Genomic DNA, 246,192 nt, shown 5'->3' on the forward strand with positions numbered 1-246,192 from the left:
TCTGTGTCTCCCTCTCTCTCTCTGCCCCTCCCTCGATCATGCTCTGTCTCTCTCTGTCCCAAAAATAAATAAACGTTGAAAAAAAAATTAAAAAAAAATTTTAATTGGAATTGCATTGAATCTGTAGATGAATTTGAGGAGGACAGACATGTTAACAATATTAAGTGTCCCAATCCATGAACATGGTATATCTTCTTGTGTACTTAGGTCTTTTTCAATCTCCTGTTGTAATATTTCGTAGCAGAACAGGTTTTGTACATCTTTCATTAAATTTATTCCTAAATATTCTTGATGCTATTGTAAGTGAAGCTGGTTATTACATTGAATGTGTAATTGTTCATTGCTAGTATGTAGAAATACAACTGGCCTTCATATTATTGACGTTCTATCTTGCAACATTGCTATGTTCACTTATTAATTCTAGTAGTGTCTTTTATAGATTCATTAGGGCTTTCTAGACACATGATTAAGTAGTCTGCAAAAAAGACATTTTCATTTCTTTCCTAACTTGTATGTCTTTCATGTTCATTTATTTTTCTAGCCTTGGCTAGGACTTTCAGTAAAATGTTAAATATAGATACAGTAAGAGCAGACATCCTTGACTTGTTCCTATTCTAAATAGAAAGCATTAAATCTTTCACTACTGAGTATGATGTTGGGTGTAAGGGTTTTTGTTTTTGTTTTGTTTTGAGGGGGTTGTGTTGTTTTGTAGATATCCTTAATCAGATTTTAAATTGAATTTTATCAAATATTTTTACTTGCACCTTTTGAAATGATCTTTTCTCTTTTATTCTATTAATACAGCAAATCATATTAATTGAGTTTTGGATGTTAAACCAATTTTACATTCCCAGAATATGCCCCACTTGGTACTGATGTATTATCATTTTTATATATGGTTTGATTTGCTAATATCTTGTTACAGATTTTTGTGTCTGTGGTCGTGAGGGATATTAGTCTGTATTTCTTTTTTCTTGTGAAGTCTTTGCTTGGTTTTGGAATCAGGTTAATACTAGCCTTATAGAATACGTTGGGAAATGTTAATTCTTTTGTTTTCTGAAAGAACTTGTGTAGGATTGATGTTGTTTCTTTCTTAAATTCATGATAGTATTTACCACTGAAGCTCTGAGTTCACTTTATGGAAGGGTTTTTAATTATAACTTCGATTTATTTAATTGATATCAGGCTGTTCAAGTTTTGTAATGTTTTCTTGCATGAACTTTGGCAATTCATGTCTTTCCAGGAATTTGTCATTTCACATAGGTTGTCATTCTATTGCCATGAAATTGTTCATAACATATCCTTATTCTTTTAATGTCTATTGAATCTGTAGTAATGACTTCATTGTTCCTGATATTAGAAATTTGTGACTTCCTCTTTTCTTAGTCAGCCCAACTGAAAGTTTATCATTTTTATTACCGTTTTCAAAGAAGTATCTTTTCCTTTCATTGGTACTCCCTATATTTTTCTATTATTTCCTTGATCTTTATCTTTATTATTTTCTTCCTTATGCCTGCCTTGGATTTAATTTGCCTTTCTTTTTCTAGGATCTTTTCAAAAGATGTTTATTTATTTTTGAGAGAGAGAGCATGTGAGCAGGCGAGAGGCATAAAGAGAAGGGGACAGAGGATCTGAAGTGGGCTCTGTGCTGACAGCAGAGAGCCTGATGTGGGGCTGGAACTCACAAACCGTGAGATCATGACCTGAGCCGAAGTCATTTAACTGACCGAGCCATCCAGGCACCCTCTTTTTCTAGGATCTTAAAGTGAAAGCTTAGATGTATATTTGAGATATTCCTTCTTTTCCAATCCAGGCATTTAAAAGTATATTTCCCTCTAACCACTGCTTTAACTTTATCCCACAAAACTATTTAAAGGAAAACTTTTTTTAACTGTAGTTGACACACAATGTTACATGAGTTTCAGGTGAACAACATAGTGATTTAACAAGTCTATACATAATGCTATGCTTACCACAAGCGTAGCAACCATATCCTACAAATTTTGATAGGGCATTTTCATTATCACTCAGTCCAAAACATTTTCTTACCTCTTCTGTGATTCCTTTTTTTGATCCAATATTATTTAGAAGGGTTTTTTTTTTTTAAGTTTTGGAGGTGTTTAGGTTATTTTATTATTACCGATTCCTAACATAAATTTGCTGTAGTCAGAAAACACACTCTGTAGGATTTCAATCTTCATATGCGTATTAAGACATATGGCTCAGAATATGGTCTACCCACGTGCACTTGAAAAGAATGTACATTCATAAAAAACGTTGAAAAAAAAATTAAAAAAAAAAAGAATGTACATTCTATCATTGCCGGGTGTTGCATCATATGTATGTTAAAAGAGGTTGAGAGTATTGTTCAGATATCCTATATCATTGCTAATTTTCATCTAGTTGTTCTAGCCATTGCTAAGATAAGAGTGTTAAAATCTCCAGTTATGATTGTGGGATTGTCTGTTCCCCTTTAACTGTTGATTTTTGCTTCAGGTATTTGAAAACTTCTTATTGGGCAAATCCACGTTTATGATGATTATGTCTTCATAATGAGTTTGTTCTTTCACCATCGTGAAGGGTCCTTCTTTGCCCGTGGTAAAACATTCCTTTTTGAAATCTATTTTATCCCATGTTAATATAGCCCCTCTGACCTTTTTGTGCTTGTCATTCACAAGGGTTATCTATTTCCCATTAGTTAACTTTCAACCTGTGTCTTTATATAGTTGTCTTAAAAAAATCCTTTCTGATGATCTCTAACTTTTAATTAGAGTGTCTCTTCTATTCCCATTTACTGGTATTATTGATATGGTTAGGTTGGATTTTTCATTTTATTTTTGTTTTGTTTGTCTCCTCTGTATTTTTTCCCTCTGTTGTTCCTTTTAATTTTTTTTAGAATGTTTCTTAGAATTCTGTTTCAATTTTCCTGTTGTTATCTTAGCTATACTTCTTTGTCTTTTTTAAAGTCGTTGCGGGGCGCCTGGGTGGCTCAGTCGGTTGAGCGTCAGACTTCAGCTCAGGTCACGGTCTCGCGGTCCGTGAGTTCGAGCCCCATGTCAGGCTCTGGGCTGATGGCTCGGAGCCTGGAGCCTGTTTCCGGTTCTGTGTCTCCCTCTCTCTCTGCCCCTCCCCCATTCATGCTCTGTCTCTCTCTGTCCCCAAAATAAATAAACATTAAAAAAAAATTAAAAAAATAAATAAAGTGGTTGCTCTAGGAAATACGATATACATTGAATTTATGGGTCAGTATCTCCTCTGTCTCTTCTGTTCTTGTTGTTATATTTAATACATCTACTTATGTTTTAAACCTCACAAGAAAATTTGTCATTTTTGCTATAAACCGTGATGTGATATGATATTAGAAGGGAAATGGGAAATAGAAAAAAATGGTCATTTGATTTTACCTGGATATTCACCATTTCTAATGCTATTCAGTGCTTCTGAGGATTTGAGTTTCTGTCAGCCCATAGAAGTTTCTTTAGTGTTCCTCACGGTGCAGTTCCGTCGGTGAGGAATCCTCCTAGTTATATTTTATATTAAAATGCCTTTATTTTGTTTTCATTCTTGAATGATGTGGATATATCATATATCATTTCTGAATATAGAATTCCTGATGGACGGATTTTTTTTCCTTCATCAGTTAAAAGACGTTGTCCCGCTGTTTCCTAGCCTCTCTGGTTTCTAGTAAGTCAGCCATTATTTGGATAATTGCTTTTCTGTATATAATATGTCTTTTCTTTCTCTTTGGCTTTCAATGGTGTGGTGCATCCTGGCAGAGGCTTCTCTGTGTTTATTTTGCTTGGTGTTTACTGTAACATTTATATCTGCAAATTTCTATCTTGGAAATCGAGATGTGGACATTTTTGGCCATTATTTTTCAAACGCTCTTCTGTGTGTGCCACGTTCTCCCTCTCTCATCCTTCCTGTATTACAATTAGACTGGTATCTGAACATCTGACATCTCTAAAAAGTTCCTGAGATTCTGTTCATTGTGTTTTCAATGTTCTCCCTTTCTGCTCCTATTCTTGGGTGTGTCTGTCTATCTATCTTCTATCTATTTTCTATCATTTGTGTCTTGATTCAATTTCATTTATTCTTCTGTTTGCCATGTCTTTTTCAGGTCTACAATTTCCATTTGGTCCTTTTTTATTGTTTTTCTCTGCTGAGATTTATTGTTTTTCTCCTGAGGTGCATATTCATTGAAGTCATGTTTTGTTTTAATTCATCGAGTTTAGTTATATTTGCTTTAAAATCTGTTTCTGGGGGCGCCTGGGTGGCCCAGTTGGTTGAACATTGGACTCTTGGCTTCAGCTCAGCTCATGATCTCATGGTTCGTGGGTTCAAGCCCTGCATCGGGCTCTGTGCTGATGGCATGGAGGTTGCTTGGAAGACAGCTATGCTCACCACTATATCACCAATGCCCGCTTGGGGCTTGGTTGGGATTCTCTCTCTTTCTCTTTCTCTCTCTGCCCCTCTCCTGCTTATGGTCTCTCTCTCTCTTCCTCAAAATAAATAAATAAACCTAACAAAATAAAATAAAATGAAACAAAGTCTTTTCTGTCCATTCTAACATCTAGCTCATCATATGGATGAATTCACTTAAGTTTCTTTCCTTGTGAGAATGCATTCCATTTTTTTTTGTTTGTTTCTAAAGTTAGGTTACTCACTTTTCAAATTGTATAAAAATAATTCATCCCTACAATCCAACTATGACTAGTAACATTGGAATTATTACCTCAAATACCAGTAGTCTATTGTTAATGCTATCAATTATACCTTGAGCCTACCTACAATTTTCCACCCACTCCCTGTGGGTGGAACTAGCCCAACTACCTAACAGCTTGCTATCTCCTTGCCCTCCTTGCCCACCTTATCCCTCCTGTTTACTGCATTTTATTCCATACATAGTTCAATGTCATCATTTATTGAGCTAAGCTTAATAAATGTATGACACTGGATTGACCTAGACTATCTCATTGAATCCCCCCAGCCACCCAATTGAGTAGGCATTGTTAGTATTCCATTTTACAGGTGGGGAAAAAATGGCTTAAAGAGATGGTCACTTGTCCAAGGTCAGGTGCTAATAGATGAAAGCAGGATCGACGTCGTGCAGGTTTGTTTGATTCTGGAGCTTGTGCTCTTTACCAGAGATTGGCCAACCTTTTTCATAAAGTACCAGATGGTTACCATTTGAGTCTTTGTAGGACGTACAGTCTCTGTCACAACTTCCCAAATCTGCCATTGTAGCATCAGAGGAGAAACAGACAACGTGTAAATGAATGTGACAGTTTCCAATAACATTTACGGAAACAGTGGGAAAGATGTGGCTCGCGGTCTGTAGTTTGCTGATCCCCGCTCTTAACAATGACACCATTCTGTTATTTTTTTTCCCCCTTTAATCTCCAGAGCTATCCATTCCACAAATATCTACAGCACTGTTTCCGAGAACAGGGCACTGAACTTGGTCCTGGAAGGGGTGAGGAAGGCAAAGGCCCTGACTGGAGGGGCCGCAGATGAGAAGGACGGTACCCAAACACATCTATACCACAAAGCTGACTGGTCAGTGCCAAAAGAGGGGTATAGACTGACTGGAGCTTTTCCCGACGGACACAGGGTGTTTCAGTGCAGTGGGTGGCGATGGCATAAGCTTTCTGGTGAGAGAACCACAGGCAGAGATGGCAAGGAGACAGTTTCAGAGGAGCCAACACAAGCAAGATTTTTTCTATCCGTTCGTCACTCATCTTCTCTTCTCTTTACCACTACTCACTTATTTCCTCTCTCTTTTCCTCGCCAGGACCATACGTACTTTGGTCCAAATCTTTTTGTCTCGCACCTTCCCCTACTTTCTCCTTTGCTTTACTCCCCTCCCCTTCCTTCTTTTTAAATTTTTTTCTAATTTTTTTTTTTTTGAGAGAGAGAGCAGGGGAGAGGCAGGGAGAGAAGGAGACACGGAATCCGAAGCAGGCTCCAGGCTCCGAGCTGTCAGCACAGAGCCCGACACGGGGCTCGAACCCACAAACTGTGAGATCATGACCTGAGCTGAAGTGTGATGCTTAACTTAGACTGAGCCACCCAGGTGCCAACCCCTCCACCCCTGCTTCCTTCTTCTTAAAATTTATTTATTTTTGCTTCTTGACTACTGGTCCTGTTCTCCACTGGGCTCAAGGCACACATTTATATAGCACACTTCATTTGGAGTTTAATTCAGGTACTTCAGCATGGTTGACACATTATCTCAGGCAAACAATATTTATGTAAAACTTAAAAATGTCATTTAGATTTAATGTAATACTAATCAACATACCAACGGCATTTTTTTCATAGAACTACAACACACAATCCTAAACTTTGTATGGAACCACAAAAGACCCCGAATAGCCAAAGCAATCTTGAAAAAGCAAAACAAAGCTGAAGGCATCACAATTCCAGACTTAAGTTTTATTAGTTTTATTACAAAGCTGCAGTCATCAAACCAGTATGGTACTGGCACAAAAACAGACACATAGATCAATGGAACAGAACAGAGAGCCCAGAGACAGACCCATAATTACATGGTTAATCAATCTTTGACAAAGGAGTCAAGACCATACAATGGGTTGTGTATTTCCCAACACATGGTGTTGGGAAAACTGGACAGCTACATGGAAAAGAATGAGACTGGACCGTTTTCTTACGTCGGACACAAAAATAAACTCAAAATGGACTAAAGACCTAAATGTGAGACCTGAAACCATAACAAAATCCTAGAAGAGAACACAGGCAGTAGCGTCTCTGACATAGGCAAGAACCTGAACAACATTTTTCTAGATAGGTCTCCTGAAGCCAGGGAAATAAAAACAAAAACAAACTATTGGGATTACCTCCAAATAAAGAGCTGCGGCACAGCAAAGGAAACAACCGACAAAACTAAAAGACAACCTACCGAGTGGGGGAAGATATTTGCAAATGAGATATTTGATAAACGGTTAGTGTCCAAAATACATAAAGAACTTATACAACTCAACACCAAAAAACAATCCGTTTTAAAAATAGGCAGAAGATATGAACAAACATTTTTCCAAAGGAGACATCTGGATGGCTAACGGACACATGAAAAGATGCTCCACATCACTCATCATCAGGGAAACACCAATCAAAACCACAGTGAGATATCACCTCATACCTGTCAGAATGGAAAAAATCAAAAATACAAGAAACAACAGGTGTTGGCAAGGGTGTGGGGGGAAAGGAACCCTCATACACTGTTGTGGGAATACAGACTGGTGTAGACATTATGGAGGACAGTATGGAAGTTTTGCAAAAAAATTAAAAATAGGGGCACCTGAGTGGTTCAGTCGGTTAAGTGTCTGGCTCTTTTAAAAAATTTTTAAAATGTTTATTTTTGAGAGAGAGAGAGAGAGACACACACACAGAGTGCGAGTGGGAGAGGGACAGAGAGAGAGGAAGACACAGAATCCTAAGCAGGCTCCAGGCTCTGAGCTGTCAGCACAGAGCCCAATGCAAGTTTCGAACTCCCGAACCATGAGATCATGATCTGAGCCAAAGTCAGACGCTTAACCGACTGAGCCACCCAGGTGCCCCCTGACTCTTTTTTTAATGTTTATTTATTTTGAGAGAGAGCAAAAGAGAGCGTGCGTGCACATGTAAGTGGGGGAGGGGGCAGAAAGAGACTCCCAAGCAGGCTCCACACTGTCAGCACAGAGCCCAACTCGGGGCTCGATCCCACGACCATGAGATCATCACCTAAGCCAAAACCAAGAGTCAGACGTCCAACCTACCGAGCCACCCCAGCATGCCAAGCGTCTGACTCTTGATTTCAGCTCAGGTCATGGTGTCATGGTTCATGGGATAGAGCCCGCATTGGACTCTGCACTGAGCATGGAACCTGCTTGAGATTCTCTCTCATTCTCCCTCTGCCCCTCTCCCCTGCTCATGTTCTCTCTCTCTCTCTCTCAAATTAAAAAAAAAAATTAAAAATAGAACTATGCTGTGACCCTCGGTATTACCCCAAACATACAAAAACACTAATTCAAAGGGATCCATGCACCCCTATGTTTACTGCAGCATTATTTACAATAGCCAAATTACGGAAGCAGCCCAAGTGACCATTGATAGATGAATGGATAAAGAAGATGTGATATATAGTGGAATATTTTTCAGCCATAAAAAAAGAATGAAATCTTGCCATTTACAACAATATGGACAGAGCTAGAGAAATAGGTGATAAGGATTGAAGAGTACATTCATCATGATGAACACCGAGTAATGTATAAAATTGTTGAATCACTATATTGTATACCTGAAACTAAGATTACCCTGTATGTTAACTATACTGGAATTAAAATAAGAAGGCTTAATAAAAGCAAAAAAAGATGAAAAGAAAAAAAAGCTCAAAAAAAAAAAAAAAAAAACCAAAACCAAAAAATGCCACTTTGCCCAAGTGAAATATTAACTTACTTCTGTTAATTCAGTCAAGGTCGATATCTCTTGGTCGATTCTGGGCAGTCAATAACATCCACTGTTTGAGCAATTTATTATTATTTTTTTTTACTTGCTCATACTACTAGTCTGTCCTCTTAATGTAGCTCTTTTAATCTTCTTATAATTTATTTCTTCCCCTGTTCCATCCTTTCTCTTTCCTGTACTTTTTGGATTGGTGTACATTTTTTTTTTTCTGGAGGCGTGTTACTTTCTTTCTCCTTTCTGAAAATATCTCTAAAAATATTCTTTGTTCATCAATTTAACTAATGTTCATTGAGAAATTGCCACGTGGTCCCGTGCTATGTGGTCCCATAGCAATTCGTACAGTCCTCCGTCATTGTTACCAAGGCTCTTTTGTCTGGAGTTCCTTCAGGGTTGGGATCATTTCACGTAGCACAGGGCTTGGGGACAATGTTTAATGTATGCACAGTATGATAAAGGGTAAGCAGAAAGAAAATAATGTGCATTACCAACACCAGCCACAGAATATTGTGATTCTCGAAAAATATGTTCATTTCCCTTCGGAAAAAGCAACTCTGGGGCACGCGAGTGGCTCAGTGGGTTGAGCATCGGACTTTTGATCTCGGCTCAGGTCATGATCCCAGGGTCGTGGGTTAGAGCCCCACATTGGGCTCTGCACTGAGTGTGGAGCCAGCTCGGGATTCTTTCTCTCTCTCTCTCTCTCTTTCTCCCTCTACCCCTCTCCCTCACTCTCATGTGTGCTTTCTCTCTCTCAAGAAAAAAAAATCCTATTTAGGAAAAAACAATTCTCAAGTTACTGCTACAGAATTTAGCTACGCGACTTCTAATTATGTTTTAAGCCCTCCGTGAGCTGGATCCATGTATTCTCAACGTACCTAAAGTGCTTGGTAAATGATCTGGTATCACCAGTAAATGATCACTAAGTACTGGGAACTGGACTTCAGGGGCTGAGATCCACTTGCCAGTGGGTCCATGTAGGGGCACGGATAAAGCCATTTCAACAGCTGGATGAGGTCTTCAACCTTCTCCTCACAGGGAGCTTCAGAACTTCAGTCCCTCCTGTGCACCCCCTCCCACGGGTCCCCCCTGCCCGCATCTCCCTCTCTGGGTGCACCTGTCCCTGGACCCCCATCCGGTCAGGGCCTCCCACGCCCGCATCTCCCCCCCCCCCCGGGTGCACCAGTCCCTGTACCCCCATCCGGCCAGGGCCTCCCACGCCCGCATCTCCCCCCACCCCCCCCCCCCCCGGGTGCACCTGTTCCTGTACCCCCTCCCGGCCAGGCCCCCCACGCCCGCATCTGCCCCTCCGGGTGCACCAGTCCCTGTACCCCCATCCGGCCAGGGCCTCCCACGCCCGCATCTCCCCCCACCCCCCCCCCCGGGTGCACCTGTTCCTGTACCCCCTCCCGGCCAGGCCCCCCACGCCCGCATCTGCCCCTCCGGGTGCACCAGTCCCTGTACCCCCATCCGGCCAGGGCCTCCCACGCCCGCATCTCCCCCCTCTTCCCGGGTGCACCTGTCCCTGAACCCCCATCCGGCCAGGGCCTCCCACGCCCGCATCTCCTCCCCCCTTCCCGGGTGCACCTGTCCCTGTCCCCCCTCCTGGCCAGGCGCCCACCCCCTCCTGCATCGCGCCCTCCGAGCCTGGGTCCTCCGCTCCGCGTCTCAGACCCGACGCCCTCCCGGCGCCCCTCCCCCCCGAACTTCCGCCCGCGCCCCCTCCCCTCAGGCGGGACTTCCGCCCGCGCCCCCTCCCCGCGCCGCGTCGTCCCCGTCGCCGCCCGAGGGGAGCCTGGGAGCGCGTCGTCGCGCTCTCCCGCGGGGCCCGGGCTGCGGCGGCGCGGAGGCGGCGGCGGCGTCCGGCGGCTGCGGGGCGCGCTCCTCCCCGGCCTGCGCTCGCCCCGCGCCTCCTGCTCCTCCTCCTGCTCCTCGTCGGCGCCCGGCTCCGCGAGCTGCGAGCGGCAAGATGGCGGCGCCCAGGCCGCCGCCCGCCCGGCTGTCCGGCGTCATGGTGCCCGCGCCCATCCAGGACCTGGAGGCCCTCCGCGCGCTGACGGCGCTCTTCAAAGAGCAGCGGAACCGGTAACGGCCGGGCGGGCGGGGAGCGGGCGCCCCTCCCCCGGGAGGCGGGCGGCGGAGGCCTCGGCCGTGGGCCCGAGGGGCCCCGGGGGGCTGACACCTGCCCCCCACCCGCCGGCACGGGCGTGGAGCCGCGCGCGCGCGAAGGGGACCGCCCCACGCGAGCCCCGGGCCACCCGCCCCCGGGCTTGCTGGGCCCTGGCCCGGAGCGCCGGCGCGGCCCGCTGGCGGGGGGGGGGGGGGCAGGCGGGCGGCCGCGAGAGCGCGGTGGGGACAGTCCCCTTGGGGGGTGGGGTGGGGTGGGGGTGGGCAGCGCGGTGTGCGGGCGGTTGCGCCCTGGTCCCGAGCGAACCGGCCGTTTGGGTCGTGACTGCCCGTGGGGGGCAAGGTGGCCGGGTGGGAAGGGCCCGCGAGTCTGGCGCGCCTGGATTCGGTTCCTGGCCTTACAAGTTGTGCGTTTCTGGGCGATTTCTCCGAGCCTTAGGTTTTCCTTGTCTAGAAGTGCGAATGCAGTACGTACCCTCGTTGCTGGATTGTGCAGAGGGATGAATGACATAAATAAAGCGCGTGAAAATGCAAAACGCATGACGTTGTAAGTCAGTGCTTGATTTTGTTCTGGTCTTCTCTGGGCCTCGGTGCCGGTGTTGCCCAGCACGTCCCTGGTGGGATTGCTGTAAGGGTGGTGTGAGGTAATGCGTATTAAATCCGCAATTCATGCCTGACACGTAGTACTAAATGCGTGTTAGCTGGTATTCTTATCCTTTAATGCGTGTATCGATGGCCCTCCATGGGCCAGGTATTGTGCTGGGTGGTGAAGGTGAAAAATGAAGTCCTTTCGTGAGAAGTCCTGTTCTGGGGAGCCAGCAGATGATTTTACAATGGGGGGGGGGTGTACAAAGAGTAGAGGGAAAGTAGAACGAAGGGACAGCCAGATGTGGGCTGGTCCAGAGGATGGATCCCCAGAGGCCCTCTAGTCTTTGAATGGGACACCTGGGTCTGGGCACGTCTCCCTTAAATCACATTAGAAGCACTGAGCTGTGGAAGGAGTGGTAAAAGCCGAGGGCACTGTTCTGGGGGCTTCTTGGGACACAGGTTACGTGATATGGTACTCCTAGGAGATATGTTGACTAATGCTTCAGTGCACCCATACCATGGTGGACCTTTCCTGTAGTCAGTTATCAGCCATCAGCCATGTACTGAGTACCTACTCGGAAACAGGTTCTTTGTTAGGTGCGGAGGGTATAAAGGTGAATCTGACACGATCCCTTTTGTCGAGCATTGGCCGTGTGAACAACTTGTAATGGGGTTCTTGACGAGCAGGCGGTCGCACGGAAGGGGTCTGTGGATCTGTTGGATGGATTGGTGGGCCAGGAAAGGCTTTGGATTACTTTGGGTGCAGAGGGACCATATATGGATTTTGTAGGGTTCCTGAGAGGATTAAATGCAGTAGCATAGGTAAGGTGTCTGGTACAGAGGAGACATTCAAACATCAGATCCCTTTTGGGGCGCCTGCGTGGCCCAGTCGGTTGGGCGTCCGACTTCGGCTCAGGTCATGATCTTGCGGTCTGTGAGTTCAAGCCCCGCATCGGGCTCTGTGCTGACAGCTCGGAGCCTGGAGCCTGCTTCGGGTTCTGTGTCTCCCTGCTGTCTCTGTCCCTTCCCCACTCACTCTCTGTCTCTCTTTCAAAAATAAATAAACCTTAAAAAAACTAAAAAAAAAAAAAAAAAATCAGATCCCTTTTTATAACCTGTAGGATGAAATCCAAGGCCCTGGGCCAGTTTACAAGGCCCTCTGCACTGTTGTGAGGGGAGTTGATGGGGAGCTATTGACGGTTCTCTTAAGGGAATGGCAAGCTAAGATCTGGGCATTGGACCGAACTCTCTGCTGTGTGGGGAATAAATCAGAGAGGGTGAGGCTAGAGGCAAGGGACTTTTAAGAAGCTGATGTGGAACCCGAGTCAAAGAACAGCTAATCTGAATTAGGACCTTGTTTATGGGGATGGATGGGATGAGTGCTGAAAAATACCTACAAGGTTGAACGGACAGGTCTCGGGGTCCAACTGGATTGTTGGGGGAGAACGAGCAGAGGAAGAAGCTTCTCACATTTGGCACCAGCTTTCCTGGGTCCGTGGTCCTGTTCCAGGCAGAGTCTGGCGAGCAGGTCTTGGGAGGGGGAGGCCGAAATGCGTGGTGGTGCAGAGAGCCCTCCTTGAGGGTCTGTAGGGACAGGCTCTTGGTTCTGCTTCTGTCGCTGCTGCTTCCGTGTGTCTTTGAGCAAGTTACTGGTCGCTCCTCTGATGCCGATGGAGGGAGGATGGGACATAAAGTGAAGCAAATGGAGGCCTCCGAGCAGCCAGTGGGAAGCACCAGGCAAAACAAACACGGACGGAGGAGAGTGAGAATGTAATTGATGGAACACAAGGTGGAGATCTGAGCTGGTGTAGCGTATTTTGTGGTACTTGCCGTACGTTTGTTGCCATGACACTAGCCTCTGCGGTGGTGGCTGGAGTAAGAGAAGTATCCTATCGCGGAAGAAGAAGACCTTGGGAACCAGGTAGACCCAGACAAGGATCATGGCTTATCTCCCTGGACTTACTTCTCATCTGCAAAGTGGGGATCAAGCCTCTCACTTTGCAGGATTACCGTGAGGATCTGTAATATTATCTGCACAGCACGGTGTTTTATGTCGTTTATTTTATAGCTGCTGTTCAAAAGCGATGGGGCTGTAAGTGACCGAGAACCCGATTGTCCTTAATGTCTTGCGTTTGAGAAAGCAGTTGTAGCTCTTTCAAAAAGGTTATAATTTATTCTGATTTTGGGGTTTCCAGGGAGAGGGATCCCAGGATCTCATTACAACTTCTGGCAACCCCCAAGTGAACAGAAGTCCTCCTATCACATCGCAGTGGTTTTGGATGTGCTCACAAATTCTTTGCAACTCTGTCCTGCCGAAGGAGGAGGTGAATTCCTCTCTCCTTGGATGTGGGCTGAGTTTAGGGACGTGCTGTTGTTGTAATAGATTATGGCAGACTTGAAGGCGTGCGACTTGTGATTAGGTCCTAAAAGGCAGCGCAGCTGCCTCTTTGCGTTCTCTCTTGAATCACTGACAGAGTCACCTGCCATGTCGTGAGGACACTCAAGCATCTATGCGGAGAGATCTGCGTGGTGAGGAATGTGATGAACTGTGTTGGAAGTGCACGCTTGGTCCACGGGAAGCCTTCAGGCACCTGCACAACCTCGTGAGACCCTAAGCCAGAGCCACCCCACTCGCACACTTGCAGATTCCTGACCCTCAGACCTGCGCAAGACCACAAGTGTTACTGTTTTAAACTGTTCAATTTGGGGGTACTTTGTTATATAGCAATAGATGGTTAATATACCAATCTAAATTCTTCATGCTCTGGATTCTGTAACCCACTTCTTGAATAGTATCTTAATCACAAAAGTCCATAAAAAAATGCGTAGGGTCATAAATACCAGTGTTAAGATACTCAGCTATTTCTTTGTGGAAGGTAATTCCTTTTCTTATGTGTTAAAGTTGTTTTATATCTTTTGTTTAATGTATGTATTTGCATTTTTAACATCTATTGTGATTTTTCTTGCTGTGCTGGGAGTCTTTGTAAGTCATACTAAATCCTTTCTGAAACAAAGCAAGATAAAAATACATTAAAAATTCTATTTTTGGGTTTTTCCTGGAGGTTTTCCAACCCGTTAGTTACCTTCATGGTGTATCTCTACATCATCTCTCTTTATGATGTAGCCAGACCTCCCTGTTAACATGTGCAGTCATGAAATTTGTTGTCCTGCCCTATACCTACACCACTGTCCATTAAGTAGCCATTAGCTGTGTGTGGCTGTTTAATTAGAAATAAGTAAAATGAATAATTTTGTTCCTGCACCGGCTGCATTTTAAGTACTCAGTGGCCACTTGTGACAAGTGGCTGCCTTATTGGACACCGTAGCTGTGGAATATATCCATCATTGTAGAAGGTTCTGTTGGAGACGGTTGCTCTGTGTGCTTTTCTACAGAGAAGATTATGTTCTGGTTTTTGAGTATTCCTGAAGTAATGTTACACTTGGGTCCTATTTTCTATAAAATTTTCGCCTTAGACTCCTACCTCATTGTGCTTCCATTTGATAAGCTTCTTGACGGAAGTGAGCATGTCACAGTCACTTACCCTAGCAAGGAACACGAAATCTGGTAGTTACAGGCGCTTGACAGATGTTTTTTGCTTCTTCCCCATTCTTTTCCTTCTAGGACTCCACTTACACGTAGGTTAGACCTTTCCCTGTATTTTATATGTATCATAGGCTCCTTTCTGTGTTGTCCATTGTCAGAGCTTCTATTTGAACATTTTCTGTTAATCTACCTTCTAGCTTTCTGATCCTCTCTTCTGCTATGTCTAGTCTGCTGTTATCTGCTGTGTTTTTAGTTTCAGATACTATGTTTTTGAGTGATTGTATTGCAGAATTTCTCTTTGAGTTTTTTAAGAGATTCATTTTGTTGCTTACTTTCTTGAACGTATTAATTATAGTTATTTGAAAGATAACTTGCCTGATAACTCCCCCCCCCCCCTTTTTTGTCCTGATAACTTCCTTTTGTCAGTTTCTTGTGTTCAGTACTTTGGTCCCATTTTATTGAGTGCTAAATGCGTTTGAAAAATTGAGGCCGTTTCCAGATATGTTCCCTTTGAAGAATATTTGAGAACTCAAAACCAAAATCAGTTTAAAAACGATTTCTTTTAATAATGATGGTGGGATAACTTGATATCTGATTGGAATAAAATGAACTTTGGCTCACACATTGCACCATCCACCAAAAAATATTCCAACGTGAGTTAGACCTCCGCATAAAAGTTCAAACTATAAAGTGCTGAGAAGAAAACACGGGAGAATATCTTTGTGAGCTGGAGTGTAGGTAGACATTTCTTACCCAGCGCACAGAGGATACTAACCATGCAAGGAAAAATTGACTCTATCAAAATTAAAAGGTACTTCTCAAAAGACACCATTAAGAAAATGAAAAGGCAAGCCATAAACCGAGAGAAAAGACTTGCAATACATATGTCTGACAGAGGACTTGTTTCGGAAATTATGAAGTGCTCCTACAACCCGGGAGTAACAAGACAACCCAATTAACAAATTGGGTGAAAAAGTTCTGTGCTTCGTCAGAGAAGATACATCAACGGCCAGCAAGCCTGATGAAGTACTCAGTGTCAGTAGTCGTTAGGGAAATGCAAACTGAGATGAGATCCTGCTTTATATTCTTTAGGATGGCAGTGACAGGCGGCGGAGAAAGGGAAGTGCTGGGGAGCACGGGGAGAAATTGGAGCACTTGGGTGGTGTCAGTGGGACTGCCAAATGGTAGCACTGCCGTGGCAGAGTTTGGTGGCTCCTCGACGAGCTAATGCGACTCCGCGGTCCCGCTCAGAGGCACGTGTCACAGAACTGAAAGCTGGGGCGCCAACAGATACTTGTGAGCCAGCGTTCGGGGTAGCACGACTCAAAATAGCCGAAAGGTGGAGACAGCCCGAGCGTCCATCGGCCGAAGAATGGATAAACAAAATGTGGTCCGTCCGTCCGTCGCAATGGTATTTAGCCGTAAAAGGGAACAAAGTGCCGATACGTGGTACCACGTGGATGAACCTTGAAAACATGCTAAGTGCAGGGAGCCAGACAGACATAAAAGGACAACTATTGTACGATGCCGCTTACATGAAGTACTTAGAATTAGGCAAATTGGAGGCAGAAAGCACATTAGAGGTTACCAGCAGGGGGTGGGGTGGGGGGGAGTTACCGCTTAATGGTTCTAGAGTTTCTATTTGGGGTGTTCAAAAGTTTGGAATTAGATAGTGGTGGTGGTTGTGCAACACTGAATATAATTCAGACCAGTGAATTTTATATTTAAAAATGCTCAAAACGGCAACATTTATGTTAGATACACAGTGGTTTCCCCCTTATCCGTAGGGGACACGTCCCAAGACCATTGGTGGATTCCCGAAACTGTAGATACTCCTGAATTCTGTATATACTATGTTTTTTCCTATTCGTACTACAATCTATGATAATATTTAACATAGATTAGGCATAGTAAGAAATTAATGGCAAAAACTAACAGCAAAATAGAACAGTAGTAGCACACTGTAATAAAAGTTCTGTGAACGTGGTGTCTCTCTCTCTCAGGCGATCTTGCTGTGCTGTATTCACCCTACTTGTGATGATGTGAGATGATGCAACGCCTGCATGATGACGTGAAGGGAGGTGTATGACGTAGGCATTGTGACGCGGTGCTAGGCTGCTGTTGACCTGCTGATGGTGTACCAGAAAGCAGGCTCCTGCCTCTGGACTGAGGTTGACTGCCGTCTCTGGAACTGTTGAAAGTGAACTTGTGGATAAGGCGCTGGGGGGGAGGGGGTGCTGCATATTTTACTGCAATGAAAAAATTAACAATGTAATATACAAAAATCCATCAAATTGTATGCTATGTTAATTATATCTCAATAAAGCTTTTATAAACAAAACCATAATGAGATACGTCTGCATACCCATTAGAATGGCTAAAACTAAAATGACCGCCAGCTCCAAATTTTGGCAAGGATGTGGAGCATCTGGAACTCTCACGACTTGCTGCAGGGAGTGTAAACGGTGCACCTGCTTTGGGAAACATTTTGGCAGTTTTTTGTAAAGTTTAACCCACGAGTCCAGGAATTTACCCAAGAGATCCAAGAACGTACGTCTACGAAAGACTTGTAAAAAAAAATCCTTACGGAAGCTTTATTGACGATAGCCAAACTCTAGAGACATGTCAGGTGTCCACCAGTGGGAGAATGGCTAAAACTATGTGGTATTTTGAATGAAAAGACCACCGATACACACAACACTATGGGTGGATCTCCGTGGCATACCGAGTGAAAGAAGCCAGGCACAAAGTACGTCCTGTGTAATTTTATTTTTGTGAAGTTCTACAGTTGGCAAGGCTAATCAGTGGTGGCACAGATCTGAACAGTGTTTGTCAAAAGAGGTTGGGGATTGACTAGAAAGGAACGTGAGGAGCAAAGGAATTCTCTGGAGCAAAGGAAATGTGCTGTCTTTAGGTGGGGGTATGATTGGGTGCCCGGGGGCACGCATTTGTCACAACTCATTAAAATAACATAGAATTGTAAGTTACTGCAGTTCTCCTCACCCTCCCGCAAAAGAAAATGGGTATAATAACTATGCTTCCCCTGTAGGGGGGATGTAGGTGTTAGAGTGTTCTGTATGTGGAGTTCGGAACGGTGCCTGGTACATGGCTGGTGCCCAGCAAACACCATTATTATCATTGCAGGCTCTGGTCAGAGTCAAGAGTGAAAAATGAAAAGAACTGTGTGGTAACTCCTGAGAATTTTGTGTAATTCACAATCGTGCTTGGGAAGGCTTTAAATTCATTGCAGTTCTGCAGTCAGGTTCCAGTTTCAGTAGGCTTTTGGAACTGCCTCTGAAACTTGGGAGTACGAAGTAGGTGTAAGGACAAGAAACACAGCGGAAGAAAGATGGTTTTTCAGATCCAAGATGTGGGCAGTGATTTCATGCCAACATTTTAATTCCTTGGTAGAAAGTTACATTAGCAATAGTAAATAATTTTAAGAAGCTATAAGAACATCCAAAACAAAAAGTAAATACTTGCCAATAACAGTGTTGTGACTTAGGCAGAAGGATCTCGATGTCTTTGCATGGCGTGACAGCCGTAGGAACCAACGTTTAAAACAACCATACTCGTGTGCTCTTTGGAGAAGGAAATTGAAGCTTTTTATTAGTTTTCATCCGTGTATTTTTGTTGGTTTGCTTGTTTTTAAACTCTTGACAAATCAAAACCACAAATACATAATAATGTGAATGCCTTCATGGAAGGTGGTGTAACAGATGATCTAATAAGTACCCATGTAATTGACTTGCAGAATCAACAAATGTTAAAAGACTTGCAGAATCAACAAATGTTAAAATTTTGTCATGTTCTCGCCAAGTCCAGAACATGACGGATACTGTTAATATCCTCTGGGTGAGAACACATTACCCACAAATTAGCAGCTGAAAGCCACAGACGTTTATTATTTCACAGGGTTTGTGAGGGGCGGGAGTTGCTCGGCTGGGTGGACCTGGCTCAGTCTTTCATGAGGTGGCAGTCAGGCCGTCCACCCGGTCAGCCAGCCGCCGAAGGCCCGACTGGGGCTGGAGCCCTGATCTGAAGCTCACGCAAGGCTTTGCGCCCGACACTTCGGGTCCTTGCCACGTGGACTCTTCCCTAGGGCTGCGCACGCCCTGGCGGCTGGCTTGTTCCACGCGGGATCCAAGAGAGCGTGCTCGAGGTGGACGCCGGAGCGTCTTTATGATCTCGGAAATGACCAGCCTTTCTGTCGCGTGTTGTGATGGCCCCGGGAGGACAGCGTGAACACCACGAGGCGGGGATCGTGCTGGGGGGTGGGTCTTTGTTTCAGCTTCCAATCCCGTTCTTCCCTCTTTACTCCGTGAACATTATACTATATGCTCTCGTTTGCATTTCGTACTTCTGTCTGAGTTGTTTCTGAGTTCATGAGTGCCGCCAGCTGTCACGCGTGGAGAGCTGGGCCATTAGCGTCAGCTGTTGTGAAGTGTGCCGTCACAAGAGTACAGAACTTATCTCCCTCTTTTCTTACTGGTGGACATTTGGATTGCCTTGGACTTTCGGCAGTTCACACTGTACTCTTCCATCTTCAGACGCAGGGGAGGCCTGTCCTAGCGCGGAGTTTCACGTGTTGGCTCTCTCACTGCCACTCGTTGCCACGTAATGCAGGGGCATCGCGTTTTGGTTCCCATCAGGCGGGCTTTTTGCTGATCCTCGAACCTGTTTCACTCCTTGGTCTTAGACCTGATCGGCTGAGTGTTTCCATTCGGGCCTTGGGATGGAGATACGTGTCTTGTTTTAAAGTCGGCCGTGTGTTTATATATTTTAAAAATAATTGTGATTACATTGCTTGGAATGGAGGAGAGAGGCTTCTGGCGTGAGCTCCTTTACAGCACTTTCCATTAGCCTCTGTATGTCTTTCTCCCTGCTGGCCTGCGACCTTGTTGAGGGACTGTCTTCTTGTCCAGCATTTTCTAACACAGCTCCTGGTCCATTTCGAGGGCTTGGCAGCGAGGAGCCAGTGGCTGAGACGAGAAGGTCACTTCCTGGCACTGAGAGCCGGTCAGTAATGATTGTTCTGGCCACGGAAAAGCTTTTAATTTGGTTTACTGACCTTTCAATTATTTGGTCACTTCACACACGCTGGTGTTTAGCACCGCATCTGTAGGTACCGCGTAAGCCGTGTGTTCAACACCCGCCGTGGGAATAGCTCAGTTGCTGTGACACTGAGTTTATAAGCGCGAGTGCCGTGTGCCTTTCACTTGCGCCACGCACGCATCTCATTTTCCTTCAAGGTTAATTACCGTTTCACCTCCTGATGAAAGCCTGTCTTCATCTTCGGGGAGCCTCCTGCCCTCTGTTCCCTTTGACACTCTGCTTCCCTCTTTGAAAAATCGTCATGCGGTGTTACGATCACTTAGTCACCTGCCAGTCCCACTAGGGTGAGAGCAGCCCGAGGGCGGGCTTCTTGTTTACCTCTGTGTTCTCAGAACCTGCTTTAAGGCCAAGCACATAATGAGCACCTGATGGTATTCTTATTACTTCCTTGAATAGTTCATTTGCTTGAGTCATAAGATACAGAGAGAGACCACAGAGGAAAGACTCCTGTAAGGAAGGTATAGGAAAAATACCAAATGTGACAGATGACTATGATTTCAAGAGGTAAAAAAGGTCTTGGTATTCCCAGTTGCTTGTATAAACACGTTGACTAACTTTCGCAAAGAAAGGGAATAGAATGAGCACTTCAGAGGTCACCACACTGCAGAACTCCAAATAAACCTATCCGCCTGTGTATACACGTACTCACATAGGTTTTCCCCAAACATTACTGAGCCTCCGGCCGGCAGGGATCTTGGGCCGCACCAAAAACAAAAACAAAAAATGAAACAAAACGAAAAACCCAAAAAAACCCACACGAGTCCTCAGCTTAGCGAAGGTTGCCATATGGCACCTTGACTCAACCATGATTCAGATCAGCTTTGTTGAGAGAGAACATCAATTAGGTTCCGCTATAAAAAGCACTTTGCAGAGTATGCTGACAGCTTCCTTTATTTTTACCTAGGCCATGAGCTGGAATACCACACGGAACTGTTTGGTAAGGTGTTCTGACTCAGCTTCAAAATACAGATGTGGTCAGTGTGAGCCACCCCTCACAGTCAATTATCTTAAATGGACAAAACAGACAGGAAGAAGTTCGAGCCAGCGAGTCAAAGTAAATAAGCTCGGAGCCGTGACCACCAGTGCCCTCAGGCAGGATTTCTCAGCTGCTGCTGCTTCTAGTCTTTTGTAGTGGTCCCTGGACTGTGGGCAAGGAAGCTTACTCGGAGGGACGGGAACCCTGGGCCCGACCACGCCGAGTCTACCTGTCTGACGGCCGCAGGCCTGGACGAGTCTCGTTGGGCTAAGAAGACCGCTGGGAAGCAAGCGGCGCCCTGGTAGCCCTTGAGCAGTTCATGGCGTGGGGCCTAGTCAAGTGTCTGGTGTTAACGGGCACCGTGAAGTGTCAGGGGCTCTCGTCCTCCCTGAGAACATCGTGCAGCTTTATCAAAAGTCATTAAAGAAGACAGATGGTAAGATAGACCGTTACGTGATGGAAACCCTCCATGGCGCAGAGACATCAATTCTCCCCGTGGTGACTTGTGGTTTCGGAGCCACTGAAAATAAAATCTCGGCCGGGAGTTTGGTAGACATTCACAAGCTGATTTTCTAATTTGTACGGTAAACTAGGTTTTCTCTCATTCCCTGCTTCCCTGAAGGCTTTGTCATGACTCCTTTTCCGACCCCTCAGCCCTGAAAGCCCTTCCCATACACCCTTAGCAGAACTCCCCGTGTGCTCACTTCCTTGAACATTCATCTTCTTGATCTAAGTGAAATACGGCTCACCTCTGAGGAATGCCTTTCCAGAAGGTCTTCCGAATGGGAGGCTGTTTTCTCTCTATCCCGTGCCGCTGGGCTTGAAGGCGTGGTGGGCATTCACCCTGATCGTCGTTGCTGCTTCCAGACCTTTCCCCTGTGACCCCTCCGGCTGTCCATCTCACACCGTCGGCGTAGGCTGCCCATGGGTCACTTCTGCCGTTAGGAGAGTTCTGTGGGTCATGTCAGCTCGTTCCTTGCAGACTTCGCTCTGGCTCACTGTTAACTCTGTGCTGCTTGTCCCATCTTGGGTCTCGGTTATTTCAGTATCCGCATAGGTCGTCGTTGCGTTACTCCGCCCTTCTCGTTCCTTGACTTCCCCTCCTTTGCTGAGCTTGACCCGCACCCCATCCAACCAGCGCTCCCCTAGGCCTTTCACTGATGGTAGCTGCCTTCCCGTCACGATCTCAATTTCGGGAGGTCTGCTCTGGCTCTCTCTAGGTCACCTACCCCAACAGTCTTCAGCCCCACCAGGACCTACAGTCTCTTGATCTGCTACTTCTCATGCCTCATGCTTTCCTGGGACAGCTTCAGCTCTGGTTAAAGCCCACCTGCCCTGTCCTTGGTGTCTGCACCCAACGAGGCTGGAGAAGAACTTCCAGCCATGCTCGCTGGTCTCACATCACGGTGGTGATTACTACACGACCCTGCTCATGGGGCTGTCTTTAAACTGATCACTAGCCCAACTGAGCGCTGCCTGGCGGTGCTCCTGTGTTTCCCTCGGCCACAGTCTCCTGCCCCCGCCCAACCTTGCGCGCCTTTCGCGGTCCTTGTTTCCGTTGCCTCTCCCTCGTCCTCACTCCTGGTTTCCTGTTTCACTGAGACAGATGGAGCCACCAGAAGATAATTCCCAGGGGCTCCTCTCCCCCGCTCTCCCACCTGCCTGTGTCCGTGCCCATAACCTGCCCTGCCTTCTGTGGCTGTGGATGAGCCTCCTGCCCTGATGCGACCCCCCTCAGGTCTGCACTAAACATCACTCCCTTTTGCATCCACTGCTGCAGTAATCCACCCCCCCCCTTAAATAATCAGTTTTACCCTTTCTGTTGGATTATTTTCATCAGTTTATATATCTGCTATAAGTTTTTCCCATTCATAGGAAACTCTGTCTCTTTGAGCCATGATCCCAGTTTTCTGCGGCTGTTTATAACTCCGGAGAGTGTTTTATATTCACCTACTGCAGTGTCTCTCTCTTGAACCCATTCTAATCCACTGCTAAGTCCAGTGGTCTTCCTCTTAAAATCTTAGCTCACTTGACCTGTCAGCTGCCTCTGACCCTTTCTTCGCTCAGCTTCTGTGTCCCCGCCCTCTTCTGAATCGCCGCCTCCTCAGGTCCCAGGGCTCAGTCCTCAGACCTCTTCCCTCTTCTACCTGTAGTCCCCAGTGACTTCGCTCGGTCTTGTGCTTTAATAGCTCTCCATCTGCTGGTGGCTGTCATGTTTGTCTCTGGCCGAACTTGCCTTCTGAACGTCACACTTGTGCATTTGTCTGCCTCCTGCACGTTTCATTGTTTGGGGTGGGTACCTCCCGCTTCACGGATCCCTGCCTGGACTGAGTCCCTCCCCTCCAGGTGCCTTCCCGGCCATCTCCATTTCAGTAAGCAGCAAATACAGCTTTCCTGATGGTGCTCAGGCCAAAGTTCTGGAGTGCTCCTGGAATCCCCTTTCTCAGATAGCCCTCTGACAGTTTTTCCCGTCAGACCTCGTTGGCCGTTTCTTCAGAATGTATCCAGAATCTGGTCTCTGCTTACTGTGCCTGCTGCTGCCATGGTCGTTTCCAAGAATAGTGTCCTGCCTGGTCTCCTGGTGTCTTCTCGTCCTCCCCTGTGGTCAGTCCGTTATAGAGCAGCCAGAGGGGTCCCTCAAAATGAAGGGCACCCAGAAACCTCTGTGGCTTCACATCAGGATAAGAGCCCAAGTCCTTCTGGCCTGTGCAGTTTGGTTCCATGTTGCCTCGGACTCACGTGACCTTTCCACTCCCTCGTTGGGCTTCTCCGCGAGCCCTCCAGATACGCCTTTCCCTTCCCCCACGCTCTTCTCCCAGGAAGGTGCCCAGGGCTTCCTTACCTTCCTGAGTTCTGTGCTCAGACATCACTGTTTTGGGTAAGGTTTTTCATAAGGTTCTTAATGAGGCCTCATATACAAAATCTTTCTTTGCCTGAGAGTATAAGACGTCCTCCGTATACTTTCTTCCAGAGCTTTATAGGTTTGGTTAACATACATTCCTAGATGCATCTGCAGTTACCTTCTTTGTGTGGTTATAGGGGAGGGTCCAGCTCTGGTTTCCCACGTGGATCGTTGTCGCTGCAGCCCCTTCCACAGTGGCCCGGCCCCCGCAGGCCTGGTGGCAGTGCTGTCATTGCACGCACAGTGCCGTTGCGGGACACTGCAGCCAGTGGTTTATTTTTCCACGTCTGTGCCCCGTTTCGCCTTTTCTTGGCCTCTGTGACTTGGCATCGTGCTTTTGAGATTTGATTCTGACGAGAGATGAATTTTGACTGTAGTGAGAACAGTGGAAAGGGGGAAGCTTGTGATTTTGGGGGTTTTGGGGGAGGACTGATGTGTTCGGATTCTTTAAAGCAGGGTTGCTAAACTGTGATCCGGGGGCCAAGGCTGGTCTGCCATCATTCATGTGTCTGTATCCTTTTTTTTTTTAATGGCCTGTGAGTTAAGAATGGTTTTTACCTTTTTTTTTTTTTTTTTTTTTTTAGAGAGAGAGAGGGTGTGTGAACAGAAGAGAGGGGCAGAAGGAGAGAGAGAGGATCTTAAGCAGGCTCCACACTTAATGTGGAGGGGCTTGATCCCACAACCCTGGGATCACGACTTGAGCCAAAATCAAGAGTTGGACACTTAACCGACTGAGCCACCCAGACGACTCTGGTTTTTACATTTTTTAAAGGTTGGGAAAAATAAATTCTGTGGCACATGAAAATCACATGAACTTTAAATTGCAGTGTCGGTAAGTAGAACTTTATTAGCACCCAGCCACGGCCGTTCGCGTGGGTGTTGTCTGTGGCTGGTTTTACTCCCGCAGCAGAGTTGCAAAGCTGTGACGAGAGATCGTCAGGCCCTCCGGACCGGAAGTATTTACTCTCTGGCCCTTTACAGAAAAATGGATTGGTCTGGGCTGTCAGGGCCGGCTTGAGAGTTCTGGATGTCACAGAAGAGGGAAAAGGTGTAAAAAGCATTTTGAGGTCTGCAAAGATGAATTTCAGAATTTTGCCCCCAAGCTGTTTCTGGCAGGACGTGCAGACGTTTTTATTTTCTGTTTTTGTTCAGTCCAGCCTGGTGAAGTCAGTGAGCACCGTTTGTGGTCTTAAAGAAGCACCAGTGATTCTTACTTTAATCTCAGAGCCTGTGCGCATTCGAATGGCTTTTCCCAGTGACGGCCCTTGTGCGGTTCTAACCTACCATGCTGGTTTGTCATTGAATGTGAGATACGAGAATGCAGGGAAGTCTCAGCAGGGCAGTGCGGTGATGAGCGGTGGTTTTCCTTTTCTGTAGGAGGTGCCACCTGATGCCCTAACTGTAAAATGTGTGTGCACACGGTGTGATAGACCTATCTAATCTCTGACACACGATCATGGGTGGGTTTATCTAATTTTACTCAGACAGGACTTGCCAAGATTTAACCTACAGATCTGTTCAAACTTGAAGGAGATGAAATTCTACCTTTTGTATAATTCAGAGGCTTTTTTTTTCCTTTTTTTGTTCTGTAATGTAACATTTCATTTGTACTTTGTCTTCAGGGTATGCATTCCTATCTAACAGGAATGTCTAACGGTTGAATTTTAATTGTCCTCCTAAGTACTTTCTGCCTTCTGTGAATAAGGCAGCTAAGCTTTGTAAAGTCTGTGAATATTTTGTGTTAGTTTGGTTAAAGCAGAAATGACAGCAATTATTATTAATAGTAACATTTGTAATATGGGAACGATCGACTGATGTTGGCCATTTCACTGTCGTTAATCATTTCACATACTTAGCTGCGTTCTCTTGATAGCGAACTTAGAATTTGAAGGCAGAGGACATTAGGGCCGCTTTGGATCTCAATACCAAATAGTTTTCTTTAAAGGCCGTAGAGAAGTGAAGAAGTATAGAAGACTGTTAGATGCTTTCATAGGTCTTTCTCTTAGTGAGTAAAAGCTCTTTATGTCTACATCTGATGAAAGTTGTTAGTACGTTGTACACAAAGATGGTGAATAAAGTCTATATTTATTATATGGCTCTAGAAGAGTTTTTTCCTCCTACCCTTTACCTCGGGAGCCAGACATCTAACAAATAGTCTCTGCTCTCAAAATTTAATGTTTATTTTTGAGAGAGAGAGAGAGAGAGAGAGAGAGAGTGTGTGTGAGCCGGGGGGAGGGGGCAGAGAGAGAGGGAGACACAGAATGTGAATCAGGCTCCAGGCTCTGAGCTGTCAGCACAGAGCCCGACGTGGGGCTTGAACCCATGAACCCATGAACCATGAGACCATGACCTGAGCCAAAGTTGGATGCTTAACTGACTGAGCCAACCAGGTGCCCCTAAAGAAATTTAAAGTACAGTACAGTTAATCGGGTTACATTCCCGCTTTTAAGTTCATCCATTGTATCATGTAGTGGAGAAGAAATCACATGTTTGTTAAATGTTACTCGTGAGATATCTACATCTTACTTAAGACGTGATATTTTTTCAAGTTTCTGGATATATGGATTTCTTAATGGGAATGGAAGAGTCGATGCCTCTGTACCCTTTTTCCAGTTGCTGCCGCTGGATGCGCTAATGTCATTGCTCATCCCGGGGCTGGTGTCTGGCTCAGGCCGCGTTCTCAGTACAAGTCTGCGAGGCAGTTAGGCGCCACCGAGTGTGCAAGTAGTCTTTCTGTTATACACTTGAATTGAATAAATGCAATTAGTGAATGCCAGTTCTGGGCCCTGGGGATGCAGAAAAAAATAGGATAGGCTCTGTTTTCTGGGATTTATGGGCTAGCTGGGGAGCTAGACTGGATAAGTGCGTATAATCTACCGTGGATAAGTGTTATTCCAGCGTTATGGACAGAGTGCGTTCCAGTGGGACATAGACATGGGAGCTGCTCCGCCTTGAGTAGCGGAGGAGTTTCCCCAGGGCTGAGAGTTTTCAAAAGGCCTCCATAAGGAGATGCGAGATTTTCCAGGCAGAGAATTGGGGGTGGTTGTGTGCAAAGTGCATTCTGGGAGGGCATACGTTTGAACAGACAGAGAGGGCTGCCCAGTGCTTGGTGTTTTCAGGAATCCATGGGTGGGCAGCCTGGGGGAGAACAAATGACCGTGATCGCAAGCCTGAATTATTTTCTCTTTATACCGCAAATGTGAATTGTTGTATGCTGAGTAAACGCTGCCGTGATTATTCTCTAGTAGCTGTTAATAGTTATTTTGATTTCAGGAATATGATGATTGGCCCCAGCTCAAACATTTTTCTTTTGATTAGAAGAGTAATAAAGGAGAAAGTCATGGCGCATGTATGACAGATTATCACGTAGCATTGGGAATTAGTCATAGGATAGTTCATGAACTTGCTGATTGTTCTATGGTGGGAATATCAGTTCTCCAGTTTTCCTAAGAACAATGCTTTTTTTTCTGTTTTGCTTTTAAAATTTTTTTTTTCAACGTTTATTTATTTTTGGGACAGAGAGAGACAGAGCATGAATGGACGAGGGGCAGAGAGAGAGGGAGACACAGAATCGGAAACAGGCTCCAGGCTCCGAGCCATCAGCCCAGAGCCCGACGCGGGGCTCGAACTCACGGACCGCGAGATGGTGACCTGGCTGAAGTCGGACGCTTAACCGACTGTGCCACCCAGGCGCCCCTCTGTTTTGCTTTTTAGTCTGCCATAGTCTGAGTCCAAAGCTTTTGATGTGCTCGATACGAATATTGAGTAAAACAGATGTCAGGATTTCAAAGGGTGGCATCAGGGGAGACGGTTTGCAGCAGGAAGGTGTTGCCCGAGTGAGGGTAGCTTGCAAAGGACCGTCAGAGGGAGGCTTCTTCATCACAGGTGTGAATACACGTTTCTCAGCTCTCTTAGTAGGAAAAAGAGGTATTACTGTTGATCATTCAAGTTATAGCTCTCTGTTTATTTGACTGTAATATTAAATCATAAGTGCCATCGAAGCTTTGTGCAGTGGGGGCAGATAATGAGATGTAATCTTTGTTCTGGAAATCCTGATCACTGTTGGCCTCCTTCGAAATGTTTTGAACTCTTGCGTGTTTTCTTAGCACATTTGCGTCTGCACCGTGTTTAGTGCTCCTTAAAGATGTCGTGAGAGTGTCTGTGAACTTTTTTATGGCAAATCGTCACTGAAAATGGCTCACGCGCATAATTGTTTCTTACGGTCATTGAGGCAGGATAAATACTGTACCCTTGGACTTGCACGTCGTTTGTTCGGTCACTCACTCAGTCACCGGTAAACAGTGTGATTTATGTTATCTGTCTATGCGGTAAAAACCCGCCAGTGGAAGCACAGGACTCAGGGAGGGAAGTGTCTCCTCTGGGAGGGGGGCAGACGTGTGGAGGGACCCCGCCAGCACCGGCGCCCTGACCGTGGTGGTTCCGTGTCCGCGGTTCTGCCTCAGCGCGCGCTCCCCCGATAATCTGATCATCTGGTGCGGAGCGAGGAAGAAAGGAGGGTGCTGGGACTCTACGACAGGGCCAAAGGCGAAAATTCTCATGGTCGGAAAGAATCTGCGAGAATGTCTCAAATCGCCCAGCACAGCAGTTTTTCTTCTAACATGAGAACAGATTGCTGCTTCTTTAGGAGACTCACGGAATGAGGAAGTTGGCTTGCATTTCGGTGCCACGTTGCGCCACAAACGCTTATCTCCGTAGCTCTGTGACGGTAGCCCCTGCAGGCCTTGCTTCCCGAGTGAGAGGCTTGTGGGAACGGAGAAGCCCCCAGGGAACGGCCACGGGCTCATTTTCTCCCCTGGGCACGCACTCGGGGCGGGTGGACGGTGCCCTCACCCCCCCGCCCTCTCCCCCTCCCCTCCCACCTCTCTCTTTATCTCTGTTTCTCTCTCTGCGTTTCTCCCTGTTCGTCTCCCACCCGCCCTCCCTCCTCCTCCTCCTCCTCCTCCTCCTCTTTCTCTCTGCCTCTCATCTGCAGTGGAATATTCCAGCTCAGACCATGTGCTGTTGCTGGCTTCTCTGTATCTAGGGAGTGGATAACGCGTTGGCCTCCCCGGCAGCTTCACGAAGACTGTTTCTCTTAATTGTACTTTAGTACTTATTGGGTGACAGCAGACGTGGTTATATTCTCTTTCTAGAACATAAAATGTAGATATTCTGTTTTGATTAAGGACAGATCTATAGGCGTAGACCATCCCCCATCACCGGTCTTTGGGCTGTGGGAGTACTCGAGTCCGACTCCTATTGGAAATGTGGCTCTGCCCGTTATTAGCCGAGTTATATGAGCAAGTTACTTCAACTCCCCTCTTCTTCAGTTGGGTTTTTACTAAATAATATACGAAGAAGTTGGTAAGAATGGTACCTGGCTCAGCACTCCGTAGATGTAGCTCTTTTATTTTGTGTTGGAAGCCAAGGAGCTGGGACAGACAGGCCGAGCCCGGCTCCCCACAGATAGAAGTATAAACCGTATTCTGGATACGACATGTGGAAATTCGACTTTTTTTTCCCCTCTGGTTTGTAACAATTCTATCCTTTTTCAGAGAAACGGCACCCAGGACTATCTTCCAAAGAGTCCTGGACATCTTGAAGAAATCTTCTCATGCTGTTGAGCTGGCCTGCAGAGACCCCTCCCAAGTGGAACATCTCACTTCCAGTCTGCAGCTAATAACAGAATGCTTCCGGTGTCTCCGAAATGCCTGCATAGAGTGTTCCGTGAACCAGAATTCCATCAGGTAGTACTCTTTGTGTATGTACACGCTTGTTCCGTCGTGCGGGTTTATCGGCGAGAAACAGCGTTGGTGTCGCAGTGCTAACCAGCGTTACCACGAGGCTCTGTTTTTACGTCTGCAGGGGAGAGGTGCTCTGCAGGCTTTGCCATTAGCGGCTTTTAGATGAGCACATAGATGGCACGACATGGGATAGAATGTTTTTAACCTTGGGGCTTATTTCAGTTTGTTATTTATACAGTAAAACCTTCGATCGCGAGTAACTCGTGTGAGGGTTCCGCAAGACCAGCAAACCTTTCCGATAAGTTTTTAATTGATAAATGAACGATGTCTTGCAATATGAATAGTACGTGATGCCAGATGTCACGTGATCACAACTGAGCCAGTGTTTCTTCTCTCTCTTGCTCACGGAGGGACTGTGGGTGATCATCTCCCGTGCTCAGATGCTCAGTCTCAGGCCGTGGTGTTTGGCAGAAATCAGTGATTTTTCAGGACGTTGGAAGGTGCCCACAGCTGACACTAGTGTATTTTTTTTTTTTTTTTTTTTGGTCACTTCAAAGCACCTGTGGACAGTCCTTGGCTTTTCCAGACAAGAGTGAGCTTAGAAATGCTTTGCTTCCTTCTAGCTCAGGCTGCCTGCAGTTATATAGACCCTTTCCCCTGGTGCCTTATTGCCAGTTACATTAAATACGGTACAGGACAAGAGTTTATTAATACTGCACTGTAGCCTACATCGCTGCAAGCATCTGCAGTGGCCCCCAGGCAGAAGAAGATTCCATTGAGCCAATGACAGCAGTGATTCCATTAGTGGTAGTGAAAGTCGTCCTACACAGTAACCCTCCTCTCTCTGGTCTCCCTCACACCAGCCACGAAGGTTTTCCAAGGTCAGTGCAGGTTAATTTGTTTTTCTTTATGTTTTTAATGTTTTTTAAATTATTTTGTATTACGTTACAGTATTGTAATCATTTTTATAGGGATATTTTTGGTCGTGAAACGAATCATCTGAGTTTCCGTTATTTCTCACGGGGAAATTAGCTTTGGTATACAATTGCTTTGGATTACAAGCATGTTTCCAGAACAAATTATGCTCGCAAACCAAGGTTTTACTATATTTCTAATGTGTTATGAGGTATTTGGTTATAGTTATGTAGCACAGTGATTTTAACCTAATTTTGATTCTCTGGTCCTAGATTCTGCCTTTCTAAAGGCGTATGCTGTTCTGGACCTCACTTTTCTTAGTTGGAAATGTTTTACTTAGTTTTAGTCTTTTAATTCATTACCCTTGTGTTTGCTTTGAACAAGGAGCATGTCTTGTACGTTTCTGAGATCACCTGTCTTAAGATTTCCTTAAGATTGTGCAAGGTTGGAAACTCTTTCCACCCATTTTATAAGGTGCACGTTTAAAAAAGTTTTTTTTAAATGTATGTTTATTTTTGACAGAGAGAGAGAGAGAGAGAGAGAGAGAGAGAGAGAGAGAGAGAGAGAGACAGCATGAGCGGGGGAGGGACAGAGAGAGGGAAACACAGAATCCGAAGCAGGCTCCAGGCTCTGAGCTGTCAGCGAGGCTCAAACTCATGGACTGAGATCATGACCTGAGCTGAAGTTGGATGCTTAACCAACTGAGCCACCCAGGCACCCCATTTCTTAATTTTTTTAATGCTTATTTATTTTGAGAGAGAGAGCATGAGCAGAGGAGGGACAGAGAGAGAGGGAGACAGGATCCAAAGCAGGCTCCAGGCTCTGAGCTGTCAACACAGAGCCCGACGCGGGGCTTGAACTCACAAACTGTGAGGTCACGACCTGAGCTGAAGTCAGACGCCCAACCGACTGAGCCCCCCAGGTGCCCCTAAGGTGCACATTTTTTAAAGCAGTTAAGAAGATGAGCAAGAGAATTGCCAGGCACTGTTCTTATTCTTTGCCTGCTACTTATTCTCTCTTCCCAGAACTGAGCACCTTTCCTCTGATTTAATGGAATCTGCTTTTTATTACACGTTTTTTCTTGAGATGAAGTCAGAAGCCACAAAGAGCATGCTCAGCTTCCTTTCCTGGAATTGAATGTAGACAGAGCCTCCAGGCCTCCGTCACTGCTGTGGTGGGCAAAGTTGGGCTGGTCCAAAAGCCACTTGAGGGACCCCCTTTGCTGCCTAGACAGTCTTATACCTGGGGCTTTGATGTGATGAATGAGATTTTTAAGATCAAAGGAGAGGGGGGAGAAATGCCAGGGTTGTGTAACTTTAATACCAAACAGAGCCTGCTGTCCATTTGCAGATAAATGCCTAGAAACAATAATAATGTCGCTAATAATAGTTACCATGTGAAAACATAACTAGTTAGTGCTAAGCAGCAGTGGGCAGGGACTAGTGTGTTTTGTCCATTTCCTGGCAGAGAGGCCCTCCTGCGTGATGGGGGAGGGATAGGAGAGCCTTAGGACGGAGACTCTGACTGTGGGCAGGCAGACTCATCCCGTGCTTTGCCAGCCTCGTGGGGAAGGAAGCGAGCCTTCGGTGGGCCTGCCCTACGCCCAGGCTTTGTCCCAAGGGCTTGACCTGCAGGATCTTGTTTTGTTTTTAGAACAAACCCAAGAAATAGCATGCTACTATTTTTCCATTCTTAACAGAGAAGAAACTGTGACTTGGGGTATGGAACTTGTCTGAACAGTAGAGCCAGGGAACCTTCTCTGTGACTCCACAGCTGCCCCAAGTGCTCTGTGACACCCGTTGACCCTGTTGTGTGTGATTGCTCCGTCCCTTAAACGGCCACGGGACCCTGAAAGAGAGGCTCGGCGTCCCTGAGCAGGGCAGGCCGTGTCTCCCACACAGGCCGTCAGGCGTGTCCCGTGACCTTACTCCTGCAGACTGCGAGTGTGCTGCGTCCGTGGGTTTTGCACCTGCTCGGGAATGGGGTGGTACGATGAACGTGGGTGACGATATGTGTTTCTTGGAAGTGAATTCTCATTTTCTTTTTCTGAGTGTAAAAGTAATACCTAAACTGTAACAATTCAAACATTACAAGAGTAAGCACTGTGGCAGATGAAATGTCAGCCGTCTTCCGGAGGGGCCGTCGAAGCCCGCACTCTGCTTCGTGGCCGTGGGATCCCGCTCGCACGCAGCTTACGTTCAGGGGTGAAGTGAGAATGAACATCAGAAGGTGTTCGTTTTTCTGCCTCTTTCCTTCTAGGATTGTGTTATTATTCACAGTTGATCTTCGAGGGAGGTTCCGACCGGTTAAGGCACCAGCTCCTGGGAAAACCATTTTTCTGGTCAGAAACACAAAAGATTCTAGTAAGGACTTCAGAGTCGACCTTCGCTAATTTCCGAGCCTGTCGGGACTCAGATTGCAGCTGTTGTGGAGTTTTCTGGCGCTTTGTGTTAAGTTATGAAGGAGTTAATCAAAAGGTGTGATGCTCTCCAGGCCTTTTACATCTTCTGTCCGGACGCTGCCCTTGTGTAGACCGAGGTTGTGTTCTGCACACATGGAGTGTATAACACGGCGAGGCAGACAATCGGAGTCCAGTGAAATTTCAGGAAGTTCTCAGCACTACCCAAAGCAGTTAGTTCCGCAGGCCGGTGTAAACCCTGCTGCGGGGGTCGCTACACTCTTACCCTCAAGAGCCAGGGACATGGGTCAGGCTCTGTGATCGCTGTCCCGGTTTCTGAGTTCTCCTGTCGTGGTGTGAGAGCAGCCACAGGTAACACGTGACTGAATGCCCGTGGCTGCGTTTCAATTTGAATTTGGTAAAATTTTCATCTCATGAAATTACAGGTTTTTTTCTTTTCTCTTTCTCTCTTTCTCTTTTTTTAATTCAAGAACTCTGGCCATATAGAAATAGGCCGTGGGCACATCGGCCCGGTGACCGTCTGGCCGTGTAGAGGCAAGAGCAGGAACGGCCTCTTTTCCTATACCGGTCTGACAAGTAAAGGAGGAAGGAACAGTGGCTCTCTGACCCCCTGGCCTTGGGGAAGGGAGGGAGGACCCTCCCCGTGTCCCCACTAGCCCCGGAAGGAAGTATCTTGGCTCCGGTCTGATTCGCGTTGAGAAGTGAGGCAGGTCGGGAGCTGCGTTGGTTTCCTTTGCTGCTAACAAATTACTGCAAACCCGATGGCTTCAAACAACAGAAATTCGTTGGCTTCATAGTTCTGGAGTCCCAAGTCCAAAATCAGCCTCACTGACCTCAAGTGAAGGTATCGGCAGGGCTGGCTCCTTCTGGGGTCTCTAATAGAGAAGCCGTTCCCTGGTTTTTCTGTCTTCCTGAGGCCGCCCGCCCGTTTTCCTTGGCTCATGGCTCCGTCCTCCCCGTCTTCAAAGCAACACTGTGGCATCTTCCGGTATCTCTTTCCGGCTCTGACCATCCTGTATCCCTCTGGTAAGCACTCAGGATCACATGATGCCCACACAGATAATCCAGGATAACCTCATCATCTCAGAACCATTGATTTAATCGCATCGAAAAAGTCTCTCGCGGTGTTTTCTGACCAACTTGGAGTCTTTGGCAGTAGCTGGGGGTCCAGCACTTTAGTTCTATTTGGACCTATCTGGAGTTAGTGGCATCAGATCTCATAACTTAAAAGACTCAGTCCCACCGGATGGCCTTGCTTCAGATGTGAACGGGTTACCTGAGCTACATCTCTGACTACAAATTTGGAGGTCCTGTGACACCCCTCAGATATGGTAATCCAGTATAAAGGCTCACAGAACTCAGGGAAGCCTTTACATCCTGTCCCCAGTTCACCATGAAGGATACAACTTAGGGATGGCCAAACAGAAGAGACGTGTAGGACGGGTGGGCGGCCACAGGGCTCTGTGCCCTCCCTGGGCCCGTCTGCATCCTCCTGGCGTTCTGTTGTGTTCACCCAGCCACACTGAAGGTTTCCAAACTTCCGTGTAGTAGGGTTTTTACGAAGGTTCCTTCACATAGGCTTGATCATTGTCTGTTGGCGATGAACCTCGCTCTCCAGACCCCGTCCTCCCCAGAGGTCTGGAGGTTGGGGTGAAAGTTACAGCCCCTGATCACTTGGTTGGTCCCCCCTCCCCGGCAGCCAGGCCCCCTGTGAAGCTACCCGGAGACCCAGTAACAGTCACCTTATCAGCATAAGGTCACGTATGGTTGAACGGGGCTTGTCGTGAGTAACAGAAGACACTCCTGACCACACCAGAAATTCCAGGGGTTTTAGGAGCTCTGGGCCAGGAACTGGGGACAAAGACCAAAAGTATTTTTCTTCTTATACCACATCCCTTTGGCCATGTGAGATAATGTATTAACAGGTTCCAGAGGTTGGGATGTGGACACCTCTCGGGGCCATAATTTTCCTACCACAGCCCACCCTTTGGCCCCTAAAGATTGACGTCTGTTACATGTGCAGAAAGTATTCATCCCTTCTCGAGGTCCCCACGTGTTTGATCCTGACAGCATCAGCTCAAGTACAGAATCTCCTCTAAGTCATCAATTGAGAAGTTCCAAATCTCCGTATCCAGTCATGTAAAAATTACTTATGGGTCTGACTCTGGACGTGCTCCATCCTGGGGCAGAATTTCTCTTTGTGCACATGTGAAGCTAGACAAGTTATCTGCTCCCCAAAGACAAGTTATCTGCTCCCCAAAGCCTAAGGTAACAGTTTTAGACATTATCCTTTGAGAGAGGAGAAAATTTAAGGAAAAGAGGAATTACTGATCCCAAGCAATTTCAGAATTCCGTTGGGCAAACTCAGGTTTCAGGGCCTGGGAAGAATCCTCTGTGGCTTGAGGCTGTGCCCCCGGCCCTCCCCTCAGCATCACCCTTCCTGTTTCTTGAAGGGTAGCACACGTTTGCCCCTGAGTAGTTGGATCCGCCTACTTCCTGCCTATAGAATTTGGGGAGTCTGATTTCATCCTTTCTCGGTGCATTTTGTCCACGCTGGCAGAGTTTCTACCAGTAGAACCTTTCCAACAACCTTGTGGGTCTCACCTGTATGTCATGGGGATTCACGCCATCAGACAAGGTGGGCCTCCATAGAGCCTTCCTAGATAACCCCATCTCTATTCCTGGGTCCTGCTGCGGTGACGGAGGGGAGTGAGTCCCACCCTTACCTCTTCAGAGAGCTTCCCCCGCCGTGTGTCTGAACACTCTGACCTTTTGATCCTTCCAAGTCATGAGCAAAAGGTTGTCCGGAAAGGTTTGGCTCTCTCCAGAGCACACTTTTCTTGACAGTCTGTCCCAGTTGTAGCATCTTTTGCGGTCTGGCTAGACTGAGTTTCCTGAAGCAAGACCTGGTTCCCTCTCCACCTCCTTTATTTCTCCCCTTGGCGTCACTGTATTATACGCAGCAAGAAGCAGTCAGATCACACGTCCTGCATGTCGCTTGGAAACGTGCTCAGCCGGATGTCCAGGTTCCTCATTTTGCTAAGCTGCTTCCCCTGTGGAGGAAGGGCCCCCTTTCCCCGGTTTCTGATGATCGGTTCCCTCACTTCTTCCTGAGCCCTCATCGGCGGTGCCTTTGGTGTCCACACACCTACCCACGGCATCAGAGCTTTTCATCCTGCGCCTCCCAGTTCTGCCCGCCCCGGCCCGGTGCCCGGTCCCCGGTCCCACGGCCGCACCCACTGTTCAGATGTTTCTTCGCGGCGCGCCTCTGCTTCTGCTCCCAGATCCGCGTTAGTTTCCTGCTGCTGCTCTGACGGATTACCCAACGTTGAGTGACGTAACACAACACGGATCTGTTACCTTCTGGTGTAGGAGTTCAGGAGGCTGAGTTCCCTCTGGAGACTCCCGGGGTGAATCCTTTTCCTGGCCTTCCCCGGCTTCTAGAGGCCGCCTGTGTTCCCCGGGCTCGCGGCCCTTTCCCGTACTCTGACCCTCTAGTATTCTGCTTTCAAGAACCTTCGTGACCACATCGGGTCCACCTGGTTAATCCAGGTTAATCTGCCCATCTCAAGATCCCGAATCTCCTCACAACCTAGAGTCCCCTTTGCCACATAAGGTGACGCGTCCGCAGGTTTGGAGGTTATGATGCGGACAGCTCAGGGCCACGATTCTGTTCAGTGCAGGAACCGTTAGCCAGTGCTCACGGCGCCCTTCCCTGGTTCATCATTTGAAATGCAGGTTTAAGAAAATCAACGTGTTTAACTTTCTTTTTTTAAAAACCCTTTACAGGAACTTGGATACAATTGGCGTCGCTGTTGATTTGATTCTTCTTTTCCGTGAACTGCGGGTGGAACAGGAATCCCTGTTGACAGGTAACTTGTGGTATGATTCACGGGTTATTTGTGTCTTTGAAACGGGTTTAAAAACTACAACTTGGAGTGTTACATAGTTCATTAAAGCAAATGTGTCGTGTTTCATGATACAGAGAAACTTATTTAGTGATGTTAGTGAATTTCCATAAAAAAGTGGCAACGGCTTCCTTTCCTCCCTCTGTTGTGGGCTGAACTGCGCCCCCCACCCCCCCGACCTGTCCCCAGATCCACATGGCGGAGTCCCCACCCTGTAGCGCTTCAGAATGTGGCTATATTTGGAGACCAGGCCTTTGAAGAGATAAATAAGGTAAGATAAGTAATCCATTATGACTGGTGTCCTTGTAAGAAGAGGAGGTCAGAACACAGACACGCAGAGAGACGACGACCACGCGAGGACACGGGGAGGGGACAGCCATCTGCAAGCCCAGGAGAGGGATTCAGAAGGAACCAGCCCTGCCCACACCACGACCTCGGGCTTCTCGCCTCCGAACTTGGAAAATAAATTCCCGTTGCTTCAGCCACCCACTCTGTGGTGCTTCGTTATGGTGGCCCTCGCCAAGTAATGGTGTCTCTCAGGATGTGTGAAGGTGGCATGCCTGTTCTTGGTGCTGAGTGTGCCCTGAACAGTGACCAAAGCAGGCAGAAAATCTTTGCCTCAGCGTGTTTACAGTGCAGTGGAGGGAGTCTGGTGCTAAATATGTTACCTAAGTCAAATACCTGGCATGACTGAGGGAGGGTAGCTCTCTGACTGTTGGATAGCTGTTGGTGAGGGATTAGGAGAGAAATCAAGCCTCTTGATTTGAAGACCAGGAAGCTTTTCTAGACTTTTTTGAATGTTTTTGGTTCTTAAGGTATTAGCATCCATACTTCTTTGGACAGGGATCATTACTGTAATATCCTGTAAGAAAACAGAATTTTAACATATGATCTCTATCCAAGGCCTTGAAACGCTTCTGGGCAAACCCAAGTCATTTAATAATAAAATCTTCATGTAAATGTCCAGCTTATAAGATTTACTAGATCGTGGATTAAACAAATTCTTTCTGATAATTCAATAAATACGTCCTCTAAAGGAGAAATCCCCACAGGTGCCTGGGTGGCTCAGTTGGTTAAGCATCTGACTCGATCTTGGCTTAGGTCATGATCAGAGCCCTGAGTCTGGCTCTGTTCCGATAGCACGTGGAGCCTGCTTGAGATTCATTCTCTCTCTCCCCCCCCCCCCCCCCGCCCTGCCCCCGCCCCCATCCTCCCCCCCCCCGCCACTTCCCCACACACGCACACACGTGCTCTGTCTCTCTCAAAATAAATAAACTTTAAAAAAAAAAAAAAATAAAGGAGCAATCGCCAGCAGTTTGTAGAATGTGATCTGATTTATAAGTTGGTTTACATTTAGTTCTCATTGCCTGTACTGACTCTCAACAGTGAGGCCTTTCATCTTCATGGTAATATACGTGCTACCGTTGGGGTCGGGGAGAGAACGAGACCGGGTGGTCTCTTCACAGGCAGAGAAACTGAGGCACAGAGCACAGGGGGCTAAATTAGCTGTCAGAGGTGCTGCCTGGCTCAGTTCAGTTCTCTTCCTGTTCTGTGATTCCTTAGTGTTCTCATTTAAAACGCCTTTGTTAAAATTCCTGCGTCTCTACCTGGTTGAGAGTTCTTCTTTTGGGGAATCGCAGTGATCTTTTCAATCAACTAAATTGTCTAAGACTCTGCACACAAAGCATTTGCTCTGCGTTTTTTTGAACAGCTCTGATTCCTCAGGTATTCTCGAGAAACCGATAGGGTGTAGGATTTAGTTGGAGGGCATTTTGAAGACGTTCTATGCTTAACGGTCTTTTTGTAGCTTCGTTTTATGGCGAAACGGAAGCCTCCGTGCTCAAGTTGGGGGAAGACAAATCGGCAGCGAGATCCAGGTTGCGCTCTGTTGCGTGGAAAAGCCTCTGGTTTTGAGGCCTGTGTGTGGCGTGAGAAGGGGAGTTGGGAGTGGACCGCGTCCCGTAATTACTGAGACCTCCTGGCGTGGTGGATGGTGTGGCCCCGGCAGCACCGAAGCCGGCGGACGTGGGTTTCCCTGGATGGATTCCTGAACGAGGCCCCCCGGGGAGGCAGGGCGCGCACGCTGTGACGGAGGAACTGCCAGGGCGAGCGGCCGCCGCTGGGGCGTTGAGCCCCGTCCCCACGCCCCCGCGCGGCAGCGCTGCTCCTGAAACGGCCCCCCGCCCGCCGCTCCCCATCCTTACGGCAGCACATCAGGCGCCCTCCTGTCTTCCCCGGGCTCCAGGGGCCCCTCTGCTCTACCCCAGACGCGCCACGGGAGACCTGCTGTAGGGTGTTCACGTGATCAAAGACCGTTCCACGGGACTGAGTTTTCTCTTCGCCGAAGCAAGTAGGCGATCCGACGAAAAACTTAAAGGAGCTGATTGCTGAAACTTTTCATGACCTGATTTGTCGTTGATGAATACATTGGCTGTGTGGTTGGTGGCCTGGCTTTTCATTGATACGTGCTAGTCAGAGGGCAGATCTTCCGACACCTGTGTCGTGTTGTGTTGTGTTGGTGTGTTCAGAGTTGTTTGCCGGGTTGGCGGCTGTATTTGTTTTTGTTTTTTTTAATTTTTTTTTTTTTAACATTTATTTATTTTTGAGAGAGAGAGAGAGAGAGAGAGAGTATGAGCAGGAGAGGGGCAGAGAGGGAGGGAGACACAGAATCCGAAGCAGGCTCCAGGCTCTGAGCTGTCAGCACAGAGCCCGACACAGGGCTCAAACCCACAAACCGTGAGATCACGACCTGAGCCGAAGTCGGGCGCCCAACGACTGAGCCACCCGAGTGCCCCTTGGCAGCTGCGTTTGTATTAGTTTCATTAAGTGATACATTTCTTACTGACGTGAGACTCACAAGCACACGGGTAAGCACTTGCGGGTGAACCGTTGAGCGGCCTTTAGGGCAGTCACCCTGTTGTGTGACCACCAGCTCAAATTGCAGATACTTTCATGATCCCACGAGGCAACCCTGTGCCCCCTGAGCTGCTGCTTTCCGCTTCCCCTCCCCTGAGCCCTGGCTGCCGCTGGTCTGCGTTCTGTCTCTACGGGATTACGTCTTCTGGATTTCTCCTGTGAGTGGAATCAGGATTATTAGACCTTCTTTGGCTTCTTTCGCTGAGCAGAATGTTGTCCAGAGTTTATCCCCGTCGTAGCCTGTGTCAGCACTTTATTGTTTCAGATGACTGAACAACGTTCCATCGTGTGCACGTAGCAGTTTGTTTGTTCACTCGGTGCCGGACGTGGGGTCGTCTCCACCGTTTGGCTGTTTGGATCGGTGCTGCTCTGAGCAGGCACGGATGTGTCCCATCCGAGTACCTGTTCTCTGTTCCTTGGGTATATATCAGGAAGAATTTCTGGGGCAGTTTTATATTTAAATTGTCAAGGAACTGCCAAACTTTTCTCAGCGGCTGAACTGTTTTACGTCTTTACTGAGAACGTACATCATTCCGGTTTCTCTATGTCCCTGCCGACGTTTATTTTCCTTTTTTTTTTTTTTTTGGATTCTAGTCATGTTGACGTTTGTGCAGTGGTGTCTCATCGCGATTTGCGTTTTCCTCTTGAGGAATGATGCCGAGCACTTTCTTCGGCGCCTGGTTTGGCCATTTGTAGATCTTCTTTGGGGTATTGTCTGTTCAGGTTCTTTGCCCAGCTGTTCCTTGGGCTGTTTGTCTTTTTTGTGGGTGAATTTCAAGAGTTATTTGTATATTGTGCATATTGAGAATTGTGGTGAATCTGTAGATCCATTTGGGGAGACTTGGCCATCTTCGTGACCCTGAGTCTTCTGGTCCATGAATGTGGACCGTCTCTCCACGCATTTAGGTCTGTAAGTTCCGGTTGTGTTGGCTTCAGGCGGATCACGTGTGTTTATAGGCAGAGTGGGAGGATATTACTGGGGCAAGGAGGAGAAGGGACGTCAAAAAGGTATTTCTCACTCCTTGGGAAAGGCAGTTCACGGTATTCCTGAATTTATTTGGAATTCAGCAGTGAAATTTGGACTCAACAATGAAACTTAAAGAAGTTTTATAGTATGTTAGTTCAAGCGTAACATAAGCCTTGTAAAAAGTATTCTGGTTCTTTTTTTTTTTTAATCTTTTAATGTTTGTTTATTTTTGAGAGACAGAGTGTGAGCTGTCAGCACAGAGCCTGACACGGGGCTTGAGATCGTGACCCGAGCCGAAGTTTGACGCTCCACTGACTGAGCCACCCAGGCACCCCAAAAGTATTCTGGTTCTTAATAAAGCACCCATACTGTGTTGTGACTGTTTCTCTGTGAGAATCGTCTTTTTGTGGATTTTTAGCAGGGTATCTGTGCCAGCTTTTTGTTACCACTCTTGAGGTAAAAACTGTAATTACGTTGTCAAAATAATATTTAGAGTATTATTTTCAGAGAATAATTGCAGTGGTGTGACGAATATATTATGCTCATCAAATTTTATGTAAACACAAGCATGAGTTATTTTAATTGAGTTATTGGTGTTGTTTTTGGCCTTTATTTTCTAATCTGTAAAAATAATGTTGGGATTTTTGAGGGGCTTTGTAACATTTGCAATATTTACACAGATCAGTTGATAAGCTGTTTGGTCAAAGTAAACGGCCATTTGTACTTGTCTGGGGTTTCTTTTCTTGCCGCTAGGACATCTTTAAACCTTTTCCTTCCTGGAATCGTGTTCTGATTCAGAGTGCTAATTTTTAGCTGCCTGATGAATTGTTAGGTCAGTTGGCTTCCAGACCAACTTATATTGTTGGCTGTGTGTGTGTGTGTGTGTGTGTGTGTGTGTGTGTGTGAGCAATTTTACAAAGATTTGACTGTTAACATTCTAAAATACTCAGTGAAAATATAAAGGGCATTTTAAATTGTGATTTAAGATTAAAAATGAGGATCTAACTTTTCACTGTAACCATTTTCCATAACTCGTTACAGAGTAATTTTTAAAAACTCAGGAAAGTGGAAAGAAAAATAGTCATCGGGGGCGCCTGGGTGGCGCAGTCGGTTAAGCGTCCGACTTCAGCCAGGTCACGATCTCGTGGTCTGTGAGTTCGAGCCCCGCGTCAGGCTCTGGGCTGATGGCTCGGAGCCTGGAGCCTGTTTCCGATTCTGTGTCTCCCTCTCTCTCTGCCCCTCCCCCGTTCATGCTCTGTCTCTCTCTGTCCCCAAAAAAATAAATAAATGTTAAAAAAAAAAAAAATTAAAAAAAAAAAAAGAAAAATAGTTATCGTGTACACGCAGGCTGCTTTGGACAAACACTTGACTTTTTTTAGTCCTTTTTCAGTGTTCGTACGTATGGGAATGACTGTGTACTTGGAATTCTGTATCTTGCATCTTTTGGATCGTAATGTTAACTCTGTTCAGTTTTGAAGTTCTTGGTTCATCGTTTCCTTTGTTTTTTTTTTTTTGTCCTTCTCTCGGTGTTGGCGATCCCCGGCCACAGTTCGACCATGTTTGAGCCAGGAATCGTTGAATTACGGTGTAAGTGAGGGGCGCAGGCACATTACACACCTTACCTTCCTTAATCTTCGTGGCTACTCTGCCTTTGAGGTTTAGGAGGAACAGCGCATCCCGTGCTCAGCCAGGGATCAGGTGATAGGACTCGAAGGGAAGGCCAGATCCCCTGAGAGCCTGAGGACAGAGGACGGGAGCCCTGGGCCCCGACCAGCAGGCCGGCCCCCTCCTCTGGCAAAGCAGAGGCCTAGAAAGCTTAAAGACTTCGGAAGTCCCCCCGCTCTTGAAATTGCCCTCTGGTTGCTGATGGGTGGGCGGGGGGATCCTTTCGGGGAGCAGAATCTTTCATTTCGGCTCCTTCTCCTGTGACTTGTTACCTTGGTCAGCCTCGATTCCCACCCTGGGGAAGAGCCACCCGCCTGCTGCTGCTTTTGCCCCGGGGCGGGCTGTGTGATGGGGTTCTGGTTTGCCCCTTGTCAAAGGCGTAGATGTCAATACCTGCCTCCCAGGTTGTCGCGAGGGTTAGAGGAGGTGCTCCCGGTGGATCCTCCGCAAGCGTCAGTTACCGCCTCCGTTCTCGCTGCCGCTGTCCCTCAGCCCTCGCTTCTTGGCGCTCAACCCGTGCTGGTGTTTACTTCCTCGGAAGCGTCTCGGTCTCTTTCCGCTCAGGATCTCGTCACATGCCATTCCGCCTGCATGGGCTGCGCTGGCCCCGACGTGAACCGCTTCCAAAACAGTGAGCAAACAGCAGGGCGCGGGCGTCTCCGCCTCGGCACGCATGCCACGCATAGCTGGGGCGCGGCCCTGGGAGGCCGAGGCCCAGCCAGCAGGGGCCTTTTAGGTATGGGGTGTGTCGCCAGGAGGGGGCTGGGACTGGCGTTTCGGGGGAGTATCTGGTTACCGCAAAGGACAGAAGTATTTCAAGTATTTCCCCGGCCAGCATTGCGGTGCCCGTGTGAACCGTACGGACACCGGCTTGCTCCCGTCAGCCGGCTGGCCTTGAAGGCGCGCAGTGCGGCCTTAGTCGTGGCTGGCCCCTCACTGGCCGCTGATTTATGTGCTCGCTCTGTGCCTCTTTTCTTCATCTGTGAAATGTGGACGGTGCCGTCTGCCTTAACTATGAAGATACAGTAAGAACCCACGTAAATCCCACCTGCACATCACGGGAGCGATTGCTGCGCGTTGGACGTCATTCTGGCTCCTCGGCCACTGTCACTCACCCTGGCGTCCGGGTCCTGTGTGGCGTTTCCAGGCCCGGGCGTCCGTGTGTCGGGCCCAGCTGAGCGGCAGGCGGGAGGAGGAGGCAGGGACTCGCTCCCCACTCACGTCTCCCTCCCAGAGCCGTACCTGCGCCCACCTTCCGTTGCTTTCCCCGTCGGCCTCGTTTTGTTTCCCCCGGGGGGGACCGTCATCAGCTGGCCAGGCCTTATCCACGTCCCCTCCCTAAGGTGTCCCCTGTGCTCCCGAGGCATCCACGGTCGCCGGGCGGCCCCTTTCCCAAGGGGCCTGGCTCCCAGCCCCGCAGAGCCCCTGCAGGTCCTGGGCTCTCAGAAGCTTCCCCTGGTGCCGTCGGTTCCAAGGGTGGTAGCTGTTTCCTGTAGCCCCGGTGTCTGTGTTACCTCAGTGTTGCCTTTGTAGCGTATCTGATTCCTGATAGCAAGTTTTCTTCGTTGAAACAAGTAGTTCGGTTCTGTTCGCCTGATGTCCTGCCTGAGCTATGATCCTGCTCTAAGGCCTGTGCTTGGTGTCTCTTCTCTTGCTCCCACAGGGGCCCCTGTCCCTTCCTCCCTCTCTTCCCCACTCCTCCCTCCTGCTCTCCCTTCTCTCCATCTGCTCTGCTGGAGAGGGCACGTCCAGGAGATGGAAACTTGAATGCCTTAACTTGAACGGGGACAATTTAATGTAAAGAACTGCTGACTGTCACAAAGTCTTGAAATACAGGATTGGGGCGCCTGGGTGACCCAGTTAGTTAAGCGTCCGACTTCGGCTCAGGTCACGATCTCACACGGTTCGTGGGTTCGAGCCCTGTATTGGGCTCTGTGCTGACAGCTCAGGGCCTGGATCCTGCTTCGGATCCTGTGTCTCCCTGTCTCTCTGCCCCTCCCCCACTCATGCCCTGTTTCTGTCTCAAAAATAAATAAACACACAAAAAAAATTAAAAACAACAGAGGATCTGGCCAGTGGGGAAGTCGTGGGGAGGCGGTGTCGGCGGAACTTGCTGGAAATCCACCCTCTGGGGTGCAGGGGCAGGTCGTTCACAGGGAGGTATCCTGACTCGGAACTTGCTCGGAAGCATCCCGAGGAAGTTCTCGGCTGCTGGACACGCCCGGTTGGTCACAATTTGCCAGAGCAAATCACTGGAGAGACTTGACCGCAGCGGGCGGATGCCAGAGAAGCAGCGTGCTGCAGGAAGCCTGGCGAGGCCGAACTTGCCAGCCGGCGAAGGAGACTTCCCGGAAGGGCCCGTCTGCCCTTTGGCAGGGCAGGCGGTGGAGGGTTTACGAAACCGGCGCCCACTCGGAAACCTAGTAAACCCGGCCCGAGCACGGCTCTCGGGGATGTCCGGGAGGCGCCGGGTTTAGAGAGCCCTCGGCTGTGCCGCACCACCTTCTCATAGACGCTCGGGTGTCATCTGGCTGATTTTTGTCAGTCCAGCGGGTGTGTCGTAGAATCTTGGCCTTTTCCATGGGGTTCAGCACTTCCTATATTTTGCCTTTTGGAGATCTTTATTAAGCATTGTTTCAAACCCCCCCTCCCGTTTTTTAAATCAGATTTGTCTGTCTTTTTACCGACTTACAAAAGCTCAAATCCTGCGGTAGTTACGTGTTTCTGTTACGTGTTCATTCACATCTTTTCCTGTTCTATGGATAGTTTTTGTTTTTTAACCCTAGGATGTTAACACTTTTGAGAAAAAAGTGTTCTTAGTTTTAATGTAGTCTAGGTGGTTCATGCTTTTCTTTATGGTATTATTTTGTGTGTTTTGTTTAAAATCTCTTACTCTGCAGTGTTGTTTTCTAAAAGCTTTCTAGTTCTACTTTTTTATGCTTAGGTTAGTGCTTGGAGTTGAATTTTCTGTGTCGTGTGGGGCAGGAGCCCAGTTTCCATTTTTTATACTGGTACCTACCGTTGCTTACTGTTTTCCGAAAACAAATCCTCTTACCTCGTGATTTTCAACAGCGTCTCAGCTGTCGGCTGTTTATATCATGACATAAATTTTAGAATCATCTTGTCAGATTAGAGATGCCCACACAAACATATAGATGTTCTCTGATGAGTAAAATGACCACACACACACACAGACACACACACACACCCTGTGGGGAATTCAGACTCAGATTGCATTTGATCTCTAGAGAAAAACGGATTCCTCTCCTCTGTGAACGTGGTATAATTCTTTACTCGATCAAGTTTTAGAATCTTTTTTCTTAGTGGCACTGGGCATCATTTTTAGTTACATTTTTGATGCTTTTTTCTTTTTAATGTGTATATATTTATTTTGAGAGAATGAGAGAGAGAGAGGGAGAGAGAGATGTGAGCGGGGGAGGGGCAGGGAGAGAGGGAGACATAGAATCCCAAACAGGCTCCACGCTGCCAGTGCAGAGCCTGACGTGGGGCTCAAACCCGTGAACCATGAGATAGTGACCTGAGCCAGAATCAAGAGTCGGATGCTTGACTGACTAAGCCACCCAGGCGCCCCATTTTTGGTGCTTTTATGAATAGGCTTCATTCTTGATTTTTTTTTGCCTGTTCCCTCTATGTATGGAAGTATTACTGACTTTTTAAATATTGACTTTGCATCCAGAAGCTTTTGGGACTTACTAATTCAGACAACTTGTACGCCCAAAAGTGTTGTCCACATACATTAGAAATGACGTTTCAACTGTAGAGGAAAGCAAAAAAACAGTTCAGTGTTGTCTCCTCCAGCGTTTGGCCTTTCTTCGTCTTGCCGGCCCGGATTGTCAGCGGAGTGCGGACTGGACGTGGTGATAGCAGGCACCTCCGTCTCCTTCCCTTTCAGAAGGAAGGCTCCTTCTCCATCTGGCGGTTAACCATAACGTGCGCCTTGCGTTCTGTGTTGGGGACCCATTTTTAGGTTAAAGAAGCCCTCCTCTGTTCCTCGGTGGCTATGAGTTGTTCAGTTTGGCTTGTTGTTTAAAATTATGAACGGTTGGGGCGCCTGGGTGGCGCAGTCGGTTAAGCGTCCGACTTCAGCCAGGTCACGATCTCGCGGTCCGTGAGTTCGAGCCCCGCGTCAGGCTCTGGGCTGATGGCTCGGAGCCTGGAGCCTGTTTCCGTTTCTGTGTCTCTCTCTCTCTCTGCCCCTCCCCCGTTCATGCTCTGTCTCTCTCTGTCCCAAAAATAAATAAAAACATTGAAAAAAAAATTTAAAAAAAAATTTAAAAAATAAAAAATAAAATAAAATTATGAACGGGTGTCGAATTTCACCAACTACGTCTTCTGCAGTCTTCGGGATGATCGGATCGGTTTGTCCTTTGTAGGTTGATGTGGTCGCTTACAAAGTTTGACTCCGGAAGGGTAGAGCAGTTTGCGGTGCCGGTGTGAGTGCAGCTTCCTCTCTAGTACGAGATTCCTCCTGAAGCACGGGTTTTGCATTTTTACCTTCTGTTCTCTTCCCTTTTCATAGCGTGCGTGTTCAGCTTGGATATCGGTCCCGGTGAGGCTGGCCGCACCGGCTTGGTTTGAGGGTCTGCTCTCTCTCTTCCCGTTCTTTGGAAGGGTTGTGTAAGTTGGAAGTCTTCCTCCCTTGAGTGTGAGCTGGCGGGAAAGCCGTCTGGGCGTAGGTGTCTTTGTGGGAAAACGTGACTGCCGCTTCAGTTCCCTCCGTGGCCGTCGCGCTCGGCGGGCATTCCCTGGATGTTTTACAGAGACAGTTTGCGTTAGCTGTGCTCGAGGGTTTTGTTCATTTAACTGAAGTTTGCAAACAGTGTGGCCTCATGTTATTTGTGCTATCTTCTGACTTTCTCTTTTGGCAGCCTCGCCTCTGTCATTTCTGAACGTGTAACGTCGGCGTCCTTTGTGCCTTTCCTCCATTTTGACCCGTTTTTCCAAAGGTTGGTCTGTATGGTGCTTTCTGAAGAGTCACGTTTTCCATTTCCTGATACCCTCTTTTTATGACTGCTGTCCGTTTTAATAATTTCTTGCTCTTAATCTTTATTTTCTTCCTTCCCTGTTTTGGGATATTTTTATTGTTTTTGTAATTTCTCGAAGCAGGTATTCATTGATTTTTGTCATTCTTCCCCAAAATACGCATTTTAAAGCTTTAAAAAGGTTTTCCTTCCTGTACTATGTTAGCTGCATCGCGAAGCTTTGGTTTGAGGTATTTTTGTTAACATTTGGTTTGAAATATTGTATTTCCGTAGTGATTTCTTTTCTGTCCCCACAGGTTATTTAGGGGTCTGTTTTCTTGTTCTAAACCTGGTGACTTTCCGATCATTTTGGGGACTAATTTCCCCCAAATACTCGCACGTAGGTGTAATTGCCACGTAGGAAGCGAGCACTGTCTGTATGGCAGTCTTTAAAAGTGCGCGGAGACTCGTCTTTTTCTCCGGCACGCGGTGAAGTGCTTGGCGGTATGTCCTTGGGAAGACCGTACACTCTGCGGCTGAAACCCGTTTTTCCTTTTCACAAATCAGTTTCACGTATAAGCAAGTGGGTGCTCGGGTAAGCACGAGACAACCGTATTGGGTTGATACGGTCACAGGAATAAATCCGGAATTACGATACCTTGTAATTGTGTGACTTGGGTCAGATTCCTTATAACCGCCGTGGGTCTTGGTCTCCTGTGCTCTGTAACGAGGATAAAAGCACCTGTCTCGGCAGTAGGGTTCTCCATACGGTCGTACAGTAAGCGTTGTGATAAGCGAGTGCGTATATAGTAAGCGCTCAGGGTGTCTGTTTAGAGTCTCCGACCGCAGGAACAAACACATGTTTTCATGGAACATTTGGAAACCTGACATTTTATTTTTTATTTATTTATTTATTTATTTATTTATTTATTTATTTATTTAATTTTTTTTTTCAACGTTTATTTATTTTTGGGACAGAGAGAGAGCATGAACAGGAGAGGGGCAGAGAGAGAGGGAGACACAGAATCGGAAACAGGCTCCAGGCTCTGAGCCATCAGCCCAGAGCCTGACACGGGGCTCGAACTCACGGACTGCGAGATCGTGACCTGGCTGAAGTCGGACGCTTAACCGACTGCGCCACCCAGGCACCCCGGAAACCTGACATTTTAAACCAGTACTTTATCAAGTCCGTATTGTGCCAGTAAAGAGGGTGGCCAGGTGAGCCTTTTCTGCGTCCTCTCCCGCACGTTCAACTGTGTTAGCAGGTTCCCGTGTCATCCTTATGACCGACAGAACAGGGACTGTCCACGTTACTGGGGGGGATCTTGGATCTCGCAGAGGTCACGTGCCTTGCACACATTCACGCTACGTTGGGAGTTGCACACAGGTCTGTGTTTGTGGCCGCTACACAGTTGTGTTCTCCTGTTACTCTTTCCTTTAACAGACTATTTTTTAGAGCAGTTTTTGGTTCACAGCAAAATTGAGAAGGTTCAGAGATTTCTCGTGTGTCTTCTGCCCCTGCACCTGCACAGCCTCCCTCGCGTTTAACGTGTGGCGCCATCGTGACAGCTGATCTGAGCAATAAGCTTGAATGCACGGCTCCTCACATTCGCAGATGGACTTTTACACAGCAGTGCTGTGAATGTATTGTCTCTTCCCCGTCAATTTCTTAGTATTTTCTTTTCTCTAGCTTTCTTTATTGTAAGAATATAGCGTATGAAACAACGTACAAGATATGTGTTAATCAGCTGTTTATGTCATTGATAAATCTTCTGGTTAGCAGTAGGTTATTTATTCATAGTTAAGTTTTAGGGGAGTCAGAGGTCATCTGTGGATTTTCGGCCGTGTGGGGATCAGTTCCCCTACCCACCCCCCCCCCCACCCCATGTTCAAGGGTCATCTGTAATGCATTTGTTACGTTGTTATCACCCAAAGTCCGTAGTTTACATCATGGTTCGTTCTTGGTGTTTTACATTTCATGGGTTTGGACAAAAGTATGTGCAGTGATGTGTATTCACCGTGATATAATCATGCAGAATAGTTTCACTGCCTGAAAGTCCTCTGTGCTCTGCCTGTTCATTGTCCCTGCCCTGATCCTGGGCGACCACAGATCTTTTTACTGTGTCCATAGTTTCGCTTTTTCCAGAACGTCACAGTTGGGATCATACGGTGTGTGGCCTTTTCACTTGGTGATTGTATGGAAGTTTCCTCCATGTGTGTTCATGGTTTGATAGCTCGTGTCTTTTTAGTGCTGAGTAACGTTTCCTTGTCTGCACGGACTGCGGTTCATTTATCTGGTCATGTACGGAAGGACGTCGTGGTTGCTTTCATAATTTCATTTGGCAATTATGAGCGAAGCTGCCGTAAACATTAATGTGCAGGGTTTTGTGTGGACATAAGTTTTCGGTTACTTTGGGTAGAGACCAAGGGTTGCGATCGTTGGATTGTATGGTAAGCGCGTGCGTAGTTTTGTAAGAAGCCGCGGGACTGAACTGTCCTTCACAGTGGCTGTACCATTCTGCGTCCCTACCAGCCGTGCGTGAGCGTCCCTGTCGCTCACATCCGTGCCAGCACTGCGTGTTGTCAGTGTTGTGGATGTTGTCCAATATGCTCTAGTTTTATTTGGTGAAACGTTCTGAATGTGTCAACTAGGTTGTTACTAAATGCTGGTAAAATCTTTTACAGACACTAGTTTTTTGTCTGCTTGTTTTATAAGTCACCACGAAAGTTGTGTTACTACTGCAGAGTTTAATTGTGGGTTTTTTTCTTTCTTCTGTAGTTTTGTCAATTTTTCTTCTAATTATATATATATGTGTGTATATGTATATATATATTTGAGGCCATGTTATGATTACAACTTGTAATTATCTTTTTGGTGAATTGTCATTCTGAAATCTTTTTTTTTTTTTTTTTGAAGTTTATTTCTTTTCTTTAGCAATCTCCACACCCAACATGGGGCTCACACTCGCAGCCTTGAGACTAAGAGTTGTGTGCTCCACCGACCGAGCCAGCCCGGCGCCCCTGAAATGATAATGCTTGTTTGCCTTAATGTTTGTTACGTCTCATTTTAAGGGGTCTATGACTTCCTGTTTAGCTGGTATTTGCCTAATACATCTTTTTGCTACTCTTTAACTTTTAATATTTCTATCGTATTATGTTCTAGATGTTTTGTTTTAAGTAGCATTAAGTTAGATTTTTAAAAATCCGGTCAAAGAGTAACTCTCTTAATTGGAGCACGAGGTCCAGTGATAGTTAATGTAAATTAGAGGTATACTGTGTTGACATTTACAGTTTTTTAAAGAAGTTAATTCAGTTTGTACGGAGCACGTTGTTTTGGTAAGGCGTTTTAATATTAACGTCATGCCCAAAGTTTCATTGCGGTGAGAGACTTATGTAGTTAAAAGAAGTTAACAGAAACTTCCCGCTTAATGACGTGGAATGGTTTCTATTAAGATATGTTTATTTGGTGTGTTAACAAGTTTCTAAATTGTATCTTTCTTATTTTTATAAATCGTCAGCATTTCGCTGTGGCCTGCAGTTTCTAGGCAACATCGCCTCGCGGAATGAAGATTCGCAGTCTGTCGTGTGGGTGCACGCTTTCCCAGAACTCTTTCTGTGAGTATATTGATAAAAGTTTCTCTCATTCTGGAAAGACTGGTTATATCATTCCATTTAGGTGAAGTTCAAAAACAGGGAAAACTAGCCCTTGGTCAGAGAGTTGAGGATGGCGCTTGGTCGTGGGGGGCGGGGGCAGGATCGGCACCAGCCGGGAGAGGGCACGAGGGAGTCTCCTGGGGTTCTGGGAGTGTTCCGTGTCTTGACCTGCGTGGTAGTTGCGGAGTTATATCCACATCTAATCATTTATTGGGCTGTACACTCAAGATTTATGCCCTTGATTGTATGTCGGCTTTTTTTTTTTTTTAAGAAAATAAGAGTTTTGATTAAAGTAAGAAATACTGTTAAGTTCACTGTGATTTGTAGGAAAACACATTCATAAGAAAAAAAAGCCATAAAACGCTGGAGTATGGGCAGTGAATTGGTCATTATTTATCCATCGAGCACTTGTTATGTGCCCAGCACAAGGCTGTCTGGGTAGATCTGGAGAGCGCTAAGATGGGCACAGCCAGTCCGTTTGTCTAGGTTGGTTCACGGTGCTTTTCCTGGTGATTTGGTACTTTGTTTTGACCAACTTCTGTTAGTTCACACAAAGTGAAGCACCGGGATAGAAGGTGAGTGGGTAACGGAGGCACGGTAGGCAGTAGGAAGCACTGTCTCAGAGTGGGAGGCCTGGCTTCTAGTCCAGGCTCCGTGGCCCACGAGGGGTGTCCGTGGTCGTGGCAGCAGTAAGGCGGCTGAGCAGTGGCTGTTTCTCTGTCCCGGTTGGGTATTCTGTGCGGGCGATTCCTGTCCTGTGAGCGGCCGTGCGGGGCGGGGTGAGGAACCGACGCTCACCGCTGGTCAAGGGCAGAGCTGCTCTCCGGGTCCAAAGGCGGTGCTCTGCTGCCTAAACGCCCTGCTGCCTTCCCCGGTCGTGTCGGTTTTCTGGGCTTCCGTGTAAAGTATGATGTCAGGATCACATAAACTCGAATGTGATCCCTAGCTCACTTGAGTCGATGACTGGCTCTCAAATTCCTCCAAATAATGAGAGTTGAAGGCACCAAATCTTTATGATTCACGATAATTGAGCTTAGGTGGAAGGAAAGAATTGTGGAATTCGAGCTACAGAAATAGAAATTACTCATTCTTGAGAATTCCTTCCTTTAAAACATTTTGAACACCTAGTATCTGTGAGGTTCTGAGCTAGGTGAGTGGAATTTGGGTAATTTAGAGCTATTTATTATTCCCCAAAAGCCCATGCTTTGGGGGAGATAAAGGAACAGGTGAGCACACTGTAGTGTAAGACGGACACAGTTCGAGTAAATCCGAGTGTCACAGAAACCCAGAAGAGAGGCCCCTGAACAAGGCAGAGAAGCCGCGACAGGTTACGCGGTGGTGTTCCTTACGGTGTCAAATCTGATCCTCACGGAAGCGCCGTGAGATAGGCCAGGGAGGTCGTCGTAGTCCATTTTTATATCAAAAAACACACTGGAAGAGGTAATTTGCACTCTGCACGCGTTTGTGAGACAAACGTAACCAAATTTGAGTTCCGTCTCTGAGAGGTACTGGCTTTGTGTACTTGGGCGGCTAGAGTCCACACAGTCGCTGTCTGTAATGTATGGATAACACCTCCTCCAGGAGAGTGTGATGAAGTGGAACTGGAAAAAAAAAATCCTGCCGTAGTGCGCAACCCAGGGCGTAATTGGCCGTGGGTAACTCAGTGACCTTCCTAACTAAGATGGCGTAGCTGAGAGGTGACGAGGCAGGACTCACCCTGACGCTCCTGGCTCCACCAGGTCTTTCCACCGTTCCCGTAAACCCTCTGACTCTCGTGATGCTGAAAGGAGTGCCCGTGGTTAACGGGGCCTCACGTTTTACCTTTTGGTTTCTTTTTTCTAACAAGAGTGAACATTTTCACGTTTTATAGATGTCATCATTTATCTTTTCTTTTAATCGGGTGGTGTTTGCTTTTTGCTTTCAAGTCCTAAAGTCCGCTGCATCTTTAATTTTGGCTACAGTGTGTCACGACTCATTTTAGATTGCTCTTTTTCCAGTAGATAAGGTACTTGTTTCAAAACGTTGTCATTCTTTGTTGAATCCTCAGAAACGTCAGATGCACTGCGTTTGTTAATTGGGTGATTGTTGTTTGTCAGAATCCGTATTTTGCCATATTGCTCAAGGGGGCTAATGCCCTCATGTCTTTCTCTGGAAGGTCTTGCTTAAATCATCCAGACAAGAAAATTGTTGCCTACTCGTCAATGATTTTGTTCACCTCCCTGAACTCTGAGAGAATGAAAGAACTGGAAGAGAATCTGAACATCGCGATTGACGTCGTCGAAGCTCACCAGAGGCAGCCCGAGTCGGAATGGCCGTAAGTCCCTCGCTGGCAGTCTGATTGCTTAAGAACATCCGAGCGGATCCCTTTCCTTGCAGAGCGAACCAGAGTTTGAATTCCGGTAGCTGAACAGCAAGTTGACGCTAAACGATACGGACAAAATGAGAAAAGCGTCTGGGCAGCACCTGGAGGCTGGGGAAGGTGGGGTGACGGGCGAGTCGGGGGTCCTGGGAGGCGGTGAGGCCCGGGGCGCAGCCTGAGAACACGCAGCCCTCTGGGGTCGTCCGGGTCACACCGCCGTGGCTGCGCCTGATGGTTCGTTACGGATCGGACGTCGATAACGTGTCTCGCGGCTTGTGTTCCACCGAGACATCCATTGTCGTCCAAATTGTAGTGTCCGTCCATCCCCTGGCCCCGTACATAACGCCTCATCTCCCTCCAGTCGCTTTTAAGATTTTTCTTTGACTTTTCAGGAGCCTAATTATGATGTCTTGATGTGGATTTCTTTGAGTATGTCTTCTTTGGTTCCCTCGACTTCTCGAATCTGTAGGTTTATGTTGCCAGATTTGGAGAGTTTCCGGCCATTATTTGTTTGAACACTTTTTTGGCCCCGTGATCTCTCCGCTCTCTTGTGGGGACTCCACATCAGGCCACGGCTGAGTCTGACTGTGATCCTTTAAGACTCAAGAAGCCACTGTTAGTTTTAGACGGTTTGTTATCCTGTGGACAAGGAAAAGGAGAAGCCGTGAGTCCCATCGTCCCACGTGCTGAAAAGGGGCCGGATGACTGGGACGACCGTTGTCATCCCAACGGGATGCCACGTTGCTTGAAGCGGTTTTATATTCTGAGGGGCTGGGCAGACCGCCCATATCTCGTCAGGACGGCCCCTCATCTGACCGTCCCTGACAGCCTCCGAAGCATCAGGCCTGCCGTCCGTCCCTGAGTTGTGGGAGGATCACAGGGTGTTGGGCTTTTGTCCGCTTGGCCTGTGTGCACGCGTGGGAGGGAGGCGGCCAGAGCAGTCCCTGCTCCCCGATGACGCCCTAGTCTTCTGTTGTTGCCCCGGAGCTCCCTGAGGCTCTGATCAGGGTTTTTGTAGGTTTTGTTCTTGTTTCCTGCTTTCTGCTTTCTCTTTTAAGCCAGTACCTCACTATCTCGATTACGGTAGCTTTGTGTAAGTTTTGAATCAGAAAACTCTAAGTCTTCCAACTTTGTTCATCTTATTCAAGATTTTTTGGGCTGTTCTGGGTCCCTTGTGTTATATATTAATTTTGGGGTCAGCTTTTCAGCTTGTTTGGAAAAGCAGCTAGAGTTTTGGTAGAGATAACATGGATCTGTAGATCAGCTTGAGGAATGTTGCCATTTTAACTAGACTAAGTTTTCCAGTCCATGTATAGAGGTATCTTTCCATTTATTTAGGCCTTATTAATTTCTTCAGTTAAGTTTTTTTTTTTTAATTTACATTTTTGTTTGTTCTTGAGAGACAGAGACAGAGCAAGCAGGGGAGGGGCGGGGAGGGGGGGGAGACACAGAATCTGAAGCCGGCTCCAGGCTCTGAGCTGTCAGCACAGGGCCCCACGCGGGGCTCGAATCCATGAACTGTGAGATCGTGACCTGAGCTGAAGTTGGGTACTTAACCGACTGAGCCACCCAGGTGCCCCCCGTTTTTCATTTTTAAATATGCTGAGGTGTGTTTTATGGCCGAGCACCTGGTCTGTCATGCAGACTGTCCCATGTGCTGTGGATTTGGGTTTGGTGGGGGTGCTGTCTAGACGCCTGTTGAACCTCTGTTTGTCTTTCTTTTTCTTTCTTTCCTTCCTTCTTTCTGTCTTTGGTTCTTTCTTTCTTTCTTTCTTTCTTTCTTTCTTTCTTTCTTTCTTTCTTTCTTTCTTTCTTTCTTTCTTTTTCTCTCTCTCTCTCCCTCTCTCTTTTTCTTTCTTTCTTTCTTTCTTTCTTTCTTTCTTTCTTTCTTTCTTTCTTCTCTCTCTCTCTCTCTCCCTCTCTCTTTCCCTTTCTTTCTTTCTTTCTTTCTTTCTTTCTTTCTTTCTTTCTTTCTTTCTTTCTTTCTATGTTTATTTTTGAGAGAGACAAACAACGTGAGCAGGGGAGGGGCAGAGAGAGAGAGGGAGAGAGAGAGAGAGAGAGAGAGACAGAATTGGAAGTGGGCTCCAGGTTCCGAGCTGTCCGCACAGAGCCTGACGCGGGGCTCGAACTCACAGACCCCGAGATCATGACCTGAACTGATGTCGAATGCTTAACCGACTGAGCCACCCACGCGTCCCACATCTTCTATTTCTTGATGGTCTTCTGTCCACCTGTTCCACGCATTCCTGGAAGGGGACTGTATTCTGTCTGTCCAGTCAGACCAGTCGGTTTTTGTGTCCCTTATTTTTGGGCTCTGTTGTTAGGCACATATCTGTCTGTAATTGTTATGTCTTGAGGAATTGGCCCTTCCTTTCATCGTTGTAGAATTCATCAAAAATCCTGTTGCTTTCAGTCCTGTTCTTCCGTTTTCCGTAAGATCTATTTTTATGTGTGTTTTCACGTAGCGGCCAGTGAGTTCGGGGCACAGCTTGTGTCCAAGTGGGGGGAGCCCGGAGCTGCCAGTAGTGCCGCTTGCATTTTTTTAAAATTTATTTTTAAAAGTTTTTTACTATTTTAATGTTTTTATTTAATTTTGAGAGAGTGCAAGCCGGGGAGGGGCAGAGAGAAAGGGCAGAGGGTCTGAAGCGGTTTCTGTGCGACAGCAGCGAGCCCGGTATGGGGCTTGACCTCATGAACAGCGACACCGTGGCCTGAGCTGAAGCCAGACACTCAACCGACTGAGCCCCCCAGGCGTCCCTGTGCCACTTGCGTTTCAGAGGCGCTTTCTCAATTTGGGTCTCTTTCAGTGTGAACTTTATCGTCCTCCTGAAATTATGCCTCGTTTAAAAATTATTTCGTTTTCCCAGCATTCATTTGTATTTGAATTACCCGTTTGCACACAAACACAAGTTGGTGTCTGAAAATATTGGGATACTGTGCTTGACTTAGATTACCTTCCTCCATATGGGTTGTTTTATAATTGAGCACGGTGGATGAATCCTTAGAGTCTGCTTTCTTAGCACAGTTTTCAGTGGAAGTCTGTTTCGTGTGTGAAGTATCTTAGATCTGGGTTTTGGCCATCGGCAGGTTTCTGGCAGCAGGGGTCCAGGGCAGAAGGTGCAGTCTGCTTCGGAGTAGCTCAAGTGAGCGTTCTCACGGGCCACCAGATGGAAGCGGCCAGGAAGAAGGATGGAAAGTGGCGGTGGTAACTGATGTCTTCCGCTGGCGCAGCGCCGACACTTTGATTTGTGTTAGAGGAGCTGCGCATTCGCTGAACAAGAATGAGAAGAATGAGATCGCAAAACACAGCCGTATTTTGTCAGCGATGCTGCAGGTCTGGTTCCAGACCACTGCAGTAAAGCGAGTATTGGAGTAAAAAGACTCAAGTGAAATTTTTGGTTTCCCAGTGCATATAAAAGCAGTGTTGGGGCACCTGGGTGGCTCAGTCAGTTAAGCATCCGACTTTGGCTCAGGTCATGATCTTGCGGTTCATGGGTTCGAGCTCCATGTCGGGCTCTGTGCTGACAGCTCAGGGCCTGGAGCCTGCTTCGGATTCTGTGTCTTCCTCCCTGCCCCTCCCCTGCTCACGCTCTGTCTCTCAAAAATAAACAAACATTAAAAAAAAAAAGTTGTGTTTACACCGTAGGGTAGTTTACGAAGTGTGCGATAGCATTAGCTCTTAAAAAAGCAGTGTATGTACTTTACTTAAAAAACACTTTATTGCTGAAAAATGCTAACCATCATCTGAGCTTCCAGTGAAGGATAATCACTGGTCACAGATCATCGTAACAAATACAATAATAAACAAGTTTGAAATACTGCGAGAATTCCCGGAATGTGACCAGAGACACAAGCAAATGTTAGAGAAATGGCACCGACAGACTTGCTGGGCGCCAGCCACAGGCCTTCAGTTTGTGCAAAGTGTGTTCCTTGCAAAGTGCAGTGAGATGAGACGCAGTCTCTGAGCTGTCCCAGCATCCAGAGGCTTCCGACAACATTGTTACTTTTTACCGTTAAATATGAACCCGTCCATTTCTGACAATTAGGGAGCATCCGCCCTTCTCCGTCCCGCCTGCTAACACGATGGGATGGTTGGCAAAGAGTACAAGACACAACAGTGTTAGAATTCATGGGTTTGGTGTCTTTTCTTGGAAAGGGACAAATGCAAGGTTTCAGTAGCCGGGTCCTTTGTTTGGATACACCAGGGACGCAGGGAAGCGTGGGCGCCAAGGGCTCTGGCGTTACTCGGTTTGAGTTATTGGGATAATGTCCTTCTAAAAATATTTGCTCCTTTTGTTTGTAGGTGTGAAGGACGTTTTCCTGCTCTGAGATGACCCCGCATGAATCCAGGGGTTGGGTCTTGGTGTTTGGACTCCTCTAAATCCTACAGTAAAGGTGCCTTAGGAGATCCCGGCTGCTGTCTTTTGCAGAGGTTATAGCTTATTTGTGTTCTAGGGGGATTTTCTGCCTTAGTGAAGATGTTACTTACTTGTCAAAGAGAAGAAAGTTCCTTTCTATACCAGCTTTGGAAGCTTTGTCCAGATTGCTGTAGGAAGCAACTGTGGGTGGGATTTCCCTGTCCTCAGAAACGAGTAGCGTTCTTTTTCCAGAACCTGGTTAAGTCAGATTCTTCGCTTAATTAGTGCGGTGTGAAAGCATTTTCTAGGTTTTCACAGTCCCTGAGATATTTTGTAAGTGTGGCTTTGATACTGTGTGCTTCGTGCTTATGTGGAAGTGGGGATAAGACAGGGATCTCGTTTGAAAAAATTTCCCTAAAACCTTAACTTTAGCAATAACTCCGTTTGTCAATGGCATACTGCTCTTTGTCTTTTTTTTTTTTTAAGTTTATTCATTTATTTTGAGAGAGAGAGAGAGAGCAAGCAGGGGAGGGGCAGAGAGAGAGAGGGAGAATCCCAAGGAGGCCCCGCGCTCTCAGTGTGGAGCCCGAGGAGGGGCTTGAACTCACAAACGTGAGATCGTGACCCGAGCCAAGATGGAGAGTTGGACACTTAACCAACTGAGCCACCCAGGTGCCCCTGTATGTCTGCTTCTTGATGCTTAGAGATGGCTTTTAGCACTTTCTGTGTGGAGTAGGAACACTGTCCTGGAGACAATAATTAATCTGTTTGTAATTGTTCACATACCTTATTAACAGCATTTATAAATGAGGAAGATCGAGAGAAAGGAGATGGAAAGAAGGACCTTGACGCATCTGGGTTTTTAGCCAGTATGGAAAACGATGCAGATATGTAGTCAGTGCTTTGACGTCGACAGCTTGATTTGTGAATGTTAGCTTTTCTGTAATCACATTTCGGTGATGAATTTCAAGATTAAGCGGAGGCGTTTTGCCTCTTGGCCTGCATGAGTCCGTTTTGGCACCAGAAACAGAAAGTAATAGGCGAAGCCGGCCTGGGACCCTCGTGCACGTGAGGGAGAGCGTTCAGCTCGTGTGTCTGTGCGTGCAGTTCAGGACTTAACAAAAGTATCGCATTTCTCGTTTTCTCTTTTTGTAAAATAAATCTCTTTCTCTGATGCCCTTTCTACTCCAACTCCTGCCTTTGCTAGAAGATATTTCTGACCCTCCCCAAGACCATTTGTTCTCTTCCGTGACGTCTGGAGTGTTAGTGGAGCCTTACTTACAGTCTCTAGATGTCCTTGTGGCGTTTCAGGTTTCGGATCAGAAGGACCCACCTCCCTCACACAACACTGCCACAGAATTTCGGAATTTACAGAGATGGTTGTTCTCCAGAAGAGTTTAATCAGAGATGTCAAATCTGTAACTTAGGAAGCATTGACCACGGTTGGGTCTCTCGTTGTTGTAAAAGTCTTTGTCTTCGGTTCCCCCCGAGCCGACGTTCGGTGAGAAAGTACATGCAGTGGATTCTAAGTTGAAAGTTGAGAATTGCACTTGTAACTTGATGCGACATGCTGGCATGGAGAATATATTACGTTTAGAAACACAATCTCAGGAACTAACACAGACACGCGTGATTGACAGCCATCGCAGTGACCGCTTTCAAGGTGCAAGGAAAAGGTCGCCCTCCCGTCGGCATCTTCTCGTTGCTCTGTTGCGTATTTGCCATCAGTATTGGACGCTGGATGTTACGCCGTAACGTGGTAGCGGAGAATTCAGTTGTTTGTATGGATGTCCACACAGGATGCTTTTTTCCTGCCCTTTGCATAGGTTGAAGGTGAGTGACAGTTATTCTTGTCCTCGAAATCGTTAAAGTACAGATGCCACTGTCTTCACTCACCAGTAGACGTTTTCTCTTTCTTGTGTGGGGAAAAAAAAATGGAGGGGGCGTGTGGCTGGCTCAGTCCGTGGAGCGTGAGACTCTTGATCTCAGGGTTGTGGGTTTGAGCCCCATGTTGGGTGCAGATGTTACTTAAAGGTAAAATCTTTCGCTGGGGCGCCTGGGTGGCTCAGTCGGTTGAGCATCCGACTTCAGCTCGGGTCATGATCTCTCAGTGTGTGAGTTCAAGCCCCACATCGGGCTCTGTGCTGACAGCTCAGAGCCCGGAGCCTGTTTCAGATTCTGTGTCTCCCTCTCTCTCTGACCCTCCCCCGTTCATGCTCTGTCTCTCTCTGTCTCAAAAATAAATAAACGTTAAAAAAAAATTAAAAAAAAAAAAAAGGTAAAATCTTTCGCAAAAGAAAACGGGAAAAAAGAATGGAGGAATTTTACACTTGGTCACTTTGAACTGAAGGTGACACAAAGAACCAGATGCTAAGTTCACCTGAAACTTCTCTCCCAAAGGGCTGCTTCAGCAAGTGGCAAGCTCTCTAAAGGGGAGCATTTTCAGAGAAGCCCCGGAAGTCAGAGACGGAGCTCTTGTCTTGACTTTCAGGTAACTGAGGGACCTTCCCCAGGACACTAAACCTCTGTGGGCCTCTCTTTCTTTCATTCTTAAACGACGGGGCTGATTTAGGTCAGACGCTTCCACACTTTTGAACTTCACGTCCCCTGTGTTTAAAGGCATATGGATTGGGGCGCCTGGGTGGCTCAGTTGCTTACGCGTCTGGCTTTTGATCCCAGCTCAGGTCTTGATCTTGGGATCGAGAGTTAAAGCCTCTCATTGGGCTCCACGCTGGGCATGCAACCTACTTAAAAAAGTAACAATAAAAACAACACAGGCGCTGGGGTGGTTGGTCTGCCTTGGGGACTGTTGGCTAACAACACCGTGTCCCTTGCTGTCGCTCTGAGGCCTCAGTGTCAGTACTCGTTCCAGCCTCTTCTTATGTAGCATCATGGGAAGATGTCATTCTTGTCCTTTGCTCTGATGGCTTTGCCTTTTTAATTACATTTGGTTAAAGCGAACGAGCTGGTATTTAATTCTGGTGACTGTTAAAGCGTATAGTGTTGCATTTGACTGGTGACCCAGCGAGTGTGACCTTGACCTCGTTGCCACCCAGTACTTGCCTGGGTAACTCAAAAATGCAAAGAAACTCTGAAAACTGAACAGTCCATCTGTGCGTCTCTAGGTGCTCATCAACGTCTCCTGGGTTGATGTACTGACCTGAGAGCCCATAGTACCCCACCTCCAGTCTGGGGCCTGGCTTGCACTGGCACATACTCAGAAGCAGCTTTGCTCTGACTGACTTCGGGTCTGCCGTGAGGACCCTGCTGGCAGGCCTGTCCACCGTGCCCAGGAGAAGGGGCTTTGGGCTCCGCGCAAGGAATAATTTGCCCTCCGTGCGGCGATCTGACCTGCTTTTCTCTCGGAGAACTTGGGAGTTAGAGACCCCTCCTGCCCTGTGCACGCTTGTAGGAAACTCAGGAAACTTAAAACGCTCACTTCAAACAGGAACTGATTAATGAAGTCAGTGATCGTTGATTGAGTCTTTAATGTGTGCCAGGCAGTGTTTGTGGCCCTGGAGGTTCAAAATTAAGAAGACATTATGTTTTAGGGAGAGAGACCGATAATGAACAAACCCCCCCCAAATAAGTACATAAGATGCCAGATAAATGCCTGAGAAAAGATACACACCCAGTTGTGTTTACAAAGCTGTCCTTCGAGTGGTGCTCGGCTCGGAGCAAACGGTGTAGCATTTGCTGTTTTATTCATAGTAACTTATTTTTTATTAAAAAAATTTTTTTAATGTTTGTTTATTTTTGAGAGAGAGCGAGAGAGAGAGGGAGGGGCAGAGAGAGAGAGAAGGAGACACAGAATCTGAAGCAGGCTCCAGGCTCCGAGCTGTCAGCACAGAGCCCGACTTGGGGCTCGAACTCCGGAACCGTGAGATCATGATGTGAGCCGAAGTCAGATGCTTAGCTGACTGAGCCACCCTGGTGCCCCTTATTAGTAATCATTTAAATACGATTGGTGCGGGGCACAGACTGTGAAGAAAAACGAGGAGTATTTCTTCAGCAGAGTCCTCCAGTGTGGTAATGGGGCTTGGAGGGGCCGGGTGCTGCTTTGGAATTGGGAGTTCAGGGAAGTCCCTCCTGAGGCAGTGACACTGCGCTGAGAACAGGGTCACCGGCCTGCTTGATAGCCTGTGTGGTAAAGGTGGAGGCCAGTCGGGAGGGACATGTGGAGCAGTGAGTCCCCAGAGTGTGGAGACCCCCCTTCCCCCTCCCCCCCATCCCTTCTGCCCCCCCCCCCCCAGGCGCCCCAGCAGAGGCCTCTGTTGTGGGACAGGGCCCAGGGTGGTTTCAGAGTCCTGGGCGGGACACACAGCCCGAGGGGCGGCTGGAAGCCGGTTGCTTTGGGCCTCGTGAACTGGGAAGACGTCGTTGGCCTTCTCTCTGTGCCATGGGAGGGGCTCGCAGAGTTCTGAGCAGAATTTGTACCGACCTGGTCTGCGATTTAAAAGCTCCCTCTGGCCTCCGGGCGGAAGCTGAGCTGGGGGTTGGGGAGGGGGTGGGGAGAGTGGGGGCAGCCGTGGCCTCCAGGTCCGGGCAGGGGGCGCAGGCGGCTTGGCTGAGGGTGGTGGCGTGGGGGTGAGGAGAAGCGCGCAGGTTGAATGTGCTCTGCAGGGAGAGCCCGTGGGGCTTCATGCGGGTTGGGGGTGTGGGGTGAGGTTGGGAGCAGAAAGGCAGGGGCGCCGGCCAGGGTCTGGGCTTGTCGGCCGGCGGTGGGGAGATCGGGAGTTCTGTGCGGGCTGAGCGGGATTGGAGACGCCCACCGTGCACCTAAGCGGAGACGTCCTGTGGTGCGGCCAGCGTGGAAGTTCCAGAAGACCGAGCGCAGGGTGCCGTGGAAGCCCGGGGCTGGGAGCTCGCCTGCACGGGGGGCTTCCAGAGAGCGGGAGCAGAAACTCCAGGCCGAGGGCAGCGCGGGTCGGGAGAGGGCACGGCGTTGGCACCTGGCGGAGAGGAGAGGCGCCCTGGCAGCATGTCGTGGGCGACGTGCTTGGCGGGTGCAGTCGCGCTGCAGGGGGCGGTGAGTTCTGCGCGGTAGTGGTGCTTTGTAACCAAGATTTTAGGTGACCTGAGCGCTGTGCCGCTGAGTCGCCCCGACAGGGAGGTGAAGTGACCTCATCTTGTGTTTCTGTTTTTCTGTGTCCGTTTGGGGAGAGACGTAGAGATTTGTTAGTCAAGTCGCTTTGGAGAAATGGCTGAGCTTTCCCTGCCCAGAAGTAGCTCCTGGTAAGACGGGACCGACCGGACTCGTCCGCCGCCACCGCCCTCTCCCTGGGACGCTGAGCCGCCCGGGCCACCAGGTGGCGTCGCACCACCGTAGGGCAGTAAGGAGAAACCAACTTGAGGTGAATTTCCCAGGATATACTTAAATGATCTTTTTAACTTGGGGGGAGATTCATTCTTCCATTCCATTCATAGCTCCTCCGGCCCCGGCCCCTGAACAGGTGGGCCGCCCGTTCGGCCTCGACACACCGTTGAGTCTCCTGCTTTTCTAACCAGATGGTAGACTTGTGAGATCTTTCCCTAGAAGTATATAAAGAACTTTCTTTTGTCTTCCGTTGTGCGACTATACCGCGATTTATTTCATCGGCCCCTTACTGGTGAACACCTAGGCCCCCCGCGTTTCGTAGCTACAGAATGTGGCGGTGAGTAGCCTCGTTCGTACGTACGTCGCGTTGCACGTTGGCGAGTACGACTGTCCGATAAATTCATAGGTGCAATTACTAGGCCAAAGGAAACGTGCTTTTTATATTTTAACAGATACTGCCAAGAGGTCCTTCATAGCTGTTGTACCAACGGACACTCGCCTTGGCCGTTGAGAGGACCCGGTTTGCTACCTCGGTGCTAACAGAGTGTGCTCTCAAAGTGTTGGGAGCGCCGATCTTGCCGAGGTTTGAAGTGGCGTCGTTACAGAGTTTTATCTTCTGTTTTTCTTGTTCCGAGGCTGAGCACCGTTTTAGATGTTGAAGAGCCTATTTTTCTTTTATGTTCGTTCTTGTTTTCTTGACCTGTTTTTCCTTTAGGAGGTCGGTCTTATCTGTAGCTGAAGAATATTTTCTAAATTAGGGCAGGTGGTCTTTTCTATGAAATAAAACGCAGATATTTGTCTCACTTCCTTGTCTTTTGATTTTGTGTGTGGCATTTTTTATGTAAAAATTTTTGAGGGGCGCCCGGGTGGCTCGGTCGGTTAACCATCTGACCCTTGATCTCGGCTCAGGTCGTGATCTCGCGGTTGTGGGATCGAGCCCCGCGTTGGGCTCCTTGCCGAGTGTGGAGCCTGCCGGGGATCCCCTCTTCCTCTCTCTGCTCCTCTCTCCCACTCACGCCCCCTCCCTCAAAATAAATAAACATTAAAAAATTTTGTTTGATGTCTTGGTAGATGAAGTTGTCCGTCTTTTTATGTCCTATAGATTTTTGGTGATGGACGCAGAGGTCTTTGCCCTACTCAGGGTTTCGTCAGGGTTGTGTCATCTCACTTTTGAGGTTTAGCTGTTTGCTGTGGTCGCGCTTCTCGGTGTAAAGGTGAAAGTGCGGGTCCGCTTTCCTTTCTGCTCTAGGCGCTGTAGATGGTCGCGGCTGCCGAGCGCCACAGTGACTGTGACGTGTCTTTCCTCTGTCCCCGTCCATCGCCCTTGCCCTCACCGCCCCACGTCCCTGGAAACTTTTTCAGCCCCATTTCCACCTGTTCAGCACCCACTCCACCGTGGGAGACTTACTCCTTCCTCCACCGAGTGTGTCCCAGTCTGCTGTTGGGCGTAAGGATTTCATAAACATACTGATCTGAAATCACATTTATCACACGCTTATTAGAATATTTTATTTGTTTAGGAAGAAATTCTCCAAAGTGCCTTTCATTTCCACAACCTACTTGACTTGGGTCTTTTGTCGGTTGTCTAAAAACTGTAGTGTCGTGTTTTCCCTGCATTTATGGTTGTCTGAGGTAGGAGGGTACATTGTGAGTCCTTTATGCTGGGAATTGGGAGTGGTAGTTGGAGATGTTCACTCCCGCTTTTCAGCTGTTCGCTGGAGTGGACGGATGTCAGTGTGGACATGGATGAACTCAGAAGCACCTTCCCCTGAGAGATGTTGCAGGATATCATCTCAGAACTTGGAAAGTCTACTTTCTTTTCAACTGCACATGTCATGTTCACCAATCTAGACCCTGGTCTGGGCTGTAAAGTCTCAGTAAATATATGAGAATGGTTGAGAACAGACAGAGACAGAGTCTCTGACCGCAGTGAATTTACATTAGAAAACCATAATCAGATGATATCTAGAAATATTCCAAGTTTTTGGCAATTAGCTCATCTAAATAATTGATTTGTCAAAGGAGAAATCACAGGGCAAGTTAGTCTTTTGAACTGAAGGATAATGAAAGTCTAAGGATTTGTGGGATAAAGCTAAAGCAGTGCTTGCAAGGCAATTTATAATTTTAAATGTTTCTACCAGAAAAGAAGAAAGGTCTGAAAGCAGTGACCTTAGGTTGTACTTTGTGAAGACAGAAGAGCACAGTAAAACCCGAGTAGGCAGCAGGAAAAAGCAAACGGTAAGAAATCGGGGCCAAAGTCAGTGACCCAGAAAACAGAAACACACTAGAAAAAATTAACCAAGGCAAGATTGTTTCTTTAAGATCAATAAAATTGGTCAAAAAAAGAAAGGGCGCCATGCCCAGTGTCTCAAAGGAGGGCATGGTCGTCATGGAGTTAGCCGTCAGCGCAGAGCCTGACACGGGGCTCGGACCCACAAACCGCGAGATCATGACCTGAGCCGAAGTCGGACACTCAACCGACTGAGCCACCCTGGCGCCCCCTGAAACCCTCTTTAAACCCTCATTGTGTTTTCCTGGCTGTGGTTCCCTGAGCGCACTGCCATGCTGTTTTTCCAAGTCTTTTTTGTCACCGGTAATTTAAATGCTCTGCTCTCCTCCGGCCTCCTGAACGTCCTGCCCTGGCCCTCTGGTTAGATAAACTTTGTTTTTACTCTGATCCATGAAGTGTGTGTGTGTTGCCCCTAAGACATTTTTGTCTCATTCTCTGTGTGTGAATCTTTCTCCACTGTTAGCATTTGGGAAGACGGCTTCTGACCTAGCTCCTGGCCGTTTGGAGCATTGCGCTTTGAACGAACGTTCTTGGGAAAATGTGTTGAGCTCCAGAAAGCTCAATTATGAACGTGCTTTACGATCACTTCTGCGAACCTGGCTTGAAATGCGTCAGTTTCTGCCGTTGCAGTTTGAGGACTTAACCTCGTATGAAAACTGTCTGAGAATTTTGAATATATCCGTTATTACTAGAAATATTTCGTATCAAAGTGTTAATCAGTTATTTTGAAGGCTGTGAAGAAATAGAATACTTATTTAGCTTTTGGTGTTTTATGAGTGACGACGTGTTGTCGTTAATCTGCATCATTTGGTTATGCTGAAACACATCTGTTAACTTTTTGGTTAAAGAGTTAGATGAACCATGTCCATAAATATATTTAATGCTTCACAGTCACCCTTACTGCTATAACCATGGTTATAAACAGTATCCTCTTTAGTTCCTAAGACTGGAGACGCCCTCTGGCAGATACGATTCAGAAGTAATTAATAATACGACACAGTCTTTTTAGTTGTCACAGGGGTACTTTGAAGAAGGACGCTGGTAATCTTTGCCTCCGGGTCTTCATACGTTGATCTCTGAGTTTAGATGAGTGGTTTGCTTGACAGTGAGGATGTTTTGTTGGTAACTCGAGAGCTTTTACGGACGAGGTAATCAAGCCCGTGTGCCTTACCAGGCTGTTGGCATATGTTTAAATAAAATGTATGACATGTCCCGTTGCTCTGGTTGATTTTAGCACTTAACCTTCTGAGTAAAACAGTTTAATGTGTTTTCTGTTTATACCTGAACTTACAGGTCAATTTCATGTTACTGTGAAAATGAAACTTAGATAAAACCTATACAGAGTAGGCCCCTCCCTCCGGTGGAATAAATGAATCATATCAGTACATTTTTCAGAGGTAAAGTTGGAGAAACCTATTTTGAGGGTTTTTATTTTCTTTTAGCTGTTAATGGAAAAATCGCCTGTGAACCTCTTAAAACATTTTAATATTGCAGCAAGTCAAAAATTCAATAAAAAGAAATGTTTTTGTGTATAAAACGCCTATAGAGAGATAAGGCTATGTCCATTTTACTATGTTTCTGGTAACCACACTTTTTCCTCCTTTTTTCTTAGGTTCTTGATTATTACAGACCATTTTCTGAAAAGCCCGGAATTGGTGAAAGCCATGTATGCCAAAATGAGCAATCAAGAAAGGTAACCCCAAAAACCAGTGTGGTTTTGAGCATTTAGCATTCCATATAGAGTATCCCGTACACATGAATGAAAAACTGTGTGGTTTCTTAGCTGGCACAAAATCTCTAACTACATGTTTCTGGGTCAGGAATGGTTTTAAATTGGCTGGTTAGCATTACCGCTCGGCCACAACAGGCAGTGATTTACGTGGGGCTGCGGAGTCCAGGTTGATGGCATCGTTCAGTGAGGGCGCGCTCGAAAACCGTGACCGGCACAGTGTCAGGCTTGTCCCTTGACGACTGTCTGTAGCCTTGCAACGTGCTCCTGTTCGTACCACCGGTGTGACGATGTGGGACGTGCTCCACCAAAGCTCGTAGGGACCCATAGGTATTTCCGGCAAAGTTGGTGCCCATCTGCCACCTCCCTGCCGTGGCAGTGGGAAGAACAGTGCCCTCAGAGCACTGAGACCTTGGCTCCGTGCCTCGTTGTGATGGTGCTTCTTCACGTGCCCGTAGCCGGGCCCTTTACCCTGTTGGGGTTCGGTTTCCAGACCTGGACACGGAGAGGACGGTGTGAAATGATTTCCAGTATGACTCCGGCGGCTTGTGGCTTTCCTAGCCTTACTGGAGACGCTGCCTCGGGAAACATAAAACTTAACTTAGAAATCCCAGGTCTAATGATGAAAAACTGTAAAAAATGTTAATCTTTTGATTGTAGTCACCATTTGTATAATTGCTGTGGTTTTGAAATTCTTACGGTATGTTTGGCTTCCAACAGTTCCGTGTATGCTCCTTTGTAGTCTTGTTGAGGAACTCTCATATCTTTAATATCTTTGACAAAGAGGAAAAGTTTGTGCTTTTAAAGTCAGTTTAAATGCCATGTTTATGGGGTGCCGGGGTGGCTCAGTCGGTTAAGCGTCCGACTTCGGCTCAGGTCAGGATCTCAGTCCATGAGTTTGAGCCCTGCTGACAGCTCAGAGCCTGGAGCCTGCTTCAGATTCTGTCTCCCTCTCTCTCTGACCCTTCCCCGTTCAAGCTCTGTCTCTCTGTGTCTCAAAAATAAACGCTAAAAAAATATAAAGAAAGAAAGAAAGAAAGAAAGAAAGAAAGAAAGAAAGAAAGAAAGAAAGAAAGAAAGAAAGAAAGAAAGAAAGAAAAATATAAAGAAAGAAAGAAAGAAAGAAAGAAAGAAAGAAAGAAAGAAAGAAAAAGAAAGAAAGAAAGAAAGAAAGAAAGAAAGAAAGAAAGAAAGAAAGAAAGAAAGAAAGAAATGCCATGTTTATAAACCCAGTGCCCCCGCCCCACCATATGCATACTTCTGTGGCAGAAAAAGAATTATTCGTAGTTTTTGACCTAAAATATGTGACACAAGGAACAGGGCTATAAGTTAGGAAATGGCTTTGCAGTGAGGAATACCTGAATGCGAGGAGAATAATGCCTGGTTGAATTGTATATTTTTTTTTAATGTTTATTTATTTTTGACAGAGAGACAGAGTGTGAGCAGGGGAGGGGCAGAGAGAGAGGGAGACGCAGAATCCCAAGCAGGCTCCAGGCTCCGAGCTGTCAGCGCAGAGCCCGACACGGGGCTCGAACTCACAGACCGCGAGATCATGACCTGAGCCGAAGTCGGACGCTTAACCGATTGAGACACCCACGTGCCCCTTGAGTTGTATTTTAATATGCAATTTTGTATTCTTCATATTCCTTACAAAAGATCAGTGTTTAGGCTGCTCCATTATGTAACCAAGACGGTGCCAGACTAAACATTTTCCGTTTTTATTTAAAAAAAAGTCGCAGCCACTGCTTCCCTTCATGGAGCATCTGCTCACGTGTCACCGCCCCTCTTTACTTTTCTTCCAAAGGAGAAGCGCTTTCATTTCCTCGTGTCACTCATTGTACATCGTACTGTGTCACACCCCTGCATGCTGCCTTGTGACAGCGCCCTTGGGCTGTCAGCCTGAGAGGGAATGGATTTTGTCTTTGATTCTGAGGTGCCCACGTTTCCCAGACAGTGCTTGGCACGTCACAGGTGCCAGAAAAGGTTGTTTGGATGAAAGCATGAGGCAAATGAATTTTGTCTTTTAATGCTTATTTTATTTATTTATCTATTTGTGTGTGTGTGTGTGTGTGTGTGTGTGTGTGTGTGTGTGAGAGAGAGAGAGAGAGAGAGAGAGAGAGAGAGAGAGAGGGAGAGGGAGAGGGAGAGAGAATGAGCGGGGGAGGAGCAGAGAGAGAGAGGAGGACAGAGGATCCCAAGCAGGCTCCATGCTCACAGCAGAGAACCTCATGTGGGGCTTGATCTCCTGAACCATGAGGTCATGACCTGAGCTGAAGTCGGATACTTAACTGAGCCACCCGGGTGTCCTGCGAATGAATTTTCTTATCGTCGGGAAGGTCTATCCAGTAAGTGCGCTTACTCGGGTCATACCGTCTGCCGTGTCGGAAACCTCAGGGTCCCCTTTCCGGTTCCCGGGTCAGTGGCCTTGCTGAGGGAGCCATCCCCGTGTCTGGTGAGCTCGCTCTCACCACACCTTTGCTTTACCCTTACGTCCTCTTTGACTGGACTTCGGCTGTGGCCTTTTAAAAAATTGTGATAGGGCGCCTGGGTGGCTCAGTTGGTTGAGCGTCTGACTTTGGCTCGGGTCACGATCTCACAGCTCGTGAGTTCAAGCCCCGTGTCGGGCTCCGTGCTGACAGCTCGGAACCTGGAGCCTGCTTCGGATTCTGTGTCTTCCTCTCTCTCTGCCCCTCCCCCAGTCATGCTCTCTCTCTGTCTCAAAAATAAACAAACATTGAACAAGATTTTAAAAAGTTGTGATAAAGGACACATAACTTCAGATGTACTACAGTAACCGTGTTCACGTGTGCAGTTTAGTAGCGCTCTGTACACGACACCGTTGTGAGGCCAGCCTCCAGAACTTCCTCACCTTCCAAAACCAGAGCTTCCTTATTAACAGCTCCCCATCGCCCCTCCCCCAGCCCCTGGCAGCCATCATCTGACTTTCTGTCCCTATGATATTGATGACAGCGAGTGCCTCCCGCAAGTGGAATCTTGTAGTCTTTGCCTTGTTATGACTGGCTTATTTCACTTATGATAATGTCCTCAAGGTTCATCCGTGTTGTGTCAGGTGTCAGAATCTCCTTCCCTTTTTTTTGGTTTAAAATTTTTTTAACTTTTATTCATTTTTGAGAGATAGAGAGGGAGATACAGAATCCAAAGCAGGGTCCGGGCTCCAAGCTGTCAGCACAGAGCCCGTCCCAGGGGCTCGAACCCACGAGCTGCGAGATCATGACCTGAGCTGAAGTTGGATGCCGAACCGACTGAGCCACCCGGGCGCCCCTCTCCTTCCTTTTGCAAGGCTGAATCCTCTTCCGTTGTGTGGATGGACCACGTTTTGTGTACCCACTCATCCGTCGGTGGACACTTAGGTCGCTTCTGCTGTTCAGCTCTCCTGAATCAGGCTGCCATGACCATGGGAGGGCAGCGGCCTAAAGTCCGATTGTTCTGATGTTCGTTTCCCGTTCTCTGTTACCTACCGTACTGCCGGCGTGGATCTCGCCCTGCCATTTCAGTGGCAGGTCCTGCCTGCCCAGGACGTGGTTAAATTCCGTGGTGTGGCTGTTTGAGGCCCTTTATAATGGTGCTTCATTTCCAACCCCTGCCCCTTCTCTCCTGGTCACCACAGTGGCAACAGAGAACTCCTCTCAGTTCTTGAGGCCTTCCCTGTACTTGCTTGCCTTTGCATGTGTCCCTTTCTCTGCCTGGAACGTCCTGGCCCCCCCCTCTCCTCCTCGTGAATGTACAGCTGACCCTTGAGCCCATGGATGTGAACTGCACAGGTCCACTTATGTGCCGGGTTTTTCCAGTAAGTACAGGCCTGTAAGTGTATTTTCTCCTCTTCCTTCTGTTTTCTTTTTTTTTTCTTCAATTTTAAAAAAAAATTTTATTTATCTTTCTTTTCAAAAGCTTTTTTTTTTTTTTTTTGATGTTTATTTATTTTTGAGAGAGAGAGACAGACAGAGCATGAATGGGGAAGGGCCACAGAGAGGGAGACACAGAATCTGAAGCAGGCTCCAGGCTCCGGGCTATCAGCACAAAGCGCGATGCGGGGCTCGAACTCACAAACCGCGAGATCATGACCTGAGCCGAAGTTGGACGCTCAACCCTCAACCGATTGAGCCACCCAGGCGCCTCTTCATCTTTTTTTATTAGACACAGAGCACGAGCAAGGGTGAAGGGCAAAGGGGGAGAGAGAGAGAGAGAGAGAGAGAAAGAAAGAGAGAAAGAGAATCTTAGGCAGACTACATGCTCAGGGTGGAGCCTGACCCAGAGCTTGATCCCCCAACTCTGGGATCATGACCTGAGCCAAAATCAAGAGTCAACCCTTAACCAGTTGAGCCTCCCAGGTGACCCCCCACCTTATGATTTTCTTAATAACCTTTTCTTTTTTCTAGCTTACTTTATTGTAAGAATATAGTATTAACACATATAACATCCAAAATATGTCTTAATCAGCTTATGTTATTGGTAATGCTTCTTGTCAGTAGTGGGCCATTAGTAGTTAAGTTTGGAGGGAGTCAAAAGTGAAATATGGATTTCTGACCCTATTGGGGGCCGCTGCCTCTGTCCCCTATGTTGTTCGGGGTCAGCTGTACACTCGTGCATTTAGGTCCTTTTCAGAGCTCATCCGAGCTTTTTGTGGTGACCGCCTCGAACAGTTGGCTGAAGGGCCTGAGGCCTCAGTGCTGATGGTGTCTGTGCTGGTGTGTGTGCAGGGGGGCGGGGGGGAGGGCGCAGGGAGGAGGGGAGTTGGGGGGGGGCTCAGCAGAGGCACTCCGTCTGTGATCGAGGAGAGGCTCTTGGGTTCCCTACAGACCCCTTTTCAGGCAGTAACGGGGAATTCTGCGCTCAGAGTGGTACGTTTGCAGGTTAATAGGATGGAAAAGATTGAGTTTTTCTCAACAGGGACAGGCAGTGAACGAACGTGCTTCCTGTGCATCTAGAATGGATGTCCTAGGTGGGCGCCACCTCTGTGATGGCGCTGAGACCGTGTCCTGTGTTTTGTGGTTCCCGTGAGGGGCTCCACTCGAGAACCCTGTGGGGATACGTGGTGCTTCCTCCGAATCGCCTGACGAGGTGCCCTGGCCGCGGCCCCCGCCTGCTGAATTGCAGTGGCCCGTCGGGTTAGCGGCTGCTGGATTTAAAATCGTGTGAGGATCGGTCAGTGAAACAGGCGGTGTGTTCCTTAAGTGCCTGCTGGTGGTCCCTGGGGCCTCGAGGTGACAGCAAGACACCGCCCCTGCCTTTCATGTGGGCGGGCCTGGCCGGAAGGTGCTGGGCGTGTTTTGCTGCCCTTTCCTGGAGCAGCTGCTTTGGGCTGTGCCCTCGGTTGACTCCAGGCCGCTTGGTGAGAAGTGGTGGCTGCAGAGTCCCAGGCAGTTCCCGTGACTGATTGGCAGAAACGAGGGTCTGCGCTTACGCGGTTCTCTGGTCCCCCTTCCCAGTGAGTCGCACTATCATTAGATTGACACAGCTGCCCTCGGAAAACACTATTGTAGTTTCCAGGCTTGTGATCTCTGCAGCAGGGTAACGCGCACAGCGGCGGTGGTTCCGTGGCTCACTGCTTTGGAGAAGTTCCCTCCTCTTGTGCGTCTGTGTTTCTTCTGTCGGATAGGGGTACGGATGGTAGCCTCCCCGTGACATGGCCATAACTATTTGAAACGTTGGATGAAGGGATCCGTGCCTGGCATGCGGTCCTCACTCAGTCAGTGAGTTGCTTCTGTGCTCCTGCTCTTCTGTGTCCTGACTTTCCCCCCGGGTAGCACCCTACAGCCTTTCACTTCATCCTCGAGAGACCCCGCGACGTAGGTGTCATTCTTGCCGTTTTCCACGTCGGGATCTGAGGCTTTGAGGGTTAAGGTATTTGCCCTGCCAAGGTGGCCGGCCTAGTGTTGGACTCAGCGTGTCTGATGCCAGAATCAACAGTCTCCTTCCCCACCACACAGGAATCTCGTATGCCTGTAGCTTAGGGATGAGCGAGGTTAGTTCGGCCACGGCATCTTGGTTAGCTTGTCCAGGTTAATACAGGTTTTGGCCCTTATGGCACACCATTCAACAAATGGTATCTGTGGGGCGGTCCAGATGTAAATTCCAGTTCGTTGGGGCCATCAGACCTTAGTTGAACTGCAGAGATTTAAAAAAAAATTTTTTTTTTAACGTTTATTTATTTTTGAGATGGGGAGAGACAGAGCACGAACGGGGGAAGGGCCAGAGAGAGAGGGAGACACAGAATCCGAAGCAGCTCCAGGCTCTGAGCCGTCAGCACAGAGCCCGACATGGGGCTCGAACTCATGAACCATGACAACGTGACCTGAGCCGAAGTTGGACGGCCAACTGACTGAGCCACCCAGGAGCCCCAAATTGCAGACGTTTTATTTCCAGAAGGAGAGACTGTTATTACGTGCCCTGCTCATAGAACTCACGCCCTTACAAGCTCCCCCTGCTTCTTGGTACCTCACTCCAGTCCCCCCACAACCACCTTACCCATTTCAGGGTGGTACAGGTGTGGCTATTAACATTAAGCCTGCATTGGGCACCTGGGTGGCTCAGTCGGTTGAGCATCCGACTTTGGCTCAGGTCATGATCTCACGGTTTGTGGTTCGAGCCCCGCGTCAGGCTCTGTGCTGACAGCTCAGAGCCTGGAGCCTGCTTCGGGTTCTGTGTCTCCTTCTCTCTCTGCCCCTCCCCTGCTCATGCTTTGTCTCACTCTGTTTCTCAAAAATAAATGAATGTAAAAAAAAAAAAAAAATTAAAAAAAAAATGAGCTTGCATTAATCTAAGCAGGACTTTCAGATATAAATTTTGCTATAAAATTTTCCCTTAAATGTATATATTTCCCTTAAACGTATATATTTCCCTTATATGTATATCTTTCTCTCTATATATATATATTGCCTTTTTTTTTTTAAATGAAATGGGAATCCTGATTTTGAGGGCAGACTGTGTAACTATTTAATCAGAAGTGAATCAGAAATAGAATGCTAATGACAGCCAGTGGTCGAGAGAGAAAATTACAGAAGCTTCGGTCTGCATTAAGGGGTGTGTCCGGTGAGCCTGTGGCAGCCCGAGTGAGGACTTCTGGGTTGAAGAAGGCTGGAGGACTCTCACACTGATGTGTGACTTTAGATAGCTAGTCTCTGACGTCTCGCTTCTTCGTTCTTCACCTCTGGGAGAGTCGCCAAGTCAGTGAGTGAGTAGCACTGGTATTTTGTTACGTTTCCAAGGAAGTGTGCAGAGTGGTTCCCCTGCAACTGGAAGGAGTCAGGCTTCCCACATGACATCCCCCGGTCCCAGATCACATGGTACTTTTCAGTACACGTGTTTTCTGGCTTAGAAATGGAGGGGCAAATGTAATCCACCGTTAAAATACATGATTTCGAAAAAACATTCTTCCTTGAGCTATTAAGTCCCACGTGTGAGTCCCACATTTTGATGAGACGGATGGTTTTTGATGGTGGCTAGATGTAGGGGGGGGGTTGGACAGTTAGATGGGGCCTCTAGTTGGGCCGGCCCCCTTGTAAATGGCAGACGAAAGTGTTTGGACCCACTCCCTGATGATGGGAGCCGTTAAAGGTTTTTATTGACAGATAACAGAATAGAAGTCAGATCATTTAATAAAGTATAACTGATTCTCAGGTGATAGTTAAACTTGACTTGTATTTTTTTATTTTGAACATTCATGTTCTGGTCCCCCCCCCCCCCACCTTAAAATCACTTAAGTCCTCGTCTGCTCTGCTGTCCCATGTTACAGTCACACAGTAGAGGTGCTTCGCCCGAGCAGGGAGGAGTGTGAGGGGTGGACGGCCTCTGCTGAGCCTGTAAAGAAGGCAGCATCTGCACCTGTTACCATATCTGGCAGCCGCCGCTTCCAGGCCTCCCTCCGTGTGTCCCCTGGGACTCCAGGGCCTTCCTGCCTTGCCTGATGAACTTGGGTACCACCCTGGGCCTACTCTTTCTGTCTTGGACCTCACACAACCCCTTCAGGGTCTGCTCCTCCCTTTTCTGTGCTCTGTTCTGAGTCCACGAGGCGCTGAGTTCCCTGAAACCAGAGCTTATGACCTGTCATACCTAGCAGCCATTGTCACGCTTTCCCAGTTTAAAAAGAATATTTTTAGCGCAGACATCTGGGTTCCTTTTGGATCATACCTAGTAGGTAGCCTCCTCCCCAGCATTCCCGGAAAGTCGACCTGCCTGGGGAAAGTGGAAAGCCTGGCTTTACGGCCTGAGAGCACCCCATTCATTTTTAAAGCTTCTGTGTGAATAAGGGAAAACAAAAATGACCCTAGTACTGCACTGTTTGTTGTTCTTCTGTACTCAGTTGAGGGGGTCATCTGTTTTATTTTGGATTAATAATTGCTGTAAGAAATCTGAAGGTTTTAGGAGTTTTGAAAACCAGTAAGGTCTGTGTGTGATTTTTTTTTTTTTTTTTCCCAGAAGGATGATCTTTCCCATCATTTGGCAAAAATACAGGAAGAGTTTGGTATAGTTTCATTTCATGCTTGAAACTTGCAAGAGTAAACAAATTCTTTTTTTTTGTTTGTTTGGTAAGAAACGCTCCAAGCCTACTGTAAGTGAATTTCCCCTATTTGCTAAGCATTCCTGTCCTTTCTGGTTTAAAAATAAATGAGAATTATACATGTAATCTCAAGTCAGAACGTAATTTTGAGAAACATCCTGCTTGGTTTATGCTGGATAGATTGCCCTGGGTGAGACTTGTTTTTTTTTTTTTTTTTCTCAGAGAAGGAAAGAGTTTGTTGAATAGAAACACTTATGGGATAATATAAGTGTTGATGGAAAATCGAATAGGTCTGGTCTTCAGATTTATGTCTTGGTAAACTAAAATGATGAAATAAACAAAGCCAGCCTTCACAGGAAGGACAGCAAAGTGAGTGGCTGAGGCCTGTGGCCCAGGAGTGAGAGCTGGAATCCTGTGTCTGGGTCCTGATGCAGCTCGGCACGTGTGATATGGGGCGTGTGAATTGGCCTCACTGAGCCCTGTTTGCCGTTCTTAGTGCAGGCCAGTGGCACTGCCTGTCTCTTGGGGTGTTGGTAGAGTAAATGAGATCCGTGTGTGTAAGCGCTCAGTAGCCCAGGAGCGAGCTGTGAACGGATGTGAGTCCCCTGAACTTTGCTGTTGTTGATATTGTGGATGCGTTATAAAACTTGACAGCATTTCTGAAATAACTGAATTAAGGGCTCACAGTAAAGGGCATATAACAGGGGCTCGTTTCTGTAGCCACATCACATCAGAGAAGTCAAGATTTGAAAAAACATGTAACTGATGAAGATTGATTTTATTCACAAAAAATATTTGCCCTACTTAGACATTATAAACAAAGTAAGGAATTTAAAAAATTAAAACATCCTCTTAAAATGCGCTCTATAAATATTTTTAGTATGGTGCAATTTCAATATTTCGTATTTATGTAAAATTTTTTTTATGTTTCACAGAGTCACCTTGTTGGACCTTATGATAGCGAAAATCGTGGGTGATGAGCCACTGACCAAGGATGACATCCCTGTGTTTTTGAGCCACGCCGAGTTGATTGCAAGCACGTTTGTGAATCAGTGCAAGATCGTGCTGAAACTGACCTCTGAGCAGCACGCTGACGATGAGGTACGAGGACAGGTTTCATAGTCTTGGATGAGAGAGGGAAAGGGAGATTTTCTCACCTAGTCTGGTCCTCCATGAGAATTTCTCTTTTAAAGCTTTAAAATATAGTGCGTAAATAACATATGGACTGAGTGTGCCCCGTCTCCAAATTCGTATGTTGAAAGTCTGGTGGCCCACGTGATGCTGTTCGGAGGTGGGGCCCGTGGGAGGTGTGAGGTCCTGAGGCTGGAGCCCTCGTGAATGGGATTAGTGCCCTTATGCGAGAGACCCCGGAAGGATCCCTTGCCCCTTCCACCACGTGAGGACATGGTGCGGTTGGCCATCTGCAGCCCGGAAGAGGGCCTTCATTGGAACCCAGCCGTGCAGGCACCCTGACCGTGGACTTGGAGCCTCCAGAACTGTGAGCCATAAATGTTGTCTCTAAGCCCTCCAGTCTGCGGTGTTCTGTTACAGTGGCCCGAATGGATGAGGACAGTATCCTCGGTTTGGAACAGTTAGGAAAACACAGGTAAGGGAAGACAGTGCCCATCTTCCTACCATCCAGAGTTAACGACTTGAAACAAAAATCTGGTTAACGTATTTTTCCAGGCAGCTAACATCAAATGTATGCATGCACACGTGCACAAACATGTATTCTGAAAAATGAAACCATGCTGTGCTTTTTGTAAGTTTCTGTTTTTTCTTCTACGGAATGTAAGTTTTATGAGGGTAAAAGTTTTGACTCTTACGTTCCTATGTTCATGGTACACAGTAGGCATTCAGTACCGGCTGACTGCATAAACCGTCCATTGTGAATGTCATGAGAAAAGCCAGGGTAGCGTTGTAAGTAAAGAACTTGCCGCAGCTTGCCCGTCTGGCATTCAGGTTGTTCCCACTTGTGCTCACTGTCGCCAGGGCTGTGGCACATGCCTTCACAGTTACATCTTTGTACGTTTCCCTCGTATTAGCCTCGGCGTGAAATTGCTGCCTGTTTTAAAGCTTCTGGTACACATTTTAAATTGCCTTCCAGAAAGTTTGTTTCTTCTGTCCTTGTAGGAGATTCGCGATCATACACCAGCCTGGTCAGCTTCTTCAGGTATTTTTTTTTATTCTCCTCAAGGCTGCCCTGGATCATTCGAGTCTTTACCAAGGGGATGGAAGCTAGTTTATGCCGATTCCGCTTCCCTTCTCTTTGCGTGAGAAAGTCTCTTTATTTTTGTCTGTCCCATCTTCCTTCCCTCCTGTCTTAAAGTTAGAATGGGTCTTTCTCTGGAATACTACTCAACAGTAGAAAGGGATGTGTTTGTCACACAGGCAGAGAGGAATCGCAAACCTGCTGCATGAGGGTAGCCAGAGTAGAGCGCGAAACTTACCAGTAATAACAAAGCCTGCGAAACGTCACCAGGGGCTGGAGGTCTGGAGGGGTAGAATTGATTGTGGGGGGCACGAGGGAACGTTTTGGGTAATGGAAAGGTTGTATCTGGCTGTGTGTGTCGACACAACTGTGTACCATACACTCAAGATGGGCGTATTTTTATTGTGTCAAGTATACGTCGGTAACACTGACGTCTGTGGGAATGATGGGTGGGAGGGGCTGCCCTCCACAGGACCACCCACCATGCGGATCCATAGCGTTTTCCAGGGAGCTGTGCGTGATGCCACGAACCTCTTAGCTTCCCTTGTAACCGCGGGCCGCGGTTAGGACTTCCACTGTGATGGTAGATTTCCTTCTCGGTGAATGTACTGTTTTTCAAGGTTACTTTGCTGTGGATTTTCTGTGCCGCGTTCCTACAGACCACATTTGCGCTCGCTGGCAAAGCTGGTACTTTCATTCTCATTTCTGTGCTAGAAGACACAGGTTCCTACTGCCTTTCCTTCCTGGAGATAGATTTACCTTTGTTTCCAGTAGGAGGAGCAGTGAGCTGTGCTTCTAAAAAGTTTCAAAAATCGATTCTCTAGGAGACAGAAAAGGAACTAAAACTTAGTACTTGGTTAAGACCCAGCTTTCAACTTTTTCAGGGCACTTGTATTTATAGTACAGATAATTTCAACATTGTCATAAGAAATGACCTGATGAAACTAGTTTTTTTAATGTTTATTTTCTTTGAGAGAGAGAGACAGATAGACAGTGTGAGTGGGTACGGGCAGAGAGAGGGAGACACAGAATCCGAAGCAGGCTCCAGGCTCTGAGCTGTCAGCCCAGAGCCCGACGTGGGGCTCAAACCCACAAACTGCGAGATCATGACCTGAGCCAAAGTCGGATGCTTAACCAACGAAGCCACTCAGGCGCCATGGAATTTTTTATATTGAGGAAAGTTTGTGTATTTTTTTCAGATAGTTTCATTTCTAAGATGGGAGGAAATACTGTATATTAATAGATGGAAATTAACTTAAGTTTATTTACTTATTTTGAGAATGAGCAGGCAGGGGTAGGGCAGAGAGGGAGAGAAAGAATCCCAAGCCGGCTCCGTGCTGTCAGCACAGAGCCTGATGCAGGACTGGAACTTACGAACTGCAAGGTCATGACCTGAGCCAAAACTAGGAGTCAGACCAACTGAGCCACCCAGGTGCACCAATAGATAAAAATTTATAGACCGTTTTCTTTTGAGAACTGTCCTGTCTTCCTTCCCTTCTGTCTTAAAGCTAGAACGGTTAGAATGGTTCTTTCCCCGGTAGTTCACTTTTTAAAAACTCATTAACCTCCACCCTCCTGACTTGTGCACGTTACCGGATATGTGTTCTCCTTTAAGTTAGAAGGTTTTAAAAAAGCCACAGTAGTTTTTAAGAAGAAGACCTCTAACCTCAATATTTCAATATACCATATACCCAGTGGCTACGGGGGCTGGCCTGTACTGACTTCTGAGTCCATCGTTAAATGTTCAGAAACCCCTGAGATGTTAAATCCTCCAGGGTAGAGGTATTTACACCGTGGAAACCAGCAAATGCTGCTGATCGGGGCTCCCCACTCCTGCCTCCTCTCCCTGTCTCCCCCAGCCAGCAGACAGCAAACCGCAAACCACTGCATTTACCCGGCTGGGATATCCATAGGACAAGATACCCAGGAAGGTTCTTACCATGCTGTGGCTGAAAAATTGAAACGAAAAGTCGTGTTCGTATCATCTGTGTGTTAATTTATGTAATTGTGTACCTCTAAAATCCTGAGTTTTTTTTTTTTTTTTTTTTTTTTTCCATGCCGCCTTAGTGAAAATAGTCTTAGGTTCTCACATTGACGTGCGTGCTTCTGCCTTTGGTATTTTGCGTGTACTCTTTTTTCTAGTTTCTGATACATTTTTGTCGCTCCTAGTGTGCTGTTTATCTCGTAGGACTGACGGGTCAGTTAGCTTTGTCTCGAGCCTTCGTCTTGTTGCTTGTGGTGAGCCTGGCCTTTCCTCTGAAAGTGAAAAATATTTCCTTCAGTTTTGTATTTTCTTGTATTTGTCCATTAGGAAAATGATCTTCGGGTTGTGGGTTTCTCATCCTGTTTCACTCTGCGTTCCCCAACTTCAGTTGTAATATGTTTCTGTAGTAGGCATTTGAATGAGAACGGGTAATCTTTTATTCCACAGACTGATAAGGGATTAAATATCTGTGCTATGCAGATAATACTTGCTTATTAAGTAAAAAAAGTTCACACTGAAGTCAGCGAAACAAAAAGCCCTCATTCTCGCCCAGCCCTCCTGTTTTCTGCGGATATATTAGCATATACTTTTTTCCTTTCAGAGTTTTTTGTATGTACACGCCTGTGTTTTGCCTCTTGGTTTGTTCCAGTACTACTTTTTCTGTGTGTCTTGTGCACTTCCTCCTCCTTCACAGGTGAACAGTGTCTCACTAGATCGATCTGCCAGAACTTTCTCATTGACCGTCTGTCAACATACACCTCAGTTGCCTCCAGGGTTTTGTTTTAAAAACCTTTTCACAGATAATGCCCCAGTGTAGGTGTCTCTGCAGTTTTGGACCAGCTGATCTGGAATTATAAATTCCTGGAAGTCGAATCGCTGAGTCAGAGTCTGTTTATTTAAAAATTTTAGGAATATTTCTAAATGCCGTACCAACAGAGCATGAGAGTGTGTGGGTTTGCAGCCTTTCACTAATCTGATTTGATTACCATTTCTCCTTAATTGTTTCGTTGTCCAGCATGTTCATTTTTTTGTGTGTCAGTTTACCTTTTAAAATAAAGTTATTAATGAGCATTTTCAGAAAATTGGTGTTTTTGTCACATATGCAGGAAACTTTTCTTTCCCCAGAGTTAATTGTTTGTTTGAATTTATTTATGATATTCTTAGCCTTTTAGAAGTTTTAATTTTTGTTTTTAATCTAGTTAGGCTTACCAATTTTATCCTTCTGGTTTCTGAAGGTTTTTGTTTTTTTGTTTTTGTTTTTTTTTTTTTTACATATTTTATAAAGCCATCTCCAGTTAGACTGTGGAAATATGCACCTATATATTCTAGGGTTTTTTTTTTTTTTTTTTTTTTTTTTTGGTATTCTGTCCACATTTTTAACTGGCCTTGAATTTATTTTTGAGTAAGGAGTGAAGTATAGATCCAAGTGAATTATTTATGTCTTGATGATCCAAGAGTATATAATCTTCGGTAAAGGACGGCTTGGATTTGAATCTTGATATCCTTTATCATTGGTGTCTGATCTTCATCTTGGAAAAGTTACTTACCCTCTGTGCCTCCGTTTCTATACCAGTAAGATGAATGGTATTTTTTTTAATGTTTAGTTATTTATTTTGAGAGAGAGGTGGCCGGGGGGGGGGGTGGGTAGCGCGTGCGGGAGTACGCACAGGGGAGGGACAGAGAAAAAAAGGAGAGAGAGAATCCCAAGCAGGCTCCGCACCATTAACACAGAGCCTGACGACATGGGGCTTGGGGCTAGTGAGATCATAACCTGAGCGAAAACTAGGAGTTGGACGCTTACCGACTGAGCCACTGAGGCACCCCAAGACAAATGGTATTTCATGTAGGCATTTAGTATGCTGACTGGTACATAGTTAGTGTTTCCCAAATATTAGCTGTTAATTGTTGTATCAATGCCATTTAGTGAGTAATCTCATCCTTTCCATTAATTTTAATGTTACTTTTGTCATATATTAAATTCTTGTGTAATTTTGGATCCCTTTCTGTATTTCCAACGTTCTACAGAGAGAACCAGTGAGATACTAACAACCGTCAAAGAGCTACGTGTTTTATAGGCACTGAAGGCCTGCTGGAATGACTTAAACAGAGATGCAAACACTGGTCTGTGCACAAGGCGGTAATTAATTACATTCCAGCCAGACACAAGTAATCTGCCTTTCTGTAGAGAAGAGTCATTTGCATAATTATCAGTTTTCCACAACGTTAAATTTTGTAAGGGTGAAGTTAATCTCGCCAGATGGTCTAGATGGGAGACAAATCTTTCTTCCCCCTCTTGTGCCCATTGCAGAGTCCTGTTCCTTTGATGTGCCTGTGTCTTTTTTCCCCAGAGCCCAATTCAGTGAATATGGTTCTATAATACTTGTAAGTAGCAGAAGGACATCTCGCTCATTCCTCTTATTTTTTTATTATTTTTTAAGTTTATTTATTTATTTTGAGAGAGAGAGAGAATGAGTAGGGGAGGGGCAGAGAGAGGGAGAGAAAATCCCAAGCAGGCTCTGTGCTGTCAATGCAGAGCCCGACTCGGGGCTCAAACCCACAAACTGTGAGATCGTGACCTGGGCCGGAACCAAGAGTTGGATGCTCAACCAACCGAGCCCCCCAGGCGCCCCATCCTGCTTTTTAAGAGAATATTTTTCCTAGCTGTTTTTTCATTATTAGTTTCCAAATGCACGTTAGAAACACATTAGTAATAAAAGGATTCTAATGACTAAAATTGGGAATGTGTTAGGTGGAGATAGATTAATTTTCACTGGGGTTGATTTCAGTTAATATCCTAGAATTTAGGAGCTGGAAGGAAACTTCTAGATTCTCTCTTCCAACCCTCTGATGTTACTGTTATCTCTCTATCATGGAAAATTTCCAGCAGACTGAGAGAAAAAAGTATCCTGCAAGCCCATGCCCTGCATCAGCAGCTCTCCTCTCCGTTAATTACTTTTCTTGTTTTGTCCACAATCCCACCGTCCGCCCTGCGTTGAAACAAAATTCCCACGTGTTTCATCAGCCCGATGTTTTGTGTGTTAAAAGGTGATGAGTCACACAGAAGTAAACTACAGTTAGCACACACCTAAAAAATTAGCAATGTAATTATAATACTCAGGCTTTTCCCATTATCCAGTAATTTTGTTCTAGTTTATTCCTTTGAATCAGGATGCAAATAAAGTCCATGCACTGCAATCAGTTGTTGTATCTCAAATATCCTTTAATATACATGGTCTCCTTTCTTGCCCCCCCCCCCCCCCCCGCTAGTTCTTTTTTTTTTTTTTTTTTTTTTTTTTTGCTAGTTCTTGATGGAAGAAACTGGGTTGTCTTACCTGTAGCGTTTTCTGCAGTTTGGATTGTGATTGTAACTCCATGGTGGTGTTTAGCATATTCTTCTTCTTTTCCTGGCATTTCCTGTGACTGATAATTAGTTCCAGAAACATGTTCACATTTGGGTTAGGTTTTTGTGTCTTTTTTTTCCGATAGTGTTTTATCGTTGGCGATGAGTGCCTGCATCAAGAGGCACATGACGTCCGGTCGTCTCTTTCTGTGATGTTAGCACTTGTAAACGACTGTTCCCTAGATCCCCTCATTCTTTGGGCATTGCAGATGGTGGTATCTTGACTTTTATCATTCAGAAACTTCTCTTCATCACCATGTTTATGAAAAGTACAACAGATGCTTGTTTTTTTTCCTCCCTCTTTGATTATCAGTCTTCAGAGTAAGGAGTTGGTTTTGTGGCATCATCCAGAGATGATGAGTGAATTGTTGAGGTTTTCATCACCATCGTGAAGTCATGGTTTTAAAGCCACTTGATTTATCTTCCGTCCACTTTAGCTCTAATTCTTCCTGATGTCCTAATGTGCCATTGCTGGCCATTAGGTTGTTTCTGGTTCCTTCTTCAGGTTGTTTCTGGTTCCTTCTGACGGGATCCCGATAGTCGCTCCTAGTTTCTTTGCTCTCTCTGGCATGTATTCTGCCCCAGCCCTCAAACCAATCAGCCTCTTCTGGAAGGAGGAATGGTATCTGGCGATGACAAACAAGGCATTAAAAATACGCGTTGTTTCTTGCTGTTTATTTTGAGATTTCAGAATGGTAGATTAAAACATTACCTTTAAATCTCCTAACTGGAGAAAAACAACTACACAGTTAGAGTTAACCCATCCGAGTAATTTATTTTTCTTTTAAAGAATGTTGTCTTTATGACCTAAATGTATAGCATCTACCACATTTTGTCAAATAGCGTGTACTTTAGAAACTAGGGTCGAAATTTGCAGAGGATTGGATTTTTGACGTTTTATTCAGATTACCTAACGCCATATGGTTGGTAGTTGGTAGTCTCTTGTTCGTGTAGCCCATTTGACGATCAATTATTACGTGAACTGACATTTTCAAATAATACTATCTTTCTCTACCTTCCACCATACTGCATATGTAAGTTTATATTTCCCCAGAAATAATGCAAGTTCCTGCAGCCAGAGTTCTTTCGACCACAGCATTTTACAGGATTCCTGTGGACAAGAAATTAATGTATTTCATGGGATATTTGTATCTTTAAAGTAGAACTTGCTTGCTGGGAACACTTTAAAAAGAAAGTATTTGCATAAATGTTATGTATGTAGCTAGTAATTTTGAACATTTGCTCCACTGTTGGAAGGTATTTTTGCTTGAATAAGAACTTTTCTGCCTCTTTGCTCCCGGAAGACACATAATGACACATAATCTTGCGTTCTTGATGGCTGATGCTGCTGGTAGTGAAAACGATTATTCACGTACATTTTTAATACTTCTGTCTCATTCTCGATCGTTTTGTCTCTCTCTTCAGACACTCTCCACAAGCACCACCTCTTTAGTAGTTACTGTAATATTCCATCCTCTTACCTTACTTGTAACAGTTGCAGACCATGTAGCTTGACTTAAAAGTCACGTTTTCTGTTTTTAGGAGGCGTTGGCCACGATTAGGCTTCTCGATGTCTTGTGTGAAATGACCGCCAACACCGATCTGCTCAGCTATCTGCAGGTTTTCCCTGGCTTGCTGGAAAGAGTGATTGGTGAGTGAAGCGTCACCCTTATCGTCATGTTCAATTGAGGAATCCTCGGCTCGTCACACTGAAATATAAGTCCAAACACAGATCCTTAATTTTCATTGTATTGGTATATTTTTGAGATTATTTTTGGACTAGTCTTTCTTAACAAGAATCATTGTGTTTTGGTAACAGCTCAGGCTTTTGCCACTTGCCTGCTGTGTAACTCAGGACGCCTGGTCAGTAGATGAGAGTCCTAACACGTGTTCCACAGGCTGCACATAGTGGGCGTCTCCTCAGGGGTGTGTGGTGTGGGGGGTTGTGATGATGGGGGTAGTAGTTTCAGTGAGGATGATGGTGCCTTTCATATCAGTTTTCCAAATTTGCTAGTAGATTTTTCCCAATTACCTTCATGGACACAAAGAATAGTGCCCTACACATAGTAATTATGCATTCCGTTCTTAGAAGAAAATGGTTTTACACAAGAAGCCATTGTCTGGAATACCATCTTTGCTAAAAGGCTGTTTGCAGCATAATTCAAGTAGGACCTGTTCCTTGTGGTTAGCCATGCTTATGGTGTTGTTATTTGCTGTTCTCTGTTTTTTTCCTTTAAAAAAGATCATATTTCTGGTGGAGATGCGTTCTCCAAGAAGGATGAATTGTGTCTAGGTGGGCAGACAAGTCAGCAGGGAGCTGTAGAAGATATTTAGAATCTCATGTGAGTGTTTTATTTTGAGTGCAGTGCTTTTAGTGATGACCAAAATAAAATGCCACAGACCTGCAAAACAGAATCATTGTTGAAAACCGTGTGTGCAGCCAAGGCAGCCATGGGCTGTCCACCCAACTCTACCAAATTACTACCCTCTGTGAGCTTGAGTTCTTCGTTCTGAAATGGAGAAAATGGTACTTGCCTCTACTAGGTCTGTTGAGAGTGTTAAATGAGAGAATGTGGAAACCCGTCACTGCAGCTTCTGGAAGATGATCTATTTTCGTGTGCTGTCTGAGAGGCATCTCATAGAGCATTACAGTGTTACTCCTTTTGAATGGAGCCAGAATAGATTTCTGGAGACTACCTGCTGCCTTCTGATGATCTGCACAATGAGAAAAAAGTCAACATACTTCTTGGTTTCTGTCCTATGGCTCACTGTAGAATAGGTGTTGCATTTTAGACTTAGCGGACTGTGGTTGTCACATGAGTTCCTTCATAAAGAAAGAATGTGGGGTTGGAAACCTCTTTATAAGAAAGATTGCAGAAATTTTTTAGCTGACTTTCCTTTGTGGATGCAAAGTCCAAGTCGGGATGATCCCTGTGGCTTATCTCCCCAAAACCCGAGTCATGAAAAAATTTAAAACGAAAGAAAGAGTCTTCTACTTTTCATTTAAAGAAAGCTTTCTTTTATAATAGTAAAAATTTTCTTCTGGAAAAGAAAGTTCATTGTTTTTCTCATAGATCTTTTACGACTGATTCACGTGGCTGGCAATGACACCGCGAACATCTTCAGCACCAGTGGTTGTGTAAAAGCAGAGGGTGACGTCTCAAACGTGGCTGAAGGTTTTAAGTCTCATCTCATTCGTCTGATTGGAAATCTGTGTTATAAGAATAAAGAAAACCAAGACAAGGTAAGATGATTTCTGAGGATGTTTCATATGTATATGGCTTCCTTTAGAATGTGATGTTTAGGATTTCGAATATGTACACTTTTCTGGAATGAAAGTTTGCTTAGAAGGTAGTTGGAGATGCTAGGTATGTGCATGTATCCCACAGATATGCATAACGTGTCATATTTGTTTATATCGGGGTTTGTATTTTTACAGCGTGGCTTTGTATGTGTCCTCCGTGTGTTTGAGTCCGTCTGTTTTCTTATAAAGTATCAATGTTTGTCCAGAGCCTGGGCATTTGAACACATTCTTACTATCACGTAGGAAACAGTCAATAAAAACAGATTTAAAATTTAAATCTAGCATTTAAAATGCTAGAAATTTTGAAACACACAGTAGATATGTAATAAACGCTAGTTATGGGCCATTATGTTAGTAATAAAAAAAAAAAAAACCTTAAATCTGTGACCAGCGTTTCTGGATGATTGCATCGTAAGCATTTCTTTTAGACATTTTGAAACTGATACAGTATTTAAGTATTAAGTCTTTGGAAACTCAGTAAACTGCCCCTGGATACCTCTTTTGTGCTGAATAGCTTAGGTTGGAACTACACTGATACGTGAAAAGATGAGAGAAAAGATGGCAGGAGAATTGGACCACAGGCTTAACACTGAATTAGCCTGCCTGTATTTCACTGGAAGTTTCTTCGGGTGGCACTTGTTTTGCCTGATGAAACATATCAGATGAATGTGTGACAGATATATTTTTTCCAAGATGGCTGCAAACACATACCTGGAATTTGACTCTGCCACTCTCCCATCAAGGATTAGCATTTACTTCCCCATTCTCTTCAGTTTGATGACTAAAGCCCCGTAGCTCCTTTGAAGAATAATATATGGTGGGAGTGATCTTCCACCATTTCTGATACAGCCGTTGACTGGTCTTGGAGATTCCGTTTCTAGCCTCTTAAAAGCCAGTCACCATGTAAGATGTGCAGATTGCCTGCGATCACTGTGCCATGATCTTGCCAAGTCTGCCTGGAGAAGCCCTGGAGGATGAACTGTACTGAGGAGAGTGAAGGAGACTAGTCAGGGAACGCCAAGGCAGCAGACGTGGGATCAAGAAACCATCTTGGAAGGTTTCTGGGTAGTTGCTCAGATCCTTAGTTCCAAGCTCAGTTCCCTAGTTGCACGGCAGAGGCCACATGAATCGGAGACAGCCTGCCTCACAGAGCCCTTTCTGAATTTGTGACCCACAGCGTTGTGGGAAGAAGTGAAAAATCGGGGGGAAAAAAAACAAACACCAAGTTGTGTGGGTTCTGCTTCTGTTAATGGCCCTGTGTGCTACCATTGGACTGGTCCTCCTGCAGATAATACTTGTAAACTCTGGACAAAAGACAGCCGTGTGAACATAATCAAATTTGACACAAACCGGCAGGTTTGGGAATTGAATTGCCACTTGGAAGAAGGGAGCAGCCCCGTGTGTGCTGTGCAGGACAATTATTAGAACTCTGAAAGAAAATCTGTACTCCCTTCACCTTCAAGATGAAATGGACAGTTTGGAGTAACCACAGCCGTTGGAAAGTGAAGGAGGGACTCCCGGGTGGGAGAAAGCAAGCCCCGGATTCTGGGCACCAGCTGCCTGAGTCCACGCCGATGCCTGAATCACACATGCGGGGCAGGCTCCAGGCAGCTGAGCCAAGGATAAAACGATTGTACTGAGATTTGGGCTGCCGTGCCAGAGTTTACAGTTTAACTGCAACCAAGATCATTGCTTGCTAAAACAAAAATATTCAGCATTTTCTAGAGGAATAAAATAGAAACCAGAGTTTCCGTGGCCTAGCATTCGCAATGTCCAGGATACAGTCCACACTTACTGTAAGCACAAGAAAGTATGCCCCGTTTTCCAAGAGAAAAAAGATGGCCAACAGAAACTTCAGGGACACAGACATTGGGTTTAGCAGACAGAGATTTTAAAGCAATTGTAACTGTGCTCAAGGATGTAAAGGAAAATACACTCCTAATGAATGAAAAGATAGTGTAACTCAACAGAGAAATAGAAACTAAAAAAATAAAAATAAAAGTGAAAGGGCCAAATGGAAAATCTAGAACTGAAAAACACGGTATCCAAAATACAATTTGAAAATTTTACTGAATGAGCTTGACAACTCCAGAGAGGTGACAGAGGAAAGAGTCGGTGTGCTTGGAGATAGAACCATAGAAGTCATCCAATCTGAAGAAGAGAGAAAAGGTTGACAAGAGAACGGTCATCTGACGTCTCAATTCTGTGTGTTGTGCATCGTTGATCATCGGAATCATTTCTCCAGGATGTGGCACGGAACCAGATGCCAGATAGCTAGCTCAGATGTGCACCTAGCATCTCGACTCCTCCCCACTTTCAAGCAGGTATGAGTGAAAGACTACTAATCCCCTCCCCACCCTGGAAAGTTACTGGCCCGATGTTTGCGAGAGAAAGGTGATGGAGAATAAAAAACACTTTGCCTTTTTGATGACCAAGACTGCCTTTCTTGAGGAGCACAAAAGAGGTGGCTTTTCTTGTGCTTAACTATTCTTTTGTTGCCGATTTGGATAGGCCTCTTATAGGAACAAAATGTAGTAACCCTTAAAAGGCTTGTGAAATAACTCACTCAAGTCAGGATCAGGTTGCACCATAAGTAAATCTGGAGTGTGCCCAAGTGCTGCTGTGGAGAGGTCATCGGGGCTCACAGGAAGTCGGTGGTATGTTCCTTCACGTGTGTGATTGCTAATAGCCCTCCTGGTTTCTGAGCAAACATTCTCAAAGGAATGAGAAAGGTCATTCTCTGAGTAGAAGAATGCCCCTGTTGCCCCTGCTTTCTTACTGTGCCAACGAAGTGCCTTCCCTGAACCCGTTCCTTCTGGGATTTGTTTCTCCTTCCAAAGAATCTGCCACGGCGTCACAGTCCTAGAAGCTTCTTCATTCTTGTAGTCAAATCCTGGTTCTCCCTGGCTGTTAGACATTGACCTTGGTCATTGTTGCCTCCAGGGAAAGCAATCACACGCATTAAAGATAACTTTAGTCGAGGTGTTAGAGAGACAGAGGATTATGCGGCGTAGTGGGTCTCTATCACCAGGCTCTTGCTTGCACCCAGATTTGGGCCCAAAGGGAAATTTGGCTCCGTCTCTGCTCTAACTCTGTTTGAGTTAGGGGGATTTTGTGCCACCTAATCTGATTTGGTTCATTCTTCACCCAGAGGAAGGACTGATACCCTGTTGAGTGTTTCTTATGTCCCAGCGTGGTGCAGAGTGAATTACATGTCTTATCAACTTGGATATTTGTATCAGCCCCGAAAAGCAGGCTCTGTTAACCACATTTTAGGAGAGGCCACCAGGTTGGTGAGTTGCCCGATCCAGAGTAGTATTTAGATTTGTCTGACTCTGAGCTCCTGGGCCTGTACCATCATGCCTGCCTCTCATTTAAGAGCGTTCCGGGGTTTGCAAGAAGAGGTTTACAACAGGCTTCCTTCCTGATGGACCTCAGACCGAAGGTGCTGGCGGCTGGTGAGTCTGCATCTACTAGGCCACCCGGGCCCCTCGTGCCCAGTCTCGGCTCAAGTCTGGCGCTCCCGGGGACTCGCATCTCTGTCTCTGATTCATCTACTCGTCAAATGTGAATGTTCCCGGCTGTGGGGACCTTTTGTTGGATGAAACAGACGGGTATCTCTTCTGTGAAGCTTCCACTCGAGAAGCGTCTAGGGCCTAATTATCCTTGCCTCTTTGAACTAGGATCCCAAAATGATTGACAGATTTTCCTAGATCTTTGTGCACTGCCTGGTTGCTTGGAGGTCTGATCAGAAGCCATTTAAGCCCAGCTGGGTCTCTGTGCTTGTCCGCGTAAGTTCATTCTTTGCACTGAATGTGGTGGCCCCCGCCTGGATGGCACCCTTTACGGTTGTGGGGCCCTTTCCCTCTCATAAAGATCCTTTTATCTACATTAGTTTAGTGGAGGCTTCGGATGCCTCTGTGGAAAAGGCTAAAAAGACACCATCATCGTTTTCTAAATGAGGAAACCAAGGCTCAGAGAGACTGTGATTTCATTCAGTTAGCATTTTTCGAATAGAAACTCCTGCTGCGCGCTCTGGAGGAGACTGAGTCACCTTCGTAGGGAGGTCTGCGTGGCACCGGTACCTCTGACAAAAGCCCCTGTGGCCCCCCCTCCCGTCCGCGAGGAGCAGGTGAGGTGTGGTCCTGTGGGCGGGCTGTGCCAGCTAGCAGTCCCTCTGTCTCTAAAGGGCAGGAGCCGACTGCACCATCGTGACAGGAAGGGTGACAGTCCCCCTTTGCGTTTGTGTCTCCGGGCTCTGGGTGGGACGGTCCAGTGTGCCTGGCCTTGGATGGAAGTTTATTTCCCCAGGCCTCCCCTGGGTCTTGAACTCTTAGTTCGCTGCCCGTGATGGGTCGTGCTGCCCGTGATGGGTCGTGGTGTTTCTTGAATTGTAAAAGGGTTGCTGACTCCCTTTTTCCCAGGTCGTGGTAGGGAGCTGTTCACGAACACTTGGTGACTTCTGTTCTTACCTTGTTTTCTGTGCTCGACAAAACATAGTATCTCCTCGCTGCGTCTCTAGTGATTGGTTTACTTTTAAACCTTTGTGGACCTGAAATGGAGATTCTGTTTTGGTTTCTATTGTAAGAAGCACATGGGTATCAATGCCGTAAACATGAAGAAAGCATTCTTTGGCTGCTTCTTTGTTAGCCGAAGGAATGCATGGTTTACTTTTTTTCTTCCCTGTTCTCTCCTTTGCTATTGTCAGAAATGCTCTAAGGGAATTCTTCATGAGAAAAAAAAAAACAAAACAAAACCAAACCCGGTTGCTGGTTTTTTCCATACGGCTAAGTGCGTGTTTTCAAAGCGGATCAGCAAATAAACTAGTTTGTCTGCCTTCATTTCCCCCCAAAGAAGTTGTATCGACTACACCGGGCCCTCCGCAGTTTGGGTTATTTGGTCCATTCTGCCAAAAGGTTTGTGGAAATGCTGCTCAGTCCCTCTTTCTCCTCCTCCCTGATAGAAAAGATTCCCAGCATTCACACATACGCTGGATCCCATGTGTTCAGACATATGCACACAGAAAGCTTTCATCGCAGCCCTGGCTTCATTTTAAAAATAAGCCTCCGGCGCGCGGAAAAGTCCAGCACGTGAAGACCGTGCGCTGGTGGCCAGCTCTGAGTCCCAGGCCCGAAGTATCTGCTACGGAGGTAGGTGTCATCTAGACACGTGGCAGACCTCTGTGCTCTGTTTTTGACGAAGGAAGTTCTGCCCGTTGTGTTACCCTCAACATCTAAATTGTGCCTCCCGCACAGCAGGCATTCGGGAAGTGCTCGCGCGGGGATTTATGGTCAGCGTCTCCACACGCCGAGCACAGGTTTAGGTTCTGGAAATAGAGAGCAAGTAAGACATGACCCTCCTCCTCAAGGAGTGTGTATTTTACCGTAGAACGTCCTTACTCTGTTTGCAAACAGAGACATGTAGTGAGAATAAAACCGCTTTTCCACGTGAAAATCAGAGTTCCTCTAGATTTGGGGTTCTGTAATTATTTTTGAAAGTCTTTTATGTTTGTCCTGTCTTTGAATATATTCTAACTTACTGTAACATGACTTATTTTGATTTGACTTACCCAGACCTGAATTTTAGACTATAAGAACATCTGCAAAGTGTAATATTCGCCAGGAGTTAAACGATGTTTTTTTAACCCCAAATTTAGCTTTACAGATCCCAGTGTACTTTTTTCGTTAAAAAAAGTTTTAGACTAAACTTAACACTTGTTAAGCGATCATAACATGATTGTTCTTCGCTGCTTTTTTTTCTGGAGGGGGACTGGTACCTTCAGCTTTTAGCATCTAGATGTGACGGGTCAAGAGCAGGCCAGCTGTTCAACCCTTTTTTATGATTTCTTTCTATTTGACATGTTCTCAGCCAGCATATTTGCCTATCAGATCATGAACCCGAAATAATCAGTTGCTATTTCCTAATCCTTTTTTTTAGGTTTGTTTATTTTTGAGAGAGTGCGAGCAGGGGAGGGGCAGAGAGAGGGGGAGACGGAGGGTCCGAGGCAGGCTCCAGGCTCTGTCTGAGCTGTCCGCACAGAGCCTGACGCGGGGCTCGAACCCACGAACCGTGAGATCACGACCTGAGCCGAAGTCGGACGCTTCACCGACTGAGCCCCCCAGGGGCCCCCAGTCATTTTAGTGAGGCCGTTGCTCTTGGGGAGGGTCAGTACTTGCTTTGTGCTGCGTCCCTACTGCTGGCTTGTCGGTTCCCCGGGGAGTTGATGGGAGCGCAGGGAAGGGCATGCCCGACGAGTGTGGGGGGGGGTCCTCCGTGCCGCTGTATGGTGGGCCCTGTGTCCTCATGCAGGACCAGCGCCTGCGTTCTCGGCCCGTGGGTTCTTTACCCAGGTGACCGTAGCTTGGCCTTCAGTACCCAAGGCCACAGGTGCCTTCTCTGGTCACTGCAGGGAAGGCTTTCCACCCACGCTCACCTCTGGAGCCCATACCTACTCCTCTTTACCCCGACTTTATCCTGGACTCATACCCTCCGTTTCTGTATGTAAACGTGTTACTGGCTGTGGATTCTGGCACACGTGTCCGTATGCAGGTGGCTGTCATTTATGGCTCCAGTGTAACACACACATGTAAACTGACCCCTGGCGGTTCATGCAGTGTCACTCACTTTTACCTTGGCAAAGCCTGGTTCCTTCCCAGTCATCTCTCCACGACCCCCCCCGCCCCCCCCCCCGCCCAAACCAGTGTCCTTTCATGAGATTGCTGTCCCCAGGTCTTCTCGGCTGGTAATACCGTCATCTGCATGCTTTGCCACGTACGTAGTTTTCCATTTTTACGGAAATCTTCCACCCGTACCTCCGTGCCTGACTACTTGGGGGATTTCAGGTAGGCTGGTGCAGACATCCCGGCAGCGGGTTCTCCTGCCCGTGGCTCCTCTGTCTTTGCGTGCTTCGTCACATTTGGGTCCACGAGTAGATGTGATACTCGTACAGCAAGCTGAGAACAGTACAGAGAACCCACGCGGAACCTCGTGGTTAGACACCCCAGATCTGCCTCGTAGTTTTACCGTCTCTTAGCTGTGTAGACTTGGACAAGTGGTTTAACCTCTCTGAGCCTCAGCTCCATCACGTGTAAAACACCTGCCTGTGTGGCTGGAGGGATGAAGTGAGATCGCGTGCGGGAAGTGGCTGACAGCATGTGTGTGGCCTCTCCCCGCCGCTCCCCTCCCGTCCCACTGTAACTGAGAGGCTCCGCTTCAGTCAGTGTCTCCCAGTGCCTGTATTTAAGTGGAAATTTATGGACAGCACCTCACGGGTATTTACACAGTTTAAAGTAACCCTCACATACCGTCTTCTGTGTTCAGCGCTTTTCTCATAGATGGGGCTTTTGGAAGGAAGTAAAATGGAGTAGACAAACTTCCTTTAGGACGGGAATCCTTTTTTCCCCAGTCACTTTGACCACACCTGCTCTCTGAGTTGAATTTCTCTTTTGTTATTGCCTAGGAAAGAACCGAGGGGTTTTCTCTGTGGGTCCCTGAATCCGTTCTAGCTCACTTCTGAGAGCGTGTTAAGGAACTTTCATATTACAGGGACCTGGCCTGTCTGGGTGAGCCTGTGTCTGTCCTCTGTCAGAAACAAGTTGCCCAGAATCGCAGTTTATTGATTTGAAGATTGAATGTATAGGCAAGATCCGGCTTGCTTCAAATTCCTCTTCTTTGTAATGTAATCCTAGTTCAAGAAATATGTCAAAATTCATAAATCAAGCTGTCACCATTAGTTTCCTGAACCTACAGTTCCTGTTACAGTAGGCGAAATTAAAATTCCTACCTAGAGGACACATACCGTGGCTCTGCTTTGTGCAGCTGTAAATTTTTTCTTTTTAAAGACCCAAAACCCCTTTTTGTGTCTTGTCACGGAGCGATCAGCTTGTTCTTTCGGAGAAAAGGGGTAAATTATTTAAAAGGAGGAATCATACTAAAGATGTAAATAAAATGTAACAGCCTGCTGGTGGCTGTTGTTTCACTCCTGCACACGAACCAGGCCCCAGGCCTGGGCTTTCTCGAGCATGCGGCCTCCTCGGCCCTCTTCCCCACCGACCTGTAAGCTCCTTGAAGGCAGCACGCACCCTGTCCGGCGAACCCCTGCCACAGCTCCTGGTGTGCAACACAAGGAGTCCGTGAACCGTGGATCGGTGCCCCCCTGTGCTGGTCACTCAGAGTTTGGAGGAGTTAAGTTACTCGCTGGGAGCGATAGCAGGCTACATTCTGCCTCCAGAACCCAACTCTGCCGGCTGGCCTCTCCTGTTCTGCACCTGCCAGAAAAAGACGTTTGAGGCTTGTCGCCTGAAACCTTTGACCAGCTTCGTGAGAACCCTTAGAGCAGGCACGTTTTACAGAGCGGCGCATGGGGAGCTGGCGGTGGAGTCGTTCTGGACAGCGGTCGTGTTCCTTGGTTCTGGCCGAACCGCTTTCTTTGTTGTCTGAAGTGCCCCAGGAGTACGTGACTTCTTGGAGGTTAGCGTAGAGACCTACGTTCCTGGGACGTGCACATCCGGAGAAGCACGATTGATCCATCTCCTGCGTACCGAAAGGAAGTCATCGGGCAAGTATTTGTCTGCGGTGACTCAGCAGTTTGCAAAAGTCTGGAATCCAATTTTCTTAACTGCCACTCCGTTTTCTTTACTGTGCCCTCTGATCAGTTTCTAGACAACAGGGATCTTAAACGGGTTCATGTTTCACGGTAAAAACAATTATTTCACAGTATCCATAACAAGAAATAGCTGAGACTTTAGGTGACAGAAAACTAGCCACGTAAACCGAGACAAGTACCGTGTTCCTGGGTGGAAATGTGGGGATATTATAAAGACACTGTTTGGTACTGTTTTGACACTGCTTTATCTGTTTATTGGTAGGCCAATTATATCCCCACTAAAGGGGAAAAAAATCCCAGAATTTTGACAAAAAAAGTGAAAAGAATTAGAGAATTATTTTAGCAATATTAAGATATACTTTAAAAAATATTTTTTTAATGTTTATTTTGCCTGAGCAGGGGAGGGGCAGAGAGAGAGGGAGACACAGAATCCAAAGCAGGCTTCAGGCTCCCAACTGTCATCACAGAGCCCGACGCAGGGCTCGAACCCACAAACCGCGAGATCATGACCTGAGCCGAAGTCGGACACTCAACCGAGTGAGCCACCCAGGCGCCCCCAAAATAAACATACTTTGCAGCTAAAATAATCAACAATGTCCAGAGCTTATAGGTTGGTGGAACAGAGCATGTACTTTGGAAGCAGACCCCGAGAGGGGAGAAGGCCCCATGTGACCAGAGAGGAGAGGGAGCTTGTTAACTATTTGAAAAAGGCTAAGCTTACCTGGAGGAAACACTAAGACAAAGTTGTGTCGATTAAGGAATAAAGTGTTACGGATAGGAATCACGGGAATCTGGAACAGCACATAATTAACTTGTCAGAATAACCAGGGATATTTTATGGAGCAGGAATAATGAAGATTAGCATAGATAGGACTGTAAATAAGGGAGGAACTCGGGCGTGGAGCTCCTGTCTGGGTTGGGCTAGATAGATAGTACGCAAATTATTCATCCTGTCTGTGACTCAGTTTACTCAACCCAAAATGGAGTCATGGCAAAGGGTGGCTGTGAGGGTTAGATAATCCGTTTAGGACATGTGATAAGCCTTTAGTCAAGGCCAGCTGTATTTGTGTTACCAACTTTTCCATAATTGGAAATGTTTAAGTAAATTACGGTAATGTGATACGCAGCCAATAAAAATCATGTTTTCAGAGAACATTTATTCTCTTGAAACAGTCAGTGCTCAGGATAACATGCTCGGTGGGAATTCAGCACAGGACGCAATACTGTATCTGAGGAGGCACGCGTTCATGTGTATCTGTGTTGTAAGCGTACTTTAGAGGCACGAATACATATATGCGTAACAAATGGATCCCGCACAGATAGACTACAGCTTTCTCTGGTTGGTAAAGTTAGGGTGGGTTTCATTTTTTCCTGTATACTTGTTCGTAGTCTAACAGTGAATGGGAATTTCTTTCCTAATAACGAGAAGGTGCTATTCAAAAAGGAAAGGGATGCATGTCTAGAGTTCCTGATAAGAGAATATACTTCGTTCATTGTGACTGAAATAGTTCTTCATTCTACTTTTCACGGTAGGGACGGCATCTTGACCCCCACTCCCTGGCCGAGGTCTGGGGGCTTTAACAGTTACAATTTCAATTATATTTTTAATTGAAAGATTCTAATAAGCAAAACGTTAGCATACAACGTGGATATTTTGCTAACGAATAATGGGATGGAGGTGGTAGGTTTTGTGTGTGTGTGTGTGTGTGTGAAAGAGTGTGAGGGGGAGTGAGAGAGAGAGAGAAGAAAATATAAAGATGATTCTCCTAGTGTGTTAAACTTCTTTTTTTTCCCCCCTTGAAAGGAATAGGAATTTGAATTTACCCTTTATCGTCAGGTGTTCTGTTTTGGGTACGTTAGCATCTGCTGAATGCTCAAGTATCCAAGCTTTCTAGCACATACCCCAACCTAGTGTGGGTCTGAGTACTTTGACATTGTGAAATCTCTTTGTATCTCCCCAGGCTCTCCTTCGTTGAGAAAAGCGCTCTTTCAAATATTGGAGAGTCTCCCATTTTTTTCAAAGGCTAGAATGGAACTGTCTGTCACGCATCTAACACAGTTTTGATCCTTACCGTATTTTGCTTTTTCTTTTTTTTCTTTCCCCCCTGGCAGCAACTAAAAACAGGATCAAAGCCACGTTCCTATAATGGCCTTGTTTTCGTCAGCGCTTGAAGTCACGACCGGACTGCGCCCTCCACCCCTTTTTAAAAGCCTGTCGCTTGTCTTGTCCCGATAGAATTTAATTTCATACCCATTACGTTCTAGTGGACCAGGAATGATATTTAGTCCCAAGCTGTGGATTTTAGTTTGAATTTAAATCTGCTGCTGTGTTGCAGTCAAGAGTGAAGTCGGCAATAATTCTGAGTTCCCAAGTACGAGCGAACATGCTATTTGGCGTAGGGGCAAGAGCTTTTAGTTCAGCTCAACAGATAGTGCCTGCCATATGCTGTGTACCAGCCAGCGCTCCAGACACTGGGAGTGCAGAAACGGATTTGGCCTGGCGCTTACTCCCAAGGAATGCGCAGTGTAAAGGGGGAGACAGGTGTAAAGACAGATGGTTCCAGTAGAGTAGAGTAAGTGGTGTGCGAAAAGCATTCTGACTGAGTAGGAGAAATGCCGTAAAGGCTCCGTACAAGGGGCTCACCTTGGAGCTTCCTGAAGGGCCTCCAGGATCTCGGCCTTCAGGGAAGAATTAGGAGCAACGGGGCAGGTGGAGGAAAGGCTTGGCTTTGGGGGCAGGTGGGTGGGACCCCCTGCCTTGGGCCTTTGCTGGGACCTGAGGGGTGGGGGTGCGGGGGTGACAGAGCGGCGGGCCATGGAGTTCTGTGGGCCACGCCGACGGGCTCTGAACTCCGCTGGAGGAATTGTATGTCCTCATAAATTTATTGAAATATCTTTCAGCTCTGAAAATGGTTTTGGGTCTCCTTCACACCCACATATTCCTTCTTTGTGTTCTCTGTGTGTGTTTTATCTTTTGCCGAACTTCTTCCCTCTTTCACATTGTGTTATTATTTCTAGCCCTTGGGGTAGAATTTTCTCATTTGTCACCCCCCTTCCCCAGCTCCTCTCCCCTCCTCTTCCTTCCGTCTCCCTCCCTGTGGTTTGCCCGCAGGGATTTCTCGTGGTCCCCTGGGTTGTGCACTTGTTCACAGAGGAGTCTGCTTCTGCTTCCCGTCTCCTAGGGCCCTCGAGGGTCCACAGATCCCACGTCTCACCGGTTTCTGTGTTGTTATTGCTTGACCAGGGGTTCCAGTGGCACACCAGCAGTGTGGACCCTGCACCTCCCTGTGGAAGTGGCCCCATCCCACCCCGACCAGATCTCCGGGCAAACTACAAGCCTCATTAAATGAGCAGTTTTCAGCCTGTGGTGGGGCCTCATTCCGCACTGGGGGTTTTCATTCCTGGTCACTGCCCTCTGAGGGCCACTTGCCTCAGTCAGAGCGACTGAGCCACCCGGGGGCCGGCCCCAGTGGTGATAACATTCTGACTGCCTTCTCGGAGTGCCTCCTGTGTAGACTCGAGTGTGGCGTTCTAGACGCGTGCTTTATTTCATCCCGTCCCGTTCCACAGCCGTGTTCGCCGAGTCGGTCCGCCTCTCCAGGCTCAGCGTGGTGGGGTAGGCCCGGCTCCCGACAGCGTCGATCTCAGTGCTGGCTCGGTTCCCCGAAGCTCTCGGAGCAGGGCCTCGGCCTGTCTCGGGCCGGCCCGTGAGCAGGCCGCCCCCGTGAATGGGAGCCGAGAGAGGGAAAAAGCTAAGGTCCTTTTCTGCCTGAGCTGCGTGTAGATGGTCGCTGTCGCCCCCCCCCCCCGCCAACCTACTGGCTCTCTCTTGGGTGCAGGGCCTGGGAAGGAGGACCCTCTGGTCCCTGCTCGTCAGGTTAGCCCTCTAAGCCTTCCAGGTCAGCTTCGGGGATTCTTGTGCCTGTATGGAGCTGCCGGTATCCGCGAAGAGCCGCCTCTCACCTGGGCAAGGAGGGGCCCTGGTTCTCAGGACACCTCTGTCTTCCCTCTGTGTTTCATCATGCTCGTTGTCCCACTATGAACCCTTTGCTTCTCGTAGCTCACATTTGTGTTAAAAGGCAAAGGCGCCTTGGAGGGGAAACACTTGAGAGCCGCCTCGGTCTCCCGCGTATCTGCGCGACGCGTTGCCGTCTTTCCCCTGATGGTGAGGACAGCCCACGCTTAGCTTCTGTGGTCCGTCACGATGGTCTGTGCCAATAGACGATGGTCTATTATTTAATGGTAATAATTTGGACACCTACAATTTTCTTTTGGAGAAAAGTCATTAGTTGCCTTGGCCGCTTACTTCGATTGGAAAAATAAAATTTTAAGCCCTGTTCAGGACCCTGGAAAATAAGTTACTTCTAAAATGAGAAACAGCGGGGCGCCTGGGTGGCGCAGTCGGTTAAGCGTCCGACTTCAGCCAGGTCACGATCTCGCGGTCCGTGAGTTCGAGCCCCACGTCAGGCTCTGGGCTGATGGCTCGGAGCCTGGAGCCTGTTTCCCATTCTGTGTCTCCCTGTCTCTCTGCCCCTCCCCCGTTCATGCTCTGTCTTTCTCTGTCCCAAAAATAAATAAACGTTGAAAAAAAAAATAAAAAAAAAAAATAATAAAATGAGAAACAGCAGCAGTGACAGTATTAGGAGCAAGTGTGGTGCCCGCTGGGCCGGAGACGCCTCGTCAGCCCCTTACAACTGTCTGTGCATTTATCCTCGTGATGTTTCCTGGAGTAGGGTATATCATCATCCCTGCCTCACAAATTTGTAAATGGAGGCCTACCGGGGTTCCTGAACTTTCGCAGGGTCACACGTAGCGAGTCAGCAGTAGAGCCACGTAAGAATCCAGGCAGCCCGGCTTCAGACCCAGGCTCTGGAGCCGGCCACCCCGCCTCCCAGCTGCCCGCTCTCCTATCCGTGTTTGGCCTAGACTCATTGTCGGCTGGGTCTCTGGGATGGTTATCCGCTGGGGACATTGTGAGCCGAAGGCATGATTCTTCCAGTTTCTCTGTGTGGCCCCGGAGTCGGTTTCTGTGAATGCACACAGAAGCCCCAGTATCAATCTTTCAGTGCAAGAGCAGTTTTTTGTGAATTAAGTTTAAAATAGGATTGTCTTTGCTCACCCAGACGATTTTTAAGCTTTGAAAGACTGACATTTCAAAAAAGAGGTCTTGATTAAAGAAACTTTTATCTGCTAATACATAATACACACACACACACACACACACACACACACACACCCAGGCAAAGAGAATGTGTGTTGTTTAATCATTTAAAGAAAAATCCAACTATTAGCATTAAAAGAAAATAGCTAAGCAGCATCTATGATGAGCTTCTTAAATGGTCTTTCCAGTTTTTGTTTGATGTTACCTGAGGAGGCCCTCGGGCACGGGGGCCGCTCTCCGAGAAGGGCAGGAGACCGAGCGGAGGGGCCTCACCCAAAGCTTCCTTGTGTGTGTGGTGGGGAGTGATTGTCCTTTTCAGGTTGAAGTGTTTGTATTATTGTACATCTTACGTTACAAATCCTTCCCCAAGCCGCACTTAGCTCATGTTACTCTTGGACATTTGAATAATTGCTTTAGCGTGAGACTCATTTCTGGGTGTGATGTAGCGAGAGTGTTGAATTTACCCACTGGAGAAATCCAGCGGGAAACTTTCAAAGTAAGTCCTTTCCGCGGCAGAGTTGGGGCCCGAGGGCCGCCGGAGCTGAAGTTCTGTGTGTTTAATCCCACGGGGACGGTGCGTGACCGTGGAGGAGGAGGGAGCCAGGGTGAGGACTGTAACTAAGAGGACAGACACAGTTTGAGATGTTTTCCGAAGCAGATCACACCCTCCTCCTCCTCTCTGGGGCGAGGAGTGACTCTGGGTCTGCACCTGCAGCTCCAGAACGGACAGCCTGGGGGCTGGGGGTGTGGAGGAGGAGGGCCGGGAAGTCTGAGCCGGGAGGTGGGCGGCGGGGGTGTTGACAGGAAGAATCCGACTGGCAGGCCTCTGGGAGCGGAGGGGAGGGCGTGTCTCCCGCCTGCTGGAATTTCAGCCCTGGCAACTCTGGGGCTACGTCCTCCTCCCTCCCCTAACCAAAAACAAAGCCAAACAAAAAAATATCTCAGCGCTTCAGTGCAGCGAGGGGCAGTACCAGCTGCCCTGCTAAACGGCGGGCAGCCGCGCGGAGGTGCACCCTCCGGCCGCCGGGCCCCGGCGGGAGCCCCCGGAGCCGCCCCGAGCCCTGGCCCAGCCCGGGGGTCCCCGAGGGGTGCGCCACAAAAGGGAGGAGTGGACGTTTCATTCGGCGCTTGGAGAAGGAGATGGGTCCTTTCTGGACTCCGCTCAAGACAGATTTGTTTCTCATCTCGAAAAATCATTTCTAGCAGTTTTAGAAGAAACCTTAGCGCAGCACTGGTAAATACGGAGAGGACAAAACATGTTCTTTTCCACATACACAGAGGACTCGGGGAGTTTCGTGGATACTAACCTTATGGGTCAAATTGTTTTGGAATTTTAGTTACCAGAGTTTTGACTCAGATTCTCAGTTGGCATTTCATTTGCCTTTCAGTGTTCTCCGCCTTCTGGGTAGTTTTTCTAAACCATTCAGCTTGGCTTTATCAGGAAGTTAAGCACTGATAACGCTTTCCCCGTATCTGACGTAGTCACTAAAGTGGCATTTATTAGACTTCTGTGTACACTGTTTATTGGTTTTATTTCAATTTGCAAAAGAGGAAACACAGAGTTCAGCTTTTGTGCGGAGACGCACAGACTCAGATTACAGTTAACGCTCCCAAGTTGGGATGGCCGACAGTGACTCGGCCCTGTCGCCGGAACGTGGCCGCAGGAAGGCTCATGCGGCGGTCCGGGGCCCCGGTGCCGCTTCCACGGACCCTCAGCCCTGTCACCCTGCGCTCCCAGGCTCCCAGCTGTCCCCCCTGCCCTCCCCTGGGAAGTCGGTCTGTGGCCTCCCTGGTAGTGCTGTCGTCAGGAGCGGGGGAGCGCGGACCGTCGTCGGTGCCTCCGTGTGGCGCCACGGGCTTTCTGGCCATTTTGGATCCGTGTACAAGCTCGGTGGGTGAAACGACAGATCCGTGGCTTGAGAGTCACCTGCTGTAGTGTCGTACCTCATTGTTTCTGGTTCAGAACTTCAGATTCAAGCGACTGGTTTTGAAAAACCGAAGTTGTCCGTGGACCATCACGCCTGATTGCACGATCGCCTCTGACGTGTGCCCGTCCACGGCTTCGGGGATTCTTCGTCAGTGCGGTGTTTTGCGCGCTGACGGTTGGTTATCTTGAGGATGTTGTTTTAGGTTGCCAGGCGTTAATTGAAACGCACACTGGCCTGTGTGCCTGCGCATGCACGCATGCCTACACGCTCAGCAGAGCGCCAGGAGCTGTGATCTAAAGTGGAATTGATAGAGCAGTGTGTAATGTGTTATATTTAGGCAGGCTCCTCGTACAGCTTCATGTGACATCTCGTTTGTTAGAAGCCCGAGGCATCGGTAATCTTTATAGCAAGAATTCTAGTGCTGTGTTATGCATTCCAGGCTCACTGTCTCTTCTGCCCACTAAATATATGGCTTTTATGGACTTATAAATCATGACAGGAGGATTCGTACATACCCAAAACCGAAGGGATTAAATCCTTACAGGGTTACCAAGATTTAATGTAATTCAGACATCATTCTTACTTAGAAGTAACGTTTTTATCTAAAGGCAGCGTATCTCATATCTTTGAAGGGAATCCGAAAAACATAGCGCCAGAGAAACGAATATTTGTTAAGAGTGTACCGTGTGCCAAACGTTGTGCTCAAGTGCCAGGGCGGAAGGACGGGAGAGAGGTGGTCCTGGCCCTGGAGGGACATGCACCTAGAGGAGGGTGCTGAAAAGGAAAGATTACCGTGCTGTCTGGGAAGGACTGTCTTCATGATAGACGTAAGAGGCTGGGACTGCGTGGTCGGGGACAGACGGGCAGGGCGGAGAAGTCCCCGTTCTTCTCGTGGCTCCCAACCTTGAAGGAAGAAGGGCTTCCCGAGGGCGTTGACGCTGCACAAACTTTCGGGATAAGTGTTTAATGATGTTGTCAGCAGACGCCGGGTTCACCTAACTGTTCATAAATTTTTCCCTCCCTCCGTCTCTCTCTTTCTTGGCAGCTAAGGAAGACAGAGGGGTGGGTAGAACAGTTAGTCGTAGCTTCTCTCTCTCTCTCTCTCTCTCTCTCTCTCTCTCTCATTCAGGCACCAAAAAATGCACAGATTTTTAATGAATGATTCGGTAAGTGTCGACAAACGTATACACCCGTGTAACTGTCACCCCAGTCAACGTGGACAGGACGTTTTCATCACCTCAGAAGGTCCTGCCATGTCGAGGCTGGCTTCTGGGTGCCAGTACGGCATCGTGCCCCAAGTAAGGAATGGGGAGCAGGCCGGAGTCCTGGGCTGCATTCTTCTCCTGTGGGGACATAGACTCGTGCTAAGCGTCCACGTTCCTTTATTTACACCTCACTGCGAGCGGTGGCCCACCTCTGGCGTCCTGGCACACGCCGGGGCCCAGTTCAGGGCCCCCGGAGCAGTAGTCTTTCCCGTCTCCTGATGATGTTCTGGACCCTCGGCATGAGCTCTTAGGTAGATTTCTTGCAGGCCAGGTCCCCCTGGGAACGTGTCTTCGTTAGAGTCGTCCGCACTATACTCAGCACGTGTAGGGTTTACTCAGACATCGGGGGTGGTTATTCTAATTCTTCCCTTCAGCTCAGCAAGCACCTACTGAGTGTCTTCCCTGTGCCAGACTCTGTTCAACTCTGGGTTCCAAGACCCAGTCGGGTGCAATTTCATTCTTGAGTAGCTTATGATCCAGGGTGGGGTGGAGGCGGTTAAACGGACAGGTATCCTAGCGAAGGGGGGTGTAAGCATCAAGAGTTGGGGCATCAGTGGAAGCTTCCCCGGAATAACAGTAGCGGTAGTAAAACTAGTTGCCCCTTGGTTACCGAGTGCTTGCTAAGTGCCAGGCAGGTCTCGGTACTCAGCTCTTAACTCATTTGTGTTTCCTGATGCTGTTTTTCCCGTTTTGCAGATGACAGCAAACAACACTGAGGGCCAGACAAGTTAAGTATCTGTGCCCAGGACCCCACAGCTGTTAAGAGACATGAGTAAGAGAAACTTTGTTATTTAGGCTGCTTGGATTGGGGGGTGGGGGGTGGGTGGGGTGTATTTGTTCCCACAGGACAGATTAACCTATCCCAGCTGGTGTGAGGGTCAGTATGGAAGGGACTGGGACAGGAGGACTCCCCCATCCCATCCTGGGGAGGAGAAGGCAGTTAGACCTTGGCCACGGGCCTCTGGAGTGGAGGGAGGCCTGATTGGAGCATGAAGAGAAGACAGGAAATGAAGGGACCTGACAGGAAGAAGCCCAGAGAGGCAGGGCTGCTGGGGACATGGCTCTTGGTGGACCAGCTGCGGGGAGAAGTGAGCTAGCGGCTCGTAGAGGCCTGACCGTGGCCGGGACCGCCTCGGCAGTTCGAGCTGCCGTTGAAGTACCATCTAGAATATGGCGGGGCCTCTCCTCACTCCTGGGCACCTGCGTGAGTGCTCCGGCCGCTCTTAGGGCGAACGAATGAAGATTTCCAAATACGGCTGTTCTCGAACCGTGAAACTCCTCCAAGCTCTTGCTTACTGGCGTATCTGTCTGCTTTTTCATTCCCTTCTCCCCTTTATAGGAAGGTTGGAAAAGCAGTAATTGATGAAATTGTACTATAAGAGGTATAAACTCCTTTTAAAAGTGAAAGTTAACTGTGGTGCAGGCTTGTGATACAGTTTGTGCTAGGAAACATCTTTTTCCTTTTTATGGAACTTGCAAATGCAGTGAATAAGACATTTTATACAAGCCTTTTATCATCTACTTCTTCTCTGCTTTTGCATAGTCATTATTAGTAATTACACAAAAATCTGTTCTAAGCGACACCCCAGGGAATGGCAGAAGTTGGTTGCTCGTCTAAATGGTCTCTAATTAAAGTTGAAAAAAATTAGGTTGTTGTGGAGGTATCTTTCAAATGTTGGCTAAAACAGAGGAGGCTGGTTTAAGAGCAGTGGGGTTGAAATGGTACTTAAATGGATTAAAGTTTAATTTGTTTTTTTAAAAAACCACATCTGTCTGGGATGTTGTAGGTGCGGTACTAATTTTCAGCAGGTGAATGGACCAGGTGAGCCTTTGCCTTCTGACTCCCAGGGATTTCTGATCCTTCAACAATTTCCTATTTAAACCTATGTTTTTACTTTGCTTTATGGTTTAAATGAGCTGAACAATGAAAATCAGTCATCAAAATGATATTGTACCCATAACAATTACAGAAAAAGAGGCTTGAAGTTACTGGCGGGGCGGGGGGGAGTAAATTAATTCCTTCTGTCTGTGCTGGCTTTGGTCATGGCATTTCTGAAGCTGCTTTTGTAACCCTTTCCCCCTCGGATGTCTCCCTTGACTGGTCTGTATTTCTTGAGGGGCAGTTACCTACTAGCGTGTGTGTGTGTGTGTGTGTGTGTGTGTGTGTGCGTGTGCGTGTGCGCGTGCATCCGGCCTGATGGAGGGCTTGGCTCAGAATAGGCCCTCACACCTTCATGGATGCCTCTCCCCTGCCAACCAGAGGGGTGACTGTTTCTTACTTACCTTCGCAATAATAGATGACGGATAAAGCAGACTATTCCAGTCAGGTGCGGGATCCTTTGACTACTATATCTTCCTCGCTTAATATTGTTGATCATACACACACTTGGTGACATCTTTGAATGTGTCTCTGAACTGTATCGTTCTTTAGTAAAATGGTATTCTCACCCTGACTGGCTCGACTGTAATCAGATATGTGCCCTTGAACTTGCTGGGCCTTCCTGGATGTACACCCCACGCCCACCCCCACAGTCCTGCCCGACTAGGTCTGGTCCCGGCTCTTTCTAGCTGCTCTCACGCCGGCCAGGGAAGAGCTGAGCCAGAATGTGTATTGTGAGGATACGGTGAGGACAAGGAACCGTAGGGCAGGGGCTGAAGGGCCTCTCTGACCTCAGGGAGCTCTGAAGCCATGAGAAGCCACAGCTGCCCCCTGCCCCCTCGGACGCCACCTAGCCGCACCTTCTAACTCCTCACGCATCCTGCCGCTCGCTGCCAGACGCGGTCCCCGTGTCTTGGTCCCAGATCCTGAGTGGGAATGGTTGCATGGCTTCTCTTGGCTCAGTTTCCATCCTTGTCGTAGGTCCCTGACCACTCAAGAGGTGTGGCCCCTGGACCCAAACAGAGGCCTCCCCTGGGGCCTTGTCCGAAACGCAAAATCTCCACCTCAGACCTGTCGAATGAGAGCCCGCACATGAACAAGATCCCCGGCTGGTTTGAATGTCCAGTAAATTTCAGAAGCGCTCGTGCGGGTCGTGGCCGCTCTCGCACCAAGTAAACAGGGTGTCGTTACCTGCAGCAGGAGGTCGTGATTGTAGCACGCTCGTGTAGAAGGAAGTCTGGAAGGTGACCCCCTGCCTGTGGCCAGCCCTCCCTGTCCCCCCCTGACCTGGTAACCCTCAGCGGCAGGGGCCGGTTGACGCCGGACAGAATATCCTGGAGGGGGCTGGAAGATGGCGGGAGAGCATTTGCAAGCTGGAGGAAGTTCCGCACAGGAGTGAGGTGGCGGGACGGGCCTCTTGTGTCCCCGGGAGGACAAGAGGTAACTGGCTGGAAAAGAGCTTTTCTTTTGGAGGGCTCCCGGGAGAGAGGGCGGCAACAGAGGTCTGGTCAGGATTATAGGAGGCCTTTGAGTGTCAGCTGAGGAATTTGGACCTCATGCCTCGTGTCCACTTTGCTCCGACACGTCGGCGGCCCTGCTGCCTGCCCTTCGCTCCCGCCCAGAGCCTCGTGTACTTTTCTCTCTGCCGGATTCTTGCTCCCTCATTCCTTCAGGTTTGGGCTCATCTTATCGGAGGCCTTCCTACCCCTCCTCCCTTGAAATTGTAACCCCCCCCCCCCGCCCCCAACCCCCTCCTCCCCTGTTCCTTTGGCACTCGCCGCTCTTTCCTCTGGCGTATTTCCTGCCATCTGTCATTCTGTGCATTTATGGGCTGTGTTTTGTATTTGCCTGCTCCCCACCCCCACTTCGTTCCTTGATTGTAAGGGCAGGGAGGATGGGCAGGGACGCTGCGACCCAGGATGTGGGGGCAGGGAGGCCGGGCCGGGACCTGGTTTCCCTTTGCTGCTCCGGTGCCTAGAACGGCACCAGACATAAGTGGCCTCCGCGTGCAGACCGACAAAATGGGGAAGTGTTTGTAAGGAGTCTCGCGGGGCATGAGATGCCCATCGTGTTGGGTCTTTGACCACTTTTTGCTCCCACCGTATTTTCCACGCTCCCCTTGCTGCTTTTCTCAAGCTGCACGGTGTCATTGGAGACCTATTGGAATACCTGTGTCGTGAACTCCGCCCCCGAACGTGTCCACCCAGCTTCCTTGAGCCTTCCCAGTGGTGGCCTTTGCACTTACCTTTGATTCCAGGCACTAGAATCTCTTCCTCCAGTCCTCAGATGACCCATATCGCTCTCGCTTTGTGTAATCCTGAAGCACGTGAACCTGACCTCAGAAGCTGGCCACGTTTCCAAATCAAAATGGTCTGCACCGCGTCCTCTTTCCCTTTCCCCTTCCACGTGAGGACGGCCAAGTTCACACCCCCAGCCCCATCCCTACCAGCACCTTCGCCTGCTGCTGCTAGAGTTGTGGATCAGTCCCTCTCAGCCGGCGGGCACCATGTTGGGTCACGAGCTGGCAGTTGGCAGAAGGGCTTCTCGCACATACCGCGTCCACGGCGGCTCTGCCCTCCTCCGTGTGTCCTTGAGGGTCTGAGCTCCCAGAAGGCATCAGCTTTGCCTCTGGCTAACCCGGTTCGTTTTGCCCGGCTCTCCAGGCTTCACGGGCTGACTCACTCTTCTCCTCCTGTCTTTCACCAGGGGTGGTTCTGTTGACTTTTCCCCCATTGTCCTTTGTGGGTAGATTTAAGCTAAGACACAAGCTAAGATAGGGTTTTTTTCTCATTTTTGGTATCAAATCCTTTCATGCTTTGGTGAAGAGCCACAAAATAAGTCTCTTTTTTTTTTTTTTTTTTTTCAACGTTTTATTTTTGGGACAGAGAGAGAGACAAAGCATGAACGGGGGAGGGACAGAGAGAGAGGGAGACACAGAATTGGAAACAGGCTCCAGGCTCTGAGCCATCAGCCCAGAGCCCGACGCGGGGCTCGAACTCACGGACCGCGAGATCGTGACCTGGCTGAAGTCGGCCGCTTAACCGACTGCGTCACCCAGGCGCCCCCAAAATAGTCTCTTAAGCAACCAAAGAATTTACCCAAAACTGTGTTCAAATGAGACTCCCCGGATGGAACAAACAACAAAACTCCAAAACCACACACATATTTAGTAAAGCTGTGTCATTCTTGAAATTCACAGATACGTCCGCTCCTCACCTACTCTGGGTCAGAGTCAAACAACGAGAATGGCAGCCCCTTGTATGAGTGGATCAGCGACTAGAGAAATTCCTGTCCGTGTTAAACTTCGCTGGGCTTTGACCGGGATGAGCCTCGCATCCTTAGTTCATGCTGTTCACTTACCGGTTAATTCTCTCAACAGCCATTGTTTCCAGTAATCCTGGTTTTTGGCAGTGTAAATGACCACCTGATAAATTCTCTTTTTTTCTGGATGATAAAAACCCTTTCAGGAAACGTAGAATCAGTGCTGATAGGGAAGCCATGTGAGGTCGAGTAGAAAGAGCGTGGGGGTCAGGAGATTACCTTCCCGCCCCCCGGGGCGCCCCAGGACAGCAGCGGGAGACCTGTTTGCCTTAGTGCCGGGGTGACAGAGAGCAGCCAGCAGGTTGCAGCTGACCCTCGGAGGAATGCGCGCATAGAAACGTGGAGAAGGAGGCAGGTCCGGGAGCCGGTGGGAGGGAAGCCGAGAGCTGGGGAAGCGCCGTGGGCTCTCAGTAGCGCCTAGCTTTGTCAGTAGCGGTGCGGAGAGGGTAACTCAGCCGTGCGGGAGTTCATCTTCCAGGATTTGGGGAGCGTTTCAACTCCTCTAAACCCAGCTTTGGTTTGCAAGAAGTTGCCCTAGAGGCTGCTCCTGGGATTGTGGCTTCCCCGGCCTCCACGTGCTCCCCAGCACTGCCAAGTCCGCCCCTCTGGGGTTACTCAGATCTGCAGTGCGGATGCTTTAAAACCCTTGTGTCATAAATCACTCCTCCAACATAAATTATTTCCTGGCAGATTCCTTCATCTTGCTGTTCGGAATATCAGTTACTCTCCTAACTAGAGTAGAGACTGGAAGGAAGCGTCCCGCATGAAAGTGGCCCCTGTTGACGCCATGGGCTTGGGGCAGGGAGGCTCCCGTTTCGTGCAGGTGCCATTTCTGCTTACGAAATACCTTAGAAATCTAACGTGATCTCAGTAACACTCGGGTTTTTCTTAGAGCTAGGTCTGTTGATTGTAAGGCGTATGTACACGAGTAAGTGAGCAGTGACAGCCAGGAAAGTCCCCGAAAAAGTAAAATGACAGATCGTTCTACTAGATACTAAAACGTGAAGCTTCCACAGTTAAACGCGGTGTGGCATTGGCACATGAAGAAACAGACTGGTGGAACGGGATAGAAAATTCCAGAAATAGATACAAGGGTTCTGTGGAATTGCACGTATGTTAAAGATGATGTCTCAGGTCACTGGAGGGAAAGAAGGACTGTTTAATAAGTGGTGTCAGGGAGAACTGGACATGCGCTATCTCCTGATGAAACTGGATCCATCCCTTAAACGGCGCACGGGTTTGGCTGAGTTCCAGATGACAGAAATCTGCGTGTTACAACACCTGACCCTGCAAATGTCAGAAGAAAACAGGACTGAATTCCTTCAGACCCTGAGAGCTGGGAAGACTTTCTGAATAGCTCGGTTTGAAAGCCGTAGAGAAGATCTTGGTAAATTTAAGTGCACTTAAAAAACAAAACCCTTCAGGTGGCACAAAATGAATAAGCGGAGAAAAACGGTAAGTGACAAAATGGGGGAAATATTTACAGCTTGGGTCACAAACAGAAAGCTGACCTCCGTAACGTGTGGTTTCTGAAAATTCGGAAGGAAAAGAGACCGGTGGCCCTGTAGAAAACTGGATTAAGACTGGAACGGAAATTTACAGAAAAAATAAATGCAAAGGGCCCTCAAATCAGTGAAACAGCGCCCCACCCTGGGCGTGTGAAACCACAGGCCGAGCCACTGCGTCTCACCCGCGTGACTCCTGTGGGACACCCGTGTGACACACAGCCGGCAGGACCGCGGGGCCTCCGCCGCGCGCCTGGCACCTCCCTGTGGCTGGGGGTTTGACGGCGTCTGGCAGAGCGCATACGCGCTTCCTCTCGGACTCCTCAGCCTTGCTTTTAGAAATCTATCCCAGAGACGAGCTCAGGATCGCTAATCGTCCGTTATTCAGAATTCTGAGAAGTTAGCAGCAGCCCAGATGTCCCTCAGAAGGGAGTATCCGTACAGATTTACAGCATCCCAGAAACACACGAAGTCCTCCTCTTAGAGTCTGTGGAGTCACGTGAGGGACGTGTTTTGTGAGAACAGTGGCCACAGAAGACTGAGACTGCGGCCTTGTGTCACGCAGGGGGGGGGGGGAGGAGGGCTCTGCATGTGCACAGGCACACTTCCCTCCCCGTGTGTGTTCAAAGAGAAGCCATGCAAAAGTAAAGACGAATTTTTAAAACTGGAAGAGGACGGGGTAGAATAGGCAGGGATGGGAAGCACAATTGCCTGCATGTCCCTTGTTGTATGGGGTTTACTTCAAGTCCCTGTGTGTGTTTTACTGAAATGAACAAATGAAAAAGAAAACAGATACAAATGCATCCGCGGGAGAAACAAGGGGGGCAGGAGGGTAGGAAGGAATCTCTAACACAGAAAGAGTTACTTGAAGTGACTTTTTTTTTTTAAGTTTGTTTATTTTGAGAGACAGAGCACGAATGGGGGAGGTGCAGACACAGAGGGGGAGAAAGAGGATCCCAAGCAGGCTCCACGCTGTCAGCACAGAGCCTGACGTGGGGCTCGAACTCCTGAACCGTGGTTATGACCTCGGCTGAAATCGAGAGTTAGACACTTAACCAAGTGAGCCCCCCAGGCGCCCCTGAAGTGACTTTTAACTGTATAACTTAGTGGGATACATCCTGGGACCAAAGCGCCACAGAGAAATTGTAGACCACCTTCTGCCTCCAGGAGCAGTGTTGTTGTTGTTGTTATTCTGAAGCAAGTACTTGCACACACACCTGTTTACGTCCTTCCACATGTGTGCGTGTCACATACTTTGCATTTGGGATAAGGAAAATAAGCAGTCGTGTGTATGCTGTTCGGAAGCAAGATTTTCAGCCTAAAACAGAGACAAAAATAGAAGAAAAGCAGTTTAAAAACCCCTGGCTTGAAGTTTGAGTTGGGACAGGCAGTTTACATCCGTGATTGGTTATTTTTCCTTCCAGAAAGTGTGTATTTCCTAGCTTTCTTCACTGAGAAATACTAATACCAACGAGCCCCTGTCCCATCCACGTTGTGTTTTCTTAATACCCTCTCTGTCTAAGAGGAACCGAGGCTCCTTGGATGGATGGCTGGCTCTTGGTGGGGCAGGACATCGGGAACACGTCCCTTGGACTCGTAAACGTGCAGGGAAGTTGTCGCAGACTCCCCGGAGCTGTGTCCCAAGGTCACGAGCGCCTGCTTGAAGGTTTGTCCACTGGCCAGAGGATGAAAAAGAAAATTTGAGTAGTGGGCTGAAAGACATCAGCTACGCAAAAATCCGTGTGCTTACAATGCAAGATGTAAGGTGTCATGCTAACTAAAAATGAGAATTCTCCATCGCTTTTGAGGATTACTAAGGAATCATTATTCATTCTTCTGGAAGTTTGAACTGTATTTCGGGGCAGACAACTGATGAGAGACACTTCTTCATGGAAGGATTCTAGCTAACAAGTGGAGAAGGAATCGTGTCATAGGACAATCACTGTTTTAAAGAACCCTAGTATGTGGGCTGTCGTCATCAATGACTGTCGTCATCAATGCAGAAAGCCATTAGGGTGCACAGTGGTGTGGGCTGCGTCACGGGTGGCACGTCACGCCCCAGCACCGGAACCCACTGATAAATCACTGACCTGGAAGAAACTGGATGGCGTAGTTTCTGACGGTGGGACGTGCGGCATGCCCTGTGAACTTTTCCTGCTAAAATCATGGAGATCAAATCAAACCTTTAGCCCTTCGCTATCAGTGTAGAGAAAATGCAGGTGGTGGAGACTCAAGATAAAGACGTCCTCAGAGAGCAGTGAGCCAGTCCAGAGGGTGAGGAAACCTGCGAGATACACGGCTTCTTCGGTAATGGATGACCTGAAAACAGAGGAGAGAATTTAACAAGTTAAAGGAAGCCTGTCACAGCTGTGTGTAGACTTTGAGGGCGGCTCTCAACACACCATTGTGGAAGGACCCTTTTGAGGCGGCAGGGATGTTTGAACGTGGACTGGCTGTTAGATACTATTCAGAGATCATAGCTAATCTTTTTTTTTTAAGTTTTTATTTATTTATTTTTGAGAGAGAGACAGGGAGAGAGAGCAGGGGAGGGGCCGAGAGAGAGGGATAGAGAGATAATCCCAAGCAGGCTCTGCACTAACTCACAAACCATGAGATCGTGACCTGAACCGAAACCAAGAGCCGGACGCTTAACCGACTGAGCCACCCAGACGTCCCATTCTGCTTTTTGTTTTGTTTTGAAATGTTCATTTACTTTTGAGAGAGAGAGAGAGAGAGAGAGAGAGAGAGAGAGAGAGAGAGACGGAACATGAGCAGAGAAGGGGCAGAGACAGAGGGAGACATAGGATCCAAAGCAGGCTCCAGGCTCCGAGCTGTCAGCACAGAGCCCGATGCGGGGCTTGAACTCATGAACTACGAGATCATGACCTGAGCCGAAGTTGAACACTTAACTGATTGAGCCACCCAGATGCCTCAAGGAATCATAGTTAATCTTAACAGAGCAAAGTAATACCATATGTTAAGGTGGTATCAGATATACCGATCTGAGATTTATTTTAAATAGAATAAATGCATGGGAGGAGAGTAAACGAAACAAGATTGATAATGATTGATGATTGGTAATTTTGGAAGCTGGGCGTTAAGTATATGGGTACTTGTTATACTTCTGTCTCTGCTTTGTGGTACGTTTGGAAATTTCTATTTAGAAAAAAAGGTTAGGGGCCCCTGGGTAGTTCAGTCGGTTGAGCGTCTCAGTTCAGCTCAGGTCATGATCTCGCCTTGGTGGGTTGGAGCTCCGCGTCGGGCTCTGTGCTGACGGCTCGGAGCCTGGAGCCTGCTTTGGATTCTGCGTCTCCCTCTCTCTCTGTCCTCCTCCCACTTGTGCTGTCTCTCTCTCTCTCTCTCTCTCTCTCTCTCTCTCTCTCTCTCTCTCAAAAATAAAAGTAAATGCAAAATTTAAAAAAAAGTAAAAATTTTTAAAGTTACTTCTTCGTTGACCTTAGGTCAAAAGTTCTCGGTGGGTCCGGGGAGCCACCATGGAATCTGAAAGCTTCATCGAGAGAGTAGCACATGTAGTGCATATGGATGCCCGTCCCCAAATATACACGTTTGAGTTGTTACGTTCAGAGACAACAGATAGTTCCAGGCTCCGCTTGGTGCAGGGCAATGCACTAGGTTGATGGGGAGCATCAAGGACGGGACGGTCGCCCTCTCTCTGTACGATTAGGACGGAAGGCCACAAATACCCCAGCAGAGGTCAAGAAGGGATGGTCTGGACCGGGTCTCAAGGAAGGGTAGGGAACAGTCAGTGCTGTGGCGACGAAGAGGATATTCAGCAGGAACTAGAGCAGCAGAAGTACAGAGAAAGAAAGCAAGCAGGCCCAGTTTGGCTTGGATAGACTTGGTCAAGGAAGGTAGACCGAGGCCCGACGTCACAGGCCCGCGGAGCCAGTCTTGAGTACCTGACGGCCGGGAGCCCTGCCTCCTGCATTGTGTCTCCCCGAGTAGCCCGGTGCAGTGCCTGCTAGGTACTCAGACAGTACTTGGTGAGTGAGTACTCTGTACACGGTACGGGAGCCTGATCTGAATAAAAACTTTGTAAAACTGTTGGGGAGTTTAAAAGTTACGAAAATCTTTCGGATGGAACACAAGGTATACATGTGTTGGTTGGGTAAAAAGTAAACTTTGCCAGAAGTGTTTTGCCACTCTATAAATAGATTTCTAAATGAGGATACCAGATGCAGGTTCACAGAGCAGGCCGTGTCCCAGATGGTAACGCTAAGAGAGCGGATTTTAGTGTTTATGGTCTAATAATGCTGCAGCTCCCTGAGAGCTTGCCGTACGCTGGGCCCTGTCCTCGGCTGTCTGCTAGTCTGAACCCCTGTTGTTCAGAGGGGGCACCAGAGTCACAGGAGGAATTTGCCCGAACCAGTTCCGGCAAAGTATGATTGAAACCTGGATCTGTTGGGGTGCGTGGGTGGCTTAGACAGTTAAGCATCTGACTGTTTTGGCTCAGGTCATGATTTCAGCGGTTCGTGGGATTGAGCCCTATGTCGGGGTCCCGAGCCCCTGCTTGGGATTCTCTCTCTTGCTCTCTCTCTCTCTCTCTCTCTCTCTCTCTCAACAAATAAACATTAAAAAACAAAACAAAAGAAAACAAAAACCCTAGATCTATTTGAATTCCATCTTAAGCAGAGTTTTTTAAATCTAGATTGCAACCCATTAGTGGGATATTAAACTAATTTCATTGGTCACAGCCAGAATCATTTTAAAATGAGATAGGATAGGGTGGAGGAGACAGTGTTTCCTTGTTCACACGACTGGTTAGCAAGAATGACACATGTGGTAATAAATACTGTGGCCAGGTGGGACAGACGGCGTGAAAGAGGTCAGGGACAGTATGTGGTGAATGCACGAGCGACCGGGTGTTTCTGGAGGAGTCGGGGCTCGTATGTGTATATTAGGCTTCATATAAGATATATTTCTTACCGTGGGGCAAGCTCACAAGTACATAAATACCATTGCAGGGGGCTGTGGGGTTAAGCCGGAGGGGAGCCAGACTGGGTTCCGAGGTGGCCCTGAGTGGACCAGGCGGAAGGACCGTGCACAGAGCACGTGGCCCGTGTGGGAGAGACACCTGCTGAAGTGCGACCCGTCGTGGGATGGCAGACGCGGACACCTCGGAGCTCACCGCTGCCAGGCCCGGCCCGGGGTCGGAGAGGCCTTCGTGACCCGAGGGAAGCCAAGGGCCAGGACCCAGCAGCCTCACACTTTGCAGCCCTTGCCTTGACTCATTAGCCAGCGAGCTGTTTGCTGGGATCACGTGGCCCGGGAATGACCCCTGCTTCCCTCACTGCTCCCCGTGTGGCCTTTCAGAAGCCGTTGGCTTGGAAAAAGAAGGCAGCAACCTTCCCACACAGGAGCCAGCCTGGGAAATCGCCAGGTCAGCTGTTCCGGCTCGCCAGAGCTGCCTCTTTCCCGTTCGTTTGCGGGCATAGAGCTTGGCCACCTTCGGGGGAACCACAGTCTCTGAGGCCCTCCTCTCTTCGGGGCACTCATGGCTGCATCCTGTCTGGGCCACGACCATTTCCTGTCAGGATTCTGGATCCCCGAAGGGCCCCGTGGGCCATTCCAGCCACCCCGGCAGCTCTCCCAAGAAGGGCACCCGAGTTGAGGGGACCACAGGCGTCTCTGCCTTTTCCACGGTCTTCCCTGGGGCTTCTTTCCCTCCTCTCTTTCTTCTCACCAGAGCTAAAGAAGTTTCTAGAGCATATAGGTATGCTGGACGGTCTGCCTTTTCTGCATGATTGACAGGAGGGCCCTTCTTAGCAGGAGAGAGAGCACGGAGGCTCTGCTGGAGGGAGGGCACTCGGAAAATTCCAGGAGACCTGGCGGCGACTTCCTCCCGCAGATGGACTCTTCCGGTCTGACCGCCCCCGACATATCTGGGAATGGGCAGAGGCCCTCTTCCTTCCTCCCCTTCGAGCTCTGTATCTTCTGAGCCTCTTTTTTCCTGTTTTTAGTGTGTGTGTGTGTGTGTGTGTGTGTGTGTGTGTGTGTGTGTACACACACACACACACTTATATTTTAATGTTTATTTTTGACCGAGGGAGACAGAGCATGAGCGGGGGAGGGGCAGAGAGAGACAGAACAAAGAATCCGAAGCAGGATCCGGGCTCCGAGCTGTCAGCACAGAGCCCGACTCGGGGCTCGAACTCAGAGACCAGGAGATCATGACCTGAGCCGAAGTCGGACGCTTCACTGACCCAGCCACCCAGGCGCCCCTCTTTTTTCCTGTTTTTAATCATCGTACAGGAACATGACTTTCGGGGGGAATATACAGGTCTTTTAGTGTATGTATTCCTGTAACCACCACTGCCACGATCAGGATGGAGACCCTTTCCGTCACCCCAGAAATCCTGTGTCCCATCCTCTCCCCGATCGTAACCCCCAGCAACCAGTGATCTCCATTCTGCCACTAGGTTTATCTCTTCAAAGGCTTCATGTAAATGGAACCATACAGTATGTGCAATATTTTGGGACTGACCCCTCGCTCATCATAGCATGTTGGAGCGTCATCCAGGTCATCCCAAGTTACTTCTTGTTCCTGCGAGTAGCGTGGCATCGTGCGGACGCACCCCCGCTCCCTCGTCCATTCGCCCGGTGAGGAACGTTCGGCTGGCTTCCAGCTCTGGGCCGTCGCAAATTAAGCAGCCGGGAGCACTCGCGTTTGGGCTTAAGTTCCCATTTCTCTAGGGTGAAAACCCAGTTGCGGGACCGCTGGATCGTATGGTCCCGTACGTTTAATTTTCTAAGAAGCCGCCGCACCGTCTTCCAGAGCAGCCGCGCGTCTGCGTCTCTGCCCGCGGAGTCGCTGCTCTTCCGCGTCCCCGCCAGCACCTGGTGGTGTCACCGCTGTGCATTTGAACCATTCCGACGGGCGCGTAGCGGGATCTCCCGTTCGCTTGTTTCCCTGATGGTTATCGCTGGGGAACATTTTCCCAGGGGCTTTATTTGCCATCTTTGTATCTTCTCTGAAGTGTCTCGTGAAGCGGAGTCGTCTTTTTGTTGAGTTCTGAGGGTTCTCCGTGTCTTCTGGGTACGGTTTCTTTGTTGGGCTTGTGATCTGTGGTGTTTTCTCTCAGTCTGTAGTTTGCTTTGTTACTTCCTTAGTTGTGTGGTTGTTGTTGTTGTTATTTTAATGTCTTACTTATTTTTGAGAGAAAGAGCATGAGCGGGGCAGAGGTAGGGTGAGGGGGGGACGGAGGATCCGAAGCGGGCTCTGCGCCGACAGCAGCAAACCCGCCACGGGACTCGAACTCACGAACTGTGAGGTCATGACCGGAGCTGAAGTCGCAGGCTCAAGTCACTGAGCCACCCAGGCGCCCCACCTTGGCTGTGTTTTTGACAGAGCAAGGGCTTTATGATTTTGATGGACTTTGATTTGTCAGTTGTTCCTTCTGTGGATCACGCCTTTAGTATTATTCTAAGAACTCTGCCTACTGCCAGATCGCAAAGGCTTCCTCGTGTGTTTTCTCCTCAGAGCTTCACGGTTGTATGTCCTGTGTTTAGATCTGTGTTCCATTTGAGTTGGTCTTTGTATATAACGCGTGAGGTTTAGGTCACGTGTCCTGGTTGGGGTTTTTTTTTTTTTTTTTTTTTTTTTTTTGCATCTGGATGACCAGTCATTTCAGCTCCGTTGGTGAGAAAGACTGTCCTTTACCTGCTGAATTGCTTTTGCACCTTTGTGAGAAATCAGCTGGCTCTCTTTGTGCGGGCCTGTCTCTGGCCAGTTTGTTCTGTGCCTCTGGTCTTTGGTCCCTGCTGGTGCCACCCTGGTACCAGCCCCAGCCCCAGCCCCGGGGGTTTCCGTCAGGTCTTCGAGTCGGCCAGTGTGATTCTTTCAGCTCCCTGTTCCCCCCGTCCGTGCAAGTTTAGAGCAGCTCGTCTGGAACTGTGCGGAGCCCGGCCGTGGTTGTGGTTGGAATGAAGTTAAATCTACAGCTCCCTGCAGGGGAGAATTGGCGTCTTTACTGCACTGAGTCTTCCAGTCGCGAGCGAGAGATGTTTTCCTCCTCCTGTCGATCTCCTTTGATGGCTGCCATCAACGGTTTGTAGTTTTCAGGGTACAGAGCCTCCATATGCTTTGTTAGATTTATATCGAAATATTTCCCTTATAAACGGTACTTTTAAAAAAGGGTTCAGGGGGCGCCTGGGTGGCTCAGTTGGTGAAGCACCCAACTCGGGCTCAGGTCACGATCTCGCGGTTTGTGGGTTCGGGCCCCGCGTCGGGCCCCGCGTCGGGCCCCGCGTCTGTGCTGACAGCTCAGAGCCTGGAGCCTGCTTCGGATTCTGTGCCTCCTTCTCTCTCGACCCCTCCCCCACTCATTCTCTCTCTCTCTCTCTCTCTCTCTCTCTCTCTCTCTCTCTCTCATACTCTCTCTCAAAAATAAATATTTTAAAAAAATTTTAAAAAGATTCACTTTCTGGTTGTTCATCGCTTATATATGTATTACGACGGATTTTAGTACGTTAGCCTTGTATCCTGGGGCCTTGCTAAACTCACTTACTCTAGGGGTTTTAAGAACTAGAGCCCCTGGCATTTTGTACAGAAGATATAATCATATCTTCTGTAAACGAGGGGAAGTTGTTTTCCTCTTTTTCAGTCTGCTTGCTTTTGATTGCCGTTTCTTGTCTGCTTGCACCGCTAAGCCTTTTCTGATTTTGCTGCGACGTCTCTCTTCCCTCTTCTCTGAGGGTGCTGAATGGGTGCAGAAATCCCTTTTTCCCGAACGGTGACTTACTAAAACTGAAGAGAAAACTAAAAAATAATCACAAGGAAAACAAAATGCAAAGAAAGAAGGAAAATGGCCTAAGGTTTAAAAAACGACCCAACTACCACAAGAACAAGAGAAAGGTAGTTTTGTGTATACACAGGCTTATTTGTATGTAAAGGTTTCTTCTTCTGGAATTAACTATGGGGAGTTCTTGCTTATTAGCCCGGTCCTTCCTGGGCACAGAGAGTGGCCAGTAGAACCGAACCGTAAGGAAATGCAGACCATGGCGGCCGAGCATCTTCTGGACCGTGTGCTCTGGCTCCCACCACTCCCGCGGGCTCAGGGATGGGAAGGTTACGCTCTGGGAAGCCCTGGTGACAGTCTGCTGATGCAGAGCATGGGCCGCGCCCAGGGTCTTGGCTCAGCAACGTGGTGCATCACCACCTTCTCTCACATTTTCCCCAGGGGAGCCTCTGGCCACACGACTCTGTTAACTGTTTATCGCGCCGTCTGTCTAGTGGAGGGAGAGTCGATGCTACATCTGGCTGGGGTGTCCCCCGCTCACTTCCAGTGCGTCACCGTTTCAGAGGGCAGATAATCTAGAGAGAGCGTGAGAGCAGGCTGGGAGAACACTCGGTCTCCCACCCCGTCCCCGTGAAAACCAGAGCTGCCTCGGAGGGAAAGAACAAGTGCTTTGTCGAGAGAGACCAGTGCTGTGAGATTCCCGGTGCCGTCGTGACACCCACCTGCCTCCCCGGCCCTGAGCGGTGCTGCGCGGCAGAGGACCAGTTCCGGGTGGTCATCTGGGTCAGGTTCTTGAAGAGGAAAAGGAATTTTAAATGCTTTTTACAAACTGGAAATGGGGGGGGGTCACTGGTGGGAGACATTACACTAAAGTAGCTTCTTGCTTTTGTCCCCTCCCCTGTGCTCACCCCTGGTCATTCTCAATCACTAGTGTCCTATCTCCAGATGTACTGACCGAGCAGATTAGGACCCCACCGTGTCTAGAGGTTGTATTCTGGCCTGGGGCCATCTTGGAGAAACACTGCCACTCGGTCTGGAGCCATCCTTGGAAAAGGAGGGGTGGGGCGGGCAGGGGAAAGAAGGTCCACGCGTGCCCACAGAAGAGTGTCGGCGTCTGTGGCACATCAGGGTGCCTCTTTGTGCTTCATCGGCAGCAGGCTGGGGCTCACTGGTTCCGAGACCGGGCTCTGTGTCCTGTCGCTGCGCTCGCATCCTGGACTTCAGCACTGGTAGCTTAAGCACGCCCCCCTGTTCGGTGGCTTCGTTCAGATTTTATAAGAAGTTAAGACTGATGTTGGAAAACACAAACACCGTGAGGGTTTGTAGAAGGGGCGTGCCTCTTGCTGGAAGGCCATGGTTGGTCCGTATTTAGCTGTCTTCATTCTGTTCAAACATTTACTTATTTGCCTGTTGAATCAGATTCAGAAATAATTGCTCTGTAGCGTCTCGATTTTATGAAAATATAATGTTGGAAAATGGGTAGAATGAGGTGACTGCCGTGGATGGCTTTGGGCCATTTTAGTGTGTGGAACGGGGACTGTTTGTAAAGCAGGTGCAGCCTGGACCACTGCTGTTGAGAGAGACGCCGTGAACCAGCATCTGTGGTCTCTGTGGCCAAACATGCCGTTGCTTCTTCCGTGCCTTAGGCTGTGGAGCCTGTCTTCACTGTGTTTAATATAGTGACACTAAGAGCAGTAGCTTCTGTGACCCCGTTCGGGCCCTCACAGCAGCCTCGCTCTTGAACACAAACCCGGAGCTTGTGTTCATTCCCGGTGATGAAGGAGGCCTGCTGTGCGGCCATTCCTCAGCCACCTGCTCCGTCCCAGCCTGCACACCCCGCCCACCCGTCCGTCCGTCCGTCCGTCCGTCTGTCCATCCCTTGGCTCGAGCCCGAGGTTGGCCCTCCGGAGAGCCCACGGTTGCACACCAGCGCCCCGGAGCACCTCTCACGACCTCTCCCAACTTCAGTTTTCACGTCACTTCGTGTCCTTAAAACCCAGACGGCGATCCGCTCTGTAATCCTGTGGTTAAATGGGGAATGTGCCGCAGAAGGAAAACATACGCCACGTAGGGGCTGCACCCAACGTGGACCGTGTTTCACCTTAATCTGGAATCACCCGCTGATTCGTTCGTTAACAATAACTCATCTTTTTATAGCACTTGGCATTTTACAAAGCACCTTGACATGCACATCACTAAGGAGGGTTTGCAAAAGAATCGTCTTTGCTTAATTGTGGTGCGTGTGGAAAGAAATGAGTGGCTGGTGGTGGTGGTGGTGGAGTGATTCTTAGGAGCCTCCATGCACAGCCATGGCCCCTCCAGATCAACTCCTAAAGAGCCATAGAATGAATCTTCCCATTTCCAGAAAAGCAGAAATAGTTTCCAGTGACCTGAACATTTCACGGCGGTGTTTGTCTTGGGGCCTGTAGCTTGTGCGTGGATATTGTGTATTCCTCAAGGTGGAAGAGAACGGGCGGGTCCTGCCATGAATCCGGGGGCTGGGCTCTGTGAGAGCACCTCTGTTCTCATGGTCAGAAAGGAAGGGTGAATCACTCTTTGTTCAGGGGGGTGTCACCGTCTGGGAGCAGTAAGTCTTCGAAAGGACTCTACGGGATAGTGCTGGTATTTGTCAGGCGGCGTTCAGGACAACCATCTTTGATCTGACCACCTTCGTTTTCTCTCCTTTAAAAGTCATCCCTCTCGCAGGCACCTGGGTGGCTCAGGCGGTTAAGCGTCTGACTCTTGATTTCGGCTCAGGTCATGATCTCATGGTTTCGTGGGTTTGAGCCCCACATCTGGCTCTGCACTGACAGTGCAAAGCCTGCTTGGGATTCTCTGTCTCCCTCTCTCTCTCTCTGACCCTCTCCACCTCGCTTGCTCACTCGCTCTCTAAATAAGTAAGTAAGTAAATAAGTAAATCAACATTAAAAAATAAAAATAAAAATTACCCCTTTCAGAAAGTTTACACGCCATAGGCATTTCTTATACACTTTGTAGGGGTCACAGACTCCCTGAGACCTGTCTTGGGATGTCAGGGCCAGAACCCTGGGAATTTGGGGGGATTAAAGTGTGGTGTGGAAGGAGCGTGTGGACCGGAAGGCAGCAGGTGCTCCCTGGCTGTGTGGTTCGGGGCAAGACCCGCTGAAGCCCAGCTTCGTGCGTGGAACAGAATGATGCCTGCGTTGTGTCTCGCGGGGTCGCTGTAGGCATTAGAGACCACGTATGTAAAGTACATCAAGTGATCCTTGATGTGACGTCACCCCAAAATACAAACTGCTCATCTTTGTGCCAGTGAGTCTGAGATAAACGTGAGTTTTTAAAATTTCTTGGTGGGTGTACATTTCCTTTCTCAGCTTTTTATTTTCACATGCCAGTTTGCACATAATTTCTCAGTAAATAAATGTGTTGAGTTGAACTTCCTGGGCCAAGCAATATTTATGTCAGTCCAATAGTAGACAGCATTGAATTTGAATGATTATAAATATATGATTAGGAATCTTAACCAAAAAGCTTTTATTTTGGAATCGATTAGAATTTTCCCATTTAAATTGTACTGTGTTTCTCTTGAGTAACACCTTAGTTCCTGGGATTGGCCAGCATTAAAGAGAAGTATGTCACACTTTTCTGCATACTGAACAGTCTATAATTATCAAGATTATCCGGTTAACGTAAAGTGCAGTTATGTTAGCATAAAGTTTTGTTATGTAGTTGTTACCATAGCCGGAGTCGGGTGAGTGTTTAAACCCCTGTGAACTCAAAATTCTTTTATGATGATGGAATATTTCATGTTTCAGTATTCTTCATACACAGTATGTGTTCAAATACTTTACCAGGTATGTGTTTCTTACAGGTTCATATAATATATAAAATGCATTTCTGTTCCAAGAAAAATAGAAGTGGTAAACAGTTGGGAGAGAGCTTGCATATTTTCCTTTATTATCCTGTCTGATGATTAATGCATTCAGCTATGTTCAGCCTCACGTTTAACCAGGTTAGTGTTTAGTTTTGGTTAGGCTGTTTTCCTTACGAGAACAGAAATGGCCAATCCTGTGCCCTGCCTGTCTCCCAAATGGAGTCTTTGCATTGTTTCCAGATCACGGTGCTTAATGTAAGGTCGGATTTTCTTGTGAAAACAGAGTTTGGATTAACTCTGTGTGCTTGCACGCACCCTTCCACACCCGCCCGTGCGGTTAGCTCCAGCAACCTGCTGACGTCACGGTTCTGATTTCAAGACGGAAGAATGAGGTGAGGTTCTGCTTTGTGGCGTGGAAGTGCAACAGCAAATTTTGAGTGCGTGGTCGATCTACAAGTCTCCTTTTCACGGAGGCCATGAAGCTTAATGGAAAGGATATGAACTTTGAGATCCACGGTGTGACCTTCGACGAAGTCCTTTAATAAAATAGCTGAGTCTCTGGTTCTCGTTCATCTACTTGGCTTGATTATTGTGAAGATTTATGCGGGGGCTGGCAAACTGCAGTGCACTGGCGTCTTCTTGTAAATAAAGTTTTATTGAGACACAGCCGTGTCCATCCCTCGAGTGGCGTCTATGGCTGCTAACACGCTCTACCAGCACAGTTGGGGAGGTGCGCGGAGACCATCGGGTGGTTTTCAGAGCCTAAACTCTTTATTTTCTGACGCTTCACAGAAAAAGCTTGCTGACCCCTGATAGAATGCGATCAAAAAACGGTGTTGTGAGTCCCATCTGTGCCCTTCAGTAGCTGTGTGACCTCAGTCTTGTTCTGTGACCTCTTTGTAGCTTCAGTTTTCCTCTATGAATGTCATTTATTCATCCCTTCAGCGAGTGTCATGTGCTTGCCACATTTCATCACCGTTCTAGGCTGAGGAAGTGCAGCAGGGAAGACACAATACCTGTGCTCGTGGGGCTTACGTTCCAGGGAAACGTGTTCACTGAGGATAATAATAGCACAGGGAGGGCTTCGTGGACGAATATTTGTAAAAGCACATTTGGAACATTCCTTGGCGTAGACAAGCATCATAGAATACATACTCTGTGATGTTGGCTCTTACTGTGCTAAGTATGGGCTTGTTAATGTGTAAAACAAAGTGGAAACTCAATTCGGGGTTGGAACCCTTCTAATTCCGTGTTTATGTCCCTAAGGTTTCTACCGAGAGAATGAACAGCTAGAAATAATAAGGAGCGTAACTGGTACCATTAGCCTCCTGAAGAGAGGGAATGGTTCATGGGAAACTGTGTAAAATAGTGTCACTGTATAGTCCCAGCCCAGGGCAGGGTGAATTCACGGATTGCTCTTGGTGTACTGGGCTGCTCACATGTAGAAGGTGAGAGTGGGGAAAGGAAAAAATCCGCCCGTGGAACATGGAGCTAACTCGAGCATTTTATGCTCATTCTGTATTTAAAAATTCTCATTAGACATTAGATTCCTTGGACTTTTGAGGTTCTTTGAATCCATACAGGAGTAGTGGGAAAAAGTACTGAGAATTTTAAGGGTCGGCCTAAAGGTTAATATTCGTTGAAGTGATGATTATGTTTTAAGACTGAAGGTCAATATTGGAAAATATGAAATCTATACTAGTTTTTTTCATATACATTAAATGTTGATAATCTAATTGGTGTTTGTGCACAGGGTCCTAGGACCCGAGTATTTTACATGTTGGTACTTGGACCGGTACCAAGTACCAGTACTTGGACCGGTATGGGGAGTGGGGTAGAGTTAACTGGTGAGTGGAATGAATATACGTAGTATGTCTAAGAACCCAGAGGCCCCCGATTGTATGACTTGGGCAAAATGAGTTCATTTTGCTCATGTTTTCATTTCTTTTTGGTTTTTTTTTTTTTTTTTATGTTTATTTATTTTTGAGAGACAGAGAGGGGAGGGGCAGAGAGAGAGAGGGAGACACGGGATCCGAAGCCGGCTCCAGGCTCCGAGCTGTCAGCACAGAGCCCAACGCGGGGCTCGAACTCACCGTGAGATCACGACCTGAGCCGAAGTCGGACACTCAACTGACTGAGCCACCCAGGCACCCCTCGTGTTTTCATTTCCTAAGTAAGGAGATCGGACCAAGTTTTTCCAGGTCCTTTTCAGCTCTAATTAAATAATCTGTGAATTTTCTCTTCGACCAGATTCCCCAAAGTCGAAAGCTTTGTATTGTTTTCCTCTCCTGCTGGATCTGCCACTTTGTCCTTCACATAATGATACAACATGTTTGGTTCTTCATGGTTGTAGGTGCAACATGCATGGCGTTGGGGGGACGGGGCCCTACCTTCCTCATCTTCTTAAGCAGAATATTTTCCTCTCGTGGCCCTCGTCTGTGGGTGGGGGTGTCATTGTGATGGACCACATAACTACCTGAGGTATTTTTCAGTTCTGATGTTCTAAGACTCCAGAATACAATTTAGAAGACTAAAGATGGAAAGGAGGAAGAGGGCTGTTTGTGTTGTTTTGTTTTGTCTGTCCCCCCCCCCAAGTTTTTTTCTTTTAATGTTTATTTTTGAGAGACTGAGAGAGACAGAGCACAAGCAGAGGAGGGGGACAGAGACAGAGACAGACACTGAATCCACAGCAGGCTCCAGGTTCCAAGCTGTCAGCACAGAGCCCGACGTGGGGCTCGAACCCACAAACTGTGAGATCATGACCGGAGCCGAGTCGAACGCTTAACTGACTGAGCCACCCAGGCGCCCGTCTTGTCTGTTTAAGGTGGAAAAGGGGAGAACCTGCGTGGCCCGGAGCTTCCAGAGACTAGATTCGCTATTGCAGCAGAAGGCTGTGACCACTGGCGGTGATGTCACGTTCTCAGTGCGCACCTCTGGCATTTTCCTGTGCTACCCAGTATCCTTTTTCCTATAACACTCTCCCTTTTGACACATAACTCTGTAGGAAATGTTTATACCTAAAAGCTTAGGTGATGTGAAATGACCAATTCAAGATTGCCTTTTACAGATTTGAAAATTACAGTTCGTGGTTTGTGATCTGGCAGAGCTTAAACAAAATTCGTATGTACTTTTTTGAAAATACAAAGAAAAAAACGTTTTTACTCTATGTGAAAATACGTCATTCTTCTGGGACTTTCATTTTTAGGATATTCGGTACTTAGTAACATGCTTATAAAAAAATCACTGGTTGATAAAGAAGTAAAGTGGAAAAATATACTCAAATGATTTTCCTGGGAGTCATTGCCCTTAAAAATACAAGGATAATATTATCTATGACTTAATATTTACCATATTTCAAATTTATGAAATCCCCAACTAAGAAGAATTATAAAATCAATGTGATACATCACATCAATAAGAGAAAGGATAAAAACCATATGATCATTTCAGTAGACACAGAAAAAGCATTTGGTAAAGTACAACATCAATTCATGATAAAAACCCTCAATAAAGTAGGTTTAGAGAGAATATGCTTCAACATAATAAAGACCATATATGGGGACACCTGGATGGCTCAGTTGGTTAAGCACCCGACTCTTAATTTCAGCTCAGGTCATGATCTCACGGTTCATAACTTCAAGCACCACATTGGGCTCTACGCTGGTGGCACAGAGCCTGCTTAGGATTCTGTCTTTCCCTTTCTCTCTGCCCCTCTCCTGTATGCTTGCTCTCTCTCAAAATACATAAACATTTTTTTTCAAGACCATATGTGAAAAACCCACAGCTAACATTATACTCAGTGGTGAAAAACTGACAGTTTCTTCCCTCGGGTCAGGAACAAGACAAGGATTCCCACTGTCACCACTTTCATCTGACATAGTACTGGAAGTCCTAGCCACAGCAGTCAGATAAGAAAAATAAAAGGCATCCAAATTGATGATGAAGAAGCAAAACTTTCACTATTTGCAGATGACGTGGTAACTATATATAGAAAACCCTAAAGGCTCCACCAAAGAACTATTAGAACTGACACATGAAGTCAGTAAAGTCATAGGGCACAAAATCAATCTACAGAAATCTGTTGCATTTCTCTACACTAATAAGGAAGCGACAGAAAGAAATTAAGAAAACAATCCCGTTTTTAATTGCACCAAAATAATAAAATACCTAGGAATAAACATAACCAGAGAGGTGAAAGACCTGTCCTCTGAAAACTGTAAAACACGGATGAAAGCAATTGAAGAGGGCGCGAAGGAATGGGAGGACATTCGGTGCTCCTGCATCGGAAGAACAAGTATTGTTAAAATGTCTATGCTCCCAAAGCAGTGTACGGATTTAATGCAGTCCCTGTCAAAATGCCAACAGCATTTTTCACAGAACAGTCCTAAAATGCGTCTGGAGCCACAAAAGACCCCAAATAGCCAAAGCAGTCCTGGAAAAGCAAAGCAAAGCTGGAGGCAAACTGCAGACTTCTGGTTCTGATACAAAGCTGTGGTCATCAAAACAGTGTGGTGCAGGCACAAAAATAGACACGTACAACAACGGAACAGAACAGGGAACCCAGAAATGAACCGTAATTACACAGTCAATTAGTCTTTGACAAAGGAAGAAAGAATATGCAGTGGGAAAAAGACGGTCTTTTCAGCACATGGTGTTGGGAAAACTGGACAGCTACACGGCAAAGAATGAAACTGGAGCACTTTCGTTAACTGTACACAAAAATAAACTCAAAACGGGTTAAACACCTAAACGTGAGACCTGAGACCATGAGAGTCCTAGAAGCAAGCACAGGCAGTAATGTCTCTGACATTGGTCATAACAGCATCTTTCTAGAGATGACTCCTGAGGCAAGGGAAACAAAAGCAAAAACAAACTATTGGGACTACTTCAAAATAAAAACCTCTGCACAGCAGAGGAAACAGCCAACAGAACTAAAAGACAGCCTCCTGAACGGGAGAAGGTATTTTACAAATACCTATCCAGTAAAGGGTTAGCATCCAAAACATATAAAGAACTTATACAATGCAACACCCAAAAAACAAATAATCCAGTTAAAAAATGGGCAGAAGACGTGAAAAGACATTTCTCCAAAGAAGATATCGAGATGGCCAACTGACACATGAAAAGTGACACGTCACTCATCATCAGGGAAATACAAATCACAGTGAAATATCACCTCACGCCTGTCAGAATGGCTAAAACAGAAAACACAAGAAGCAACAGGTGTTGGTGTGGATGTGGAGACCCTCGTGCCCTGTTGGTAGGAATGCAGACTGGTGCAGCCACTGTGGAGGACTTCTGAGATTTCCCAAAAGTTACAAAAAAACTACCCTGCGATCCAGTAATCGCACTACTGGCTGTTTGCCCCCAAAGTACAAAAACACTAATTCAAAGGGATACGTGCACTCTGTTTACAATAGTCAAGATATGGAAGCAGCCCAAGTGTCCATCAGTAGATGAATGGATAAAGAAGATGTGGTGTGTATACACAGTGGAATATTAGCGATAAAAAAGAATGAAATCTTGCCGTTTGCAACAACACGGATGGCATTAGAGAGTGTTACGCTAAGTGAAGTAAGTGAACAGAAGACAGATACCATACGATTTCATTCATATGTGGAATTTAAGAAACAAAATGCAAGAGCAAAGGAAAAAAGAGAGAGGCAAACCAAGGAACAGACTCTTACCTGTAGAGAACACACTGATGGTTACCAGAAGGGAGGGGGTTGGGGGATGGGGGAAATCGGGGATGGGGATTAAGGAGTGCACTTAATGATGAGCACCGAGTAATGTATGGAAATGTTGAATCACTGTATTGTACGCCTGAAACTACTGTAATGCTGTATGTTAACGATACCGGAAATAAAATAAAACACTTAATGAAACAAAATACCCACCTCGTAAGATTGTTAGGAGTGTTCATGAGATCATAGTTGTGACCTCTAAATTGTATATAGCACTCTCAAAGTTTGGGCTGTTAACATTTTTGAAAAAGAAGAATTCTAAAGACACAAGGGAAGAGTGTGTAATTGTAAGCTGTTGATTACTGACTGAGTTTGCCGTGTGTGGTTTGAGGACAGCAGTGTGGGATTCAGTGCCCCCAGAGTGCCCGTGGTAGAGTGTGGCTCGTGGCGAAAGGCTTTATGTAGTGTGGTGGTTAGGAGCTCTGGTTCTAGAGTCAGGTGGATCTGGGTCCAAATCCTGGCCCTGCTGTAGACCGGGAGTGACCCTGTGTGAGCCTGTTTCCCCCTCAAAAACGGGACGACAGGAAGTCCTGTGTCAGAGGCTCCTTGGGAGGGTCACGATGGAGCCTGTAATGTGAACTGTGCCAGGCAGAGACGTACTAGTCAGTAGGAACTGCGTTATTCTTGTTTGCACATACGCATCCCGGTCATTCTTCTGAAATCAAAACCTGGATCGTGGACTTGCTTTTCCGGCTCCCGGTGGAAGTCCTTTGCGCCTTGCAAACAGCCTGTTGGGAATCGATTCTGGATCGTGGTGGCCTAGATGTACTTCTCGGTATGTCTCCCACTAAGCACAGCTAAAATCCCTGGACGTCAGGTGTAAAACAAACACAGGAGCCCTCTGAAAGATGGAGAGAAGCAGGCAGCCTGCCTAGGGACCTCGGGACTCAAGGAGCAGCCCAGCGTGCGTTCCCGGGGTTTTCCTTTTGCCTCCAGTATCTCAGACGGGTGTTAGAGAAGCTGTCAGTCCAGAAACACCGATGGGTGCAGACACACACACATACACCCCCAAGAGAAGGTTGCTCTTTGTTGCCAGAGGACCAAGAAAGGGGCACTTTGGCAAGGCAGCCTTTTAGAATATAACTGTCCTACTTCAGACAGACACCGTGGAAAACCGTGTAGCCCTTCCCCCATCAGCAAAGGCCACGTGGGAAGCCCAGACTTACGCTTTCACCTGATGTGACACAGTGCCCCCGGCCCCACCGGTGGACTCCGAAAAGACTTGGTGTCAGCGGTAACTGGGCATCCTTCCTCCCTCCCTGTTGCTGGACGCCCTGCGGGGGATCAGAACTCCTGCCCGCTCAGGAACCATGGGCATAAAGCAGTAAGGAGGCAAGCCCCCCACGCCCACCACAGCGCCGCTGTCGGGAGAGACCAGGTGAGCCGAGGCCTGGACTTTGGCCCCCACATGGGAGTAGCAGGTGCTGCCCTTCGCCCCGACCCGGTCACTGTCGTGGTGTCAGAGGAGGCCCCCCAAAACTGGACGTGTGCCCGAGACTCTCAGTCGCGTGACCTGAAGCCCAAAATGTCTACGGTACACATAAAAGCCACGCGTTCTGCCGAGCACCAGGCGGATCTCGACCTGATGAGAAGAGGCGATCGAGGGCTGCCTAGATGACACAGATGTGGGGTGATCTGATAAGGATTTTAAAGCCGCCTTCAGAAAAGCGCTTCCGTGAGCAGTTGGGAACATTGGAAGCAAATGAAGAAATAGGACGTCCCGGCCAAGGAGCAAGATGTGAAGAAAAGCCAACTGGAAATTTTAGGACCGAGAAGTACAGTGACCCGAAGTAAAATGTAAAGACCCCTTGGGTGGGCTTTGGTAGCACGGTGGAGAGGACGTCGGAGACAGTCTGGGAACTTCAGGCTACAATCAAAATCATCCGGTCTGAGCAACAGAAAGAGAACAGACCGGGGGAAAAAATTGACGGAGCCTCAGGGACATGTAGGGTCCTCAAAAATAGTCTGGGAGTCTGGCATCAGAGTCCCAGGAGACGAGAAGAAAGCCGGCAAGGCTGAGAACGTGGTCTGAGAAACAATTACCGAATCTGACAAAAAGCGGAAGGATTCGGAAGGGCGGAGCCTGGGTCACGTCTCCTTCGATTAGCTTACGGGTAGCAGGTGACCCACCTGTCTGGAAATTTTTCCGATCTCATTAACCCATACATCCTATTAAAACAAAAAGGATCGTGCTTTCAGTCTTTTATTCTTAATGACTGACCTTATCTCAGTCTAGGTTACATCAGCCCGCATTTTCTACAAGATCATGACAAGATAGTCTCTTTGTTCAAAGTTTGTTTTCCTAAACCAGCAATTACCTGGTAGAAATGGGTGCTTCCGTCCCCTTCGAGTCATGTGCATGAGTGTTCATAGCAGCCTTCACTCGTAAAGCCCCACACCGGAGACACCCCACATGTCCATCGCGGACAGGATGGGTAAAAATACAGCATGGCGTGCTCTTCGTGCAGGGGAATAAAACCGGCAGTGAGAAGGGACAAGCTCTGTGGTTTGTAGCCGTATGTTTAGCGGGAAAACCCACAGTGGAGAGTGCATATTGTGTGGCTCCGTTCACCCAGAATTCCAGAACAGGCAGAAGAAATCTAAGATGATAGAGGGTTGAGTACTAGTTGCTGTGTGGGGTTAGCAGCCGGTAGGGGACACAGGGAGCCTCTGGGTGCCGGAGTGTTCTTTGTCTTGATCTGGGTGATAGTTGCACACGTGTGTACACGTACAAAAATTCCGTAAGCTGTGCACTTTGAGATTTGCACACTTTAGGAAATTAATTTTTAAAATAATTTTATTAATTTATAGCTACGTGTTCTGAAACACAAATCTCTAGGTAAAGTCTTTCTGTTGCTTTCAGGAAAAAGTGAAACGCGTAGGCTTGGCCTTCAGGGTCTCCCCCGATCGGCTCCACCATGTTTCCTCCAGCCCTGGATGCCAATGCCGTGTTCTCCCGTCTCCAGGGCCTTTCTGTCTCCCTTATTCCCACCCCACCTTGACTTTGGGAAGAGCAGTAAATGTGTCTGATTCACCCATGGGTCCCCACCTTAGGGTCTGTCACAAAGTAGCTTTTATCTTCAGTGTTTAGCAAATGGGTAAACAGTCGTAGGGTTAGGGTTAGGGTTAGGGTTAGGGTTAGGGTTAGGGAAGGGAGAGAAGTCAGAGAAGTCAGTCGCGCAGGGAGGGGACCGCAGATAGATGGCACTCCGACGTTCTCATCGGGCCGGTGGCGAGCTTCCCGAGGGCAGTTCTTTCCTACTCAGGGGCTGCTGTGTTCACCGCAGAGGCACTTCCTGGTGTGCCGGGGCTGGGGCTGGCGACATACCGTCCCCATCATTGTGGCCGCTCCCAGGGCCGTGGCCCTGTCGCCGTCCAGCCCTGCCTCGCCGGCCCTTCCCCTCCCCTTCACCCCGAGCGGGCTCAGCTGTACACCGTGAGGGTTCCCAGCGCGTTTCTAGTATTTCGGGCCCCATCTCTACTCTGAAGATTAGAAACCCCCTCCTGCAGTGTGGGTGCTGCAGTCGAATAAAAGCTTGACGTTTTGAGTGTAACAGACCCGGGCTTTGCCGCTACTCCACTCCATGACCCGGATCGAGTCGGTTAACCCTACACATCTCATTGTCTTCACCTGTCGGAGAGGAACGCTGATTCCTACGTCGCAGGGCTGTTAAGAGCCCCGGGCTCTTGTGCGTAGAGCATATTCGGTGCACGTTTCCTTCCTCTTCTCTGGGTCCCGTTCTCTTACACCGATAAAGCCTTTCTCCCACGGGATGCGTTTCTGAGATGTGTCGTCTCTGTTCGTAGACTTCTTCCCCCCATTGTCACCCTGCACCCGAAAGGTGACCGTGGGGCTTCCACACGACACCCTTCAGAGGCCACGACAGGCTGTGGGCATGTCAGTCAGGATTTGTGGGAGGCGGGCAGGCAGGGAAGAGAAGGACAGGTTCCCCTGCTGGCTTCATTCCGGTGCCCGCAGGACAGAGGGCTCATAACAGGCCCAGGTCGGGATATTCCTCCCAGGGGCCAACGGGTGCCATGATGCCCTGTGCTGGATAGAGAGACGCGGGCTCTCAGCTGTCTGCCTGCCTTGCCTTGCCTTTCTTCTCTTGCCTTTTTTTTCCTTTCCTTTTCCCTTTCCCTTTTCTTTCTTTCTTTCTTTCTTTCTTTCTTTCTTTCTTTCTTTCTTTCTTTCTTTCTCTTTCCTTTCTTTCATTTCCCTTTTCTTTCTTTCTTTCTTTCTTTCTTTCTTTCTTTCTTTCTTTCTCTCTCTCTCTCTTGCTTTCTTTCCCTTTTTTTTCTTTTTAAAACACCATGGCCAAGTTCGATAAACCGTTTCCAAGGCTGGATTTCTTAGTAGCAAGGAGCTCATCCTGTTACAGCAAGCAGTTGAGATTCTGTCCGTGGGTTAAAAATTAAAGGCTGAATGTGCTCAGGACAGATTTCTGTTTGTTCAGGCACTGAAGTATGACACCGTAGACGGTGCGGCATGGGTGGGAATCACATCCCGAGAAGCAGCGGCGGAATGCGTATTTTTAAAAAACTGGCTCTGTGGGTTATTTTTGTGCGAAACGTAGCTGTGCATGGTAGCACAGATGTGCCAGGACAACTCTCCTGAGCTGCTCTGTTTTCTCTGCCGCTGACACGCTTTACCGACCCCTTTCTGGTCTCACTGCTTTCTCAAGTCGTATCTTGTGGCGCTGTAAGGAGGCTGCTAAATGGAGTGGAGCTTTAAGTCGCGGGCTCTCGAGTACACTAGAGATCAGTTCACGTCCTGATACGTGTTTTCTCCTGCTTCTGCTTAAAAACAGTGGCCTTTCATCTCGCTCTTCAGATCTCTCACTGCACAACTTCTGACGTTTTGTTGATGAAACCGTCTTCCAGAAACGACTATGGTGGCAAAGGTCACCTTGCGCGTCTGCTTCTTTCCTTCTAATTCTGCTTGTTTCGAGTTCTTCGCAAAGAATGCAACAAAAATGCCATAAGCAGAAGGACAAATAAAAAAGATTATGTTACTCCCTGCCGTTTTATTGGGCACTTTCTGGAAACCAGGTGTTGTGCAAGACCTTCCCTTTCCTCACCCCCTAGTTAAGTGACGCCCTCTGCTTCGCGGTAGGAGCGTTTCGCCCTTTTTTCCCTGTGAGACCAGGGTGACTCATCGGAGCCTCTGCGGCTCACGTGCCCCTCGGGACGTGGAAGCCTGACGAAGCGGAGGGCCTGGCGTCACGAACAGTGCTGTGCGCGGGGCGCGCCCCTTCCCCCAGGACCTCATCCTCTGAGACCAAACACTGGAAGGCGTTTTGCATTCCAGATCAGTTGAAAATTCCTTTCTGACATCCGGCCCTACGGTGTGTGGTAGTTGAGTAATCGGTCAGGGTGGAAGCAGGGACATCTGTAGCTGCACACTGATTCCGTACTCGGCCACCGCGGTGTCATCTGTGTGTCACCTGTGCCCTCCTCACTTCAAAACAGTTACTGTTTTCTTCCGTCCTGCAAGCAGAATAGTGGTAAGCTCCTTTGAAACCAGCTCGTTTCATTCATCATTTCAACAAAGATTTTATCTGCTGGGTGAGGAATTCATGAGAAAATCGCACTAAATTCAGATGCAGATGTTTGCTAAAGAACAGTTAGTTGTTAGTCTTCCTGGAATCTGGTAGTTGGGCGTACAAAATATTTTTATTAATCATATTGTGCTTTGTACTTGGGAGTCCTTTTAAAAGTCGCAGTGTTGCGTTGTTGAAAAGCTTCTTTGTCTGTCCGTGAGCTCTGGCAGAACGCGGCCGTGTTGCCCTGCTGAGTCGTACTGTGGAAGTGGAGAGCCCGTCTTCTCTGTGGCTTACTTTCCACGGGCTCTTCTTTCCCAGCATGCCCAGCCTCGTGGGGTCTTGGCCAGGTTCGCCTGCGGGGCGCCGTCTCTGAACGAGCCTCCGTCACCCCTGCCTCCCCCCGCCACCGCCCCGCCGTCGGCGCTGTCCGCCCTCTGCTGGTGTTCTCACCGAGGCTCTGTGGTGTCCCAGTCCCCGTGGGAAACGGGGCCGAGGCTCGTCTCATCGTTGGCTGTCATCTTGCCCGCACGTTCGCCCCATTGCAAGACCTGTGGGTCCTTCCCGACTCAGGTTTCAGAACTCCGAGGGTACCCCTGCTGTGCGTTTTAGCTGGTCCCCAAAACGTGACTGTTAAAGGCCTTTTACCTCCTGAAACTTTCAGTTGCCAAACTTTGGCAGGTGGAAAAATGGAAAAATGCTGAGCATTTTTTTTTTCATTTTCAGTGAAGCTAGAAAATAAAAGTCTTCGTCTGTTTAACAAAAGCAACTTTAGAAAAAATAACGCATGGTCAGTAAGGATAAAGTGGGCAGTTGTTAGGGGGATATGAAGTGGTGGGACCCTGACGGGGAGCAGTTTAGCGAAGAGACTTAAAGATGATTATGTTTTTTCATCCAGTAGTTTTACCTTGGGGAATTTCTGCAAAGGAAATAATCAGCGACACGGTAAAAATGCTGATACATGGATGTTTGTTATATTGTTGGTAAAAATTTGGAAATTATGTAAGAATCCTGAGTAGGGGAGGATTAAATTTTGGTGGGTTGCAGTGACAGAATAGCATATACCATTTTATTTAAAAAATTTTTTTTTTCAACGTTTATTTATTTTTGGGACAGAGAGAGACAGAGCACGAACGGGGGAGGGGCAAAGAGAAAGGGAGACAAAGAATCGGAAACAGGCTCCAGGCTCTGAGCCATCAGCCCAGAGCCCGACGCGGGGCTCGAACTCCCGGACCGCGAGATCGTGACCTGGCTGAAGTCGGACGCTTAACCGACTGCGCCACCCAGGCGCCCCGCATATACCATTTTAAAAATCACATCTTCAGAGAATTTTTATTATACAGGAAGATGTAGAATAGCGTACATATATAAAGATGATTTTCATTTTTTAAGATGTGTGTGTGGGTTGATACATACGGGTCGAACACAGACTGGCGGTACACGACCACGTTCGTGGATGGGATCTGTCCCCTCCTCAGGGCTCAGGCCTGGCCCCCGAGGGAAGGGATCAGATCCTTGATGGCAGCCTGGTTGGGGGTGAGATTGCAGGGTGGTGATCCTCGGCCGAAGTGGACTCTGACCTTTTCCGTTCTCCCCTGCTGCTGGGCCCCTTTGCCCTCAAGCATGGAGGGACTGGGCCGGGGGGGGGGGGGGGGGGGGGGGGGTTGCTCAGGGAATGGTGAGCCCGCTGGTTATTTCTCTCCCACCTTCCAGCCTCTGCTAACAAGGCTGGCATTTCTGTACCTTGGGCGGGCAGTAGGCGGACTGAACGGAGACGACCCATCTTGAGGTTGAGCTCCCCATCGAGTTCTTTTCCGTTCCTCTCAAGGTCTGGGCTGGCACAGAGCGAGTTAGTTGGGATTAAAGTATTTTTTATTCAGTTTAGTGAGGTACGTGCGTACATATGTGTTATCCCTATATAATCTTAACAAGGGAAACAATTTGCAGCCCACATAACATTTAAAACATTTAAAAAGAAAAAAGAAATAAGCTTCTAAAAAGTCACCCTGAAAACTGATGAGTGGACAAATAATGTGATGATCACTGTGACTTTTATCTTATTTTTAATGTTGATTTATTTATTTAGAGAGAGCATGGGGGAGGGGCAGGGAGAGGGAGAGGGAGAGAATCCCAGGCAGGCTGCCAGCACAGAGCCCGATGCAGGGCTCTACTCCACAAACCGTGAGATCATGACTTGAGCCGAAATCAAGAGTTGGACACTTAACCAACTGAACCACCCAGGTGCCCCATCACTGTGACTTTTAGAAGAAAATCTCGTCGCTGTGGCTTTTCAGTTATTGATGACCTCCTTCCAGGAAGAAAATACTCATATTGCTTACAAATTACTCCAGGGAAAGTGCTTAACAGTTGCCTATAGTACCCAGTGTTGGCTTACTGAAACCTTTGGATTTGACAGTATTTGGTGATGATACCAAAGTTATAGAGGAAGCACAAAGATTTCTCTCCTGAGACCCCCAAATGTTTCAATGCTTTAGGACTTGGTCCTGAGCCTTTCTCTAGGGAGACCCCTAGTCCCGGGCTTTAAAGCCCGTCTGTGTGCAGATGACCCCAACGTGTATCTCTGGAGCCCAGACCTGCCCCCCAGGGTCCACGCTGGGGTACATGGCGGCCCACACTCTCCTTACAGGAAATACAGAAGGATAGAACCGCTGACGCCCATTTGGATGTCTCCGAGCGCCTCACTCCCGAAGTGCAGTCCGTTCACTTGCTCCACCCCGGAGCCCTTCTGTATCTCAGTAAATGATAACCAGCCCTCCAGAAACTTAGAATCTTGGAGTCCTCTTTTGTTCACTTGAGAAAGCAGTTCCCGTGGGATCTGCCTCCCATCAGTGGTGTGGGATTTTATCCCCAGTGCACCACGGCAGCCCTGCCTGGGTCCGCTTCCCACTCCCCTGCCCCAGTGCTTCCTGACGGACCTGCCCCGAGCACTGGCTCTCCCGCCCGCGTGTTTATATGGCAGCCAGGGGTCATGGTTTTGAAAATCCAGATTGGATTCACTCACCTGTAAAAATCTTCAATGGCTCATTTTACACTTAGGAAAGAAAAGACCTAAGTTATTTTCCTGCCCTTCGAGACTGTATTCTAGGGAGCCGAATCACCTAGGGGGCCTGTAAAATACGTACGTGCATGTACGTTTTTATGCCTGGACCATCGTCCCCAAGATTTAGATTAGGTTGACCAAGTGGGACCCAGGCATTGCTTTTTAAAAGCTCCCCAGGTGATTCGGATTCACAGGGAGGATTGAGAGGCACAGTGATTTTTAAAATTGAACACGCAGCATAATCGTCTGAAGATCCGTTCAACAGCCGTCTGTTGGGCCCTGACCCCAGGGTCTGACTCAGTAGGGCCGGGGGTGGCTCAGCGTGTGCGTTTCGGAAGAACAAGTCTCCAGGTGATGCTTGTCCCGCTGCTCCAGGGACTCTGCTTGGAGAACCACCCGCTGCTCCGTGGGCTCCGGCTCCTGCCTTTGCAGCCCCACCCCTGCCATTTTGCACGCAGCCATGCCGATTTCCTTTCTGTCACTGGGATACGTGTGACTATTTCCACCCCTGGTTCCCTCAACCTCGGGTGATCTGGGTTCCCTCGAGATCGTTGAGTGCTTTTCCATGACTCAGGTCTTAGTTCAGACGTCACCATTTTATAGGAAAGCATTACCTGCCATCCCCACCCCCTGTCTCACATAGAGCCTCCTCTGTCACTCTCTAGTGGCTCATCTGTTTAGTTCCTTTATAGCAATTATTCTAATCTGTAGTGTGTTTTTATTTACTTATTTCTTGCTTGTGCTCTCTCCCGTATGCGTCCCGCGCTCCCCCACCCCTGCGTGCTAAGTTTCACGGGCACAAGGACCTTGTTTACCTGTTTGCATGTGGATGTGTGCGTGGGGTCAGTCAAAAGAGCTGTCACATACACAGAGTTTTTCAGCAACTAGTTCCTGACATCTAATCGAAGGGCAGGGCAAGGGATACAGGAGTGAAAGAAGCGAGCTTCATGTAGTTGAAAACCCCGGCATCTAACGAAAGAGTCAGACAGACCAGCACATTTGTATACCACGGACTTCATACAACCAGACTCCCTAGTCTGATGGTCGCTGCACTGGGAAGGAGCCAGTGGAGGGCATAGAGAAGCCACGGAAGGTTGTGCTAATACAGCTCTCTCCACAACATACAGAGAGCGGATGTCTGCCCCTCTCAGCATTGTTTCTGGGTTTTGTAGTTGTTCTGCTCAGGTATTGGGCCAAGGGTGGGTCCCTTCTGTGGGGAGAACCTCAGGTGTCAGGACCGTCTGCTCCCAGCTTCATTAGGAGGCCACTTGGCTTATACCGACCAGGCGCCCTTCCTTCTCCTGGACCGTTGGCGGAGAGTGGAGATTCTGCCCCCACAGGACCCTTAAGTGGGTCACCCCGATCCATGAATTAAATTAACTCCAAAGTCACTTTGACCCCAAGGCACAAAATTCATTCCCTATTAAGAGACTAAATTCGGTGTAATAATAAAATGCCCACCAGAGGTACCTCTAAATTTGAATATTAATTCTATCTCATTATCAAATTCCCAGGGAGACATTAAAATCCGAAGATTACATTCCATTTTAAATTAAAGTCCAAGACCTTAGTCATATTCTCTGCCCTTAAGAGTTGAAATTCAAAGAGACTGAGGCTTAAAATGTATCCTTTCCGGTTTCTTATTCTGCTGAATCCCACCCAGAGGGGCTCTCCATGCCTGCCCGGGGTCGGGACTCCACCTGCTGCAGGCCTGGTTGGGGCCTTACAGGTTCAAGAACCCCAGTACCAAATCTCTGACATGCCTCGCTTCTTACAATTAAAAAAAGGTACGAGGGCACAGGCTTATCACAGCACCGGTGTCCCCACACCAGAGTTAGAAAATGCGTCCTTTCCCAGTCCTCTGATAGTTACCCCCAAGCAAAAGCGGGTCCCCAGACACCAGTGCTTAGTCTTTGCTGCCAAGTAGCAGGAAGTCTCTGGTTTGTGAGGGAAAGAGCGTTGACATAGAAGTTCTGAGTTTCTGCTTCTGCAGGACTTCAGTTAGTCTGTGACGGTTGGTGGCCTGTGACACTGAGGGGTGGTGTCCTCGCTCATTTAATTCGGTACTGCTCTCCCTCGTAAGAGCAATCCCAGTGAGCCGAGACCATGTTTCTGTCCTGTCCTGGGTTTTGCGGGGCCCCAGTTTTCTGTTCCGGTAACAACTAACACATCTACCCCATCTCTGAGAGCAGTTGGGACTGGATGCATTTTCATTTCCCTTTAGATCTTTCCTGGCCTTCTAGATAATTATTTTCCGTGTTCTATCTGGGGAATCTATCCTCTAAGATTTCAACTTTTTCTCCTAAAAAAAAAAAAACAAAACAAAGAAACACTCTTCCTTCATCTAAATCAGCCTGATTACCTTCTACTCTTTTCGTTCTTCCTCTGCTTCCATTCTGACCGTGAGTCCGAAGCATTGTTCACGGCCACTCGGACTCCTTATTGATTTCCAGAGACTGAACGCTCCAAACAAAGACCTTTTTAAGTTGCAGTATTTCGTTGAGTTTGTTTTTCTACATCAGAATAAGAAGACCATCTTCTTGTGTTTTTTTCTGGTCTTGGAATCTACCTAAATTTTCTCTTAGGTATGATGGTTATTACAAGTTCCTGGCACATAGCCCTTTTCAAGTTAAAAAAGTTCTCCAGTTTTCTGAGAATTAAGAAAAAAAAAGTCCTAAGCCAGTGCTAACCATTATCAGATGTTTTTTTCTGTGATATTGAGATAATTATTACTACTTTAATGAGGATGCTTACTGTACATTTTCTGGTTGACGTTAGGATCGTGAGGAACTTCTGTAGCATGTGTAATTTTGTTCATCTAATACTCTCTGTGGGACTTTTTTGTGTGGGGCAGGGAGGGGTCCCTGTTAAAAGTTAAGTAGGCCTGTGATTTTCTTAACACCGCTCTGTCTGATGCTGGTTTTGAACCAAGTCAGAGTAGGTTTAGGAAGCTTCCTCTCTTTGCCTGTTGTTTTGGAACAACTTACATACATAATAGATTATGTGGTCCTGAAAAATTCGGTGGCACTCACTTGGAGAGCCCTTGGGTCTTTGTTTTGTCAGTGAGTCTTGGTCATTTTTGTATCATTAAATCACTTAAATTTAAGTATTTAAATTGTTCTGTTCAGGATTTTGATTTATTCTGTCGGTGTTGACATTTTCTCCTTTCCTCAGAGATATTCATTCCATCTAGACTTCCAGTTGTTTTCATAAAGTCCATAATGCTTTATTGTAATCTGTGTTTTCTGTACCTTTTTGTCTCTTTTCATTCTGTTCTGTTTAAATAGATGTCTCTCTCTTCTTCATCAGTCTTCTTGGAATTTTTTTCCTTCTGTTAATGTTTGCAAAGAACCCCTGTTAGTTGTGGTTCATCTTTCTGCTGTGCCGTTACTCTCTGACACACTGACCGTTGCCTGCCAATCAAGAAAAGCAAAGATACAAGGCTTCCTGATAGCAGGCTTCTCTGGAGCAGTGATGCAAAACAGGAATCAGTGCAATGACATCTTTAAAGCGCAAAAACTGTCAATCTGGAATTCTATATCCAGCTCAAATAGCCTTCAAAAATGAAAGTAAAATAAAGCCATTTCCCCAGACGCAAGCTAAGAATTTGACGTCAGTAGAACTGTGCTATGAGACGGTATCGAGGGAAGTTGAATAAAGTGGAAGAAAATGGTGCTGGATGGAGACCTGACTCTATACAAAGAAATCAAAGCACCAGAAAAGGAAATATGTAGCTAAAACCGAAATACCTTATCATAATCGCAGTGTATTTGGGGGTTTATGACGGACGTAGAAGTAAACGTACGGGAGCCCCAACGTCAAGTGGAGTGTCCGGTTGTGGGATTCTTACATCGTGTGTGAAACAGTAATATGTTATTTGTATAACATTATTTGTAGATAGACCACAGTGAGTTAAAGATGCCTACTCTAAACCCCAGAGCAACCACTTAAAAAAAAAAAAAGAAACAAACAAAAAGAGAGAGGGTTCGTAAGTGGCAGAAAGCGGCTCCGTGGCTGACGAAAGCTGGCGGGCGAGCCGCAGAGATTGCAGACACGCGCGGGAGCTTTCTGGGCCGTGAGGTTCTGGCCTTGATGTGTCTGTGGTGGTGCAGGTGCAGCTGTGATCTGCTGTGTGTTTGTCACGGCTCAGCAGAGCTTGGTTTAGGAACAAGGAGAGCAGAGCTCCAGAGGGGAGAACGGGAAGGCCGTCGTGCTCCATTTTAGGGGCTTCTCTCGGGATTTGCGGTGGGTCCCAGACGCCGGCTCAGTGGGTGCTCTCGTACTTGGCGCAGGTCAGGAATCATCGGCTCGGCTGCATGTCGGAATCTCCGGAAGAGTGTGTCTGCGGCTCTGACGCCCAGGCTTCACTCTCCGAGATTGGGACGTGTTTGTTTTCGGGTTGGGACCACAGGATGAGTGCTGTTGGACACCTCCCAGGGGATGCTGATGTGGACCCAGGGTTGTGAACCACTGGCCTAGCCTTACGCTCAGGGTTGTAGAGAAAGCGAGCCTGTGGAACGCAGGCCCTGTGCTGCCCTGAAGCTTCTGGAGGGGTACCATTACTTGTTCCCAACGTGCCCATGAAGGGGAGCCATGAAGTGCCCAGCACGAAGCTGCACGAAACACCTAGACTCACCGTATCTACTTACTGGCTGGTCATGGAAGTGTAAGTCTTGATGTACCGGAGCTTTGCCACAGCTCAACCCGCGGTTGGCACAGGAGCGCCGTGTCCAGCCCTTTTCAAGTGTGGGCCGTGAAGGAAACTTCCAGAGTCTCAGAGCAAGTGAAAACAGTATCACAAGCGTGTTGCCATTTCTCACATCCTGATTGCGTGCGGGGGGCCATGCCGAATGCTTCCTCGTGGATCTTCACCGTGACCCCGAGACATGGGCGTGACCCCCTTGTCACATAAAATCTAGACTTCCTGACGTTCAGGGAGCTCCTCAAGATTCCACGGCTGACAGGATCCCTGAGCCGGGATTCTCACGTAGTTCTGTCTGTCTCCAGAGTGTCCCCCGTCCTTCCAGGTGGTTGGGATGACACCTGAGTCCTGCCTGTGGGTGGGTGGGTGCGTCCACATCTCTGACCAGATGGTCCGTTTCATCCAGCATTGCCTTTGGGCTCCAGGCCCTTTGAGTTGTTTGTCGGCACGTCTGAGGATGGTTTCATCGGGACGGGGACCTTGTGTGAGCATTGCCACGCCCACGTCGTTGATCGGCTTTGGAACGAGGCCTCTGATGATCTCTTTATTTGTGTATGTGTTTGCTTTGAGGAGCTGTGTGGTGAACACGTTTTTGCCACGTGTCAGGTCAGTCAGGCTCGCTTCACTGTATATTCAGGTAGGAGATAAGGTGCTGTGCTGGTACCGTGCCCTTGCTTTCTTCGGGTTCTTGGATTTTTGTATTTACCGTTTGACGTGACAGCAGCCGGGTAGTTGAGGCTGTGTTCTCTGTCAATCCAGTAGGTTCCCCCAAGGGAGCATACAGAGCAGGGCTGGGCGTGTGCACTGTGCATAGAACGCTCTCCGAGCCGATTGGCCCAGGTGGGAGGAACAGTTAGCAAATCAATTAGTTGTCCTTCTGTTTACACTTTATTTCCAGGGGCTAAATGTTCGTTTGTTTAAGCCAGACTCGCTGTCTTGTTGAAATGTGTTACCTTGTGAAAGTGTTGACTGAGCTTGGCTCCTTCATACGAACTACAGCTTGTGACTCATTTGTTATGGGTATAGAATCAATTCCCAACATGTTAGGTAAGAAAACAAACAGCTTCCTTGTTTTATGAAGTGTGAACAGAAGAAAACTTGTTAATTTCCTAATTGTTCTCCCCTGCCCCAGACAGAGCTCCACACTCATAGCTGCGGCAGTAAACTTGAGCTTGGTCGTAGCACAGAGGTGTCGTCAGTCGCTGCTCCTGAAGTGAACGATGATGCATTTGTCACGGTGCCACTGTCGTCCCTGCCATTTATGTGCTGCACGTTTCGTGTATCTCTACAAAAGTTGATCTCGTATCATTTCATAATGCAGCGGTGTGAATGCGAAATACTCACCTAGGAAAGCACGCCCTCGATTCAGTCACGACTCCCCCGTAACTGTGACCTTCGAGGGCTCTGTAATTCACCCTTAATGCTGCTCGCGTCTCCATTGTTAGCACGTGATTTCATGTCCTTCACAGGAAATTTTGCCCGTTTCGCATATCTGAGAATTCTACTTTATCCCCCCAAGCAAATGAGATTTTTTTTTTCGCATCAAATAATAGATCCTGAATAGTTTTTTATTCCTCACCAAAAAAAAAAAAAAAATTTTTTTTTAAAATAAAGGTACTGTTTTGCCAATACAGAGTGGGGTCGTAAACTCAGCTGGGTGAAGTTATCCTGAAGCTTCTCCCTCAGCCCTTCAGGGGCTTCACTCCTCACTCCAAGCAACTGAACTTCCTGCTGGCAGTAGGACTAACAGCTGCTGCCGCCAGTCCCGCTGCCCGTCACCGAGCGTTGGCTGAAGCCATCGATTCCGTTCTCACAGCTGCCCTTGGAAGTGAGCCCCGTCGTTCCGTTTTATGGGCGAGAATGGCAAGTGTCCGAGGTTAAAGGACTTGTCCAAAGTCACACAGCTCAGCACTGCTGCAGAGCCAGGCTTTGGGAACCACAGTCGTCACTCTTAATCCCAGGGCTGTGCTGCACATCCAGCTCCTGGAACGCTCCGTGTTCCTTCTGATCTCCTAGCTTTGGCACATGCTCTTGTCCCTGCAAAGCCTTCTCCACAGCGCACCCCCCCCCCTTTGTCCATTCAGTGCCAGTTCATTCGCCTCCCCAGCCACGTGTCACTTCTGCAAGGAGGCCTTCCCTGTGAGCCCTGTGTGATAGCGTCCGACACCAGGCTGACGTATGTTCCAGGAGGATTAGATCACGTCCTTGCAGAGGGCTGGTGAGGGTCAGCTGCTTCCTTGCTGTGCCCGTCGCCAGGCTCTTGCTCGTTTCTGGACCCCTCGTCTTCACCCCAGGGCAGAGGCATTGACGGTAGCTCTCCCTCCCCTTTGAAGACGTCACAGTCAGCACCCCGGTCCCGCTGGCGGGTGTGCCGTGGGCTGTGGGAGGAGACGTTCGGTGCAAGGGTTGCCTCGGGAAGCTTTGAATTCGGTCTCAGGTGGGGCCGCTACCAGCTTGGCCATAAAATTTCCTTCTGCGCTTCTCAAACCCGTGATCCCTTCCCGGTCCAGCCCTCTCTAGTGTCCTAACCTCCCAAACTCTCTGTGCCGAAGAACGGGTTATCTTTTCCCCCAAGCCATCCTGGACCAATATGTTTATAAAATGTAATACAAATGAATTACTAGGAAAAAAAAATCAAAAATTTAAAAAGACATAGATGCTTCAAACCTAGATTTTATTACAAGATTCAGGAGACACAGCGTAACCCTGTTGAACTGTTAGCGCCCTTTCTGACTTTTCCCTCTCACTGTCTGTTTCCACTGACTGACGGTGGCCTCTAGACTTTGAATAGCACTCTTTAGTGAAGTGACCCTGGGGACGATATTTAACCCATGAGCCCCACTTCCTTCGTCAGGAAAATGGAGCCAGTACAGCTTACCCTGGCATTCTGCCGGAATGCGGAAATCGTGGATGTATTTGTCATTGCCTAGTGTGTGCCAGATGCCTATTAAATAGTAGGACATTTCTTACCCTGTTTCCGGCACCTAGAAAAAATTGCAGAAATTAGATTTCTGCAATAAATTTCTGCAAATAAATCTAATTTCTTCTCTTCCTGTCCACCTTGGGGAAACCAAGGACAGCTGGTCACAGTGCTCTTCAGCAGGTCTGTGCATCACAGGCAGGTGGAGACCTGCCATCTTTCACCGGGACATGTATTTACAGACGGTCCCCCACTTGACGGTGGCTCAGCTTACGGATCGCCAACCTTATAATGGTGTGGAAGTGAGAACGCGTTCAGTAGAAACTGTGCTTGGAGTTTTGAGTGTGGATCTTTTCTCGGGCTAGTGATGCACGGTACGCCCCTCTCTCGCGACGCCAGGCAGCGGCCACGGCTCCCGGTCAGCCTCGCGATCACGAGGGTCAGCGGCAACGGTTACGCCGACACCCGTTGCGTACTCCTCAGCCTTTCAGTTTCTCCCTTCCTGTGCAGCAAATTACATGAGAGATACTTCACACTTCATCACCACATAGGCGTTGCGGTAGATGATTTTGTCCATCTGTAGGCTCTTGCAAGCGCTTGAACATGATTCGGGTCAGTGGGGCTAAGCAGTGGCGCTCGGTAGGCAGGGCATGGTAGCGATGGGTTCATCGCGACATAACCCCATCGGAAGTCAGGGAGGATCTGTAGTTCATCCGATCCTGGGAGGGATGCTTCTCTTCACGTCTAGGCCTTTTCAGTGAACAGCTAGGAAATAAATACTCTTTGGAAATTGAAAAATATATCACGAAATCTTGCTAATATTTCTAATTTAAGTGTAAAATTATTTTCTGCGTTTAATCCTTTTTTATGCTGAAAATCTTAGTTCCTTAATAGCATGAATGACCCATTTGCTTTAAACTAAATATAGAGGCACGTGGGTGGCTCTGTTGGTTAGGCGTCCGACTTCCGCTCAGGTCATGATTTCACAGTTCGTGAGTTCAAGCCCTACGTTGGGCTCTGTGCTGATGGCTCGGAGCCTGGAGGCTGCTTCAGATTCTGTGTCTCCCTCTCTGCCCCTCCCCCATCCGTTCATTTTCTCTCTCTCTCTCTCTCTCTCAAAAATAAATACACATTAAAAAAATAAGTACATAACGGTTCAGAATAACGATACCAATAGGAAGCAGAGACAGCTGAATGCCGTTCTAAGATTTCTGTGCAGTTCTCTCTGAGCTTCGGCTACGTCTCGCTAGGGGTGTAAAGTCAAATACTGTTTTAATTTTGTGGTAATTTTTCTTTGTTTTACATGCCATCGGATTAATGTGTTTCTGTTTCCTATTTTTATAACTTTGTAAATTTAACTTTTCTGCTAAGATGTAATTGATGTAACGTACTGTGCTCATGGTCAAATAATGACTCAGTATTTGTGTGTTGTGAAGTTGTCAACACAATAAGAGTAGTTAACATCCGTTATAAATTTAATTGTAGAGAATTATATAAAATATATATAGGACTCCAAAGTCATAATTGTATGACCAGGTGCATTCACAGACATCTGCCTCCCTTTCCTGCTGCTTCTGTCTCATTCTCTCCTCGTGCCCTGTGGACAGCCATTATTAGTTTTTTATTTAACCCTTTCTTGTGTCTTTTGGGAACTCTAAGAAAGTTTGTATATTTCTCCTCCTTTATTACACGGAAGGTTCACGTATAAGCCTGTCTGCGGCTTGCTTTTTCCACTTACCGCTGTATCCTGGTGATCCCTCCAGGTAGTGCATTGGGCCTTCTTCACTCATTTTCACAGCTACACGGAAGTGTTTTGCGTCCGTGCTGTCGTTCGTTCAGCCGGCCCGTATCGGAGGACACCTGAGTTGCTTCCAGGATCTTTGTTTTCATAAGTTGCACTGTATGCAACATCCCTAATTGTCAGAGAAATGCGGATCAAAACCGCAGTGGCACGTCACTTCACACCCACAGGATGGTTAAAATAAAAGACAGACACCGACAAGCACCAGTAAGAACGTGGAGCAGTTGGAACGCTCATCCGTTGCTGGTGGACTAGAAAACGGCACAGCGCTCTGAAAAGCACCCCAGCAGTTCCTCCAGATGTTGCCAGGACCAAGCAGTTCCTCTCTCGGGGTACGCAGCCAGGAGAACGGAACATAAATATCCCCTCGAAAACACGTACACAGATGCTCACAGCACGGTCACAATACCCAAAACCGTAATGACTCAGATGCCCGTCTGCAGACGAACAGATAAATAAAACATGGTCTCTCCAGACAGTGGAATATTATTTAACCACAAAAAGGAACGCGGTGCTGGATGAACCTTGAAAGCATCATGCTAACTGAAAGAAAAGGCCACGCGTCGAAAGATTCCATTTGTACTCTATGTCCAGAATAGGCAAATCCGTAGACAGAAAGTAGATCAGAGATTGCTAAGGGCTGGACGGAGGAGACATGAGGAATGACCGATGGGTATGGAGTTTCTTCCCTGGGATAATAAAAATGTTCTCAAATTGGGTAGAGGTGATGGTTGTACAACTTTGTGAATAAAACTAAAACCCACTGGGTGGCTCCGTTGGTCGAGCGTCCAACTCTTGGTTTTGGCTCAGGTCCTGATCCCGGGGTCGTGGCGTCAGACACCGTGTCGGGCTCCACGCTCGTGCTTGAGATTCTCTCTCTCTCTCCCTATGCCACTCTCCCCTTCTCTCTCTGTCTAAAATTTGAAAAAGAAAGAAATCCCCTGGACTCTATCCTTTAAAAGGTGCGCGTTATCGTGTGTGAATTGTATCTCCTAAAACCGTGCTGCAGTGAGTAACCTTGTGCAGGCAAAGTCTCCGTGGGACAGTGCAGTCGGAGGTGCTGCCCTAGGACTGGGAGGGCTGGATCAGCGAGTAGGTGCTTCCCCCGGTGCAGCCCGTCCACGGCGTCGTGCCGTCTAGCGCTCGCTCCAGCAGTGTGCGAGGACGCCTGTTTCCCCGTCGCCTGCGTGGGTTGTCAGACTCGCTCGCTTGCCGCTCTGACGGGCGAGAGGTGGTGTCTCCGCGTGGTAACAGTTTGCAAGGCTGAACATCTTCTGATGTCTCCGTGGTCCAGCTGCATTTCTTTGTTTCTGTGCCGTTTCTGTTCATGCCTTTGATCCATTCTTTTTCTGTTGGGTTGCTGATCTTTTCTCAGTTTGTACAAGTTCTTTGTATATTAAAATATTAACCTTTTGCCTGTAATATTTTACAAATAACTTTGCTAGCTTTTATTTGCCTTTTTTTTTTTTAAATGTTTACTTATTGGAGAGAGAGAGGGAGAGGGAGAGCGTGAGCAGGGGAGGAGCAGACAGAGAGAATCCCAAGCAGGCTCCTCACAGTGTGGAGCCCAATACAGGACTTGAACCCACGAACCATGAGACCATGATGTGAGCTGAAATTAAGAATTGGACGTTCAACTGACCGAGCCACCCAGGCGCTGCCCCTTAATTTGCTTTTTAGAGAACTGCAGGCAAATTTTAAAAACCTCTTTTCCCAGTTGCTTCTGGATTTTAAGTCATAGTCTGGGAAGCTTTCGCTACTCTTAGTGTAGAAAAACTGTCCGCTTACTAGGACTGTTAAACTGTAATAAACTCAGATTCGTTTGGAGTTTACCCTGGTGAACATTGCTGGGGAGAGATCCATTTTATCCTTTCTTATATGGCTTTCCGGTTGCCCCCGCATTTTTAAGGAAGGGTGAGAAGAAAAATAGTGTATCCCTTTCTGTTCATGTCTGCTTTTAAAGATTTCTGGGTCGGTGTACGTGTTTGAGATACCGGTTTCCCCTGCTCTCCAGAAGTTGCTTGTTCCCTGAAGCCCCATCAGCCGAAACGGCAGAAAGCAAAGAAACGATTACCCTCAATTAAATGGAAAATGTTTTGAGCGTTCTCCGTTCCCCAAAATACCCTACCAGATCCTACCAAATAACACATAAAACCTAAAGTAACACTGTGTCGTAAAAGCAGGAGTGATGTCATAACTCCACAGTCTGTGTGAAGAGGACACCATGTACGTACAGCATAGTTCAGCTTTCACCAGGATCAGGAAGGCCGCGAGCGCCCCGCCCCACAAGGCCAGAGGTGGTGGGGATAGGTGTTGGGCTGCGTGGTCGGAGGTCGGGGTGGTGGCGGGTGCAGGAGGCTGGGCTGTAAGCAGAGACAGGAGGAGGGTCTTCTGTTAACTAACGTCTCATCGTCTGACTCCATTAGGGCAGGCAGGTCACTAACGTCTACACCTGCTGTGTCTGCCTGCCTCGATGTTGGAGGTCGAGTTTCGTCGTCCGCTGTGACTGGGGTGGCAGGCTTAAATACAACAGTATGCTGTTACGTTACCGCAGTGAGTGAGGAGACCAGCAGGAGAGACAGACCGTCTATGATCTCTCACCCTGACCCAGGCCTTTTTTTGGGGTATAAATGTGCCTTTTTCTTTCTCTGCAGGTGAATGAGCTGGATGGCATCCCCTTGATCCTGGACAGCTGCAGCATCGATGACAGCAACCCCTGTATCCTTGCACGTGAACCCGTGAGCATCCGTTCACAGTCAGGGCCCTCTGTGTGACTCCCTTTCCCGGTGTTCCCTGGCCCTGTGGCCGGCTGGCTTTCTTGGGTGCTTGTTCCTAAGAACTAAGCCACTTTCTCAGAGTCGGGACGCCGGACCAGCCCCCCTGCCGTCTGTGCAGCGCAGTGAGCTGGTGTTCAAGGTGAGTGGGACCTTCTAAAGCAGCCCTGTACTCACGGATGCTTTAAACTCTGGGGGGGAAGACCGCCCACCCAGGGTCCCTGTGTGCCTCCTGCCGCCGACGTCACCTTTCCAAAGTGTGTGTTCCTCGGAGTAAATGTGAAGAATCGTGCTTTTTTTTAACTTTTGCTCTAGAGATTCTAAGTATCCAGTCCTTTGAGAGGAACCATTTTAGCAACGGTTTCGTGACAGAGAAGCTCGAGGGGCGCTCTGCGGCCCCAGGAATAGGGAGAAACACTTTAGTGGCACCACCTACCTGTCTTTGACGTGTTCTGGCCTGTGACCCTCTGTTACCGAAGCGGGGGGGTGGGGGGGGGGGAGCCCGGTTCTTGCCCTTGGTTGACCACCCTACTTGTAGGGTTCTTCGGGGAACCCCGTTACTTCATCCACTTCACCGAGGAGTGACGCTAGGAAGCCGCTCTGATACGGTGAGGAAACCACATCCGGAAACCAGGTCGAGCCTGGTGAGGTTTGAGCGGTATTTCCGTGTAAGTTCGAGACTTCCCTGGCAAGAGCTGGACTCCATCCAGTCCCTCGCCCTGGCCACTGCGTGCCCTTGCGCCCTGGGTGCCTGCTGGGGGCAGGGCTGGCGAGGAAGGACGTTGAGAGTGTAACCCTCTGAGGGACAGTGAGGAGCCCGGCCTGGGGCTCGGGATGGGGGGGGGGGGCGTGGGAACAGCACCCCTCACTGTGGCTTCTGTCAAGAAGACAAAAGGAGTTGATAAAAATCGTGTATTGAAAGTAGGTGGAGGGAGGACTCCTCATCTCGGTGCTGACGACGCTGTCATTTGTCTGATTAGCCACAGAAGAAAATCTCCGATTTTAAAGAGCACAACAGTTTATAAGCTGAGTCAGGAAAAGACAGAAGCCTCGGAAGACTCGTCCTTGAGGCAAAACAAAGTTGGTTCGCTGCATCGCATTATAATCAGCCGCTACAGGCTCTGCCCCCACAGTCTGGAAGTCTTTTAGCCCCAAAAAAGAAGGGAGGAAAGAGAGCTGGGGGTCACAGGAAGGCAGTGAAAGGTCACTCAGGTGCAGGGACAGGTGGTGCGTTTCCTGAGGACAAAGAGGATGTATCACGAAACAAGACATTCACCCACAGCGTTCTGCTCCCTAAACCGGCCTCCTGGTGAAGAAGACGTTCTGTCACTGGTCTCGGCTCTGACCGAGAGCAGGGGACGGCCCGGCCCTTGCGCGCAGCGTGTCGTGGCTCTGCAGACGGCCCGCCTGCGGTTCCACGCTTGCAGGGTCTCTCTGGCAGCCTCCTGGGCGGCTCCTCCGTTCACTCACTCCTTCCTTCCAGAAACACTCACGGACTCCTCGCTGTGCGCTTACGCCCGTTACCTTATTCAATCCCGGCAGCGCCACGGAGCACACGCTGTCGTCGTCGTCGCCACCCCCGTGTTGTGGATGAGGAAACACGGCAAGGGAGTCTCAGAGCCTCGTCCTGCAGGCCAGACCCAGAGTGCAAGCTTGGTGTGTGCCCGATCCCCAGCCATTTTGCTGTGCTTCCTCCTTAGGAGTCACAGGGCGGGGACAGAACTCATATAGGGAAACCACAGTAACCTGTTCGTGTGGCGGAGAAATCATTCAGCATTCGAAATTGAAAAAAGTGTATGTGGATGATCTGTATAGATAACTGTTGTCTTTACAATGATAATTAATGAAGAATTGCAAGATCCCAGAATATTCTTTAAATTGTCAAGATAAGTTAAAATCCCACGTAGTTCAGTATGACGCATATTCATTCATTCTTTGGAGTTTTATTTCTCAAAGCCGGCCAGATTGCAAAGGCCTATAAAATATGCATAAGATAGGAGATACTACATAGTAAGATATCAGGGCAGAAGGGAAATTGATGGTTGAATGGTCAGAAACGAAGAGGTATTAGAGCCTAGGGGATCAAGTTTTAGACGGGAGCCATACACTTGAACCAGCGCAAAAAGGACATGATACGGATTATGGAATAAAACCACACCAGTGCCCTTCTGTGCTGCTCCTCTGCTCTGACTCAGAAGTAGGTGTTCCAGAGAATTCTCTAATTTCCCTGACTTCGCCTCCTTACCTCCCATTGACTCTTCCCCACCCATTTTAGGTGTTTTCCTTTCTTCTATTTTCTCTTCATCAAAACAATACATCTTTTTTTTTTTTAGTGCCAAAAGGTACTGAGTGAGGCCTCTTACTCACTGTCCACACTTTAAACTCACTCTTCGCCCTTTGTTTTACTAGCTGCTTTGTACACCTAAGTAACCTGCTCTGTTGCTGTTTCTTGATGTGTATATTGGGTTCTGATGAGTCTATTTATTACGACATGAAGATTTATTCTCTTATAAACCACCTTCACTCCTCCCTCTTCTCATGCCACAGTAGTTAAGACTACAGATCTCGTTTACTGTTGCCTGCATGACAGACTGACAAGGCTGAGCATCCTCTAACATGTTTACTTGCCATTTGGATTTCGTGTGTGTGTGTGCGCGCGCGTGTGTGCGCGCGCGTGCGCACGTGTGTCAGTGGACATAAAACATGCTTGAGCAAACCTTTTGACTATTTTTTCATTGGGTTTTTCCTTTATAATTTATTTGTAATAGATCTTTTTATGTTCTAAATAGAAGTTCTTAATCAACTACGTCGTTACTAATGTTTTCGTTCTCCCGTTGTGTGACTTATCTTGTCATTCTCTTTCTAGTTTATTTTAATTAACAGGAGGTATTAACAGTTAATCAAATTTATCACTTTCCCTTTATGGTTAGTTCTTTGGTGTGTATCTTGTTAAAGAAATATTTTCCAACCCTGAGGTCAGGATGATAATCTGTGTTATCTTCTGAACACTTGATAGTTTTACCTTCTTTGTTTAGGTCTGTAATTCACTTAGACTTGATTTTTGTGTATACTGTGAGTTAGCGGTCTATTTCTATATTTTTCCATATGGACACACAATTGTCTGAGCCCAAGTTCCTGAAAAGAACATGCGTTGTTAGCTACAGTGCCCTCTTTATCACGAGTATCCAAATATGTGTGGGTCTGTATTTGGACTCTGTTTTCTTTTCCATTGATCTCTTTGTCGTCCTTACTCTTTAAGTGTCGCTTTCTAACATGTCTTGATATTAGTTGAGTCAAATCTTCAACTGGTCTCTTCTTTTTAAAAAGTTTTATGGCTATTTTTGGTCACTTGTATTTTACATAAAAGTTTACATACAAGAACCAGCTTGTCAAATTCTACACGTGTGCTTACGTGTTTATGTACACCTACATGTACATACACACATGAAATCAACCAAAAAAGAAAAAAAAACCAAACCAATTTAACCAACAAAAATTTAAATCCGCACATTGAGTTCTTCATTGAAGTTGCATTGACTAAAGTCCATTTGGTGAGAATTGACATCTAAACAATACTGGATGGATCTTCCAGTCCATGAGTATGGCATATCTGTCCATTTATTTAGGATTCTTAATTTTAAGCTTTTATCCTTTTCTATGTATTTTTATAGCTCCATTGCATGGATTTGGGTGTATGTTATTTTTGTTACCATACATTTAAAGTGTTTCCTAAGTTCTGTCATGGTTTCTTTTTTGACCCCTGGATTATTTAGAAATGCATTTCTTAATTTCCAAACAAATTGAAAATTTCTAGTTCTCTTTTGGAGCTTGATTTCTAGCATAAATGTGTTGTGATCAAAGAGCACATACTTTTCTGTCCCGTGAAATTTATTGAGACTGCCTTTATGACCCAGTATATGGTACTTTTTTGCAGCTGTTCTATGTGTGCTTGAAAAGAACATTTATTCTCCAGTAGTGGGAAGCAGCATTTTATCCATGTGTATCAGGTGAAGTTTGTGAAAATTTTATATTTTTACTGATATTTTTGTCTCCTTTGGTTTATCAGCTACATAGAGTCTTAAAATACCCTTCAGTGATTATAGATTTGTCTTATTTCTTCACTTAGTTACATAAATTTTTCCTTTGTATGTTTTGAGGCAGTGTTATTAGATAAAGGTGTATGACAGGCCTTGAGAAATGTTCCTGTTGTCATTATAAATTGAACCCCTTTATCTCTAAAATTATTTGTTACCTGATATTAATATAGCTCCTCTGACTTGCTTTTGGTTGCTATTTACATGGTGTAACATTTTCAACTCTTTTATTTTCAGCCTGCCTGTATCAGAGGTGCTTCTTGTGAACAGCATGTAGTTGGGGTTTTTTTCCCCTTAATCTAGTGTGACAGTCTCTGTCTTTCAGCTGCTGCATTTAGCCCATTTATATTTAATATAATGTAAATGCTGACCTATTTGTATTGAAGCCTCTCTGTCCTTCCTATTTTATTTTCTTTTTCTCTCTTTCTTGCTTTCTTTTGGATTATTTTGTATCATTCAGTTTTTATCGTTTTCTCATTTAAATGCTCTCTGTTCTTTTTTTCTATTCTGTTAATAGCTTCCTGGGAAAATTACAACAGGCACCCCTAACCCCCTTCCCAGATTGTACAGGGCCATTTTGGCACCCCTAATTTACATGCTGCTGCTGCTGTTATGCACTTTAATTCTGTTTTCAAACCCGTAATGTCAGTGTTCACTTAGATCTATCCACATATTTACTACTTTCCCTGCCCTTCACTCCTTGTATCTCTTCTTTGTCCAGCTGGGATCGTCTTCCTTCTGCCTGAGGTCTTTTTAGAATTTCCTTTAAAGTGGGGCCATTGGTGGGGAACTAGTTGAGTTTGTTTGAAAATGTATGCCTGATGCCACCATTTTATTGGGAAAGCTGCAGGATCTCTACATTTTAATTTTAATGCGTATGTACGGTCACCTAATCCCACCATCTCCCACATGGTGTCTGCGCCCTCCACTCTATCTGGTGCCCTCCGTGCCAGAGCGTCTCTGTCTTATCCTTGTTGTTGAGCTAATGAATCTTCCAGTCTTGTGTTGAGATAGAGAAAGGGGGTCTAGGGGTACAGGTACGTGTTAAATGTGCCAACAGGCCTTCTATTTTAATTTTCACCTTTACCTTCTGAAGAGATCCATGTGGTCACCAACATCTGAGCTGTGAGGGATTCTGCAGGGCATAGTGCTTCCCTGCCGTTCAGGACCAGCTTTCTTGGGTTTGCTGAGGTAGGTGCTAGAGCCCCTTACCCAGCCGTAAGCCAGTGCCCTGTTACTTCTTTTCTGTCTGCTTTTCAGCGTCTAACATTCTTTTTGTGCTTGAGAGTTTGTGTCTTTATTTTAAGAAATCCAGTGGCTCTCAAAAGGGAGTGTAGATCGGTGAGTGGGCTCCTAAGCCTCATCATTTGCTTGCTGTCGCCGGCCATTACCGTGTGCCAGAACCACTGGTGCTCTGTTGTTCTTACCATTTTAAAACTCAGTTCGGCAGAATTAGTCCCTCGCCTGTAACATACTGCCTCTTTCTTGGCCCTCGCGATAGTACCTTCTGTAGGTTTTCCTCAGGTCTTTCTGGATCCTTCTTCTCTGGCTCCTTTGTTGCTTCCTCTTCCGTGCAGCGTTTGCCTGTTGGAGCCCTGCTGGAGCCCTGCTGGACGTTCCAGAACCCGGGGGTGCTCGCCTCACCCTGCCTCTTCTCCCTACGGAGTCCCACCCGTTTCTTCCTTTATTCATTCCGTGCTTAGTGAACGTTCTTCACGTGCCAGACACTCTCCGGGCCCACGGAATGACAGCGAATCCTGTAGGGAGGCTGTGGCGGCCGGTCTTCCAGGCAAGAGGGGATGGTGGCTTGGGCCAGTCCGGTCACCGTGGGGATGGGGAGACAGAGTTGCATTCTGGGTATTCTCAGGGTTTCAAATACCTGTTCACCCGTGGCTCCCAGACTCAGTCTGTAGACAGAGCTCTCTCATCTGCTTGTATGTCTTCCCGATATTCCAAACCCAGCACGTCCACAGTTGAACTGTTAATAGCTCCGTAGCTGCCCCCCCTTCCTCGGTAATTGGGGGAATGGTTTCAGGGCAGAGATCCGGGAGCCCCTTGCGATGCTGATTCTTTTTCGGTCTCCTGCCACTAACGTGTCACCGCGTCTTCCCGATTCTCTCTCTGGAGCACGTCCCAAGGCCGTCCACTTCCTCCTTTTCCAGTGGCACCGTCCCGTTCACTCTCTCCTCACCCCGGCCTGGGTCGGCGGTGGCTTCCTGACTCCTGTTCCCCTCCTTCCCTCGGGGTGTCAGGGAAACACGGACCCCCCCCACCCATCCCGTGAGACCTCGCAAAACAAAACAGGATCCTTCCTCTCTGCCTCTGGACTCTCCCTGCCCCCACACCGTCTGTCCCAAACACGCTCCGTTTACAGAACCCCCAAGACTGCCCGCCGTGCGTGCTCGGAACGACCCGGAGTCCCCAGCACAGCCTGAGAGGCCCCGTCTGATCTCGCCGCTGCCTCCTCCTGCACTTGTATCCGAAGCTGCTCTCCCTGCCCCAGCACTCCCCCCGTCCCCCCACACGCTTTCTTACTGTGGCTCACTGCGCCTCATGGTCACCGCAGGCAGTCACCTGCACCGACCTCTCACCTGAACTGCCCTCCCCGGGGCCAGCCTTCCGCGTGCTGGGTGCTCGGCTCCCGCGGTCTCTTCCTCAGCCAAAGGTCGCTGGAGCCCGGCCAGGTCCGGTCACCCCTCCTGTAACCTGCCGTGTCTGCGCATCGCAGTGTGTCACCACATGCTTGTGCGTTTATGTCTCAGTTGCCCTCTGGGCCAAGTGCTGTGAGGACAGGGACCGTTTTTTTCTGTTGTTCACCCCGGTACAATCTGCCACTGTCTGGCACCTAGTAAATGTCCAGTAAACACTTCTTAGACACATAGACGTGTGGGGACAACGCTGAGCAAATAGCAGCCTGGCGAGAGGTGTGTGTGTGTATTTGGTGGGAACAGGGGCGGTTGGCAACACATGAAAAATTGCTCCTGTGGGTTCTGTGATTCTTCGTGAATCAAGTCAAGTCTGCTCGGCAGCGACGGTTTCAGATTTGTTTCGTTTAACCCCCTCTTCTAATTAACACCAGCCAAGTTTTTACAGAACTTTCAGTATTTTGTGTCAAAAATCAGTAGATATTTTGGGTATGTTTAGACGAGGAGTCGTGTTGATAACCATCTCTCCATTCTCTGATCACTCAGGGTCAGCTGCCCGTGCACATGTACTTAACCATGCTCTGCGGGATGGGGGCTGAGGCCTCGTGACGCTGTGGGGAGCAGTCCTCGGTCCCCATAGGAGATCAGTGCGGGGGACCCTGGGAGACTGCCACTTTCTTGGCCACCCTTGGGATTAGGAACTTCAGGCTGGCTCTCCTATTGAGCCGACTAGGGCCGAGGGCCGCCGCCCCTGCCCCCAGGCTAGAAACGGAGGCCCGAGGCTCCATTTCTTGGAGGTAGATTCTAGAAACCAGAGGGGATTTCCAGTCTCAGGGAGAGGGCAGCATGTCAGAGGGGCGCTTCACTGGGAAGACCTGCCCTCCACAGCTGCTCCAGGGGCACGAGCCCAGCCAGGCCCCAGCTGTTCACTCGCCCGCCCGCTTGTGGGTCACCCACAGTAATGACACGGTAGCCGAGGCCATCGGAAAATTCCAGCCCCACCACCACAGGGTCAGTTCCTTGTTTGTCAGTTTATTGTGGCAAGTGGGGTTTTTTGTTGTTGTTGCTTCCAAATAGAAACCACTGAGCTTTATTTGAAATGTTTTTCTTTTATTCTTTTTTGATCTGTGTTTTCATCAGCTGTCCTTGATGTGGGCTGTTTTGTTTTGTTTTGTTTTTATTGGAGGGGGAGGGGACAGGCATAGAGAATCCAAACAGGAGTTTTTTTCTGTTCTTTTCTCTCTTTTTTCCCTTCCTTTCTCTTTTCCTCTCTCTCTCTCTCTCTCACTGAAACACCTTATTTGTAAGTTTCCTTGCGTACAGAAATGTAGCAAGTAGTTTACAGAAATATTAAACAAACTGTGTTTTCCCCCGTGACCTGACCCGTGTCGAGGAGGTGTGGCCCGGGGCAAGAGTGGCACCGCTGGGTCCGACACACCCGCACCCCACCCCTCCTAGTTTGTAAGCGCTGCGTTTACTTTCTTAGGCCTTAAGCTTCTTTGCTTATAAAACAGGCCCTACTCCTGTCCTCCCAGGATCGTGATGGATGATCTCATGGTTTATGGGTTCGAGCCCTGCATCGGGCTCTGTGCTGACAGTGTGGAGCCTGCGTGGGATTCTCTGTCTCTCTCTCTGCCCATCCCCCAGTTGTGCTCTCTTGCTGTCAAGCACTCTCTCGCTCTCTCTCTCAAAATAAACTTTAAAGTGTATATATTTAAAGACAAAACGAACAGGAGACTCATGGCATTTCAGAAAAGAAGAAATCCGAACGGCCAGCACACCTGGGGAAAGAGCCCAATGTCATCAGTCGTCAGGGAAATGCACACTTAGCCCGCAGTGAGAAGCCCACCGGGCCGGCTGAGGGCCGACGGTGTGAAGTGACGGCGGGGGTGCGGGGCAGCAACCTGAACCTCCCAACCTTGCCGGGGAGGATGTAGGTTGGGGCGGCCCCTTTGGAACCGTTCTGGCCGTGTCCCCCGACAACGCACGCACCCGGCCTCCGAGCCAGCAGTGCCCTTCCCGGTACCTTCCCCCGAGGGGAGTGCACGCGTGCGTCTTCCAGGCGTGCAAGAGCCTTCACAGCAGAGCCATTGATAATAGCCCCAAGGTGGGAGCGTCCCGGGACTCATCCGCAGTAGAAGGGATAAATTAATGGTGGCCTGTTGCTACCACGTGTGCCGGTGGGAGGGTGGGTGTTACTAGGGAAGGGGCACGCGGGGGCCCTCCGGGATGGGGTGCGGGCGTGTCCTTAATCTCGGTGTAGGTGGAGTCACGGGGACACATCCACGTGAGGAAACCCCTCAAGACGTGCCCTCGGATGTGTGTGTTCTGTTGTGCCACGCACAAGTTTTTTAAATCACCCGTTGGGTTCTTGCCGCGTGCCACGTCCTGTTCTGGCCCCTTCACTGGGGCTAAGACCACCGGCTTCATTGGGAACGTTTATTTCCATTTCCCGCTGAGAACGCTAAAGCTCAGGCAGCTGGTTCCTTGACGCCAGCCGCTCCAGATCCGCCCGGCGCGGGAGGGGCAGGGCCAGGGTGCAGGCCCAGGTGTGTCTGACTGTAAGGCCCGTGCTTCGTCCGAATTCAGGGGTCTAGACTTGCCCGTGCGTGCTCGCTTCGCTCCGTCACGGGGTTCCTTTCAGGCGTACCTTCTCCGGGACACGTGGGTAATCAGCTGTGTTGGGTACGAAGTCTCGGACCGATCTTGCCGAACGTGTAGCACATGGTACCCGCTCAGCGCTCTGTTGCAACCGTGGATGATCAAGATGCACCCCTGAGCCTGGAGATGGACCCCCCCCTTCCCACTTCCCCTCCCTCCTCCTCTGGAACTCTAGACCTGGGTGTCTTCCTCTCTGGGATCCTTCTGTGACCCCTGGGACCAAGCAGAGCACGCCAGCGCGTCTTGGGTCAGTTGTGCTCCGCGTCTCCGTGAGCACACCGCACGGACGTAGCCGCCTATGTAACCCCTTCCCTCGAGGACAACTTACCCTGGGTGGGATCTGTGTCCCCGTGCGTTTACACCTCGGGACACGCTCCACACTGGACCCCACGGATCCAAGGGAGCGTTACCAAAGTGTGTTCCAAAGCACAGAGTTTTATGTGGTGTCTTGAACAGCTGTTACTTGAGGGAAGGCTTCTAGACGATATGTCCGTACCTGCATATCTGTGCGCACACGCACGCACACGCACGAACCGTGCTGCCCAAGCCTGTCTCCAGCAGGACTGCGTGGAGTTCTTACCGTTCTTATGTGCATTTTGGAGACTCTGGACTCTAAGTGCCACATCTTGGGAAACGATGGAAATATATTCCATTCTGTCCTTCTTATTATTTTATTTTCATTTTAGAGGGGGAGGGGCAGAGAGGGACTCTTAAGCAGGCTCCGTGCTCCGCGCAGAGCCCGAGGTGAGGCTCGGTCTCACGACCCTGGCGTCGTGACCTGAGCCGAAGTCAAGAGTCCGACGCTCAACCGACTGAGCCACCCAGGCGCCCCAGCTCTGTACTTCCTGGGGAGTCCAGGCCTGTGACTGGACCTGCCACGCAGCAGCCAGAGGGGGGCCGTTCAGAGAAGTGTCTGGAATACTTCGGGAGGGCACAGGGGCTAGAGTTGGTGGGGTTTGTAAAAGGTGTAGCCGTGCGCTTCCACGCCAAAGGAGTGTTGGCGCTGTGTTCACAAAACGGTGCCTTTCTGCTGTTGATCCCCTACACTGCCCACCCGGACGGACGTTCAGTGCAGTGAACGGCTAGGAAATCGTTCTGAGGGAAAGCCCCCCCTCCACTTTCTGGAGGGGAAGAGCCATTTATTTCTTATTTACTTCTGTATTTCTGAGTCCCCAGCATGAAATAGCTGATAAACAGTGATTATTTGTTCTGTTCCTGAGCGGCCAAACACTAGGAACACTCTTAATGCTGTTTTAGTTGAAAAAGATAAACTTTTGGTTTAGCTGGCCAGTGATTTAATTTGGTTTTGTAAAGCCCCTCGCCGATTGTCTTGCCTCTCACCTAGTGCGTTTGAAGATGTACAGACCCAACGTTTCTCCCCGAGCAGAGCAAACAAGTTTGTACACACACAGCTTTGCAGGTCAGGGGAGGCCTCCCTGGGGCCCCGTGTGACGTGAGCCAAGCATGGGCCGAGGACCGGACAATGTGCGGGTGCCGCTCCCAGGCTGCTAAGAGTGTAACACGCTGCCACCAGCCCCTCGAGACACACACACACACACACACACACACACACACGGATGCATCTAAATGGCACCATTCACAGTGAAAGGGGAAAGAAGCCCTGTTTGTGTGGCTTTTATGGTATCCTAGCAACCAGTTCCCCAGGGCCTGAAGCCGATGGCCGGAGGAGTCCGCGTCCGGTAATGAATGAGGCTTTCACAAAAGTGGACCGCTTCCTGGTTCAGGTGTTGTGGCAAGTAGACCGTTTTTAAGCGAGACGCACACACTTCGAGTTGCGCTCCTTCCCGTGGCCTCTGCTTCGCTTTTCCACGGGCTTGCAGTTTTCCCGCGTCTCTGAGATAGAGGCTACAAATGGGGAGCATCGGTAGCGCACAGATTCTGCGTCCCGCAGGCTGAGGCACAGAAAGTGGTTCTCCCCGAGGGCGCCCAGAGGTGAGAGGCGAGAACACGCCGGGGGGGCTCGCGCCGCCCACGCCTGTCCTCAGGCTGCGTCTCGCTGAGCCTGGTTTGCTCAGCTGTTCCCATCTCAGAGGTCAGAGTGCACCAGGGTTTGCTGTATCTTGTTGACTCACTAAGAGCAAGATTGCCTGGGGTCGCCTGGGGGACTCCGTCGTTAAGCCTCTGACTTCAGCGCAGGTCACGATCTCGCTGTCCGTGAGTTCGAGCCCCGCGTCGGGCTCTGTGCCGACAGCTCGTGCCGACAGCTCGGAGCCTGGAGCCTGCCTCGGAGCCTGTGTCTCCCTTTCCCTCTGGCCCTTCCTCTCTCTCTCTCTCTCTCTCTCTCTCTCTCTCTCTGTCTGTCTCTCAAAAATAAATAAAGATTAAAAACAAAAAAAGAGCAAGAATGCTTGGGGTTTATTCTCACCTAAGCTAGGAGATGGGAGACCGCCCTTTCCCGTGGTGAGAAGCCCGGTGTGGACCGTGTGGTCTGCCGCCTCCCCCTTGGCGCGCACTCACCCTGCACAGGGACCAGGGCAGGGCTGCCGTCACACCGCAGGTAGTGTGCGAGTGGTCGTGGAAGCCGCTTCCTTGGATGGCCCGTCACTTCAGCCACCTGGCTTTGCGATGACACAGCATTTTCGCAATTTTACTTCCTGATAGTTCCTATTAATGTTTGAAGTAACACCACGTAAAATGCGTTTGAAACCTGAAACAAAACGTCATGCAGATATCTGTTGCCACCGACTCTTAACCTGAAGGATCCTGCGCCACACTTGTGGCTGATTAGTATCACAGGTGCTGTTATATACTGATACAGACTCACACTGAGGAGTATAACTTCAGGGAAAGAACGTCTCGGGGGATACGTATTAGACATCCTGGCCGAAATAATTTCTCCCGACTGGTCTTCCATGGTCGTGGTGAGCTTGCCAGCCTGAGAAAGTATTTTGAATTCTGAAACTACATGAAAGATTCATTCCTAATGTTACTCTCCTAATGTTGTTTCTCCTGGGTTTTTCTTGGAGCAGTGGTAGCTGACGAGCAAGATGGAGAAGACAGTACAGAGATTCCCTGTGCATTTCCATCCCCACCGGGGTGGGACGTTTGCCGCACGTGGTGAACACCCACTGACCTGTCATTGTCACCCATGGTCCGCACTTCCCAGGAGGATTCGCTCTTGGTGTCGTGTGCGCTGTGAGTTTGGACAAGTGCGTAAGGACGTGCATCCCCCATTGTAGTCGTGGAGGCCTGGGGAGTCCTCTGTCCTCTGCCTGCAAACACAGCTCTTTTTCTGATCTCCGTGGTTAACACCTTGTTTGGAGTGCCGTGCAGATGCCGGGATCACACAGTAGGTGGCCTTCTCAGACTGGCTTCTGTCACTTGGTGCTCCGCATTCCAGTTTGCTCCATGACTTCTCAGTTCTTTTTTAGCGCCGAGCGTCGTGTTGTCTGCATGGACCAGATGCTCGCTTTTCAAAATCACTTCCTGTAACGTTATGTCTACATGGCGGTCACTCTGCACCTGTCCCCCAGCGTCTCTCCGGCATGGAGAAGAGCGTAAAGAGAGCTTTGCTAGTTCTTGACTTTGTGGTTCAGAAAATTGCCATCTCCCGTAGAGATTTGACCATAAAGAAATGTCTGAGGGCCGCCTGGGTGGCTCAGTCAGTTAAGCGTTCAGCTCTTGACTTGGGCTCAGGTCACGATCCCAGGGTCGTGACATTGAGCCCCACGTCGTGCTCCATGCTGAGCGTGAAGCCTGCTTATGATTCTCCCTCTCTCTCCCTCTTTCTCCCTCTCTCCTCCACTCACACACACGTGCTCTCTCTCTCTAAAAAGAAAGGGAGAGGGAGGGAGGGAGGAAGAGAGAGAGAGAGGAAAGAAAAGAAAAGAGAAGTCTGAAACAGCCTAAACTTCACATGCGTGACAGTGTCCAAACACAGCCCCTGGGGGGTTTCAGAAGCCTGTCTCTGCACAGAGCAGTCTGCATCCCCTTTGAAAGCATATTCAGCAAAGTCGACCGGTCACCGGGAGATCCTTCTGTTTATTTATTTTCAAGTAATCTCTCTGCCCGATGTGGGGCTTGGACCCACGACCCGAGATGAGAGCGGTGTGGTCTGCCCCCTGAGCCAGGCAGGCGTCCCACCAGCACATCCTCTTCGTGCTCGGTAGTGCGCCTCCCTTGCGTCCCCAAATGGCATTACTGAGCGACATCACTGGCAGATCGCGCGTGAGCCCCGGGGCACTTGGTGGGCACAGCGGGCCCTGAGGGTGAGGTCTGCCTTCGAAAGAGCTGGCGAGTTTGGACCCCACTGACCACCCACGTGAAACGTACGCAGTCCTAGCACATGGTCTGTGCTTGGTAAGTAGTGGTAGCATTTAACTGGATGTTTGTATTTTGTTACAAAGTTAAGTATTTGCCAGTTTTTCTTTTTTTCTTTTTTTTTGCATTCCTTTTAGTAAAAAGAGCAGTTTGGGGTGTGTTGAGGATGTTACTAAATGACTTTTTACAGTTGATGTACTTAAATGCCATCGCTACACAGACTGCGTATTTTGTAAAACACTTGAGAGAAGTTTGGCATCGAGGGAACGTGTTCCAGGGAACCCTAAAGTCAGGATTTTTGCCCAAAATGACCTCGGTCAGATTTAGCAGTGAGGGAGAAGGGTCTGGGCAGAGCGTGGACGCCCCACGGCCGGTTCAGCACCGTGAGATGGTGACTCCCTGGCTTTCGTGTTTTGGGATCGTCATTCCTGGCAGGAAGTGTTGTACTCTCTGTACCACTTTCTAGAACCAACAGATTTAAACAAACAAACCCTACCGGGTGAGTGAGTGAGTGAGTGAGTCTCTGGAGGAAGGAGGGCCGGCAGCGGCCCCTCGGTGAGTCCCTGTTGACCACGTGAAGGAAGCTGTGGGCTGAGCCTCTGCGCGGAGGCCACTTTCGCGACAAGAGGACCCGCGGGCGGGACGGAGGAGGGCCGCGCCAGCCACCAGCACGCGACCCGAGCCTGCTGGTGTCTCTCCCGACAAACCACGTGGGCCCCGAGGAACTCGGAGGAAACGCCGGGCCTGCCTCACAGGAGTGAGGCGTGGGGGCCGCAGTCGGGAAGGAAGGCCTCCAGATCCTCAGGCTTTCTTATCCTCGTGGGCCACCCCTTCTTCACCTTGGATGCTCGCGCAAATCCAGAAAATAGAGAAAGAAAGCTCACTTCCAGATGTCCCCTTCTCCACGCTCTTCTGTCCTCTGGTCCGAACCTCCCTCCCAGGCAGAGGTGAAGCAGGCTTCGTGGGTTGAGCCCCAGCCGCCCCGGCCGTCCCGGCAGTGGCTGCTGGTTCCTGCGAGCTGCCGGGAAAGGCCGTTTGAGGGGCGGACAGATCTTCTCTTCAGGGTTAACTGAGTGCAACTGGAAGCAGCCCCGTGCTGCGAAAGAGCCTCACGGGTGGACGGAAGCCGGGCCGAAGAGCACAGTTTGACAGCCGGGACCCAACCCTGCCCTTGGGATTTTTCACACGACTGCAACCGGCCTTATTTTTTTACAAGAGATTCTCGTCTTCGTGTTCGGGTAGCGGCCTGATTTTACGTTCTTATGGAAGCTCACAGAATGATGGCCCCGTGCAGATAACAATCTGTGCTTCCCGGTTCGGGGCCGGAACAACCTATAGAAAGCCAACACATTTTCCCAGTTTTTGAGAGAAACCGGGTTATGTCAATCAAAACGACTTCTGTCTTTCTCTCTGAAAGCACTTCGGAGTGTGGGTAGGAAACACCAGGAAATCCTAACGGGTTTTCAGCAAGAAAATGATGTGAGGGTCCCTGGCCTCCTTCTCCCACCTTGCTGCTGTTGCTGCTTTTTTTTTTATATATATTTTTTTAAGGTTTATTCATTTTTCAGAGACAGAGCATGAGCAGGGAGGGGCAGAGAGAGAGGGAGACGCAGAATCGGAAACAGGCTCCAGGCTCCGAGCCGTCAGCACAGAGCCCGACGCGGGGCTCGAACTCACGGACCGCGAGATCGTGACCTGGCTGAGGTCGGACGCTTAACCGACTGCACCACCCAGGCGCCCTGTAACCATCTGTGTTTCTAACAGAACTAGCCTTTTTCACACCAAGCATTAGATTTTACTGAAACCTCATGGCCGCTGTGAGGCAGATCCTGTCATTGTCCCATTTTACAGAAGAAGTTGAGGCAGAAACGGTTGTGACTGGCCACGGCTCCGCACTCCTGAGCAGCACACCTGGCGTTTAGAACCCGCACTTTCTGACTCCAGGGCCCAAGAGCTTCAGGTGGGTGCTGTGATCGTTTGACACACTGGGGCATGGTCTCTCCCCCCCCCCCCCCACCGAATGGATGAAGCAGCCAAGGCAAAGGGTAATGAAGTCCCGGCCTGACAGAGGGGTCGGGGGCTCCACAGCCTGCCCGGGGCCCCGCGCTGTCTCTCACGTGTGCCGGGGGCCGGGCAAGACGCACGGCAGAGTCCCCTCCCGCCGTCCTCACATGTCACCTGACCAGCTCTACCTTGTTGCGGTTGCGTAAACTGGCCCCAAGTCGCGCATCGTATGAAGTGGCCGCGTTGCAATTTGAGCCCAGGTCTGTCCTTTTCCAGGACCTTCCTCTGGCCTCGGTGGACCCCTCCTGGGCCCCGTTCCCACACTTTCCTCTCGAAACCACGCTCCACACAGCTACCCAAGACAGGGTCCTGATTTCTCTACTTCGCTCTTGCCCCAGGTTCTAATTGTACTGGAGTAAAACACAGACTCTTCACCGTATCCCGATTCCCTGCAAGGTCTGCCTTGTTGCTTTCCACTCTCCCGACACAGAGGTGACCCCGGACCTTTCTTCGTGCCTTGGGGCTTGTGCACGGCCCGCAGCCCTCTGCCCCAACACCCCTTTCTTTGTAGCCTGTGGGTCTGAGAGTGGTGGTGCCTCCTCGGAGAGGCCGCCTCCCACTGCCCTTGTCCGGTGAGTCAGTCTCTAGAATGCAGATGCCACAAGGGCGGGGACCTGACCATCCTGGGAACTGTTGTTTTCCCAGCGTGGAGCGTGGTGTCTTCACATTTGCTGACGAGCGACTAGATCATGGCTGACTTCTTCAGACAGCCGGGTGTGTGATCAGCCGTTTGCATCTTTGTTTGGATCTAAATCCCGTGCTAATTCCAGTATAATGCTCAAGGAGCAGATTGTTTGCAGAGAGGAGGAAAAACACGTTAGAGTATTAGATTTCTATAACGGAATGAGATTTTTCTCCCCAGAGTGAGGCGGCCGGTACTTTAGAAGTCGTAAGAGAGACATATGTCAGGGAAGAACCTTAGAACTTAATGTCACCACCACAGCCAGCTTGGCCTTCATATAAATAGCCCAGCGGGCCCGTGGTACTTATTTCCAGTTAACGTGGAAGGCAGTTGCACGTGGTAAATTTCTGCCGAGTGGTCTTCCCTTTAAAACGGACACGGCCGAGGGGCGCCTGGGTGGCGCAGTCGGTTAAGCGTCCGACTTCAGCCAGGTCACGATCTCGCGGTCTGTGAGTTCGAGCCCCGCGTCGGGCTCTGGGCTGATGGCTCGGAGCCTGGAGCCTGTTTCTGATTCTGTGTCTTCCTCTCTCTCTGCCCCACCCCCGTTCATGCTCTGTCTCTCTCTGTCCCAAAAAATAAACATTGAAAAAAAAAAAAAAATTTAAAAAAAAAAATAAAAAAAAAAAAAAATAAAACGGACACGGCCGAGCTCCTCCCGTAACCAGGATGAGTGGGCTCCCGGGTCTGTGCTCTGTCCTTCGTTCCCCTGCTATTGAGAGAAGTGGAAGCCGACAGCACAGGATGAGAAACACCACCGCTCACGGGCTCGCTCACTGGCTCGCTTCGGGGCGGAGGAGTGTGGGCGGGAAACGGACGCGTCTGCGGGCCCACCCCTCTTGACCGCTGACTTTCTGGGAGCTGGGGGGGTCGGGAGGGGTGGGGGGAGACAAGCCAGCACGGTGACCCGTGGAGCGGACCGTCCCGGGCGACCAGTGACAGTGATAACGTGTTCAGGCCCCTGGCACGTGCGGTTTGTGAACACACCCTCTGGGGCACCTGCTGCGTCTCGTCTAGTCTGAAATCTGCCAGAACCCCCACACTTGGTTTGTCTGTCATTGAAACAGAAGCCTTGCTCTCTTAGAAGTATTTCTGACCCTTAGCTGCGCTGTGTAAACTTCGGACTTCATTAGCGCTAGACTGACACTCATTTTCTGTGATTTAGTTGAGACTACTCACTTCTTCTACTCCAAATACTAATTTCATTTTGAACTGTTTTTTCTTGATGTTTATTTCTTTATTTGGGGAGAGAGACCGCGCGTGCATGTGTGCAGGGGAGGGGCAGAGAGAGAGAGAGAGAGAATCCCGCACAGGCTCTGTGTCAGCACATAGCCCAACGTGGGGCTCGATCTCGTCAACTGTGAGGTCACGACCTGAGCCGAAACCAAGAGTCAGACACGCGACCGACCAAGCCGCTGGCGCTCCTTGAACTGTCCGTTAGCTAGTTCCAGGGGTGCTTCGCAGGGGTAGTCACTCTAATCTCTGCAAGCTTATTTTGTCCTTCGGGATGCTTTGAAGAGAAAGGGACCTTACTTCAAGCATCATCAGACCCACCGTCCCTTTAACTGACTTGGAGGCAGAGGTAGGAGGCTTGCGGTTAGACTGAGCCACAGGAAGAACCGCTCTGTCCGCCTCCTGCCCCCCGCCGCCCCCACTTCCCTCCTCGTCGGCCACGCTCCCGGACAAGTGCTCGGAAGTAGGTGGCGTGGTGGTCGCGAGGGTGGGTGCCGAGCCCGCCTCCCACCCTGGCTCAGCCGCCTGAGGGTGCGTGACCTCGGACCAGCGTGAGCCCCGGCGTCTTGTGTCGTCGTCCGTAAAAGGAGGGTGACGGTACCTGCTGCAGAGTGCATCCTGAGGACGGAATGCTTCCTCTGGGTCCTGGAACAGCCCCGACGTGTCCCGGGCGTGTCACAGCCGCCGCCGTCACGTTCATTGCGCTTGCTCTTACTGTTTCGTGCAGATACGCGGACGGTCTTGGTTCCTGTGAGAGGCGCTGGAATCGGTTCCTCTCGCAAAGCCTTGCTTACCGCGGAGTCTCTGCTGCTCACCCGACGATTCCTTTATCCCAGAGAGCACACGGTACTTTACGGACGTCCTCTTGCCTGGCAGACGGGGCCTGGAGCCTCCTGGGGGTCTCTGCTGTGCGACCACGGGCTTCTGCTCATGATTGCTCCATCCTCGGGGGCCGGGCCATCTCAGGTGGCTCCACGCGGTCTCCGGCCGCGGCCCCGAGCGGGGATCGCAGCACCAGGGCGGCACGGTGTCTTTAGGAGTTTGTCGTCTCCAGAGTTCATCTCCCCGACGAACGCTCCCCTGCAGCGTGAGGGCTGACTACGTGTGGGGCTGGGCCCCCGCGCGCGTGTATTCGGTAACCTCTCACTCACGGCCCACCTGCCCCGGAAGAGCTTCGAAGTAGGTAGAAGACGGGCAGGGGGCATTCGTCCCGCGGACGCTGAAAGCGTCTCTCCTTCCGCGCGCCGGGAGCTGCGGGGACGAAGCGGGTGGTCCCGGCGCGCAGGTGATCACCCGTTCTGTGGGAGGGGTCCGGTTCACTCCGTGACCGCAGCCTGAGAAGGGGCGCGGGAGGGGGGCCCGGGGAGGGGGCACGCAGCGTGATGGGCCCTGGGGGTTCTTCCTGCGCCGCTTACCGAGTGCGTGCTGCGTGCCCGCCACGTGCCAGGCGCCGCTGAGATGGGACACGCAGGGGCTCGCCCGGCGTCTCGGAGGTGACTCTGGAGTGCGGCCCCAGATGCACATGGAACCGCTTCATGGCCCCAGAAGCCTTTAGTGTGGTTTCAGTTAGAAGTGGTGGTGGCCGTTTCTGATCCCGAGACCTGTCGTGGGATGTGGACGCCTCGCTCTGACCGCCCCGTGCCACACTGCGCTTTCAAGTGGTGAGTCAAGTGATTCCAGACTGTGTCATGCACGAAATTGGTCGCGGTGCCCTCGGAGCCTTTACCTCCAAAACCCCGCGGCTGTGAGCTACCCACGCAGCCCTCACTCGGCCGCAGGAGCTTCTGGGGTGGGGAGCGGGTGTGGTGACAGAGAGCAGGGGCCTCCTCCTCCCGTCACTTGGCCGGTGTCACTTTGCTCATCTTGGAGGCTTGGGCTTTGTACGTGTGGGATTTGTCAAGGACCAAGCCCTCCTAACCCAGCTGGTGTGGAGGGGGTGGGGGGCAAGAGACAGACCGCGTCCGCACGCGTGTGACGGCGCTGGGGACGCGGAGCCACCTGAGGTGGGGGGAGAGGAGCAGAGGCCCGTGAGGTGCTGAGTGTCGGGTCTCCCCCGTAGAGGCTCCACTTGCGGAAAGTAAATCGTGCCTACCAAGGACAGAGAATGCACCCTTTGTTCCAGAATCACCTAGAAGGTGCTGATCGGGGTTCAGCCCAGGAAGAAAGTGTCTGACACAGCTCTGTCAGAATTGGGCGGTTTGTGTTCTTGGGCCTTGTGGCTCTTCCTGTGACGTCCTAGTCCCCTGGGGATTCAGAGGCCAGGAAACGGCCCCTGCCTGCAGAGGGGGTGGTTCCGGGATGACTCCTTCCTGCCCCTTCTTGGAGCTCGTGCTAAACACAAGTATTATTTCATATTCTCCAGATGTGGCCTGTAATCTACCAATCTGGCAGCTGTCCCCCCGCCCCCACCAGCCGGGTCAGTCTTCCCGTGACCACGCTCAGGATTCACAATTAGCCAGTAATTGGTAAATGAGCGAGGACGCACGCGTTCCTTTGTCGGTGCCGCCGGGACACAACACGCGGCAGAGCCTTGAACGCCTCGGATCCGCACGGCGCTGGAGCGCCTGAACCACAGATGTTCCCTCATATGAAAATACAGAAGTGCGGAGGGAAATCAGACACCAGATAGGCCGACAATTTGGAGGAGGAGGAGGGAGCCAGATGGGCGGTTTGTGGCGGTTATTGGGCACACTCAGGCTTCCAGCGCCAGGCGGGGAGACCCCGGATAGAATCCGCACCGCAGAAACTTCTGCTTTAATTTCCTGACGGAGAAGAGCGTGGGGTTAGCCGGATGACATAATGAGAGTGAAGAGCAGAAGGTAATTATGGTAGATGAAGGCAGAAGGAAAGGGAAGTATGTTGGCCCTTGGAGGTCGAGTCAGTCCGTGCAGGAAAAGCATGTGCTGCCCCGGGAAGGGAAGGAACGGTGGCCGTGTTTTGCAGGTGTGTCCTGACCGCCGGCCCTCGTCTGTCCGCAGCTGGGTGCCCCTCACCCTCCAGAAACCCCTGAATCGTGAGCTCTTCCTCCTTCACCACCTCCACTCAGACGTCCTCTGTGGTTTGGACAAGGTCCTCGTCCTCCGGCAGAGGCCTTGGGGGAGCCCGGGGATCCCGGGGCAGCAGTTTGAGAGACGCCACTTTTCTCCCCTCAGAAAGTCAGTACGTGAAGAGCAGGGCTGAGGTTGGTGAGGACCTGGGAAGCGGGGCCCCCCAGAACACCCCCCGACACGGGCAGGTTCTCCGACTTGTGTGGCTAGGAGGAAGGCGGAAGTAAGTCATTGCCGCGGGAAGAGAAGCCGCCCTTTCGACGCCTGCTCGTCCTTTGCCTGACAGCATCGGCATATTTCGAAGTGTTTTGTCTTTTAGCAAGGGAAAGCGTTTTCAGAAGCATTTTAAACTGAGCTACTTCTTGGCACTCTGAAAAATTCTTCAGTTTTACCACTTCCGCGAAGATACTAGTTTAGATACGGAAGTCGTTTGAGAGCATCCTGATCTTTAGCAGAACCGTAGCTTCGTATTACAAAAACCTTAATATTATAACGTGGCAGGTAATTACACGGTTTTTGTGAAACCCGAAAACCTGACCAAGTAGGTTCGCCTCATATCGAACATCCTGTTCTCACACCAACTTGTAAAAGGTTTTTATGCTCTGTGCCCTGCGAAATAGCTGACTTTGTTAGGCAGTACGTAAGTCCCATGCCATCAATGGGCTTGTTGTCTAAAAATAATTTTTCGAAATGTATCCCGAAAGCAAAAATTAAATGTAGATCCTATGTATATAGTACCTACATTTGTTATATACGTATTGTATATGTTAAGATGTTAAATATAGATGTATGCTGTGCATGTACAGGTTTATAACATATAAAATATCATAGATATTACATAGATAGTATGTATACACACATTATCAAAATCTTTTAACATAAGCTAAATTGTTTTGATTTAGATAATGTGAGTTTTTCTTTTTTTTTTTACATTTGTTTATTTTTGAGAGAGAGAGACACACACACACCAAGAGTGTGAGAGGGGGAGGGGCAGAGAGAGAGGAAGACACAGAATCCGAAGCCGGCTCCAGGCTCTGAGCTGTCAGCACAGAGCCCGATGTGGGGCTCGAACCCATGAACCGTGAGATCATGACCTGAGCTGAAGTCAGCCGCTTAACTGACTGAGCCACCCAGGCGCCCTACTAATGTAAGTCTTTCAATGCCAGGACTTTAAAAAGCTCATTTATTCACTCAACAAGTATTTATTGGTGCCTTCCGTGTTCTAGGCCAGAGGTAGGCAAACCTTTTCTGTAAAGGTTCAAATTTAGTAAATATTTTTGGCTTTGCTAGCCAGACGGTCTCTGCCACACCTCCACAGCTCAGCCGTTGGAACATGAAAGCACCCATAGTCAGTAGGTCAGTGAATGGGCATGAATAAACCTCCAGTAAAACTTCGTTGGTTATGGGTGCTGAAATTTGAGCTTCAAGTAATTTCCGTGTGTCACCAGTTAGTAGTAGCTTTTGATTTCTTTCCCCCAATGATTTAAAAATATAAAAACTATTGTCAGCTTGCATCCGTACAAAAACACAGGCCCTAATTTGCTGACCACCGTCCTCAGCATCCTTCCGGCCACAGAGCTGGAGTGGTGACCGGAACGGAGCCCCTGTCCTCCCGGGCCCTGCGTTTGGGTACACAGGTGTCTGATTCTGAGAACTGAACGGATGTTGCCCTTCTTGGATGGAACCTTTCTCATCGGACACTTCCAACTGCAGTGTTTTAATTCTCTGCCTTTAAAGTGAATTTGGCACATCAGTCTGCTGGTTCGTCACATCCGTGTTGGGAGGTTTTCTAGATCGCACTGTCTCCCGGCCTACATTTTTGTGCCTCGCGAACACCTCATCACCCGACTTGTCCAAGGCCGCGGGGCTCGGTGTTGAGCTGGGTCTTTCTGAAGCCCGGGGCTGCGGCTCTGGGCCCGAGAGGAGCCTCCTTCCCAAGCACGGCAGTTCTGGGGTGCTCATTGCCACTGTCCCCTTTGTGCCTGTGTCCAGACCCCAGAGTGCCCTGTTGAGGAGCCGGCCAGCCCTGTGCAGTCCTCACTCGAGTGCTGATCGCAAGGCTCTTTCAGGGCAGTCTTGTCGCGCACAGGCTCACGCCTTGTATTTGCAGTAGCTATGGAAACTTTAGAAGCTGTCTCTCTAAAGCCAGGCGCACAATAAAGCACTTCACGTGTTGGTTGGATTAGACTTTAGAAGATGTTTAATTTTCTCCCCCCGCTCTTTCTCTCTGTCTGTCTCTTTAGAGAGGGAACAAGAGGGCAATGTGAATATTAACTGGGACTCCCTTTAATCTCCCTAGCGACCCTTCGGGCTGTCTAGGGCTGCGCAGGCTGCCCAGGGCTCCGGGCTTTCACAGCCGCTAACGAGGAGAGCCATGCATATTCATGAGCCAGGCTCGTGTGCGTGAGATGCCGCTTGTAAGGGCTTGTTTCGGTGTTTTCTCTTTTCAACTCAAATTTTGTGAAAGAAACGACCGCTAAATTTGGTTTTTTAATGATGATTAAGTCAGAGCCCCTAGACAGTAGTGCTAAAGCGTTCTCCCTGGAAATAGGGACAAAGGAGAGCATGTCTGTGTGGCATTTAATTTATAGATGGGACAACACAGACCCCGAGTGTGGGTGCTCACCGAGGGTGGAGTAGCAGAGCAGGCCTTTCCTCTTTGCTCAGGGCACCGTGTTCGAAGTTCACGAAATCCTCCTTCAGGAGGAAATACGATTTCACATTGACGAGAATGGGAAACATACATTTATGTGAAAAGTCGGGGCTGGGGGGTTGCCGTTCGGTTCTTTCCGATCTTCAGGGTGTGCAAAGGAGCGGACTCCAGCGTGTGGCCCTACCTCTGCCGACCCCCCACTCCGTCCACACACATCTTCTTGCCTCCTGAACACCAGTTGCAGAAAAAGACAGGCGTGCCTTTTCTGCTTTGGGCTTTACTGCTTCTTATATTAGGTTGTCCGCTGCGTGGCTGTGCCGCGAATCTGTCCCTCGAGAAGTTCACAGCGGCTGCGTTGTGCTCCCGGAGTCGTGCTGGCCCAGCCGGGAGCAGCGCCCCTGCCCGGTCTGACCGCCGGGAATCTTCACCCCTCTCCTTCTCTGGGCTCCTCTTTTGCTACGTGCAGAATGGGGGGCACGTGGGTTTTTCGTTTCCAAGCGCTTCCAGGGTGAAGTGCCACTAAGCTGCCGTGGCACCGCTTCCACAAGGCGCGTTGGTTGCCCCGCCACGACGCACGTGATTGAGATCTGCCCTCTCATCTGCCCACGTGGGAATCCTCCCGGTGTCTCTTGTCCCATCCCCTGTATCGACACCACGCACGCAGCTTCCTCGCCTGGGTTGCATTTGTAGTGGGTTTCTTTCATCTGATCTTTCCGCCGTGCAAAGCCCTGAGTCAGCAAACCACACCAAGAGCCAGAAGGCAAAGCACAGCCTGTGTGGGTCACTGCTGTGCCACCGCGGCCCCACCCACGTGGCGGGTGGGAGCTAGCACGCCTTGTTCAGAGGTCCCACAGACCTCTCCCGACACTGTGCTTGGAGCAGAGGCGGATCGCACTTGCCCCCGAGGAGTTCGCAGGGCGTCTGGGTGGACAGGTAGAAACAGACAGTCATGGCTTCCAAAGTCCGCAACTCACTTTGTGCCTGGAGCCAGACTGGAGGCGTAGACGTGAATCTGGTGCGGCTCCTGCCCTCGAACGTCACAGTCAGGTGGGCGTGGTGCACCTGGAAGAGCCGCCGGAGACACGCAGTGAGCGCGCCTGACTCACGGCGCTCAGAGGCAGCCCGGGACGCGAAGGGCGCCCGGCAAGAAGGGTGCGCAGCGACCACGGCGGGGGGGGGGGGGGGGGGGGGGGTTGGGCGTTTCCCCGTCACACGCACTTGGATCCCTGAAGCTCTGGACGATGGTTCTTTGCTGCAGAGACGCTCCGCCTTTCACCTGGCAGTGTCCGGGCTGCATGGGGTCCCTCCATTGCCGAGCCAGCGCCCCACCTCCCGCCCCCGTCTGTAGGAGCTCTCAGTGAGACTTCGGTTTTCCTGCGTTCGGTTCTGTCGCAGTGAATTAACTAACAGGAAGCTTTCGAAAGAAGTACTCCACTCCTATCACGTAGCGCTCAGGACGTACACACACGAACCAAAATTCTTCGAGCGTACGTATTTATTTTCTTGCCCGAATTTACCCTTCTGTTGCTTGCTCCTTCAATCTGATCTCTTGATCACTGCCCCCCCCTCCCCCGTTTGGTACAAAAAGTGAGGAGTTTGTAGAACGAGGTCATTCTGGATGAGAAAGTACTTGCGGCAAACAATTCATTGCTCAGAAATTCACTAACGCATCACAAGTTTTGTCACCCAGGATTCTCATTTTTATTCTTCATGCTGGCGCAGAGTGGGGGGGGGGGGGGGTTGGTGATTGTGGAAAAGGGGCGGAAATTCTAATTTAGGCCTTTATGCATCTGGATGTTTGTACAGACTCGATCTCCAGAAAGGAAATACAGCCCTGTAAAGGGCCTGGGCTTTGTCATCCAAGGATGACCGATAAGTGGCAAAAGGGCATTCTGCCACCAAAGGGGGACAACTAATTCTAGAATCAGCATCAGCCGGGTGTCCACAATTCCTGTTCTGTGCCGTCTGGAACAGGTTAGTCATTTATACTCACAAGTGGTTTTGATGATAAACCTCCAGAGGCGAGCAGACGTCTGCTCAGCCTCGGCACTGCCCGAGGCCGCCTCCGGGAGAGGTGGGCCGGTGTGGACTGTGAGCAGGGGAGCGCAGAGGCCATGAGGAACTCCAAGACCTTGTCAGGATTGCGAGCCAGCGTGGGTGTGTCAGAGGGACGGGGACGGGGACGGAGCAACCCTTTAACCCCAAGAAGACACGTCCTGAACATAAAACTGCCACGTTTTCCATGCCTCGGTTTGTCTGACTTTGGTGGACAAGCCTATTTTTTACCATTTTGCTTTGAGCTTTTTTTTAATGTTTATTTTTGAGAGAGAGAGACAGAGCAGAGCACAAGCAGGGGAGGGGCAGAGAGAAAGAGAAGGAGACACAGAATCCGAAGCGGGCTCCAGGCTCTGAGCCGTCAGCACAGAGCCCAATGCGGGGCTCAAACCCCGGAACCGCGAGGTCATGACTTGAGCTGAAGTCGGACGTTTACCCGACTGAGCCACCCTGATGCCCCTACTTTAGCTTATCGAACTAGGGAAACCATTTGATTCACTTTCTTTCCCAAACACTACAAGAAAGAGCCTTTATACATATTGAAGCCTTTCTCTGTGGCTTCCTGTGTCCAGTTGAGGGAGCTAGAAGTGTCTGAGCACCGGCCTCACCACTATGCTGGGAGCTGGGACAGGGTCAGAAGTGTTGACCCTTCAGACCGGAGAGCCTGATACAATTTGAGGGCACGGATGCCCCCATTCTGACACCAGAAATGCCTGCACAGGAAACATCTGGCGATCGGGGAAAGGGTTTGTTTTTCTTGCCAGCTTCCATCCGATGGTGGGCAGGGAGGCCTTTCTTTATTGGAGAAAGCATCTGCCCCACCCCAGGTGTTTGATGTTCCCTCCGGAACCACAGAAGGTGCCAGGCCCACCGTGTTGCGACACCTCTGACGCATCCCTGGACCCAGCGCCGAATGCTGGTTGGTACCCGAGGCAACTTCTATAGTTTTTTTGTAGAACAACATACAGCAGCAACTTAATGCTTCCCTGAGATTTTCACAGCTCTTGGTCACTAACAGACCTCAGTAAATGCAGTGATTCTGTCGTCTTCATAGGCTCTCTTCTGTCTGCTGCGAAGGCTGCTGTGCAGGACACGCAAAATTAGGGCTGGGGCCCAGCAAGGCCGAGGGGATGAGATGCTTTCTTGAGAGCACGAGTATTCAAACTAAATACAGCAAACCCTTCAAAGGCCTTCTGGCTTCATCTTTCACATGCGGCGGAATGAGGGAAGTTCCGTGGTGACTCCTAGGGAACAATTCTTATTTATAACTGAGCTTGCTCTAAACAAGACGAGTCCTCTCGCCTGCTTCTAACTTGGCATCTTTGTGACTAATGCTGTAGTGTTCTTATTCTTTCCCTGGTGGCTCCGTAACATTATCCAACGTGTGTGTGTGTGTGTGTGTGTGTGTGTGTGTGTGTGTGTGTGTGATCATAGACCTCAGACGTGGCTACTCCCAGCTTTTGCTTGCTTGCTCGTTCATTCAACGGGTCTTGGTTAAGTAAGTACGTCTGTGTGCCCGTTGTTGGATATCACACACACGCACACGCACGTGGGACATACCTGTACGATTCCTGTGTCACGTCTGTTCAATCAGTTCCCCCTCTGGGTTGCTCGTGACACATGGTCAGGAGGAGCTCGTTCGCCAGTGCCGGGTTCGTCCCCCTCCTTTCCAGTAGTGCTCGTGTGGACTCCTGAACCGGGAAAATGTGTTGGCAGATTCCTTCACCCCACTTCCAGTCCTGACCCAGTGGGTGGTGTATGCCATCCGAAACCTTACAGAAGACAACAGTCAGAACCAAGACTTGATCGCGAAGATGGAACAGCAGGGGCTGGCCGACGCCTCCCTGCTCAAAAAGATGGGTTTGGAAGTTGAAAAGAGGGGTGACAGGCTGATTCTGAAATCCACCAGTGGCACACCTCCGCTGGTGAGTATGCCGGGGGAGCAGCCCCCACCCCCTGTTCCCTTGCCCACGGGCAGAGCTTCTTCCCCAGAACCCGGATGGGAGCGTGTTGCCTTCTCAGATGGCCAAGAAAGCCCTCAGTTTAATCGCAAATAACATTTTGGTCAAGCTTTAAGCTGCCATTTTCTTGAAAATGAGAAGTTCCGACTCGTCTTGGGGGGAGATACACAAAAAGCATGTCAAAATTTCTCTGCGGTCTAAAAGTTTCTGACGGCAATTGGGTTTTCCTGACGAGGCAGCCGATGCAGGTAAGCCCCCTTTGTCTTGTGGAATGGGTTGTTTCAGGTCCCTCCCTCAGCTGTGTGCGTGCCTGCGTGTGTGCGTGCGTGTGTGCGTGTGTGTGTGTGTGTGTGTGTGTGTGTGTGTGTGTGTTTTCCCTTGGGTGATTCTTATAACTAGATCCGTTATATCTGCAATTTTGTTTTCTTTTTTTTCTCTTAGTGAACGAACTCTCCATTGAAGCATCTGAATTTTGGGAATCTGTTTCACGGACTTTCCATCTTCTGCAGTATATAACATTGCAAGTGTTTGAAGATTTGTTAAGTACAAATTCAGGCATCCATGAATCTTAGGTAATAGAGTTAGATGTGTATGAGCTCGAAAGTGAAAGTAACTTGAGTATCTTGTGGTCTCTTTGCTTTAGAAACGTAACCGTTCGGTTTCCTTTGTCCCCGTGGATACAGTGTGCATTGAAGTCATATACTGTACTTACTGTGGCGGCAGATAATAAATTCTTTTCCTGGAGGGCGTATCCCTTATTCGGCAAAGACTGGGGCATTTGCTCGGATTCCGTTTGTTCCTTCAGATGGCGGGTCGGCCTGATTACTTTTCTTCCCTGCTCGTTGGGTTTTCTGAACTCTGGCAGGCAGTTGAAGTAGGTTTCTCACTGTGATTAATTCTAGCAATCTCTTTTCACCCTTTCTGCCTTTCCAAAACATTGACAAGACTCATTTCCAGCTAATTAATTCGAGAGATGCTGAAGAATAGAGAAGCTCCCTCTTCATTTTAGGGACTGGGCTGTGCTGTCACTGAGCCCAGCCCTTTGGAACGTTGTGGGGACGATACAGGGAGTGAGTGGAGAGAGCGTGAGGGCCATTAACTCTTCTCTTTCCAAATCCCCCGGGGAGCTAGACCTCCAGACCCGTTGTTCTCACAGGCGCATGCCTGCCTCTTACCCACTTTCATGCCTCCTCCGTGAAGGGCACTCTGTGCCTAGGACCACAGGATCAAGGGACGTCCACGTCTCTCAGTTTCAAAGGCACTGTCTCCTAAAGCCACTCCACGTTTCAGCCACGGCTCCACTTTCCGGAGTTGCAAAAGTAGTTTTGGGGACCAGGAGTTAGCTTGACCTACATCTGTCTATTTCTGTCCTTTTCTGTCTATACACGTACTCCTGTTAGAGGTGGAGCTGGGTTAAACGAGCACTGAAATCTTTGAGGCCGCCCAGAGCATTGATGTAACCAGCAGAGAGCTCTAGAGGGAGGTCACGTACGAATGCATGAAACGTTCTTGAACAGCCGTGTTACTAAACTGTCTAGATTTTGCACAGTCCCTGTTGAATCTTCCAAAATAAAAACAACGAAGACCCAGCCAGAAGTTTTACAGAAATACCGATTGTTCTAGAATAAAGTGCTTCTAAGTTTTTTTGTAGCCATACGTAAATTGCTCTGTACAAACAGCTTAAGCATGTTCAGAATGAAATAAAAGTTGTCCCACGTGCTAATGTACTCTCGATTTCTGAAGCGACGTCAACTTCCAGAATTGTGGTAATCTGTAACGGTTTTTTCTCTCATTTATGACATTCCATCAGTAAAGAAGCCTTTTTTCAAAATTTAAAATGCACAAAGAAGTCATTCTTTTCTGGGACACAAAGAGTTAACATCCTGTTCTCAAATAGAGGCCCTCCAAAGGAAAAAAAAAAAAAAAAAAACAGTGGGAGTCCCTTTTCCCTTTTAACAAGTTTGCAATAGACACTTCTTTTTCTTCTTCTCTCAATGGATGTATGCACACCAGTGGAATCAAACAAACATGCAGTATAAGCCATATAATAACAAACACAAATAAACAAAAGGGAGCCTTGTGTGGGAACACAGAAAGGGGTAATGGCTGTGTGTTTTCTAACTAGGAAATGTGGGGCTTGCATAGTGAAAACATGCTGACGGCTGCATTGTGGCTGCTTGGATGCCCTGGACGGTTAATCCTCCCGCACAGCCAACAGCTCCCCTGCCCTCTACCCAAGGGCTTGGCGATTCTGAGAGCCTCGTTGTACATGCTGCAGGGGATTAAATCACCACCTCCATCAGTCATTTAGAAGAAGAAGAAAGGAAGGCAGGCCAGCCTTACAACACTTGTAAAGGGACAGAATGGCCACAGCAAGTTTGGCGACCATGTTACTGCTTCCAAGAGCAAACCAGCAAAGCACTTGCATTTGTTCAGCCTGTTTCATTATAAAAGAAGGCTTTTCTGCTTGATACGGAGTCTAGGTATTTGCAGAAGGGTTTTGTTCAACTCGTTCACAGTGGACGCTGGTATTTCAGAAATACAATTTTTTCACAATTTTAGTAATATAAGAATTTATATTCCTCCACCTTAATACATCTCGTAGGTTTGCTTATGAGTTGTTTGGGAAACTAATATTGAGACACATTTTTGGTCAGGAACCTGTGAATCTAGCCGCAGAGCTTTGGAAACTGCTAAAAGATGCCCATGTTGCAAAACAGGATAAAGAGAAACGATTGAGGTCATTTGGGCTGCCCATTAGTAGATTTTAAATCAAAAACCAACATCTTATGTGTGTGTATCTTGTGCCCAGTATCTACCGAAGGCATCGATTTCCTGCTCTTTTCACCATACCTGGGATCTGAATGTCATTCAAATGTCATTACTGTCTTTCTATTTCCATCCCTGAATGAATGAACAAAGACGTTGTGATAGAAACGCCAGTCTCTGCAGGAGAAAGACTTTAAAATACATGTTCCTCATCAGTAAGTTCTGCACGTAAAGGAACCAGTTTCTACATGAGAGTCGTTAAAATTAGGACAGAACTGTAAAATGCAGAGAAGTTGACATTTAACCTAACATTTGAAATCTAATACAAAAGAATCCTAACGTTTAAAATCTAATACAAATCCAGTCCAGTCTGGGGGTGGGGGGAGGGGGTGGGCGTGGGGACAGGAAAGGAGCACTTTTTTGGTGCTGTCCAAGGTCCTGATTGTTTCAGCCACAAAGGCCCATATATGAAAAATCCTTGCTTTCCAAATTCACTTTTTCCCCCTTGAGTAATATGATATAATATGTTTTTCTCTTCCTTACAGATTTTTTCAATATACTTATTTTGATTTTTTTCAGTTAGATCTTATTCAGGTGATATTTCACAGTATAAATTTGATTTACCTTGTATAACATACATGAATTTTAACCGACTGAGCCACCCAGGCGCCCCCTAACATACATGAATTTTAAAGGTACGTTTTTCCTATAAATGTAGTGGTTGTGGTATTAAGTCATTCATCAGACTTCCCTCTTCACAACCAGAGACAGTTGTGCCAGTGGAAATGACTTCTTGGAGGTTTCATTAATTGATCACTGTTTCAATTAAAACCTTAAGTTGGAAATACTAGGTTAAGTGCGTTTTTGTTGTTGTTGTTGTTGTTGTTGTTGTTGTTTTAATTTTTTTTTCAACGTTTATTTATTTTTTGGGGGACAGAGAGAGACAGAGCATGAACGGGGGAGGGGCAGAGAGAGAGGGAGACACAGAATCGGAAACAGGCTCCAGGCTCTGAGCCATCAGCCCAGAGCCCGACGTGGGGCTCGAACTCTCGGACCGCGAGATCGTGACCTGGCTGAAGTCGGACGCTTAACCGACTGCGCCACCCAGGCGCCCCTTAAATGTTTATTTTATTTTTTTTTAATTTTTTTTTCAACGTTTATTTATTTTTGGGACAGAGAGAGACAGAGCATGAACGGGGGAGGGGCAGAGAGAGAGGGAGACACAGAATCGGAAACAGGCTCCAGGCTCTGAGCTGTCAGCCCAGAGCCTGACGCGGGGCTCGAACTCACGGACCGCGAGATCGTGACCTGGCTGAAGTCGGACGCTCAACCGACTGCGCCACCCAGGCGCCCCTTATTGTTGTTGTTTAAACAACATAATATACGTCCTCCATCTACACACAGCTGTGGCTTATTTCACATCAGCTGAGCGAGAGTTTGCGCAATGTTTTATAGCACGGGTGTAATTGTTTCCGCCACCGTGTGAGGCGCAGTGGTTGAAAGGCACAGACTGAAGTGAGCACAAGGGTGGCAGGTCCCCCGCCTCTCTCCTGTGTGACTCTGGACACACCCTGTAAGCTCCGTGCCTTCATTTCCTCACCACTCATGGGGCTCATGATACCGCTGACCCATAGGAGTGTCCAAGGGTAGAAATTAATGAGTGCACCGGGTGGTAAGCATTCGTTACTGCCCGTTTCTCTTCTTACTGCTGTGACGTGCATCGACAGGCCCTTCACACCCTCACCGTGAGCATATCTGGTGGACACACAGAAACGGCACCGCTTCTCCTGCCCCCGTCTGCACAGTGCTGGATGCACAGTGGGTGCTCACAAAGGTATTTCGTGTCTTCAGCAGATACTTGCACAATGCCTTCTGTGTACCAGGCAATGCTCTCGGCACTTTGAAAATATTAGTAATATAATCTTCCTGGCAGTGATACGGTATGTGCTAGTACTGATCCCATCTCGTGGATGAGGAAGTTGAGTTGCAGACAGCAAATGCTTAAATGATTAATTGCTGTAGTTAATTAGAGGAGAAGGAGTGAGGAAGAAAATACAGCTTCTTTCCCGGAAGCATGGAAAATAAACGTAGCGGAACTGCCTGGATCGTGGCTCAGGACGTAGAGCAAGGGGCGCTCCATGGGAAGAACATGGGCTTTGCAGTTAGAAAAACCCTAGGTTAGATCTCAGCTCCACATACTGCCAGCTGTGTGGTCCTGAGCAAGTTGCTTAGCCTAAGTTAAGCCTAAGTTTCCTGGGGGCACAGCAATAACGAAGGCAGACATGGTCCATGCGCTTGTGAAGCTTCTGTTCTGATGAGAATGGCAGGAAATTAGCAAGGAAACAGATCGATGAAGCAAGAACAAGGGCAGCACGTACTGCAGCGAGTGCTGTGAAGAAAACGGTGATACAGATGGCGAATGGGGGGTCCTTTCTGAGACGGCCCCTTTCTGAGAGCTGGGGCAGAGCATTCACAAGACCGCGACGAGCCACCGAGGCCCCCAGATGGCAAGCTTCACGTGGGCAGCGGCCAGGAGGGTGGCTAATGGGGCCAGCGCCTGGTGACCAGAGAGCAGCGGCATGAGTGACTAGGTCAGAGGGGTAAGCAGGAGTCCGACCGCGCAGGGCCTCCGAAGCCATGGGGGGATGTGAGTCTTGTGTGAAGTACATTGGGAAGTGGCATTCGGCAGAGGAATGGGAAGACCCACTTCACGTGTTTCCGTGACCGCTCTTGCTGCCACGCGGAAAATGAATTGCAGTGGAAAAAAGCAGAAGCTGAGACATAATTCCTGGGGCTACTGATGATGGCGACTTAGACACGTGCGGGTCAGTGGCTGTGGAGAGACGGGCTTGCGTTTGGTCTGTGTGTTGGAAATGGAATTCATAGGGTCTGTGGGTGGATTGTTGAGGATGGGCTAAACGAAGGAAGCAAGAATCACTCTTTAAAGCTTTGTTGAGCAGCTGGGTAGATGATCGTATGTTCGCCGAAGTGGAAAAGTGTGACGTGGAGAATGGTTCTGATGTGGGTTGTGTTTGGAGCAGAGAGAACCAAGATTCTCTTTGGGGCAAACTAAGTTTGAGATGCTTTTGAGACCTCCCAATGGAGAGGACTTTAAAGAAGTAATTGAGTATACGAGACTAGAGCTCAGAAGGCAGGTCAGTGCTGGAAATCCGTGTTTGGGGTCATGTAAACATACTTGAGGCCATGGAGGTAAATGAGATTGTCTGGGGGCAGGAGTGTGGATAGAGAAGAGGACCTACTGTAACAAAATGTAGCCCACATTTTCAGCCTCCATGTAAGCCAACACTTAACATGATAGCTTAAGATATTTCCATATGTTAAAAAGCCCTCATGAAAAGAATTTCAGTGGCTGTATCATCAGAATGTTCCATAGTGGACTTAACCATTGTCTTATTATTAGAACATTTTGTATTTTTCTCATCACCATAAATGCTGTTGTGAACATCTTGGTACATAGGGCTTTATTTGCATTTTAGGGTGCATACGATGGGATGTCACAGAAGGAAGGTAAGGGGCTAAAGAAAGTTTTCTTGGAGAATTATTTATGTCAGGAAAGAGGGCACTTCCAAATCCATGGTGGTTCTGACCAGCCTTCCTGAAGACAACTAAAAAATAGGCCAGAATATGTTTAAACCACTATTTGAAGGTGCCAGGCAGCTAACCAGATACAGTGAAAAATTACGGGGCCGGGATCCAGGAATAGACAGCGGCTGGGAGATTAGTCTGGTGTTTGGGCCACTTTTTCCTCTGTAGATATTTGTCATTTCAGAGGGGGAAGCAGAGAGGCAGAGTGGCTTATGGTGCTTATCACAGCCTTGAGGAGCCCAGGCCATGGGGACTATTGCCTGGTAGACCTCTCTTTCTTTAGATGGGACCCCAAAGGGCTACATCAGAAGAGTAAATGGTTGAGAGACTGCACTCAGTTTCAAATATTTTCAGCTCCAGAAACTGAATCTGAGAGACCTGGTATGCTGTATTAATTACTGCCGTCCCAGGTGAATCCTCTCTGGGAAAAGATACCACCATAAGTCTCAAGTTATTTGTGTAGTTTTCCGTATATGTTCTCTAGCACTCAATCAAAAATAACATGAGGTGACAAGACAACGTGATATGATTAGGAGAAACCATTAGTAACTAATAGAAATGAGAAATTAGGAAAAACCATTAGTAACTAATAGAAATGAACACAGAAGGGCTCCAGATAGCAGAGTCCTCAAACAGAAATTTAAAACAACCTTGCTCATCATGTTTAAAGAGACAAAAGAGACCATTGAGGGTTGACTTTGAACATATCAGCAAAGGCAGGACACGCTATGAAAAGAAATCAAATGAAAATTCATGAACTGAAAAAAATACAACCCAAACTAAGAAACCAGTAGTTGATTTTAACCACGAAAGATAGAAATTGCAAATGGAAGACCAACCAATCAAAAATACCCAAAATGAACCATTAAGAGACAAAATGATGGAAAATACAGAAGATGGGGTAAGAGACATACGGGACAGTAAAAAGGTCGAATGTCCCTATTTACAGCCTAAGAAGAAAGAGAATGAGCGTTTTAGTTTTGGGTAAGACATTTGAAACTCAGAACTAAACCTTAGGCTTGAAATACCGCCAAGGAGGCAGGAGCAAGAGAAAATTAACATGAACACCATCTCACTTAGGTGATTCTTTCCTTCAGTCAACTAAGTGGTGATTGCATCTGCCTCCCTCCCTGCCTGCCTGTCCCTTCTCCTCCCCCTCTCTCTCTGCAGCTGCCACCATCTACTCCCAGCCAGTGTCTACTGACCACCACCACGTGGGGGTGTTCTCGCCCCAGTCTGCAGATTGGAGTCATCACATGGCCAGCATGCAGTGGCCTGTTCTGTCTCAGTGAGTGATAAAATAAGTAAACAAAAACAACCCATAAGAATATTGTTTTGATCAGTGCAATTAGGGCTGACCCTCTTGGATGTCTATGGAACATCGCACCCAACAACTGCAGAATACACACACTTTTAAAGGATATGTGGGCCCACTTACCGTATTTGTCATTTTGCTGTGCATTAGATCTCAACAAATTTCAAAGGATTAAAATCATACATAGTGTGTTCTGACCCTAAAACAGTTAAGCTACATATCAAATAACTAGAAAATGCCCACAACTTTAGGAATTAACCTATTTCTCAAATACCTAAAAGTTAAAACCAAGAGATGAAAATTAGAAAATATTTTTAAGGGAACATTAATGAAAATCATACAAAGTTTGTGGAGTGCAGTTAAAGCTCTTCTTAGAGATTTATTACCTTAAGTGCACATGTGAGAAAACGCATCAGAAAATGAGTCACCTAAACATCCTTAAGTAGTATGAACATAACTTAAACCCACAGTTGAAGGGGGAAAAAAAAAGTAATATGAGACAGAACATAATTAAACGGGAAATAACTGCAGTAATTTAAAAATAAAAAAAAATAAACATACAAAAAAGATAAAGCCAAAAATTGATTCTAAAAAAAATGCAGTGGGGTGCCTGGGTGGCTCAGTCGGTTAAGCGTCCGACTTCGGCTCAGGTCACGATCTCGTGGTTCATGAGTTCGAGCCCCGCGTTGGGCTCTGTGCTGACAGCTCGGAGTCTGGAGCCTGGTACCTGCTTCAGATTCTCTGTGTCTCTCTCTGCCCCTCCCCCGCTCGCACTCTGTCTCTCAAAAATGAACATTTAAAAATTTTTTTCAAAATGAATTAAACTGATAAAGCTGTGTCAATGAAGAAGAAAGACCACCGAGAAAAATATTATCACTACAGATATTCTAGACATTAAAAGTCCCTAAAAGAATATTGTGAATATTTTATGCTAATAAATCTGAACTTACATATGACATGGACAAATCAGTTTTGTAAAAAAGCTAAAGAAAATGAAATAAAAATATAATTTTTTTTAATGTTTATTTTGTGAAAGAGTGAGCATGCATGAGCCACGGGAGGGTCAGAGAGAGAGGGGAGAGAGAATCCCAAGCAGGCTCCACACTCACAGCGCGGGGCTGGATCTCACCATGAGATCATGACCTGACCTGAGCCAAAATCAAGAGTAGGATGTTTAACTGACTGAGCCAACCAGGTGCCCCAAATTAAAATTTATTTTATAAAAGTATAATATTTTAAATGTTTAATCTTTAAAACTTCCACAGAGGAAACTCACACTTAGATAGCTTCAGCAACAAATTCTACCAACATTTTAGAAAGAAATACCACCAATCACACACAAACTTTTCCAGAAAAAGAGGGAACACGAAACAGTTCACTCTGTGAGGGCAGCACAAATTCTACCAACATTTTAGAAAGAAATACCACCAATCACACACAAACTTTTCCAGAAAAAGAGGGAACACGAAACAGTTCACTCTGTGAGGGCAGCACAACCTTGGTATCAACACCTGCAAAGTTTATTAGAAGAAAGGAAAAGTGAAGTCCAATCCTCTGCATGAACACGGATCCAGAGAGCCTACCCACATTAATAACTTTTAGGAATGAAAGATCGGTGTAACATTTTTTTAATGTCAAGAAACATCACTGCATTGATTAAAATCATGATCAATTCATGCAGAAGAAGTAAGTTACATTCAAAATTTGACATCTAATCATGATATTAGTAAAAACAGTAAATTGGGAATAGGAAGGAAATTCCTTATAGTGATAAAGAATATCTACAAAAACTCCTACAGCAAATAGAGAACATTATGAAGAAATGTTGAAACTTTTCCTTTTGACACTGAAGAATAAGGCAAGGTTAATCCAATTCATCACTTATTTTCGCCCGTATATTGGAAAGGTGAAATAGCCAATGAGATACATCAAAAAAGAGAGAGAGAGAGAGAGAGAGAGAGAGAGAGAGAGAGAGAAGGGCAGTAACTGGGAAAGACGACCTCAAGCAGACAACAGGATAGTTCATGTAGCTAGTGAAGAAAAGATCTATGCATAAAATGTTAGAATGAGTGAATATAGCAAGGTTGCTGAACACAAAGTAAATATACAAAGGTTCATTGAATTTCTGCATACCAGCAACAAAGATTTAGAAAATAAAATCTTTAAGTAAATTGTAAAATGTACGAGGAAATGCAAAAAGCCAAGAATAGCCAAGACACTCTGAAAGAACAAGATGAATATCAAAACTGAAAAGCAAGATTAGTTAAAAAGGATTGTATTGGCACTTGGTAAATAGAACGAAGAAGCAGAATAGAGTCCAAAAAACAGATTCTCATCTGTGGACATTTGATACCTTTTTTTCTCAAATGGCGTTGCAGAGAATGGGGAGAGGGTGATCTCAACAAATCCTGCACAGGCCACTGAATAACTGTAGAGGGTTAAGGAAACTTACCTCTTGCCTTGTACCATATAAAAGTATCAATTCCCAGGGCGCTTGGGTGGCTCAGTCAGTTAAGCATCTGACTTCAGCTCAGGTCACGGTCTCATGGTTCTTGAGTTTGGGCCCGCGTCGGGCTCTGTGCTGACAGCCCGGAGCCTGGAGCCTGCTTCAGATTCTGTGTCTCCTTCTCTCTCTTACCCTCCCCCACTCACACTCTCTCTCTCTCTCAAAACTAAATAATAAATATTCACAACTTTTTTTCAAACAAAATGCGAAAACTTCTAGAAAATAGAGTCTCACAACAGATGGGGTAAGATTTCTTAACTACATTGCATACATAAGCTGTTAAAAATGGACTTTTTAAAAAATTAAGTCACAATTGGTGAAAAGGCAACAGAAGATACTTGAAACATACAAGTGACAAAGGGCTCACATCCCAAATAGATTGAGAACTACGTAGCAATTAAAAAGTTGTCAAAAATGGGCACAAGACTTGAACAAGCACTGCACAGAAGATCCCCATCTCGCCAGTAGACACATGCCAAGGTATGTAACCTCACTAGTAATCAAGGAAATGCAAATTGAAACCACAACGAAATACCACCACTACCCACTGGAAGAGCTAAAAATAAGACCAGCAACGCCACGTGTTTGTTGGTGAGGATGTGGAGCAGGCAAACACTGCTGGTGGAAGTGTAAATTGGCACAACCCTATAACCACGTTAGGAAACAGTTTGGCATTTTCTGCTAAACTTGAAGATGAGCAAGCGTATCCCATGACCCGGCATTTCCGCTACAAGGTTCACACCAAACAGAAGTATATGGATAGGTGACCCAAAGACAGATGAGCTGTAAATATCCAGAGCAGCGTTAAGTTTGTGATCGCCGGGAAATGGAAGCAACCCGAGCCATCAACAGTGCCATGGCTGAGTAAGTTGTGATACGTTCACGGCGTGTAGGGCCATATGGCAGTGAGCTGCAGCCACGCTCAACAGGGAGGAGGTTCACAACGTCGCGTGGAAGAAGCTACAGGCAAATGATGGCTGCAGGACTATTACTGTGAAGTTCACGAGCAGTTTAAACTATAGAAGTGAGGACGGTGGTTCTCTTCGGGGAGGAGGTTGCCGGTGGTCACGGGGGTATGTTCAGTTTGCGATAGTGCCTTGAACTGGACGCGTACGTTTTGTGTCTTTTTCTGTATGTGTTTTCCAGTTCACACTTAACCAAGATTCTCACCGGGGTGCAGGGTGAGCCGCTATCCAAAAAGAACCCAAGATACCGTGGCCCAACAAGAGCGAGGCTTTACTTCTGTTCACGTAGTAGCCTCTGGTCTGTTCGGAGAGGTAGACCAGTAAGCCGGGCTGGGCACCGGGTGCCCTCAGGTTTGGCAGGAGTTTGGCTCCTTGCTGTCTTGCTGTTTTCCCATCTCCAGTGTTGACCCTTGTGCACAGTTGAAGTCGGTGGCCTATCGTGCCTGTGTTCCTGCCTTTGGCTAGAAGGACAGAGAGTGAGGGGCAAGCAGTTTCCTTTGAGGGAAGGGGTTTGGGCTTGACATGCCTCTCTATTACTCATGTTCTACTGGCAAGAATTCAGCCCCATGGCCACATCGATTCCTGAGTGAAACTGGACCGTGTAGCCCCCAGTTGGGTGGCCATGTGCCCACCCAGAGTGCAAGTTGTCCCTGACCACAGGAAGGAGGGAGATCAGGTCGTGGGGACAGTTAACAGGATCTGCCACAACATGGGTGTGGCCGTCCAGCCTCGCATGGTTTTGCTGGGAGGACAGGGATTTAGTCTCACCCTCTAGTGTTACCAGCCCCTCCTGATTCAGGCTGAGGGCTGTTTGGGCAGGTGTTTTTTGGCTTGAGTGTCCAAAGAGTGAGAAAGCCTGAGGATTCATGCAGTGTGTTGCCCCGAGACAGTGCCAGGGGTCAGACTTGAGGGAGCCAACCTGTCACCAGACTCCAGAGCTGAGCGTGTCCGGGAACAGGAGTGAAGGCAGCAGGCAGGGGGCTCCTGGGCGGCTCAGTCGGTTAAGCATCTAACTCTTGACCTCCGCTCAGATCTACATCTCACAGGTCTTGAGTTCAAGCCCCACGTTGGGCTCTGCACTGGAGTTGAAGCCTACTTTAAAAACAACAGGCGGGGGGCGCCTGGGTGGCGCAGTCGGTTAAGCGTCCGACTTCAGCCAGGTCACGATCTCGCGGTCCGTGAGTTCGAGCCCCGCGTCGGGCTCTGGGCTGATGGCTCGGAGCCTGGAGCCTGTTTCCGATTCTGTGTCTCCCTCTCTCTCTGCCCCTCCCCCGTTCATGCTCTGTCTCTCTCTGTCCCAAAAATAAATAAAAAACGTTGAAAAAAAAATTTAAAAACAACAGGCGGGATCTAGGTCAGTTAGAGAAAGAAAGAGAAGCTAGGGGGCAGGAGAGGGGAGAGTGGAGTGTGGAACCTCAGAGCACCTTCTCGGGGGCTCTGTGACATCCTACTCCCTGCCTGGGAAAGGACATCATTCGGAGGGAAGGCCTAGACTTTCTTTCTGTTTTTTAGTCAGGCCAGGGGCCTAGGCAGGTGGGATCAGAACGTCCCCCTATTGTAGTCACAGGAGCAGGAAAGGGAGCTTTGGAGGGCTTTGGCTCAAATGTGCATGTGACCTGGCCCTGTCGCAGGGGCTGACTGGTCCATGGAGCAGCTCACCCTCCCGGGAGCCAGGAGGAAGCAGCAGGTGAAGGCCCTTGGAGCTCACCAAGGAGGGGTGGCACAGGCCCTTTATATTAGGGTTCCCAGAGGAACAGAACCCACGGTGTATGTACAGGCAGACGGAGATTCATTCTGAGAAATTGGCACATGTGATTTTGGAAGCTGACAAGTCCCAAGGCCCACAGTCGGCAAGGGGGGAGACCCAGGAGCACCGATGCTGTCACTCCAGTCCAGGGCCAGAGGCCTTCCAACCCCAGGAAGAGCCAGTGTTTCAGCGCGAGTCCGAAAGCAGGAGAAAACGGATGTCCCAGCTCAAGGCAGTCGGGCAGGAAGCCCACCCCCCTTTCTCAAGGGAGGTCAGCCTTTTTGTTCGATTCAGGCCTTGAACCGAACGGATGGGGCCAATCAGGTGGGGGGAGCCATCTGCCTTACTCAGACCACTGATGCAAACTGAATCTCATCCAGAATCACCCTTCCAGCCACACCCGGCGTCGTGTTTGGACAAATGTCTGGGGCCCCGCCTCCCAGTCAAGTTGGCACGTGAGATGAACCACACACCTTCCAGGGGCCTGTGCATCTGGGAGGCGGTGGATGTGCGAGTGCCTTGTCGTGATGGAGCACCGACCAGAGGAGGAGGGTGAAGAGAGGAGCGGCGGCAGCTGGGGCCTCAGGGAAGGGGACTCTCGGCTGGCAGGACTGCCCCAGCTTCTCTGCCCGCGACCACAGCGCGTCAGCAGGCCGGTGAGCGCGGGGACTGTGTCTGCCTGATGTCCACTGTGTGGCCTGCACTTACTGTCCACGTCAGGACTGCATCCTGTCTCTCTGCCCACACTCATCTGTCGACTCCCTAGCCCCCCGGGACCTCAGAATGTGACCGTATTGGTCACATTCTGAGATTGGGGGTCTACAGATTGGTCTGGGATCTACAGATGGGTGACGGCATCGCAATGAGGCTGTTCGGGTGGCCCCTAACCCAATCTGGCTGGTGTCTCTGTAAGAGGCAACTGGGACACAGACGCCGGGGGCACGCGTGCACAGAGGGACACGCGCGTGAAAATCAGCACAGCCAGAGGGTGGCCACCTGCGAGCCGAGGAGAGAGGCCTCAGAGGAAACCAGCTGCTGGCCCCTCGATCTCCGTCTTCTGGCCTCCGAACGTGTGAGAGGGTGGACTTCTGGCATTTAAACCGGTCTGTGGCAGCCCTAGCAGGCGAATGCAGGCACGCGCTGCTCCGTCTTAGCTGGAGGCTGAGTCCAGCGTGAGCTCACCGCTGCCCTCAGTCAGCTCCCGGTGTGATGTGGGGAGGAAGACGTAACCAAAGGAGCCACAGCCCCGGGAGCCGGAGGGTACCAGACTCCCAGCAGCAGCTCTCGCGGGTCGGGACGGGCTGGAAGGGTGTCCCGGGCGGGGAGCCGGTGCGTGCATCAGCCTGGGGCCAAGAGAGAAGAGCCGCCTCTGGGAACCTGCCGCTGCTCGAGAGGTCACCTGCTGGGGAGACCTCGCGTGCCCGCGGGAGGAGTTTGGGCTGTGGCCTGAGACGGGGGAGGGGGGGGGAGCCCCCAGCACTAGATTCTCCCTCTGGAGGCCGCAGCCGTGTTGGACGAGGCAAAGACAGAGGCCGGGCAAGAGCCAGCCTGGCAGAGCGGGAAGACGCGAACCGAGGTCCCGTTCCCAGTGCCGTGAGCTGGGCACGCTACCGGGCATCTCCGAGCCCCAGGGTCTGCCTCTTGTCTGTCGAGCAAGAATTAAGGTGAAGATTAACCCTCTGGTGTGCGTAAGGGGACTGGCTCTTAGAAGATGCTCAGCCAGGCAGCTGTTCTGCTGGGACCCCTGCAGGGTGGGGGGGTTGGGGTGGAACCCAAAGAGACTCGTGCTCTGGCAGCAGAGGGCAGACCCAGGCTCCAGCCCTGCCCTGCTTCCTTCCACAGGATCCATGCCAGTCCGTCCTCTCCCTGTTCTCCTAAATCCTGCTCGTTCCTTCAGGCTCTGCCATAACGCTGTCCGCCTCCAGGAAGCCTTCCGAGAACTTGGGTCCACCTTAATCTGCACCTTCCAGCACTCGCAGCCATGGGTCATGCAGCCATGCCCTAGATTGCTTCGTGTGCCGGACCACCGACCCAGAACAGGGTCTGGGGGAGGAAGGTGAATCTGACACCTTTAGGAAGAGCAGGGCACTGCTGTCTCGAAATGGCCAACCCAGTGCATGTGCCTTTCACACACCTGTGCTCTGCTGACACTGACTTGCCGGTCCAGCCTGGCCCCGCCCCCATGTGCAGGTGCCTCCTCGCTGCTGCGCCCTTTCCAACAGGTTCGAGTTGCACCCATCTTTAAGGAAAAGAAACCTCCAGTTCCCAGTTCCCTTTCGTTCATTATCTAGCCCCGTTGTCTTCCAAGTTTCTGTTCACATCTCCCTAAAAAAACTTTGAAAAAAAATTATACCAACATTTCAAGTTGATACCCAAGTTTTTCATCTTAAGTCTTCAGTCATTGGAAATAATATAATTTGCCACAAATAGAAGAGCTACTTTAAAATATTACATCACTCCTTCCAATGACTGCAGTAGACGTGAAACATAGAAGACTGTGGTCCCCACCATAATCCATCTTCAAAGTGCTTTTTTTTAAGTGCTTGGAAATTATGTTCTGACTTTTTCTTCTGCACTTCCTTTCATTTTCACTGACAGAATTCTATCCAAATATTTTTATGCTTGAAATCATACAGAACATGTAGAATTCTGTATACAGAATCAAATGCTTCCTATCACAGAATTAAATGAAAATGTATAACAAAAAGGTACCCGGAAAATATCTGAATATTTGGAAGTTAAAAAGAACACTTCTAAATGACCTGTGGATGAAAAAGGAAATTATGAAACAAATTTAAAAGGTTTATCTGAATAGTGAGGAAAATACAGTATATGAAAATACTTGAAATGCCATGAAGCAGATGTTTGATGGAAATGTAGGGCTTTAAAACGCCTTGTTAGGAGAGCAATTTAAAATAAACAAAGATTCCACCACAAGCTAGAGAAAGAACACACAAAACACTAAGAAGAAGGACATAAACTGTACCGCTAAAAGCAGGAGGCAATGAAATAGAAAATGGGTGAGGGGGGCACCTGGGTGGCTCAGTCGGTTGAGCATCTGACTTCGGCTCAGGTCACAATCTCACAGTTTGTGAGTTTGAGCCCTGCATCAGGCTCCACACTGACAGTGCAGAGCCTGCTTAGGATTCTCTCTGTCCCTCTCTCTGTCTGCCCCTCCCCCCCCCTCTTAAAAAAAATGGATGATCAGTAGAGAAAATCAATAAAACTAAGAGCTGTTCTTCGGAAAGATTACTAATGTTGATGAATCCCCAGAGAGACTGCTTAAGAGGAAAAAAAAAAAAAAAACCACAAATCATCAGTAATGAAGGATGGGGCATCACTACAAATCCTACAGACATGAAAAGGAAAATGAGGGGAATGTGAACAACTTTATGCCAAAACAAATTTTAAAACTTGAATTATTTCTGTGAAAGACATGAATTTTCAAAATGGACACAAAAAGAAATAGAAAATCCAGATAGCCCTATATCTGTTAAAGAAATTGAATTCGTGATTAATCCTTCCACAAAGAAAATCCCAAGCCTCTACCTTCAATCTTAACACCCTCTAAATCATGCCCTACGTAGCAGCCAGTGACCTTTCTAGAGCACAAGTTTGTCATGTCCTTCCCCTACCCGAACTTCCTCAGGGGCTGACTCCCCAGTAAGACATTCAAGGCAACTGGACCCAGGTGGCACCTGTCCCTGACAGCCTTATCTCTAACTCCCGCCCTTCTCCACTCTGTGCCCCAACCCCCCACACTGGAGCCCACACACATCTGATTTCTACCTGTCCCTCTCTGGCGGCAGTACCCCCTGCCCCCACCAGGGGGCATTTGGGAATGTGTGGAAGTGTGAGTTGTCACAATCTTCCAACTCTGGGATATCACGACATTTACTGGGCCAGGGGCCGGTTGTCAAATATGCAGCAGTGCCTGGACCAGGCCCCACCATGAAGAGTTGCCCTGTTGAGAATGCCAGAGGGCCCCACCGAGTCTCACCTGAACGGACTGTTGTCTCCCGGGGATCAGCTTTGCTCCTAGTTCTCCCTGTAACTTTCTCGCCCCTTCCTCACCAGGCTGATCCTCATTTGGCCTTTGGGGCTTGGCTTAAATGTTACTTCTTGGCGACCTTCCCAACAAAGTCACTGCATTGGATTTGCCCCCACCTCCACCCCCCTTTTATAACAAGAGGTCACTTCAATTCCAGGAGCAGAGACTTCGTCTGAGTTTACTCTGTGGCTATGGGAAAGCCTCCCCACTCTTGAAACAGAGGAATTTCCCTGGATTTAAGTGGTTTCTCCCGGAGCTCTGGCTCATACCTGAGCCTTCCCCGAAGGCCCCTCGCCCTGCTTCCTCACCCCTCTTCCTTGGAGCTTTGCCCCTCCCTGGTCCCAGGTGGGAGCCCGTCTACCCGTGGACCATCCCACCCCCCAGGGCAGATCTTCAGGAAGAAAGGCAAGAACCTGTACGATAATAAACAAGGGAAAGGCAAGAGCCATCCTGCAACGCCTGCCACGTGTCTGCCTGGACGGCCCAGCCACAGGCCTGGTATCACTTTTTAAACATTTTGCATTGGTAATTATGGGTTGTGGACTTACCGAAATCCGAAAGACTCGAGGAAGAAAAGTCTCCCCTGTGCTGTTGTCATTGATTGTTTGCTTCTTTACGTGTATGGCTCCGTCTAGAGACCTGTCAGTCAAGGCAAGAGGATTAGCCTCGCCCATGTGAAGGGAAAATTGGGAAGGGAAAAAAAAAAAAAAAAAAGCCACCTTGTCTGAACTTGAAAATAAAAATGCTGATGCGGTTTTTATTCCAGAAACATATCTTACTGATTAAGAGCCTGGTGAGCTACCGGCTCGTGGGTGGGCCGCGGTAGCCGGCCTCCCCGCTCCGCCGAGGCCGGGCCGGAATGTCAGCGGCGGCAGGGGGCGGTGCGAAGGCTCCGCCGCGACGCCTCGGTGCACGTCGTGGCTGCAGGGCATGGCCGCCTGTGCGGGCACCCGTGTGCCCGCACGGCTCTGCGACAGCCCCTTGGAGACGAGGCAGGGGGGCCTTCGCTGGGTCTGAGTATCTTCACGGGAGGGTGACGGGCAGCAGGTCACTATGGAAAGAGCGTGGACTTGGGGTCCAGCAGGTTTTAACCCAGTGCTGCCACTCACCAGCTTTGTGACCCCGGCCAGGGACGAGCTCTCGCAGCCTTGGTTTCTACAGAACGGGGGGCGCTGTGGAGGCTGCTGAGATCCGGCAAGTGCGGGCACCATCCACAGAATGGATGCCTCCAGGAGCCGAAAGCATTGCAGGACGTGCTGAGCCAGACTGTCTCCCGCCCGTGGCCCCCGAGGCCACTCCTTCTTCCAGGCAGTCTTCCTCTGTCTGGGTTCTCTGCCCTGGGCTTGCGCCGCAGGAGTGGCCCCGGCCTGCTGGCCTCCGTCCCCGTGTCTGTGAAACAGGGCCGGTACCTCTGCTTCGACCACACAGGGCTGCGGCTTGGCATGACCGCGGAGGCCGCCGCCAGGGAGGCCGACTTCGCCGAGGGCCCGACTCCTGCTGGCCCGGCCCGGCCCGGCCGGCGTCTCCTCCGGTTTCATTGGGTTGGGTTACAGGGCGATGGCAGCGATCGATGGTGCTGTAATTGGGGTGACCTGGGTATCTTCCCGGGTGCCGCTGCCCGTGACTCACGCTGCAAGTCGGCCTCCCGCTGTCATCAGCACGGGAGACGCTCGGCAGCCTGCCGGGGCACTCGGCTTTCACAACCCCGGTGTCTGGATGTGAGGTCCTTGAGTCACCCGGAGATTCCACACCTCGGGAGATGTTTACGCGGAGCCTTTGTTCCCGGAGTCCCCCCAACAGATAGGGTTTGCTCTGAGGCGTTTCGCTGGCGCTTAGAGGGTTTCCAGCTGCAGTCGCTCCCAGCAACTAATATCGGCTGTGAATCACAAGTCCGCTGGGGAGCCCAGCTCCCGAGGCCCTCGTCTCCTCCTTGCCCGTCTCTGCGTCCCTCTCAGTCCTTGCAGCGGCCTCTGCTCCTCCCCTTCCCTCCCTCTCCTCTCTCCTGCCTCTTCAGAGAGGCCCCCACCTCTGCCTGCCCCCCTGTCTCCCCGGCCGGTTCCGCATCTCCCACCCAACGCAGGGCCCAGTGGGGAGTTGGGTGTTGGAGGGGATGTGCCACAGCTCCGGAGAGGACAGGTCCTGGGGGATCGTGGAGGCACGGCCCGGGGACACGGGCCCTCTCGCCGTCCATCCGGGCAGAGCCCCGTGCACACCTGCCGTGAGACCTGCGTGCCACGGCAGGGTCACTGCAGCTCCAGCCTGCAACCCGCCCGAGTGGCTGCAGTGCCGCGGGGCGGGGCGTGCAAGCAAAGGTCGGGGTACAAGCAAGCGGGGTCGAGGATTCGCTCCCCGCTTCCTGCCTTTTCTCCTGGAGACGCGTGCAGTCCGCCCGCCCCGGGCATGAATCCTGATCACGGTCAGCAGTGCTCACTGAGCGCCCAGGCCCTGTGCAGACAGACCAGGTCCAGTTGGGCAGGAGCAGCGGGGCCCCCTCTAGAGTCCAGTCCAAGTAAGGCAGGACGCAGGCTGGATGGCAGGGGGAGCATAGGGACCCTTTCTGCGCCGTCCGAGAGCCCCGCGCCCTGCGGCTGGCTGGCGGGGTCGGAGCCCGGCCCCAGCACTGGACCCTCCTCCGTTTGAACCGCAGCCCCTCTCTTCCAAGCTGTGTGGCCTTGGGCAAGTTCCTTGACCTCTCGGGTCTGGGGTTTCCTTCTGTATGAAATGGAGATGACAGTCACTGCCGCTGGGGAGGCCCAGTGAGACAGCGCGCACAGAGCGGCCGAGGGCAGCACCCGGCCCGTGACCGCTCTCGATTCAGACAAGAAAGACAGAGGAGCATTGAGAGTAAAACCCGATCCTGGCAGGTCGGCCTGTTTGCAAGGATTCCGGAAAGAGCCGGCTGTGGGAGACTGCGTGTGGCCGAGAGGTGATCCTGCACTGCCCTCTGGGGGATGGCCTTGCAGGAGTAAGGAGGACTCGGCCTGCAGCACCCGGGCACCCTCCGGCCTGCCCCGCGGGAACAGCCAGGTGGTCCCGCCCGCCCTCCTCCCTTCCCGCGGCGGCCTCAGGCTCACCGTGCTCCCGTGCTACTTCTGGGGGGCATTGGAGATCGTCCCACCCCCAGAGACGGGCCTGCGGCCCTGGCTCCCTCCGTCCTCGCCACCCCCCACCCCCGGTGCAGCAGTGCGGGCGAGGCGAAGGCTTCCCCCCGTGCTTATCGTGCTAACCAGGCCGCGTTCCGAGAACCGTAACCCTCAACGATACCGTGAGGCCGGTGCTGGGGTTATTCCCATTTTACAGACGAGGACACTGAGGCAGAGGTGACTCCAGCGACCGCTCAGCCTTTCCCTTCCACGGCACAGCGCGGAACGCATCGTTGCCCTGTGTCCGTGCCCGGAAGCCCACTGCCCTCCATCTCCTCCCCACGGCCCTCCAGCCCACCCGGAACCTTCTGTGGCCTCCCTTCCTCCCCTCTGTCCACGCCCGGCTCGGTGTTCTTTGTTCGGTGTTCCCCATGCGCCCCGACCCTCCCCCCCGCCCCTGCTCCGGCCCCTCTTCTGCGTGGGATTCTGGTCTGGAGAAATCCAACCTGGTGCCCCCGCCACGGCTGCAGCCTGCCTGGGGGAAGGACTCACCAGGCGGCTGGGGGACGCAGGCGTGACCACGGCCACCCGAGGCCCTCCGCTCCTCTGCCCAGGGGGCTGCACCCCGGCCCCTCAGCGCGGGGCCTTCCTCCCAGCTCTGGAAGCAGCAGCGACCGGGCGACAGCTGGCCACCCTTTCCTGTCCTGAGCTGTGCCCGCCTCCACTCCAGGTCGCGCCCTGTCCCCTGAGCGGCCCGCACCCTGGGGTTTCTCCCATCATCCCTCGGCTGACCCCACCCGACCTGCAGCAGAAAACCCCTTCTCTGCTCTTTGAAAGCGAAGGCCCTCGAAAGAGTTGTCCGGCCTTCTCCAGTGGTCCCGCTTCTCCCGTGAGCCTCTCCAGTGCTCCTCCCCCCACCGCGGCTCCAACGGCCACCAAGGACCTCACGTCCCTCAGGCTGGGGGTCGGCGCTCTGACCTCCTCAGGCGTCGCTCCCTGCGGCCCGCGCCTTCTCGTCCTTCTCAGGTGCTGGCGTTCTCCGTGTTTCTCTCTTAGACCCCGACACCCACTCCCTGGAGATGGGCCCCGTGTCAAAGCTTCAACACCAGTGACGCTCTGACGTCCCCACGTAGGCCCAGCCCGGACGCCCCCTGAGCCTCGGACCCTGGATCCAACTCCCTACCCGATGTCGCCACCGGGACGGCCCGGAGGTGTCTTGCGGGTAAACACGCGCCTGACCTCTCCTGACCTCTCCCCGCCCCAGGCCTGCCCCCGCCAGCCTCCCCACCCCCCACAGAGAAACAAGTCCAGCCTTCCGGTTGTTCAGACCAAAATCCTTCCGTCTTTCTGGGCTCCCCTCTTTCTCAGAGCCCGCGTCCGTCGGCACATCCTGTGGTCTTGCCTTCCAACCGTGTCCCAAAGCTGACCACCTCCCACCACCTCCTGGTCTAAGCCACCGTGAACCGTCACGTGCTTGGAGGTCGATGAGCGCCTCCTCGTGTCATTTTTCTGCCCGATACCCTCCAAAGCCTCTTTATGTTCACACTGCGGGCCAGCGTTACCGGGCTTGACCGGGTCACCTGCTCGGCTCCCCCTCCTTCAGCCCCACAGACTCCTAGATGCTCCTTGAGTCAGACTGTCTCCTGCCTCAGGCCCTTTGCACCTGACGTTCCCTTCTCCTGAACACGTTTCCCTCAAATATCTGCCAGCTCCTTCCCTCACCTCCCTCTGGTCTTTGCTGAAATGTCACTTCCTCGGTGAAATTACAACCACAACCTCCTCTCCCAGTAGCCCTGACCTCCCTCCCCTGCCGTAAACTTGTCTCCAGCCACCCCAGGGGCCACTTCGTGTCTTGTCTGGTTCACGAGGGCAGGGATTTGGGCCTCTCGGCTCCACGCTGCATCCCACGTGCCCCCAAAAAGCACTGGCACAAGGTGGGTGCCCAGGAAACACCCACCAGGTAAACAACACAGGAAGGCCCTCTGTTCCTTGCTCAGAACCGGGAGTCTCAACAGGAAGACGCAGGGCAGGGTCTCTCCGGTCCCAGGGCAGCCCTGGCCCCCTCCCTTCAGCCTCCAAGGGGCTTCGGGTCAGGCTACGTCTGCTAGATTCCCACTCGCTGGTTCACCCAGAGCCAGACTGGGAGGTCCTGACCCTAGTTTCCTGGATGCTCAGTGGGTCAGCATCAAAGCCAGATTAACTCCCGCTTCACCCTGGCTGCCACATCCTTGTGACAGGCGCAGGCCAGGGAGACTCAGTAGCCCCACTGTCGGGCGTGGACTCAGACCTCTGGGAGTCACCACCATGCACAGGCAGGCACACACACACACACACACACACACACACACACAGTGCACACATGCACACACCTGCTGGCACCACCACTGGTTAGGGATCCAGGGCTTCTCGACTTTGCTAGTGATTTATTGCAGCCCCGGCATCAGACTGGACCCCAGAGAGCCGGTGCCCAGGCCCTTCCGGGCGGGGCCATCTTGTCTAGCATCTTATTTCACAGGCAGGGACCCTGCTTGAAGACAGACATGGTTGACGTCACCTTTGGCTCCCTATTCCAAGCACAGAGTCACCCCTCCATCCCGCGCCTGGACACGGTAAGGGAGAGTGCCCCGTCCCTGGACGAGCACTAGCCTCAAGAACCACCAGGCCCAAACGGGGATGAATAAAGTGACCCCACCGGTCACTGTGTGAGCCAACAGGCAATGCCCCAAACCTAGTAGCTCTCGAGAACCAGGTAGTGATGGCCGTGGCCACGGTCACCACGATTCCAGGCTGGAATTGCAACAAACACGTCAACTGGGTGCTATTTTATTTTGACCCCACCTGGGTAGAGTGCTTCTTGCCCTCCGTCCTGGCCTGTCACACCTCAGACATTTCTTGCTGGCTTATCTGTCCGATTTAGGGGAAAACTGCATTCTGAACACCAACCTGAACTGTTGCCCAGGGGTCCTGGGTCCTCCCGGTGTCGGCATCACTAAGACAATGAACACCAGGGCTTACGAGGCAGCTGTTTCTGGCCTCTGTCCAGGTAATACATGCTGCCCTGACCCAACGACACCGCTGGCTGTGTTATCCCTTGGGAGGCCGTGAGGAGGACTTGTAGTCAGAAGAGGGCTGACATTTCATTCTGTCCACCTTTGCGTGGGCTCACACACCCAGCAGGGAGGAGGTTACCGATACGTGGATTAAAAAGAGAGTTCTGCTTCTGACCAAGATGAATCAACAGGCTCGTGTTACTCCCCACCGGAAACCACCAGGAGAATTAACAGAGAAACGCGTCCTGACCGTATGTCACAAGTTCGAATAATGATGTGGCGATATCGAGACCCGAATCAGACTTCATTGAAAACCACAATGCACGAGATGAAAAGCAGTGTAGACAGCCCAACAGAGAAATCAGCACTGCAAAAGAAAAGACTCACGAACTTGAAGACATAGCGATAGAAACTATCCACAGTGAGACACACAGAGGAAAGGGAATCCCCCACCCAGTAAAGAGCATCAGTGAGCTGTGGGTCAGTTTCAGTCAGCCTGATGTATGTGTAATTCGAGTCCCTGAAGGACAGGAAGCAGGGAACAGAAAAAATATTTGAAGAATGAATGATCAGATTTTTCCAAAATGATGAAGATCCAAGAGCTCAACAAACTCCAAGCACAAGAAGCATGAAGAAAATGACACCCAGGCTCATCATAAATTACTAAAAAACAATGACAAAGAAAGAAATCTTTTCTGTTTGTTTTAATTATTTTTGAGAGAGAGAGAGAGAGAGAGAGAGAGAGAGAGAGAGAATCCGAGTGGGGGAGGGGCAGAGAGGGAGACACAGAATCCGAAGCAGGCTCCAGGCTCTGAGCTGTCAGCACAGAGCCTGACGGGGGGGCTCAAACCCATGAAATGCAAGATCACGACCTGAGCTGAAGTTGGACACTTAACTGACCGAGCCACCCAGGCACCCCAAAGAGAAAATCTTAAAAGTAGCTATGGAAAACGACATTACATCAAGGAGGAAAATAAGGATGACAACAGATTTCTTGTCAGGAGCAATGCAGGTGAAGCCTTTTTTTAAGCGTTTTTTTAAAGCACCAGGAGAGGGGCACCTGGGCGGCTCAGTCGGTTAAGCGTCCAACTTCAGCTCAGGTCATGGTCTTACACTCCATGAGTTCGAGCCCTACGCCAGGCTCTGTGCTGACAGCTTGGAGCCTGGAGACTGCTTCGGATTCTGTGTCTCCCTCTCTCTCTACCTTTTTGCCGCTCTCATTCTCTCTCTCTCTCTCTCTCTCTCTCTCTCTCTCTCAAAAGTAAATACACATTTTAAAAAATTAAAAATAAATAAATAAAGCACCAGAAGAAAAGCTGTCAATCTATTTCTATCTTTAAAAGAAAAATATCTTTATTGTAAGTGAAATTGGTCAGAGAAAGACGAAAATCATATGACTTCACTCATATGAGGACTTTAAGAGACAAAACAGATGAACATAAGGGAAGGGAAACAAAAATAACATAAAAACAGAGAAGAGGACAAAACAGAAGAGACTTAAACATGGAGAACAAACTGAGGGTTACTGGAGGGGTTGTGGGAGGGAGGGATGGCTTAAACGGGTGAGGGACACTAAGGAATCTACTCCTGAAATCATTGTTTCACTATATGCTAACTAATTTGGATGTAAATTTTAAAAAATAAAAAATAAAATAGAAAAACAAATAAATAAATAAAAGAAAAAATCTTTTAAAATATAATTCCAGCAAATATGTGCACAGTGAAATGTCTTTGTAAAGGAAACATGAACAATAACATTTTTAAACACACAAGAGCAGGAAAATTCATTAGCATCACACCTGCTCTACAAGAAATGTTAGAGTCCTTCACACAAAGGAAAAATAATACCAGCTGAAAATTTATCTATGTAAAGAAACTAAGAACACTGTAAATGGTACCTACACGAGTACATTTAATTTTCTAAAATTTAGATCTCTTCAAAAGACAATTGAAAAGAAGAACCAAATACATGGAACAATATTCCATGTTCATGAATTGGAAGTCTTAATGTCACTAAGATGGAAATACTACTCAAAGTAATCTACAGATTCAGTACAATCCCTATCCAAATTACAGCAGCCTTTTTCACAGAAATGGAAAAGTCAGCCCTCAGTTTCATGTGATATTGCCAGGGGTCCCAAATAGCCAAGACAATCTTGAAAAGGAAAAACGAAGGTTGAAGGACTCACACTTCTCAGTGTCATAACATACTATGAGTCTACAGTAATACAAACTGTATGGTACTGGCATGAAGATAGGCATATAGACAAGTGGAATAAATTGGAGAATCCAGAAATAAACCTATACAGCTATGGCCAACTGAGTTTTCAACAAGGTTGCCAAGACCATTCAGTGAGGAAAGAGCACTCTCTTTAACAAGTGCTGAGAACACCTGGATATCCACCTGCGAAAGAATGAAGCTGGACCCCTACCTCACACTATATACAAAAATTAACTTGAAGGGATCAACAACAACCTAAAGATCAAAGGTACTATAAAACTCTGAAAAGAAAACATAGGACTTAATCTTCATGGCCTTGGGTTTGGCAATGGATTCTTAGATGCGACACCAAAACCACAATGAACTAACTAAATAAATACATATGTAAATTGGACTTCATCAAAATTAAAAACTTCTGTGTATCAAAGGAAATTATGAAGATAGTAAAGAGGCAATCTAAAGAGTAGGAGAAAATATTCGTAAATCCAATGTCTAATAATGGTGTAGTATCCAGACTATATAAAAGACTATCACAACTCCAACAACAAACAACCCAATTGTAAAGTGGGCAAAGGACTTGAGTAGACACTTCTTTAAAGAAGATATACAAATGGCCAATAAGCACATGAAAAGATGCTCAACATTAGTAGTCATTAGAGAAATGCAAACTAACACCACAGTGAAATACCATTTTACACACTTTCACATGACTATGGTTCAAACAGACAAACAAAGGAAATGAACACAGGCAAGGATGTGGAGAAATTGGAATCCTCGTACGTTGTTGGTAAAAATATAAAGTGATTCAGCTGCTGTGGAAAACAGTTTGGCTGTTCCTCAAAAAGTTAAACATAGAATGACCATACAACCCAGCAATTCTCCCAAAGAATTGAAAACAAGTACTTAAATCCTTGCACATCAGTGCGCACAGCAACAATATTCACAAGTAGCCAAAGAGTGGAAACAGCCCAAATGTCCATCAATGAATGAGTTGGTAAACAAATTGTGGTATGTGCATACAGTAGGCTGTTATTCAGTCATAAGAAGGAATGAAGTATAGGGGCGCCTGGGTGGCTCCGTCGGTCTAGTGTCTGACTTTGGCTCAGGTCATGATCTCACGGTCTGTGGGTTCGACACCCACGTCGGGCTCTGTGCTGATGGCTCGGAGCCTGGAGAGAGCTTCAGATTCTGTGTCTCCCTCTCTCTGCCCCTTCCTCGCTCATGCTCTGTCTGTCTCTTTCTCTCAAAAATAAATAAACATTAAACAAATTCTTTTTGAAAAGAAGGAATGAAGTACTGATATATGCTACATACAATGTGGATGAACCTTGAAAACATGTTAAGTGAAAGAAGCCAGACACAAAGGTCACACATTAAGTGATCCCATTTATACAAAATATCCAGAATAGGTAAACCCATAGAAACAGAATGCAGGTGAGTGGTTGTCAAGGGTCCAAGGAGAATGGGGTGCGACTTCTTAATGAGTGTGGGATTTTACTTTGGAGGGATGGAAATGTTTCGGAACTCAGTAGAGGCGGTGGTTATACAACATTGTGAAATACTAAATATCACAATTATTCATTTTAAAATTGTAAATTTGGGGGGCTCCTGGGAGGCTGGCTCAGTTGGTTAAGCATCTTTTTTTAAATGTTTATTTTTGAGAGAGAGAGAGAGAGAGAGAGAGAGAGAGAACACAGTGAGAGTGGGGGAGGAGCAGAGACAGAGAAGGAGACACAGAATCCAAAGCAGGCTCCAGACTCTGAGGTGTCAACACAGAGCCCGACGCGGGGCTCTAACCCATGAACTGTGAGACCATGACCTAAGCTGAGGTTGGATGCTTAACCGACTGAGCCACCCAGGCACCCCAGTGTCTGGCTTTGGTTTTAGCTCGGGTCATGATCTCATGGTTCATGGGTTCAAGCTCCACGTTGGGCTCTGTGCTCGTAGTGCAGAGCCGACAAGGGATTCTCTCTCTTTCCATCTTTTTCTGACCCTCCTCCACTTTCTCAGTCTCTCAAAATAAATAAATAAACTTTTAAAAAAAGGTAAGTTTTGCTATGTGAATTTCACCTCAATTTTTAAAGAGATGATTGTTCAAATATAGTTATAAACTAAGTGAAATGTATGGCATTCGTATAAAGGCCAGGAGGGGGGAGAAGGAAATACTATTATAAAGTTCTTATGCCAGGGGCGCCTGGGTGGCTCGTCCGTTAAGCATCAGACTTTGCTCAGGTCATGATCTCACAGTTCGTGGGTTTGAGCCCCACATCAGACTCTGTGCTGACAGCTCAGAGCCTGGAGCCTGCTTCGAATTCTGTGTTTCCCTCTCTCTCTCTCTCTGCCCCTCCTCCATTCACACTATCTCTCGCTCTCAAAAAATAAATACAACATTTAAAAAAAATTTTTTTTAAGTTCTTACACTATAGTAGGTGAAGTGACATCAACCACTTGAAGGTAGACTCTGATAAGTTAAAGATTATAGTATAAACCCTGAAGCAATCACTAAAATAACACAACAGAGAGGCATAACTAAGGAGATAAAAAGTAATAATAAAAATTACTCAATCTAAAATAAGGCAATAAAAGAAAAAAGAACAAAGAACAGATGGGACAAAAAAAATACCCAGAAAACAAAGAAACCTAACATATCAGTAATCACACTAAATGTAAATTGTCGAAACATCCCAATTAAAGATCAGAGATTGAGATCGAATAACATAATCAAGGTCCAGGGGTAGCTGGCTGGCTCAGTCAGAAGAGCATGAGCCTCTTGATCTCAGAGTTATGAGTTCAAGCCCCATGATGGGTGTAGAGATTACTTAAATGAATAAACTTTAAAAAAATCAAGATCAGACTATAATATTGCATACAAGAAATGCACCTTAAATCTAAAGACACAAATAAGTTATAAGTAAAAGGGTAGTCAAAGACTTACCACTATAATGGTAATCCAGAGAAGGCTGGAGTAGCTGTACCATCAAAGTAAATTTCAGAAGAAAGAATATTAGCAGAGACAAAGAAAGCCAGTTCATAATTGTAAAGGTGTCAATCAAGAGGACATAACAATCTTAAATATTGAGAGCCTCAGAATACAAGAAGCAAAAAGTGATAGAACTGAAGGGGGAACTAAATCCTAATTATGGGAAGAGATTCCAATATTCCTCTCTCGACTACTGATAGAGCAAGGAGACAGAAAATCAGCAAAGATATAGGGGATTTGAGCCACATTATTAGCCAACTTGACCTAATTACACTTTTTAGAAGGCTGCATTTCAGCAACAGCAGAATAAACATTCTTCTGAAGGGCACATAGAACATTTACCAAGATAAATCATATTCTCGCTCATGAAATATAAAACGATTCAAGTTACACAAATTATGTTCTCTTACCATAATGGAAATCAGTAATATAAAGCTATCTGGGCAATTCGCAAATATTTGGAAACCAAACAACTTATATTGTACTCCCATGAGTCAAAGAGGAAAACAAATTAAAATTAGGAAGTATTTAAAACTGAAGGAAAGTGAAAGCACAACAGATCGGAATTTGTGAGCTGATGCTAAAGCAGAGATAAGCTTCACCTTAAATATACGAAATGCCCATATCAAAAAGGAAGAAAGAACTCAAATCAGTGACCTCAGCTCCATCTTAAGAAAATAGAAAAAGACAAAATTCAACCCAAAGTAAGCAAAAGAAAGGAAATAAAGAGGACCAAAGTGAAAATCAATGAAATAGAGAAGAGAAAAATAATGAAAGGAAAAATGAAACCAAAAGGCCATCTCTGGGAAGGTCAATAAAACTGAGAACTCTAAGCAGACTAATCAGGAAAAAAAAGAGAGAAGATACTAATTACTAAAATTAAAAGTGAGAAAGGTGACATCACTACAGACTCTACAGATACTAAGAGGATAACAGGAGAATATTATGAACAACATCATACCTATAAATTCGACAACTTAGTTAAAACAGTCAAATTCTTGGAAAGACATGAACTTCCAAAGTTTGCTCACAAAGAAATAGATAGCCTGAATATCCCTATATCTATTAAAGAAATTGACATTGCACAAAGAAAACTCTAGGCCCAGATGCCTTCACTAGCGAATTCTATGAAACATTTAGGAAATTCTACACAAACTGTCAGAATATTAAAGGGATGTATTTCCCAATTAACAATATATAAAAAGGACAACACAGCACGATCAAGTGAGCTTTTATCTAAAGAATACAAGACTGGTTTAATGTTAAAAAATCTACATCCATTCTTGATTAAAAACTCAGCAAACTAGAAATAGAAAGGAACTTTCTCCATATGAGAAAAGACATCTACAGAGCACCTAAAACTAACATCATATTAATGACGGAAGACTCAATTTTCTTCCCCAAAGTTCAGGAACAAGACAGGATGTTTGTTCTCATCACTTTTATTAAGCATTGAACTGGAGGTTCTTGCCAGGGAAATCAGGCAAGGAAAATACATAAATCACATCTAGATTGTAAAGGAAGAAGTGAAACTGTCTGTATTCACAGATGACGTGATCTTCTATGCAGAAAATCCAATGAATCTACAATAAAGTTACTAGAACCAATAAATGAGTTTAACAAGTTTGCAGAAGCAAGATCAGTATTTATAAATCAATTTGTGTTCCTATATACTAGCACCACATAATCAGAAATGAAGACTTTAAAATTCATTTTATAATAGTATCAAAACAGCATGACACATTTAAGGGTTAATCTGACAAAAGACACAAAAGACCTATTACCCTGAAAATTACAAAATATTGCCGAAAGAAATTATAGATCTTCATAAATGGAGAGACGGAACGTGTTCGTGGATTAGAATGACTCAATATTGTAAAAATGTCATTTTCTCCCCAAGTCGATGAATAGATGTGATGTCATGACACTTAGACTACAGCAGATTTCCTCTAGAGACGGAAAAACTGACTCTCGTGGTCTAGTCGCTTGACGATGTATAGAACCTAGAAAAAACAGAACAACCTTAAATTTGTTTAATGTTTATTTATTTATTTTGAGGGAGAGAGAAAGGAAGAGAGTATGCACGAGCCGTTGAGGGGCAGAGAGAGAGGGAGAGAGAGGATCCCAAGCAGGCTCCACACGCTCAGTGCAGAGCCTGATGCGGGGCTCGATCTCACAAACCATGAGATCATGACCCGAGCCAAAATCAAGAGTCGAACACTTAACCAACTGAGCCACCCAGGCGCCCCCAGCAAGACTTTGAAAACAAGAAGTCAACTGGAGAAGTCACACTATCTCATTTAAAGACTTATTATAAGGCTACTGTAATCAAGAGACTGTAGTGATCAGTGGAACAAGATAGAGACCCACGTATAGACAGGCAACTTACGTTGGACAGAGCGCAAAGTCAGTTCAGCGGAGAAGTGATGGTGTGATCGTCCTTTACACAAATGGTGTGAGAACACTCAAACATTTGTTCAAAACAGATGTGTGCTAAAACGAAACCAAACAAACTGAAGCACAAACTTCAGCCCCTATCTGGCCCCACAGACAAAAATTAACTTTAGATGGACCGCAGACCTAAATGGAAAGCCGAAAACTATAAAAGCTTTAGAAGCACTCTGCAGTCTTGGGTTAGACAACAATCTCTTAGCTACAACAGCAAAAAGCATGATTCATAAGGGGACAGATTGATCATTGGACTTTATACAAATTAAAGCTTCTGTTGTTATTTGAAAGATACTGTCAGGGGCGCCTGGGTGGCGCAGTCAGTTAAGTGTCCGACTTCAGCCAGGTCACGATCTCGCGGTCCGTGAGTTCGAGCCCCGCGTCGGGCTCTGGGCTGACGGCTCAGAGCCTGGAGCCTGTTTCCGATTCTGTGTCTCCCTCTCTCTCTGCCCCTCCCCCGTTCATGCTCTGTCTCTCTCTGTCCCAAAAATAAATAAAAAACGTTGAAAAAAAAAAGAAAAAAAAAGAAAGATACCGTCAAGAGAATGAAAAAAAAAACAAGCCGCAGACCGGGAGAACATAAGTTTAAAGCATATATCTGATGACGTGTATCCAGCATATAGAAAGGATTCCCAAAACCCAAAAGAAGAAAACAAACAGCCCACTCCAAAAAAAAAAAAATGCTCAAAACAACATATGCATTGAAAGAAGTCCAAAGAAGACCTATGAGGGGCAGATAAGCACATGGAAAGACGCTCAGGAGCTTTACTCATCCCAGTGAGTTAGTGAAATCCCAGTGAGTTACCCCCTACATCTACTTGAAACAGCTAAAATGAGAAAAACTCACAACACCAAGTATTGTCAAGCATTCCACCCTTACGTTTGCCCAAAGGAGCCGAAAACTTAACGTCCATACAGAGATTTGTATGCGAATATTCACGGCAGCTTGATTTGTAACCCCACACTGGATCCGACCTAAATGCCTATCAGCAGGTGAATAAAAAACCAAACTGTGGTATATATGTACACTGAACAATAAAAAGGAACCGCTGTCGATACACCCCACAATACAGGTGAGTCTCAAAATCGGTCTGAGGGTGCTGAGGGTAAGCACCCAGACAAACAGAGAACACAGGGCGTGAGTCCATTTATCTAAATTCTATTAATGGATAGTGGCAGGAAGCAGATCAGTGGGGAAAAGGTAGGGCAAGGAGGGGCTGATCGCAGAGGAGCACTTTGGGGGATAGCGGACTTGTTCATTATCCTGATTTGGTGGTGGTGGTTTCACAGATGCATGAAGATGTCAGAACTTATCAAACGGTACCCTTTACACATGCGCCGTTAATTGACAATTATACCTCAATAAAGCTGCTTTTGAAAAAAAGGGCAAGAGGAATGTTCCAGAAGGGAGGCCCCGTCCTGCCCATAGCCTCGCTGCGGAGATACTTGGTAACAGAGAGCTGACCCAGACTCTGAATCGCCATCCCGGGGCTCGTCAGAAATCCAGAGGTTCTGACCTTACTCCTCCTGCTGCAAATTGGCCCGGGTCAGGGATTTGTCGGGTGGAATCTCCCTGACCGCAGGAGGGTCTGCTTGTGACTGGCAAGGGCAGCGCAATAGGACCCCCCCCCCACCCCTACCCCACATACACAGACAGAGCACCTGGGTCCAGGCAGAGAGGCTGAACCGTGTTGCTTGAGAACCTAGAGAAACCCGTGTTTCTGCCAATCTGTGAGGCAACAGACCCAATAAACAGATGTTGCCTGGGCACCACCGAGGTTCTGCTCAAAGAAATGAATGTTCCCCCTTCACAATGGACCTGCAGTCTTGGGGCTCCGAGCCTGAGGCTAAGGTGCTCACCCACCTGCCAGTGGAGAAAAGGGGGACCCACGTACACATGGGTTTTTCTCTGTAAAAATATCAAGACTATGAATGCCTGGGGGCGCCTGGGTGGCTCAGTTGGTTAAGCATCTGACTTCAGCCAGATCACGATCTCGCGGTCCGTGAGTTCGAGCCCCGCGTCGGGCTCTGGGCTGATGGCTCGGAGCCTGGAGCCTGCTTCCGATTCTGTGTCTCCCTCTCTCTCTGCCCCTTCCCCATTCATGCTCTCTCTCTGTCTCAAAAATAAATAAACTTAAAAAAAAAAAAGACTATAAATGCCTGGGCACAACCACAGCAGAAAGGCAACATAAGGGCAGAGCATGGCTCGACCTGGGTTTTTGCCATGGGCACGTCCGCTCCCTTCCTGACCCTCGGTCCCCCACCTGTAAAACGGAAGCAAGCATTAGACTCGTGAGACCCGAAAGAGAGCCAGCCTCTGTGATGGAGACTGACAGTGGGAGCCAGTCCTCGGTGACTGGCTCCAGCTCTGGACTTGGACACGTGTGTGAGCCCCTGTCCCTGGTCTGTCACTAGCCCTGCCTCTTCCTAGCCCACCCATGACTCCGAGCTCTCTCCTTTCACCTCTTGGAACCTCAGTTTCCCTCTCCGTCAAATCGAGATGCTGGTGCCGATCTCCAGGACCCGTTGTGAAGGTTAGGTGGGGTCACACGCCCCCATCACCTGTGACAGTGGCCAGGATGCCTTGTAAACCAAAGCCCTCCCTGGCTGGCTGCGCTCCACCAGACACCAGGCGACACCAGGGTCACCTCTTTCGGCCACCCCTGTTCCCTCTCCAGACTTCACAAGGGCCCGGGCAGGTGTCTCTGGAGTGGGTCCCAGGCAGAAGGAGAAAGGGAAGACCCAGGGTGCCGCTCTCCCCTTCCAGCGGGAGAACGTTCCCATGGCAACCACGCCGGGGCCTCTCCTGGCCTGTGAGGCCTCATCGGTGCCTTCGCACAAAACGCCCGAGACGATACTTGGCCGGCCTTGCCCTGTCCCCCCTCACCCATCTCTCAAAGGCATACGTTTGTCTTTTCTCCCCTTGGAATGTGTCAAACACGTTGGAACAGAATCGCTTCTAACAGGGACGTCCTCAAAGCCGGCAGGGAGGCACAAAACACCCCGCCCCCAAAGCTACCCACGGGGGCCTTTTTGCAGAAAAGACTCCACTCCCTTCGAGATCAGACGTGCTTCTGGGATCCCGCCTGCCCCAGCAGGACAGATTGCCTTGGCGAGTGGATCGGATTCTAATTAGCACTAATTAGTGCTTCGGCAATCTGTGAGACAAGTCAGGCTGGAAAGAATTGAAATGGTTCCCATTGGTTCAGAGCATCGAAGGAATTGCACCTCAGCCGGGGCTGTGCTGAAATCCACCGGCATTTTCTGCCCCCTCCCTCCGTGTGACCTTGGCCCGCCCTCCGCCCCGCAGACCGGGGGCTGTCGGGAGGCTCTCGGAAGGTGGTACTCGTTAGGGCCCGGCCCCCGGCCGGCTGTCCTGCCCGAGAGGAGGGCCTCCACCTGGACACGGGCGCATTGAGCCAGCATCCGCGGGGCGGCGTGGAAGAGGCACGCGCACGCGGGGCCGGTGGTCCTTCCCGAAGGTGCTGGCCACGCAGCGGAGGAGAGCAGGCCGCCGTGGGGCAGGAGCTCAGCTCCGTTCTGTCCCCTCCCCGTGCTGGTTCTGTGCTGGGGCTGGGGGCCCACGGGTGGTCCGAGAGAGGATGGCTCCCTCGGGGAACTCACAGCCAGGGGGGTGGGGCAAAATGGGTCCAAGGGCTTCTGGAAGACAGACACGCGCCAGAGAGGCTGGGGTGAGGGCTGGCCACCGGGCGCGTGGAGGAAAGAACAGGTGCAGAGGCCCAGAGCAGAAGACAAGCAGACTGTCACTCAGCCATCAACAGGTCGAAGAGGGGCTGTCCCCCCTCCTTCTCTTCCCTCCGCGCTCTGGGTCCTGGGCCCCAACACACCTGTTCCCCAGACGGGGGCAACTCGGACAACAAGGATCTGCCTGAATCGCACTGAGCCCGGGGCAGGGCGTGGGAAGGGGGCGTGACTAGAGCCCAGACACCGGGACTGGCCCTGTGGTCTTCCCGGGACACGGGGTCCTGACGGCCTCCTCCCCCACCCGAGGCCGGAGGGCACTGACCGGGCCGCTTCTTCTAAAGCCCGACACGTTTCTCCTCCGGTTTCATACTGAGACTCTCAAAAGAGTTGTCTCTAGAGGCAGAGTCCGTCTCTGGAGCCCGTGAAGCATCTAGAGATCAGACAGGACGTTTCGATGAGCGTCCAGTCCTTCTCCAAAGAAGGCCACTCGCAGCAGCCGAGCCTGGGGCTGGGCCGTCAGGACAGCTGGGAAGGCTCTGGGCCATCCTCTCCCTGGGACGGGCTGCTCCTTGCAAAGTAGGACAGGGGCAGCCGCGACCTGACCCCGCGGCGACTGCTGAGGAGCGATGGCTATTTGAGGTGGGGAACAGCCTGGCGGGGACCTGGTGACAGAGGCCACGGCAGTGGGAGGCAGGCCCCTGGACCCAGCCTCCTGCAGTGGTTTTCTGTGTCCTGGCCCCAGGCTGCTTCTGGCCGCCCTGGGCAGCGGCCGGACGGAGAGCCGAGGAGGCGGCTGGGCCGTGGGGAGAAGCTTTCTTGCCTCAGAGCCCAGTGACACCCTCGACCCCACCCAGGGTCTGGCAGAGTTGGCCTGGCCTGCTGAGCACTCCTGCTCTCGGGGGGAGTTGGCGGGGCAGGACCGGGGTCAGGGGCTGGAGCGGGCTCCATTGCCCGCTCCCGCCTTGCCCCCTCTGGGGGTGGGGGAGGACGTTCTGGCCGCGACCTCGGCGTTTGGGGAGGAAACTGGACGGGAGCCGTTGATCTCATTGATTCGCTAAGGATGTGGGAAGATGTTTCTCTCCTGCAAGATTTTTTTTTTTTTTTAAAGCAGTATTTGGCTGGGCTTGGGTTTCTTCTTTCCTAATTGAATTCCATCTGTGCAGGAGAGAACAGAAAAAATACTGTTTGACTCTGCCCGGCCCCTCCCCCTGCACAGCTCCGACGCGGCTGAGGAGGAGAAGGGCAATTGCCTGGAAGGGGCCGCCTTTCAGGCTCGTGTGAATGAGTGGAGCCATCGTGACCCCGCGTGCCTGCCCGGGACAGGACAGGTGGCCCCGGGACAATACCCACAGGCCCCTGGGCACCCTTCAGGGGCGATGGCAGGTGCTGGGGATGGGGGGGGGGCTGGGGACCACCCCGGGGACAGAACGCTGGAGGCGGCCCAGGGTGCTTGGGTGTGGGGCCCGAAGGGAGCGACCCTGCGTCTGGGGCCTGGCTGAATGAACATGCCACCGAACCTCTTCACGTCCCCCCGCCGGGGCCGCCACAGATGTCCCAGGGGGTGGAAGTTTCCACAGACACACAGGCCCTTGTGGAGGCTGGGGCTGCGTTTTGTTTGGGTTTGGGCTTCTCGTGCTGAGGCCAGTCAAGCAAGGGGGGGGGGCTCTGCTCAAACCTGAGCTGCTGGCATCTCCCAGGGGCCCCCCCTCAGTGGCTGGGCCACAGGGGGCTCGCGGTAACAGCGACAGCGAGATGTTGGCCCGACGGCCACGGTATCAGCCCTCCCCCCAGCGGCTCCGTGGGGGCGTTGGCCCGTTTCTGCCTCTCGCGAGGAAACTGAGGCTCAAGCGAGCTGAGCCCCTGGCCTCCGGGGCCCGGGCTGGGGTCTGAACGCGGGCCCCCTGCAGCCGTGGCTCGGCGTTGCCCCTCGCCTCTCTCTGTCCCCGCTGTGTCCCCGTCTTCAGTCCTGTGCTGGCACATCCCCCTGGGTGGGGAGTCTGGACGGCCAGCAGCCAGGCCCCTCCTCCCCGGGCCCAGGCCTCCCCGGAGTTTGTCACCCCTGGTGGGGATCTGCCCACCGAAGACTTTCTGTGGCCAGCATTGCTGGACGGGAGAGGGGACCCGAGAGGACGGAACCAGCACGCTGGCTCCTCGCCAGGACAAGCTGGGGGTCAGACCTGCAAATGCCGGGTGCCCGGGGTCTGCTTTCTCCCCCACGCTCCGTATCCCACTGCACCACCCCCCCCCTGGTCGTGCTGCACCCAGGCGTCTCACTGAAGGACGAAACATCACACGTTGGAGCCTGGCACGTGCCCCTCCCGACACAGGCCATCCTCCTCCTGACCCTGAGGGCCCCACCCTGCTCTGGCCGTTGACAACAGATGGGGAGCACCCAAGCGTCGGTCCTGGGGTGACCCCTCATCTATGTCCCTGTGCTGGGGCCGATCGGTACGTGCCTTATGCATCTACTTTGTTGAGCAAAGGGGCCGAGGTGGCCCAGGGAGCCTGTATGGCGGGTTCAGGGCCCCAACGCTGGCCCGGGGGGTCAGGCGTCATCCCCAGGGTCAATCTGACCCGTGTTCGTTGGCATGAGGACGAGTCCCTCTGATGTCGATTGAGCCCCTGCCCGGGGTGGGGGCAGAGAGCACTGATAGAGAGGAACCTGGGGACAGAGAGGTTGACTAGCTTTCCCAGAGTCACACAGCTATAAGGGAGCAAGCAGACTCCACCCACACCTGCCGGGCTCCCTGCCTCAGATGGCCGAAGGGGCCGGAGGTGTCCAGGGACGGGGGTGGAAAGGAGGCCCAGGAACTGAGGCAGCTGCTTCGTGGGGGTGCAGGGGACAACACTGGGGCCCCAAGCCCACAGGCTCAGAGCACATTGGCAGGTCCCAGCGGGAAGGCTGGTGTCCCCAGGGTGAGCCCCGCCCTGGAGGCCTTGGCGGGGGGTGAGAGGGGGTGGGCCGGTGCGGAGGGAGAGCCGGCGTGTGTCACACACTCAGGGATCCTGGTACAAGGCTGGGCTCGGGGCTGGGGCGGTCAGGGAGAGCTGGGGAAGCGCTTAGAGAGCCTCGGGGGTCCTGACTCGGGGCGCCCACATGTTCCCCACGCAAGCACAGGGCCTGCTTGCCCTGGGCCCCACCCCCAAGGTCTACTCCTCACCCCCCCAACAGGGATCCACTCCCAGGACCTGCTCCCCGGACACCATGCACTTGGCCCAGCCTCCCTGGCTCCCGCTCAGTGGAGAGAATAATAATGCTAATGTCCTTGTCATCCCCACCACAATGGCACGCATGGGACACACTGGACCCTGGGCTGGGACGTGCCCCCCTGGGCTCACTGCCTCTGCCCCTGCTCCGGGCCCCCGTTCTCACCCCCAAAGCTCCTGGGTGTTGTGTGCTATGAGTGGGCCCCGGGGTCAGCCTGTGCACACGTTTTCTCTGCTTGCAACCGCCCGATCCCTATTTGACAGATGATACACCAAGGCCCAGAGAAGGTAAGCAACTTACCCAGGGCCCCAGTGCCAGCAAGCTTCGGAGGTCAAGCTCCTGAGGGAGCTGAGAACACCTGCTGTACGAGGCACCAGGGTGGGGACAACGGGCCCGGTGCCCGTCCCCAGACACAGGGCGTCGCTGTCAGGACCTGTGGGTGCAGCCGGCAGGGGCCTCCTCCCGTCCCGAAGACCCTACTTTGCCCGGGTGAGCGACACCCCAGAGCACCCCCAGTGACGCCCCAGGTAGGTGGCACTGCCTGGACCCCCCATCCCCAGCCCGGGCAGAGTGGCAACAGCCACAGAGCGCCTCTTCACCAAGCCGTGGGCACACGCCAGAGCCCGGGACCGGCCGCTCTGTAATTTCAGACGGAGCTGAGCGTGCGTGTTTTCGGATGAAACTTAAATCCTAACCTTTTCAAAAGCAAACCCAAGTAAGGACAGATTTGGGAACCATAATTCCAAGCTTGGAGGCGTCCCTCGAGGCGGACCGGGAGCGTGGCATGGTGACCGCTAGCCGGGCCCTCCGCGTCCTTGGGTTTGACAACATCTACATCTGTCGGGAGGGGGTTCCCGGTGCCAGTGATGGTCTGGCCCGAGCGGAACGCCCAGAGCGCAGCCTTGAGACCAGTGCCTGCTCACTGGTCACAGCCGGGTCACCGGAGCCAGGCGCTGGACGCAGGTGACGTGGGCCTTCATCCTCCACGAGCACGGAGGAGCGAGATGCCCCGTGACCCGCACCGCGCAAGGCTCGAACGAGAGACGCTGGGGAGTCCTAGGGGTGCCGGAGCCCAAAGGGAAGCCTTAGAGGGAGCTTGGGGTCCTGAGGGGGGACACAGTGGGGGCTCCCGTGCCGCAAGAACACCGTAGGGATGCAGACACTCATGCCAGCTGCATTCCGCGGGCAATGGGGAGCTATGGGAGGTGTTTGAGGGAGCAGAATGTGTTTTAGGAAAAGTAAACACAACTATAAATCCTGGCAGCTGACAAGCAGGCTGCTACCCTCCTCACGTGCTGCGGAGGTCAAGGCCATGGCTTGGGGCCATATTGCCCCTGACGCAGAAGACCCCCGGCGAGGCAGGAGGCCTCGACGTCATCACCATACGATGTGCTCAGTATACGCTGGGGTGGCGGTGGCACCTGCTCCAGGAGGTGCTGTGGGCAGTGAGGTGGTGCTGGTCCCTGGGAATGGCAGCGAGGGCGAGGTGGACGCCTGGGGCCAGGAGGAGAGGTCCAGGCTGATGCCCGGGCGCAGGGCCGTCCCTGAGTGCCCACTGGGGGCGGCTGTCACTGTCCCTGCCATCGACACTCTGGAGACAATGGCCCGGCTGGGAGCAGGGCAGTGGGCGGTTAGAAACCTCCGGAAGGGTGTAGAAGTGCCAAGAACGCTTGCTTGGGGATCAGGACCTGATCTTCGGTCCTGGCCCCGCTCCAGCTGTGGCGATACGGGAGTCCCTTGGGTTTCCCTTCCGGCCTAGACCCAGGCTTCATTCGAGTTGGGTCCAAGCACCCCTACCCGCTGCCCTCCTGGACCCAGCAGGATCCTGCACTGGTCCCATCTACTCGGTGGGTCCTGGGGGCACCTGTGGGGCTCCTACACCCTGACCGCCTCCAATCCCTGCCCCCCCCCAGAGCAGGGGGGCCATCCTGCTTGGGGTGCACCTCTGTGACCGAGCCTCGGGAGCCCCCTTCTGTGAGGGGGTGAGCAGGGCCCCTGGTTGGTCCCCGGTGAGGGAGACTTCTGGACCCGGGGACACAGCCGAAGACAGCATGAGGCAGAGAGATGGGCACCGCTGTCCACAGCCCTGCTCCCCCAACTCCCCAGCCCCCGGCCCCCACCGCTCACGCACAGCCTCCAAGGTGCCCCCTCCGTCCCGGCTGTCGCCACCTGCCTCGCACCCAACTTGAACGCAAGGGTCTGGGCCCGGCGTCCTCCCCCTGTCCTCAGGGAGGCCTGCCCAGGGGTTGGGGGGAGTCCTGCGGTGACCCCCGCCCGGGGTGTGAACACGACCTGCCCGATTCTGCTGACTGGGATGCTCCCGGACGCCAGGGCCCAGAGGCCAGGGAACAAAGGCCGGGCCCAGCGCTGACCAGCGGTGACTGAGCATTCCCAGACGCTTGCCTGCTCTCTCCAAACACATCAGAGGGCTTTCTGGAGATTTACACTCCCTCCGCCCTCATTATCCACGACGCAAATGCCATTCCCAGGTGGCTTCCCAGGCTTAGCCCAGGGTCCCAGCCCCCCTGGGAGCGGAGTGGGGGCGGTGGCCGCTCTCCCACCTCGAAGGGGCAGAGAGGGCCCAGCTCACCGAGAGGCACGCAGGTCCAGCCGCCTCCTCGTCCAGGCCAGCCGGCTCCCGCTTGCCCCCCAACACGTGTGGGCCGCCCACGGAGGGGGGCGGGGGCTGGAAGAGAGAAAGCGGGTGCAGAGGACCCCGGAGCCCACCTCCCTCCGGGGACCTCAGGTAGTCTGTGCCTCTGCTCAGTAGCGTCCCCTGGCCCCACGCACTTCTCCACTGTCGTTCCTGCCTCCCCCCCGCGCAGCACTCAATCCCACACGCGGACACCACGTGCAGTCCCTTCTCCGGCCCTCGCTCGTGCTGGTCCTCCTCCTGCTCTTCCCTCTCTCCGTCCGCCAGGCCCACGTGTTCATTCTACGCAGTTAGCTCAAATGCTTCTTCCTCCAGGAAGCCCTCCCGGACTGCACCCCAGCCCAGCGAGGCAGGGGCTGAGGGCTGGTCAGGCATTGAGGCTGGGGTCCCTACATCCATCCCTCGGGGGCAGTGTCTATCTCCCCCGCTGGTGTGAGCTCCCCAAGGGCGGGGAGCATGCTCTGGTCACCTCAGGATCCTTAGCTCCGAACCCAGGGCCCGGTGGGTTGCAGGACCTTGGTCAATGTTTGCCGAGTCCCATGGGATCTTGATGCGTGCTGAGGCTCCCCCTGCCTGCACAGAAAAGGTGTTTCTGACACCCTCGGCCAGGTCCCCGAAGGTTCCGTCCTGTTCAGAGGGCAGGTTCGTTCACTGAGCACCTGCTACAGGCCAAGGGCTGTGCTAGGGGATTTGTATAAATGACCTCATTTCTTGAAGTTCGCAACAGGCTTGTGGAGTTAGTTCATCACTGTCACTTTCCAGGTGGGGAAACGGAGGCTTGGACCGGCGAGGGGGGGGGGGGGGGGCGGGGGGGGGCGGACCCGAGCCCGGGGCTGTCTGAGGTCGGCATGCCAGGGTCTGGGTCACAGGGCCCGTCCCATGGTGGACACGGCTGGTTGGCCACCTTCTCCTCCCAGCACCGGGACCTGAGCACAGAGCCACTGGCACCCGCACGCGTGCACACACGTGCGTGCAAGCACACAGCACGTATGCACACGCGTGTGCACACACGTGCATTCCCGACCTGCCGGGTGCCCGCCGGGCCCCCGATGCTGTCCTCCAGGCGGCCCACAGGCCTCGGCCAGGTCTTTAGTCACATCCTGGCGGAAGATCGCGGCCGGAGCCTGGTGGCCGGGGCTGGGCGGGGGCCTGGGCAGCCTCCCCGGGCGCCACCTGATGGGGGATGGGTCAGCCAAGTTGCTTCCTCATCAGAAATGCGCCCTCCCCGCTGGGGCAGAGCCAGGCCTGTCGGCAGCAGGACGGGCCCCTGCGGCTGTTTTTCATACTCCCACGGACGCCACACGCTCTTGGCCGAGGGCAAGCTGATGGGACCCAGATGGGATCCGGGGCAGGCCTCAGAGGGCGGTGCGGGCCGCGGTGAGGCTGGGGGTCCACCTCCTGGCTTGGGGGCCCAGCGCTGCCCGAGGGAGGATGACGCTGACCCTGGCCAAGGCCCAGGTGCCTTCCCGGCAGGCCTCGCATGGGCGTCCGGGTGTGCCCCGCGGGTCCCCAGATGGGCTCCGTGTCGGGGTGAGCTGGCCTCACCTGCGGGGACGGTGAGGTGCTCCCTTGGGAAGGCTGGGGGGGTCTGGGGGTCAGCCGTGGGCTGGGGGCAGTCAAGGCAGCCGCCGGGCACGGTGGGTAAAGCCCACGCTGTCCTAGGCCTGGCTCGGAGACTCCCGGTCCCTGGGCCTCGGTTTCCCTGCGTGTAAACGGGACAAGACCCACCCGGCAGTTTTGAGGGTTAAAGGATGAAATCATCGTGTGTGAAGAGGCTGCACCAGGCCTGGCGGTTCAGACCCTTATTCCCAGGCCTTACTCTGCTGGCATCTGGACCCCCACCCAGCACAGCCCCCTGCGAGCTCAGCCAGGGAACTCCGGCCCCCCCTGTGGCCACCCCCACGCCTCACCTGGACCGAACGCAGTCTCGAACCATCCACGCTACCCCCGCTGGCCCGCCCTGATCAGGGCTTGGCCTCCCCCTTCCAGCTCATTCTCAAGGGGGCCTCAAGGAAATTCTCTACAACGCAGGCATGAGCCCATCACCCCCGTGTGCTCCTTTCGGTCAAAATGCCCACATCTGTGACACCGGTGCTCATGGGCACCCTCCCCCGCCAAGGTCCGCGGCCCCAGGGGAACCACCTTCAGGGCCCTCAGACCGCCGTCCAGGGGCCACACGGAGGCAGCCCGCCGTGCCCAGCTTCCAGCGGGTCCGCTCCTGTCCTGGGCACCCCCTCCGCTCACCCTTCCCTGCACCCCAGGCCTTGTGCTGAGTCCCGCAGGCCTGGCTCTCGGCCTGTGGTTGCTCCTCGGTCCCCGTGCACAGAGGGGTGAGGACAAGGGGCTCCCAGCCCCAGCCCTGCTGTGTTATCGCTTGGCCCCCATCACACACACTCTTTTCAAGAGGTCGGTTTTAGCCAGTCACGGGGCCCCTCAGAGGAGTCTCCGGCTGTGGGCCTGGGGAGGCCTTGCACACCCCCAGGCGTGGTGCTATCCCCAGGAGGCATGGGCAGGCCTTGGAGCCAGGCAGAGTGGGTGCGGATGGCCGTGGGAACCTGAGTGGTCTCCTGGGGTCCCTGGAGGCCTCCTCTGGGGGGTTATGTGGTCAGGTGATTGGGGGGGGGGCTTGCAGCCCTGAGAGCTGGCCCCAGGACACAGAGGGCCACCAGAAAGTCGGCTCCTGTCATTCTGTTCCCATCCTGACGCCTCTGGCCGACCGGTGGGGAGCTCGGGTGGGGGCCCCTCGCCCCTCGCCCCTCGCCCCGCCCGCCAGCCCCACCGTGACTAACGCCCGAGCCCCCGCCCCGCCCCGCCCCCATTGACTCCGCCAGGCTTTGTCCATCAGGCCTTTCTTTCTCTGCCGGACCATGGAAAAGTCCGTGTCAGCGCCCGCCTTTGTCTGGCCCTGCCCGCCACCGCTGTTCTCAGGACTGGACAAAGCCGGCCCGTTCACAGCCACCCGGGCGGATGGAGCGATTCAGTGTTTGGATAATTCAACCACAAAAAGCATGTGGCCCTTTCGCCTCCATCAGCTGGACTCGGCGCCCCCGCCCTGGAGAGAAAATTCCCACAGGCCCCAAGGCAGGCGTGAGCCCTGGAAAAATAGCGGCTTTGGCCTCTGACACCCCCTGGCCAAATCCCGGCGAGGGCTGAGGCCTGGGGCACATTACCACCGCTCCGAACCCTGATTCCCCATCCTCTCCCGCCCACAGGGCTCTCTGCACCCAGCAGACAGCATGAGAGCGCCGGGCATGTGTGCGTGGGAGCAGAACAGACGTGTTGGGACGTGTGCAGTAATCAGGCTGCCGTAGAGAGAAAGGGAGACACCCACTAGGCCCCAGAGGGTTAGATCCTCCCTCAACCATGATCCCATCAGATCTAGGACCAACTGCCAGCCACAAGACCACTCTTGTTTCTCCTCCCAGGCCCTTCCCCTGCTCTGACCCCAGCCCTCCCTGTCTCAGGCAGGAAGCCCTCCTTCCTTCCAAAGGTTCAGACCAAAACCCTGGACCACCCCCCTCCCTCCCCATGCCTCCTTTTCCTCTTGACCCCACACTCCATCCATCACCGAATCCTGTTGGCTCGACCTTCTAGACACGTCTGGAATCGGACACGCCCACCCTCACGCTCCATCGCCGGGTCTCCGCCACCGCCCTCCATCTCCTGGTGGCTCTTCGCCCCTTCCCTGCCACCCTCAGCCCCCTCGGACCCCACCCTCTGCTAGCAGGCAATGCTCACGACCCTCGCCCGGCCCCCCGAACCCCCGCTCAGCCCCGGCCGCTCGCTGGGCAGCAGTTATGGGAGGCACCTGCTCACTGTGCCCACGGCGCCCAGGATGCCAGCACCCGGCACAGAGCCGAGGGATGTGGAGGAGGGGGGCCTCTCCCAGCGACACACGGGCGCCTCCCTTGCTCTCCTAAATGCAGTTTCTCGTCTGTAACACGGGCACCGGCCCCTCTGCCTCCTCACAGCCTGGGCCCCAGCTGCCCCCGTCACTGCACCCCTGGGTGTGGCCGTCCCGTCCTCGGGGCTGTCCGCGTAGCCCGTTGCAGCTCTGGTTTCTGGAGGGACAGATAGAGAAGGGAAGGGCTGTCCCGGGGTCCCAGGACCCGAACACCCTAGCGATCCCATCAGCCGCACAAAACCCAAGAGCCCCGCTGGCCCGCTGGGTGCCCCCTGCCTCTGCCCGCTCGTGGGGCTCCCGTCGGGGCCGGGCCTGGCAGCTGTGGTTGAAGGCTGCAGGGGGCGGCCTTGGGCTCCGCGGGGAAGGGCCCGGCAGGGAGTCAGAAGCGGTGTGAACAGCGCCCGGCCGGCAGACCCGACCAGGAGCCCCATCTGTCCCCATTGCACAAGTGGAGAAACTGAGGCAGGGGGAAGGGACGAGCTGGCGGTTGAACAGGGAGGCAGCCGCACCCCACGGCTCACACACCTGGGAGCTGCCCCGTGGGCCGGGCATGCCAGGCCACACCAGCTCCTCAGAGAGCTGTCACTGCAAAAGCGTTTAGTGCAGGTGCTGCCCGGTGATTCCCAGCCCGTGTTCCACGGAGCCCCACAGGGCATGAAAGCTGGACCCCAGAAAAGCTCCGGGGTCAACAGAGGTTTAGGAAATAGCGCAGGGAGCGCAGCCAAGGGCGTGGAACCGTGGCGGTGGCGTGTCAGGCCGTGGGAGGAGTGGCCTCGCTGCTGGGACACCCCCAAGGAGCTGCCACCTCTTGCCGTGGCCCTGCGGGCCCCTCCCCCCACACCGCTCTTTTGGCCATGTCCTTGGTCTCCCCCCACCAGGCCAGTGTGGCCAGACCCTGCTCCGCCCTTGCTCCCTGTCGCCCACTGGCTCAGGGCCTCCGTGGCCCCACCTCTTTGGAGCCCCGCCCCCACCCCAGGACTGTGGGCGGCAAGGAGCCCCTGAAAGAGGCCCAGGGACCTGCGTGGGGTCCACCTCTCAGTCTCTGGTCCCCCAGAGCCACCCGGGCCTGGGCAAGGTATCCAGGACCCTCAGCAGCAGCCTGCGCGTCCAGAAGTCAGGACGGTTCAGGGAGAATCCTGGGGTAGGGGCTGCGGTCCTACGGACTCTGGACACATGGGGGGCTGACCATCCCTGCCCCCAGGGCATGGACAATGAATCACCAACAGACAACAGACAAGTCCAAGAGCGGACGCTTTTGCCTCTTGTGGGCAGTCCAGGTAAAGCTTTCAGAAGTCCAACCTGTCGAGGGGACTCGGGGGCGTGGCCGCGAGGGCCCCTGTAAGTTCAGCTGGACGTTCAGCATGGGGACAAAATCATTGGTCTTTGCAGGGGTGACTGTAGGAGGGACTCTGGCGGGAAAAGTGATGTTCCAGCTACACTCACAAACCCATGGAGTGGCGATGCGCTTGGTCGTGACGCACGCAGAATTCTGCCAAGCTGCACGCCAGGAACTGTACGAATCAGCCTTTCCAGCTGGCTTTCGTGCCCAGGTCAGGGCCGAGCGGCCACATTTCTGCAGTGATGTGGCGTCACGCACGCAGATGTGCCCCGGCCGTGGAGCCCACGCTGCCGGCCGGCCCTCCGGCTTGGGAAGGCCGCTTCCTGAATCAACGCAGGAGGCCGACGGTGTCCGCGTGTTTGCGGAAGGGGGTTCTCTAACTTCCGCTTGCAATGCGGGAGAAAATCGGCTAGAAATCTTTCATCCAATATTTCAGCAAGAGGAGCGCCGAGAACCTCCAGCGTTGGGAGCCTTTCCGGGACGCCGAGGATCGGGAATGCGGCTTGCAAACCAGAAGGCATTCAAATCCGTCCCCACGCAAGCGAGCGAGGAGCGGTCCCCCCAGCTGGGGAGACGCCCAAGGCAACGAGATTCTAAGGTCCGACGAAACCCCTTCGCTGCGGGGAGCACCTGCTGGTGGAGTTTTTCTATGAATCCGGTAAATGCATGTTCCGGACCAGCCGGGCGCCGGGGTGGTTCAGTCGGTTAAGCGTCTGACTTCGGCTCAGGTCATGACCTCACGGCTCCTGAGTTCGAGCCCCACATCAGGCCCTGAGCTGACAGTGTGGAGCCTGCTTGGGATCCTCTCTCTGCCCCTCCCCTCTTTGTTCCAAAAACTAAATAAACTTTAAAAAGTGGGGTGGAATCTGGCAGGCCCATGGTTTTGCAGCCTCTAAATGTGAAGATTCACCTAAAAGAATCACGGAGATAGCTTTTTTTGGACAAGATTTGTCTTTCACCGTTTCTTTTATTGTTGAATATTTGCACCCTTGAATGGAGGCCAAAAGACAGTGCCTGTGAAGACATTTGGGCTGAAACGTTTCCACATTTCAGCGCGAACTATTAGAACGAGAACTCCGTCCATTGACAGGTTTGCACAGGAGCTCACCAGGCACCCCGGCCCGCAGGGAGAGGACCCTCTCAATTAAAACAGCATCACCTGAGGGCGGCTGGGTGGCTCAGTCGGTTGTGCGTCCGACTTCGGCTCGGGTCATGATCTCGCAGTTGACGAGTTCGATCCCTGCATCAGGCTCTGTGCTGATGGCTCAGAGCCTGGGGCCTGCTTCGGATTCTGGGTCTCCCTCTCTCTCTGCCTCTCCCCTGCTCATGCTCTGTCTCTCTCTGTCTCAAAAATAAAAATAAACATTAAAATAAATAAATAAATAATAAAATAGCATCATCTGGAACGTCTGGGTGGCTCAGTTGGTTAAGCATCCGACTTCAGCTCAGGTCATGATCTCACAGTTCGTGGGTTCAAGCCCCGCATGGCGTTCTCTGCTGTCAGCTCGGAGCCTGGAGGCTGCTTCGGATTCTGTGTATCTCTCTCTCCCTGCCCCTTGTCTGCTAGCACTCTGTCTCTCTCTGTCTCTCAAAAATGAATAAAAACGCTAAAAGTAAAATAAAATAGCATCATCCACAGAGAAGCATCGGTCTAAGGTGTCAGCACATTCACATTTGGGGATCATTATAAGCAACTTTGAAGGTTACAGGAAAATTGATTGAAATCAACCCTAAAAATAATTAGACCTTATTTGACACACACACACACACACACACACACACACACACTGAGAAGAGAAAAACCCAGACAAATGAACAGACAAGGGCTCAAAAACGTGTGTGTGATGGAGAATCCATGTTGCACATACATTATTTTTCATGGCAGGTAATCAAACCGAGGGCAGGTTTATCTTTTCCACGTGCCTTAATGTGTGAGGGTGTAATTTGCTTAAATTATTTCAGAAATAACGGTATTGTTTTTTTAAGAGGTTCTGAACATAACTATTTTGTAGGTCCACCAATATGATAAAACTGATTTGTTGATCAATAAATACATATTCGAGCAACTGATAGTTTAATTTTATTAAGTTTATTTATTTATTTGGGGGGGTGGAGAGAGAGAACGAGTGGGGGAGGGACAGAGAGAGAGAGAGAGAGAGAGAAATCCCAGATTCCACACTGTCAGCATAGAGTCAGATGCGAGGCTCGATCTCATGAACCACGAGATCATGACCTGAGCTGAAATCGAGTCGGACGCTTAACCAACTGAGCCACCCAGGCGCCCCTCCAGCAACTAATAGTTTAAATGATTTTCAGTGCCTCCGCCCTTTCCGTCTGGAAAAGCGATCTTGTTCAGACCATAAATCATTCGTTCCCCTCCTCTAACTTCTCTGCCCAGGGGCCCAGCTGCGCCACCCCCCGACCCCCTACCCACCGCGCGCTGGGCCTGGGGTCCGTGTCCCTCCTCCTGAGTTCCTGCCCTCCTCTGGGGTTTCTGTCCCCACCCTGGGGTCTGCATCCGGGCTGGGCACAGCACTGTGCCGTCTAGATCTGCCCCTGGCGTCACCCAGCACCGACATCTGGGGTCCCATAATCCCCTGGACAGCACTGGGGAGAAACCGAAAAGCCCCAGCATGCGTGTGCGCGTCCCCTGTGACGTTATCAAATGGCTTCGTCTCCCCAGCTCAGCGTTACCAGCGTCTACCACGCCAGCCCTGGTCCTCCAGCTTTGTGTTGTTGATTCACTAGTCCCCACGGCCTGGCCCGTGGCTTACCACCCTCTCGCACAGCACAGGGCTGAGTGAGCTATTCAAGGTCATAGAGGGAGGAAGGAGTGGAGCCAGGATTTGAACCAGCGGGCGCTCCAGAACTCCCTCCTCGACCGCTAGGCTGCCCTGCCGTTACCATGGAGACGAGAGCAGCCAGGGCCAGGCCCACCTGCCATGGGTACACACGATCGATGCACCCCTGTGCCCCACAGGCCCCTCCCGGAGGACCTGGCCCGCCGGCGAGGGGCTCCCAGAGCATCTGACTCACTCTTACCTCCTTGTTTACTCACCCATGCACCCAGCGGGGTCGGGCGTCTCCCGCGTGCACCGGGCCCTTGGAGAGGTTCCAGCCCAGCCCCTGTTCCAGAAAGGGGAACAACAATATGCACCAGTAACCCCCCTCAGGGTGGCAAGGGCCCTCGGACAGGCCCTCCTGGCCTTCCTCCTTCAGCTGTTTCCTGCCTCCTCTTGACTCAAACCCCTGCTCCACCAACACCTCCTATAGGAGCCTCCCATGGCCCCTGGGTCTCCCTCATCAGAGGGGAAGGAGGAAGAACTTTCTGGAGGAGTGCCTCTGGACCTTTTCCTTGGAAGGTGAGCAGGAGTCAGACAAGAGGCAATGGCCCGAGGTGGGGGGCGGGCGGGGGTCTGAGGTGAGGCAGGTCAGCTGGAGGGCCAGGGTGGGGGCAGAGGGCTGTGGTCTGTGCAGCACTGAGGTCACGGGACAGGCCCAGGGAGCCCCTGGGGGCCATAGGTTGGGGGAGAGCACGGAGCCAGGGTCCTGCGGCCCTGTCCTTTGGGCCCTGCCTTTCACCCTGGGGCTGCCTCCTTAGCCCATCAGTGGTTGGAGCTCAAGGGGTACTGGTGCCATGACCGGCCGGGCCGGGGATCCCAGGTCCTGTCCAGCTAACTTCTCGGAAGAGCTCTTTCCTCCCACAGAGGGAAACTGAGGCCCAGAGAGAAGCGCCTGGCTGGCTGGAGACCACAGGAGGGCCGCAGCTTAACCAGGTGGCACCCAGGTCTCGGGAGACCACCCTCTTGGGAGGAGGCCTGGCCATGGCCCCGTGTCAAGGGAGGGGGGCGCCAGGTGGGGGATGGAGTGAAAGGGGGCAGGGAGGCCCACGTCCGACCAGACCCCTGCCGGGCTGCCGTCCGCGGGCTCCGCTGGGCCTGGCCTTGGAGGACGAGGCGGCAGGGAGGGTGCCGCTTCTTGAAGAAACCGACGGGCCGGTCGCCTGGTTCGGTAAACTGCACCTGCAGCTAGCTTGGCCAGTTTCGAGAATGTCCTCCTTCGGGACCCGCATTGGCTCCTTCAGCCTAACGAGGGACTGTGTCTGGCCCGCTGTGTGCTGTCCCACCCTGTGTGTGTGTGTGGGGGGGGGGGTGTCCAACGTGGGCCAGGCTGTCCTGTGGCCGAGAGCCCACCGGTCCTGACATTCAGGGACACAGCGGGGCTCCACTTCCTCAGAAGGGGCCATGGGGACTGCCCGCCTACCACGGGCCCAGCACCCACCAGTGGGTTCGTGTCCCTCTGTTTGAGGCCTCACGCCAGCCTCTGCTGGGGGAACTTTCTCCCAGCCGAGGGAACAGATGTCCCAAGAGGGGTTTGTAAATTCTAGAGAATCCAATAGGCCCACCGAGGTGATGTCCCTCCAAACCCCCTCCTGCAGGCCCCAGAACCTTCCATGGCTCTCCAAGTGCCCAGAGAACAGAGGCCAAACCCCCTGGTGTTCCAGAGCTGTCGGGCTGTACCCTTTCCTCCTTCTCTTATTCCCTAAAATGCCCTCAATGGAGCACGCAGCAGGCGCTGGGCCGCCCAGGCTCCCACTCCGGGGGCGGGAACGTTTGCCTCAGGGGACACTCAGGTCAGGCTGGGGAGCAGATGACCGTCTGGAGACTGGGCAGGCTGATGAGGAGGCCAGGCCCAAGAGGGGAACATAGGCCCCAGTGGGGGAGGGCCCCAACAGAGGCCCCCCCCCCGTGTCCCCCATCAGAGTCAGGGTCAGGGTCATTGGATGTAGCCAGGCCCTGGGTTCAGGGGCTCAAAGCTCAGCCTTCACCACCCTTTCCTGGCCAAGTGGCTCTCGCCAGGCCGGGACAGAGCTCTGGGCCCCGGACGCCTTATAGAGACGAGGAGGGAGACACCCCCGCCCCCCACAGAGCTGCTGCATGTTCTTAAGTGGAACGGAGTAGGGTAACTGAACAGAAGAAGCGCTGGGAGGCAGATGTCCCGTCGATCCCGGAACCAAGCTGCCCAGCCACTGGGGCCACGTCACTGGCGTGGCACGGGTCCCCGGGCAGATGGGCCGTGCTCACGCTCCAACCTATCTTAACATTCACAGGTCTGCCTGGCACTGTACAGTGTGCAAGGGGCCTCACTCCCTCTCCGGGAGCCATGGAGCCATGGTGATTGCTCGTGTCCCTCAGGGGCCCAATTTGCAGGTGAGGAAACAAGAACTCAAAAAAAGGGGTGACCTGGCCGAGGTCCCATGGGGACTGGGCCCCTCCTCCACCCCAGCCTCACAAACCTTAATGGGGACTTCTCTCTGGAATGGCCGTGGGAAGCCAACAATGGGAGAGGTCCACCTCGGGGGAATGGGGCTCCCCCTCCAGCTGCCCCCAGGCCTGGTCCGGCTGACGAAATGGTTAATAGTCACATGACAGCAAGGAGTTCCCACCTCCCCTACCCCCACCCCACAAGCCCGCAAGCCTAAAGAGCGAAACCAAACAATGACCTCCCTTCCCTGCCCATCCTGCCACCCACAGGCCCGCTGGGGCCTAGAAGTTACCGCAGGGGACCACGGGGCCAGCGGAGGAGACACCCCAAACAGCGGGCCGGCTGCAAGCGGCTTCCTCCCGTGGCATCTCTTTAAAATAGCACCGGCTACTTTTCTTAATTAAAAAGAGTATTACGCAAAGACTCCTACAAAGCTACAGAATACGCGGCACCAGGGGCGCCTGGGTGGCTCAGTCAGCTGAGCGTCCGACTTCGGCTCACGTCATGATCTTGAGGTCCGTGGGTTCGAGCCCCGCGTCGGCCTCTGTGCTGACAGCTCAGAGCCTGGAGCCTGCTTCGGATTCTGTGTCTCCCTCTCTCTCTGCCCCTCCCCTGCTCATGGTCTCTCTCTCTCTCTCTCTCTCGAAAATAAATAAACACTAAAAAAGAAAAAGAATACACAGTACCCAACACTGTAAAGCTATAGGAATCAAGACAGCGTGCTGGGGTAAAGACCAAACAGTTCAATGGACCAGAATGGAGAGCTCGGAACTAGGGCCACGTAAATACAGTCACTGACCCTGACAAAGGAGCAGAGACAGGCTCTTGGACAAATGTCGCTGGAACCACCAGACATCACGTGCAGAACGATGAATCTAGACACGGACTTTGCGATCTTCACAAAAATTAAGTCAAAACGGATCATAGACCTAAGATGCAAAACTTTATATAAAGCTCCTGGAAGATCACAGAGGAGGAAACCTAGACGACCTTGGGTTTGGTGACGCCATTTTAGACACAACGCCACAGGCACGATCCGTGAAGGAAATAATTGATGAGCCGGACAGCATTACAATGAGAAACTTGTGAAAGACGCCGCAAAGGGCATTAGGAGATAAACCACAGACGGGGAGAAAATATTTGCAACGCACATCTGATAAAGGGCCGCTGTCCTAAGTACACAAAGAACTCTGAAAACTCAAGAAGAAAACAACCCAAATAAAAAATGCACAAAAGATCTGAAAAGAGGGAAAATGACATAGGAGATGGCTTATTTCAACCCTGTTACGGCAAACGGGCACATGAAAAGCTGCTCCGCGTCCTGTGTCATCAGGGACTTGCATGTGAAAACAAGCCACCACGACAGACCTAGGAGAAAGGTACAAAATCCAGAACGCAGACAGCACGTGGCGCTGGGGAGGACGCGGAGCCCCAGGAGCGCCCGTCCGCGGCCGCCGGGAACGCGGGACGGCGCGGCCACCGTGGAGGACAGCACGGCCACCGTGGAGGACGGCGCGGCCACCGTGGAGGACGGCGCGGCGCTTTCTCACCAAACTAATCATGCTCTTCATTCGGCCCAGCAATCCCCGTCCTCGGCAGGTACTCAACGGACTGGCAAGCTTACGTCCACATAAAAACCGGCACGTGGACGTTTCTAGCAGCTTTATTCATAATTGCCAAGACTTGGAAGCAACCAGGAAATCCCCCAGCAGGTGATCTGGTAAACAGACGACGGTCCGTCCAGACCGTGGATGTTATTCAGTGCTAAAAAGAAATGAGCTATCACGCCACGAGAAGACGTACAGGAACCTTAAGCACAACGCTAACTGCGAGAAGGACCTAGGACCAGGGTCCACACCGCACGATTCCAAGTCTGTCCCATTCGGGAAAAGGCAGAACTGTGGACACATAAAGGATCGCTGCTTGCCAGGGGCTGGGAGGGGAGAAGTAAATAAAGAGGTGGAGAACCAAGGATTTTGAGGGCAGTGAAAACACTGTGTATGATGCTATGATGGTGGACAGGTTTCATCGCACATTGTCTACACCCGTAGGATGTACCCATCAGGTGTGAACTCGAATGTCACCTATAGATTTTTTTTTTAATTTTTTTTCAACGTTTATTTATTTTTGGGACAGAGAGAGACAGAGCATGAACGGGGGAGGGGCAGAGAGAGAGAGGGAGACACAGAATCGGAAACAGGCTCCAGGCTCTGAGCCATCAGCCCAGAGCCCGACGCGGGGCTCGAACTCCCGGACCGCGAGATCGTGACCTGGCTGAAGTCGGACGCTCAACCAACTGCGCCACCCAGGCGCACCTCGAATGTCACCTAAGAGTATCACACGAGTTACAACCACACACGACAGTGGGTGCCCCTGTACCTACCTTGCACAGAATCTTCTTTGGTTTGGGGTTTTTTTGTTTTGGGGGTTTCTTTTTACAAACACAAGTCTGAACAAAGAAGCCAGACAGGCTTTGCGTGACCACCCTCCATGTGAGGACAGGCTGTGTGACCCGTTCATGTGAGTTATAAACCAGGCAAGATGAACCCACGGCCGTGGGAGTCAGGAGCGTGGCCCCCGGGGTGGGACAGCGGCCAGAAGGGGATCGAGAGGCTTCTGGGAGCTGGCCACGTTCTGTTTCTGATCTTGTGCCGGTTACGTGCAGGGTTTGGTTTGTGAAAACCCGTCGAGCTGTATACTTCTGTGTCCACTTTCCTGTGGGTTATACTTCATTAGAAAGTTCCAGAAAAAATAGTGTTTGCGGCAGAAAACTGGAAATCCCAGGAAAGGAGAAAGAAGACGGCCCCTCTCGTCCATTCTCTTCCCACTCGGAGGGGTCCTCAACTGTAGCCTGCAGGTGACACGCTCCCCCCAGCACCGACCCCCCACTTGGTCCTGGGCTGGGCGGGGGTCCCCACCCTCCATGGGGGCTGAGCCCTGGGCTGCCTGGAGGAGGGCCGGGACCCATTGCAGGTGAATCACTGCATTTTGGAAAGATGTTCTCTTGGTTCAGGAAACACCCCTTTGGTGCCACCTTGGCCAATCCCAGAAGCCAGGAGATCGTCCCTGCCTCCAAGGGGTCCCCGGGTTAGGGGCCCCCTGCAGCCAGGATCTGGGTATTGAGGGGCAGGGATGCCCAGGGCTGCTCTGGAACAGGCACCTGAGGTCCCCCTGGGCACCTCACTGCGTCAGCTCTGAGCGATCCCCTGAGCACCTCACTATGTCAGCTCTGAGCGATCCCCAGGGTGCCCCACGGCCTCCAGAGGCGGTAGCAGGGCGGGGGCCTGGGCCAGGGCTGGGGCCCGGCCGGTGACATCATGAATTGAGCTTTGCCAGTTCCTTCCCGACCTCGGAAACCCCAACATCCCGCTCCAGGAACTGGCCTGTGGAATTGGCTTTGGCCGGCCGCCCCAGGAGTGTGGTGGGGAGGCCCCACGCCCCCCCCCCAGCAGCCTACCCCTGCGGCCCCCCTTTCCTTCGGGGGCTCCCGGGAAGCCTGAAGCAGTGTGAGAACAGCAAGGTCAGCTTCCTCCGTCCCCGCCCCCACCCCACCCCCTTAACTGCAAGAAAAATAAACCGCTGTCCCCCTCTCTCCGCAGCTGGAAACACCGTCGCAGCCCAGGCCTCAGACCGAGCTGTGGGGCTGACTCACTGGCCACCGGGGCGGAGGCAGCGAGAGGGGCTCAGGGCTGCCCCGAGGAGCCCCTCCGCGACCTCAGGCCAGACCCACCCCTGTCTGGGCCCCACACCGTCCACTGAGCCGGGGGGGGGGGACTGGGGGTGCGCCCGTCCCACTGCACTGTGCCCTCCCGCAGCTCAGTGTGTGACCTTCGGTCCTGACCTCTCCCGCCCGGCTTCGGTGGCCTCGTCAACTAAACCAGATGCGGGCCTGGGCACCTCTTGCTCTGACCACGGTTGTGGACAGTGATGGTGGTGGCCGTGGCTCAGGGGTCCCCCCCGGGGGCCACAGCCAAGGAGAGGCCTCACACAGCAGGGCGGGCAAACGGCACATTTCAGAACGATTTTAGCAAAGGCCTCCCGGGGAGCCTCGCCCAGTCTGGGGGCTGGTGATCCTGAAGGTCTGGCCGTCTGGTCCTCGGGCCCTCCCTCCCGTCTGCCTTCTCTCTCTTTCTCCCTCCTTCCTCCCTCCTTTTCTTTCTCACTGATAACCTTTCCATTTCTTCAAGCCAGCTCCCTCCTGTGGACGCAGGGCCTGAGCAGGAAGGCAGCCCTGCTCCCCGGCCTGAGTCGGGGCTGGTGAGGGAAGCCCCCGGCGCTCCCCAGTTCCTCACTTACACCCTGCACCAGAGCCTTGCCTGGGGCCTGGAAGTGCTTAAGTGCCATCCTGGGGCGCTGGTGGGGAGGGGGGGGGCCTGCCAGCCAGAGGGGTCAGCCCAGCCAAAGGTTCAGAGGTGCGTTGGGGCTGGAACAGCACAGGAAAGCGTGCCTGCCCAGGGCCGCAGGGGCTCCAGGGAGACGGGCCGGGGTTCCTCGGCAGGCTCACCCTGGCTCTGGGCCACGACGACGGGGGAGGGGCCAGGAGGCCAGCAGAGGGCCTGGCGGGGCAGGGGCGGATCAGAGGGCAACCGGAGCCCCTGCTGGGTTCCCACACCGGACAGTGGGGCAGGTGTGGCCTCAGGGTCAGCGAGCGGCGGGAGGCTGGGGAGAGCCCGGGTGTCTGGCCCGGGCAGGCGGGTTAGAGCCTCAACCAATTAACCTGCAATCACCCAGGGAGATGCTAAGGGGATTTGCCTTTTGTCTGGCTAATTATTCTGCATCTACACTTTTCCTTTCCTGGGGAGCTCAGACCCTTTGCAGAGCTTTAATTAAAAGGAAGCCGCTTTCTCAATTACCCCAAGGGTGGGGCAACCAGTGAAAACCCCAGAGGTCGCCCTCCAGGGCCCAAGCAGAGCCTCTGGGGCATCTTCCCAGGGCCCGGCTCCGGCTCCCACAATGCTGGTGGGGATTATCCGCCTGGCTACGAGGAGGCCAAGGCCCCAGAGGGGAGCTTCTGTCCTGAGACCAGAGGCCCACCAGCACTGGCTCCCGCCTGCCCGCCCCTCTGAGCTCCGTCCGTCCGAGGCATCCCCAGAAAAAGGCGGGAGGCCCTGACAGCTCACAGGAGTGGGGCTGTGACTGTCGGGCCGTGACGTCTCACAGAGGGGACCCAGGGGATCTCCCAGGCCCACCAGACCGGAGGGGTGTGAGGCAGGAGTCGGGTCCAGCCTGGGAGACCCTCACACACCCGGTCCCCAGCCCTCCCGGTCACCCAGGAGGGTCAGAGAGGGTGTGCGCAAGCCCCAGGCTGACCAGCATCCTGCCCCCTGAGGGGCTCAGCCCTGCTGGGAGCCACGGAGGGTGCGGGGAGTAGGAAGAGCCTCCCATGGGGCTGATCCAGCAGCCGCCACGTGTCCGAAGAGCCTCGTCCGGACTCTCAAGTTCGGTGCATCTGTGCACTTTGTAGACCAAGAACTTCCGTTATACCGGGCAGTGTGCCTGGCTGGTTTCCTCACCCAGGCCATTTAGACCTCTCGGAGGGGGAGTTTAGACAATCCCACTTTACAGAAGAGGAAACTGAGGCTTGCAGAGGTTAAGGCCACCCAGCCACAGGCCTGGGAGGTAACAGGAGGGCCAGACACTGACACAGAGGCCGCTCCCTCCCGCCACACCGGGCCCTTGCCCTGCTCTGCCTGTGGTGCCTTGAGTGCAGGAGTCTCTCCCACCAGCAGTGAGCCCCCCAAGATTCTGCTCCGGGCCTGCATTTGGAGCCGATGCTGGCAAAGCAGCCATATAGCCCCTCATGGCCCCTGGAGCCCCTACGCCCCTTGCCCTGTTTATGCAGCCCTGGAGACTTCCTGGAGGGGGGGGGTGCCGCATGAACCGTTTTTTTTTTCTATTTATTGTTGAGAGAGACAGAGAGACAGAGCGTGAGTGGGGGAGGGGCAAAGAGAGAGAAACACACACACACACACACACACACACACACACACACACACAGAATCCGAAACAGGCTCCAGGCTCTGAGCTGTCAGCACAGAGCCCGATGCGGGGCTCGAACTCGGGAACAACGAGATCGTGACTTAGGCTGAGTCAGACGCCCAACCAACGGAGCTACCCAGGCGCCCCGCGTGAACCGGTTTTGAAAGATACATAGGAGTCTGCCCAGCAGACAGGACTGGAAGGTCACCTTAGCTAAGGGACAGCAGGTGCACCAACGGGGGAAGGGGCCTCAGGTCCTGTGGGTTTGAGTATGGGCTACTCCAGCTGTGTTCGCGGTCCTGCAGGGCACCTGCTGGGGTGTTCACGAACCCAGCAGTCATCGAGGCCCTGCGGATCAGAGCCTGGGCTGACCCCTGTCTGGTCCTGCCCGGGTGAGGCCTGGGGTCCTATCCCTCAGCCCTGCTCAGCGGGGAAGCCCTCAGCTTGGGGAAATGCTTCCTTCCCTCCCTCCTTCACACATTCACTCACTCATCCTTTGACGCATCTTTTTTTTTTTTTTAACTTTTTTTTTTTTAACGTTTATTTATTTTTGAGACAGAGAGAGACAGAGCATGAATGGGGGAGGGGCAGAGGGAGAGGGAGACACAGAATCTGAAACAGGCTCCAGGCTCTGAGCCATCAGCCCAGAGCCCGACGCGGGGCTCGAACTCACGGACCGCGAGATCATGACCTGAGCCGAAGTCGGACGCTCAACCGACTGAGCCACCCAGGCGCCCCCTTTGACGCATCTTTTAACGCTTCATTCTTTCACCTGTCACTATTGGCAGGCCTGGGGGCAGGTGCTGGCTGTGGGGCCCACAGGGGAGACGTCTTCCAGACAAAGCTGACAACCAGCAGCCGCAGAGGTTTGAGGGCATCCACTGGTTTGACCCCCAGGTCACCGGGCCACTGCCGGGGTCACCAGGGGTCGAAGAAAAGTCAGCGGCCCAGGCTTGATAGTCAAGGCCTTGCACACTTAGGCCCAGACTCCTGCAGGCCTGGGGACCCCCGGGCTCTGCTTGCTCCCTGGGGCCCCCGGGACTCCCCCATCTGGCCCTGGAGCTCCCTGGGCTTTCCTGCCCTCAGCCTTGGCTCCCGAAGTCCTTTCGCCATCACAGCCAGCCAGATCCGGGAGGGCTGAGTTCTGCTCAGAACGCTGGGGGCGGTCGGCCTTCTCAGCCCCACGCACCTCCCTCCCCCCCCAGACGCTTCTCTCTGGGCCCCGAGTCCTTTCGGGAGTGTTGCCTCCTGAGATTGATCAGCGCTGAGCCCCACCCCCAGCCACGGGCACAGGAGGACCCTGCCAGAGCTCCTGTCTCCACGGGGTGACACCCAGCAGCAGACAGAGGCAGCCAGACCTACCGGGAAGTATGGCATCAACCAGAACCCCAGGTAAGCCAGCCTGCATCCAGTAACCCGGCCTCCCTGTGCCGCCTACCCTGACCCGTGACCTCAGTGGCTAATTAGCATGGCCAAAAGTTCTCCAGGCATTTCTGGAACTTGCCTCTCATGTGCCAGTTTCACTTAGGAACATTTGAGCCCAGAGTCTCCCAGCTACGGCTTTTCACTGGAACTTTCCTTCAGGACCTCCAGCCGAGTCTGGGGTGATGGGATCAGAACCGGGCTGCTCTGTCCCGGGCCCCGAGGGCGTTGAGAAGCCCAGCTTCAGGAAGCCTTTGTTTGGGTGGAGTCAGGGGACCAGCCAGTGTGACCTGGGGCAGACCAGGGCCCTCTCTGAGCCTTGCACACCTTCCGTGACACTCCAGTGTTAGATTCTCTTCGTGGTTTTCTGGCATTTTTAGCAGCCAGACCCTTTTGTCAAACTAACTCTTCTGTGGAACCCTGACGGTCAAAGCCGGCCACCGCGGAGGCGCCCTGTGGAGGCGGGTCTGAGGGCCAGAGCCCCTGCCCCCAGCAGGCTCTGGACAGAGCCCAGGGCTCCCAGAGCACGTGAGAACAGCCCTGTGAGGCTCACCCCGATGTGCCACAGTGTTCGCCCGACCTGGAACCCACCTGAGCCACTGGGGATTCAGGCCCCGGACCCCTTCCCCTCCAAACACACTTCCTGTGAGGTGAACACTTTCGGAGGTGCTCCTGGCTGTGTGCACGGATAGGGGCGCCCCCCAACCCTAGTCGTCCTGCCTGACTTGGTTCAGTGCTCCCTGAGCCCCACAGCGTCCTGACTGCAGGAGAGCAGGACAGAAAGATGTCCAGCCTCCTGCATTTCTTCAGAACAACCTCTTGGATCCCTGAGGACAGACTCAGGGCCTTGTGCAGCCCCCAGCCCGGGAGTGACCCTGGCCCTGGCCCTTAGTACGCTGTTCACTGGACAGTCTTGGTACACAGTGGGCGCTTAATAAATGTACTCATTGGACAAAGGTTCCACCCGAGCTCCTCATCTTATAACCTGAGCCCAGCCAGGGCCTCGGGCCCAGCCCCCCACTCCCACCACCCCCCACCACCCCCACCTACCCCACCCATCCCCCGCCTAGCCAGAGCAGTCTGCTTGCTCCCGCATTCGCCCTGCCAGGGGCAAGACACCTAGGTATTTTGTCCTCAGGTGTTGTTTTCCGGTATTTATGGCATTTTCTCATCACTGAACCAATGTGTGGTACATATCCATCCACTGGGTCAACAGAACATCGCCGTATTTCTGCCATGCTCTAGGTCCTGTCATCAGGCCGCGGTGATGAAGAGCCAACAATAGTCCTATCCAAGGATGTACATGGTGGCCAAACCAACCGGAGCCCTGGGGGACAAGCTGGGTGAGAGGCCTGGGGAGGGGGCCGCTTCTAAGTTTGGAGCCTGAAAGGGTCTCTGGGGGGCGCCTGGGTGGCTCAGTTGGTTAAGCATCCAACTTCGGCTCAGGTCACGATCTCGCAGTTCGTGGGTTCAAGCTCCGTGTCAGGCTCTGTGCTGACAGCTCAGCTTCGGATTCTGTGTCTCCCTCCCCCCTCTGCCCCTCCCCAGCTCACACTCTGTCTCTCAAAAATAATAAAGAAACAAATAAATGAGTCTCTGGGTTGGTGACCGCCAAGCTGAGGCCCAAGGAGCAAAAAGGTGGCCACTCAGAGGTCTTTGGAAAGAGCATCCCAGTCAGGGAACACCTCACCTGCCCCACAGGCAGGGCCGGAGACGGGAGGAATTCTAGGGATCCTGGGTAGCCCCTAACCAAGTTGGAGGTGAACCAGACAGTCCTGGGCAGGAGGGGATGGGTGGAGACAGAGCAGTCACAAGAATGTTAAGGGCCACCGCTTTACCGAATATTTATTGGGGCAACACCTCAAGGGAGGGCCCTCGGAGCCGTGGATCGTGGGGACCCCTGCCAGCCTCAGACCATTGCTTCTTTGCTGGCTCAGGAGTGTGAGCGAAGCCAGCCCAGGCCTGCTCCTCCTCAGAGGGCCCCCCCATCTGCCTGGTAGTCCGTGATGCAGCCGAGAGCTTGCGTTTGTCCCCGATCCCAAATTCTGGATGCAACAGCTTCGGGTCTGTCCTCTGCCTTGGTGGACCCCTCCCGGCTTTGCCCTCTTCTCAGAAAGAGCTGCCCCTGGGGGGACTCTGTCTTCACAGAGACTTCACGGAGTCTGTGAGCCTCAGGGACATCCAGGTCCTAATCCCAGAAGCTGTCAGTGTTTCCTTCTAGGGTCCATGTGACTAAGGAAGGGTCTTGAGACGGGGGATTGTCCTGGATTACCGGAGGACCCCAAGTGCGATCACAGGGGACCTTCCGAGGGGGCGCTCTGACGCGCCCGGAGGAGCCGGCCATGCGAGGAGGAGCACAGACAGATGAGCAGGTGCTGGCCTTGAAGGGAGTGACACGGCCACGAGCCCAGGCTGCTGGCAGCCCCCGGGAGCAGGAGCAGAGTCTCGCGGGGAGGCCCCCCTGCCGACACCCTGGCTTCGAACCCTGGTCTCAGAACCGTGAGAAAGTTCATTGTTGTTCAGAGCCGCCCCAGTGGCTGTCATTGGTCAGGGCGGCCCTGGCCCTGGCGAGAGAGCCATGCCCCCTCCTTCCCCAGCACCCCTGCTCCCGCGCAGCTCAAACACCCCGCTGCCTGTCCCCGAGGCCGGGAGCGCTTTGGGGATGTCTCCCTCGTGTCTGCTTCCCAGGGACACAGCCCGGACGCCGTGGCAGAACAATCGGACGAGCGCTCCCCAACGGGGGGTCGACTGTCCCCCAGCGTCGCCCGCGGAGGGTCGGTCCCGGGGCTACAGGGAATCCTGAGCTGGGGAAGGTTTCGGCAGAGCAGGAATTTTTCGAAGGCCGGATTTCCAGGCCTGCGGCCCGTACAGAGGGGCAGGGCGTCACGACGGGCTGGAGGGACACCCGACGGAGCAGGGAGCAGGGCGGGAGGTGGGAAGTTGCCCGGCTAGTTCCCTAAAGGACAGCGAGGGTGGGCGGGGCCGGGAGGCTCCTGGAGCCGCAGGGTGGGGTCCCCCGGAGGGAGCGCAGGGTGGGGCATGTGGGGACAGGCGAGACTTCCTCCAAGCCAGCGTGGCTCAACCGAGCGTGTGCTTCAGGCCCCAAACCCGCCACCCGAGCCCTTTTAAGAATAAAAACAAATATTTGTGTTGCATGCTGTGTGTGTGTTGGGGTTTAGTTTTCTTCTGGAGGCTAAAAATAGGGGCGTCTCAGCGTCCCTGCGGGGATTCCTCCCCCCACCCCTGCGCCCCACCCCGTGTTGTGCAAGGCCTGGCCTGGCCCTCCGGGGCTCCTGCCAAGTTTTGACTTAACTGTCGCTGACAGGGCTATGAAGGTATCAGAAGATGGTGAGGGGCCGGCTGCGCGGGAGGCATGTCCTCGCCGGCCGGCCACACCCAGGTGGGCAGGCACAGGGCCGGGGGCACCCACCCTTCACCCGACAGGAATGACCCCCTCCCCCCATTTCAGAGTAGACAGACAACAATAACCCAGCCCGTGGGGGTAGCACAGAGCACCTGGTGCGGACCAGGGCATCCTGAAAGACGTGCCATCAGGGCCACAAGGAGGGAGGCCGGAGGGCCTGGAGGAGGGTAGAAGGGAGGGGTGGGTGAAAAGCCTGCAGGCTTGTGAAGAATGGGGGCTAAGTGGGCAATGTAATGGGCCAGTTCAAGGGGTCTGAGCGGGGTGAGGGCCCGCCAGACGGCCCGTGGCACCTCAGGCCCAGGTGTCCCAGCTACACGAGGCAGGATTCCAGGGGTACGGCCGGGACATGGACCCGGGGGGTCCTCGGCGAGGGGGTCTGCCAGGATGCAGGTAGGAGTCCGGGGCAAGAGGTCCCAGGGAGTCCCAGAGGGACAGAAGCAGTTAGGGGGATGTGCTGGGTGCCACCGATGGGAGCTGAGGGTCAAAGAGATCTCTGGCCACGCCGGCTAGAGAGACAGGTGACTTCATGGCCATGAAAACACCGTGAGAGGGACAGCAGGGGGCCCTGAGGACCCTGAGGCCCAGCCTCAGTCAGGGGGCAGCAAGAGGCCCCCAAGGAGAAGCGCGAGAGGAGAGGGGTACCAGCCGAGAGGGCCTTGGAGACCAGGGAGAGGCTGGGACCTGGGGCGTCTAGGCCCTGAGCCAGGAAATAGTCGTAGGGAAATTTGTAAACTGTAAAGTGTGGTGAGCATAGGAGGGCAGGCCTGTGCTGGGGCCTGTCTGGCTGTCACCTGCAAGAGGCCTGTTCACAGGCAGACTTTCCGGGGAGGTGGGGCGGGGGGGGGGGCAGGACCGCCCCTGTTGCATGGTAGGGAAGGACGGGGAGGGTCTACCAGCCCCTACAGCACCCCTCCACTGAGGAGCCTGCCCAGCAAAGGGAGCGTGGGCAGGAGGGGTGGTGGAGGGGCTTCGCAGCTTGAGGGGGCACGTTTGGTCTTCAGTTGGCCTGGATGGGGAGGGGGGCGGGGAGGAGGGGGGCAGCTGCTGACTTCCGCTGACTCATCACCAACCATCTCCCTGGCCCCTGGTCACGGGCCCTAGGCGGACACTCTCTTCCTATCCTACGGAGGGGAGACTGAGGCAGAGTGGGGCCAAGGTCACACAGGCAGGAAGTACTGGACCCAGAGCCCCCTCGTGCTCCCCGGGGCCCAGCTGTCGGGGCCACACCTTTGATCCAAGGCTACACGGGTGAAGACAGGTCAGGTGCTCTCCCAGCCTCCCTCTGAGCAGCAGGCTGGACTGAGTCCTGGGCTAAGTCCCTCCCCACTGCCCTCGAGGGACAGCCGGGGCTGAGCGTGCGATCGGCCTTCTCTGGCCGGCCCTTCTCTGCGGATCCCTACCCAAGGCCCGAACTCCCCTCCGGAAATGCCGCTGCGTTGTCTGCAAAGTGCGCCCAGGTTCTCCACTCTTCCCCTTCCCGCCTGGACTATTTCAGTAGCTTCCCCACCCCTGTCCCTGCTTCCAGGCTGCAGGGAGGAGCCCCTCACACTTTCCATAAAGAATGTGGTCTCACACCCCCTCCGGACCGTCGGGTCCCTTACGTGGCTTCCCCTGTACCTGACACGAGGCAGGGGAGCACAATATTTGTGGAAAGAATGAACAACCATGAGGCAAAGAGACTCTCGCCTCCAGAGGGAACGCCAATGTCAGGACAAGAGGAGAGGGCAGTCTTCCCAGAACCGGACCCTGCCCGCCCTCCTCCCTGGCCCAGAACTGTGACCTCTCCCACCTCTCTTCAGTAGCTCTGGCCATGAGAAAGTTCTCCTGATACGGCCTGAGGCCTGCCCCCCGCTGGGCCTCCTGGGCTGCCCCAAAGTCTCCCCCATGAGGCACTGGCGGACCCTCCACTAGAGACAGGCCCTTTGAGATGTCCCTCCCTCTAATGGGCACTCTCCCAGCTCTGGAGACAGTCTTGGTGACTCAGATATGTCGCCACCAACGGCCCTCCCTCTCCCAGAGTCCTTGTCATTGAGATTTCATTGATCTCTCTTTCCTGGGAAGCAGGTGTGAAACAGTGAAACAGCCCGCCCACGCCCACGCCCCTGATAGGACATGTTGACAAGGCTGCCCCCACTCCGTCAGCAGGCAGGGCGCTCCCTCCCAGGTTGGTCGACAAGGAGAAGCTTGGGGTCCTGGTGCGGGCTTGTTAGCCCAGAGAGGGCAGGCACGGGGAGCCTGGGGGGCGGCCTGCCCAGTGCTCACCCAGACGGGGCTCCTCCTGGCTCTGACAAGGACCCTGGGATCCACCAGAGTCCAAATAGAGCAACTGAGGCCCAGAGGAGGCCCATGGAGGCCCGTCCTCGAATGTTTTCATTGAGCTGGTGGGACCTCGGAAAACAGCCCAAGGCCTGGCAAAGCCTTGGTAACCAAGAGCCCTGGCCCCCCGAGCCCAGCAGAGGGACCTGGATGGAGGGGCGGCGATGTCAGCCCTCGCTCCCCGCACCCTTCGCGGCCCGAGGACTCTCATTTGAGACACTTTCCCACTGGAAAACAGGGGCTCCAAACAGCAGCCTGGGTGTCAGAGAAGCCAGCTGGCACGCGGGCCTTTGCCCAGAAGGCACGAGACCGTGTTGGCCACAAGAAGAAGGGGGGCCGGGAATGCTCCTGTCAAATGCTGGAAACCGTGAGGCTCAAGTGCCTTCCAGAGGGTTCTGGAACCCTATCGGGCATGGGGTAGCCCTTCAAGCTCTGTTCTCCTCGCTGCCCGGCACCCCCAAACCCCATGCTCCGCTGTCCACACAGTTACCCCGGGACCCACGAGAGCCCCTCTGGCCTCCGTTCCTGCCCCCGAAGCATCTCTTTCCCTTCTGCATCCTTCCCACCTCCTTCCTTCCATCCCGTTTCTCCTGGGGCCCAGCCTGGATGCCAGCTCCCCCGGGAAGCCTTTGCTGACCACCCCAAGGTCCACCCAAGGCCGGGTTCCACACTCCGCTGCCCTCCAGACCCCACTTCCCTCCATGGCAGCCTTGGGTATGGGAGGCTGGCAAGGCCCGTTTGTTCACCGTTCCGTCCGCCATCCTGGGTGCTGATTAGGAGAAGACCTCATCGCCCGTTCAGCTCCGGAAGCCCTCAACACCTAGCTGAGCTCTGGGCACTGAGGAGCCCGGCAATGACCGGCGAGGGAACGGAGGGGCGTGTGAGTGGATGGACGTCGTACCCTGTCCTGCTTGGTGGAAAAGCCAGGGGCTCAGGAGCCAGAAGTGAGGGTTTGAGCCAGAAACCAGGGGAGGGGCCTTGAGCAAACCACCCCCCCCTCCAGCCCACACAGGTCGAGCCAGCAGAATGGCGTCAGCGGTGGCCCCGCACCAGTGGCTCAGGCAGGGGGCTCCTGGGCTGCTTCCTTGCAAGGCCGTGAGGGCATTCCTTTCTACAAGGTCCCAGATGGCTGTGGGATTCCAGCTGTGCCCAGAGAGGCGTGAGGCCCAGATCACACGGGGAAGCGCCAGCCGGGGCAGCCGGCCAGGCAGTTCTGGCCTGGGTGCTGTTCACCCCTGGGGCCCTGGGAGCAGTGCTTGCCCAGGGCGCACGGTAAAGGAGCCCTGAGCCCCAGTATGTGCCAACCACCCGCCCACCGCCCAGGCCTCTGCTGGGCACTGCTGTGGGTTCCAAGCCTACAACCCTCTTGGGCCTTCCTAGACCGCAAGACCCTGGGATGCCCGGGCCAGGCTGCTGAGTCCCCGGGCCCTGAAGACCAAGGACACAGTGGGCAGGCAGGCGGCATCCCAGAGAAGGAAGGTGGGCGCAAGCTCAGACCCAGAGGAGGGAAAGGGACCGGGACAGCAGTGGGCGAGATCCAGGCAGACATCCAGCTGAACTTCGTGGCTCCTGGCGGCCCTGTTCCTGGCTTGGTGCCTCCTGGGAGCGGTCCTGACTGCTCCGCTCAGGGGAACTCGCACTTTTCCTGTTTGCCTGAGTGCAAAGAGCGACAGCCCCACTCGCCTCTCTTCCCCAGCCCGCCTGCCTCCCAGCTCTGGGCGTTGGGAAGTTCACCCAGATGTCTAATCCAGATCCTGCCTGCTGTCTTCTAGCCTCGTCTTGCTTGTTCTGTCCTCAAGACAGAGCATTGCCCTCACCTCCTCCCCAGGACTAGCCTCAGCCATTCCCTTCCCGCACATCTCTGTACGGCCTTGGGCAACATCCCAGGGCCTCAGTTTCCCCTCATGAGATGAGTTGGGTAGAAGGAAGACCCCAGAGGACACGAATTCCAATCCTGATTCTGCCTCTGCTGGCTGTGTGACCTTGGACAGAACACTCGATTCTCTGTGCCTAGGTTTTCCCATCTGCAAAACGGAGCCAGCGCTGACCCATGTGGGGAAGGGGTGAAGGTTGTGGTTACCTGTGAACCACACTCAGCGTCTGGCACGGTGGGGGGTGTTCAATATTCCACAGAGCTTCTCAGGACCCTAGGCCTGCTGGGGTGCAGGGACAGTCACAACAGTGACATCCCCGTCCATCAGGGTGAAAGCCAGAATGGAGAGTGAAGGAGAGGGCAGGAGCCCCAGCAAGCTTGCTGGGAAGGTGGGCATTATGGGAAGGAGGGGATGTGGGCCGGGGACGTGGGAAGAAAGGCCATCCCGGCCGGAGGGCACAGCTGAAGCAGAGGCTGGGCAGGGACAGGCGGCGATGTGGAGCGTGATAGGGAGCTCTGGGGACCGGTGGCTTGCCCGCAGGGCAGGGGGCTTTGGGTGGAGGTGGGTGGAGATGGGCTGTAGTTGATGAGCCAGAGGATCAGGAAGGACTCCGAAGGCCACACCAAGGAGCAAACCTCTGTCTGCCAGGGCCACAGCCCTCTGCGAGCTCTGGCCACCAGATAGCAGCTGGGTGGACAGCCTGGGCAGCCCTGGGGGTGGGCAGTGGGGGAGATCCTGGGCTTGCTAAAGCCCTCGAGCAGAGTGTGGGCAAGGGCAGCCTTCACGCAGGGAAGGAGGGAGCCGGGCTTGGCCGGCACAGCTGCTCCCCCGTACCCATTCTAGAGAGGAAAACCGAGGCTCAGAGCTGTGGAAGCACCCGCCCAAAGCCCTTTCCTGTCTCCCAGGCTCTCGGCCAGCAGCTGCCCTCGAGGACAGGCTGCCTCTCAGGGAGGGAGAGCCAAGTGAGGAGCCAGAGTCCCTAGAGGTCAAGGCCAGGCACGAGCCACCTCTGTTCCCAGCACCCAGCCTCCGGCACCACCGAAACAAGGGAACGAGCAAGAAAGAAATGAATGAATGGGTGGTAATGTCCCCACATCCTGCGGCGGAGCCCATGTGACTCGCTCCTGTGGGGTGACTCTGCCTTCCTGGAGCACAGCGGGCAGGCAGGTCTGGAGAGGGAGCATCCCTGGTGAAGGTGGGGAGACAGGAAGCTTCGTGGCCAGCTGAGAGCAGTGTGGCCAGAGCCCAGGGCGCTGGGGTGTCACCCCGATGGTGATGAGCCACCGTGGTGGAGGGTGGGGGCTGCCTGTGGATGCTCCTGAAATCGCAGCCTCAGAGGCGGAGCCTCGGGCTGGGGGTCAGGTGGGCCCCCAGGCGGGCTGGGCGGTGTGGGCTCGACGCCTCGGGCAGGGCCCCTCGGAGGATGTGCCGGGCGGCCCTGGGAGGCCGGGGCTGGGGTTGAACCGTGGCCAAGAAGTAAGTACAGTCTGGGCACCGGGGCCGGGGCATTCTCGAAGCTCCTTCCTCATTCCTGGCCCTGTGGGAGTAGCCGGACCCCGGCGTTCCGAGGCAGCCACCACCGCGGATTTGCTTACCGTCTCGCAGGGAACCGGGGCCTCCTGCCAAACTAGCCAGCCCAGGGCCCGGGGCCCCACGGGCCCCCCCAACCACTGAGTGCTGGCCTGGGCCCCCTCCTGCTCTCAGATGAGGACACTGAGGCCATATATCGAGTAGGGCCACCCTAGAAGCCGTCCACGCCCGAGTAGGAAGGAATGGGCTTGGGCTGCAAGTCCAGGGTGTTTTGCGTCGGCCTCCCGGCCTCCACACCCCACAGGAACACGTCCTTCTCGGAAAGCCCACCTGATGGCCTCTCCGCTGGGATCCGGGTCCAGGGCCAGGCTCCGTGGGTGCCCTGGCGGGCACAGCGTGGAAGGGGCTTGTTTGATCAGCGGTTCCGCCCGATGCCAGGCTGCTGGGACGGCGGGCAGCGGCCAAACCGGCCCCGCCGCATGCCTTCCGGCCCTCGGCAGGAATGCCATTCATCCCTCCGGTGCTTGCACGGTTACCGCGGTGTTGAGGCCCGGTGGCACCCGGGCCTCTAGGGAGAAGCAGCAGAGCCTGGTGGCCAGCCAGGGGCTGCCGGGGGCCTCGGGCCATCTGCCCACGACTGGAGAGGGCGAGGAGCACCCCACGGGGGGCACCTGAACCAAACCCCACCAGACATAACTGACGCATCCATAGGGGTCCTGAGGCCGGCCGGGGTCAGAAGAAGAAAGGACACACAGGGGGAGACACATGGGGCCAGGGCCTCCTGGCTGTGGGTCCTCCACTCCTAAGCGCCCACCCCCCCCCGGTGTTCTCCTAAGAACAGCCCCCACCCAGATCCATGAGTTGGCTCTGGCACCAGACCCACGGCCTCCTGACCTCACATCCTGAGCCCAGACTGTCCAGAGAGGCCTCGGGTCTATGTCCGGCCACCACCAGTGGCCCTTGCTGGGTGTGGTGGCCCCAAAGGTGCCCGGAGGCCGGCGCGACTCAAGGCCTCGCTTGGGACCCGGGCAAAGGTGTGAGAGTGGAGACACGTGGGCATCGTGTCAGCCCAGCCTGCAGAAAGGGGTAAGGAATCAGAAGGGTGGGGGCACCTGAGGGCCAAGGGGGCTTAAGGCTCAGGGCCGGTCCTCAATGGACAGCACACGCATCCCCACCCCCCGGGGACAAGAGCTGCAGGGGCGTCGCACGGGCTCCACGCACACTCACTTCTGATTCCAGCTTTATTGGAGCTGGGCGCTCCCCTCCAGGGAAGGCAAGACACAGCCCGTCGGAAACCCAGCAGCCCTCCCGAAGTGGGAGGCGCTACAGGGACAACGCAGTGCCCAGACCGCCACCGCCCCACGCGGGCCGCGCCGACCCCCGTTCACCCAAGGGAAGGGTCGCTGCTGACAGTTAAGGAGGGCAGGGTCTCAGCGGAGGTGCCTGGACAGTGCGCGTGACTCAATGGCATCAGGAGGCCCCAAGAGTCTGTTTCGAGCAGGAGGAGGAGCCTGGCTCCGGGGAATGCTTGAGGCTGTCCCCTCCCTCCAGTACCCAGTGTAGGTCACAATAATTTAAAAGACATGATAGACACTTTAACGCTATATAACAATATAAGTTAACCAGGTTCCTTGGCAGAAGGTGCTGGGCCTGTGGACTCAGTGGTGTCCTGGGACCCGGGGAGGCGGGGCGGGGGAGGGGGTGCTGCGCAGGTCGGGGGCATTCACGGCAGCCAGGAAGTGCCCAGAACAGCGGCTCATGGCGTGTCCTGGCATCATCGGGTGCACAACAGGGTGGACGCCAGGGCCCAGACAGTGTCACTCACCCCTGGCTAATGTCTCGCCCACTTGGCCGGGCAGCTGCCTGAGGACACATTTCCACAGGTTTCTACAAGTAAATACCCTATATTTGGGTGGGGGAGGGCACAGGAGCAGTGGTGGGCACACCGGGAGCCAGCTGCACACCATCTTGCCGGCAGGTTCACCTCCTCTGGGCTTCAGACTCCCCAGGGGAGGGTGGGAATGTTCGCAGAGGATGCATCGCCCCAAGTCCCAGGGTTTGGGCCCCTCCCCACCCTGCCCATGGTTTAGAACCGAGCGAGACCCTTCTCGTCCTCCTCTCCCAGGTTTCAGGGAGAGTTGAACTTTAAGAGGAGGGTGTGCATGGGGGGGACCCTGGGGGAGGTGTCTGGAGGGCAGCAGGTGGGGAGCTCTGGCCAAGCGTTCTCGTGGATCCAAGTTTTCTCAGCATTGGGATCAGGGCCAAAGGAGTAGGACTGGGCA

At 50.4% G+C, this 246,192-nt stretch overlaps 1 protein-coding gene and 2 long non-coding RNA genes across 9 annotated transcripts; all 3 read left to right on the forward strand.

Annotated features, from left to right (window-relative positions):
• The first annotated feature begins 10,218 nt into the window (after positions 1 to 10,218).
• Positions 10,219 to 178,273, forward strand: ATXN10 (ataxin 10). Of its 5 annotated transcripts, none has more exons than XM_045062512.1 (12): positions 10,221 to 10,545; positions 29,268 to 29,459; positions 36,580 to 36,662; positions 50,747 to 50,843; positions 53,038 to 53,196; positions 66,822 to 66,902; positions 76,392 to 76,557; positions 84,595 to 84,703; positions 86,127 to 86,296; positions 149,058 to 149,121; positions 176,306 to 176,514; positions 176,992 to 178,273. In XM_045062512.1, the coding sequence occupies exons 1-12, from the start codon at positions 10,430 to 10,432 to the stop codon at positions 176,992 to 176,994; spliced, it is 1,449 nt and encodes a 482-aa protein (XP_044918447.1). In that variant the 5' UTR covers positions 10,221 to 10,429; the 3' UTR covers positions 176,995 to 178,273. The 5 variants fall into 5 exon arrangements, with proteins under 5 accessions (XP_044918448.1, XP_044918449.1, XP_044918447.1 ...); XM_023257622.2 differs by having other exon boundaries at positions 10,222 to 10,545; positions 176,327 to 176,514; XM_045062513.1 differs by lacking the exon at positions 66,822 to 66,902 and having other exon boundaries at positions 10,219 to 10,545.
• Positions 121,616 to 123,298, forward strand: LOC109501846. Its single transcript, XR_002160179.2, has 2 exons — positions 121,616 to 122,770; positions 122,873 to 123,298. It is a non-coding gene; the product is annotated as an uncharacterized LOC109501846 (long non-coding RNA).
• Positions 166,170 to 170,611, forward strand: LOC111561430. 3 transcript variants are annotated; one of them, XR_006601190.1, is made up of 3 exons: positions 166,173 to 168,495; positions 168,894 to 168,969; positions 169,197 to 170,611. It is a non-coding gene; the product is annotated as an uncharacterized LOC111561430 (long non-coding RNA). The 3 variants fall into 3 exon arrangements; XR_002744062.2 differs by having other exon boundaries at positions 166,170 to 168,495; positions 168,894 to 170,611; XR_006601189.1 differs by lacking the exon at positions 168,894 to 168,969 and having other exon boundaries at positions 166,170 to 168,495.
• Positions 178,274 to 246,192: the final 67,919 nt, after the last annotated feature.

Source organism: Felis catus, chromosome B4 (assembly GCF_018350175.1).
Source record: "Felis catus isolate Fca126 chromosome B4, F.catus_Fca126_mat1.0, whole genome shotgun sequence".
Taxonomy (NCBI): Eukaryota; Metazoa; Chordata; class Mammalia; order Carnivora; family Felidae; genus Felis; species Felis catus.

Bases quoted from the DNA above. Each gene is read 5' to 3' on its own strand.
- ATXN10 (XM_045062512.1), top strand. From the start codon at position 10,430: ATGGCGGCGCCCAGGCCGCCGCCCGCCCGGCTGTCCGGCGTCATGGTG. The intron at 36,663-50,746 runs GTAACTTGTGGT...ATAAATCGTCAG, and splicing joins ACAGGAATCCCTGTTGACAG to CATTTCGCTGTGGCCTGCAG. The intron at 53,197-66,821 runs GTAAGTCCCTCG...CTTTTTTCTTAG, and splicing joins CAGCCCGAGTCGGAATGGCC to GTTCTTGATTATTACAGACC.